Below are 288,358 nucleotides of genomic sequence, written 5' to 3'. Positions count from 1 at the left end.
CAAGCAGAACCAACACAGATGGGAACTGCAAGTTAATAAACCCAGATGTAACCGATGTGGACAAAACGTCACTGCACAAAAAAGAGAAGGAGGATAACTACGTGAGAAATGCAAAGGCAGCATCAGGAAGGGTTTGAGTACATGAACAGATGTGGAAGAAAGAGCAGGAGAAGGGCAGGCAGCTTGTTGGCAGCAAAGTCAGAGCGCTGTCCATTTCTGAACGTGACTTCTTGAACCGATCTACCTCATGCTTAGAAATAAATTGAGTTACACTTCCTCTAAGATCTGTCCTGATAACTTCAATTTACATTTTCTTGGTGACTCCTTCAGCAGATCAGTCACTGAAATATAATTAAAGCTTGTAAATGCGTATTTTTCCTTTGCAGTAGAAGGAAGAAATACAGCTTGTGGGGGGGCTCTGGCAGAAGCACTGCACCAGAAGTGAGGCTGACCAATGCCCTGACTGGGGCAGACCGTCCCCAGATGCTGTCAGAGAGCTTTCTGGATACACGGCACCGCGGTTCAACAACCCACGTGTCAGACTGGAGTCTTGAAGTCCCCAAAGGGTTGAATCTCTCAGGAAATCTTCAGGATCATGCAAAAAGGTTTTAGCAGCTCTCTGAGAAATCGATGCCAGCTGAAAGATGGACGGTCTGGAGGCAAAAGAGCTGACTCGGTAGCACACAATGTACTTCATTTTCAGCAGACTAGAAAAGAAATTAAGGCAAAAATTGAGAAGCATTGCACTCCTATGGAGACAAAGCAGAAGAAAGATGTTTTTACATACAGAGTGGGATGAAGATAAAAGCGTAGAAGAGCTTGAGCTTGGGACTGCATTAGGGCCAATCAATGTGCTTGTCATCCGGGGGGTTAAAGCAGTCGGTAAAAGCTCAAAATACGACTTCCTGCTCAAAAACAAAACAGAAGCCCCCGCGCTCACCCACACACAGAACAAGAAGCTGCAATGTTCTCCAACTTAACCCTTCCCAAGGTGAGAAGGATTTGCTGATGAAACAAGCTCTCAAACCTGTCCACTTTGGCAGCGAACTTGGCGGTCCGTTCAGGCAGGGCTATGCCCAGCATACCTGTGTTGCTGTTAGGTGGAGGTTTCCAAGTATCAGAGAGGCCAATGCCATGGAGAAGCTCTTGTTTCTCCCAAATGTTTAAAGGACTTTGAAGTGAAATGCATTAGCAGCTGTTTCAGCAGGTGCTTCTCAAACTGAACCACCAATCCCTGCAAGTTAATCGCCCTCTTTTGCAGCAGTATTTGGTAAAGTGCTGGTTCAGCAGACAGCAGCCTGTGCTGTAGGTGACCTCTTCCCAGTTCCATAGGGTACAATGAAGTGTAGATGTCCCTTCGACAATAGCACAAGAAAAAAAGCATTCCTGGAGTCTCAAAGCAACTTGCAAAGAGCCGGAAGTGCTGGAAGTGCTGGGTTAGTGCTCGACAAACAAGTGAACAAACAAGGAGCAACAATTCTCCTATCTGTCACTGGGTTATGCAGGGCTGTCAGTGTGACTTGGGGAGCTGGGAGGAAATGCTGAGCACTCGATGTGATGTCTCATGAAGGAAAGTCTTTAATGTAAAAAGCTTTATGGTAACACGTTCTTCTCTACAGAAAAAGAAGACAATGTTTGCCCCATTGAAATCCTATCTAATTTTGTAATGGATCTGTAGGTGTCTTGTGCCAGCTCTATGTTTAGATAAGCATACTCCTTGCTTGAAAAATGCCATCTCCCTACTTTAAATGGAGACACAGGTTTATCTGTAGCAGTTGAAACAGATAGAATAATCTCCGAGGGAAAATATCTACCATCCAGTAAGCGAAGTAAGCAATATTAATAGACGGATGTAAAACGTGTGTGAAACCATAAAATACTTTATAACTGTCTTATAAAAATGCATTAAGCCATGAGGATTTTGTCATAACAGAAGAAATGTGTTACTTCTGTTGCTGCAAGCTTCATAATTACTCTTAAACATCCATTGTTCGGTAATTCAGAATGTAGAAGGGTGCTTCGTTTTTGATTGTTAAGAGAGCTCAGAGTTCGTGTGCTTTAAAAAGGGATCGTTGGGAGGCACTTATGGTGCTCTACAGATACTAATTTAGCATTAAATCTCAAGTTCCAGAACTGCTGTCCCGGCCGCATCCTGCCTGCAGCCCTTCCTGCTGAGCTCAGCAACTTCAGCTTTCACTTAATGGGGCGGATTTCTTTCTTTGGGCCGATCTGAACTTCAGCCTTTTGTCATCTGCCTCCATTTGTGTGCACTTATACACACTTACATTTTATAAATTAATATTTCAAACCGAATATTGAAAGTATTTAATTCCGACTATCTCTTTCAAAGGCTCCTGTAATTACAAGGTACATCGTTCACTTTAGATTTAAATACACTCCCTTCCCACACAAACCCAGCATTCTTTCCTTTATTTTTTTTCCCTTATGTTACAGTTAACGTATTTTAAAAGTAAGTATTACTTTTTTTATGTTGAGAAACCAGATTCTTCTCTTTTTAAGAGTCCAGCTCTGGTGCTTTTTGTCGTCCTTCCAAAACTGGTGCTAAATAGTGTTGGTTGCAAGAAAAAATAGCAGCAGCTGTTCTTCTGTTACATAAACGTTGATGCTCAGAAATACCAGTTTAAAAACCTGGCACTTAATAAAAGTAGGATTTTATTTACCCAGCCATAAGATGCACTGGTGTTTCTGTAGAGTATTAAGCATCCACTCATGCATACCCATCTGGCTGGGGAAGGGAAAAGGTGCAAGGCCAGCCCTGGGGCACTTCCCTGGCTGCAGCATGGGGACACAGACTGGAGGTTTTACCCTTACAAGAAAGTGATGCAATCACATCTTGCCTGCACTGCTAGAGAAGGAGCGATCCCGTTTGTGAAGTTACTGAGGTTTCACTGAATAGCACTGCCAGGTCATTGCTGGAGAATTCAATTTTGACGCAGCCTTTGCCTCCTTCCCAACCCCTTTAATATGGCCTGTGTAATAGCAGTGTTTTAGCAGCAAGACTCTATATCTAGCTCCTTCCTTTGAGTCTTGTTGTGTCAGATACTGAGCTCAATTCTGATTTGCTTGTTCTTATTGAAGCACCACTGACTGCATGAATGCTGCAAACATAAAGCAGGCCAGAACTGGCCTTTTTGTAGCCTCCTTAGGGTGCTCAGGGTGCCTCCTGCTAGCGTTATTCTTCCTGCTCACAGAAAGTTATTTATTGTTTACTCTCCAGTGACCTGCTGATGTTCTGCTGTGCTGGGTAATGGCCATTCTTTAAAAGTCTGACCTCATTCTATTAGATGCTTCCTTTGTTAAGTGCTCTCATTTCTCACTGAAGCCAATACACAATATTTACTAAAAAAACACCAACCCTCTCCCACTAAAGCCAATGAGAATCTGCCTCCCCGATGGTTTGGACTGTATTTTTTCCTTATCATTAAGAAGTCTGTTCATCTGTCATTTTCTACTGCTTTCATCTGTTCTGCCATGGCTACTGATCAATGCCTGTGACAGCTTGTCGTTAGAAGGAGAAGCAGCTCTTTCAGTGTCAAAGTCAACTTGTTGAAAACTCTTTCTAATTTCTTGTCCTCGTAGATTTATGGCAAATGAGAAAATATTACCTAGAACTGGAAATAGTAACAAGTAATGTCCTTTTTAAGCTGAGCATTCAGCCGCCCTACGACCACCGCTGTTTATTAAAGTGGGAGAAGAAACAAGATAACAAAATGAAAGGTGAAGCATTTTGTGGCATTTCCCTGTATGAAAGATAGTGTTCAAAAACAAATTACAGCTGTAATTTTGGCTTCAGATTTGTCTTAGGAAAGCTCAATGTGACTGGGGTAAATAGCTCTGACTTTGCCGGTAGTGTTAGCAGCTAGCACTGACAGGACTGAACAGTTAGCTCTTTAAGGGCAGCGTGCTAAAGCAGAAGGACGAGTAAAGAGCAGTAAGGAGTTAAGGCACGTAGAAATTCTGGATTTAATACAAGTATGTAATGCCAATTTAGGGTAATGCGAGTTACAGACATGCTACAGAGAAAAATATGTATCTTCCCTTTGTCCGTTAAACAAACCGAATGTGACTAAAAAGGGGTCTCAGCCTGGTATATAGGCTGGGATAGAGTTTCAGGGCAGATCTATTCACTTACCTGCTCATCTGCATATAATACTGTTATTTGTCTAATTGTTTCTATTCTTGTCTGTTTGGTATGTAAAAATGCAGCGAAGCCATTATGTGGGGAAAGAAAAGGAAAGTAGTTGAGATGATTATTCTGTTATCAGTCATGACTAAGATGAAGAGAGATATACTAGCAAGGCATTATTCCTAAAATAGATACCTTGCAAACAAGAAATGTCAGTCAAATGAGGTTTAAATTAAATTCCTGATGGCAATTACTTAGAGAACGATCATGTTATTATGAATACGTTCACCATTTTTTATGGAAAAAGAATTTGGGCTTCAGATACATGTTCTGGAAGGCATTTCAGAACGTCCTTGGCTTTTACCATATGTTTATATCCTGTCATCCCTCTGCAAAATAGATACTTGGCTTAACTGTGCCTTTAAGAAAGACTCTGCGCAGGATGGTATGAAAATGAATTAAATCGAGAAATCGGCACTTGAATGAAGTATTGAATGGCCACAAACAAATGACCTCACTGGGAGAAGTGATGAAGTGAAGAAATGTGATGTGTATTCCAAATAAAGAACTGATGAGTCAAGTTATGTCCCAATTGGAACAGAAGCAAAGTCAAGATGGCTTGAAAATAACCTTGATAACAGCGGAGAAAAAATAGCAGTCAATCCGAGTTCTACTGACCAACAGAAGCGAGGAGAGTAGCAGTGGGCCGGGGGTGAGCTGCTTTTCTCCAGGAGTGAGTGTTCTGAAAGTACTTACAGCAATTATCTGAAGACCTAAACTGGTATGACTGAAGTGGTATTCAGCAACCTACTCTGCATTACCAGGAACACTGCGATTACTCATGCAGACAAGTCCTTTTGTTCCACAGCAAGGGGAAAGCAATTACTAAATTTAATATATTTCTTTGTATATTTATGCCTCAAGACACAAGCAGCTATCACTGAATGACTGCTGACAGGTACTAAGTCCCTATTTAATTTTTCAGGTTGAGACATTTTTCTTTAATTATAATCTTCCAAAATGGGAACACTTCTTTTCACCTGAGATGATTATGATACTGGTTTGAAGCCTGTGGTCTGATATGTAGGTTCCTACCTAAAGTTAGGGACTGGCAATAGCTTTGGCTTCAGACCATTGTAAAAGTAACACACTCTGCTGTCACCAAACCTTGCATGGATATTGACATCATGATGATTTTAGATACCATCGATTGCTCAAGTATTCATCATTTTTGATACATCTGCATGGTGGAACATCATAACAGTTTGTTCTGGGCTCTGGGGTAAAACTGGCTGTGAATTCGAGCTGGATTTCTTAGGTTTGGCTTCAGCTTCAAGGATTGGACTGGTTTGAAGAGAAGTAACAAAGCAAGTTTTGGAAAGTACTGAAGTAAGTCAGAGTAAGTTTTAAAAAGTAGGATCAACTGCTTGTAGTAGATTTGTCATCTCTTGGTGTGTTCAGACAGTTGTCATCATTCGTTTCAACATTTAAATACTTTCTCTGGCCTGCATTTGCCCCAGCGAAGCTTAGGTGTTTATACCTTAAATACAGTTGCTCTAGTTTTCTTCTGTAGTCCTTGGAAAGGGAACTGAGCTACCCAATAAATTCTTGTTGTTGAGTACGGGTTTGATAAAGCCGGTCCTTTTGGTTTTTCCACAGTAAGTCTTTAAGTAGAGGCTAGAGTATTTCTGTGGTTTGCTGCTGTGCTTTTCCAAGCACAGACTCCAAAACTATACATGAAACCTGAGTCTCTGTCCCTGCAGTAGTGCTTATGGATGTAGGACAAACTCCATCTTCACCAGATTGTTGCTTGTCTATCCAGTCCTTGTGGTAAGTCTGCAATTTGCTTTGAGTTGCTTGTCATTCCACAGAGGACTTTGATAGCTAATGACTGCTCATTACTTTCCTTTCCCTTTGTAATCCGTGCACACTATTGGTAGCTATTTTATATTTACTTCCAGATCACTAGTGAAAACGTGTACTGAGAAACTGGATTCTCCCTACCTCCATTCATGGCTGACTGAACAGCTCAGGAATCTTAGCCTGGGCAACAGAGAAGAGCAAAGCAGGATGGTGAAGGTGGGAGATACACTGCACATACAGTCATGAACAATGAGAAGAGAGTGATTAATCCCTCTCCTTTGCTATGTACAGATGGGGAACAACAGGTGAAATTAAGCAGTAGGCTTAAACTGAGACTTTTTGAAATAAGATACAGATGTGGAACTGGTGAGATGTTATTGTTGCTAAAAACGTAGAGATACAAGGCAGCTTGGGTAAATTCATGGAAGAAATCTCAATCAAGAATAATTCTGCATAATATACATCCATGGCTCAAGAAACCTGAATTGGTGGAGGCTGAAATCTAACCCTGGAGAATTACTGTTAGGTATTGCCCACCCTGTTTATATTTTCTGTCTGGCATCTGCTTTCTTGGCCATTGTTAGAGACAGGACACTGGATCTTTAAGGTGACTGTCTGCAGCTTTGGGTTTGACTGTATACAATTTCTGAGATGTGTCAGTTTGAAGCACTCACCCAGGTTTGCCAAAAGAACAACAAAATAAAATAAATTATACTGTAGGATATTAGAATTCCAAATGCATTTTGAAATGAAGGACAACTCCAAAGTATTAAGTGAAACAAAGAAATTTACATGGACATAAAACGTCTAGCGGAAGTTTCACTCGCTGTGCCCATACAGCTTTTACTCCCTGTTGTTGATGCAGTGTGACCAGCAGAGATGCACTGTGTTTTATGAGAATTTTCTTTAGCTCATTTTGGGTAAAAGTGGCAAAGTTTGCTGCCAGACTTGTCTCCTGGGGCTAGTTGGCTACTCCTCTGTAATAGCCTGAGAAATGAGAGTGAAATAGCAAGTGGAAAGGCTCTTTCTCAAGGTGTTAAAGTATGAGCGTCATCACTTAAATTGCTTTGCATTCTTATGCATAAACAGGCTTTTTGAAAACTTGCTGCAAAAGTACAGAAGATGCAATTGTAAAAATACAATCATAAAGCTGAAGCAGGAATTCAGTAAGTGCCTCTTCACTTGCGCTTCATGCATTCAGCATAACCATAACTGAGTAGAGAAGTGGTTCTTGCTGTTTTCCACGTAATTGACTTCTCTCTCCTCAGTAGGGTAGGGCACACCACATAATGAACTGTTTAACAACATCAAGATGTTTATAGTATATCTTATATCATCCCTCTGTAAGTACGTATGTGAGCTTGGCTTTATTTGCTTTATTTGCATTTTTAAAATATCAGTATAAGTAGAATGGGTTACGGACTCACATTTATATTGCATATTCAGACAAACTCAACGTTGATTAAATATTTTCTGATTATACTCTTCCATAACTTTATCAAGATACATAGAAAGGTTTGCCATTGTTACATTAGTTTATAGAAATAAGAAAATCTTGCTGTAACATTTACCTGATCAGAACCAGATCAAATTATGCCGTGTGTAAAGGTTGATCAGCTACAACTGTGACACTGGACTGAGAATGAAAACACTGCACTGTTTGACATCAGCACACCCTCCAGAGTACCTGAGCCTTGTGTAAATCAGCTCCTACTCCGGTACAGATCTGGCACAGACACAAGCACACAACTCAACATTCTCTGTGTCTCAGGACAGTTCTTTTCCCTTCTTGTAAGAGAACAAGTTGTGTTAACAGAAGCACGCTTTGTACCCACGTAAATTCATCCACACGATAGGAAAGTTGTACTGCTCAGACAGTGCAAGTATTGTTGAACTGTATTGTACAAAAGATTAAAGGTGAAACAATTATGAATTTGAATAGACTTGCCCTACAAAATTAACTGTACCCACCCCAAAACCACCTTAATTAAGAACCACCACAGAATAAAAACTTCAGTCTTGGCTGGGGCAGTTTCCTCAGACTTTGCTTTTTATATAGTTTCCTTCCTGAGATCTTGCTGAGCTGGATACCCTTCACATATTGCCATCGTCACTCTACTTTTTCTGCTTTGCTTTCTAGGGTGGAGCTGCACTGCACTTGCCATGGTTAGCATGGTTCAGATTCCAGTATCATTAACTGGCAGCAGGAGGGGAACAGAAGAAACTGGCCTGAATATAATATTCTTACTTTTCCATTGTTGGAAATGTTGTTCCTTCATCGCTGGATGAAGGAACACAATGTCTGTAGGATCCGTCTGAAAGAATCTGCTTTAGGGACAAGGTGGACAAAGACTGACTTTAAAGCTGGGATTTAATGCAGCCCTGTAATATACCTCTCTGAGGTATGTAGTGCTAGGAGTGATATACAGAGAATTTGATTTGCAGGGATTTTTCATATCATAAATAATCTGTTCTTCATCTTTTTGAATGTTTCGCGGATACTTTCAGGGAAACTGAATAAGCAAACTAAGAACGGATGATGCTGTGAGTTGGCCACAGTTCTGACATCTACAAAAAGAACAACTGAGTGACTGCACTTCATATTATTAACACTGAAGAAACTGAGTTTTTGCTACAGAGCCTGTTTATTGTTACTAGAATTTCTAGGTAAAAGAGTATCCTTGGCAACTTTGCCTTGTCACAGAATTAAAGTAAATGCATTTTTAGAAACCAGTTACTTTCAAACCATCATCTACTAAATGACAGGAAAAAAAGGTTATAATGTCAAGATGACCATATGACATCATGCTGAGGAAGATAAGAGTAAGAACCTGCTGAACAAATTAAGGTTCTGAAATGTAAAAAAATATTCAGCTGAAAACTGCACACCAAGTGAGATCCAATAACCTCACCTGAAAGCTGCACACCAAAGGAAATCTGATATTTGTACAGACATGGACACGGGTGAGATGAGATGATCTAAAAGAAAAAAACAAAACAATAAAACAAAAAAACCACAAACACCATTTAAATATTCATTTAAAGTCTGTTTGGATCTTGCCAACTTTTGAATTTCAGTGATACGTTGTTGTCTTCTTAATTAGTATCTTTAGTTTCTCTAGCTGTGAGACAGCCTAGAAGAAATTCTGACTGCTTTTTCTGAAGCAGTCGTTACTCGATCTATGCGTATCATAATCTGCCTCTCATAGTCTTTGACAATAAATGAATAACAATCTCAACTTTGATCGTTGCTTTCTTCTGAACTTCTCGAGCCCCATAGTGTTAGGACTTCTTGGGTGCAGAGTAGTTGTTTGCAGCTTCTCATTGTTTGAGATGCAAAAGAAAAGCCTTGGTGGCATTAAGGAAAGCTTGCTGCAGGGAAATAGCATCTACGGTAAAACTTTCTGGCAACAGTTCTTGCTGAGCACTTGAGCACTTTTAAAAAGCCACTTCTCATTTCCATTCACTTTTGTTTAAACTAAGATTTGCCTCATTTACTGCCCAAGTACAAACATAGCTAATCTCACAGAAAAAATGACCTGGCCATTTGGATTCTTGAGGATGCACACCAGTAACAGCAAGGAGCAAAGGCAGGGTATAGAGAAGCATGCAAACCAAGGCACACAAAGCTGGGCCTGTCCCTTCCTCTGCTATCACTTAGTTGCCCTAAAAGCTTCACATCCATAATATCCTACTACAACAAATATAATGCTTACAAGTGACCTAGCCTACGCAGTTCTATATTTAGAACACAAACGTAGTGCTAACTTTGATCCTGCATTTTCCCATACGCTTTTTACTTTCTGAAGAACGTCCCTAGTACACATTCCCCGATTCAGTCTAAAACATTTGTCTTCCATGGTTGAGTTACAGACCTTTAAAAATAGGTTTGCAATGGAAATGCTGACGTGCCAGCTGGCTGGTGCTGCAGTGACACACTCACAATAGGCAACTCTTCAGCAGGCTGCGGCGGGGGCTGCAGTGGTGAGCTGTGAGGCAGGTTGCTCTCGTTTTACCAAGGCAGCAGGGCAGCATCTGCGCTCTTATTCTTGTTTGTTCCGTGACTGACTTCTGAGTTAGAAGATCAGCAAGGGAGGGCATGCGGGACTGTGACGAGCACCGTCATTCAGTCGGTCGCGCCAATTCCTTCACAAGAGCAGCTCGAGACTTCCTTTGCTAGCCGTATCCAAAGGGCAGCGCTCACCCAGAAACCACGCCGTGCCTAAACAAACACTCGCTGTCGCTGAGGCAGCGCGCTGTCCTTACAGACAGGTATTTTTTGGTTCAGCTCCTAGCGTCAAAAATGTTACTTCTCATCCATGCTCTTTTATTTACGCCCTCCGTGCGGTGCTGCCGTCCCCTCCCCACGCGTGCCCGCACACAAAGGCGCCCGCGCGCGTGTAAGCAGGGGAGCGGCCGGCCCTGCTGCTCGGGCACCGGCCGAGCGGCGGCTTCCCGCTCTGCAGAGGCCGTTTCATGCCCTGCCAGCAATGCGATATGAGGGAAGACAAAAAGAGAGAGAGAAAAGAACCGGCCCACAGAAAACTTTTCTCCCCTCAGGCCGCGCCGGTGTGACCAAGCGCACCCCCACAGCCCGCCTCCCTCAGCGGCACCGCCCGGGGGAGCGGGGCGCCTCGAGCTCCGCAGGTGCCGTAGAGTTCTGTGGGCGGGGGCAGAAAGCCGAGGGGACAACGGCCCGCTCGGCCGGGGTGACCGCATCGGCTGACACGACAGCTTTTATCCACACCGTGGTCGGCTCTATTTTGCTCGCTTTAAATGCCCTCCTGCCGACATGGAGGCCTTCGCTCCTCGCCCGTCAGCCCCGAGAGCTGCCCGCCTTCCCACCGCGCTGCTGACGGACGCTCCCCATCGCGCTCCCCCGCCCCTCGCCATGCAGGGATTCTCCGTCCCGCGCTGACGTCACCCCCGTGCCGCGCAGGCCCCGCCCCCGGCGCCCGCCATGTTGGGGGGTGTGCGCGGGGGAGCGCAGAGCGGAGCCGCCCCCGCCGGCCGGCAGCAGCAGTAGCCCGAGCTCCGCCGCGCTGCGTGGGCAGGGGGCCCGACGCGGCCCGTTTCCCTTCAGCCGCTCCTCCGGCAGCCGCGGGGAATGCGCGGAGGCGGCTGGCGGCGGTGGCTCCCCCGTTGAGGAGGAGAGCGGCGGGCAGGGGAGAGCCGGGACATGGTGCCGTGCGCTCCGCTGGAGGACGTGGAGGAGCCGGAGCCCTGCCGCAAAATGGAGCTGTACGTGAGCGGCGGCGAGGTCAGTGCGGGGCGGGGCGGAGGTTCCCCTCGGGCACCTGCTTGCCGCTGCCCGGCCGCGTGGGAGCCGCCGGGCCGGGGGCGGGAGGAGGAGGAGGAGGAGGAAGGGGTGGAAGAGAAGGAGGAGGAGGAGGAGGAGGAGGAGGAAGAGGGCGGGCGGAGCGCGGTGCGGCGCGGCACCTCCGGAGCCGGTACCCCTTCTCGCCCCCGCGTACCCGGCACGGCCCCGCCGCTTCCTCCGCCGGCGCCCGCGGCCGACGCCACTTCCTCGCGGCCCGAGCCGTGCTCGGCGCTGGCTGCTGGGCTGGGAAAGTGATGACAAAGCTCCGCTCCCCCGTGGGTGAGCGCTGAGGGGGCACACGCGTGAGGTTGCCCGGGGAGCTGGCGTGCTGCGCGTCCCCGTAGTTACCGGTGCCAGGTACGGTGCAGCTCGGGAGCTTTTGTTGTTATCGGGCTCAGTTTTGTGGTCGCAGCGACCGTGGAAAGTTGGTCCAACTTCTGGGAATCTGTTTCTGCTTAGTCGTGCTGGTGGCCCTGGATGTCTTTGTGCTCTACTAAGAGCAAGCGGTCATAAAGTGGGACGGATTCAGAGGCACTGCTCAGTGTGTGTGCCCAGAAGTGAGAGCCAAATGCAGTCTTAAAACTGGCACGGCTTTTGTGCTCCGGTCATGTGTTACATCAAGCAGAAAGCAACACTCAGGTATTGAAACTTTGGCACTTGTAAATCAGAAGCGTGGGATTACATTGCTGCGTTGTCAGGTATGACAAGTGGAAGATTGCTCCTAGACACACGAAAGATGATATCTAAAAGGAGCTGCTCCGAACTGGTTGGACTTGCTTTCTGTGGTGCAGGAGTCTCGTCTTATTGTAAGTGAGAAGTGTATAGCAGTCCATCACTGTGTACAAAGTGTGCAAAGTAGGCCTGTGTTTCACTTTTGGGACAAGTGACGTGTTCACCTTTAAAAGATCACGTTGGAATTCGCTTCTCTGATAGCGTCAGTGTATATGCATGAAAAGGAAAACTCAGTAATTCACAATGGGAATAAAGCCAGGAAGTTCAAGATTCTGGGTTTAGTTTAGTTTTCTACTGCCGTGTCTACAGAATGCCATGTTCAAGCAATGCAATTACTGGACACAATGCTGCACTTTAAATATTCTAATGATCTAATAATTAACACAATCCATGTAGCTCAGTAATAGAGACATCCTAATTATGCTAGTGAAGCTACAGGTAGGGATTAAAAAGTCACCATAAGTATTAAAGCTTACTTGTAACTATTAAGGCTTGGTGAAAATAGTAGGCATGAGGTTTACTGTGGATTTGAGATCTTTCTTGGCACCATTCAACTGCTCTTTAAGAGTATTGCGATATATTCAGGTTTAAAGTACTTGAAGTTCAAGTGCTGCGCTTGGAACCTTAGCTGTGGTTATTGCCCATCTCAGAGTAGATTTTGGCTGGACAAATACTGCTGCACCACCATGGGCGCTGCTTTCAGAGCATTGTGCTCATGCAGCTCGGGGCTGGGATTTGCCCTGAGTGCAGTGTTGGCAGCCGGCCGGAACACCTGACAGGAGGATCTGTGGGCCCACCTAGCTGGGGGAGCATGGAGTGATGGATGTCCAACCAGCAGCTCTGTGTCTGCAACAGTTGCTGTTAAATTGCACTTTTCTCAAGCTCATACAGGAACTGCTTACCTATCAGTATCTTCCTAAAACTGTTTCAGTTGTGCTGTGATTAAAAGGAGACATCATGTCCTTGTTAGATTTGGCTAGTGGTATTTAAGGCTTCATTTATACAAAAACAAAAATACATTTCTTCAGGTTGCATAGGATGTTCCCAAGTTACATTAACAAATAATTACTATTGTCATAACACTTTATCTCAGGTGGATCTCAGGGATATGTAGTACTTCCAACTTGCTGGACTTCTATGCTAGCTAGTTGGTTCTGAGGATTTAACAAAGGTGACTTGGATTCATGTTTCTAAAATGAAGTATTGCTTACAGTGCTTCATATAGCCATATGTTTGCAATTTGATAGGTCTAGGTGACCTTGGACTTGCTGGAGCTATGGTCAAATAGTATTACTGAGAAATTGTTTTTATATTTTAAAGACAAAATTACTTGTGCTTATACAGGTCTCCTCCATTAGTTTTACTGTAGGAGGAAGAATCAGAGAAACAGTGCTCTCCAAGGAATCTGTTTGTTGGCTAAATTTAGATTTGCCTTATTAGAAGTAAGTGCATTTCCAGTGAAGAAGCACTTGTGACAACTTGATGAACTAAAAACAGTTGGCAAAGGAAGAATGTGGTCTTGAAGGTAGGAAACAACCTTTCATGCTTGGAGGTGTAGAAGCAGCATGAACTTCTGGAGGAAGTTTAAGATTGAATTATTTTGTACTTTTTCTTGTTGGGCTTCTTTGAAGCGCTGAGGCTGAGATTTGGAACTGCACACCATGGAAGTTCTTGTCTATTCTTACATTCCTTATGTTTCACAGTGCCACTCGGTGAAGCAGTTCTGTAGCTATGGTAATTCCTTAAGCATAGGTAAAAGAGTTAGTGTCATGCAATTTAAGCTTGAAATATTGAGTCAACTTGTTTCCTTCCAAATAAGGGATTACTGAGTATTTTCATTGTCATTAAAAAATACTTCATAGGTGTTGATTATTAACAACTGGAGTGGATTATGTGAATAACCACAGTCTACAAAGAGACAAGACAGTATTTGATAACATCTTATTGGTCAAGCCAATGAAATGCCAAAGTAGTCAGAATTTAGCAGAATGCAGTAATTTTTGAATTTTCTGCTTATTTAATAGAAGTGGTGTTGCATGCATTTGAAATGAGGAGTGTATAAATAGTGTGAATTGCATAAAGGCGACCTCGTACTCAATTATTTGTTTTTGAAGCAAATACTTCTAAAGTTAATTGCCTAATTGTCTGCAAGTGACAGGAATGGCAAGGCTGGAACAGCAAAGTGACTGGAAATAAAAGCATTCAGCTAGAAATCTGGGCTGCATTGGGCACTGCAGCCTTCGTGAAGGCGGACTCGTGAGTTGAGCATTGCTGCTGTTGTTGTATGTAGTCTGTCCATGGCAATTTAAGTCAACATATCTTTGGTTTGGGTCCATGTTCTTAGCTCATCCTTTCAAGCGTGTTCAGATCCTGGTCTGTCAAAGGCCACTGAATTTTGTCAGTGCTAGGAGTTGCATAACTCCTTTGTGAGTAATTACTGGCAGTGACGTGGATGACTCAGCTACCTAGTTCTGTGTATCTCTGAGATCTCCACAATTAGACAGTGTTGTGCTAAGGAGAAAAAAAAAAAAATGTAATAGTAGTTGCACATAACGTGTGAATTGAAGGCCTTCAGCCTTTGCAGCAATGTCCAGTCTTTATAAAGCTTCATAAGAACTAAGTGCCTTAAGTGAAGATGGGAGAAGTAAGCACAGTAATACTCCTAAATGGAAAGCAATTAATGTCTTTCTGCATTGGAAAGTGCTGCAATAGTGGTTGGTATATTGCTTTGGAACATAGCTGTGGAGGAGTTCTGAGTCTCCAGAGGGGCTCGGGCTCAGCTGAGGTGGCTCAGCTCAGTCCCTGCGATCTTCCCAATCCATCTAGATTTGTACAGCCTGTTAGCTTCTGATGTATAGAAGTTCAGTATGTATGTGGATGTACTACTTCATTACATCAAGAATAAAACTTGAAATACATTGTTTTCTTCAGTGCTCTGTCTAAAAATGACTGCGTTTTTGCTTTATGCGCTGGGCTGTGCAGCTGCAGCCTGTTCCCTGCCAGGCAGCAGTGTCAGGGGCTGCAGGCCTTGGTGAACTTGGCAGTCCTTGTACTCGTGGCCAGGGTTTTGGCTTGCTGCAGTGATAGTGAGTACAAGACATGCATAGGTCTGCATCTGATAATGGGAGGATCAAAATGTTCCCTTAAAATCAGTAATTATATGTTGCTGAAGGTTTGTTAGCCTGTCTGAATGTACATATCATTCTCCACAGGAGAAGAGCTCTGTAACTTTGCCTAGGAATTATGAAATTAGGTGGTGGATAGTTCTATCTCCCTGTGCCTATTGATATATTTAAAGTGGGTGTGAATTATCTGGCCTCTGCGGCAGGGCAGGGGAATCCAGGCCTGCTGGCCTTCAGTGCAGCTTTGCCCTTCAGTGCACAGCCTGGGGTGTGTGCCTTGTCCCTCCTGAGGGCATGTGAGCCCTGCTAACAAAGAGCCCTGAATGCAACCCATGCTTGTACAACAATGCCTATAGTTAAAGTATAAATAAAAGTGTATAATAATACTAATAACCTATTACACTTTGAAGTTGTGGATGTCTTATAGTAAGAATGAGTTCCTTTAAGCTTCGGTTCCTAAAGCTTTTAGATAATGCTTAAAATCAGTATTAAAATGTCTATCTGCTGGAGTGTACACAGAAACCCAAAATTTCTTAGTTCAGTCTCATGAGATGCACTTCAGTAGCCAATTTACTGCTAATTAAATTAGCAACGCAAACTCTTTGCAGATGTAATTCAAAATAAGAGAAGAATAAATGTGGTCATCTTAACACTTTTTTTCCTGAAGTCATTTTTTCAAAGCCTTCAGAATAAGGGGCTGGTAACGTAAGCTTACTCTCTTAAAATCTTGGGATAAGCATTTCAGGAAATACTTCTGTAAATTGGGAGGTGAAGTGTGTCCTGTGCCATACTGGTTTTCATTTCAATGAAGTGCTTTTGGTGACCATTTGTCTGGTCTGAATTTACAGGCCTCTCAAACTATGATCCATTCAGCATGTAAACAGTTAAAATGTCCTCAGTATGAAAAATGTATATTGAGTTAGATGGTTCAAATCTTTGGTAATTCTGGGATTCCTCTGCTCTGCTATAATTGTCTGAGGGAAAGCATGTGCAATAGTAAGCAAGCCTATTACTAGCCTTCAGAAGTTTAGATATTCTCCTGAGGTAATATGGTGTAGTCCCAACAAGTCATGAGACCCATTGCATTAAATTAGAAGGCAGGTTACACTGAGCTAACTCAGAGAGGCACCGGCATTGCAGTATTGGGTCTCAGCCCGCACCTCTGGTAAGCCTCTTACCTGCCACCTTGTCTGACCTCAGCTTTGTTTTCATCTTTCTGTGTAGTGACTTCTGTTCACTTTTATACTGATCAACAGTGTAGAGTATTTAATTTTGATAGTTTCTGTTTGGATAGCATTGACTTTTGCCTCAGTGTTTAAGTTTAGTTTGTATCTTAGTGCAAGTTAATATTCAGAATGCTTGGCTAATGGTAGAAGTTCAGAAGTAATGAACAGTGAAACAATTCAAGGATGAAAGGGTCTTCTGGAAAACTGGGACTTGCTTCCTTTCCTCCGGTCTCTATGAAGAGGGAGTGTTTTCTAATTCTCGGTAATAAAGTCAATTTCTGTGTTCATAGATGTTCAGAAAGGAATTACACGCTTAGAAGTTTAACTAGATCTGTCCTTTATGCGTTTGTTTAGGAATATTTGTGTTTAAGTCACTAAAGGTGATCTTGTCTGAAGAAGCAGAATTTTGTACTTTTTTGGTGAAGGTGAGAATTGAGTATTAATTCCTTTTTTTTTCTTGTAGTATATGAGAAGCAGTGGAATCTTCTAGTTACTGAAACCTGGCCAATAGAGTAACTGGGCAGGGTAGTAAAGTTTTGATTTTTGTTACTGGATGCTGTTTAATTGAATAAGTAACCAATTTGTGGTTTCTTCAAGCTACTAGCTCTTGAGTTGTGATCTGACAGGTGTGTTTGTTTTTCACTTCTAAATGGATGGTGACCAGGATTAATGAACAAGTAAGCCAGAAGTACAGCTATCTGTGTGTCTGTCAGGCAGTGGAAGTAGATTTATGTGCTTGAACATAAAATTCTTTGGACTCAAGATTGGCAGGCGTCCCAGGTTTTGTAATTGTAAAGAGACTGGACAGGGGGGAAAAAAGCAACAATGAAGGGGGAAAGTGTATGAAAGGAAATTATTAATTAAGATGACATTTGATTACCTGCCATAAAAATCCAGTAACTTGCTGTATTTGATTTGCCATAAAGCTGAAAGTATGCTTGCGTGGCATGTTCAGAAACTGAGTAGATCAAATAGCATACGGGTTTTTGATTCATAAGCTCGTTCCAGCAGCAACAGTGAGATTATCTGCAGTTAAGCTACTGTTTTCATTGTGTATCTGCAGTTCTGGTGGCCAGCAATATTGGTTCCAGAACTTAAATTTGAGTAACAAAACGTGAAAAATGTTTACCTTATTTAAAGAGAGTAAAAACATACGGTAAATGAAGTGTGAGTCCATGAGGGAGGAGTTGTCGTATTTATGAATACCCCTTTTCATTGCTGGCTTTTGGACATCTTTGATGGGCTAGTTTAGTCTGATGTTAGTTTACAATTGAATGTATTCTATGAAAATTGTGAATGTAAATCAGATAGCACTGAGGCATTTGAAATGAGATGATTGGCATTTGTGTCTGCTCTGAATTTTATGTCATGCAATTAATTAATTCATTACTGAGCATAGTGGGTGTTCCTTTCCCCCCCAAGTATCTAATTGAAAGAAGGCATGGAAAAAAAAGTTATGCAGCACAAGAAATGCGTTGGCTTCTGTATTGTGTGCAAGGTTTCTGCATCCGGTGTAAGAGGTTTGTGAATTCCCTGGAGGGGTGAGGGGGTAGTGCGTAATCTGTATGTGTGACGAACAAGTGCTAAATATGCCAGCTCTTGTTTAAGCAGATGGGTCTTCTGATATATACTCATCCGGACTTGTAGTTAATGTGAGCAGTGTGTTATCTGTGGTTAAAATGAATGGAAATACAGAGAAGAGCTGGAGTAACCGAAGCCTCATACTGTGTCCTCTGATTACTTTTGTCAGTGAGAATATAGTCTAAAAGTGCTAGCATCTTGATACAGAAGTTGGAGATCTGATGTTATCGGAGTCATTAATTTAGGACCTAGCTCTCCAAGCTGTGCATGAAGAGTCCTTCTGGGAGGAGCAGAGCAAGTAGTTGAGGGTATGCTTAGATGTCGCAACCACAGCAGCATAAACCTGTCCTTTCAGCCTGACTCGTCAGTCAGGTTTTCTGTTCCGTTCTCAAACAGGCATTGTACGGTGTTTCAAGATTGTTTGTATTCCTGTGTTTTACCCATCCACATACTGGAAACTGTGCTGGATTTTGGTATCTTAGGCATGTATTTTAGATAAATTCAGAAGTAAAAGACAAATATGTCATCACCTAGTCAAAAACTTACTTGCTTCAACTCCTGTTGTCAAGAAAAAGGTAGTTTTGAGTTCATGTGTCTTATTTTCTGATTTCTATTTAGTATTTTCTTGTGTGGGATCTGTGCAGCATGAATGTAGTTGTGCTGAGCGTTTAATATAAACAAATTAGCAATTATCACTAGCAAAATCCATAACTGGCTTCACCCATTTTTATCAGGTATTTCCAGTTTATAATTAATACTTTGCATGCTGAAACAGAGCGTGTCCTTTGATTTTTATTTTTTTTTCCAGTTGTTAAGCATCATCAAATTGTTGCTGAAGTAAAACCTTAAACTCAAGAACTCAGTTTATAAACTTTTTTTCCTGCATGGACCAGGGAATTGATCTGTGTCTGCTACATAGATTTTGTGCAGAAGAATTTTCTGTTAGCGTCATCTTGTATGAATGGTATCTGCAGTTCTTAGAGAAGGAGTATTAAACTGACTCAGATAACACTGAAGTGACACTTACAAAGGGATCTGTAAAAAGCAGTAGTAGTTCTTGTTTGAGGCTAAAGTTTTAAATTACAGAATGAAGACCAGCGAATTTCCCATGTATTCTAAAATACAAATTAGTCAAATTATAAACTGTTCTGTGGGTTTTTTTTTTGTTTGTTTTTTTGTTTGTTTGTCTCAAAAGTATTTCATCTTACAGTTTGTTCTTCTTTGTCCTCCATCCCTCTCCTTTCCCTCTCCAGCTAAATGGCCTTAAAATGGCAGACGAGCCTATGGAAGAAGGTGAACCATATTCCTACCATGTAAGTATGTTTGATAGATGTTCAGCTTAGACGCTCATTAACAAAACCTTCTTTTGAAGCGAAATGTGTATGTTGGCTGCTCTGTGGGTTTGGAACTTGACATTGTATTTGACCAGATATGCAGAGGTTCCGTCTCTGAGATTTTGAAAATCTGCATTTGGGTGGGGGCTTGAGTGGCTTGTTTGAGAAAGCTGGCAGTGTGAGGCTGTGCTTTATGGAGGGCCGTTCTTCTGTAATGAAGAGAGCGTTCATAGATCTCTCAAGCTCAGAAAGTACTTGGTCTAACCTTGAACCTTTAATACACTGTGTGTTTAGTGCTTCTCTTGCTACAGAAGAACAGACAATGGTGTGTCTCTTTTAATGTGATTGCTAACATTTATTTAGAAGATAGCAATTCATTTTTGTAGCAATAAGTTCACTTCACATTTCTGTGGAAATATTCTGGCTAAACCTTGTTTAACAGGACTTCTGCTAAACAGTGCCTCAGTAACTCGTGTTTTCAGGAGTTGCTGAAGATCATAGTTCTTTGCATGGAAAAACTTTCTGCTGTATTTCAGCATACTCACCTTGATATTTTTGAATAGGATCATGGAAGAAGGTATCAAGTAAATCTTGCATGTTGCTTTGTATTGCAGTAATGTATTTTTAATTAAGTGATTTAGAGAATCAACTTAGGGACATAAACATGTGATGCTTGTCTGTTTCCTGGTATGGAGTAAGCAAATAAACCTTCTGCCTGGTCATCATCTTCCACATAGTGAAGAAAGATGAGCAGTGGGTTGTGTCATGTCTTTCACTGTACATGAACCAGAAGGATGTTGCTGAGCTTGTTTGTTAGGTGCTTGGAGCTACATACCAGTCAAGCTGTAACTAATAAGATGGCAAAAAGCCATAAGTGATTGTGGCATTTCTTTCAGCGCTTTGTCTTCTGTGTAAGCTGCTGGGAATAGATACCTCTTTAGCAAGGCAGCTCACTGAGAGCAGGTACCTGAACCCTGCACATTTATTACTTGAGCAGCAGAGCACATCAGAACTGAATTTGCAGTTGATGGACACCAAACCAGAAGTGAAACTGAAACTGACTTATTTATCTGTTTAACTCTTTATCTGCTCATTTGTCGTTGATGATGCAGAGATTATTTTTTTTTTAAACCTCAGACATGTCAATTTCTAGGGCTTTAATGGTAGTTAAGTAGCTAAAATTGTATAGACAATGTATAGGCGAAACTGCCTATAAAGATAATTCATTTTATACATCTCAAATTAGTCTTTATTTGCGTTGAAAATATTTTTCTCCTCAGTCGCATTTAGAAATGCTGTGCCCACAGCAACCAAATGTGACATCACAGGCTAATGACTGGAGGTGGGTGATAAAAAGAAGAATAGAGGAACTCTTTAATATCTTTTCTCATGCAAAGGCTGATGGTACTAAGCAGTACAAATTAAGATTATGAGGTAAAAAAGTACTTCTGAGTAGAGAGTTCACCTGCTTCATAGGAAGAACTAGCGGTTAACGTTCTTGTTCAGTCTGGTATATGACAGAGGAACTGCTGCTTTCTGTCATCGGGTGATACAAACTGCTAGTATTTTTTCCCCTGCCTTATATCCAAGGTTGTGGGCTATTTAAAAAAGAATATATGATCTTTAACATATCTGCACAGTCAGCAAGATGGATGAATAGAATAAAATTGGGATGTATGCACTGGATCATCAGTGTATGTTAGCTGTTTTTTTGTGAAGAGGAAGTAAAGTAGCTTAGAGTGTGAACTTGAGAAGTCACTTTGTTATGCAGCAGTGCCTTCTGTTGACACCTACCTGTGTCTGGGAAGGAGGCCTTTGCCCTGAAAGAGAGTGAAACAAGAACTGCTGGGAAGGGGAAAAGACTCCAGCAGTAACACCTGCACTATGGCTTGTGAGTTTGCAGAGTCACTGTCCATACTTTTTCTCATTATTGAAGGAAATGCATCCACGTTTGGATGTTCAGATTTCTGTCTGGATCTTGTGCATCACATGACCTAGAGAATTGCATCTTGATATGTTTCAGTCAAGTCTGAGAATGTTGATTGTAAGCTTTCATGCATGGTCTTAGGCTGCAAGACTTCCTGTAGCAACACAACTGTAGGAAGATGGTTTTGGTTAAAGCAGTTGTTTGAAGTCATTTGAAGCAATGCACTGTAGACTGAGGGGGGAAAAGGGATGTATATATATTTTTCTCCCCTTGTCTGCCCTTACTTAAAAGATTTTGAGGTGAAGAGAAGATAGGAGAACAACTAACAGTTACTTGGATACCTTCAAGACATCCAAGTACTGCTGCTTTTCTGTTTGTAGGATTTTCTGATGTGATTGGGTTTTATTTGCTGCACATGAGAGGTGTATTGGTATTTTTGTTAGGACCAAGGGATACTCTTGTGCCCCTTCTACTTGCAAGTAGACAGCAACAGGTTGTTGTTGCTGGCATTGGAATGTAATTTGAAGGGTGCTTATTTTGACATCTCAGTTGTTTGGCTGCCAGAAACTTCTTAGACCATAAGTTTTGCAGAGCTGCAATAACTAATCTGCTTTGTTTTCATCCTGGGTGATTCTCTTCACGTTTGTAGCTGCTTTCCCTTACTCTGCTGAAGACTACAGCAGCAGGGGATAAGTCAACAGAACGTTAAATCTGTACCTACCTCTCAGCATTGCCCTCAGCTTTCTGAGGGAGGACGCCACTCAGAAGCTTTTCCATGAGCCCTGTACCTCAGAGAGCACTTCTTCTGTTGAGAATCCTTTCATCTGTACATGAGAATACATGATTCATGTATTATTTATGCTCTTCAAACAACATGGAGTCCTTTAGCTAGAGTAGTGGATGACCGTATTTATTACTTGCTGCTGCGAAAAGCAATAATTATGTAAAATGATGAAATTCAATTTAGCTTTCATTAAGACTATTTCAGGAAAGGAGAGGATGAGAAGAGCAATCACTGGGGAAAATGAAAGGCAGCTAAGGCAAAGGTAAAGCACAGAAGGATCATCTCAGCCTTGGTTTAAAAATCTGTGCATATGTTCTTTTTGTGTAGGAAAGCTCGTGTTTGCTGTAGTTGTACATTCATGACTAAAGGAAATGTGCTATTCAATTGGGTGAGAATTTGATTTTGGTTTAGAAATTTTAAACATAAATCTGTTTCAGAAAGTATGGATGGAAACCTTCCCATTTGAACAGCTTTCTTTTAGGCCTTATTACAATTTCAAACATCTTGATCAAAGAAAAGCAAGTGTTTACTTGGATTTCTAATAATAGTCGATTAATTTGGGACTTTTCATTGTTGTATCTTGTTTACTTTGAAATAATAGGATGAAGGAAGTGTGAAAGAGATTCCTATCACCCATCATGTGAAAGAAGGATGTGAGAAAGCAGATCCAGCACAGTTTGAACTACTAAAGGTTCTTGGTCAGGGATCGTTTGGAAAGGTAAGACAACAAATCTTGTTCTCATCTACTGCCCACCTTGAAACCGGCTTTGTCTTGTTAGTGGTAATGCTAGTAGGAATGTACGTGACTAGAAAAGCAGCATCTTTCTCCAGACCAGTCCAGACTTTGAGCTTGGGAAGAATGAGATCAAGTACAGTTCTTGAGGAAGAATGACAGTGCTGTAGCTGAGTCACTGGTAATATTTGAAAAGAAACTGACAAAGCCCATCTTTTTCCAATCTGAAGGTGTAAAGAGAGAGCTATTTATAGCAGGACATCAAATCATGTCAGATCCAGATAGGCAACAGCATCAGTTTCTAGGCAGAAGGACAAGCAGCAGATCTGTAGGAAGTCTGCCTTGGAAAGTTATGGTTTGCTTTGACTGAGCCGCAAACATGCCTCTGTTCATCTCAACTGATGTCTGCAGCTACATGGAAACTCTGACACCATAGCAAAATATTTTAGCACTTGGGTTGAAGGCTTAGAGGTGCTTTTTACGCAACAGCTCTGTGGCATTCTATTTGCTCAGTGCCATGGTTATTTGAAATAAAATCATGGTATCTTCAGCTGTCTTGGTGCTCTTGTGCAGTGTCTAGTTATGGACTGGAATTAATGTCTGCTCAGTGATCTTGTGTTCTCTGTAGTTCTAATTGATGCTTGGGAGGCACTAGTGGTGCAAGAAGTGTTTATAGACATGTACAGAGGAGATGATTTATCTTTTAGTGATGCAATTTGGTGCAAGAATAAATGTTTGACTCTTTCAGAAATGAGAAGCCTGTATTGATGTAGATACAGAGGAGTGTTTGTGGAAGTTTGGAACATGAACTGAAGTGACAATAAAATAAATAACCTTGGAAATGTTTCACTTTCTTTATTTTGCTGTATTTGTCAAGAGCACTTTGGTTACGGGCACTAAATAAAAAGTTATTTAAATAGATTATAGGAGAAATGTGGCAATTCTTAGGGTATTTTTTTGTAACATACTTCTTGCTGTTACATTGCAGAAATGAAATTAAAAGTGGCTCAAATGCTAATTTGAAACACTTGTTAGACTATTAATCCTATTATATAAATAGCTAATTTATTTTAAAACCAGACTTTTAAGCTAGATTTTTGCAACACTTGTGAGCTGTATTTTCTCCTTTGGAAAAATACATAAAGGTGGCTGTTCTTTTGCTGGTGTTGTTTTTGTCCTGTGGCGAGAACAAACCTCTGAGTTGTACGAGAGGGGAAAAATAATTCAAATAATTAGGGAGGTGTCCTTTGAATAAGTAAGAGGTTAGAAAATAGCCTTTAAAGTAGTTTCTTAATGTTTCTTAAGCTGTAGATTTCTGTACCTGAGGGAGTTGGTTTTCAACTCCCTCTTGTGCTTTGTCTCTTTAGACATTGTGGCTCCACGCATTTATTCCTCTGAACTTGAGACATCTTAAGCTATCTCAGGGTTCAGCACATTTGGTACCAGACATTCTATCCCCAACTTGGGTAGTTTCTCGTTTTACAGTTCTCAGACTTCTGTTAGTGTTAGGAGTGCTCTTGCTCAGAACCCCTCCAGCTTGGCGAGGTGTCTGTTTGGGAGCTTTTTAACACCTGGCAGTAGTTGGTTCAAGAACCAGCTTTAAGAACCACATGGTTACTGTTACATTTCAGAACAGGACTAGTTTTATCTAGTGCTTGTTGCTTTCTCTTTTAGAGAGAAACCAAACAATGAAGATAGGCATCTGCTGCCTTGGTGATACTTGGTTTTCCTCTGCAGTTCATACCTCCTAGGCCTTTTCTTTTGGATTCAGCAAACACAAGGCTTGTTTCCTCTGGCCCAGTGTATTGCTACAACATCTGAAATGAAGGATTAAACCTCGTGTCTCTTATTGAGCTTCTCAGCTGATCTTCTGATAATGTTCTGAGACTTCACTGTCCAGTCTGCTGAAGATGGTCTTTGATTACCTTATGCGCATTGCTTTGAGCAATGTGTCCATCTTAATTTGCACTTTGCGTTGGACAAGCAACCACTGCACCTCTGAGATGTGGGATTAGGCAAATTTGCCTATGAATTAAATGTTGCTAAAGGAATTTTCACAACAGCAACTATTTTAGGTCCTTATTAGCTAGTATTTGCAACTCGTACATGAATTACTTGCATGATCAGAAGTTGCTAGTTATTAAGCATTATAATATTTGTATAGGCTTATTAACATTTTAATTTATAATGTATTGTGAGTATATTAATCTTTGCTGATATTTGAGTTTCTGCCTTGACTATTTGAGCATCAATGTGGGGCAGTGCTGTAGGTCAGTCACTGGGCAAAGCATTAACAATAAAAGCTTGATAACCAGGAAATATGATATGACTTGTTATTTCAGGCTCTCATTAGAAAAAATCTTCCAGCCCTGTGTAACTTGGTCATTGACAGTGTTTGAGTTTGTGATACCAGAATGAGGCAGCTTACGAGCTCTTAATAATTTTTAGATATTTAATCATTTCTAAAGAAGCATATGTGTAAATAAATGAAATATCACGGAAAATCTGAGTGTAAGTATGACCAGAGGCAATTTGAGGTGGTTCTTCATATTGTCTTGTTATTTGAATATGAAAACTGAGGAGAGATTACTCAGAACTAAATTGTTGCTATAATAGCAATTATTAAAAACAGAAGCACTTACTAATCAGTTTTATAAAACTGAAAGGTCCAGTCATTAGAATATTAGTTGGTGGAGATGCATGTATTCATGCCGCATTTTCTAATTAACATTATAAGTTTCTTAGTGTTAGGTTATATAGCGTATAGTGTGAAAATCCCTTTGGTAGGAGTGGAAAAACCTGTTGCTGTTTCTTTTTCAGAGGGCGGGGTTACTTTGATCATGAATAGTGAGGCTTCCTTGCCTTTGTCTTGCAGTTTTTACAGAACTGATTAACGTAACCTGATGTGTACTTGAATCTCCAGTCTAAAAACTCAAAAATCTCTTAGGCTGAGCAGTGGCAGACCAGGTAGTCCTGCTGTGGTTGTTTTCAAGAAAGTAAAATACACATGCTATCCAGGTGTTTTATTTGATAAATACTTATTGGCTATAGGAAAGAGTGTATAGTCAAAGAAGGATCTGCATACTTAACTTTAATGTGCCTTTAATTTGACCAAGGTAGTGCAATTTTGTCTTTCCTTACAAGTGAATGCTTAGGGAAGGGTACCAAAAGTTGTCTGAAGCTAGCAAGAAGCTTGCGAATGCTTTGTGGTAGTTTTCCAGTTCAAGCTTGCTTATGCAAAAAGTCTTACTGCAAATGTTTCATCTTTTCATTCTGTGGAGTTTATGGGAAATGGGATGGGGAGTAGGGATATGTTCTCTGTCAGTATTGATGAAGTTAAAAGTAATTAGGTTTTAAAAATCGATTTTAATATATATGTGAAATATTTCTAGTTGTGATTTTAAAGGCAACATTTATATTACTAGGTCTTCCTCGTAAGGAAAATAATTGGTCCTGATGCTGGACAACTTTATGCAATGAAAGTATTGAAAAAAGCTTCTTTAAAAGGTATGTCTGTTGCTTTATGAAGTTTAAATAAAACAGGTATTAGGTGCACCTGTATCTCTTTAATGTGTCTAAATGTTTCTTTGATAAAAGATGTAAGATAAAAAGTGTGAGTTCAAATCTGACCAGATAGCTTAATTATGTAGAAAAATGTCCTTTTCATCAGAGCTTAAAACTGCATTATATAATCCCACTTGTTTTTGGAGATATTTTTTTTGGATTAGTGAACTGAATTAGTGAACTTGAATATTCAAACTAAACTTTATTCTGGCTGAAATTTAAGTCATTAATTTTTGTAGATGCAGTAGTAAGTGAACTTCAGGGTTTTGGGCTTTCAGGAGGTACTTTAATGGAGGCAATCACATACAAATGGGATGTGTTAGAAGTTAGAGGGATAAAATGATCTTAGCAGGTGGAACGTATATATGTAGTACAAATATTTCAGGAGTTAGTGTTAGATAAAACAGGAAGCTGAGACAGGTAATAAAGAAAACTCAGTTTTGACTTCTGAAAGTTGGTAACAATGCTTTGTGCTGTTAAAAAGCTAAAAGTATTTTGGTCAGTAAAGATGTTCAGGTTTCTGTTCCATTTGTATTATACCTATTAAGTTTTGTTACTGGTGCTCTTTTTTTTTCCCCTCAGTTCGGGATAGAGTTCGTACAAAAATGGAGAGAGATATATTAGTAGAAGTAAATCACCCATTTATCGTCAAACTGCACTATGGTTGGTATTTATTTATTTTGCTTCTATTTTTTCACTACCTGAAGTGGTTTAAGCAACCTTAATTAGCAAGGCTGAGAGAAGAATTTGTTTGTGTATGTATATTGTGGTTTAACCCAGCAAACTGATTTAAAAATAAAAATTAAAAAAAAACAACAAACAAACCAACAACAAAAAACAACTAAAAGAACCTGAAACTTTAACAGCAAAAAACAAATAAAGCAATTAGGTTGTGCATCAATTGCTCACCACCTGGTGACTAGTGCTCAATCAGTTCCTAAGCAATGGCAGTACCCTTTTTTGGCCAGCTCCCCCAGTCTTACTGTTCAGCATGACTCCATGTGCCATGGAATATTGCTGGCCAGTTTAGGTCAGCTGTCCTGGCTTTATCCCCTCCCAGATCCTTCTGCTCCAGAGTCTCCTTGCTTGTAGGGCCGTATGAGGAGCTGAAACGTCCTTGGCCTGTGGAAGTACTGCTCAGCAACAGCTGAACAGAAGTGTGTTGGCAACTTTATTTTCATCCTAAAACTGAAACATAATACAATATCAGTTGCTAGGAAGAAAACTGACTCTATTCCAGATGAAACAGGGACAATATTAAATTTTCAGATAAATATCTGTTTTCAAAAATAGCCTATTTTGAAAACTCTTCTTAAGAGTTCTGCAGAGACTTCTATGACTGAGTTAGACCAAAGCAGTCATTAATGTACTTGGTGTTTCCCTGTTTGGCAAAGGAGAAACTAAAGAACAGTGTTTGAATGATTTTTTTTTTATTTTTTTTTTTTATGACTAACGTTGTGTTCTGTGAAGAGAAATGCAAGGAGTCATTGATTAAAATAAATCCTTGATTAGTAACTTGGGTAAATTTCATGTTGGCTACTGAGTTATGTCAGTTCCAAAACAAAAGCATTGTTTCACTGAAGGCTCCATGCTGTAAAAGCATTCAGGTGGTTTGTAGATCATCCTTGTCACACACAACTGTTGATTTTTATCTTTTTTAAAAGCCTTTCAGACTGAAGGGAAGCTATATTTAATATTGGATTTTCTCAGGGGAGGAGATGTATTCACGCGATTATCCAAAGAGGTAAGTACCTACAGTTTTATCTTAACACAGTCTTATGGAAGTTTTCTTTGACAGTATTTGTGTGGTGGTGTTTTTTTTGTTTGTTTGTTTGCTTTTTCATGCTAGTTTCCTTCGTTATTCTGGTCATGGTCAAGTTTTCAAGAGTTTGCTTGGGTTTTCATTACATGTTGCAGAATAACAGGCTGTAACTTTAGGTGTTTGTTAGCTGGCAGCCTGAGCTGTTCTCTGGTATCTACAAAGGCCAGTTCTTTTGTCTAAGAATGTTTTGTTGCTTGGAAACACAACTGAAGTAAGTTAAAATTCCACAATCACTAAAGCAGTTATATAGTTCTTCTGCTTGTTGTCAGCATAGATGCTCCTTGAAATCTGCATCTCTGAGAGATTTCTGCTGCATTGTAAAATAAATCCCAGTGTTTAATCTCATGAAATCTGAGCATTCCTGAAGGCACTCCTCTGCCATCTAACTTTAGCACATAACTGGAACTATAATTTTTCATTTATGTTGCTTTCTTGGGGGAGAGTTATGGAGGAGGAAATGTGACACAGCCTGCCTCTTCTTTAGATTTGTCATAAAGTATTTTTTATATTATAAGTATTTATATTACTGTGTTTAAGATTTTTTTTTTCTGCAAACCATCCATAAAGCTCTAAATTTTTAATGGAAAATTTCAACTTTGCATTTGAAGAGCTTTCCAGTGTTTTAAAGCAATGTAAATATGGAAGAAGTTGCCTACTTTTTCCTCATTTAGGAAAGTATCTGTCTGATTCAATTTTTTTTAATGGCATAGGGGTGATTGTGTGTTCAGTACATAAGTCCATGAACTCTACCCTCTTCCTATTTAAAAAAAAAAAAAGTTTTACTTTATGTAAAAAAATAAAAATAAACTTATATGTAAGGAAATTGGCTTTGGTAGAACATTGGTCACGTCTAAGAAATAAGCACTATTAACTTTAACTTCTTAAATAAAGGTTAAAAGCTCTGTTAAAGGAATAGACCTACTGTAGAAAGGGTCACTGGAATGCTAAGTAGGATTAAAAGGGGCTATCTTTGCTTTGACATAGGATGTGTGATTATAGAGGGTGTTCTGGTATAGTAGATCTGTTCTGTACTAGTACAGCTAGGATTACTGACTGTCCTTAAATTGAGGGATGCAAGTTGCAAGTTTATCCATAAGAAAGGTAACTCAGCAGCTGAATCAGCTATGTATTCCCCTCAGGTACAAATAATTAATAATTGTCAGGTTATTCTTACTAATTTTCTACTTTTTTTAAGACTTCAGTTACCTGTTAGGATAGCTTTTAGACATTTGCTGTATATGTAAGAGGAAATGGTGCCTGCTTTCACAAAGAAAGAGTGTTTTCAAAAATGCCTGGTAATGCAAGGGCAGTAGACAATACACGCAAATGTAAATTCCCTGCAGCATTTCATCCTTTCCATATGAGGATTATTTTAAGTTAATTGAGTTTAGTGTGAGGTTATTAAAATGCTTTTGTTGGTGTTAAAGTTCTGATGTGGGTATGGGAGTTTCAACTGTGGAAATTAAATAAGTAGTTAATGAGGTTTTCATTGGTAAAATTTAATGACATTGACTTGCATTATATTTAATTTAACGCAAAGCAGTTTTTAAATGAAATTATTATTCCAAGCTGTGGATTACCACTTAGCATTGTTATATTTCGAGATTTGTGTTTTGGCTGTTCCAAAGAATAATATCTTTCCCTTTTGGAGATAAAGATGTGTTTTGTGTGCTGTTTTTATTGTGTAACAACTGTATTGTTCATACAATATGAGAAACGGACACTGTGGACATTGGAAATATTTTTTTACTAGTGCAACAGATTACATATTTATTGTGTAATTCAGAGTATTGATTGGTGTACTACTAGATCAGTAAGTCTAGTGACTGTAATATTAAGTCTTAGTAGCTACTTACTGTGCAATTGAGGTGGCTGTTCTGGCTGCAGGTTCTTCTGAGAAATAGAGAATAGTTGACTTAATTTTTGGAACTGAATTTGAGTTTTCAAACTTGAAGATTATTAGTTATTTATTATTAGTAATTTCTAGAACACGACAAGAGCCAAAGCAGATACAATTATTGTAAATGAAAATTAGAAACAACCAGCTGAGTGTTTTGGGTAAAAAAAAGCGTCCCTATAAAATGTTTGGTATGCAAGTTCAGTTGGTTCTTCAGTGTCTTGCTAGGGCCTGTTAACTTTTCCTGGGAGAAGGAGACTGGGCTCTTCAGATCCTGCTGCTAATTTTCTCATCCATTATTTTCACAAGATGTTTTTACTTTACATACTTCTGTCTAATTTCTTCCTGAATACTTGTAATGTCCGTTGAGAAACATGGTGAGAATGCCAGAAAAATAGCTGCTTATATGAAAATTCAGGATGCAGGTGGGAAGCAATATGTGTAGGATTGTGGCTGAAGGAATCCTAGTGGTCAGTAACAGCAAATACAATAGTTAATTAATTACCTTGAAAATTAGCCAATGCTATGTGGTAACTGCAGTTATTTTTAAGTATTGCACATTGTTCTTTTAATTGATGGTTATTATCATGATGATTAGGGTGTATTATCATATAACTTCTGTTAGATAAATGTGTGAATTACCATATCATAAGTTACTGCTAAGACTTGTTTTGAAGTTAAGGCAGATAGGAGGTTTTTCTTTTTTTTTAGATTGCAGTTTTAAAAATTAAAGACAAGATCAGAAGGTAAATCTATACAGTTCTTATTAGGTTATGTTTACAGAGGAAGATGTGAAATTCTACCTCGCAGAACTGGCCCTTGCTTTGGATCACCTTCACAGCTTGGGAATTGTATACAGGGACCTGAAGCCAGAAAAGTAAAGTAAAATGTATTTTACCACTATTACGTGTTTTTTTTGCTTGTTGTTTTGCATTTTCTGCTATAGGGATGTAAAAATTTGAAAATATTTTGGTAATTTATTTTTTTTTTAAGTAAAATATATCTGTGACTTAAATATAACCTCAACTTGTTAATTTAATGATGGATGTTGGAGGAGATTAAAATATAGTAGTTCATAATTATTATTTTTTAATGTTACATGAAATATTCCTGTTTATGTCTATTGGTGAATGTGAATTTTAATTTTCAGCATTTTGCTTGATGAAGCAGGACATATCAAGCTAACAGGTAGGTAACATTTATTAGTACAGCACTTTCTGTGTATGTGTCTGTGTAAGCTTAGTTAAGAACCTGACAGATGTGTAAGTAGTAATTGAGGTAGGAGGCCAGAGTCTGTTTAAAAGTTGCTGGTAGTCTTTTCCATTTATTTTTTTCTTTAAAAGAAACAGGTGCTCTTAGTGTAAAAAGACTTCTAGATGATTATTATTGTTATTATGTTTTGGGCTTATCACTGTAAAAATAGCATTAGAAATTGCAGTAATATGCTTTATAAGGAACAATGGAAGTATATCATCTAGAATATAATCTGTACCAAACTAAAGGATTTGAATATGTAGAAAATATAAGTGACTGTACATTTCTAAATGTTACATTTAAAGTGAAACTAATATATGTTTCAATTTATATTTTGATCTATAGATACTACTGTCAGATTCTGAGTGGGGAAAAAAGCTGTTCAAATTCTCAAAGACTTAAATAATGGTGGTGAAAACTTACAGAATGCATCTTTTAAAACTTCTACATGATATACTTAAATTCAATCTTAATTCTTCCTTCTGAAAGCAAAGACTAAATTGGTAGGAATCCTTTCCCTTTTAAGAGAAGGGAATGATGAGAGCCTTGTCATGAGAACTGAACGAATGTCAAGGTCTTTTGTCATCGTTCAGTAATACAATCTACATTCTACAAAATGCATTTATTTGTAGCATTTTTGTGTATGAATTACACAGGTAGTAAGTAGGAAATGTAAACTTCTGATTATTGTAAGCTCTGAGTATGTAATATTTAAAATCTTGAGTTACTAATGTTTTGAGTAGTAGTCACATTGGTGGCTAATCGCTACTTTATAGAATGTCTCTGGCATGTGGTAGACTAAAGTTCTGATGGCTGTGGATGTCTACAGTTTCTTGTTTCATGAAGGATTAAGACAATGACACAAAGAAATTGAAGAACTATTTACAGTATTGCTTTCTCTTAAAGTTCTTTACTGGCTGTGTTCTTGTAATGCTGTTGTTGTAGATTTTGGACTCAGCAAAGAATCAGTAGATCAAGAGAAGAAGGCCTATTCTTTCTGTGGTACTGTAGAATACATGGCACCGGAAGTAGTAAACAGGCGTGGGCACAACCAGAGTGCTGACTGGTGGTCCTTTGGTGTTCTTATGGTACTGTATGCTTTGCTGCTTACCTTGCTTAAGGGTTGTAAATATGCTGCTGGTGTTTGAAGTGAATGTGAAATAATGCCCAGAATAGATTTGTCCAGATTTAAGAAAACTTAACTGAGAGAAAAGTTGAGAACTGAAGTGCTACTGAAATAGAAACTAATTTGAATGGAACTTTTTAGCTGCATAGCACTGTAAGGAGTACTTGCTAGAAACCTCAAATCATGCACGTGGTCCATTTAGTAGCTTAACAGTTGTCATAGTGTGAAACTTCAGTGTTTGTATTTATTTTGCATGCTACTTAAAAGCATGCAGTAAAAATGGAGTATTAATTGTGTTTTTGTAAGAGTAATGCCTAACGGGTTAATTGTAGTGCAGCAGAGCGATGAGCCAGTAACGCTAGCACTTAGGTGTTTGATGTAATGTGTTAGAGCATCAGTGTGAAATACACAGATTGACGCTAAAAGTAAAGTACTGTTTCAGAACTTGTTCTTGCTGCTTTCCTAGTACAGCAACATCAAAAATAAGGTTACAGAAGGCATCTTATTACTCTAATTAAAGTGGCTTATGTAAGGTATTCCAACATTATCATTACCTTACAATTGCCACTATAGTGTAAACTACTGATTAAAAGCAATTTTTAGATTTGTAGATTTATTTATTTTTTAATATCTTTAAAAGTTCATACCAGTTTACCTAATGTAGCAATGGGAAGAGTACAGTACTTAGCACTTAAAGCATCTGGGGGGAAAAAGTGTTGATTTAGATTAACATTTGTTCTTTTCAGTTTGAAATGCTTACTGGTACACTACCATTTCAAGGTAAAGATCGAAATGAAACTATGAATATGATACTGAAGTAAGTATATTTTATGCTTTTTGACTTTCTAAAGAGTAATTTAAATGTGTCACAGTTCTAGCTTGAGAGTATTAAAACTAGTACAGAAACACAAAAGCTCCACACACCCTCATGCACGTAAAAATAAGGTTAGATCCCAAATTATGAAAATACTGCTGAGTATCTGCAGGAATTAAAATCATAGGGATGAACTTGTATTTTCATTGTAGGTGTGTAATAAAAATAATAGCAGTACAGTGTATTAGAACAGCATTACTTGCCACTCATGGTGTTATATATTTATTCTCTTGCTACTGTTACAGAACTCCTTGTTTTGTAAGCAATAATTAATCAGGTGTTTCTTTATGTACATTTATATGTACAGTGCACTTATGCATTCACATTTTCATATTGCATTACCTCAGTTGCAACACAAGTTGTCTAACAGGACTAACTGGGTAAGCTGGTAACTTCTAAGGGAAGCTGTTAGGCAAACGTTCTCACCTTTATTTGTGCTTAGTTAACATAGAATTTCCTTTGGACTGTATGCTGAGCCTTGGGCCTTTTGAGGGGGTGATAGTTAAGGAAGGGATGAAGGAGCTGCTCTGTTAACGTGGTACTTTGAGTTTGTAGTGATACTTACTGTGAAATGTTTGCAGTCACTTCAGGGGCTAGTAACTAGTCAGAAGTAATTTGGAATTTGAGTTTCATCAGACCTTATTTCTAGTAGGTGGTTTGGTGACCACATACTGGTGACTTGAAGATATTTTTGAACTGCTTACGTGTTCCAAAATAATTGTTTTGCTTGGTTTTAGCATAAAACTTGTTTAGGGGGTTTGGAGAGAATATTATTTATTTTTACTGTGTTTTTGTTTGCTTTTGGTAACCACTGATTTATAATGTGAAAGTGAAAAGCTAATGAGTTAAATGTGTATATTGTACAAGAACTTAGAATAAATCCTTAATACATCATATAATGCAGTGAAGCCTGTATTCCCTCTTATCACTGAGATAAATTCCATTTTCTTACTTTTTCTGTTTTCTTTTAGAGCAAAACTTGGTATGCCTCAGTTCCTCAGCCCTGAAGCACAAAGTCTTCTGAGGATGTTATTTAAAAGGAACCCATCAAATAGATTAGGTGGGTTAACTTGTTTGGGTCATTGAAACGAAAGTCAAGGGGCTGAGTTTGTTACTTATGGAAAGCAGCTGCTTTTAAACTTTGGTGTTGATGAGTAAAGTTTGACTTCTGGTGCCATTTCTTGGCAGCTTAGGTCACAAATTCTTGAGTTTGGCTAATGAATGGTTATTTTCTTGAACCAGTGGCTCTTTTAGCAGTGAGAATGAAACTGACCAAGTATCGACACTCTCTATTTATGGGCTTTGTTTATTCTCATGTATCTCATCAGGGTAACAAATGTGCTTAATGAAGTATTTTGTATCCTTGAAATATATATGATTTGAACAGTTCCTGGGGGAGAAAAAATCTCTATGCAATGTTTAAAAATACCTGTCTTTTCATGCAATTTTATTCAAAGACTTCCCCAAAAAAGAGTTTTTTAATTGAGTACTTTCTTCGTTCAGGAGCCGGTTCAGATGGAGTTGAAGAAATCAAGAGGCATCCTTTTTTTTCTACTGTTGACTGGAATGTAAGTACAAAACTATCTGAATGATGAACCTCTTTTAACTTTTGTGTTATAGCTTATAGGTATTTGTATCTGAATAGGGCACAGTAAATACTGCAGTACTGCTGATGGTTACATTCTGGTTTCTGTTGTAATCTTGCTTGGCATCTGGGGCTGTAGTGTTTATGGTGTGGAGTAATTAATTATAAAGTGGGCATTTAATTGTTCAGTAATTAGAGTTGCAACATTCTGAATTTTAAACTGTCTCTTACAACATCTGTAATTGGGAGAGGGTGTTGGCAAGAGTCATTCTCTGGAGTAAGTGTCCATCCAGCTGAAGCATGTTTTATGCCTTCTGCGCAGGGCACAAAACCTCACTGTGACTTCGTTGTCTTTGGCTTAACTGTATTTAGTCATAGCACATTCCGGTCTTACTAGTCATATTCCACACAGTTGAAGTATTGATTCTGGTGCTCTGAGTTGATCAGAGTACTGAACAAGTTCATGGCTGCTTATGTTTTTATCAGTCACCTTGATGTGATGCCTTTTTAGATGGGTTGCCCAGAAACATTTGCAACAAGATATTCTGTAAACACTCCTTTGCTATAATGTCTATGAAAGGGTAGATGGAACAGTAGTTGAGCTGACTAGGCTACCTGCAATGCTAGTCAATACTGTGCTTAACTGTTTTAAAGCCTATTGTCATTTTCCTTCTCTTTTACTTCCCAGAAGTTGGCGTTCTAGCTGTGTTTACGCAGCATCTCCATAGAGAGTCCAGATTAGCCAGCAGAGTTATAAGCAATGGGAGTATTTTATGTGAATATACTTAGTGAGAGAAGGCTGTTTAAATATGTTCTCAAGTTAGCAAGTGTTTTTTTGTTTGTTTGTTTTGTAGGGGACTGAGCTGGAAATAAACACCAGCAAGCAAATTCAATAACTTTCTTGCATTCTGACTCTTGTATTTATTTGGCTATGGTGACATCAATGAACACTTCCATGTTTTATTTCATTTTCTTTGGGATGAGTACAGGTCTCTCTTTCTTGTATATTCTTGGTTTTGGCTTGGGGAAAGTATGTTCTTTACTGAAATGTTACCTGCAGAGATGTCTGACAGTACAAGACAAATGCCAAGAAAAATTGTTCTCAGAACTTCCTGAGCTTAGCATGGGGTTTTGACATCATTTAATGTGAAATTTTCTGTAACTATAAGCGAGATTTATATTGCTGGCTTGTTATCCATTGGCAAAGTGTTTTTTTTGAATGCTATTGAATGAATGAATAGAAAATGAGGAGCCTTTTCCTTCTCTGATTAGGCTAAGTTGAGTAGGTCAGGAAAAACCTGGAATAGTTGCTTTGGGAGTTGGCAGTACCTTGCTAAAAGGGATATATCTGTTACTTGTGAGAGCTGCTTTTATTCTTGGTCCCAGACAAAAGCAAGGACTGTATCCCATATCCCACATCTTTCCAGCTTGGATATTTTGGGATGGTAACAACTGTTTGAAATAGCAATGAACTAGTCATGAGACAATGATAGAAGATGTGCAATCTGAATGAATGTGAGAAGATCTAGGGATAAGTGGCAGCCTGCTACCCTAGTTCAAAACAAGCAGACTTCGTAGACAAAACAGATTCAGAAGAGTAAGAAAAGAACTATTGTTTGACTTGCTAAGTAACATTTCACGTAATGTTTCAAATTGAAGACATATAACTTCCACTTTTTGCATGCATATGTGATTTTTTTCTGATTACTGTGTATTATTCACGTTTTTAGATGACTGTTCTAATACAACAGTGACACTTGAGTTGCTTAGTCTTTAGCTTGGTGAAATTACAGCAATCATGGAAGTTTCATTCACTCATAATTATGACTTTTGTCGTCCTACTACAGAAACTGTTCAGAAGAGAAATTCAACCCCCGTTTAAACCTGCTTCTGGTAAACCAGAAGATACTTTTTGTTTCGATCCAGAATTTACAGCAAAAACACCAAAAGGTAAATATGCACCCACTGTTTTTTTAAGTTGGTGAGGATTATGGGTTTCTGGGGGTCAAATAAATGTTATTTTTAATATGGTATTTCCATTGTGGGCTAAAATAGGAGATTAGAACAGGCGATATTGAATTTTGATGTAAAACATAAAATAAGTAAAGTCAGTACCTTCTTAAGTTACTGTAGCATTTATTAATAATATAGTGGGTATTTTTTTTCTTTCTTAGTTATGATTTCTCTAGAGGTGATGACAAGGAAAAGGTGGAAGGCAACACCAGCTCTTTTATAATGAGAATAGCTGTTAATTTCATCTTAAGTCTGTTCAGGCTTCCCTTTTGTTTTGCTAAAAGAAAGGAAGAAATATAAAAACATGGCAGATCACAGGAATAATAAGATAGGAATCTTAGTACATAGTGCTACTTTTGTTTGTCTTCTGTCTTTGAAATCTTTCTTCTAACATGCAAGCAGTCAAAAATAACTTAAAGTCTTAGTCATAGTAACCAATGTATATGCAACTAGATTCTCCAGGAGTTCCACCTAGTGCAAATGCACATCAGCTCTTCAAAGGATTTAGTTTTGTTGCAACAACTGCTGTAGAAGATCATAAAATATCACCACTCACCAACATACTGCCAATAGTACAGGTAACTTTTTTTTTTTTTTGTGAACTTTTTTTCAAATGCCAGTACCTAACGCTTGCTGTCTGTTATTTCATGTTGTGGAGTCTGTTATAATAAATTCTATTGACTCATTTCAGTAGCATCTGTTTTAACTCCAGAACTGGGGATGTGAGGATGCAAATCAAAAGAATGCACTGGCAAGCTTAAAAAATAAATAAATAAACAGGGAAGGCAAATGTTTGCTGTTGAAAGTAGTACTGTTGTAAAGAGTTGTTACAGATGACAGCTTGTATTTGTTTGTTTTTAAAGCAACTTCATGGAAACAGTGCACAGTTTACTGATGTATATGAACTGAAGGAAGATATTGGTGTTGGTTCCTACTCTGTGTGCAAGCGATGTATACACATAGCTACAAATATGGAGTTTGCTGTAAAGGTATTTTGAATAGACTTCATTGCCTTCTTTTGTAGCAGATTTATTAATTTAAATGCATGGGTTCTTCAGTTACTATAGCTGTTAATGTACTGTGATCGATTAGTGTTCTTCATTAAGTGAAATTGCATATAGGCTTCTGTAGTTATTTTGTTGGTGAAGTTGTGGCATTGAGAAATTGGCTTTGAAATTACAGCTTTGAAGCTTGAAAATATTGTATCATGATGGACACACCTGAAGTAAACTAGGTGAGATCCCCTGGGTTGGGGCTAGGCTGCAGGGAAGTGATGCTTCAAGCAGTTAAGTTTGTTCATTTGCTCACTGGAGCAAAATAGACTATTAATGATACAAATCTTAACTGGTAGCAAGGATAGAACAAGAACTGAGTAAACAGATGTGAAGCTGGGAGATGAAATTAGATGAAATTAATCACTAGAAATAAGCATTAAACTCTTGTAATTTTTGAAACTGTTACCAAGATTTTTTTTCATGTTAATTTTTCAGATAATTGATAAAAGCAAGAGGGATCCCTCAGAAGAAATTGAGATTCTCATGCGTTATGGACAACATCCAAACATTATAACTTTGAAGGATGTAAGTACCTTTGTCTCCTACTTTGTTACAAAATACACAATAAATATAGGAATAGGGAGTTTGTTGGGGCTTATAAAGTTTCTTAAACATAACAAAATATATGTACTGATCTCTTTGTATAGCTAAGAATCAATTATTTTTAAATGGTCTGGGTACTGATATTTTCTGAAGATTGTTTAAGGAACTTAAATGAGAAATGATGTACCTGTTAAGTCATATTTTTCTTATTTCAAATACGCATTGGTAATGTGAATCTGAAAATACAGTGTCACATGCAAAGCGTCAGCAGCTAAAAACCATCTGTGGAGGGGAAAAGGAGTAGGGAGTGGTAGGGTTAGTTTATTTTGCAAACAGAACCTCCTAGACTGGGGAAGTATAATTCTAAGTCATGATTTAATGGTTTATTATCTCAACTTCTCACAGAATAACATATAGGCTTTCTATATACTTCAGGCTTTAAAGCTTTTGAATTATGGATTTAAATTTGACAGTCCCTGCTGTTTGCACTTAATGTTCATTCATATGAATGGGTGAACAGTGTAGTCTATAATTTCCAGATTTTTCAGGATCTGTAATTATAGATGATATGGTTGAGTGTGTGTGTATATATATATATGTGTGTGTGTGCTTGTTCAACTTCAGGTGTATGATGATGGTAGATTCATATACCTCGTCACTGAGCTGATGAAGGGAGGAGAGCTGCTTGATCGAATTCTTCGACAAAAGTTCTTCTCAGAACGAGAGGCTAGTGCTGTATTATATACTATCGCTAAGACTGTGGACTACCTGCACTGCCAAGGAGTGAGTGATTTCTTTTGTCATAGCTTCATTCACATTGCTTTGAATTAACAAATACATCTTATGTGCTTTTCATATGGCAGAAAGAAAGACTTGTGCTTTATTTTTAACGAAAGTGATTAACAACCCATCCTACCTATTATTCTGCAAGCCATTCTAATTTGTACAGATAATGAAATAATATTATTTATTCACCTATGCTTGTTTGTAAGTTAGTTATGTTAATGTTAATTCCGTTTGCATTATAAGCAAGCAGGCTTTGAGTTTACTTGAAACAGAATTTTTACGTTACTTGAAAGTTGGGTAATAATGTAGAAGTGTTAATAGGTACTCTAATGCAGAGACTATATTTTATAAAGAACAAAATTGCACACGTGTTTGTACATCATCCAAATGATGGCTTCTAAAATTTCTTGTTTAAAGGTAGTGCATCGAGACCTTAAGCCTAGTAATATTTTATATACGGATGATTCAAACAATGCCGATTCTATCAGGATTTGTGATTTTGGATTTGCAAAGCAACTTCGAGGAGAAAATGGGCTACTTCTAACTCCATGCTACACTGCGAACTTTGTGGCACCAGAGGTATCTTAAGCTGCCATGTGTCTTCTGTGCTGTTTTTAATGCATCAACTTAATGCAAAACCCTTCTAAATAGTTAAAAATAAATAAATAAAATCCAAACCTCTAGCTTTCCTTAGATATAGTTATGCTCTGATCTTAAAGAAGTACTTATATGTTCATAATAAACCTTCTTTAAAACAGTTAAATTTAAAAGAATTTACCTTCAGAAAATAAGGATGGCTTGAATCGTAAGATAATTTTCTGGAAGCAAGAAATATTGTAGGCAGTAACTGTAACTTGTATATTGAACAAGTAACAATGAAACCTCAAACTATTCTGGGACTGCCTTATCCATCCATATCTTGTGTAGTAGTAGTGTTTTGGGGTTGTATGTGGGGTGTGGAGTTTTTTTGCTTTTCCCTGCTGTGTTTTTAATAAATGAAAAGTCTCTTAACACTTTTTTTTTTTCCCCAAGGTTCTCATGCGGCAGGGATACGATGCTGCTTGTGACATCTGGAGCTTGGGTGTTCTCCTTTACACAATGTTGGCAGGGTGAGGAAGTATTAGCTTTTTTCGTTTTCTTAAACCTACAACTCCAGCATGCTGCACAAATCCCTGCTGTTATTAAAATTTTAAGACATTGCTTCACTAGTTTGAATGCAGAACAAAAGGCACTAAAGCGGAACAAGAAGCTGTGAGTTAAAAAGGCATACTAAAGTAAACCTAGCTTTTCAATTAGTTTCAGGACTTCTTTCTTCCCTGGTACCTGGCCAGAAGATTTACAGATTAAAATCTCTCTCAAACTAGAGCATGCCTAATTTCTGTTTTGTTTTTATCCTTTTGCCCCTTCTTTTACCCACTGCAGTGCCCTCATTGTCAACACATGTATCACCTTCTGCAGGCTTGGCTCACAACTCTTTTACAGAAATCTCTGACTTGTAACCTCTTAAGTTTTCTAAACTTTAAGCATTCGTTAAGCACTATAAAGCACTTAAACTAAGAGCTTTTATAAACTTGCCAACGAATTCTCTTCCGACGAGTATAAAAATAAATTTTGTCATATAGTTAAATATCTGTTGGGAACTGTTCTTGATCACGTTGTGCTTTTCTGTGTAAATTCAATACTACCAGTATGATTTTTGTCATCAAGTTCAGTTCGCTGCATGACTGATGTGCAGCAGATGTTGGGCAGTATGCTGCCTGTGCAGTTAAGAAATGTTGTCTGGACAAGAAGATATGGCAGGTAACGAGGAAGAGAACAGTCCAATGTGATTTCCTAGCTTTCTGTTTATTTCCCCTTAAGCACATCAACTGAAGTACTAGAATTAAGCTGGCTGGGATACTTCCTAAACATTTGCTGATGATGCTGGTTGAACTTTCTTCTATGTAGAGCTTTCAAAGTGCTAGGATACAATGCATTAATTTTATTATTTCCAACTTGTTGATTTGAAATCTAAGAGGTGTTAAGATGTAATTCATCTGAGTAACATTTGGTTGTTATTATTAAAACTAACCTGATATTAACCTAAGATTGTTGAAGATGCCAAAACATCTCATATTTGTGTATGGTGTGTGTTTAAGTCAGGTATTTTTTGGATTCTTGACAGTAGGAATTTTAGGAATAACCTGTATTTACAGAAATCCAGTACGTTTTCAGTTCCAAAGCCCTCCAAACCCAGTGATTTATCAGTTTTATCAGTTTCTTACAGTTTCTTACCTGTGAATGTTTTTTTTGTTGTTTCTCCCTTTCAATAGCTATACTCCATTTGCAAATGGTCCTAATGATACTCCTGAGGAGATCCTGGTACGGATAGGCAGTGGAAAATTCTCATTAAGTGGAGGCAACTGGGACACAGTTTCTGATGCAGCAAAGGTATAAATTTGTTTCTGCTTTCCCCCTTTGTAACTTTGTAGTATTTAAAGGAACATATTGAGCTTTCTAAAATAGATTAGTCTAATACAGTAGTTTGCTGTTCTTACCTGCAAACTTTACTGCACTTATCTAGTTGTGCCGGGGGAGGTATAGTTTAGATATCGGGAAGAACTTTCTGTAAAGAAGGGTGTTAAGCACTGGAATAGGCTCCCCGGGAGGTGGTTGAGTCACCTGAATGGTGTTTAAGAACTGTTTGGATGTGGTGCTCAGGGACATGATTCCCTAAAGTGAGGGTAGTATGGTTAGGCTGTGGTTGGACTTGGTATTGAAGGTCTTTTCCAACCTGAGGAATTCTGTGATTCTGTGTTTCAAAAGCGGTATCATCTTATAGTCAGAGCAGGTAGCTCAGGGCTTAAGTCTGATTTTGTAAACCTCGAAGGTTTTTTGTACAACCTGGCCAGGCAGCTTTGCGTAAATGAGGAAAGATCTCCTCCTGGTTTCAAGTAGTATCTCTTGTGGAACATCTCTTGGTTTTTCTCAGTCTTCATTCCTTTGGCCTGAGTAAAGGAGTTCTGTTACCTCCCTCAGCTTACTTACTGTGCTTCAACCCGAGATGCTGCCAGACTTCTTGGATATTGGTCATGCTGGTAGTTCGGCTTGCTGTCCTATCTAGACCTCTGTGCTATCTTCGTCAAAGCTGTTCCCTGGATGGTCAGTCCCTAGATTGTACTTGGCAAGGATTTCTTCCATCCCAGGTGGAGAAGACTGAATTTGTTTTTGTTGAATTTGATGAGGTTCTGGCTGGCTCATAACTGTCCTGCCTGGATCCCATTGGATGGCTGTCAGCCCTTCAATTTCTCAGCTTTTACTGTATACTTCTAGTTTAGCTCTCACCGAAAATCTGTCAGGGTTACACGCTGTTACTTCCCACAGGTCACTAACTCAGATTTTAAGAAAGACAGATCCCAATCTAGACTTTCCTAATCTTTTTATTCGTTGTTTTTGTTGGACTAAAGCCAGATGTGTGTGGCACTACTTAATTGTAAAGTCATTCTTCCATTTATCTTTGTTCTAGTAGCAACTTGCTTTGTATTAATATGTTCATTTCTACTGTGTAAGTTCAATTCATGCTTTTAACTTGTTCACCTGACACTGGATTTGTCAGGTCTTTACTGTTTTTGTTGTTACTTTCAAATATTAAACTAATAATTCATTGTGGTTGAATATCTTGTGAATCTTTATCAGCTTGATTATGATGTTGTCATTTTATTTGAAGACTGAATTACAATTGCAGTATGTGTTCTAGGAGTTTGGTCTTGGCCTGCTCTGTATGTATCTTAGTCACCTTTTTTTTTTTTTACCTTTTTTAAGTCTTGGCATTAATACTGTCTCTTCCTGATCTTTTGGAACTGCATAATTTGTGCATTTCAATAGGAGTGATTCAGAATACTTGTTGGCTAATTTTGTCTTATCCACAAGTAATTAACTTGTGTATAGTCATAAATGTTTAATGTTTTGTGCCTAAATAAAAGCAATGTTCTGTCAGCTGATTCACATTTAGTTTTCTTTCAGGTTCTTCCTGTCTTTATTCCTCTGCCTTTCCTATTCAGCTCACCTTTTGACCAACATTGAATTCATAGATTATTACTAGTGCTTCTAAATAGACAAAGAAAAATGTCCATTCTTATTTGATTTTACTCTTTATATACCTCATTGAAAGAAAAACACTTTGCTAACATATAGCTATTATGAATTCAACTGTAATGTGTAGTCAGTAGATCCCATGTGTGTAATACGAATGTGGATGGATATCTGCCAATAGTTTTCTTCCATAAAATCTTTTTGCTAAATTCTAACAGTATTTTTAGTCTTTTATAGAGTATATTAATTGTGAGCAAACTGAAATATGAAACACAGAAGCAGCAAGTTTCTTTACAGTATAAAGGCCTGCTTTGTTAAACTGATTATAGTACAGCACATTGTTTTCAGACTTCTGTAGTGTCAAGGCACAAAATGATCCGATTTATCTACTGATGTTTTTGTTTGTATTATGTTAATCTCTGCCGTGTTTTTTCATTACTGCTATAATTCATGCTTTTATAGCCTGTGTTAAAATGGTTTTAATTCAATAGCGTGTATCTCTTTTCATTTTTATTTAGGACTTGTTATCACATATGCTTCATGTAGATCCACATCAGAGGTATACAGCAGAGCAAGTATTAAAACATTCATGGATAGCCTGCAGAGACCAGTTGCCCCATTATCAACTAAACAGGCAAGATGCACCACATCTAGTAAAGGTAAAACCTGAGGACTGAATATTGCTTGAGTTAATGGATGTGCAATGATTTGGGATCACTTTGAGAGTTTACTGACAGAACCAATTTTTGTACTTAATTTTTTTTTCTTTGCCAGTATGTATATATTCATTTAAGTTATTTAAGCAAGTAAGATGAATTATTATTTTTTTTTAACCTCTATGTGAGAGAAGAAATTTTTCTATTCATTTCTTTTCTGCTTTCATAAAGATAGCTTTTGGCCATATAAGATTCAGATATCTCAGTTATCTGAAACTTCCACAGATCTCCCATCATTCTTATTTGAGAAATCCAGGCCTTGGAACGGGCTTCCCAGGGCAATGGTCAATAGCATCAAGCTGCTGGAGCTTGAGGAGCATTTGGACAGTGCTCTCAGACATAGGGTTTGAACTTTGGATTGTCCTGTGTGGAGCCAGGAGTTGGACTCAGTAGTCCTTGTGGGTTCCTTCCCGCTTCAGGTATTCTGTGACCAGATCATATTTCCAAAGTAAATTAGCAAGCTATGTTTTTTGCACTTGTTTTATGTATTCACTTTGTGTCTGTGATTCTGACTTATGACACTCAAGCATGTTCTGCTGTAAACAGCTTACACAGCTTGTTTTTTAGTCTAACGAGACCGATTAAGGACCTGTGAGAGCCAGTCTTAGTGCTGTGTTCATGAGTCAGGACCTGGTTAGCCACTTAAGAGCCTAGATTTCATAAATTGATGCTATTTCTTGCTTAGAAGGTACTAAGTCTGGTATGTTAAATATATAAATACAGAGAAAAGGAAAAGAAACGCTATATGCCTTGCTGAAGGAATCAGCAATAAATGTTTTCTCATTCAACACCAACTTTAGAAAACGTGTGTGCTCTGCCATAAATCTTATTTTTCTCTTTAAGAACTTAATATTGAATTATTTTATTTAGTGATTAAAAATGACTTGTACAACCTGTTATCTATTTCACTGTTCTCTAGGGAGCCATGGCTGCTACATATTCTGCACTGAATCACAAGACATTTCAGCCAGTGTTAGAGCCTGTTGCAGCCTCAAGTTTAGCTCAGCGACGGAGCATGAAAAAGCTAACGTCAACAGACTTATAGATCCACTGGGACACCTTAGCAAACAGAAGCAAGGAGAAAATCCAATAAGTGGCTTTATGTTGCCTGACCTGTGATCAAAAGGCATCTATGGTTTCCTGCTACACTACTTGAATTCTGTAGAAGTCCTTTTTTAAAAAAAAAGAAAAAAAATGCCGCAGGTTCATACTGTGTTATTTTACAGGTTGTATCTGTTAAATTAATTTAAACATCAGGTACACCATGATGAATTTCTTGACACTGTCCTTGAGAGATCTGTTGCAAATATTTTGCATTCTGTATAGTTTTGGTGGGTTCATTTAAAAGAAATAAAGAAGGTTTAGGGGACCGTTGCCACTGACCAAGTTGTACATAAGAAAGTGTCAGTTTTATCTTCTCTTCGTGCATTTAGACCCTGTTTTGAAGGACACATTTTTAATTCTGTAATTGGGCACTTAAATGAATTAAGTTGAATCAATTAACTTGTTCTTTTTTTTATAATAAGATGACTAATGTATTGTGCCAGTATTAAATGCATTAGTGCTAATTTGGCAGGTCTGTGTTTGCATGGTGCCAGTAATTGGTAAGTTGGTGAAAATATAAGCAAAAGGGACGTGTAAGGTTCTGCACTTTACCTGGAAACTTAATTTGTTCACTTACGAAAAATGGCCTCTTATAAGGAAAAAAAACACTTCTGGTTATTGCCATGAATATTGTTGTCTGGCGCTGAGCTGGAAGATGGTAAATACATGTATAAGCTGACAAAAATAAGGACTGAAATAATATTGGTACTACAACATCGCGTCATCCAGTTTTGTTTAAAAAAAATTGTTACTTGTATATCTGTTTGTACAGCAGCTGGTACTGTTTCCTTAGCAGTTGTTTCCATTGAATATAACTAACCTTAAGTTTGTTTGGCATATAAGGCAAACTGACACTTTGTTATATCGAACTTGGCATGTGGGTTTTTTTTATTTATTTGTTTTTCTTATAGAATATTGCTTCTTCCTGAATCTCTAGCTGCATGTACAAATACTACGGAACATAAACACAAAATTCAATTTGCCTAACTGTAGGGGTAGCTTTGGAAAAATAAGCCTTGCAGTGTACCCAGTTCAGTGACCCAGAAATTTCACAGTTATGGGCAAGTTACTGACAGTATCCTTTTGCCAGCACTCATTCTTCCTGTCTGTCTTTATGTTATGACTTAAGCTCTTTCTAAAAAATGTTGTAATAGGAAGGAAACAAATCTCAGGGCCAGAATTGTCTTGGAGTTTTCTGACTCAAAACCAGTGCTGGCTTGCATCTGCGAGTAAACTAGGAATTCATACATTCAGAAATAACAAGCTTAAAATAGTCTCACATGTTGTTGACATTGTCAGTAAAATTGTACAGCGGTAGGATGGTATGCATTTCAAATATTAGGAAGCGTAGTGTTGATCAACAGTTGGGCTATTACCAATCTGAGAATGCAAGTGACAAAAATTGCAGTTCAGGCCATTGTTGACTGACTTGTTCCAGACACCTTTGATAGCCAGTGATAAGATATTTGTGATGGCAGAACTCCACAGTTTGAAGCGGAAAGGAAAAAAAGCTTTCAGGAAAATTCTGGCCTAACTTCCAAAAGTGACGATAGTAACTCAGATTTTAAAATGCAGGGGGTGCTGGCTGATTTTTGCTTATACTTGTGAAACACTTGAGACTGAAGTACTATTAGATAAGCTGCTTTCTTCTGCTGTGGTAGGGGAAGATGGAAATTATCTGGCCCAATAGTTAGGTATATATAGATTTGAGACTTTATGAATATAGCAAACATAGGTGTGCTATTTGTATCATGCAGAGCATACCCCATACTAAATTTCTTAAGCATTTGATAGATGTTGGAGGCTTACTGAGGCCATTTGAGCCTGATTTTTGAGGTGCCTGTTTGAAATGCTTGAAAGCTATCAAAGAATATGACTGCTTCCTGGAAAGCTTATTATTTAGTACAAGATCTGTCCCTTGTGCAATTGGCTCATCCTTTTCTCTATTAGAGACCTTTGTCCAAAAGAATGCATGTGAAATTCTCATCTACAGCATGTAATTTCTGTCTGCAAATTTACAAATGACTACCAGGAAAATGAGTTCACTCTATGGAGGGGAAAAATAGGGGTAGAAATAAGCTGTCTTGGCTGAGATCCAAGTATAACATGGATTGAAACGCACCAGTAAAAACTGTTGGTCTGGAGGGTAATGCAAGGACTGGAGCACAAATGTCAAATTTGAATTGTCTTCAGCATTCCTGCAAGGCAGCAGCTGGTCTTTAATGGCTTTATTCATTAATCATTTAACAGTGTTTATATTGGCATTTTCTTTCAGCTTGCTTAGAAGCACCACATTATAAGCACCTTAAAAGCATTTTGCACAAAAGCAGTTGTAAGCAGTTGAAGATAATTTAAGTTCTTCGCAGTGTGCAAAACAAAGGTGATAAGAGGAAGAAATGTGCAAACAAGGTTGATGTTCTGATTCTTAGCAAAGAGTTTTAAACATCTGTAAGGTTATCCTTTATAGTTGTTTGTTTATTTTTAATCATTACTAGCCTGTAGTGCTAGCGGTACTCCTGGGGCAGAAGCAAGGTTGTAGTGACTACAGCATTACAGATTTGTCTTATCACAAGGAAATCACATGGAGTAACATCTTTATTGTATTTAATGACACCTGTGTACTCTAGTATGCTGATTTTAATCCTTAAATCATTTTTGGAGTGAGGGGGAAGTGAACTTGCTGTGAATATTTCGGCATATCAGTTTTGAAACATGTCAGGTATGCAGGGATACAAGAGAGTTTATTTCAATAATTCTGATATTTCTTTTGGAATTTTTCATACTCTTTTTCAAACTTTTGTTCAATTACTAATGCAAATGAACAGGCTGCACTGTCAGTTCAGTGTGAAATGGAATAACACTTGAATGTGCTCTTGGAGTGAAAGGTCAGTAACGTTTTATATGGTCTCTGCACAGATCAAGATTACAAGCTATTTATGATCTAATACAGACTTTGTAAAAAAGTGACATTTTTTTATTTTTTATAAAAAAAAAAAACCAAAAAACGAATACTACTTAAAAGAATTTCTGGAGAACTAATTACTATCAAATGGTCCTACATTTTGGGTGCGGTGTCCTTCTGCCAGCAAGATAACTTCTACTCTGGCTTTGATAATAGCAGTTAAGTGCTGGATCTCAAGAGCACAGGGTCTGATAGAGTTCTTGCTGAAGGGGAGTAGATAACCCTCAGATGTAAACTGTAGCTGGAGCACATACCTGATGTACCTGCTTCTCCTTCACCTCACCCCTTTGATATTGCAATTATTATCTTCAGTTTTCGTTTTGATGAGAAGTGAGGAGCTCTGTTGTATTCCTGTATTGTATTCAAAAGCTGTGCAGTGGCATCAACATCCACCAGTGGTACATAATGAAGATTGCCCAAACCAGAGGGAATCAGCATGGGTAGACTGATTTAAGCCACTGTTTTGTGGCTTGCCTAAATGCTGTTGTTAAGAGGATGTATATTTTTCTTATTATGCCTGAAACTACTAAATCATTTCTGACTCTGTAAAAAGCCTAAGATGGTCTGAGCATACTATCTAGTTGAGGCCAATGTTCTATGGCTTTAAAAGTTCTTCTAGCATTCAGAGAAGGCATCCAAAACCTCACACACATCACTCGTGCAGAGCTTGAGTAGTCTTCCATATTTTAATTCACTTTCCAAAGCTAATCTTCATGTATGTATTGCAGAAGTCAGTTGAAATGTCCAGTAGTTTAAAATTAGATCTAGCCAATTTTAACATTAGGAAGTTACTTGCAATATGCACTGGTCATTTGCAGTGACACATCTCTCTCTGCCCTCAAATTTTGCAATTAAAAAAGCTGGGGAGCTTGTGAGGATTGAGTTAAATGAAATAGACAGTAATATAGTAAGTATATTGGTTTGTAACAATGCAATTAGACTAAAACATCAATGCAATTAAGGGGAGTTTGTGTACTTGTGTAGCACTTAAGTTTTTTAGACCTATCTAGACTAAAACATTGCTAATGTTTGTGGGAGGGAAGGGAGGAGCAGGTTTCTCAAAGGTTTCAAATGGCTTCTTAAGTTATTATGAGTCCTTATGTAATGCTGTCAGAGCTCTTTTATTTATGCTGCTCCCTGACAGGTTGCTCAGTTTTCTTGAGTATGTATTGCTACCTACAGGTAACATACATACACTTGTTGTTCATGTACCATCCTTCTGCATTAATGCCTCTTCAGTTACATTTCCTCAGTGTCTTTTCTTAAATGTACTCCCCTCGATTAATTTGTTGTTATGCCTATATTTTCCTTTGAGAATTAAAGAATGAAAGCAAGATAAAGGAAATAAAACCCTAGGGTATAGCTGTAGCTGACTTGAATATTGTAGTAACTTATGTAACTAGAAGTGCCCCCTCCAATTAGTCAGGGGTTGGGTTTCTTGAGATTTTTCTATGTAAAGAAAACAACTTTTCTTTGAAAGCTTTAAGTGATCTTTAATGGTTGATTTGGGAGATAGCTTATTACCAGTAATGAGTCTGAATAACATCAGATCCTGGTTTGGGTTTTTTGTGTGTGTGAGAACTAAAAACATGCTCAAGGTGGATCTCCTTTGCAGGACAAAGTGTTCTTATTTTGTGTGTTTTGCATTAGGCTTATAAGCAGCATTGGCTAAGTAATTGTGTTGTCATAATATCCCAAGCACTTTGGCATCTTGCACTGATACTCTGATTAGAAAAGAAACAAACTATTCTGGCACATGACTGGCTATAAATCTCAATATACGAAAGGGCATTAATTGAAAATGGTGTGCAATGAATCACATGCTCTCTGAGGTACTTAAAAGATGAAGCTATACAAAAGGTCCCCGTTATCAGATATTGTAACTGTCATTTCTTTCTCTAAGCATATTGTGGATTTTGTATCATATTGTATTTATTTCATTTAATTTTAAAAGTTTTCTTTAAAGCTCTGTATATATTGACATTAAAGTTTGCATTGTACTACGTTCTCTTCTCTTTGTAAGGCTGAATCCAGTAGTGCATTGTACGGTATGTTGTTTTTCTTTGCTCTGTGCTGCTAAAAGATACGATTGCCTTGAATTCCAACATGCCAAAGACAACCTCAGAATTGTATTTATTTTTGTTAGACGTTGTGAATGATGATAAAGGTACAGTTTTAAATAGCTGGCAGTTCCTCGAGTGCTAGAGTGGAAAGGGTTGCAAACTCATGATTTTTATAATTGACAAAAAATGATTTGAAAGTTCAACAACTCTTTTTTAAAAGCGATATAAAGATTACCAAGCACACGTACTACATTAGATGTACTGTGAGTTGCATTATTTGGAAAGCCTTGCCAAAAACCTCACACCAAGAGCTGTTTATAAATTTATATTCACAGTAAAGTGTTTTATGCCACACTTTCAATAAAACATACATTTATTGATAGGGTTGATGTATTAATTTAGGGTGGGATGATCTACTTTCCGTATGTCTTTCAGGTATTCAGATTTGACTACATGTAAGAGAGGGAATAATTTCCCTTCTGGATACATTTAGATTGCAGGCGAGAGCAGTCAAGTGAGAAGCAGTGACCTGCACAGGCAGTCAAAGATAAGTGCATCAGCATTTGCCACGTGAGGTCATAAAAAGCTGTAGGAGGAAGAAAGCTCTGCCTACTAACATTCTTATCTCTTGTAGATGAGCTATCACTGCGAAGCCAAGCGGTGATGCCCTCACTGTATGTGGCAGAACAGTTTGCTGTGTAGCAAATAACCCCCACTGCAGGACAGTAGTGAGATCCCTAAGGCCCCAGGCAGTGAGTTCCTTGCACGCTTACTGGGCTGTGGCTGCTGCTGGGGAAGGAGATGAGGCCTGTATTAAGAAAAACGGACTGCTGATGAGATCCAGGGTTGCAGTTAAATAGGTACGTTCTGTATAGTTCTTGCAAGCATTGGTTCTCAGAAGAGAGCTCAGTCTTGCCTATGACTCATCAGAAGCTTTATGAGTGTGTAAGAATGTACCTTCCCACCTGTTTGTTTTATGGGGTAGAAAGATGTTGGGGGGGGAAGGTGGGGAAATTTGGTTGGGGGAAGCTCCCAGAAGCACTTAAAATACGGGCTTGCTTTAGCTGAGTAGCTTTCTGCATATGGCCGCTAAAGTTCACAACATAGCTTGTTTGGTGCCGGACGCTGAGGAACCAGGATGCGGTGGCCGTGCGGTGCCGTTTCACTGCGTGTACCGGCCGGGCCTGGTCCCGCTGCGGCCGCGAGATGGCGGCAGTGCCGCGCGGGAGCCGCGTGTGGGGGGCAGTGCGGCCCTTCGGTCCCTTCTTTGCTGCTTCCCCCATTTCCACCTGTGCCGAGCGGCTGCTGAGGCCGACGAGCGCGTGTTTTGAAGTTAATCATCACGGATAAACACTGTGAGTGCTGCAGGCCGAATTAATATTGCAGGGTTCTTCGCTGTTTATTACTGTGCTTAATTTTTTTACTCACACATATTTTGGGCCTTGGGCTGCTAAGGATTTAATTTTTGAGGTGGTATAAATGAATGGTAAAACATGTTTTAAACAGAAACGAATAACTAATAAATGCCAGAAGTGATTGATTTTTCTGAAACGTGAAAAGGCGTCTGTATTTAATTAAAAAGAATGGCCCCGAATTGTTGGAAAGAGGAAACCTGCACCCCCACTGACTGCTTTGTGTTCCATGGCCTTGCTGGGCTGCCCGTGCTGCCACAGCGCTGCGCCTTCAGCCCCTGCACCTCCACACCACTGCCTGCCCTCCAGGGCTTTGCACGGTGTTTGTTGCTTTACATAAAGGAGTGCTAGAGATATTTTGCTTTTATTAAGGTCTGTTGTTGCTGATTTCTTAGCCACAAGAGTGCAGCTGCTTTTAGGAGAACGCTCAGTTTTCAGAACTTTTGCTTTAGGAGCGATTGTAAAATGCTCGCTCGTTGGACATGACCTAAATTGCAGTGCTAAATTGTTTCCTAATTTTGTTAGCTTGATACATCATTAGTTTTCAAGTGTGTTTTTGTTGGGAACTGCTGCTTGTCCCCAACATTAAGCTGAGCTAAAAACGAGGTCTGTGAGAGGCTGCTTTGGGATGATTTGAAGGGGATGGTTCTTGTTTAGTGGAGTTGTGAATTGTTGTGTTTTGTGTGTTTTCTTTTTCTTTTTTTTAACAAGTGTGAGTATCCCTTAACACTCTTTCCATGTTCTTGACAAGTATTTGCAAGCAGTTGCTGGTATAACACTAACTAAACAGCAAGAGACTTGAGATCTCCTGGATGAGGCAGGACTTATTTTCCCTGAGTGTATCAAAGTTAAGATTTTAATTACGCGTACTTATTCAGCACACCCATCCTAGATGCTAAATACATCCCAGTGAGGTATAGTGTGAAGCTAGCTGAGCAAAGCATCCCTGTTGTTTAAGTTGCTTGCCTTGTTCCCAGCTGCATTTGAGTGATGTGAGGAGTTGCCTCCACAGGATCAGTATTTTTAGCCATAGGTCACAAGCAGTCCATGGGTTTGCACAGCCCTGCTGGATGGTCTGGGCACGTTATGGGTACTGAGGCTTCTCTTCAGCGAACTGCACTTAAAGCTTTATTTCTAGGAGATGAAGCTGTAGAGCTGAGATGAAGCTCTAAGGAAGCAGCAGGGCCTGCATTACCAGCTATTGAACCCAGCCTGTCTGAGCATGGTGACTTGCAGCAGCAGAATCAGGGCAGTAAAGGGAATGGCAGCAGCAGTGGCAGCTGGATGAAAATAATCATTTCTGCAGGTCATTTTGCATTCGCTGTTAGTAAATATAATCATTTTCAATAGTATTTTACCATCCACTCTTCTTCCCAAAACCCTGAATTAACTGTTGTCACCAGCAGCCATCAAAGAAAGCAGGGCAGGAGCCTCTGCCAAACTGCCCCGTGCTGCGTGCTGTCAGGAGGGAGGCAAAAAGAATGTTGCATTCATCATGTGCTACCCAAAATGCCACGTGCAAACCAAGCAAGGATGTTAACGTTTATTCTGTGAGTGACCAGAGAGTTTCATTTTTATCATTCACCCTGTGCAAGGTGCTGGTAGATCTTCAAGAAAGGAGACTTCTGTTTTTGTATGAGACTCACTGAAATCAAGTTAGAGGAGCCTTTACACCGAATGAGCATTCATTGTGTTTATTAATTTCTTGCATGTGGTTTGAAGGTGTGTGCTGAGGGGTGGGGGGGGGGAAAGCATCCTTAAAATGTGAACTGGCTGGAGCAGAGCTGCTGTGTGCTTCAAGCAGTGCCGTCCTCACAGGAACCAGGTGCTGGAGGGGGAAGATTTCTCACTACAGGATTCTGTGTACCCATTTGGCTCCAGGCTGTAAAAGAAGTGTCAGTTTGTTTTTTTTCTAACAACATTAATATTTGGGTAGGTACATAAGTGTTCAAGTTCTTAACAGATTATGTTCTTTGGGATTTACCATTGTTAGTGCCTGGTGGTTTGTAGAGAAATAAGTGTGCCTAGGCTTTTAAGCAGTTAGATGGCCCAGTGTCACCACTTGTCTTGCCTCCTGCTTCCAGCAAAGGAGAGGAGAAGGAGATGAACCTCACCAAGCTTGGGATCAGCTCTCAATTGATACAAATATTTGATAACAGTTAAATATCATTTGGGGAGCTGGCATTTGAGGGTCTCTGGGATGCGGTTCCCTGGGTAGGGGATCTGGGGCATGTGTCACCCTCCCACCTAGGTACCACTGCAGTAGGTGAGGGTTGTCCCTGGGGAAACCTGGATTTCATTCCTCCTTTCAGCCTTACCAGGGGCACAGACCTTGGTGCTTGGCTTCTCGCAGGAATGCCCTGTGCCTTGACATCCCTTGGCAGAGGCTCGGTGCAGGCTCTGTTGGGGTCTGCAGGCAAACAGCTTTGGCTGTACCTGGGAAAGGTCTTGATGGTAAAGCCTTCTTTCAGCGAGATGATCTCCAGGCAGGGAGGGGAAACTCTGGCTCCCACTGGCACTTGCCTGACCTTGAGAGGCTGGCAGGTGACTGGAGCTGACTTGCCCTTATTGTGCAGAGCTGGGGGCTGTGAATGCTGCTGAACAAAATTCCCTTGTGAATTCAGCTGCATGGAGATGGGTGCTGGCTGGGTGCACTGTGGCACTATTTCCATTTCTAAAGATGCCGAATGATTCAGCTCTGCAGGACCCCCAGCAGCCATTTTCTGCTTGAAGACAAAGAGCAGCGGCTTCTGTCCAGCGCTGTCGGGCTGGTCTGTCTGTGGGCTCGCTGCCAGAGGCCTGTGAGGGTAGCAGGAGCTGCTTGGAGCTTGGGATGGGAATGCTGGTGCAGCAGGGCCTGCTTGGCTAGCCTGAGACTCAGCCTGCTCCTGGTGTTGGGAGATGGAAACCATTGTGTTACCACTCATCTCTGTTCCTTTCATGGGCACATGGAGCTGCTGCCTTCCCCGTGGCTCTGCATGTGTTGGGTTCTGAGCCTTGGGCCTATTTGCCTGTAGTTCTGATGGCTTTGATCGGGGCTTCTTCCCTGGCCGGAGCGGCTTGAGGAACTTCAAGGAAAAATTCTTCCATAGCTGTTGTGTTATGCTGGAATTTGTGGTATCTGAAATCCAGACAGGGACAAACATAGATGAAGAGAGCCTTACCTTGCACACAGTGATTAGGCCTAGGCATGTTTGGGTGCCGTGGTGTTTCTTGTTACTTTTAAAATCAGTGACAAAAAAAAAAAAATAATAATAACCCAAACAATATTTGATCTAAACTTTTCTAATGTGCTCTAAACAAGTGGCAAGTTGCTTACTGCTAATGACAGTTATGCATGTGTTATATTGTAAGCAAATCTAACAGCCCTTAAACACACTCCATTGGCCTAGAACTTCATTTTCTGTTAAGCCATCACCCTTTCCTGCTCCAAACCATTCAATAGCAGAGCCTAGGGGGCACAGCTGCAACAGAGCACAGCCTAGTGCATTGCAAAGACTTTGCGTGTCTATACTGGTGGTTTATGGGCAGAGGAAAGGCACCTGCCTGCTTGCTGGTCTGAGGCTGGCTGGGTCTGGGTGCCCGCATCCATCCTGCTTGCTTCTGTGAGGCCACACTTCCAGCTGAGATGCCTCTCTGACCCACGTCAGGCAGGTGTTGTTGCTTCCTCTGATGCTAATCTCTTCTCTTAGCCACCAGCTCATTCATCAGATCTTATGGATAAAACAGAAGAAAGCAATACAGGTGTTGATACAATTTTGTTCTGAATTCTGGCTGGCTGGTTGGTTGACAGCTTTTAGTGTAGCACCTCAACTGATATAACTCAACACTTCCTGGAATAGTACAATTTCAAGGATAAATGATTTAATGCTTAGAATTATATGAACCTCATCTTGACACATGGATTTATGTGCGTAGCTTCCTGCATCTTGAGATGAGAATACCTATCGTTAATTTTTGTGGCTCGAGACCAAGCTTGATTTAGATGGTTTCTTCCCAAGGGAAGAGGTGTTTTATAAAATCACTGCATGGTAATTGTTTTGAGTTCAGAGTGAACCAACTTAAACATCACATGAATCAGTTGTGTACTGTAAATGATTTATGTCCTACTGCATTCCTTCAAATGTCCTTATGAATTATATTATTATGTAGCTTAGAAGGGGCTGTATGGTTTGCTACCAGTGATGTTTGTTATAGGATCATCCTGCTAACCACTGGGGCCCATAAAACAGATTCCTGCCAAATTTTTCCTTTCTTGTGTGTGCAGAAACACAGATGTGCATGTACAAGCCCAGTATCTTTCCTACAAGGCAATACCTCATTAATAGAGTTCGGTTCACACACCACAAGCAGCATTTCTTCTTAATAAAAGAGGAAAAACTTTGAAAATGAGAAAAATACAGGTGCTCAACAAGGCTGGAGGTCTGTTGAAGGTATCCGTGCTAGCAGGTTTTCAAAGGTGTGAGCATTGGAGGGAGATGATGATTATTAGGGATGCAAAGATAAAAAGCCGTTGCAATTTTGTACTTGGATGAAACTAAGAAAGGGAAACTTAATTTAGAAGATCAAACAGTTTCTTAATGGCTTGTCGGATAAAGCTGTCAGAGAGAAGAAAAAGGCATCATCAGGGAAGGAACACTAAAAAATCCGGTGCAAGAGTATACTTCAATATATCTAACTTGGCTAGTTTCTTTGCAAGTTTCTTTAATCTGCTGTATTTTCTTCCATACCTTATCTGTTTTCCATAAATCCTAGTTTAAAAAGTCCTTTTGCACTCTGTTTTGAAATTTCCTAAATTCTTTTTACTTTGAAATCATTTTGCTTCAGAGCCTTTTGAATGCTTGAATCGATTTCTGTTTCCTTTCTTATTAATGAAACCATTCATCCAATAAAACTTTGGAGAAGAGAGATCTAATTTACAGACCTACCCTAGTGAAAAGAAATAAGGTGAACAATCAGCTGGACCATCCAAAGGATTATTACTATTTCAACGGAAGCTGTTTAAGAAAACGTCTACGGGGAAATATCTGGAAATGTAATAACTTAATCCTAAATATCACGAAAACAAAGCAAATAACTAAATATATTGCAAGGGCTGAGAACATGAGCAGAGACAGATGCTCATCAGGGAGGTTGGTTTTAGGCAGGCAGGGAGATTTTTGTTGTGCTGCAGTATGATTCTGAAAAAAGCAAGGCTGTCCTGAAGCTTGCTGTGATGGCACACAGCCCGCTGTTTGGCAGGTGGAGAGCTCTTCCAAATGTCAAAATACCAACAACGAGGAGAGCACAGGAGGTAAGTTACCTTCAATTTTAGAAACGTGAACGTCTGGATTGAGTTGTACCATGTCAAGTAAGTCAACTGTTGTAATCTGTTACAAATGACTTAAACCTGTGACCTATTTTCTTTTCACATTGAAGCAACTGTTCTCATTCTCCATTTGCTATCTCTGCCAAAAAATGGCTTTCTCTTGGCCACTCTTGGAGAAGAGATATAAAACTGAATACAGGAGAAGAATCGGGGAATTGAATTGGATGGAGGTGGGGAACACAACAGCATCTGAGCTTTTTCCAGTGTATAAAAGCATCTGAAGGTCAAATAGACAGGAGGTTGCTGAGATGTTGGGCAGTTTCTGGGTCCCTTGTCAGAGCTTTGCCACAGAGCAGAGGAGTCCTGGCAGTAAGATTTGCTGCAGGACTGTGTGTTATCGATAGCAAATTTCTGCTAACTTAATACACGCATGGCTTCTATCACCTACAACGTGAAAAACTCTAGGCTCGACAGAAACACTTTGTCTGTACTTCACATTGGGCCTTGTTGCAGAGATGTTAAGAAAACCCGCACTCTGCCCATGCCAGGCCTGTGCACAGCAGTTGTTCATGTTGTTCATGCTGGAGACCCAATGTGAGGAAGAAGGTTCAGGGAGAAGAAATGTTTGGTACTGGTAGGATAAGGTCATTGTGCTGCAGCCTGAATGAAAGGCTGTTGATTGTTGTTTTTTCACAACAAAGATAAGATGGGCCCTGGAAGATGCACTTTTTCCATGAAGGAGGAAGGCATTATCTTGCTTAGATGGTTCAGACAGACTTTATTTTCCAAGAGAACCGTGGGTCTCTTCGTGGAGTATTATTCCTAAGCTTAGCTGCTCCACGAAATCTTTTGTCTGCAGTAAAGAGCCAAATAGAGAGAGCAGAGCCCATAACCTTCTACTGTAAGTCAGGAGCCATAGAAATATTTGACAATGCTTTGAAAAGAAATGGTTGCACTTGAGATGCTTTTCTAGGAGAAAGCCTTCAATATGGAGCTACGATGAGGCTAGATTTTAGCACTGTTCTGCCGGTACGTGCAGATTTATTATCCCTTTTGCAGTAAGGTACAGAAGTACATTGTGGTAGCTGGGTTTTTGTAAGGAAAAAAAAAAAAAATGATGTTACTATAGTCTGAACTATGTGCTAAGATTAGCGAGTCGTGTATTTCTGGCCAACAAGATTCCTGCTTGGCATTTGCAGTGTTCAGTGATTACTGCTTTGCCCCAGACTTGTTTTTTCTCCTTTTGCTCCCCTAAAGCAGGGCACCACTGAGTGCTGGTGAATACTTACTCTCCTTTTATGGACATCTTCAGCATTGCTTCTCAACATGCAGGTGCCTGTGGCACACCATTGCCATGGCAGATGACATCATAAACAGAACATAAGCTCAGAACAGTGCTTGGGCATCATAGTTATTTAAATGCTGCCTATTAGGGGATAGGAAACAATTTAAAGACAAACCTCCATTTAAATAGGTTCTTCCATAATGCAGTATTTTGTTAACATGAAATATTCAGTATGGAGAGACTTAAATACGCAGTTCCCTTATTTATCTTACATCGGTATGGATAATGTGAGCAGGTGGGTGTTTTGCTTCATCTTAATTTAGTGACAGGCTTAAAATTTTTTTCCCAATGAATTCATGTTTGTGTTCTGCTGACAGAAATGAACCAAGGGGAGATGGATGTTGGTTTGCCTGGTGCTGAGATGCCGCTGCTGCCAGGCAGCCAAGCCTCTCTGACAGCACCCTGAGCACTGGGGCTGCCCTGATTTGTATGCAAGGCTGCAGCTGGGGAAAGGGTTGAACAGTTGCCCATGGGATGTCTGAGAAAAGGCTTTTCAAGAAAATGTGTATGAAAATGCAGGAAATACGCTGCTCTCATATAGAAGGCTCTTTTCTGTGTGAGGTAATGTTTTTATTTTTTTTTTAATTCAGAAATGACTGGACCTACTTAGAAAGTGCCTTATTGGGCTTGTAGGGTAGAATAACATTTACTCATGTTTCTTTCACTCATCCACTGAAAAGGTGGAAGCTGCCTGCATTTAAATGAAGAGTTTACGATGATTGAGGTAGTTCCAACCATTTTATGTTGACAGTGGGTGTTTCTTGCTTCCTCCGCTGCTGACCCCTCAGTGAGCACCAACAGAAGTTTCCATTTGTCAAGTAACTGTAATCTGTGTGGGTAGCAATCATCCCTCCCCAGCAAGAATCAAGCTGGAAGAGATTACCTGCCCATTGCAGGCACTTTGTTGGTATTGTATGCAAATCTCATATACCTCATACAAAGCCACATATGGTTAACACTTCTCATCATAGCGCAAAAATGTCATTCACAAAGGAGGGTTATTTCCTTTATTGAGATGCTTTGGTAGAATTCCCATCAGAGTATCCCAGCGGGTGGTGTTTCTGGGAGACTGCAGCAGTGAAATGAAATACAGAGCGCAATCCAGTTAATGTTCTCCTCCTGGCTGTTGTTGCTCAGCCTGCGTGCTATCACAGGCGATTTTTGCGCTTGCAAAGAGCAGCTCTTGAGCCGGTGCTGGAGGAAGGAGCCTTCCGGCGATTCACCAAGTGTTTCTGTGCCGACTGGCTCTTGCTGGGAGTTTTCGGGGCACTCATTGTCGCATTCTGGTCTCTTTTATCACCAGCCACAACTATCTTCAATTTCAGAAAACGTAAGTCTATGAAGAGTATTATAATATACCGAAACTTGAGCTGTCATGAGTTTAAAATTCGATTATTTTCCTACTGTCATACAAAGAAAATTGCAGAGATACTTAAGAATGCATGTGTATTATTGGACCACAGTGGTATCCAGGAGACTCCTAGTACAATATTTTCACTTAAAGAGAACGGTGACTGCTGGGATATGTGCCTCAAGACAGTTTAATGAGTCTCTTTTCACCATTAGTGATCAAGTATTTGACAGTTGCAAAATGTTTACTACAACTACAAAAGCACAAGCTCTAAACATGTCTGAGGCAACGATGAGCCTAATGAGACTCATGGATCAAAAACTCTGTTGCCTGTTGCTAGGGAGGGAATTTCTGCAGCACAAGGAGTTTGTGTGTTGGATGCTGTGAAATGTCTTTCAACAGCACAGGCTGGGAGATGGGTCTGTGAGCAGCCATATATGCTGTCCTCCTTCCCCAAAATACCTCCTTTCATAGATTCATAGAATCGTCAAGGTTGGAGAAGACCTTCAAGATCCTCCAGTCCAACCGTCCACCTACCAGCTACATTTCAGCAACACGACTCTCAGGACATCTACAAGTTCCTTGAAAACCTGCAAGGAGGATGGCTCCACCACCTGCCTGGGCAGCCTGTTCCAGCACCTGACCATTCATTCAGAGAAGTAATTTACCCTAATGTCCAACCTGAACCTCTCCTTTGTATAACTTCAGGCCACTTCCTTTAGTCCCATCATGAGTTATGCAGGAGAAGAGGCAGACCCCCAGCTCACTGCAATCTCCTTTCAACAAGCAAACCCAAATTCCTCTGCATAGTATACCAGGCCTGTGTTGGATGCTTACCTGTTTCTTAATAGAAAGGGGATTATGTCTTCCCGATGGCTTGTGCGATGTCATGGGACGTGGAGGTTTTGGGAAGAGGAGGTTGGTCTTGATCAGTGACTTTGGTGGCAACTTCCCAAAAATTGAATCTAGGTCTAAAAAAGAGGAAACTTCTGTGTTTCTTTTACTGTCACAGCTTGACTGCCTTTTATAAAACTCATCTCAATTTGAGACACTTATAATAAGTGTTATTTACTAGATAAATTTAAATGCAGCGTTGCAGAGAATGGATTTTAAAGCCTTAGACAAACCCAGAAGGGACTTGTCCCATAGCAGGGGAAGCTGCTGTCAGCCCTAAGTCTGTACTGAGATGGTTATTTGGCTGGCATTTGAACACTCACTCTTGGAAGTTCAGATTTATAACTGAGACAAAAGTAAGCGTTTCAAACAAAGAGCTAAACCAAATTTATTTGTGGCAGTTTCTATAATGCATCTCTGCAGTCCTCTTTCACTTTTTCTTCACCATAGATTTTTACAGTAATTCAGCTGAAAGAGGCATTTGCTTCAGACTGTCGAAAGGGAGAAAACTGAGACAGGGAAATCTAGAATGGTTTTGCCTTATTTACATTAATTTACCTGCCCCTGTACATGGAGTTCTATTTTCTAATTGCATTGCTTTATAAACTATTCAAATGGTGATAAAAAGCCAGTTATTAGCAAAACTAAAGTAGAAAAAGTAGTTTATATAAAATACCAGCATTACTGCCAAGATAAGTGTGATGGGTTCTTATTTACCCATGTTGAGTTTGAGCCAGTTACCCCAAGGTATTGCCGCCCAGTGGGAGAGGTTACAAGGATTGTTGCATATTGGGTAATTGTAATAAATAACAGAAAGTTTAACAAAAAAGGACGTGGTATTTTATGCAGATAATTGTATAAAATGTGTATGCAGAATGTATTCTGTCTTACATGGTCTGAACCTCTACTACTTTCTCAGTGCTTTGCAACAGAATTGATCTGATCTCTGAAAGAGTCCGGATTCTCTTTCTTATGTTTTAGGTCAGACTATAGTATGTTAGCTACGGTGTATTACATGACTTTTTTTTCCCCTGCTGTATGATAAGCTCTGCAGAATGTATAATTACTCTTGCCTGTGGAAGGTGAATTACTGCCAGCATCTAAGTCATCAGGTTCCTTCTCTGCTTTCTTGTCTTTTTCTGCTGCCTCATCCGGGATTGTGTCTTCTGGAAAAGTTTCATAAACTTCCTCATCGTACCTGCAGAAAGAAATGTAGACTGTGACCGGAGTTATGGATCAAGGCAGGATTGTATGAGGTTTTGATCAGCTTGGGCTGCTGGGAGGAGTCCCTGCCTACAGCAAGAAGTTGGGTCTATGGGGTCTTTAAAGTCCTTTCCAACCTAAGCCATCTCTAGGATTCCAGGATTCAGTTCATCGCTGAAACAGTAGTGAAGTCCTAAGTGATACACACACAGCCTCAGAGGGAAGGATGCCTACCCATCCTTTCCTGAAACTGAACATTTTTTGAAAAAATGATCACAGCATATGGACACATTCGATTTCTTACCTCTTGTAAAAAGAGATTTCATTTTCCTAGGTGCAAACATAGATCTATAAGCAGAGTGAGGAAAGCTATTTCTTGTTGTAACTTACTTTTCTAGATCCTCCATCATATCGGTGTTTTGTTCAGTCGACAGAATTCAATCCTGCAGACTTGAAGCCAGGAGTGTTGTGATTGGATATGCAGCATTATTGCATCATTACACAACAAAGCACCGGTTTTATGACACGGGATGTAATTTTTCTGGGTTTTAGAGAGCCGCTGTAGTCAATCCCTAGATATTCTTTAAATTCACAAGGGCTTTGCCACCTGTTATAAGGCAATAGAAAGTATGTTGACACCAAACTTCATCAGGTTCAGTGTTTTTCTAGAAGAAGGCTCAGGATTTTTCAGAGAAAGCATTCTCAGGCTTGCACAGAGAGAGGCTTTAGTTGTGCAGTGTAAAATACTGAGGATTTTTCATTGTTGGGTATTATTTGGAGAACATTTAGCAACTTAAGATGTAATAATTAATCACAATATTTAGCTAGGAAGTTTTTGGTAATACCTATTTTTAATTTTTTTGTAATGAAATTCCTTCTTCAAAGGCTGCACAAGGCTTTGATGTTCACAGAGATCATAGCAGCTAAAGGATCTTCTTCTTTCAAAGCATTGCTGCCGCTTTAGGTTTGCCTTCTGTAAATCTATATCCCCAAGAGGAAATATTCAGAAGTTGCTTTCTGTAGGTCGGTGGCTCCCTGCAAACATTTTGTGTTTGGCTGGAGAGACTCCCTGGTTTGAACAGCTATTTGCTTCTTTCCTCGTTTCTTGTTTATGAGGAAAACATAAAAATGCTTACTGCACTTAAAGTCATTCTGGTAATGCTCTAAATTCTATGCTTAAGGATGCATTTAATTAAAGATTGACTATGGCATAAAGTGTAGTTTAATTAAATACCAATCACTTTCTATATAAAATACAAATAAAAAGGGCTTTGACTCAGAACATAAAATGAGTCTCCAAGAGGAGATTCTCGTCTTCCACGCTGTGCAGCTGAAAAACGACTTCCTGCTGCATTTGCCAGTCAAAATACTGAAGTACCTGAATGAAAACAGTTTGTGGAAGCAGAACAGTGATTTGATGTTCCTACTGCTTAGAGATTTCTCCTTTATCCTTTCCCTTTGCTGCTTTCCTTTATTCTGACTGAGTCTACCTCTCAGGCGGACATAATGCGACTGATTTTAAGATGCTCGCTGCTCTCCGTGCTCTGTGGTACTTCAGCAATGTTTATAAGGTGGAAAGCAAAGTTATTCAACTTCAGAATAGTGCCTTAAAAGTGAAGAGATTAAAATCAAGGATTTTTTAAATAAAATATTTTCAGAGCATACTTTGCTAGATGTTCTCAAGTTTATCAAAAAATTGAGTTTAAATATTGGTTTATACAGGAGGAAAATTAATACAGTTTTTAAATATTTTCATTTTCAAGCGAATCCTTCCATTAAAATCACTATTTTTATTTATTTATTTTTATTTCCCATAAATCCCCTTATATCTAAGCTTTCCTTCCAAAAGTTCTACTTTGCTGGAGCAGTGCCTCTCCCAGGGGCTCACGGCACCTGGTCAGCGTGACAGGACCTGTTAGAATTGTATTCTCTGTTCTGCAAAAAGAGAAATGAGAGCTAAAGTCAATCTTAACTTTTGCATTTGCTCCCTGGCACTCAGTTAGCAGAGGACCAGCTTGACATGGCCCTGTGTTGCTGCGTTGGAGCAAGCAAAGCTAGAAGCTTGCAGAGTTGAAGTCCCTCAAACCCAACAACTCAGTGTTACTTCATGCTGGTGTTGTGTCTGACGCATGCATGTGAGGTATGGGTTACAAAAATGAAGTTGCCAGTTAATTGTTCTCCTTGCTGAAAGGCCTGGGTTCGTTGGTGCCATTACACTAATTTTTGTACTGTCTTAGTGACCTTCATATCGTATTAACAATTTTATATTATGTTAGCAAATTGCTCAGCGAGAGCTGCTAGTCTGATTGCATTCTGAAGGTCATTAATATGATATGAAAATCTTATTGTATTCTCTGCTTTCATATTTTATTAGTGATATGGAAAGCAATAAAGAGGCTGATTTTTGCTGGGAGGTTCCCCGGGGAAAGAGGCTCTACAGCAGTGGTGTCCCACATTGGCTCCTAATCCAATCTCAATGGGAAGTTCAATTTCCTCATCATTAATTATTTAGCTGTATTTAACCGCTGTAAATTCTCAGATTAATTTTTTTAACTGTTGAATTTGATGACCTCTAAAGACATTGGCATTAACGAATGCAATGTGAAATATAGTTGCTTAATGCAAACAGAAGCTAACTTTTCCACGAGGATTTGTGTGAATGCGTAATAGTGGCAAATTTAATTTTTATCCTATAACAGTGAAGGCTCATTGCATTACCTCCTTTGGTGCAATCTGGTATAACAAAATGAAGGATGGAGGTGGCTGCAGCACTCCCCTAAGGTGAATATGGCTGGGTCTGGTGCTGCCAACACTCATCCAGATCTTCCATTAGTGATCTTGGGTCACTCAGGTCTTGTTTTGGATTCCTAAAAATTTTACTTCCCAAGTAATGTAGGGTGATGAAGTCTTCGTGTGTCTTATCTAATAAGTTAAACTGCTTTTCAGTCACCTAAAAGAGGCAATAGTGAAGGCAATAATCTTTGGGCAGTTTTCATCAAAAACAAAACTTTCATCTTGAAGAAAGACAGAGTGAAGACTTAACAGACAAAAAGGTCATCACTTGTGAAGACAAATGATTTTTGAAATTAACGACATGCTGTATTAAAATGACTTCAGCCAAAAAGATGACTTTGTTATTAAAGCAACAGTTACGTGTTTTGTGCTTTATCAGCATTGTGACTCCTGAACTACTGGTCTGATGGTGGAGAGGAGACTCCTCTGGTGGCTGCCATGGGTGAGAGTTTGTAGCTGTGCCAACAGATAAAAGCTGAACATCTACATGATGTGATTTGTATTTTTTTTTCAGCATACATGTCCTGCCCAAGTGTTTTCTTCCAAAACACATTGCTAGTGTGTTGGAGCCAGGACATGGGCAAGTCATACATTTAAGTATCAAACGCTTTGATGACCAGTGTGAGAATGAGACCAGGCTTATCATATACAAATGCTGTTTTGTAACTTGATTTTGCTGAATAGTACATTTGTGTTTGATTTCAGCTTTTATTCCCTGCCACTGTATAAGACCTCTCCAAGTTCTTTGGCTTCAGTGTTGTAACAGCTGCAACCTCCGCTCCTGGAATGTGCTTCCAAAACTAATTGAGAATTGATTCATTTGGTAGGAGCTTCAGGACAGTTAGGTTGGAGATTTCTGCAGCCTGGTGGAAATCCCATTGGCTCTCTCCATTGGCTCTCTCCATTGTTCTGCACAGTACTGGAACATGGTGCTTTGGTGCACAGCAGACAAACACATGGTACAGCTGATGAGTATCAGTGCTAGGGAGATGGTCTGAATTTATAGCAAATGACACTGCCTAAACTATGAAAGAAACCTAAACGAAGTTTCTTAGCTCGATGAACGTTTGAGCAAGGACTACGTTATAAACCCCCAAACCTGACCAATATACTTCTATGAACATCTGATGCGGAATGTGTGTTCTGCATTGCGTTACTATTGTTGCTTTGCAGTGCTGCCAGCCGTGCTGCAGGTGGCGGTGCTGCACCAGGACTAAGCCGAGCTCCAGCTCCAGAAAATCGAGCATTTTACAAAAATAGCAAAGTCCTTTGGCCTCTCATACAGGTGACAGGAGCGCATCCAGCACGGTGCCGGCTAATATTGTTTTAGATGACAATTTGGGAATACCAAGGGGAGGTAAGAGCTGTGGACTGAGCTGTACTTCAGCATAAGCAGAGCCCTTTAACCAGCAAACTTGTTCTGGGAAAGTTTCCAGCTCCGACCATCTCTTGCATTGTGGGGTGTGGGATCTCATGCTAGGAGCATCAAAGAAGTCTCGGGAGACATTTCAAAAGAGGACAGGAGCCTGGGAGGGAGACTTAAAAATCCTGGCTCCGGTACAAATAAAATACACTTCAGTCTCAAATTAATGTAAAATATTAGGGAACTGTCTCTCAGAGATTATTCCCAATGTGGAGTTAAAATACAAACATTCAAACAAAAAGGAATAGCTGGCTGGTGTCCACAAAGAACAAGTGGTCTGATTCCGAACTCTTGAATGATGATAATTCTCCAAAACCCACCTCTCTAGGTAGATTCCACTTCACAGGTTTTTTATCTGCGTTGTCTGTTTAAAGAAAATAAAATAAATAGCACTGCTTTGAAACATTACAGGTATCTGAGAAGAACTTTTTTTTTTACCTAGAACACCATTTCATGGAAAAGAGGCTTTGTTTAGAAAGTCTGTTTTTCCTTCCAGAAATTGGACAAACGTATGTTGCCAATTGTGGTCAGCTGGAGATATTTGGACACTTGAAAGATCCTCACAAACTGCTTTTGGAGGACCTTGGGCCTGTGCTGGAAGGGGTGAGCATCTCTGGGAGAGTTTTCCTCTTGCTGGCACAAACTGCTGCACCCTGAGATGCCGCCATGCATTGTTGGCACTGCTGGGCTGCCCCAGCTCTCTGCACCCACTCTGCTGCTTTGGCTGCTGCTGCTGTACAGTAGCTGAGCTGAGCCCTAAAAGCTGATCTGCCTTGGAATGGGCCATGCCAGGAGGGAAATGCAAAAAGGTAAAGCAAGAGGTGGGGAAAAAAAAATAAATAGAAAGAGGCCAAAGCAGAAAAGACATTAAAAGTAATGATAATAATAATTATATTATTAATGACAAAATGTAATTAATTGGCTGCTAATGAATTTTATAAGCACCATAAAATTGCCATAACAACCTAATTGCTTTGCTAGTCTTGCCAGCAGCCAATGAGAACATCAAGTGCTCTAATCCCCTTTACTTCAGTGTGGGAGGCAGCAGTGCTGGAGGTGCCGGCTCTGCAGGCAGTGTCACCCTGCTCCCAACCCGTGTGCAGGTGGAGTGGCAACAGCTGATTTCCAAATTAGTCCTAGTTCTGGAAGAAGTAGAGGGAGGCCTCTCAACTTTAGCCACCTACAACGTGTTTCTTACTTTGCGATGTGTACAGCATGAATGGGAAAAGGAGTTTTACTAGATAGAAACGATAACTGAGTGAGATTTGTTGTAATCGTATCACTGGAGGTTTCCATCTCTTCCTGTAATCTCTGAAGAGAAAAACAAACTGCTGTTTGGGGCAATGTGGGGTCTGTTTGGCACAGCAAAAATTCCTCAGCTGTTATTTCAGACAATTTGTACTGCTGCCTTTTCTGTCCTCACGTATTTCTATTTCTTTCTTTCTTAGCAAACACGTTCTTTCAGTACTTCTTTGTCAGGAGGATGATGGGGGCTAATTAAATGCATCTAAACATAACCACAAAAAAGGGGGAAAATGCACTGTGTGAGCAAACCTGATGCTCTTCCTACTTCATTAGAATTTAATGAAGAAATACTCTGTGCCCAACAGGGGAATCCTAATTCATTATGTCCTTTGAATTCTCATTAAACATATGTACAGTGACTACCAGAAAACAGCACACTTTCGACTCTGTTGTCCATTACTCCTCCTAATAGCTCGTCCATTACACCTAAATGCTGGTAACAGGAGAAACCTATGCAAGTTTTATTCCAGTAATTAATTTTCACTGTTTAATTCCTGATGACTTTCCAATGTTGCACTGGTGGAGCAAATCAGAATCATTACATGAGGTTAAAGCTGTCTTGGTGATGCTCTGAGAAAAGAGATGGACCCCACTGCACCTCTTGTGCCCAGCACAGGGGTTCTGCCTTGGAGCTGCTCTGTTATGTGAAACCTTATTAAGCACATAAGTGGTGTAAACTGAAAGGCTGAATGATGACAGAAGCTGTCTGGAGCTATCCAGGAGGTGTAATGCTCTGCGTAGCTTTACACTAGTCGGGTGAGCACTTTGGAAGGAGGCATGTGCCAGAAAACACAGCATTGCTAAATGTTTCTGACGTATTATTTAGCTTCAGGCAATGTTTAAAAGCTGCTTAATCGCTCACAGCTATATTTAAGTTGTATTATTACAATTGTCAAAGGAGACAGATATTCATTCCTGTATTTCTTCACAGTTATTAATACTCCCATTTTTTAACTCAAAATAGTTAATGGCTCTGAAATAAAGAATCTTTAGGGGCAACACAGTGGAGCAATGGCTGGTTCTGTTGCAGCCACTTTAACGATCTTCTCACCCCTGTTCCTTGCAGTTTAGCTTTGGTCTCCTGATGGCAAATCTCAAAAACCCAAGAAGGGTTTTCTGATTGAGAGAGGCCTGATGGTAGGGAGCAAAGGCTCAGCAGCAAGGATGTTCTGGAGCACTGCATGGTGGAAGCTGAAATGGGAGTAGGGTAGGTGACAGTGGCACCGCACAGGAATGCAGCCTCCCAGGGATGTGGGGTGAAGCCACCCACGGCTCTGACCCCAGAGGATGCAAAGGCTGAGCTTGTGGTGGTGCTCAGATGGCTTATTGGTGATGGTTGCTGCTTTGTGTTATTTTCTGAACAGATTTCTCCTTGATAGTCTTGTGTTTCTGAATTCCAGTATGAAGGTGATGCCAGTCTCCAGAAACTCTGATTGTATCCTCCGTGAGATAACCTTAAGTCAGTTAATATCTTCACAGTGGTGGTAACTGTTGAAGCAACGTTCTCTTTGGTGCATATGAAATGATCTGCATACTCAATCTGAGATTTGTGTGAGTAATTAGTGAGTTAATCCAAAGTGGAAGCTCTAGGATGTCTCTTGATCAGCCTCAGAGGCTCTCCACAAGCTGTCTGCTATGAAGATGGGAAGGGGACATCTCACTGGTGGTGGCAGACCCATGTGCCCATACGGTGCCTGGTACTGCCCATGCATCACCCTGAGGTGAACGTGCTTTGCTGCACCAAACGATATCTGCTTTCCCAAGTCATGCATATTCCCTCTGATTTATATTGGCTTATATTGGGTTTGATTTTTTTCCTTCTAGAGGTGAAAATATAGTAAGCATCTCTATAAAAATAGACTATATTTGTTGGTGTATTTTAACCTATTGACTGCGCTTGGAATGCCCCAAACATACACAGCCTTGCTCCCATATAGCTCTGCATGGTTAAGCTTTAGAAATTGTTCATTTTTTGTGTCATTTCTTTGACAAATCTCCTCTGTAATGAGGTTTTATCCTTTTAAAACAAAATAACTTTTATTAATTCCTTGCAATAATAATCAAAGGCTTGACTTTCAAGGAGGGGGAAGGCGTTTGTTGTGATTAATAGCGTGCATTCACTGTGCTTCACGTAACTTTGCTAAATCCTTGTAATGGTGTGGGGGTCAGTTTCACTGTTACTAATAGTAATGATAATTATATCTTTTGGAAGCTGTCAGAAAAGTATCTTTTGTACAAGTCAGAACAGTGTAAACAGACTGTACAGGCAGGCACTACCCTTTCCATCAATAGGTAAACAATCTTTGTTAAGCTCATCTTGATAGTCTTATTTTGTTGCCACATTTTAATTACTCATCCTGTCTGTTTATATTCCATTGCGTTTTGCTGAAGATACAAGCTTTAAAAATCATTGGTATTTAGGAAAATCCAAAGCTGGGGTGATGCATGCTCAGGTGCTAATTTATTTACATCAATTAATTTCAGGCCCCTGATGTAAACCAATTAGTATTCAACACTTAATGGAGTCATTATCTGTCAGATTAGCTTTTAGAAATGCTTGTCACTGCTACAGGACCAGGCAGCAGAACTTTGCTAATAAAACTAGCAGAATTAATGGAGTGAACAGCATAGATAATGACTTAATGTGGAACATACAGTATAGAAAAGAGACTGAACAACTGTCTTCAAGAAATGAAGATATCACTGAGCTAGCTACTTTATTCCAAAAACAAGCTCAGGCAGTGCTCTTCAGAAACATCAAAGGTGTCTAGGTGAGCCTTTGCAAAGTTGTGTTTCTTGATAAATAATTTGCCACCTTTGTGCCCTCACAAATGCACAATCCACCTCCTGTGCTTGGTGCAGCCTGCAAATAAGTAAGCGCTTTGCATTGCATCAATGTGGAGCCAGTGGCAGGGACGGCATCCCAGGCTGTTGAGCTGTTCTGTGGGTATTGTCTCCCAACAGCAGCTTCTCTAGATGAGACCTACTCTCCAAAAAGCACTGATCACCCAATCTCAGCACTGCATAATAAATTGTATTTGAGAAGATCACCTGGAAGATTTAATTCTACAGGCAAGCAAGACTGACACTGCACCCTCAGTAATCTGGTAAGACCTGCAAAAAGCAGTAGATCTCCAAAAAGAACTGCTGTTGCTATGAAGGTTTTCTACTTTCCTCACAGGTGCAAGATAAGCACGTGTTGTCTTGTTCTCCTAAGCTGCTGCCTTTTTTGTGTTTCACTGAGACATTCTTTGCAAAGTCTGTCTTTGTGGTTTTTAACTGGTCCAGTCATTCCTGCATGCTCCATGTTCCATATAATGTGTGGAACATCTTGTTTCAAGAGGTCAGCAGGGTTTAAAACTAAGGGAGAAGTCTAAGAAACTAAGAAAGATTAGGCATAGATTTGAGTCATTAATATGTTCTTAATTGCATGAGAATGTAATATGTTTATGGCTGCATTTGAAGTTGGTATAGCTTACTACCAAAGCCAAGGCGACAACATCTGTATTCCCCAGTACCTTTGCTTTCAGAAGTTTTGTTGTCATGGTACCAAGACCTCAACTCCACCATACAATGAGAAAGTAGTAAGGATATTACTGTTATTTACTGTTCTTGATATAGCTTATAGTCTCTTGCAAGCTTTCTTCCTGCAATGCTCACTTGAGCCTGAATGATCTCTTATTCTTGTCAAAAAACCAGATTAGTTTTTATAGTTTTAGGTTATGCACCGTTTAGGGAAATGTGGGAGAGCTGTCTTCAGCCTCAGAGATAATACTATGTCAGACATGTTTAAGTCTCCATCCTTGAAGAAACTGTACCTTGTAAACACAGTTTACCCCTGTGTGGATGTTGTAGACAAGCACTGATGGCTGTATATATGTCGGCTATATTCTGCATTGGTTCTGCTGTTCTCAATAGCCTTCTGTCTGAGGGGAGAAGGGCACTACAGAGGGACCTGGATAGACTGGATCTATGGGCCAAGGTTAACAGCCTGAGTTTCAATAGGACTGAATGTGGGGTCCTGCATTTTGGTCACAACAACCCCAGGCAACCCTACAGGCTTGGGGAGGTGTGGCTGGAAAGCTCCCAGACAGAAAGGAACCTTGGTGTGCTGATGGACAGTTGGCTGAATATAAGCCAGCAGAGTGCACAGATGGCCAAGAAGGCCAATGGTATCCTGGCTTGTATTGAGAATGGCATGGTGAGCAGGACTAGGGAAGTCACCTTGCCCCTGTACTCAGCACTGGTGAGGCCTCACCTCGAGTACTGTGTTCAGTTTTGGGCACCTCAGTACAAAAAGGACATGGAGGTACTGGAGCAGGTCCAGAGAAGGGCAATGAGGCTTGTGAAGGGCTTGGAAAATTAACACTATGAGGAGAGGCTGAAGGAGATGGGGCTGTTTAGTCTGGGGAAAAGGAGGCTGAGGGGAGACCTTATTGCTCTCTTCCAGTATCTGAAAGGCGCTTACAGTGAGAACAAGGCAGGTCTCTTCTCACTGGTGACAAGTGACAGGACAAGGGGAAATGGCTTCAAGTTGCACCAAGGTAACTTTAGGTTCGATGTTAGGAAACACTTCTTTACAGAAAGGGTAGTTAAGTACTGGAATAGGCTCCCCAGGGAGGTGTTTGAGTCACCATCCCCGGATGTGTTTAAGAGACGTTTGGATGTGGTGTTCAGGGATATGATTTAGCAGAGGGTTGTTAGAGTTAGGGTACTGTGGTTAAGCTGTGGTTGGACGCAATGATCTTCAAGGTCTTTTCCAACCTGGGTAATTCTATGATTTTACACCACCCTGAAAGGACTCTGTTTATGGCACAAAGTAACATGTATGGTTGGTTCCCCATGTGGTAAATGATTGTTCTTCTATGGTCTCAAACATGTCCTTCCAAGAGTGACTCTGAGAAGGAAGGCTGGCTCTTTCTCCATCTTTTGCTGATGTTTCAATTCCCTAACTTCCAATATTTTTAAAAAAGCCTGAAAGATATTTGGTGATCAATAGACATAAGCTATCCTTTCCCATCATATCCATCCCTATGAAACTGCAGGTAGTTGCTATACGAGCACCCTCGTGACAGAGGTTTTAGGAATATCAGTGACAGGATATTTGCAGATTTACTTTCTCAGCCATTGCTGCAGAAAATCCTCAGTCACGTGAATTTCTCCTCTGATTGTTTATCTACGTGGTCCTTGCAGTGGGAGAACTCAGGCCGCAGTGAACAAGGCGAGTTGGCTGCCAGCCTTCAGGAGGTACCAATGGTAAAAGAGGGAAATCTTTGGCATTTTTCTCAATAAGGCATGAGTTTGGATAGCGGAGGGCTGAAATCCATAGACTTTGTATTGCTTTTGTGAGCAAGATATGGGCATGAGAAACAGGCTGATTTCATGGACTTCTAGCCCAGCTGAACTCCATTTTAATATCTGTAAAGAAATTTAAACCCAGATTAACCTCAAGCAGACTCAGATTTCATCGTGAACATTTTTTACAGCTGTTCAGAGTTCTCTGGTGCTCCAAAGAACAATTAATTCTGGTATCAATAATTTGTTTCTTCAAAGAGTTTATCCAGATGGTTATCAGGGCAGTTTACATTTCCATAATTGAAATCGTATTTGACTGCTGTTGAACCCTCGGTATTTTTTTTGGTTTGCGGGTACTTTTCCCTACTGCATCCTATATTTGTCAGTCTAAGCAGTCGCCGGTCTCGTTTCCTAACTGGAGATCCGGCACCACTGCTTTGAGCATGCACCACGTGCAGTGTCGCAGTCCGGATCCTGCTTTGTGCTCCTACCTCCTGGAGATGCCCCTGTGAAAAGAAAGGAAATTGCTTTTGGATAACATCGCTATCCTGTCCCAGCTGGCATTGGCTGGTGCAGATATGTTTACATTTTGCTTTGAAACTGTAAACACTAATTAGGCATTAATAGGTCCCGGTTCTGGCAGGCAAGAGGCAGGGCTCTGCTTGGGGCTCTGCCCTGGCTGCAGTCCATGTCACCCTGCTCGCTATCTGTGTTTCCTGGCACAAAATGGGGATAATTGTTTATCCCTTTCCAAAGAGGGAGGGAAAGGACACCGGTGCGGGTCACCTAAGGACGACATATGTGAAAAGAACCACACTGTCACATCAGCACTGTGATAGAATGGGAGCGATTTGTAGTTCTGCTGTGCCATAGGGTGAGTGCAAGAGGTATCTGGCAGCTTTGTCCAGCGGTGTAACTCAGCATCTAGTCCTGCTGCAGTGCAGGCTGTCCAGATTTCAACTCTGATTTGCTGTTTAAAAAAGAAAACAACAAACTTGTTATTCTTCTTCCTAATGTATTCCCTCTGTGCGTACCACTGTGCAGTAAAACGTTCACCGTGGTGCTGCTGCTGGCTGGTCCTGGCATGGTTTTTTCCCATGGCCATTTGGGGTCTTTGGTGCAGCTTTTGCTTTTCCTTCGGCAGGCCCTCGGAGCAACCAGCAGCCGTTCTAATTAGGCGAGTGTAATTCCTTGCGAACCGGCCCTTCCCCTTTGTGAGCCCATAGATCTGCAGAAAGAATAAAAGAGCACTGATTGCCTCCTCCTTGCAGCCCTTCCACTGATGAGGAGTGTTGCTACACCTAATAAATTAAAGGACACAAAGTTAATGAATTTTTCATTTGAACTCGCAGCTAGGTATGGATTAGCGAGGCTGACGTTACTGAAGAGCTCAGAATGAGGAAGGGTCCTACAGGGACATTTTCCTCCTTGCTGAAATCTTTTCAGTCACCTTTTCAAGTATTATCTTGCTCTGTAGAAAGAGCTCTTTTAACCACGCATAGCCTGTGGGGTCTGCTTTCTGTCCGCAGCAGAAATGTGATCATTCATTTTGTTTGTCTAATGGATAAAAATAAAGGGCAATGTGAATGACGTTCAGGCAGCCCCTCTGCTGAAAGAGAAGGGATTCAGAGGATCTGGAGCAGCACTCTAGAGCGGGCCTTTATTAGACATAAATGCTCCCAATTCCTTTAAGTTCCAGTGTACAACATTTACACCAGCTGAAGGTTTCCTTTCTTCTCCCTTGGGCAGCGGTGTGAGCTGCAGAAGGTTTGGGCTTAGAATAAAACTACAACCAATTTATTTTTAAAAATATATGAGATGAATGTCAAAGGACCTGTATTATTTGGAATTACTTTCTTGCAGTCCATAAATTTCAAAGGATTTCGTCTACTTGTCATGTAAACTGATTTCTGACCGAAGCTTCTGAGTGGTGGATTCAGCCAGAACGCAAGCACTTGGGCTTCCCTCCCAGCAGCTTCTTTTGGGGGTAAAATTATGCCCTTTGGATTTAATGTTTACTTGCTGTTTGGTGCTCTGAAATAGTTTAAGAAAAACCAAAGAAAAAGAAAAGAAAAAAAAGCAAAGAACTGGAGCCCAGTCTTGGGAAACCTGTAACAATTGGTTGGAATTTGGATACCAAATGCTTTCCTAACCTGTAAGCCAGTGTCACATTTCAGCTCAGCTAAGCAGGTATCGCCCTCTCTTCCTCACCTCAACAAATTATTCTGTGGTCAATCAGTAGATTCTTAAAAAATAAAATTGGTGCTGAAGAGTTATTGTGCTGTTGGATTTGGATCTGCTTCCACCAGGTATTGCATGGGGTCATTATGGAGACTGGTGAGGGTGGAAGGAAGCAGGCCTAGAGATGAATGTATATGAAGAAATAGTTTTTATTGCGGTGAAGCTGGTGAGGCACTGGAATGGGTTGCCCAGAGAGGTGGTGGATGTGTGCCTGACTGAGGTGTCCCTGCTCACTGCAGGGGAGTTGTGCTAGGTGACCTTTCAGTGTCCCTTCCAACTCCAACGATGCTATGATTTCTTTGCCTGTAGTTGTATCTACCTCTTCCTTTTGGCTTTATTATTATTTTATTTTATTTTTAACTTGGCTTAGGAAGGAATTTATTGCAATCTGTTGATAGGCACCAGCACATCAGCATGAGTTGGGAGTGATATTCCAGCACGTGCCTCTCTTGTTAAAATATTTGCCAAGTGCTGCTGATTTCCTCCTTCCCAAAGATGACTGCACTTGCTGAGCATCTCTGTGGGCTTTTTTTCTGATTTTTGGTGGTTTTTTTTTTTTTTTTTTTTTTTTTTTTTTGTTTTGTTTTTTTAATTTGAATGAATATAACTTTGTGGATCAGACAGAATTTCAGTGTGTGTATTTGCGTTATGGCACTCGCTGATCTGTCTAGGCTGATTTGCAACTCAAATACTAAGAAAATATAATTATGAATGTACTTCTTAATGGAACCAAAACAGATTTCAGAGGAAATATTCACAGACAGCCAACAGTTCTGCATCCGAAATGTGCTGCGTTTCTTCGTATTTTCTCTATTCATTATTACACTTGCAAACAATTCATTATTGATAATTAATATTAATTTCATACCCTTAATTGACAGTATTACCAGGGGGTGTCTAGCTCAGCCTCCCAGCATTAAATAATTTTTACCAATTTGTACCGCTCAGCTTGCTGCTTTGCTGATTTCCCAGTTGCTTCATCTCCTGCCGCAGCCGCACGCGGGGGGACCGGAGCAGCCCCAGCCCGGCGGATGGGCGGCGAGGAGCGATGCGTGCGGGGCTGCGGGACGCGCTGTTTGATCGCACGTCCCCGCCGTCGCCGCGCCGCTGAGCGCCAGATGTTTGCACAATGTACCGCTCAGATGCGTTGCGCGGTGTCAAGCACCGCTACTAAGTGCAGTTTCTGTCTAATCGTGGGCTCGTCGACTCAGCTCAGCAGCTTCTTCCTTTTCAGGACCCCGCTGTATTCTCGTCGTTGCTGTGATTCACATCAGTATGCTTGCAGATTTGCTATGGGAATGTGTCACATGAGTGTTTTCACGTGCAAGCAGCCAAAAATTAATGGTCAGCCTGCAGTTCTCTGTGGAAGAGCTCAGAGTCCTCAAGGCTTTTTTTCAGATTAAACAAAAAAGATGATACTCTCAAATGAGCCCAAGTACTCTGTGCTCTGAGCATGGGAAGGAGCAGCTCTGCTCGTTTCCAACAGACCCTTTGGAAAAAAAATCCAACTTGGTGGTTTTATTTTCCTCTTTGAATTCCCACTGCCCACGTGCAGCATCCCATGCCCCAGTTATGGATTTTCCTCCTTTTTTACTCCCCGCAGTGAGGCTGTCCTGCAGGAAGCCTCTTGTCTAGCAGCCTTTGGGGCTCATTTTCTCCTTCCCGTCCCCTTTTCCTCCTCCCAGAGGTCAATCAGGGCTTGTCATCACGGGGCTGAGATGCCGGGAGCCCAGCCCTGATTGGGAATTTCTCAATATTTCAGCACAGTGGGCAAGTGACAGAGGCAGGCCAAGAAATGATGCTGAATTCCTGCAACTGAGCTTAAATGGCTGTGAAACCTTGTGGGACTCCCTTAATTTGTCTGGTTTTCATCAAGGCTCATGACATCAGGCTCACAGTAGCCCACTTCAGTGAATTTCCTCGTGTAACCCCAATTCTTCATTCTCTACTTCCATGTCAGTACCTCAGTCCCTGCCAGGTACAGTGTGTTAGTTAACTTAAGTCAGGTAACTCTATTTAAGTAATGCTAATCTTGCTGTTGTGCCCACACTGCATTTTTAATCCTCTTCCACATATGATATTTTACATATATAGGTTTTTAATACTTTATTGTAAAACAAATAAGATCGCAGTAGTGCTATAGTTGACAATAAAACAAATATCAGTGACATCATTATATTTGATGTTGTTTTAGCTTCTCTCGTGTGCTTATAATAACTGCCGCATGAAGGACCTGTTGTTTTCATTATCAATTATGAGAATTAGAAATGTTTTTAAAGAAGAAAATAATAGTTTGATTTTCCTTAGATATTTTTTGAGCTCATAGTAGGAGTTGATCTGCTCATTTTGCATGTTTTCTTTTCACGGCTCCTTGTAAGCAAAAGCTCCTCTAGGGAAGTTCATTCTTTTGGAGGAGCTCAGCAGAACACAAGGTATTTTTTTTTCACTGGGAGTTTTTTGCTTCCTGCATGATATCTTTATTATTTATGATGGACAAAAAGGAACATTAAGTTTATTCTTTTTCCAGGAGAATTTATGTATGAATGCAGCAACTTGCAGTGACAAAGGTTTAACAGGGCACAGGATCCCCAGGCCCTTAGGCAGCAACCGCCTGCCGTGCTGTTCATCTCTGGGGAAAAATTGTTGGGACTGGCTCCTGTTCTGTGAAATACTGTTTTTTAAGGTTCTTCTGTTTCTGAATGCACTCAGAACTTTTCTTCTATGTTCATTGATGGTAATGCTTCTTTCCTTGCGGAAGTTACTGGGATCACTGCCTTGAAGCTGGTTGCTAGTAAGAGGACTATTAATGCACGTAAAGCCAAGTCAAAAGTTGGATTTTAGAGGAAATTACTCTTTTGTTTCTATAATTTTGTCTGTATATTGTTTTGATACATGGAGAGTTGCTCTAAAGCAGCACGATTTGGTTCATATTGATGGGTTCCTCCAACAAGAATACTACCTGAAGTTTTGCAAGACCCCTGGCTTTGTGAATACTTCCCTTCCCCATCACTCTATTCAAGCAGTGGAGTGCCCAGTTGACACGGTTGCTCTTTGTTCTGTAACACATCCAGGTCTTGGTGAGGAGTGACAGCAAGAGTTCTTCACTTGTTTTCTCAGCTACTATGCACACCATTCTACCTCTGAGGGGATCCTTTGGCAGAATGATTCTTTCCCTTTTGGAGACCATCCCAAAAATGTTGATGCCATTACTGGCCAGCACTCTTGCTGTGTGACAAACTCCTATTAATCTGTCTTGCACTCTGCACTGCCATCCTTGTGTGCGCCCACCTCTCCCCACCTACTGCTGGTTCTCTTCCTTTCTTTCCAGCTTTGGTTATTTCAGAGTTGAATTTGCTTTGTGCTAGCTCACCCCTATTCTGACAGCGCCTTTGCCAACTTTCCATCGCCACTGCAGGTACCAGCAGCCATTGGGAAGTTTGCAGATCTGTGGCCAGCACTCTGATTTCTTGGTGCAGCATCAGCCGTGCAAATACCAGGATCATCCAGGTAAAGCAGATGTGCCTTGACTTTATCAGTGTTTTAACCCTCATCTTACATTGGTTCTAAAATGCATATTGGCAGCAGCAGCAAACCAGTTGTGTAGTGATGGTGTCGGAGGGCATTAGAGGTGTTACCGCAGGTGTACTTAAGTTTCAGGCTGTTGGAGATGTTTGGTTTTCACGTTCATAGCTGATTGTTTCATAACACAGAACTTTTGGAGAAGGGGAGGCAGCCACAGCAGCACCAAACCTGCGGCTCTCTGTGATTTTGTGGATCACACAATAATACCCACTGCAGTTTCCCTTTGAGCCCTCCTGTTGCTGATAGAAACATGGAAACATACAACCCACTACCAGGAGGGAGGGATTTTTCTTCTTCCTCCATTGCAGTTTCTGGCCACTCTCTGGCCATCAAAGTCTGATGATGTATGGGGTGTCTACTGGTGTTCCACTTTTCTCTCTGTGTTTATGTCCATCTATTTATGGTTTTATATCACTGCTCATGGCAGTTCGAAGAACCATCCCTCTCCATTACTTCCTTCTGTATTGCTCCTCACACTGAGGGAAATCTTCATCTTTAGCAGCATCTTCAAATTTTGCTTTAAAATTCATCTTTGTGGTTCCTGGGTAAAATTGTTCAGTATTAAACTGCTCAGATGTTCCAGCTGGTGCCCACCACATTGCCCTAGCCAAGACTCTATAGAGCATAGGACTGGAAGGCTGATGGCCATGGTCCATCTAAAATCCCCCAGGAAAAATAAAGACCCAGGTGCAACTGCTTCCACTTGGGTTACCAAAACTGTGCTTGTGGTAGGGTCTTCCTTCACGGTAGGGTCCTTCCCATGAGATCATACAATCAGGTTCAGGAAGGACCAATGCTGGGGCTGGATGCATTGGCTTGAGTAGACATTTTCCATCTCCACAGGCACTTGTTAATGTACTGTAGCTGACTTATGAAGAATGTTTAGAGAAGATAAAAAGAATATATATATATATACATGCACAGGGTTTAATTGGCTTATGAGCCCCATTGTCATGTACAAGTGGGATGGGTAGCCTGTAGTGGTCCAGGCAGGCTTAGAGGAGACTGTGGGACCAAGGAGCATTGTCCTTATTGTGTGTCAGGGGTCTCCCAAAAGTTTTATTTTCTACATTTTATCTTACAAACTCTGAGGACTGAAGGAAAGCTCCAGTCTCTGCTCACGTCTCCTAATTCCCCTGTGGGCAGCTGCTGCTTGTGTGTGCCAGAGGTGCAATGCTGGTGAGTTCTACAGTGACTCCTTGCTGAGCTGTATAGGTTGGGTTGCTGGCATCATCTCTTCTGTTCTGGCTGTTTCAAAGGGGAGAATTAATATTGTGCTGTTGTTGCATTGCCTTTGCAAAATTTGCCATGAGAATGGCTTCACGCTTTGCCATTTTCTGTCCATAATGTTAATGCCCAGTATAGTCTGTGGAAGACTATGAACATTTAATAGACCCATAAACACAGGCTTTAACCTTTTCAATATTTGGCACCTGACCAACCCCCACCACACCGTGTCCCCCGGAGCACTGCTGCCAGCAAGAGGCATGGCTACAGCAAAGAGCACCCAACAGCACCAACGTCCAAATGGTCTGAGCGTTGCAGCTAGCTGCTACCTCCCTTGGGATACACAATATGTTACCGCCATGCTGGGGCTTGGGCTGGGGAAATGCCCAGGATATTTGGCATGAAATAGCAAAAAGTGTTTTTGTCATCAAGGGTGAAGAATGTTACAGAGTTTGTACACAGGGAGGCCACACATTTGGTGCAGTTGGAAATCAGCTGAACTTTGTGTACAGCATAGTGAGTGGCCTCGCTGTATCAGGCAAGGAAGGCTTTACTTTTTAATCTGGATTAAGGATGAATGCAACAGGCACTGCTCTGCTGAGCTGGGGTTAAATTGTTCTGCTCTCCATTTCTGTCCCCAGAGCAGAGTTTGGGGCAGCTGGGTAACTTAGAAGGAAGATCCCAGGCAGATTTCTGCTATAGTTTTACTGTAGTGTGGGTGCCATACAACAGTATCACTTACTCCCTGATGTATTTTTTTGTTGTTAAAATGTATCATGGCTGTATAATTTGGGGTGCTGTGCTCTGCCTTGGCTATGTGCAGGGAAGGGTGTGGGAGCTGCATGTGCACGGTGCAGCACTGCCCATGGTGAGGATCTGCCCTGCAATCCCCATCCTTGAGCTGAGCTCCTACTGCTGTGCTGCTTCTCTACATCAAAGGTAATAAAGTTTTAAATCAATGGGGTCTAAACGTATGCAGAGCTGTAATCTTTCTGTCGGGTGGGTAATCCCCCCATGACACTCGCAGGACAGCTTCTGCAAACTCCACGTCCTAGCCCTGAATTAGCATTTCTTAGGTCGGAAGGACCTGCTGTGTCCATACAATGCATGTGGAGCTCAGCGCAAAGCACAACATCTCAACAGCGTTTGTAATTCTGTGTTAGCAACTCCATTTGCAGGAGCTGGAAAAAAGCTGTGGCTGACTTTGTCCCTCCTGCAATCATGTTTTTTGTCTGGATTTTGACTTTATTCCCCCCCCACCAGCACAGCCTTTGCACTGAGCTCCCAGCACCAGTCGGCAGCACTCGGTCTGGTTGAGGCAGATCGCAGGGCCCAGGGTGCAGTGGTGTGACACAGATCCCATCCTCCAAGCAGAGCCATGGCCAGAGGAGCTCAGGCACTGCTGTTAGCCATAACCACGTTCTGGTTAATGAAATCTGCTGGCTGTTTTTTAATGATTATTATTATTTCCCTTCCCAAAGATAGAGATGCAAAACAAAACTTCACGCCTCAGCCAAAAAAAGAAAACAAAATCAGTGCAAAAATGGCATTTGGAGGCTGGGTAAATATTATTTGTACTCGAGGCGCAGATGCTGAGGGATGGCACCACTGAGGAAAAAGATCCAGGGGAACGCGGGGTCACGTTGGGTTCCTCAGCAGTGCCAACAGCAGCCAGAGGCTGCAGCCTGCTTCTCACCGTTGCTGCAAGATGGGTGTTCTGACAAATTCTGCTTTGCAGAGCACTTGCAGTGCTGCTTTGTGGCACGGTGCTGAGCGGACGGACCTGCAGAGCCTGGGGTCAGGTGGGAGCACAGCACTGCAGCTCACCACTGCATTTGGGCTTTCAAAGCTGTTTTCTTGCTTGAAATCCTGTGTCTCTGCTCTCAGGGTGGAAGCAGAAGCCTTGCTTTCTTTTCATGATGTGAAAGCAAAAGTTATTTAGTTTGGCCCCCTCTGTATCTTACTGCTAACAAAAATAGATGCTGCTTGCTCTAATAACAGTCCGTTTTGGAAATTATTTACCATTTAGACTTTGTCCACCCTAATTGCTTTTGATACTTCAGAATATATGTAATGGAAACCAGCTGAAAGGCCGTGGTTTAAAAATGGGCTCTTGCACATTGGAAGTAAATTTTATCCTGCAATCAGCCCTCAAAATCTTAACTGCAGCTCTCACGTCTCCTAACTCTGTAATTGCTGTGGAGCCTTTCTGGTCTGCTGGTTGCAGGCCACAGTGTGGGGAAAGGGATAAGCAGTGCAGCGTGGGGCTGACCCTGGGTTTGGGGATGTGCAGTGGGGCCGTGCCTGTGGCGGTGCCTTCTGGGATGTGCAAAAGCACAACGAAGGACTTACATGCACAGCCACCTCCCTGCATTAAGTGGAGGCTACCCCGATGGGTGAGGGGATGAGTTGTGCCCATGGGATCAGACCCAGTGCTGAAGGACCCATATGGCCGCATGCTGGGGTCCGCTTGGCTTTAATTTATAAAGCCACTGCTTAAAAACAAAGACAGACAAACTTTAAAAACCCTTCCAAGGAAAGAATTTAAGCCTCAGTCAGAGGCAGCTGGGTGTGGGACGCCCATCCGGTGATGCATGGTTCCTTAACTTTGCTTCCAAGTGCATACCCTCCTCTGGCCCTGTTCTGCTGCAGGAGAGCACAGCTTTGGGGCGCATTCAGACGCTGCATACAGAGGAAGCCTCACATCCTCTTCTAATACCTTAGCAAGCTAAGATGCTTCAACCTCAAAAACTGTTAATGGTATTGAACGGTTCATCAGAATCCCAAAGCAGTGTAATTTCTCGCTACCAGTGATGATCCTTCCAGCCCCTTCTTGCAGGAGCAGGTGTGACATCCCAGCACTAAATCAGTCTCCCATCACTGTGAGTGGCTGTGGGTGCGCACCATCAGTCCTCCTCACGGCCGTGCCAGGCCTTGGTGATGATTCTTGTTATTGTGATTTTTAAATGATCTCCTAAATTCAGAGGAATCCCTGACCCATGAGCGTCCAAGTTCCCTCCCTCCCCCCTCTGGTACCGCTTTGTGCTCGGGGTGCCGGCCGCGTGGGGCACGGCACAGTGCGCGGCGCTTGACATTAGGTGGCACAAACGAGTTTCCTTCTGCTCGTAGGAACACTGATGCACAGGGAATAATGAGACGAGAATTGTCTTTTTAAAATGAATTTCTCCTTCCTTGTTTTTTTCCCCCCCCTCCGGCTTTCAAGTAGTCCTTGAAGTACTTTTGCTGATGAATTTACTTCTTTCATCGCCTCTCTTTTGGCTGTAGGCACAAGACTTGAAAACGACCCAAATGCAGCCGCTCTCTGTGCTGGCTGCAGAACAGCCCCGCGGCTCGGAGGGGGTTCATTGCGGTGGAACCCCTCCGTCCTCCTTCGGCCCCGCTCCCCTCTGGGGCTCATTTTCGCAACCTGCGGCCGTCAGCTCGCGGCTCTGTGCGGCCGTCGCGTTGCGCTGATCGAGACGCGGTGCGCGGGGGTCGCTTCCTCCTGCCGTCCTTCTCTCGCCTTGCTCCCGCGGGCCGCACGGTGCCCCGCCCGCAGGGAGCCGGCCCGCAGCCGATGCCTGTGAGGCCGTGAGGCCGTGACCCCCCGGCCCGGCCGGGCCCGTTGCGCAGAGTTCGACCCCCGCTCCTCACGGCCGCGCCCCGCAGCGTCCCTCGTCGGTGGCGGGGCGGAATGCCGCCCGGGCCCGACCCCTTCCCACGGGCACCGCTCACCGCACGGGATGACCCCCCCAAACCGCCCCGGGCCGAGCCGCGCTCTCCCCTCTCCGCCCGGCAGCGCCTCGTTCCCCGCAGCCCAAGTCGGAGGCTGCCGGCAGCGCGGAGGGGGCAGCGAGGCCGAGGCCTCCCGTTGAAACAAACCACGCACCGCACCACGCGTCCGAGCGTTTTGTAAAAACGTTTATTTAAACCTTTTTTTTTCCTTTTTTTTTTTTTTAATGTTGATTTTTTTTTTGTTTTTCTTTTAATTTTTTTCTTTTTTTTTTTCTTTTTTTTTTTTTTTTTTCCTTTTACAACAACAAAATATTGCGTCCTTAGAAACCCCTCCGCCCGAGCCCGGCCGAGCACCACCCGTACAGCGACTGCCCCCGTGTGCGGCCCCGCACCGCTGGGCCCTCCGCTTCGTTCGGCTTTGGGTTCTATTTGCTTTTGTGTTTGGTTTTTTTTTTTTTCCTGTTTTTTTTTCCTTTTTTTTTTTTTTTTTTTTTTTTTTTTTTCTTTAAACATAATGCGGGATTTATTGAAAATAAATAATTGTCGGCAACTGCAATAGGCAATTTTGGATAAAATAGTTGAAAAAAGCAACCTTTAATGAAAATAGCGTTTATTATACATCAGTTACTAAATGAATAAACTAAATGATCTTTCTTTAAATTAATAACTTCCAAAAAACGTTTAATATACAAAACTGTACAGTTATAAAGTTGGCAGAAATAGGCAGGTCCTCAGTGTCGAGATTTTTATTATTTTTTTAATTTTTTTTTTATTTTTTTTTAATTTTTTTTTTTAATAGCGCTTACTGAAAAATACTTGAAAAATAGAAATGTCGAAAGGAAAAAAAAATCTGAAGGCCGGGGGGAGGGGGAGCGGGGCACGGCCCCAACCCGGCCCGCACCGCTCGGGGCCCCGTCCTTGTGCACAACGTCCAGGGGGGCGGCACGGCTCGGCACTTCCCTATGCTGAAAGAATGGGGTATGGCATTAGCGTTGTATTGACTTGGATCTCCTTTTGTTTTATGTATGTGTTTTTGTTTTGTTTTGTTTTGTTTTTTCCCCCTCCCGGTCTAATATATATATATATATAACATTATATAGGTATAATTTTATATATATATTTTTTTCCACTAATCCAGCATCCCTGTGACGCGGAAATAAGCTCAGCGTGAACCAAATGCTGCTCCCCCGCTCCTCCCCCTCCCCCCAAATCACGTCCCGTGTCCCCCCCTTCCCCGCCCCCCCCTTCCCTTTTCGCTATCGAAACAAAACACAGAGAAACTGATTTCCGAAGCCAAAGCGCAGAATTACGAAGGTGTTTTACTACAGACCTCTCCATCTGGCGCTGACCGAAAAGTCCCAAAGCCCGGGCAGTACGAAACGCCGCGGGCTGGGGGTGATGCCTCATTTCGGATAGCTCGGAAATTATTATTATTAATTATTATTAATTTTTTTTTCCGGTTTTTCATTGGAGGGGGAAGGTCAGGGATTGGAACCTGACCGACTGATCGGGAGGAGTCTTTGGGATGGAAGGGGAAAGCTGTGAGAAACAAGCCGGTTGATAGCGGGGAGCCCCGGGAACGGCGATGGGAAAGGGAACGGGAAGAGGAGAGGAAAGGGGATGGGGAAGGGGAAAGGGACGGGAACGGCAGAGGGATGGGGACGGAGAAGGGGACGGGGGTGGGACGAAGGGTGGCGGCCGCCCTGCCCCGTCCCCGCTCGGTGCCAGGCGGGGAGGGAAGGACGCGGGACTGCTCGATTCGGTACAAATTAGCTCACAAATATTGTGTACAGTTTGTAGTAAAACACCTCAGCCATTTAAAAACCGCTATAGAAGTCTTTAAAAATGCAAAACTAGTCTATTGTAAAACAGATTCACCTGAAATACAGCTGATATAACCAAGGCGCTGGAAGGTTATTCATAGGCACACGTCTGTCTTTTTCCTTTCTGTTGGGTTTTTTTTTGTTTCGCGTTTTTGTGGGTTTTTTTCCTCTTTTTTTTTTCTTTTTCTTTTTTTTTTCTTTTTTTTCTTTTTTTTCCGTTTTGTTTTGTTTCCCTCCGTCCTAACGCGGACCGAAGCCCGCCCGGCTCCGCGAGCAGCGCCCATCCAGGGGCAGGCGGCGGACACCCCCGGCCGTCCGCGGGCGGCGCTCAGCCCGGGCCGCCCCTCCGCGGGGTCGGGCGGCGGCGGCGAGGCGGGGGGGGGGTCGGGCGGCCGCGGGCAGGTCCGAGCCGGCGGCAGCCCCGGTCAGAGGTCGTGGCAGGCCGAGTCCGTTTTGACGCCGTGCGCGTACACCTCGTGCTGCTGCTGCTCGCCCGGCGGCGTCATGCGCTTCTCCTTCTGCCGCCGGTTACAGAACCAGACCCGCACCACCTCCTTCTCCAGCTGCAGGCTGTCCGCCAGCGAGGAGATCTCCTGCGCGGCCGGCTTGGGGCACTTGAGGAAGTGCGTCTCCAGCACGCCTTTGACACTCACCTCGATGGAGGTGCGCTTCTTCCTCTTCCTGCCCTGCGCCGCGATCTTGTCGATGCTGGTGGGGCTGCCGGTGGACGAGTCGGCCTCCTCCAGCCACTTGTTCAGCAGCGGCTTCAGCTTGCACATGTTCTTGAAGCTGAGCTGCAGGGCCTCGAAGCGGCAGATGGTGGTCTGCGAGAAGACGTTGCCGTAGAGCGTCCCCAGCGCCAAGCCCACGTCGGCCTGGGTGAAGCCCAGCTTGATGCGGCGCTGCTTGAACTGCTTGGCGAACTGCTCCAGCTCGTCCGAGGTCGGCGTCTCCTCGTCCGAGTGGTCCTGGCAGTGGTGGCCGCCCAGCTCGCCGTGCTCCCCGGGGTGCAGCCCCTGCGGCGGCGGCGGCTGCTGCGCGGCGGCGGCGGGCGGCGGCGTCAGCCCCCCGTGCTCCAGCACGCCGCCCACCGCGAAGCCGGCCTGCGGGTACACGCCGAGCGGGGGGGGCTGCCCGGCGGGGCCCAGCGAGCCGCCGTGCGCCGGGCTGGCCCCCCAGGCGCCGGGGTGGTTGGCGTGGGGCGAGTGGTGCGAGACGTGGGGCGAGCGGTGGTGCAGCAGCGCGCCCAGCTGCAGGTCCTCGCGGCCCGGCTTCACGTCGGGCTGCTCCAGCGGGCCGCCCGCCAGCGCCGAGGGCCAGGGCGAGGCGTCGCTCAGGCTCGTCACCCAGTGGTGGCCCAGCGGGTGCCCATTGCCGGGGACGCCCTGCAGGTACTCGCTCTGCAGCAGTTTCTGCGGGTTGCGGAACGGGCTCCCCTGCTGCATGCCCGCGCCGTCCGCATGGGCGAGCGAGCCGGAGCCGAGCAGGCCGTAGGGGTTGGAGGCGGCTGTGGCCATGGCCGCCGCGCAGCCCCCACGAGTTATACTGAGCCGCCGCCGCCGCCTCAGCCTTTGACATCCACCGGCACGGCGGCCCGGGCAGCGGCCGCCCGCCGACTGGCAGCCGCGGCGCCCAATGGGGGCGCGCCGCCGGCGGGGCCGCGCCTCGCGGGCCAATGGGGGATGAGGAGGCCGGCGGGGGGGCGGGGCGCGGGGAGCCGGGCTCCGCGCGGGCCCGAGGCAGGAAGTGAATCACTCCGCCGCGGCTCCGGGGGCCGGGCGCGACGCGGCCCCGCCGCTTAACTCCTTCCGCGCCGGGCGGGGCCGGGGTCGAGATGCGGGGGGGGGGGGGGGGAGCGCGGGGCACCGCTTAAATGGGGAGCGGCGGGCGGGCGGCGGTGCCGCGCGGGGGAACGGCGGCCGCGGGACCACCCCGGAGAGCGCGTCCCCGCAGCCCCGCGTCCCCCCGCTCCGTTACGCTCCGTTACGCTCCGCCGCTCCCCCAGTTGCCGCGCGTTGTCCCGCGTCACACCGAGCGCCCAGCGGCTGCCCCGGGCCGAGCGTGCCCGAGGAGAGGAAACAACAAACAAACGAGCGAACAATACAACCCGCTACAGCCCGTGCAGAAACTCCCCCCGCCCCCCACCCAGGCGCTCGGCGCGGCCGTCACCCCGCGGTGCCCCCTCCCCTCCCCGCGCTGTCCCGCTCCGTGCGGGGCTCCGCGCTGCGCAGTGGCGGTGCCGCTGACGGGCGGCCGCGGCGCGGTGCCCTTATTGGTTTGAAATTCCATTAAATATATTGCAAGAGCGCCTAGGTTAAGCTTGATTTAAATTTGCATACATTTTCATATATTTAGCAGAAATAAAAGAAGGCTTGCAGCTACCAGAAAGTCATTAAGGCATTAGTTTCCCTGAGAAGACAGATCTGAAGAAAATTCAAGAAAATGAGAAAATTGATAGAAAGAAGGTGAGCTCCCCCCGGCCCCCTTCCAGCCCCGCTTTTCTACTTCACCACTAGAACAGCCCCGGGAATTTCTCGCCGTGGCTCCGACACGGCGCTGCCCGCAACGGGGCTCGGCCGGGGCTGCCCGGGGGCACCGCGGGATCCCGTTCCGCCGCCCCCTCCCCATCTTCCCCCCCCACCCCCGGTTCTGCTCCCCGGGTGCGGTCCCGGTCCTCGGGTGCGGGTCCCGTCGGGCGACGCGGCCCAGGGACAAACTCGGCCGAAAGTTTGCGGCTCTTCGGGAAGCGGCCGGGAGCGAGAGGAGGGGTCAGCGCGGAGGTCAGGGGATGACAAATGTCCCTGGGAGAGGCGCGGCTGCGGCGGAGGGCAGCGGCGGAGCGCCGCATTCATCACCGCGGAGGGCGGATAAAGAGGGACCGCAGCCACCCGCTTGTTTCTTCTGCTTTTTTTTTCCTCCTCTCCCCGCCTTCACCAGCTTCTCAAAATAAATCTCACCGGAGCGCGCGGGAGAGGATACAGATATATATACGTATATAGATATATTGATAGATACCTCCACGCTGTATAAAAACGTAACTGCGTTACTGAGAATTAATTTGCGCTTGAACTTCCGAAACAGTTTTTTCTAATCCCATCCGCCCGTGCGAACAGACGCGGAGCTCCGCCGCTTAATGAAGGCAGAGCGTGGCAGGGAGATAAACCCGACCGTCCCATCCTCGGATTTGCCGCCGATGTGCCGCTGTCGGGGACGGCGCTGCCGTCGGACGAGGCTCCGTGCCTCCTCTGGGCGCGTTTGGGGCATTTTAAAGTGTTTTTATCTGCATATAGTTAAATCTCGGCGCTGTTCTAACTAATCTGCTGGAGAGGGTTTCTTTAGCTCTTTCCTGTCAGTCTAACTTCCCAAGTGTAACAGATGCCGCTCTCAAGCGGTCCTTTCTGCTGCTTTTCTTTATTCAGCCTCGCATATTTCTCCCCATGATCTGGGTTTCCATAGAGAGAGGAATAAAAGGGGGACCATGGCCACAAATCCCCTGCCCCATGCAGAATAAAAGAGCCTTATTCAATAGCCGACCCCGTCTGGACATGGGAGAAAAATAAGTACATGCAAAGCTACTGTTGCAAGAATTTGTAACTTATTTTTCATAGACTGGAACCCATTAAAGTAAAAAAAGTTTCTGGGTTCGGACCGAGCTGTGCGGCCCTTCGGCTCCGGTGCCTCCACGCTCCCCGTTCCCCAGCGAACCCCCAGCGTTATTTTCTTTTTTTTTTCCCTTTTTCTTTTTTTCTTTCTTTTTTTTTTCTTTTTTTCTTTTTTTCTTTTTTCTTTTTTCTTTTTTTTTCCTTTCCTGCTAAATCTTTGGCACGAAAAAGCTCGCACAATAGCCGAAGGAAGCCTACCGTCTCGGGGCAGCTAGAAGTCGCTATAGAGAAAGGCCGGCTTTGAAGTGGAGGAGCTGTCATTGTGGCGGAGTCCCCGCGCCCGGCGCAGGCTCGGCCGGGACGGCCACTCTCTGGGGGCACTGCTCGGAGCCCCCCGGCTCGCAGCGCCCTTCCCGGCTTGGGATCGGGGCGGGCGGCGGAGCGGCAGAACCCCGGAGCAGGCAGCGCCGTCCCCGCTGCCGCTCTCCGTGGGGGGACGGGGGCGGCTGTGCCCGGTGTGCCCGGTGCGGGGCTGCCGGAGCTCCTCCGGTTGTTGCGGGTGTGAGCGGTGCGGTGGTGCGGCTCCGTGCGGCGGGGAGCTCGCGGAGAAGCGCGAGGAACGGTGTTGTTATCACGCGTTTATTATATTTTAGAGGTGCTGGTTTTTTTTTTTTTGTTTTTTTCCCCTCATTGTTCATCCGCAGGAGGAGGAGGGGAAAAAAAAGAAAAAGGTCTAAAAGGGGTTCGTTTTGATTGTGTTTAATACGGCATGAAGCTCGGAGCGGTAAGCGGCGGCTCGGTGTCATGACCTCTAGATTGAAAACTTCACCTTCAACACAAGTTCACTCCGGAGCCAGGACGAGTCGGGCTGCGCTCGGTGGGAACAAGTGCAAATTTCCAAACAGAGTCAATCAGAGCAGGGAGGGGGGAGGTGTAGGGGGCTGGGGGGGGGGTGTGGGCCGGGAGGGCATTCGGCGATCCCGGAGCCAGGAGTTGAGGTTCTCATTGTGTACTTTCAAGGCGCCGGTACGAGCACCGCCGGGCTGCGGAGTTGCTTTGTGCAAACCTAACCTGCACGGGGGAAGGTTGGGAGGAAAAAAGAGGGATTTACGGAGTATTAGCGGAAATTAGCCAATACCGGCACAAGCTCAATTAGTTCTTTTTTTTTTTTTTTTTTTTTTTTTTTTTGGTCTCTGTTGGCTGCTCTCGAACGTGAGTAAACGCTGTGCAGGGAGAGAGAGAGGAGGGAGAGCTCGGTGCCAGCGCAGAGCCGCAGCTGTGGCGGACGGACAGATCGCAAATGAACACTGTCCCAATGTCAGAGCGGCCGCAGCCCCCACTGCCCCCGTTAGCACCGACCCCCCCACACCCCGCAGCGGCGGGGCAGCGCCCGGAGCAGGGTAGGCAGGGACAATGGGCGAGGCACGAGCAGAGAACCGCAAGGTAAATGGCATTTGTCTTCTAACCGCTGCGCTTTCCAAATCGTTCTGTGCGGCTCCTCGCTGCTCTGCTCCGATCGCCATTCATTATCTCTCGATATCTATTTAATTATTATTATTATTATTATTTTCCCACGTCGTTAATGTTTGAGAAATGGACTTGCTGGGGGAAAAAAAAAACAAAAACACAAACAAATGTCGTTCATTTGTGCACGAGCACGTCGCTGTTCTCTGCCAGCTCGGCGGCTGTGCGGCAGGTATCGCATCGAACATTTGGTCGGTTTGCAGCCGAGAGCAAAAATAGTCCGGGAAGTGTCTGCAAAACGCCCATTTGCAGCGTGGCACCGCTCTCGCAGTGGGTTGCGTTCTCCCAGGATTAAATCCACGGAGGGCAAGGTCGGGTTTGTTGTGCTCAGAGCAGGCGGAGGGGCTCGCTTCGTGCCGTGCATGGCTGTAAGGTCACGGGAGGAGTTAATAGATCTGCACAACAATGCGGATCGCTTCCCTTTACGTAGGCGCTTTCCTCACCGTGCGGTTGAGACTCGGCGTGGTCCCCGCTCTGTGCCCGGTTCTCCCGGAGAGCGGCGGTTCTGCCCACGGTGCTCCCCCTCCGCCGGGCACGGGGAGCCGAGGGCCGCCTCGCAGCCCAGGGCCCACCTCCCATTTTCATTATTTAGTTAAAATACAATTCCCGAGCGCAGATTCCTGCTAGGGCATATTGAAAGGAGAGTGGCTTGGATTTGAGAATAGCACCAACCCGCGTGCTATTGAACCTCTGTTGACTAATGAGACATCGAAGACAAATAGCTCTGTTCCGAGGAGGACGGATCCCTGCGTCGCTGTTTCTTGGTTTACCGAAGAATTCCAATGTGTGTTTTTGTTTTTATTTTTAACTATACGTTTCCCCACCTTTCTCATTCAGCCCGCGAATCGCTCTGTGATGCTCGCGGTCCTGCAGAGGGATCTCAACGCCTCCTGCAGCCCGAGGTGCCGCGTCATTTCTCGGCTTACGCTTAGAAATACCTCTGTGGCACCGCTAATTCTTTGTTTTCGCATAGATGAAATGTTTACACTTTAGTGGCAAGTTTACTCCCCGTCTCATCCACGTCGCGCCAATCAAAGTCGTTATAAAATCGGAACTTTCAGGCCGGGCTGTGCCTCTGAAAGACGTTTCCTTCGCGAATCGCTCTTGGGCGATGCCAGGGAGAGCTCAGGGACACGAGGTTCGGGGTTCTGCGATTCGTTTCGCCACTCGGGACGGTGCCGCGCAGGTGGATGAGCGGTGACAGCCCCCAGCGCGGCGCACAAAGGCTTGGCCCGGCCCCTGCCCGACCACCCCTCCCTCCCCCCGCTGCCCTCGGGACAGCCCCAGGGCCCGAGCCCCGGCCTGCGTGAAGAGAGTGCCGAGCACCGAGCAGCACGCGGCCGTGCTCTCCCTCGGCGCCTCTTTCTCCTGGTTAAAGCCACCCGAGGCCACGGCGGCCCTTTCCCCGGTGGTGGGGGGAACAGCGGGAGGGGAACGGGGCCGCACGCGTGCGGATCCGAGAGAGCCATAAATCAGAGCAGTCCCGAGGACAAATCGAAGCGCGCACGGGAGAAGAGCCATTAAAGGAGAGCCGCGGCCCCTCGGCGTGCCAGCGCTCCGCTGCCCGCTAGGAATAAATAGAAATAAATCAAAGTCGAGGGTTGAGGGGGGCGGGGGGGGATGCCGGGAAATGCCCTCCGCAAACTTTCCCCGCGGTCTCCGCCGGTATCGGCTGTGCCTTTGTTGTGCTCCGGAGCCGCCCCTCCGCCGGACAGCGGCACTGAGTGCCACCTCCGAGTGCTCCCCGCTCAGCGGACCGCTCCGAAATTACTAGTAGGGGATAAGTAAACTGCGAGTAAACAGAGTGAATTAGGGTGATTCTCTATCAGTTTAATTTATGTTTTATAGTTAGTTTAGCCTTCTGATTTGATTGCCTTAGTAATGTGAATTGCCTACAGCTGCTGATGATACAGCTTTAATTCTGCTTTAAAGGTCATGTAAACATGTGCCTGTAGCAGAAGGAATGCAAATTCAATTCCCTTTTAATGCTGCCTCACATTCACTTCGCAGCCCTCACCTAGGAAATGAGCGGGATTTAATATCAAACTGTCTTAACGCCCCGATGCCGTTACGATGCCCTCGGAACGCCCGGGGGCGGCAGGGCTGGGGGTGCCCCGCTCCGCCCGGAGAGCAGCAGCGGGAGCGCCGTGCAGGTGTGTGCGTGCGGGCTGGGCTGCGTGACGTAAGGCAGAGCGCTTCGTCCTGCCGTGCTCCGGGGGAAAAGAAAAAGAAAAAGGAAAAAAAAAAAAGGAGGAAAAAAGAAAAAAGAAAAGCAGACCTTCCCCCCCCCCCCCCCCCCCCCCCCCGCCCGTTTTGTTCACAGGGTTTTTAGTGAAGTTGCTGCGAAGTTTCGTGGTGGAAGCCTTTGAAACGACGCTCTCTAACGAGCGGGGATGAGCGTCACAAAAAGACACTTTGAACAGGGAGCGATGTGCCCCCGCGAAGCGAGGACGGCCGAGGAGCAGCCAGCCCGCCCGGCTCCGCGCTGCCAGGCCGGCACAGCCGTCACGGAGCCCCGCTGCCCGCACTTCGCCCTTCGGAGCCCTTCGGCGAGACGCGACCGCGGCCGCGATAGTCAGCGTCCGGCTGGCACTGGCCCCCCAGCTCTCCATGCGTCTTTGAGGGCTCTCCCTCCCTTCAGCGAGGCCTGGAGCCCGGGTGCCCCGGCCCCAGCTGCCCTCTCTCCCTGCCCGCTGTGGAAATAGCCCGTGGGGCTGAGGGACCTCCGGCACCTGCCCCTCTGCTCGCAGTGCAGAACCCGGTGCTGCCGTGCCTCTCTCCTTCGCGAGAAGGAGCGGTTTCTGCAAAATCTGGATCCTTGTAGTAACAGCTCATTGGTGATTCTGTTAATGTTGCACACCTCATTAAATAGCCCCAAACATAAGGAGGTTTAAATGACTTTATTGAATTAAAAATAGCATAGAAAATCACCTACGGTACTTTCATCAAATAATTAATGTAAACCATATACATACATAGAGAGATTCCTTTTAACAAATCTGTTCATAAAATGCGCAGGGGTTTACTTAATGGCTGGAATAACCGAGAGCAGCACGCCGTGCTCCGACAGCCAGCCACACTCGCGCACTTCCTAATGTGTTCTTGTATGTTTCCCTGAGTGTTTTTCTTCCTTATCTTCTTTATATCTGAAGTTCTATTCCCCTCCTCTACTCCATGTATTTGATCATTTTTTCAAGTCCCTTGGCTGAACCAATCTCTTTTCATGCAGAGGATAAAAAGAGAAAAACTTCAAAGTAGGTTCAGGTAATTAACAGCTGAGGGGAATATAATCTAAACCATAGGCCCTGCTTTGCACCCAGGTCTGCTTTCAGAGCCAGCCGGCAAGGGAGTGCCTATTCCCTATAGCATCCAAATCTGCTTCCTCTGAACAGCTTTGCCAGGCCTCCAGTTATCACATCTGCATTTCAAACACCATGTCTCTGGCATTAATTATTAATTAGCCTACAGTCACCCCAGAGGATTTAAGTTCCAGCCTGCACATACTTATTCATTGACCTCTATCTTAGTTTTTGTTGGAAAAAACCCACTAGAATGCTTAATAATTTCCTTTCTCTCAGACCCTCTGTTCTAGTTTCGTGGAGGGGAAACAGTATATTTTCAGAGATGGAAAATCACAGGGTTGTCTAGAAATTTGTTTAGAGCAAAACGCTATGTCAGGAGTTTGAGCAAACCCCTTCAAAAGGTTTAGCAGGAATTTGGTGTCAGTATTTCTACCTCTGACAAATGAATTTATGGATTTCCCAGAACTGAGAGCTGGTGGATACCAACGCGGCGCGGTTCAGCTCTGTGCGCAGCGTTGCTCAGTGTGCGCTTTACAAATACAAACTGGATTTAATTACTGGGTTGCACACTTATATGATCAAACTAAGGCAAACGTTTATTCGAAAGCTCTGGGGTTACACTGCTGTTGACACTAGTGAGAATGAAAAAAATGCTGTTGCGAGGCACATTAGTACTTGGGCGTTACATATGCACTCCATCCTCAGGAATAGGTAACTGAAGAAGTGTATTTTATGACTGCTTTGCACAGTTCCTACAGTAGCTTGGAAGATGAAGCAGAATAACTGTGGATCACACTGCTGCTTCCCTGGTCAATCTATGGGCTCATATTAAGCTACCTGAGTTAAACACTTGGAGTGACCAGGTAGGAACCAGGTTATGTGACTTACATTCACAACACCATGTGAAATTCAAAGTGTTTGTTATAGTTTGGCTGAGCTGTGTACTGGGTACTGCCTTTGTTAGCGTATTTTAATATTACAGTATCTCAAACCTCAGAATGAGTCCTACTTTAATACCTCAAGCAATTATCCACACATAAACGTCCTTAAATATTGCCATGTTTTCTCATTTTTATGTGTGTTACTGTCTCAAATAATGATGGAAACATAAAATATTCCTACACTTTGTTTCCTAAAGAAGTGTTTACTCTGTAAATCACAAGGTCAGACCAGTTAACTTATACGCCAGCCTAGAATTGATTTTTGAAAGCATTTAATCTGCGCCTAAGACTTCTGAATTTCTATTTAGTGAACGCTATGGAAAAGAGGGCTGATGCACAAACACGTGTAGTTAAACTGCTGGGCTCCCTCCATGGGCAAAAACACACTGTTCAAAACTGCAGCTCAAACTGCCCTTTCTGTAAGATCTTAAGCCTGGAGTGTCCGTGCTTCAGCAAATAAGCACCTGAAAATAAACATAGGGACCAATGCTGTAGGTGTCCGTCAGGTATCTCTCCGTGACTTCCCTGGCAATGTGCAGGATTTGGCTGCTCCTGGGCTTTCATTACATTCACATTTTCAGAGCTGATCTGGACAGCGTTCAGTGTTAGTTAGTAAATATTTTGGCCTCTGCTTCAGATATTTGGAATTACTCTCACAGAGGATTTTAATAGCGAAAGTGTCTCTATTTCAGAATGAAGACGGGAATAGGCAGCACTTCAAATTCCATTATTCTTGTTTATAAAATAACAGAAGTCATCTTGCTGTCGAAGGAAGGTTCTAGACTATTTTAGTAACGTGTCCAGGACCTTTTAATCACTTCTCCAGTGATACTAATACCAGCAATAACAGCAATAATGAAGAAAAAAAAAACCTAGTGTGAAACCAGGGCTGGAATCTGTGCTTTGTAAATATCAGTATGTTTCTGAAATTAAAACTTCGCTCTTAATGCAGCTCAGTACTCTATGAATATTAAAGAGGAATAAGGACTAAATTTCTTCCACGGCAGAGCAGAGCAGGATGTTGTTTGGGAAAACAGATCTCGTGTGCAGCTCCATTTGCTGATGTATCCAGACCCCTCCCTGGGCACTGGGAATATAATCATAAACTTTGAATGAAGGCTTCTGGGCTGTGGTCCTGCTGCTCCGAGGCCTCTGGAGGTGCCTGTGGATGCAAGGAGCTCTCCTGTCCCATCCTATGGCTGCAGGATGAGGTGCTGCGGTTGGCGGTGCCCGGGGTCAGACAGGGGCTTCCTTTTGAACAGGGAGCTGGGGATCTTGTGGCTCTGGCTTACACAGGACTTGCTTTATGTGGCTAGAATCGCAGTACTTCTGTGTTGCAGTGCTTGGGGATCTTACTGTAGTTGAGAGCTTTCTCCAGCCTGTGCAAACTTAGCTGCAGCAAAATGCAGCAGTTGGTTTCCTTCCCATCAGACACATTTTTCTCCCAGTGAAATCTTTTCTCCTTCTGTCTGTTTTCATAAGACTGAGTGGTAATTCAGGTTCTTGAGATACTGATCGTATATCCCCAAATCGGAAAACTTTTACCCATGCCATTACATAACTCTTGTTGTGGTTATTGTGCCAGGAGTGAGGAAGCAGTGAAAGTACACATCCAGGGGGCTTGGCATGTTACAAAATGCATGTACCATTCTTGTTATGAGGCACAGATTTCCATAAGAAGCTTTTGTCATGGTTCATTTTATATATATTTGCATTTATATTTTTTTTCCATTAAAGCTTAAATGTTTTACCTCATTGGTAAGATCTACTCGTTGGCAACTCCAGAAATGCTTCAACTTCTGTTCTTGCTATACTCTTCTCTTCTGAATAAATGATCTATGCAATAGTTTTATAGTAAAGACTGGCATCCACCAAGGACTGAGCCGTAACTGCGTCCTGTGGTTTAATGTTTCACATGACCATGTTTTGAATTCAGATTTGTAAGTTGCGGATCACTTCATATTTAGAGAAGTCACATGGGTAACTGGTTCTAAATTACTTGAATGATGATTATCATACACTGCTGTTGATTTCTTGTGCGTGCGTTGCCCATGGGTATCTCTTTGCTAAAGCTCTGGTTGCAGTGTTGCAGGATTCTTGCCTATGTGTGCACTTGTAGGTAGGAAAGATTTGTAAGGAAAGAAGGGCAGGTGAAGCTGGAGATCACTGTAGTATTACTGTGTCAGCAGAAATGGATTCTTAGTAGGTTGAGGAGAGTATGTGGGGCCAGACCTTCAGCTGACATAAATTGATGTAGCAGTATTGGTATTCAGGAAGTTAGACTGGGTTACATGAACTGCAGATTTGCTTGGACTGAGCAAAAGATTGCGTGAGTGATATCAGAATTATTTTGCATAATGTCTGGAATAATCTTCGCCCATATGAAATAGTTTGCCTTCTTTATAGAGTAGTGTGCTAGTGATGCAACCTGAGCTCCAACATGCGAGGAGATACAGCATATCAATCTAATGGGATGAACGCATGAACAGAGATCATCAGTAAGTAATGCCAGCAAACGCTGTGACATGGGAGATGTCACACGTGTGAACTTTGTGACAAGAGCGAATGAATGTGCGGTGGCCATTGCCTGGTGTATTTCTGCAGACGCTGCAGAGACACCTGTGTGCCACTCTGATCTTCCCATTCCTGAATGAGACCTCACCATAACCGTGCTCCCAGCCTTTGCTTTTAGCCATCTTGGTCTGAAAAAAGAAACAAGCGTACGTCCTCGGGCCCCTGGCTGACCACAGGCTGCTGCTTCCTTACATGGCAGAAGAACTGACGCACTTTCATTTCTAAAGCAGTGAAGTGCTCTCAGGATCTGCCTGGCGGTGCTCCAGCGCGCAGCCACCCTGCTTGCTGCGAGCACAACCTGCATCTGGCTCTGCGCGGCCATGCTGCCAGGATGCATGTCTGCACAGACGTACGGGTCGTGCCTTCTGACCCCCCGGCCCCACCCCGAAGCACCCATTCATCATGCCTGTTGCAGAGGGCTCTTAAGAGCAGAGCTGTGGCAATCATGTGCAGTCTTTCCTCTGACTAGCAGCTCCTTTTCTTCTTGGCAGTGCCTGTACATAAAGTTTTTAAAGACGTTATAGAGCTTCCCTTCCTCCCTCGAGTTTGCTTTCTTCTTTCTTTTCCCTTTTTTTCCCCCCTCCATGCATCAATCGCTGGGCATCCTTTCACTGCCTTTGCTGTGGGTTTGAGTGTGTAGTAGAATGAATTAATGGTGCTGGGCTGGCAGTTATGGCGAACTGTCACCGTTTGGGTGACACTCCATCAGCTAGGAATCCAGCCCACTGGTTGCAAGTAACCCTCTTACTGCAATTAAACACTTGTATAGCATAAGTCTTTAATGAAAAAACAATGTATATGTGAGTGCTGTGTAGCTACTACCACCAAATTGCATGTAACGTTCAATGGTAATTGTGTTCATAATTACAGAGTTAATTCAATTTCTGTAATAGTAAAAACTGGCATATAAAGTCTCTCAAGATTAAATGCTTCAGTTAGGTAAGAATATACTCAGTTGGAATATTTAATATAAGGAAAGTAGTCTCAGATGCACAAGAGTTTGAGATTAATAAAATTCCTTCCCCAAACTGATCTCCCTGGATGCTGCTCCAAACGCAGTGTGGCACCACACAGACACCATGCGTTCTCTTACTGCGCCTGTTTTTCTGAAGGAGAAGCAGAGTGCACTGAGGTATTTGCAGACAGGAAGGATACGTTAAAGGAGCTGCAGCTCCATCACCCACATCTGTCAGTCTTATATGATTTGAGAAGTGCACTGGAAATACACTGTTCTGTGCAACACAATTAGCACTGCTCTTAACAGTTTAATGTCGTAATAGCAGCATGCTAGGAAGTCAAATTTTGCTTATGGCTTTTGACCTTAAGGGAGTGGTATCTTTCATTTCTTTTGTAATCTATTAGGTGTTTCAGTGCTACTTTAGGGTAACTTTGGGGCTGATTTATAACTCACAGATTTATTAGGCTGTCACAGGACACAGCAATACAGAATGTGGCCCTGTGTGCCTGGTGTCCTCTTCTCTTCTCTTCTCTTCTCTTCTCTTCTCTTCTCTTCTCTTCTCTTCTCTTCTCTTCTCTTCTCTTCTCTTCTCTTCTCTTCTCTTCTCTTCTCTTCTCTTCTCTTCTCTTCTCTTCTCTTCTCTTCCCTTCCCTTCCCTTCCCTTCCCTTCCCTTCCCTTCCCTTCCCTTCCCTTCCCTTCCCTTCCCTTCCCTTCCCTTCCCTTCCCTTCCCTTCCCTTCCCTTCCCTTCCCTTCCCTTCCCTTCCCTTCCCTTCCCTTCCCTTCCCTTCCCTTCCCTTCCCTTCCCTTCCCTTCCCTTCCCTTCCCTTCCCTTCCCTTCCCTTCCCTTCCCTTCCCTTCCCTTCCCTTCCCTTCCCTTCCCTTCCCTTCCCTTCCCTTCCCTTCCCTTCCCTTCCCTTCCCTTCCCTTCCCTTCCCTTCCCTTCCCTTCCCTTCCCTTCCCTTCCCTTCCCTTCCCTTCCCTTCCCTTCCCTTCCTCTCCTCTCCTCTCCTCTCCTCTCCTCTCCTCTCCTCTCCTCTCCTCTCCTCTCCTCTCCTCTCCTCTCCTCTCCTCTCCTCTCCTCTCCTCTCCTCTCCTCTCCTCTCCTCTCCTCTCCTCTCCTCTCCTCTCCTCTCCTCTCCTCTCCTCTCCTCTCCTCTCCTCTCCTCTCCTCTCCTCTCCTCTCCTCTCCTCTCCTCTCCTCTCCTCTCCTCTCCTCTCCTCTCCTCTCCTCTCCTCTCCTCTCCTCTCCAGAAACATAAAGGCAGATGGGGTTTTACCTATTACAGCTCTAAATTTAGCTCTAGTTTAGCTTCCCAAGAAAATAATTACTTTTTTCCTAGGAGGGAAAGTCTCTTTTTAAGTAGACTTATTAGAAGAACGGTGGCAGCTGAACATTTTAAAAAATGAAGTAATATACAATTTTAAACAAGAGTCTCAAATGTCATCTAACATAGCTGTGACGTGGCCCTGTAGCAAACCCTCCTGTAATACCCCTCTTCCAAAAGATCATGTATTGACTTTCATTATTTCTGCTCGGGTTCACGGGAGGCTGTTTCATGTGGTAGCCCATTTTCACCTACCAGAGAGACTGGCTTGGCCATGTAGAATACAAAATATTGAGAATTAGATTTCAATTCTGTCATCTTTACTGATACATGTTTTATTTTGTTGAAAAAAAAATCAAACAACAAAACTTCTATGTTTGTATTCATTCGCTGCACTGTATTTTCAGTATTCCTAATGTTAGTCTGTGTAAGAAAAAGCATAAAGTCCCCCCAAAGTAACTCAAAGTGCAGTGGCTTTATTTTTGTTATTCCTCACTTCCTCACAATACTCGCTCCCCTCCCCCAGCAGCCACACTACAAAGCTTGTTGTACAGGGACTCCATTAATCCTACATTTCCTAGATGGTATCTGAGGCACAGTGGGTTTCCACAGAAATTAATTTGTCCTGACAACAGGCCTAAAGATTGGAGTCCAGGGATCACTTGGCAAATTCCCTTTAAACTGAGCACAATAATAAACAGAAAGCTGATAACGACAGTTCTAAAAGACCACACAGAGGAAGGACCCCGAATAGACTCGCTCTGTGTGTATCTGCGAATACCTCTGATAACTAGCAGACAGAAGCTTTATGCTTGATAGGAAAATGAGCGGGCTGATTTATGCATGTTTTAATATTGCAGCTCTGTGCAGACTAACTTCATCGAGCAGCGCACAGCCCGAGCTGTTTTCTGCAACCATAATAAAAGTTCACTGCCAATCTGGCCGTCTTGTTTTATATGAGTTTTATTTAATATTTGTATGAATGTCTCCTTGGCCGTTCTTCATGTCCTTCATATTTTAATGTGGCTCTAATTTTCTCTGTACATCTTACTTGTGTAAACATTAAAAAAAAAGGTCGGATAGTGCGTAATGGGAATTTATGGAAGGAACCTGGAAAGTTATCCGTCTGTTCTGAGGGTATTTTTTGTAACCCTTGAGATCATGTTAGCTTTTTGGTTTCGTTCGTCCTCCCTGCAGTAACTCCTCACTAAGAAGAGTAAAAAGCATTTCAGACAGCGTTACTGCCTGCTTGCTGGCTTTTATTTATCCTTGCCTTGGGTGCCTTTTTAAATGCTATTGTTTTCCCAGAGCTAAGGTGTGGAAAATAGCCGTGCTGGAAGCAGATAAACAAGCATTCATTCAATATTTCAGAGCTTGTCAAGTGCATTTCAATCTTTGATTTTTGTCAATATGGAATTGAGAGTTTTAGAGATAATTAGAATTTACTGTGTGTCAGTAAACTGCTGCCAGTTACATTTGTGAAAAAGCCATCATAATATTAAGAGTTCAGATTGATAGACTGATGTTGAGTAAGATATATGCTGCTTAACTTTTCATCACTTAAGAATAGGGTATGTAAATAATGAATAAAAAAGGGAGAATAGCTTCAAAAGACACACAGAAAATGGGTTTTGGTTATTGAAACGTGCAAAAGTATGGTCTGTTTTTGTTTTCAGTGCCCAAAACACGTGATGAAATTGCAGCCTCTTGTTACAGAGAGGAATATATAACTGTGTTAAAAGAAGGAACCTCTGCTAGGTAGTTGTGGTTATATATACCTATACCTAATACCTAACCTACCTTTTTATATACCTAAAAAGCATGAGTCAAGCTGGCTTACTCTTAATCTGTTCTATGTTTCTTTTAAGATAGAAATTTGGTATTGGAATAGTCCATGATGTACCCAAAGTCACCAACAAAACAACGCATTGTGCACCAAGTTTTCTGGGGACAAGCAGGAATGGTGGAGCTGCAGCCCAGCGGCTCTGTGGGCAGGCGGGAGGTGGGTGCTGCGGGGCGGTGCATCGCTATGCAGCCCAGGTGGCAGGCTGCCAGCAGAGGGGTAGTTAGGGGCTTGGAATGCTGGCTGCCCTTGGCATTTGTGATACAGGGAGTTTATATAAAAAAAGTTCTGTCTTACATGCTTTTCCGGCACAGCTAATGGGCCCAATTCTGCTTCTATTATTGGTAATGACAAAACTACCATTGACTTTGGGAAGGGCAGCATCAGATTCACTATTTAAGAGCTTAACTAGCTGAGAGGTGGGGATCTATTATACTGCTGGAGTGTGATGTATATACCACGCCTCCCCGCTGAAAAATAAAATCTTTTGCTCTCATTATTGGCTTTAAATTAGTTTGTACACTATGAATTAATCAATTACGGCCAACATACTTTGGAAATTAAATTCAGGATGAGTAGTGCAATTTATATTTGTCACACTTAAAGAACTCTATTGTACTGAGACGCAGAAGATTTGAAAACAACTGGCTTTAATGCTCTCTAGCTCCTCATTCTAGATTCTGGTGCAAGAACAAATTGACTCGCTGTGCCTTTTGCTTCTGTAAAAGAACAAACCCAAATACTCCCCTTCACTTTTCATATCAAAATCATCCAGTGCGTTTCAGTGTACAAGCTATTAGGGTTTTCTGAATTTGGATCAAATCAGGCATTTTTCCCCCAACAAATAAGTTCTCTCGTGTGCCTTATACATTTGATTCGAAGGACTGTGTATCATTTGATGTTCTTATGAGATAAACAATAAACTTTTGAATATGTTTTTTCCATTTGAATACAAGCCTAGGGATGCTTCACCCTGCATCCTAAAGCCTGATTTCCCCTGGGACTCATTATCATGCAGCTCACATGTTCAGTCACCTACACTGTTGAACTTACTATCAAATAACCTCCGAAACGTTACTAGTTATTACGTGTCAGAGGGCAGATTTACGATAAACTAACTTTGAAACAAAATAATGAATTCTCAGCGTTTCTTTTCCAGCAGTATTTCTGGTAATTTTGTTCGATTTACATTTTAAAACAGTAAGTTGCCTTTTTCTCTTATTCTACCATATAAAACAGCTCCCTCCCCTTGTGAAATTTCTTCCTCCTTAAATATGGTTTATGATGATTTGAGCACTGCCTATAAAGAATAGAAATGAGAACATTTATCTGTGAGTTACCAAATGGCCCACTGGAGTTCATTTGCGATTAAACCTTCATAGCTTTCTAACTTGGTGAAAGTTAAATTAAATTAACCCTTGGCATAGTCCACCAGTGTCCAAAATACAGCTTTGGAATAGGTGTTGGCAAACAGGAAGCTTTCTCCTTGCACTTTGTACTGCCAAATTCTAGGGTTTCTAGAGAGGTTCTCTCTGAACAGTGACAAAAATCAGTGGTGTTGTCTTCTCAGGAAATGCAAACGTGTTTCAGGTGCATTTGGATGGCTATCAAAAAAGGTTTTCCCAGTGCTGTGCCGTGTGTTGGCCCATGAAGTCCATTGGCCAGTGTTCAAGAAAGATGAATATGGCTTCACTGGTCCAGCAGCCCCTCCTTTAAATGGTAGCCAATACAACCACGGCTTTTAATGAGATTGTCTCACTGGGATTTTCAACATATAAGCATTGTACAATAGTTCTGGAGATGATTTAACTAACAAACATCTGCAGGTGAAACTTAAAAGTACACAGTGTCAAAAATCAAGCATAGCTAATTTGTATAAAAAACAACGCAGCTCCTCTTGGTATCAATGAGACATTTTTCTGTTGTATTTTAGGCAAGTGCCACCTCCTACTGAGCGAAGCCTAGGCTTTGAGATGCCTCTCATCTGTGACACTGCATGGGAAGTGTCGGACTGAGGGCAGCTCTGTGGAGCTTGGGGATATGCCACCATCTCAGCTCACTCTCTCATCTCTTTTGCTCCACTCGCCGTGATTATGGTCCTCCAAGGGCATTACGGGCAAAAGTTCCATATCAGTCTGTCTATTAATATTTATGCAGCAATTCAGGAGGTAATGCATTGTTAAAATACAAGTTGGAAATCCACCAAATTTAATCACTTTTACTACTAGAAATTATCTATTCTTACATCAGAGAAAGAGGAAGGGGGGTGTATCATTGCAACAGTTTTTTTATCAACTAATTTGCCATTTCTAAGATGGCTTATATTAACAGGGCAATAAATGCTGCGGTGTAGCTAAGTTTTTTTTCTAGAAGGAATATAAGATCTACATATGCAATTTAATGTGAGACACTCAAAAATATTTAAAGCAAACACAGTACATAGGTAAGCACTCAGCTCATTTGTGCTATTTTATTCTGTTTTATATGCTGTTTTCATGCATAAGGACTGCAGCATGCATGCAGCAGGATTTGCCCTTTCCTACTATGCCTAATGCAGAAAGAGTATTTTTATCACTGGTATCACTTCATTTTTGCAGCTGTCTGCACGTATCAGGTTTGTAATATAAACTCTGTCAAAGAGCAATCTCTCCCTACCACACTCTATAAAATCTACAATTATTATTTAGAGTTAACCTCCTAAGAAATTCATTTGTTATTTAAACTGTTCAAACCCAAAAAGAATTGTTAGCTATTGTTATCTAAGGACCTCCTACAGTCTTCCCTAGGTCAAATAAGGCTCCTTTTGTTTTCAATGGGAGTCTTTTTTTTTTCCTGAGAGCTAGCTCTGAGCTTTCATGCAAGCAAAATAAATGCAGTGCAAGTAAAACATTAATTAAAATGTATAAAAAATAAAAAGGAAAATGTTCAAGAAGATTGTGGTGCTCAAATAAAACACTTTTTTTTCAGGTCACTTGGCTTTCTGATGTCATTGCTGGCAGATTCGTTAGCCTGGCTCCATCACGTTCTGTTCTGAACCGTAACTTGATGGGAGATGATCAAAGTGAGAATGCTAAAGGTTCAGGACATTTAAAAATGTTCTATTCTGGAAATTGTTCTAAACCTATAAACAGATTACATTAAAATCTGTGGTACTGAACATGGTTGCTCATCATCTTTTTTTAGATGGAGCGATTGAAAAGTTTGGGTAAACAGCATTGAAGTTTTTATGATGGCAGGTTGAAAATGTCCCCGGAATTTAAGGAAATCCAAGCGTCTCTGAAATGCAATATATCCCGTTTCTGCTGTTAGGCATGCAGTTTTAATCTTTACACTTGAAAGTAGTAAGCATATGGGTCAGATCATCCACTCCTGATAATGGACACAGTTCCATGGACTTCAGTGTCCAATTATGCCAGCTAGAGATCTAACCGTTTCTGGGTTCTATTTCCTTATTTTTCATGTCTTCCTGAACTTTGACCCTTTGTCAAAGGAATGTCGTCTATAATATGATAATAATATGAAATTCTGTGCTCACTTTGTAACAGCACATAGCCCAAAGAACTGTAATGATCCTCACCTTTCTACAAAATGCAGCTCAGGAGGATTTCAGCCCTGTCATTGTCTTTGCTGGGCACAGGGGTGACTCTCGGGTACCTTGGTCTCGTGCTGCTGTGGAACATTAAATGTATCTGCATTTCCACGAAACAATTGCTGCGTGGGATGAGTGAGTAAATAAACTCATTGGCAAGTCAACAAACTGACAGGAGGTCATTTTTCCTAATTTTAGATGCATTTTAGTGCTCAGGAAAGTGAGAAATAGTAGCGCTGATTTTGGGGTTTTTAAGATCTCCACACTCTGGTGCTCTCAATCAGTGCTAGGCTGTGGGTTAGGCTGGAGGCAGAAATATAGACGGTATGACACCGTAGGTACATAATGAAGCTACACCGGAGTGTAAAAAGGATTTAGATCTATAAGCTGGATTTGACTTTCTATTTTGATTTATGGGCTGAATAGAAGCGTGTATTTTAAGGATCCATTAGAGTTTGTGATTTGAAATATGCAGAGCACAGCCTTTCCCTCAGCATTGTGTAGGAAAATCATACATTGTAGCAGGGGAAATGGCAGAGAACAGTCTGTAGTGAGAAAACCCTCAGTTTCAGTCTGTATGCCACGTAAGGGGTGGAGTGGCCAAGATCCAGGGCTCTCGCTGCTATCCTTCCAGAGAATAAATGGAAAAAGAGGAGGGAGCACCTATGCTGTGCTTCAGTGCGGGGCATGTATTCCAGGTGTGTGTTTTTTGGTGAGTTGGTGCTGCTCAGTGAGCTGTAGCTGTTGGTGGGGGCTTGAGTAGGGCTGGGACTTCCAGGTACCTGTGTGGTACAAATAGAGAGGTGGGTGGTAAGGATGCTGGGGCAGTCAGCTGTAGTGGGGGTATACACTTGGCCATGCTGAGTGCTGTGAGAGGTGTCCCAGGGCACTCCATTGAGAGCTGCAGCAGGAGGTTTCAGCACCTCCCAGCCCCACTGTCCCCCATCCTTCCACCCGCTCCTCTTCTTGGGTGGCAGCAGCAGCTGCAGCTGGTGACCCTCGTTTGGTGCCCTCTGGCTCTGCCTCTGCTACAGCTCTTATCATTTGGACAAATGCTGCTCTTGTTTACAATAATGTAAATTTGGAGCAACCCCTCTGCCATTTCTCCAGCATAAATATTGCCCTCTGTGTGATTCCCACCTCCTCCTGCACGCAGATGGGTCTGGGAGGCACGGAGGAAGCCTCCTCCCTCTGATATCCATGCATTGATCTTCTGGCTGTGGGCCCCAGGTGACTGAACAGCCCATGCATTCGATCTGTGTAGATATGGGAGCTGATGTTTGTCTCCCTCCCCTGCCCCCCCTGACTAAAAGCACTTCCCAGCTCTAACCCCAGCTTTCTACAGGAACCAAGGGTGCAGCCCACAGTTCCTTTAGTGCACCTCATTACTGTTACTGCAGTCATGAGTAAGGCTGCCTGGCTGTGACAAACTGCGTGCTGGCTCTGTGATTTGTGCAAGCTCAAATTTTGCACTAATTCACTTATATATACTAGATGGAAAACACAGCCTGAGGGCTGCTATAAAGCATGCTGGTGGAGCCACAGAGAGCGCTCTGCCAGCTGGGGATCACTGGAGCGTGCCCTGCACGGGCTGCAGCAAGGAGGGGAATGGAGTTTATGCACTTGTCAAAAAGGCTGCGGCACAGGAGAGGATCCAGCCCCAACCCTGTGCCTGGAACCCTGCTCAGCATATCTGGCAGCTCGGCTCAGCTCCTGCACCAACAGCAATGTGGTGACGCACCCCAAAGGCCAGTACCGCATCCCGGCTGTCACTGGCTCTGTGCGGGTGTTGGCTGCCCCAAATCAGCTTTGGGTTGCTCATTGAAAAAAGTTGTGTCTTTTCCCTTTTGCTCTCCTGCAGTTTGATCTGCCCCCATGTTTTGTTTGGGACTGCCGTGCTAGTGTGTAGCTTCAGCTTTCTGCACAACCTGCCAACAGATAATTTAAGAATGGTTTCTTTCAAGTACAGTGAGAGCACCACGTTAGCTAACTCCCAAAATGATTGCTTGTCTTGTTACAGACAGCTGTTGACCTGTTCCTTTAATGTTACAAGTCTGCATCCCACTGCTCTCTTAAGCTGACCCGTTTCCTTCTTTCTGATGAAATTGTCCCTTTAGCCTTTTTCCTGCATTGCCTTTTCAACAATAACATTAGAAACATTCTGCTCAGTTCTTTCCTCTGCTAACACCTTGCCCAGAGCTAACTTGCAGCTTCACTCTGTCAGCTGTAAGATATAGATATACTGTTGTCTTAATTACTCATATTTCTCCTGCTGCTCATAATTCTGCTTGTTCCACCAAAGAGCTCTTCAGAGAGCTTTACTGCTTCCTTTCTCCTTTCTTCGGGGGTTTAAAGGTTGTCAGATATATAAACGCTCCTTGTTGCAGAGCTTTGGTTGTGACAGTGTCCTTTGTGGAAGAGATTTAGGGGGATGGGAGAGCTAAATATGAATGCCTTTACACTACATCGCTCTGGAAGAGGAGAATACACACAGCATTACCTTGCATAACAGAGCATCACAGAGTGTGTATGGCAAATCCCATCTCTAATGAGTAGTGAGGCAGCTATTCCTCTGCAGCTGGAAGTGTCAGTGCAATTGCCAGGGGCAGAGGTTTCTTTCCTCTCACTGTCCATCAGAGACTATTCACAGCTCGATTTGGCCTACTGCTATTCCTCTAAAAATACAGCTGAAGGGAGCCTGGAAACTTAAAAATGCCATCGCTGTGCTATGGAAAAACCATATTTTTGTGGTTTTAGCTCTCTCCTTTATGATTATATGCTACTGTTTCTGTTGTCAATATTAATTACTGTCTGCTACCACACACAGCCACCTAGAGCAGGCTGACCGCATGACATCTGTGTATTTTTTGTGAGGATCTGAGCGAGCTTTGTTGCTGAAGTGAGCTCTCCAGTGAGCAGCACCTTTGGCCAAAGGCTTTCCATCCTGGCTGTTGAAGTCTGCTCTCAATTTCAGCAGACACCAGCTCCGAGCAGTAGGATAGTTGGCAGAATACAGCACGGAATTCAGCTGGTTGTCTTAGTTCAGTTCAGTTCAGCTGGCTGACAGGTTCAGGAAGCAGTTCTGTGAATTTATGTTAATTGGATAAATTAAGAGCCTGTCAAACTGCTGTGGTGGAGCCTGCTCCTGCCGCCAAGCTGGGTGAGCTGGTGCGAGGTGGGATGGAGCTGGATGCTCCTTCCAGAAGCATGGCTCAGACTTTCTACTCGAGTTCAATTTGCTGATTTTGTCATAGTTGTCTTTTAATAAATGACTGGTGAAAATGCCATACACTTACATAGAATGAAACAGAGCAGTGACAGAGCAATGCCAAAGAACTGTACACAACTCTTCAAGGTTGGAAGTGACCTAAGAGAAGAAATGGGCCTCTCAACAATACACTGCTGTGAGTCATGGCCGAGCTCATCAAGGAGCACTGATATGACTAAAGAGCCTGCTAGGAGAAAAAATGGAAATAGATGAGAGTACTCAATGAGAGGCATTAGAACTAAAAAGTAATTCTGTTCTGCATGAAGAAATCGCATGGAGAAAATAGCTCTTCAGGTTAGTGCTCTGCTCTTGAGGAGCTGAAAGCAAGAAGCTGTCTCAGACAAGTCAAGTTGCAGGCAAGGTCACACCTTGTTAGGGCACAGGAAATACAGGCAAATGAGAGCTCATTTCAAGCCCCTGTGTATGGGAAGCTCACAGTGTGGGAATGCCAAGTGTGTAACACCCAGCCCCAGGCTGGGCAGAGGCCTGCTTGGTTTGATTAAGTGTTACTGGGCAGGGAGAGAAGCAGGTGCCTGTTTCAAGGTCTGCTCGAGGTTCAGAGCCCCAGCACTGCCTCCTGAAAGGGGCTCTGGGGATGGTAGTCTGTGTGTGGCCATGCAGTGCTGGAGCACTTCATCTGTTTGGTGACCTGAAGAGATGCTGGATGTATTCCTTCTCCTTGTGCCTCAGTTCTCCAAATGTGAAAGTGTTTCCCAATTACCTTCTCTCTAAAAAAATGAGGGTTGTTAAGAGAACTAGATCTCATGACTGTGTGGTACTTGGATGCTATGGCAATGTAACTAGTTGCACAGAAATCTTACTAAAAATGTATTTGGTGGAGGAGAGGCCATGGTGGGGGCCTGGTTTGGAGTATGAGTGCTAAAGGGGTACATTTCCAGAGCTGGGGCATCAGCACAGTCCTGCTGCATGAGGCAGGTCCTTGGAGGCAGATGTGGCAGACCTAGGGATGCAGGGCATTTATCAACCCTGTGTTCGTATGACATACAATGCAGTACAAACTATTTGAAGCATTAATGGATTAGATAACAGCTTTCCACCCCCAGTAAGCCTTTTGAAATTTTTATGTAGTATCTTGGGTTGAAGATCTTTTTCAGCTGATGTATAACTTGAAGTAAACTTCAGGAAAGCATTATTGTAGACATTAAATCCCTCTTTTCTGCCTCTTTCTCTTCAAAGTCGTGCATGCATTCAGGAACTTCTGGACCCCTTAATCCAGAGGAGAGAGGCATGGGATTCAGCACGGAAATCAGAACGCCTCGGTGCAGGAAAGCTGTGCTGATGATTCCTTTATCTCTGTTATGCTGCCAAACCCCAGACTTTGGCTGCCTAGGTCCTTTTGCATTTTTATATCTGTAAGGTGTTTTTTACTCCCTGCCCTCAACATGACCTCTGTAGCTATGGTTCCCAAATGTTACCCATATTAAACATGAGTATGTATATAGCATCCACGAGGCACATACTCCCAGGCCATTAAAGCCCTCACACTATAGCTTTAGCTTGTTTTGGCAGCAGCCTGAACACCCCAAAGCTTGAACCTTTTGGAATTAATAGCCCTAGTTAGATGAAAGTTATTGTGACTATGTCCTTGCTACTCTGCTGAGGAAGAAGTGCATTCCTGTAATTTCTGATTAACCCTACTGTAAGTCTACACAAGAAATTATTGGCTATTTTTGTTGGTTAAATGAAGACAACCATTTCAAATGACCCAACCTTCAAAGCTTCATAAGTGATATGGTGATAAAAAATAAGCAATAGTCAGAGGTGTTTTTTGTTGTTGTTGTTAGGTGAAATAATCCAATGATGTAATCATGTATGAGAGTGAACTTGGATTGGATGGGATTTTGTTGGATTTCTTAATTCAGGTGTTGTTCTCTTGTGTTTGTATTTCCTTACACATTAGGACAAGGCACAGTCAGGTTTATTTTCCATCCTGGTGAATAAAATGAAGCTCAAAGAGTTTAGCTGAGATTGGCTTCCCCTGCAAGAAAGATTGCTCTTTGTTGCCTGGATCATAATTTTAAGGCATGAAAACCATTCATCAGGAAAGCAGCGTTTTAACTCCTTCCATCTTGCAGCCTGATCTACGCTGAGTAAAAAAATCCTCATCCATGGAAATTGATCAGAGTTCACTATGGGCTGTAATAAGTCTATGGGGTCACCTCGATTGCTGTACATCAGTGTGGTTCCGTCAGTATGTTCTTGATAAGCCATCCAATTGCCATGATTTAATCCAAATCTGTTTAATCATATATAATCCACATAATTCAAACATCCTCACCAAGGATCCAGTTTTATAGCTGTGCTGGGGGGAGGGAAATCTTGGGTTGTCACAAGTCATGCTGACATCGGTGGGGTTTCTTATTGATGTAGGACTTAGTGCTGGCACATGCAGTTACAGCAAAATTGGGGTTTTAGCATATTTGCAATTTGATGTATTTTTAGGAGGCTGTTGCTTTGAGGTAAGGAAGTAAATGAACTCTGGGCCATGTCCAACAAAGTCTCTTTAAGAACTGTGCCTGATGGTCATTTCAAGGAGAGTATATATAGGAGACAGAAATTATTTGTTGTGCAACTTGAAAATAATAAGCCTTTTGTTTATATTTCTAGAGTAGAAATGTCACTTTATACCAAGTATTAGAAAAAAGAGCCTGTGTGCTTCCAGGTCTTTCTTTATTGCTCTAGAAATGTTTAACAGCAGCAACAACAACAACAAGAAAGGATATTTTTCAGCGTAGGTAACACGTGGACATTGCTGCAACATTAGTGGTGGCAATCCTTGTGTTCAAGATACCCACATCAGGTCGCAGTACATTTGTGAAGCCATTTGTTAATGTGATACACATGCAGCCTGATGCCTTATGCCCTGGAATTTGAAAAAAGTGCTCAAATCCGTGAGTAATGGTAAACATCTGAGTAATGCTGCTGAAGTCAGCCTGTGCATCCGTTAACAGCGCCAACTAATCCTTAAAAAACAATTATGAAAAAGGCAAAAAGAAAACACCAGGCTTCCCAAGCCAATGCAACTCCATACCTGCGTAATGTCAGATACTGGATGGAATAATCGGCGCATGATCTGAAGGACTGATTCCATACTTGTAAACACGGTTTACTAGATACCCAGTGAGAACAGTATATGGGTAACTTTTATTCAGCTTGCATACTGCATCATTTCTGATACATTTCTGATTTGACTTTTTCTTTCTTTGTGGCCATTCTGCAATTTTCAGTGGATTTGTTTTGATTGTAAATGGGCATACACATTAGCTAGAGCCAGATAATTTCTTCTGGCCAGCTTTGCCAGTAAATCAGTGAGCTATGTAATTGGGTTTGTATAAAATTATGCACTGTGAACTTGGGAATAAGTAAAACAAACAAAAATGTTGATTTTATGGTAGTATCTTTTTTTGCGTAAAAGTTTCTTTTTCACACAGTTTTTCTGCTCCGCAACGTGATCATTGTGATCATTCTTTCGATGTTGAATGAAAAGCAAACTACAGAATAAATCCAAGTAAAACTGGTAATCATTTCTGCTTTGGCTTGTAGGTGGAGCTGAATACAATGCCTGCATTTGTGGCTAACTCCAAGCAATACATTATGAAGATGATGTTATTCAGACACACACCCAAACAATTTGATTCAGACAAATTGGATACGAGACTTTGACCAGCATGAGAAGAACAGGTGAGAACCCTTGAGAGCAGAGCTGAAATAATAAATGTTCTGATGGTCAGGAAAAATATTTCTCCTGTAACACAATAGCTCTTCTATTAGAAACTCAAAATACTAATTACAATCTGCCTAAAGACTTATTATAAATGAAGTGGAGATGGAAACATGTTTATATTATGGGGAGGCTTATTTGCAGATAAGCAGGAAACCAGTCACACATCTTCACAAACATAATTTTAGCTGTTTTAATTAGCAGGTTTGCTTTGATTTAATTTAATTCAGCGATTCCTTCTATCTTTACTGACACATGTGCAAATAAAATGCTCTGACCTGACTTTTGACATCCAGTTTCCTTTTTCATTTCTGTTTTTGTTGTTGTTGATTTCGGCAGTGTTTACAGTGAAATGATGGGGTCAACACTTCCTAGCAGCGTGGCCAACAGATGTAGCGTGGAGATGACAACTGTACATTTTAGTGGTCTTTTGTTACCTCAGCACTGACTGATGGCTGAGAGGCTGGAAGGCAGAATGTCAAAGGCCATCAGATGTCCTAGCAGCCTCTAGATCCCGTTTCTGTTAGGGGTTGAAATGACAAAAATATGCGTTTTTGTGTAGTTGCATGTAAAAGTGCCGTTAGCTTTTTGCAATACAAATAGACCCTAAGAAGAAGCCCCATGTGTGCCTTTAGCAACTTATTGTAGTTTGTGGACCAACTTCAGGCTGAAGAGCAAGATTTAAGAGCTTCCAGGATTCACATGTTTAATATTTGGAGATTCAATAGTTTTATCTAACAGTCAAAGTAGCTATTAATAGAAAATGAACGTGTATTACAGAATAAAAATACCACATTAACATACTGACAAAAGAATCTGTGGTGACTTCGCGGAGCTTTTGGTTGGTCTAAATGCTTGGAAACTATTTTTTTTCTTTATGTCAGGAAAGCAACTGTTCATACACCAGGTGTTGCTCTCCCTCCTCTCCCAACCCCTCTCTTTTTCAATATCTCACAGCTGTATGATAGGTAATTAAAACAATCACCGACATGTTTCAAAGCTGTTGTAGCCTTTAGTTGACTTTTAAAACTCTTATTTGAAGAAGAATGGTGAAATTAATTTGTATCTGGCTCAGGAAAGTGCTCTTTACTTGAGCAATGGACTTTACAACATTGCCAACAAAAAGACTGAAATTAATATTACTCTTGCCTTTATCTAGGGTTATTCTGTTAACTGTTTTATACTGGAAATTAATTTCAATATCAGACAGATGTCTACAAGCCATGAATGCAGCAGCTCCAGCATACAGTCAGATAGCTTCCTCTTCATAATCATGGTAAAAATAATCATTCAAAAGAAGTAAACTTGCCAGCACAATTAAATTATTCTGCCTGTAGATAATGGAAAGAGGAAGTTTTAAATAATGGACTATAAAATGCGTAAGATTAAAACGTGTCATTTAAAAAAGTATTATGTGGTTGTTTTGAAAAGAGCTGTTATTTTACAGGCTCATCTTTCTACTGAGAAAAAATACTGAGAGATATGGAGACTTTGAGATAGGTGTATTTTTGATGCTGAAATGCTCTGCTGGTTTCTGTTGTTTTTTGTGGTTTTTGTTAGTGTGTGTTCCTTTTCTGTGCTTGAGCAGCTGGCCTTACAAAACTTGTAATTCATTCATTGTGCTTGCTCTATGGGACAGGATTTTATTCTGAAAATAAACTTACTTTTAATATGCTCTTTTTTATCACTAAAAAAACAAAAAAACAAAAAAACCTTCATCTTCACAAATGACTGTGTTGTTACACTAGTGTAAAGTGGACCATGTACCACAAGTGAACAGGAAATCCAGTGAGAAATGTACATAAAATGTAAGAAAGTGAGCAAGAAAAGCAGTGTACAACCTAAGAATGAAGCAGAAATTTAGTTTGGAAACATGTTTTATTGTCATACAGCCTTGTGAGATCCCAGATATTCATATAATTATTGATTAAAAACGATTGCATCTGCAGGAAGATATGTGCTTCAGAAATAACCAAAATATGCAGTGGCACATTTTAAGCACAGTTTGTAGGTACAGACAGAAGCATTCCTCAGTGGTCAGGTACAGGCTGACTTTTCTCTCCTTGTTCTCAGAAGGATAATCTGCCTCCTCACACTTCTCTCGGACTGCCCCACAAAATTCCATTTCTTCCTCCTCTTTGATTTGTCTCTTTGGAAATGTGCAATTCCCTGGCATAGGTATGAGCAGTGACAGAAAATACAAGTTAGGAATAGAATTGGTTCTGGCTTAGAAATTGCTAATTTTAGGAAAAACATACAGGATGAGATCTTTTGCATTTTCCTCATTGGTTTGTGGGTTGATCCTCACCTGGTGCACACATAGACGTACATATAGAGCAGATGTTTTTATTTATGCATGTCTAAAATTCTGTAAGACACCAGCTAATGGAGTGCAAACACGAAATACCAATACTGGCAAATCTAAGCCAGTAAATATCCATTCTGACTTTTCCCCAGTAATTTTAAAACAAATACCTCTTCCTGTTTGTACAGACATTTCCTATTTATTAAAAACAGCATAATCCCTTCCTCTTCTTTGCTCCTTTTGTGAATGCTTCTAACCACACACAGAACTGCAAAGAAATGTACAAATGAGAATAAAAATAAGACTCAAACGCTAATCTGCATCTTTCCTACAGCACGACTCAATTTGACAGTATATTTTTGCCAGGTGGAACAAAGAGCAATAAATTAGTTTTGAACATTTATGATCTTGCATTATAAAGACTGCAACAGACTGTGTTCAAAATCAATTGTCAGAGTGATGGGGGTTTAATAACTCTGGTTCTGTAACCTTTTACATATCTGCAGACCGGGTAAGGGCACATTTCAAGATCTGCTGCCATTTTTCATTATTGCAACTTATATTTAAAAGACCTTTTTGATGCTTAAAAAAAGAAACAGATTACTTTTTAGTAGAGCTGGATGAATAACTGGTAATTAATAATTCATTTGGTGAATTTTACCTTTTATTCTGTGGGAAGAAAAAAGAAATAGTTGTTAATATTTTTACATGAGTTCTATTGACTAGCTGGCTTTCTAATCGAAACTGGAACTCAGAATCCAGGGTGTGTTACTTATTTGTGATTGATAAGTCACGTGGTATTGGTTTAATTCCCTAATTAATTGTGGACAAATACTAGAATAATTTTAGGATTAAATGTTTGAAGACAGTGTTTTTTAAAATCCCTTGCCACATGCATGCAGTTTTTACAAGTGTTATTGGAAGTGAAAATCCAAATGTATGAAAATTGTTGAAAGGAAATGCAAATGAGGCAGGAATACGGACAAATCAGATTCATTACAGGGCACAAATGAGTTTCTGTAGACTTCTACAGAATTTCCAGCTGTAGTTCTTTCTTGCTAGCTCAAGTTTGCATTTAAGAGAAGCCAACTAAATATTGAAGAAAAATATGGGAGCAAGGTAAGTAAGAGCTGAAGTAATAATAGGCAATGTTCATTAGCAGCTGTATGGAATTTCCCAAACTCCCTAGCTATTGTATTACATTTTACAATGGTGAAATATTTTATAATAGTGAAACCATTTGAGCAGTTGCCATCTTTTGGCGTTCTCTTCCTTTCAAGTCCAGATTCCACCAACATGAACCCTACTGGGCTAAGTAGCAGGTATGGATTTTTTTTTTTTTAATTTTTTAATTTTTTGTGTATGCACTTTATGGTGGTTTCTTCTAAATAGAGCAAAAGCAGTTAAATATTTCCCAACAGAACGCATACATGCAATCTCCAGGGCTGTGCATACCATCTAACTGTCATTTCCTTTGATTAACCTTCACCTGACCTCACTCCCTAAGGCAGTTTCAGATCCTTTTGTTCCTCCATTTAAGTATTGCACTCTATCAGGTGAGTACATCTGTCATTAAGGCATGGGCCGTTTTACTGGAACTCAGCAGAGATGCGATGGAAAACTGCAGAATCTGTCACAGATCAGACAATGTGGTTGAATGTACAGATTTATCTTTTCCAAGAGACAGAGAAGCAGAGTTTGTGCGAATCAGTTGAAGGTAGCTGAATTCTAAGAGTCTGGGTTAATTATTTTATGAATATTAAATGTTTAAGGTCAGAAGAGGAGCATGACTGTGATAAACAGGACTCTTCTGCTGCAACTCCTTCATGTTATCAGGAAGTGCCAGTTTGGGGAGGATAAAATTACCAACAGGGAGGACCGGAGTTAATGAATTACCTCCTTCACCACGGTAGAGGCTGGCAGCTGCCCAGGTAGTCCATCTGAGCACTTTGAAACACAACAGGTTGGTGTTCAATCCCCGGACTTTTTCTACAGATAGAGAGATAATAAAAATTACAAAGTCCAGAAGAAAAACAGCATTTCTAAATGATCTGTGCCTGTAAGTTTTAATCAGCCCAGCCTGAGCTTTTTTGGATGGCATTTTGCAAGAAATGTTGACACAGTGTCACAATTCAGTACAATTTTTATTTTTAAGTCCTGGGAATTCATCTAAGGTGAATAATATGAAACAGATATTACGAATCCAGTCTGATCACACATTTGGCTGACAGCAATGAAGAACAAAGCCTATACTGAATCCTTCTTTTATACTAGGGAATGCCTTTTGGAATGATATTAAAGACCATGTTTGATGGTGTATCTCTGCATCCTAAAGTAAACTGTCCAGTGACTCTTAGTTGTTCCTAGCAGCTAAAACTATGCATCTCGATTCTAAGTTTAACTTGACTTGATATCGTTTCCTGATAGATTAAAGATGTGCTGTTCAGCATCGTATCAATTCCTAGGGATGATGATCGACTCATCCCTTAGCTCAGTCTTTGATGAACTAAATAGGTCAGACTTCCTTGATATTTCATCATCAAGAGTATTTTACAGATGTTATAAAATTTTTGTAGATATTTTCTGCCTCTTTTCAGTTCTTTTTTTAACATACAGTTTGAAGTTGTATCAAACATTTAATGTTTTGCACTCAAATCTTGAAGGATCGTAGTGCAGAGGGTTTATAATCTATTTTTAAGGTTTCATTTCTGCTAGCTTCCCCCCCCATTCTAGCGGGCGAGTTGCTTACGTTTTGTGCCTCCCGTGGAAGCTGACACCATTGCAGCTGTGGAGGGATGTTCAAAGAGCTGCCAGCACCAGCACATGGGTGAGTCCGTGCCAGCCAGTAGCACTGAGAGCCCTGTCCGCTGTCACTGGAGCGCTCCGATCAACTGGTGGCCTTATAACTAATACCTGGGAAAGATAATTACATCATTCTACAGGGATTTTAAAATCCTGTTTTTGAGCAAATGTGAGTTGTTATTGTCCCTTCTGAGGTTTTGGAAATGATTTTCCGGAGCAAATGTTTTCTATGAAATCCTCTCCAGAAACAATCTGCTCTCTGTGAATGTGCTTTAGTGACGGAGAGGTGCTCACCTGGTGTACTGAAGAATTTAAATGGAAGAACAAAAAGAAACTGAGATTGCCTTAGGGATTGAGGTCAGGTGAAGGTTAATCAAAGGAAATGACAGTAAAATGGCATTCGTGGCTCTTGGTACATTTTTAATCATTTCTCTCTCTCTCATGAAAGACACACAGGATGGACAACACTTAGTTGGGGGAGATTTTTATTTTTGTCTTGTTTAGTTTAAAATACTCTAAAGTATTACTTTTAGATTTCTCCTGTAGATTTGGTTCCTGAAATGTCGTATCGCATTGCCTTGAATTTGTGTGTGGGAAATGGAGAATGCGTGTGGGGGGAAGGAGAATGTTAAGAGAAAGCGAGTAATTTTCCCCAGAATATCTCTCCTCTTTCTAATGTGATATTTTTTGAAGCAATTCCAGAAGTCATGAGTGCAGGGAATAAATGCTCAGTAAAGCCAAATATTCATTTTTACACAAATGTCAGGCTAAATGACGTCCGTGAAAGTAACTACTGAAAACAAGAATAGTTTCTTTCAGGCTCTGCTAATCTGCAGGTAATTACTCTGTTTTTAAGCGTAGATGTTTTGTATATTTTTTTGGAAAGTTCTTAGAATAACCCTCATAATTACAATGAAACTTTGAAATCTTGCCCGAGTTTGTGGGCTGTCAGTTATATTCTGATTTTACATCTGTGAAAAGGCCTCATTTAGAAACCCTTGTTTTCAGAGTTCGGAGTTGTCATTTTGTGCTATTCACCTTAGGTAACTTTGGCATAACTGCAACAGGAACAGGAGCAACTTTATGTAACTTATAAGTGCCTGAGGCAGCTTTTAAAAAATGCGAGCAATGCATTTTTTTCAAGTATGTTTATATAGCTCCCTTCCCCTGTAACGCAGAGAATCCTAAAGAGTGTATATTAAACTCAAACAGCTCTCAATTGTGGTAAGTTGGCTGTAGCAAATGTATTCTCCCTGCTCTTTAGATCTTATGCTACGAAGCATCATGCGTAGGCTACCTGCAGCCAAGACCTCACCGTGTTAAACCTTCTGAGGATGCCTTAAAGAAAACATAGTGCCGCAAACCCATCTTGTGTTATCACCACTGTGAGTTGCAGTAAAAAGAAGTAAGGTTTTTTTATAGGTATGCTTCCTCAACACTGCAGGAAAAAAAAATCTGGAACTCATTTCTTTGAGTGTCATCGTGCTGTTTATTGCCGTGATTGCTACTGGTAATGTGGCACTTTTCTGCCCGATCCCACAAAGTGAATGCTGCCACATGGGTGCCATATGGGATCTTTGCCATAGAGCTGATCAAGGAGGGAAAGGCCCCCTCTGCAGCACAAACAATACTGAGAAAAGCACGTCCAGCAGTTGTTGGAAGACACAGAATCAGACGAAAGTGGGGTAAATGTATCTGAACTCATTGGGTGGTAGTCAAATCCAATCTAACTTTCAATCTGGGGACTGCATAACCCAAGCACCCGCAGATATACAGGGGAGGATAAGGAACCTCAGCTGCAAAGGCTGAGCTGTGTCTTAACTGTGCTGACACCAACCAGAAACCAGACATAGATAGATAGTGAGTTGGGCATCTCCATGTTTACAGGGCACGACTGTGACTTTACGATGCTTTAACAATACCAATGCTGTGTTTATAGACTGAGTTTTTCAAAAGTACTCGGTGTCAGCTCAAGCTGCAGACTGTCTCACTCATAGCTCGCCTGTCTTGTAAAAATTACGCATTAGTGGTAGAAATAGAAATAATTCTTGGTGAGTATTTGGCAAAACATGGGAATTATCTTAAGGAAAAGAGGTGTACAACATGAGAGACTACTATCAATAAAACCTCAATACTTGAGTTGAAGACAGCACGAACTGCTGCAGAATGGAAAACTACTGAACTGAGAAAATAGGATTTTTTTCATAAACAATATGACCTCAGATTTTTTCTGAAGTAAATACTAAAGAATTGTACCAAATCATGTACTTGCTCTTAAAGCATCTAGTAAATGTATTGGAACTATTATATGCCTGCACACACAGACTGTTCAAATAGAGGATGTAGTAAATAGGTCTAAGCATTTTTATTCCAGCCATTCAGACTGTCTCCCAGAATTAGTAACTTTCTTCAAAGGTTTATTTTTACAAGTGGCTAAATTTGTGTAGTGTTTCATTTCTACAGGCTGTTTTTCACCTCCTGTACCAGACTAAATGTGCACCTGCCCTGGAAAGAAGTGTTTCTGTGGAACTGCTCTTGAGCAATGTGGTAGCTCTTGTTGGGCAGCCTTGAGAGGCTTTGGACAATTTGCTGTGGCCACTCATGGTTATTAGTTAGAAAATGTGTCACTATTTTACACTGGCATCTGTTCAAAGTACTAATTCTGTGGATCAGTGTCTTTCAGATGAGGAAAGTAGAATCCTTTTTTGTCCCTGGTGTCTGAGTAAATTGATATCAAATACTCTAATGAAAAGACAACTGTTGTCAGCAGAAGCAAGCAGCAAGAAAATCTGGGGCAGTAGGTAACTTCATGATGTGTTCTCCATCCTCAGGGACTTTCAGTGCTCTGAGGATTAATTTTCCATTACATACACGTGTGATGCTTTTCTTAAATACACTTCCACTAACAACTTAATACTTTTTCCAATTACAGTATCATAAAACACTACAACTTTTCTGTCTTTCTGTCCCTTTGAAGCCAGCACTTTCAGCACTGTGAGCACTGTTAGTCCCTTGTGCTCTTCCTTGAATGGAGCATCTTTTTGGTGCCCAATGAAGCCATGTTTTTGAGCAGAGAGGATACTGTGCAGCCCGGTGTGGATACAGGTGAAGAAGGACCTTTGGAACTACACTTCTGCAAGGATTTATTTGTGAATTCTCATCTCTTTGATAGCTGTCTAAGTCTCCTGCAAGTACATCTTACGCACTAGAGACTTTGCATGAAATGCCTTGTTTATTTGTTGTTGTTTATTTGTTTCAAACTTGTTTCCCATATAGTAACACCATAGATACATCCATGAAAAACAAACAAACAAACAACAAAAACAAAGCATTCTAACCTGCTGGACTCACCTGACTACAGCAGGTGCAAGAAACAAGAGCAAGATAGAACAAGCCAAAAACCTACACTGCACGTAAAACTGCACTGTACAGACAATAACAATATATAAGCCTGTGTTATATAAATAAGCTGGATGTAGAGCTGGGTAGCAATGGGTTACAGTCTGTTGTAGGAAAGTGAACAGGAGCTCAAACAATTTGCAGTTCTCCATTCAGAACTGTAGTCGGTTGGAGAATAAAAAGTAGATAGCACGAGGATCCCTGAAATTACCTCAGTGCTAAGGAGAGCCTGAACTATTTGTGAGGTTATCGTCACCTTTGCAAGATGGATCAGTGTTGCCAGTCACACAGTATCACTTCTGATAGAACAAGGCTTTAGAGGGCTTCTTAGCCTGGGGACTCACTGAGCCATTTTGATTTTGTTGGCACCAACAAGGAAAGGACACATTGATTTTACAAGACAGCTAACAAAGATCTGTTCAGAGATCTTAGATTTGGGAAACAGTAAACTGACTGTCCACCTTGAAAGAAAAAATATTATTTTATAGCAAACTCTTTTTACATCCAGAAGAAGATGAACTGAGAATGAGAAGCAATGTCTGTAGAAGGGACTTGGGCAGACACTGAGTTGCACATATTCCTTGTGAAGGCACTCGGCAGGCTGAATTCAGCATCTGAATTCCCCAGTCAGAACAAGGCTGGGCCCATTGAGCTGCTGGGATCCGCTGGCAGACGAGGCTGCCCAGCTGCTTTCCCACACATTTTATGTCTCTTTTCTTCACTGATACAAACAGGTAAAAATCCTTTCTGAGGCAATGTTTATAGGAAACAAAACCATCATGTGTCAGTGTATAGTACATAAACTAATCTGAGTTTATCTCCTCTGTTTTCTTCTGCACCTCCATTTTATAAAATAGAATTGGAAGAAAATTGTGGTTGCAAAACCTGATTTTTGCCTCAATTCTAGTCTTTGTACAGAACTATCTGACAATTAATATTTGTGTGTACCTTTTGAAATACCTGACCTTTGGGGAGCTGACAGAGCTATAATATTAGTCTTTGTATGCTAGCCTGGCTTTTAAACTCTCTGCCTAGTGGATGTAAGTTCAGTGGATACAGATCTGAAACTTGATTTCCTCAGTATAGCTGCATTAGCATTCAGCTGTGGGTATGTAAGATAATAGTATTAAAAGCAACCTTCCATCCTGTTGTCATGGATGCAGCACAGCCCAATCCTGGTAGTGGTATACCACCAGTCCTTGTACAATCTCATTTTTATCTACAAATTTTAATTTAATTATACCAGAAATTCTTTAACTATACATAATATATGGTTTTATTTTTGGTTTTCAGCATTAAAATGTAAGGATTGAGCAGCTCATGTTCTTTGTCCAGCGCTCATTTTTTTTTTGCATTCCAAGTATCTGTCAGTATTAGTTATGAGACCGTGTGAAATAAGTAGCCATGAAAGATGCCTGCTTTTATGACAGAATGAGTGGTTTCATGAATTTTAAAGGAGCACATTTGTATTTTCTGTTCTTGAACTACACGGGCTACTCACAAATATGACAGAAGATAATTGTTTGAGGAATTATGATGCCTTTCAAGATTTTGCAGGATATTACTATTTTCATAATCTTTCATTTATCAGGTTATATGGCTTGATTTATTTATGTGTGTAATTTGGAAATTAAAGTACTCCCATTCTGTCAGCATAGGTACATGTTTTCTCCGTACAGCTCATACTCCTGTTAGCAAAAATAATGAATGTGCTAATTTTTTTGTCAGTTACTAAAGAAACGCGTCAGAATTGGAGGATAGTCAGGTATTATCTTGGACCACGTGAGGCAATATGGAACGGTACGTAGTGCTCCCTCAGTGCCTTAGGATTGTGGCAGCGCGTATTTCAATATAAAACACTAACAGTGCCACCAGGCAGTGCATGTACTGCACTTTGTTAAGATTTAAATGAATGCATTGTTAGCACCAACTTCAGCAGGGATTTTGTGTGAGCGAGTAAAGGCTTCAAGCCTTTAATTGACTAAGGAAATCTTTTTAGTTGTGATTACAGGGACAGATACTCAGCTGGTGAGAACTGATGGTGCTCCATTGAATCAATTTTCATACCCCGTCTGAAGTCAATGGAGCAGTGCTCATTTATAACCCGGTACCTGGCCCATTATTACAAAAAGACATTTCAAGCTTGGTATTTGAGTGGTACAGTAACCTTTTATTGCAGAGCTGCTTGACTTGTTTCTTAAAAATTTCATCGTAATCACCAGTAAAATCCTTGGGCTAATAAATTTGGTGTCATAAGCTATTTTCATTTAGTTAGGAGTTTGAGTGTAGAACCCTATGGCTGTGTCATGTTTACTTGAAAGCATGCTTGGTTCTTTTATTTAACAAAATATTGTCTTTTTAAAACCTGAAATGAAACATCTCTTTATCTATCCTCTTCTGGTTTAGTCATGAATTGTTTGCATGTTTTCCTCCTGCCAGTTTTACCATACCTTGCATCCTGTGATAACAGCACAGTAGGATTTGATTTTATGGTAAGAACTTCCGAATATCTTTCCACATCATACATATTCGTGACATCTGAATTTTGTTGCTGAAAATCCCCTCTCAAAATTCTGTGCACGCCCATAATTAAACCACTGTGAAGGTGCAGTCAGGAAAACCAGGCATCGATGTTATGGAGTGAAAATTAAAGAGGCAAAACATCAGAGTGTCTACTGTATGTGCCTGCTGTTAGACACTCAAGCATGGAGAACAGGATACACCTCTATGGATGGATAGCTTTCCTTATTAAAAAAACACAGTAGGATGCACAGTAGGGGAACACACTAAAACAAGGCTTTGTAGTAATTTCCTTGAAAGAAATTTCCCAAGATAGCAACTTGAAAAGCTTTTAATCTTATGACTAGCTATATAGAGAGCTTTACTGTAGGTGGTTTAAAAAAGACCGTTAGATTGCTGCCGATCTGGTGGAGTTTGTCCGAAACCTGTTCCCTTCTCCCCTCATCCTCAAGAAAAGGGTTGGACTTCCCTTGCACCGAAAGAGCTGAACAGATTCATGTGAGTTAAAATTGACATTTCTCAAGTTGGAAATTATGTTAGAAAATGGAAAACCCACCTCCCCCATCTGAAATACATGACCAAATATGCTGCAACTGAAGTGATCCATGAGATTAAAGTTTCTTCTACATACCTAATTTGAAGCCACTGTTGGACTTTTCCTATTGTCACTCATGCTTTTGAGCTGATGTTTTATTTGGTTCCCTGTCCACCGGGAGGAACATAAAAGTACTTTTCATACTGTGTGGCCATGTCCTACAGCCTCCATGCACGGTGGTGTGCTAGCAGCATGCTCATTGGTCTTCCCTGCTCGTGCTAACTACTCAGCATGACTGTTAATCCACAAAGAAGAAAAAATCTGGAGAAATCCCCATGCTGGAAGGCTGTTAGATGTATTATAGCCTCACCGTGCTGGCCAGTTACTTGGTGCTCCACAAAGCAGCCCGTGGGCTCTGTGCTGAGTGTCTCCTCCTGTGGGCCATTCTCTGCATTCTGGGGTTGTGGCTATGAAGGAGCAGCCCCAGAAGCTCAGTGCAGGGGGTGCAGCGCAAGGGTTCAGTACCTAAGTGTGTGTGAGCATCAGGGAAGAGACTCAACATCTTGTGTGTGCCTGGTGTCAGCCACTGAGAGCTGAGAACAGGGAACAAACATGTCTGATAATGTGTTTCACATTGAAATAATTAAAGAGAATTGTTGCTGGAGGGAAATGTGCCTTTAAAAATTAACCCTGACATCTCACTGACAATTTGGCTTGTTACAAGGGATCTTTTTTTTCTGTAGTTTTACTAAACTTGATATGCATTTTTCAGCCCCTTGGAAAATGCAGAGCCTTTGAAAACTTCCCTGTATGTGTAGTCAGTAGTTATGTGAGCAGTGCCATCTATTTTCCACCGGACTGTTCACAGGACTGATGTTTAAAGGCTCAGGTCTGTAGTAAATGACACATTCTGCTATGCCCTGGAGCCTGAGCTAGTTATTATTGTTTGAATATATCTCTTGATTGCATATATTGCAGTCTTCTATCACACAGGATGCCAGTTTTGAATGCTGTTCCTCAAATAGCCATCAAGCAGCTTGCTTTTTTATTTCTTCTTATGGTGAAACAAGCCTTAGGAAATTGAGAGCTGTAATTTCCATAAAGCACTAAAAGTTTAAAAATGCTCTTCTTGGTGGATCTGAGTATTTGAAAACAAATGTAAGGCATATGAAAGCACTATTATTTATTTTAAGAATTCTAAATACGACTAACAATTACATTCATGTTTTTGTGTTTTCCAGGAAGTTAGAAGCAAGGATTAACATTCAGGAAGATTTTTTATTAATCATATTATGGCTATAGCAGCTATCAGTACAAAAAATATGCAACTTTTTGTCGGGGTGAATTTCAGTATTTCCAGTTCTCCATCTGATCAAAATTTGTTAATCCGGGGCTAGGAAATTTTGAGTTTCAATCAGCTTGTTTGATCATTTTCTAACTAATGTTAAGCTGCATTTAAATAGTGTAAGCAGAGCGTGTGAGGTGGCAGGATTGGGGGCCTGATGTTCAGGCTGCTTTCATCTGTTTGATGTTGCTTGAACTGCCTTGAATTGTGAGCTCGTGTGAGTGTGTGTTTAAAGGGCTCTCTGCCTTCTGTGTGCCTGCCAGTCAATGGGAGGAATTCAAGTACATTATTCCAGCTGCGGTGGCTCAGAATTGTGCAGTTCTCCTTCCTGAGGAGTGGCTGAGGTGCTGTTAATACAGTTTTCAGGTTCAATTCTGCAACTAACAAAACAGACGTGCTAATTCTCCTTGATAGGGTTAAAAGTTGTTTTTGTTTTTCTTTTGAGCAATGGCATGATGTCTGACTTCTCAATAAGAAACTATAGTAAAATACATAGGAGCTAGAAAATGCTTTTAATTTGTGCGCTCCTATTTGTTGTAATGGTGGTATAGACCAGGTGAGAATTTGATTCCAGGATCATCACCTCCTTCCATCCTCAGTCAAGGGGAAGAGCTTCAACCCCTCATCTCCTGTCCCACTGACCTTGTAACAGTTTGGAGACCTTGGGTGCAACCCTTCAGGATGCTGAGTGCTCCAATGGGTGCTTACATTGGCAGCGGACAGCTTGTGATACTTCTTAGAACTGGACACTTCGTTAGCTAAAATTAAAAACATAAAATACTTTAAAAACATGTTCTCAAGAACATTTTTCTTGGTGTGAGAAGGATTTTTACCCTTTTCTATTAAAACAGCAACTGAAGAAGTATCTGCTAGATGCTGTGATGTTTGCAATCAACCTAGCTGTGCACAACATTTCTGGTATGTTCTTCCTGGCTATTAAAACCTCATTAAAAAAATTAAAGTCTCCACAACTTACAATATTTTCCATTGAAATAGCGTGTTAACACATTTCTTTAATCAGTGTGTAACTGTCAAGGGAAAGAACAATTCATCTAGTATATGCATACATTAGAAAAAAAATTATCAGATTTAATTTTATTTGTTTTATATTCAGGGCTTTTTTGAAGGAATTCCTGCAGGGAAATGGTTAATCTATTTTTAACTAAAGCTTACTTTTGTAATCTATCCAGTGCTTAGAGTTCTGTCATTGATCTATGATTTATGTGATTTAAACCACCTCTTGGCTGTAACATTGGTTTCTATCCAAGATGCTGAGCTGAATACTAATTACGAGATCAAATTTATGCTGTTGGGCTAAGCAGCTGAAGGAGCTTTCCATGCAGGACTCCCTTAAACCATGCCACTGTTAAGCACTAGTGAAATATTAAGGGGGGAGGGGAAAAATACTGGAAGAGAGAAAAATATTACAGGAAAAGTGTCCTTTGAAAGCTTTATTTTCAGTTCAGTTGAATGACTGTATGGAGCTATATGCAGATATTCGGTGCGTATAAGTCTGTGAATATGCACGTGGTTTGGTATTTCCAGCAGAACCTCACTAATTCGCCCTAACGATTGGGAAACCCATTGAGAGAAAAGCCAAACGGCATGAGTAAGCAAACGAATAAACAGGACCAAAGATATTTTATTTCAAACCATATTTTATGCCTTTATTTTGACAAGTATCACGTTGTCAGAATGATTTATGTGATTTCATAGCATATCAGTAAATGCACTGTGGTATGTTTTCTTACTGTAAGGAGGTCTCAGTAGCAATAGCTTCGGTTTACCTCTGCTTAAAGTATCTTTGCTGAGAAATAAGCCAATTTTATAGAAAATATAGATCTTAGGGTTTCCTTCAGACAGGAGGAGCAGTGCTGTGCTGCTCGCTGCATCACCTTGGCAGGGGAGGTCGTGGTGGCAGCAATATCCTGAGTGCTGGCAGTCACAACATGTTCAAACAGCTCAATGCAGTTTGAATGAAAATGGAGTTTTCCGTAGGAATATTGTTGTTGATCACTTCGCTTTGAGACAAAACGCGTTCCAGCGACTCATTTGACTTTCATCTGTGCTGGTGCAATGTTGAACAGTTTCGTTTTGAGGATGCTGATATGTTTTAATTTGCTCAGGCTCCCACTTTGCATCTGTGGTGTGGTTCTCACTTTTGTTACATGCTTTGCTTTATGTTTTGTTACGTTTGGATTGTTTTAACACTCTCAGACTACAAAACAGCACGTCACTAAAATTGAACATTTTGATAACGTGTCCTCACCACTTCAGTTTTACAAGAATCTTTTAAGATCCCATTTCCCTCCTGCACAAAGGATCTGTTGGAATACAAGAATTTCTCACAGAGCAGAAATTCTGGGTTGTGGTTATTTATCCCTTCCTTTTCACTTCTGAGGGGTGAACTGCTGTGCCCTCAGGGCTCTGAAGGTGGCCGACAGAGCGATGTGTGGATGCAGGTGATGCTCGGAGGAGAGGGCTTTGGATTCTCTTTTGTTTTCCCTCTGACATCTGCCTGCCCTGGCGGAGGGCTGTTCCCAGACCCCTTCTCCCTGCTGTGAGGCTGCAGGGCCCCCCCTGCTGCCGCACCACAATTTTATATCACTGCTGCGGTGGTTTAAAGCCGTTCACGCTCAGCCTCCATGTGAAGTCATTGCCTTGAACCCCGTTCAAGTGGCTGCGTGCAGAGGTTACGGCGCTGTGCCGCAGCCAGCAGGCCGCCGTGCTCAGGCTGTAGGAGGCCCTTTAGTGGGGAATTAGTTCCCTTTTATCCTCATCCTTGCTCACTTTCAAAACAATACCCAAAACAAACAACAAAACAAAACAAAAAAAAAAACCCGAACAGGAACAAGTAAACAGAAAACCTTGAAAAACTTTCTTCCAAGGGCACTTTTGGATTAATGCTTCCCTGTTGTCTTTCTGCTGCTCACTGTCTACTTATTTCTCTCAAAGTGGAGAACATCCTATTGCAGATAGTTTTTTTTTTAGCTTTTAAAAATCATGTTTGTTTATATTCCACTTGATGTCATTCCTGCTTTCCTCTGTGCACTGTTACAAATAATCTTCAATGCAAATAATACATATTGCATACATTTGGATGAAGGTGTTGGAATACATGGAGGTCTGTGCCATGTAGAAGTGAGATGGGTTTGGAAACCCCACTTGTAAGAACACCAGGTTACTCAGCTGGATGCTCTCAGTGGTGGATTGCTCTACAGTTTTACATTTGCAAAATGGAGGCCATGAGAAACAGTCAGAATGAGTCCAGAAAGGCTGAAGGAGCTGAACATTGTGGCTGTAATTGTAACCAGGTTGTTTTGCAAACTCCCTGTAGCTGGGGGGTATGAATTTGCACTATCATCAGAGGAGATGTTGATCTCGAGTGAGAGGGGATAAAACAATGTGAGGGAAGATGAGTCTTCAGTTAATTGCTGTCATGGTCTGAAGGACTTCAAAGGAATGTGCTACCAAAAGCCTTATTAAACAGACTGGATATCTTACTACACTGGGCACCATCACTACAGTGATTACAGCTGGCTCCTGCACATCTCCCTTGTGCCTCCAGGCACACAAGTCCACAGCCATGTTCCCTTCCACTTTTAAAGCACCCACAGGAGAGGTGAACAATAGCCTTGGAGTATGGGAAATTGGTAATCAAAGCCTGAACCTCTGATTAATCAGCTGAGGCAAGTGTCCTGTCAGCTGTGGGAGCACAGGTGAGAGTAGTTTAGCTGTGCTCCCAGAAGGGGTGGAGCTTGACTCCACTTCCTCTAAACCTCATTTAAGGGCTGACCACCACTAAGGCAGCATCTCTTGGAGGTTGCTCCCTGGTGGAGGTTACCTCAGCATTTCCCAGCAAAGACATCCATATTGGTGAGTTTTTCCCTCATAAATAGCCTTTTGAAATATCTGTTACCATCTTTGTATCATTCTACCTTATGCTTGGTAAAGTCACTTTTCCCAGATTGAGAAGAGGAATACAGCTGCAGTCATTTTGGGGATTCTTGTGCTAGCTCTGCTGCATGCAGGCATGTGTGCTGGGCTGTGTCTGCTGACTGCTGCCCAAAAGTTTTTTGCTGATATCAGATGTCCTACAGCTCCATCCTTCCTCTAAAATTTTATCCAGTTCCTCTCAAAACCCTCATATCCATGAGTTCTATCATGTCCTTTAAGACCTTACCTTTTCAGCTGCTCCCACAGGATCTCAGTTCGTCTGCACAAAGCTATCAGGCCTGTGGTGTCAGTAATGTACTTAAAGCTCTGTTGAGGTCCCACATTACCCTCTTGAAATACTGGATTGTTTTTCTGCTTGACTTCAAGAAAAGTTTTGGAATAACATTTCTGTGAACATTGTACTGTCTATTCAAACTATAATCATAGAATTGCTCAGGTTGGGAAAGATCTCAAAGATCATCAAATCCAGACACAACCTATAATCCTACAGATCAGACTTGGAGTCCAGGTTTTCAGAGGATTTCTCTATCCTTTTTTATGAGAGGTTTACTAACTCCACTGATGGAATACTGTTTGAGGAGTAAAAAGTTTGAAGTGAACCCAGATGAGACAACATGCAACAAAAGACCTACCATATAAATCAATTGTTGGTCCTTGGGAATGCAGTTTTCAACAACAAAAAGGTATTGCATCTTGAACTTAAGCACCAATTTCCAATGGAGAAATGCATGTTACAAACAACAGTGCAAGACTTGGGATGCCCTTCTTGTGGAAGAACCAGCTCCAGAAAGCCTAATGCACTGCTTGATTTTTAATATGGATTGAAGTTAGCATATAATACATAAATAAGCACAGAGCTTTGTAATTTATGCAGATCAGTGAGCATTAATAAAACTTAGAGTTAGCTGTTTGATAAAACTGAGCAGGTAATCTGTAGCTATCCATAGAGTAGCTGACATGATGAACAGAGATGGATCCAAGCTCATCTGAAGCTCTTGAGGAATAATAACAGCATAATGTCACTTCTCTAGGATACTTACACATGCCTAAAATGTAACTGTATATAGAAAGTTGCACATTATGCTGAGAGTGACAAGTATTTATGATTGGAAGGTCTCTGTATTGGCTTTATCACCTTTTATTCAACTTTTCTTGGTTCTTTATTTTTTGACTAAAAGACCTATCCAGAGACTAAAAAGAAGAAAGCTGGTTTGTGTAATTTTATTGCAGGTATGTGAATGACCTCTTACCTCAAGAGAATCAGCAGTCTGATACTACACAGGTGATTTTCTCCTGGAGTAATAAGTGCCCTCATTGCAGAGCAGCTGGTGGGAGGTGTGTCTGGTGTTGGTGTGAGCATGACAGCTGAGTTAAAATGTGGCTGTAACTAAACTAAGTTGTCAGAGGACTGGAAATCCATGTAGCTGTAAGGAAATGGAGATCTAAAGGAAAGGTGCCTGTTCTGGTGAACTTCTGCCTTCCAGCTGTCCTTCGATCTTTGCACTGGTGCAGTGTTGCTTAAAAGTAGGAAGATGGAAATGATGGTCAATATGGGATGTGTGTTTTCCTAGTGCTTATTGTTTCTATTTGTGGCTTTATCAGATCATATCTGAGATTTCCATTAGAGGTTTTTCTAAAAGTGTGACAAATGCAATCTTCAGTATGAAAGAGGAAAGACTTTTGTGCAGTACACAAATAGATTTGCAAGATGTCAAGGTTTTTGGTTTTCTTTAACTCTTGCTAACCTATCACAGCATTCTGTTCTTTGAATACTGGTGTTGATACTCTTGGGTCTACAAGAGGCTTTGACACGGAGCTAATTTTTTCAGTGCTGACTATAGAGGCTTCTGATTGCAGATCTGAATGTCCCTTTTTCAACTCTGCTACCAGTGACCCACTGCATAGTAAGTGTCTTGCATTATAAAGTGGTTATTCACAGTGGGTTTTGACCAATGCAATCTGTAGGGTGGGAGATGCCTTCCTGGCAATGGGATGCGAGCATCATGGGGCATATCTTCAGCCAGTATACATCCTGCTTGGTCCTGCAGATCAATGGACTTCTGTTAATTCATCTGGAACATTTGTGGCCCCAGCGAGATCACACTGAACTTTGTTTTTGACTGAGCGCAATACTTTTCTGTCAAGATGGAAAAATCCTTCTGTAATTCCTTGAATTTTGATTCTTCCATATGTCCTGTAGTTAAAATATTCTCTGTGAAACCTTTGAGAGATGGTCTGTGTGATCTTTCTTTTGCTTTTATTAGGTTATTGTATTTCCATACATGTAGGAATACCAAGCCCTGAAAGCTCACCTGGATTCTCTGCTCATGTGCTGCATTCATTTTGTGCAGAGATTAAATTCAGCTGCTTCTGGCATGCCCATCATTGCCGTAGCAACCATTCAGGACCTTATTTCCTTATTTTTGAAGAGCTTCTGTCTTTCATTTCTAACACAGTTGCACCAGAATCTTGAGGAACGTCTCCCAGCTGCTTGTTCTCTAACGGCTGTGTTTGCAGGATGGTCTGCAGTGCTGCTTTTCCTGTGTTGCTGTGCTGCAGGCAATTTTATCCTCCAGTTAGTGGTGGTGAACTGCAAGTTGGAATTGCCTTTTGCTTGAATGAATCCTGTTTGGAGGGATTGGCGGTGCTCCTGTGGGTCAGTGCAATGCAGCTGAGCATGCTCCAGGTGGTGCAGCCTTCCTCTGCTCTGTGCCTGTGAGCAAGGCATTTGGAAAGATGAGTGGTGTGCAAGAACACAGTTTCAGGTTGCAAGGTGGCCCTTGGGTACCTCAGTCAATTTTTGTGTTTATGCGCTGTTTTTCTCATTAAGTTTCTAATTTATGTGATTTTCTTCCCTTGTTACCTTATGCAAATCCATGTGAAAAATGAAATGGACTGTTCAGGAGGTAATGTAGAATCTGATGGTGCACCAAATGTCACCCAACACAGAAGACGGAGTGGATGGAAGTTTAGTATTTCCCTGTCCCTCCATTCTGGTCTCATCTGTTCATAACAGCATGTTATGCAAAGCAGTAACAGGCACAGAAAACGGCAGACATGCGTGGCTTTAGGAAGTTGACTTTTCAGCATGTGGGCAAGTTTTGCCATTGTAAGGCTCTGTCACTGTTCATGCAGAGAACTTAGAAGTGATATATTCATAGAGTTAGAAGTTGAGTATGCATTGTGAGCGCGTCACAGTCACCATCAGCATGTATTATAAATAGTTACAAGTTAATTGATTAAAAAAAAAAAATTGTGGGTGGCTGATGATTAAAAAATCTGTTCTTCCATTGGAAAACATGTCTGAAAAAAGCTGCTGTTTTTTCAGGGTTGACTTTTATTGCATTTATTGCCTTCTTGTAGAAAACCAGGGAGGGGCCAACCTCCTTCAAACATGCAACTGCACAGTGTCTGTGCATTGCCTTGGTCTGCCCTGGTCTTATTCTTGGGTTCCTGCTCTGGTTTGGATCAAGAATGTAGAAACTGGGATCTATTTTGAGCATGTCAAATAGAAAAACCTGTACTTGTTTGAGGTTCAGCAGAGCAGTCAGGGCCAACAGCTTCAGCTATAGGCACATCACTGCTCCTTTCCCAAAGATTACTTCAGAGCATGTGTTATGCAAAGCGATGTTCTCTAGGTCTTTCTCCTTGTCCCACACAAGAAGCCTTAGCTTCAAGTCAATGCCAGCCCTGCTGTCCTTCCTGCTTTAACTTGTACTGTCCATTTCCCATCCAGTGCTGTTTTGACCTTCTCCAGCACAAGGTGTGATAATTTGGTTTGGTTGGAGGAAGTAACAGGGGCTCATGTCCTCCTTACTCAGCCATGGGTGTCCTGCACAAGGTGCTTTCTGAAAATAAAGGTTACAGTGCTCTGTGGCAGTCGCTCCTCTAGGTCAGTGAATACAGCTTTTTGAAACCAGCAGGCTATGCTGTAGATTCAGACTTCATAGATTCCATTAACATTTTGTTAATGAAATAGTGCTTTGTCAAAGAGTCTTGAAAACTTAAAAGGGTATTTAAGCTTCTTCCATGAGTCAATACCATATAATGTCAACATTGCTACGAAGGGATAATTCAGAGATGTCACACAAAGCATGTGTTATGCCATTTGCAGTCTAGCAAAACAGCTCAGCATTTATGTTGTTTAATCCATCTTCAAAAATCTTTTGTTCTGAAAAAGTTTGAGATCAATTTTGTCACTATTTACTGACACAGAACTGATGTAAGTCATTGTGCTCTTACTGACTTCATCTGAGTTGTAATGATTTATCCTAGCCTCAAATGAAGTCCAAATTAGGCGTGTGAAGAACCTGATCTCAAACTTCTGAGGAATATGGACTTGACCAGCTCCCATCCTGCAGTGGGAAATGTGGCCTAAAATAGAATTAAGTAAATAGCTTGGAGTGATCTGGGACAGCACAGAAACAGTTCACAGAGACTTAGAGTAAAGCAATATTATGTAACACTGTGCACTTATGTAATATTGTACTTTTTTTTTTTTTGCTTAGAAGTAAATTTGAAATACAGAAATTGTGTTGAGATGTGAGCTCTGTCAGGGAGCAGGGCATGTGGACCTGGGCTTAATTCCCCAAATGTGTGTGCTGCAGTACCCCAGGTTTGAGTCACTGTCACAGTGGGTCCAACTGAGGTGCAGGTCCTCACAAAATCCCTCCTTTCATCCATCCCTCCTTCCTTTCTGCAGTAACTCTGTAACTGTACCCACTGTGTGAGGGAGTGTCATCCCACTGGGCATTGCAGTAATGCTGTTTGTTTTGCCCTTGTGCTTTTTAATCCTTTTCCAGTAAAGCTCTATATAATTGATGTAGTTGGATGTAATGAAAGGTAGCCTCAGCTTTCTTTGAAGAAAATAGACTGCCTTACTTCATACTTGGCTGAATACAAAACACTTTCCCGTGATTATTTCTTAGCTGTATTAAATCTTGTTCCGTTTCAGACTTCCCAGATATATGGGGTCACTTCTGCAATACGCAAAATGATGTAAAGTTCTTTAAAAATAATTCATGTATTTCCATGGCAAAGGTGGGTGTTCCATTCACAGTCAGAAACCCTGGTTCCTTCTAACCAGGCACTGTGCAGAGCAGCAGCGCTGCAGAGATACCTGAGGAGCTCAGCAGGAGCAGAACCAGCACTGCAGCAGTGATGTGAGTGAGGGAGAATGGGCCCACTGCTTCATTGCTGCTGTGGGTCGGGTACACCGATCCTTCCCAGGAAGGGGTATTTGCTGGCTTGAGTGCATGCAGTGGGAAGAAAAATAGTGTGAGGGTCTTCAAGTTTACTTTTAGGCTGTGCCAGAGCCTGGCAAATGTATAGAGCATAAAACAATTGCTCTTTCTGCAAAGGGCTATGGAGCATCCTTGTTGCTCCAGGTAAGGTCACTGCAAGAACAACAAAAAGCATAAAATCTGAGGGGGAAAAAAACCTATAATGCAAATGCAGGCTGTGAAACCTTCTGAAAGCACACTGTGCTTATAGAGTGTGTGCTACAGCCTTTGTGTATGAGAGGGTCTCAGCATGCTTTGTTCTTCTTGAGATCTGCATCACATCAGCTGTGGGTGATGACAGAGGATGTGCATAATACAATTACATAAAGTTCTTGGAATTATCTCCCAGCTCCTAATATATTTGATCGGGAGCATTAAAAAAGTAATACACTTACAGCGCTCAGTAAGAATGAGAATTTAAGAAGCAAAAAATGTTACCTAAGAAGCAGTATCAGACATAAAGTCTATGATCCATTTTTGCCTGCTCTTATAGGCTGAACATGGAGTAAGGCACTGAGTCTGGAATGTTGCAGTCAGCACTGCAGTAAAATGAGGTGTGTGGCAACAGAGGCTGTGTTTAAGATGAGTTTATGAAAACATACAAACAAAAAAATCACAAACGTACTTCTAATAAAAATATGGCATTCAAAGACTGTCCAAAAGACTTTGCTGGTTTTAATGTAAATAAGAAAGGAAGGTAGAGATGAATGTAGGATGCTACATGCTTTAACCTAGTGTTTAAAAATGAGGAAGTGTAAGCCATTGAAGACATAGTATACTAAAGAACTATTTTACAGGTGATAGAAACAGGCATAAGGTGCATGTCTGTGGTAATAAAGTTTGAAGGAAGGGGGAGATGGAGAGTACCAGATGGGCAATGGCAGGTACAGGGTCATGTACAGGGCCCTCTGACTTGGGACAGTGTGATTAAATCCAATAAGTGCAACTGCCTTCTCAGTAGCAAATACAAGTCTTGCAGATGCAGTGCTACCTACAACTTACCAAAAAGCCTTGTGTTACAAGGAATTAATCTAAAATCATTTAAAATATGAAGTCAAGTGTTTGATGCAAAGGCTCCTTGGAGAATCTACTAGATTATTATACTTCTGCTTCACTTAAAAATTCACTTTGATTTCCTTGACATCATTGGTGACATTAAACATCTGTTGATCTGCTTGAGCGTGAATACTGCATCTCTTCTTGTTTCAGTTTTCCATGTGTAGAATGAGAACTATGCCTCTACACTTTGTGTAGAACATGAACTCTGCCAAAAGCAACACTGTAGAGCTCTGTGCTTAGGCAGCTCCCATTGTGGCACAGCTTTTGTTTTAAGCTGGGTTTTCCTGGTCTGAACACAGAACAGGTGATTGCTGCCATTTGTAGAATGAATGGAGTATTTCTTCCGTATGACATTAGATTGGGTAATTAAAAGAAATTATTATTCTTTACCTTTCAACCATATATTGAACAACTGATAATTCTCATTTCCTTGTTTCAGGTGGTTTGAACAGTGGTTTGTGGTGGTCCAGTTTATAGGAAACGTTTATGTTTAAAACAGGAGGATGCTATAGATAGAGCTAATCTGTGAGTAAGTTTTCTGGAGACCATTATGTCCCCAATGGTTTTCATTTTTCTTCCTAAAGAAGGCATTGCTCTGTGTGTGTCTGCGTGTGAGGGGAAGAGAGAAAGAGCATTGCCTAGAGGGTTTCAGCTATCACACTGCCTAAATATCCCTTATTTTTAGTTGGAGTCTTCTGAATATGAGATCCCACTACAGGTAGGTGAAGTGACCTTGTCGGGTTAGAATCTGCTCTTCCCTGGCAGATGCAAGGCTGCAGCTTTGAAGAGTAGCCCCCTCCTGCTCCATGCAAAGCTCTTTGAATTGCCCCTGATACACTTCTAAGGCTCCCTGGTTGTGTGTGAGGCACTTTGAAGATGAATGCCCCAGCATAAGGAAAACATGAAACAAAGCTTACTCCCTTATGTCAGAGTGTGCTGCAGATTTCTCAAAAGATCTTCAGCACAATGGCTGCTCTTTGGTGGGTGAGAGGATACGGGCTCGTTCACCAGCTTGTCGAAGCAGCAGAGCAAAATTGCACAGGGCTGTCCTTTGGGTGGTAGGTACAGAAACAGGAATGTGTTTGGGCATCTCCACAATATCCAAGTCTGGCAAAATTTAATTCAAGAGGACTTCATTGGAACTATTGAAAACTATTTTATTTGTTGTTGTTATGTTTTCTTCCCCCTGAGGTTTGCTATGTTTTTCAGTGACCTAGCAACAAATCCTGCCTCTACAGACACGTGACGCTGGGGAAGTATTTGAGAACTTGGATAATTCCTTTTCCTTCCCCTCATGCTTGCTACTGGCAGTGCATATGAACCACCTCTGTCAGATGTATGCTACTGAAACCTCTGCGGTTAAATCAGGCGAAGGGCATTTCAGCTGTATGGTTTCTCTAAGCATCTGTAGAACAAGCCAAAAGATGTGCCATGTTCTCTCAAGGGGAAATGTTTTTCTCTGTCATCATGAAAAGCGTGAAGCCCAGCTCCTTAGGTTGTTCATTACCATCAGAATTTTCTTGTACTTTTGTGATGTGACCTGGTTTCCTGGGGGATGAAGGACTAATGGGGCCTTAGAGTGGTAAAAGGGTGGAAGTTTACTCTCTTTTTGACCAGTTCTAAATATTTATGTGGCAATTGGCATGAAGCTATCCATTAATGTATTTTTTTAAATGTGATATGTTCTTCTGGCCCAGCTGAGTGGTGATGTATGACCCAACACTTTTTATTACCATCAGATGAATGAACTCATTTTCTTGATGGGTTAATGGACGTATAATGTGAAAAACCTGAACTGCTGTCCCAGGAGAGACTAGGTGCAGAAACAGAAAGGAAGAGCAATAATAAATTAAAAAAAAAAAAAAAAGTAGGGCTTTGTGACATTCTTCTCAGCACTTTTTGGATAACCACGTTGAGACATTCGAACTCTTTGTGAAGTAAATGGAGAAAGGCAGAACCCTCTGGGCCAAAATTCTTCTCTGTGTGTGATAGATCCCCTTCTTTCCAATCAATTAATTACAACCTAAAATCATCTATTTCTCACCATTGACTTTAAAGGGATTTTAGATGACTAGCTCTGATATAGCTGTCCACAGAATAAGTGATTAAAGTTAGGTTAGATGAGCTGGCAATCCACGTGGACTTTTTTCTTCCTTCGTGCAAACTCCTAAATCAAAGGCATCTCATTAGTGTATTATAAAATGCAGCCATCAGAGGGATAGTTGTCTACTTCCATATCCTGGCCTCTAAGCAAGGAGGGAGACTCCCATCAGTCTTGAGAAAGGTAGAGATTTCTCTCTCTCAATCACAGCCAAAAGCAGACATTTGAGACTTGCTCTGTCAAATCGTAGTCAAGTGTGTAAATGTTTCTGTTTGTCTGTATGGTATTACAGCAAAAATGGAATAAAGGTTCTTTTAAAATGATGCTAATGGTCACACTGCTTCTCAACACTTAACAGCAGGAGCAGCTGCAGTCCATGTGATGCTGTACACTAACCTCTGTATCAGCCCTCTCCCTGTGGCTGCGAAATATGAATAAGCTGCAGGTGGTTGTTAATGGGAAGCTTCCCAAAGAAGCATTTATCAATCCACCAGAGAGAAATTCTCACAAAACGTCCATGCAAGTTTTGCCTGTTTTATGTTTGGTTTTCAAAAACAGGTAAGGTTGTAACTGACTTAAGTGTGATCTATGAGCTCCTGGCAACTGGAGAATATTTTCTTTGGGCTAGAGAAGCTGGCAAACCTGATGCATACTGTACTTTTAAAGTCAATAGTAAATTTAAGGAGTGGAGAGAGCAAAGCAAGGGATGACAGTGCAGTTTGAAATCAGAGAGGCATTCACTGTGTCACAGTGCATACGTTTGTGTCCTCTACATCTAAATTTTAATTTGTCATAATGGCTGAATTTTCAGATTATTTAAACCTACAAACAAGGCGAGTGCCCCTTTTCCTATCTATAAGTAATGCTCTTCTGCCAAATGATAGGCATGAATATTTTTCTCCTAATCAAATCTACATATCTTTGTCTCTGATAGTCCACTGCTGAATATTGATGGTTGTAATAATTGGCTCTTTATTGGTACACTGGGTTTTCTCTGGGATGTTTCAGCTTTCTGCAGAAAAACCTTTTCAGATTTATTTCTTTTACGGTTGGGTACTTGCAAAAGTTGCTAATTCTGGTGGGACTGCAGGACTGTGAGCATGAGTCAGTGTTGTGATTTGTTGTGCAGATCATGTGTCGGTATCTGGTATCTCCATTTATCTTTTCTAGTAGAAATACCTCTGCTGTCATTGGCTACATTTAGCAAGCAAACTCCATCTTTCTCTTCTGTCTGTTATTTTCTATCTGTTTCTAGCTTCAAGGGTTGGTGGCACTCTATGGTGGCTAAATGCAAGAAAATCTAATAATGTCTTTCTAATATACCCATTTATCTGGTATCATATTTTATTTTAACTCTTAATGCAACTGTGTAATCATTGCTCCATTGCCATAATTGGATTTGGAAGTATATTTGTGCAATTAAATTACATCTATAGCATTTCTATAAGCTTATCCAGAGTAATTAGTAATCTTATAATTTTTATTGGAATCATATTTTATATCCACTACACTCATTTTTCTCTTCATATTCTTCAGCGCAGTTGCACCCATTCTGCTTTTTACATTGGAATTTCTGGCATAAATAATCATTAAGATTTCTTTTTCTTCACTGTGAATGTGAACAGTCTAATCCAGCTTTCATTGAAGTCAATGGTAATCTTCTCATTTACTTCAGTGGAAACTGGATCAAGCTAATCTGCTGCAAATTGCATTCAAGGCAAAGCCACATCTTATCATTGAAATCATTGTGTAATAAAGCACTATATATTGACAGAAGATGTAAAACAGTTGATTGTTTATGTATTTTCCTGCCAGATATTTTGGAGATTGTCTTATTCTAATTTATTACTTCTTAGCTCGTAAGTTATAGAGTTCCACCAATTTTTAAAGTACTTTTAGCATGATCTTCTTGGTAAGTTAAAAACCGTTTTGGTCAAAGATTGTTTCCAAAATGCCTAAAACACTGCTTTCCAGTCATTGTCAGCTACATATCCCATTCAATCTTAAAAGCTTCTGAATGGGCATTTTTTTCACTCTATAAAGAAATGAAAAAAATATATATTTTTTTCACTTTTAATTGAAAAAGAAATTTATTATTAATAATCACCTCCCTTGTATGTCCCATTGGGGCTGTATTAGTCCATTAATATAACTGATTATTTTGTTGCTGAATAAGAAAACCTGAATGCACCTCAATCCATAGCCACTATTATGGCAAACTGTGCTCCCAAACAGTAAAGAATTTATGATGATCACTTTTCTCTGAAAGTTTTACTTCACAACTGCAGAGTGCTTATTACATATGCCGAATCACGTATTTGTAGAGGGATTTAAACAAACAAACAAAGAACACGACAACATTGCAACTTGCTTGCTAAGGACTTATTTTTCTTTTCTGCAGAGCTCTCTGTTGATTAAAGGTTTGTTGCTTGGTATTGTCTCTCTCTCCTTCAGGCAATTAATGATTGCAGACAATTCTGTAATCTACAGTTTTGGGGAAAGGTTATTGAGAAGGTGATACAGCAACAACTGTAATTGTTTCTGTGGCTTAGAAATTAGTCTTTGTGAGCCAGGTATGGAAGGGTCTTTTGCAATCTAAATGATACTGTGATCAAGTCCTGGAGTTCAGAGTGAAAGTGGTGTTGGTATCCAGGACTGAAAACATTTTCTTGTGTTGTTTATTCAAACACTGAGACAGTCTAAGGTTAGAAAGAATACTGTGAGAGATAGTAAGCTGCTATTCAATAATTGAAAGTAAAAAGTCAAAGTGAATGGTGCCCATCACATCCTGGACAGAAGTGGATCCTAGTAGACTTGAGGATTTGGTCCTTGTTGTATGCCCAGCCTTTTGAGTGCAAACAGATTGATCTAGCAATTTGCAGTGGATATTTTGTATTATTCTTTGGAGAAGAGTTGTTTATGAATGCTACATGAAAACAAAAACCTTAAGCTTAGTTATTTCATTAATAACAATTTGAATGAAGCAGTGGGAGCAACCACGCAGCTGTAATGCAAATCCTAAGTACAGCAATTATTTGCATACTGTGCCTCCCCACCAGCACTGATGGGAGCAATGCTTCCAGATCAAGGGAACAACCTCAGCAGAGGTTGGATTTTTACCAGTAGATGCACGTGAGCAATGTATACTGAAACTTTGTCAAAAAACAACTTGTATTTTGCTACTTAAATCCATGGAAACATCACAATGTTCTTTTAGAAATGATTCCACGAACTAATTGCAAATTACTTATTAATGAAACAAATATTCAGCTGTCACTGGAACTAAACCACATGATATGCTTAATGATTATTTTTTGAGAAAACACTTTTGTGTTTGTTTGATCTGCATAGTGTTAACAGCAGTAGAGAAAGAGGTGGTGTTTGGTGTTGGACTGGAAATTTGAAACTTACAAGAAAAAGAATGGGAGGAAAAATGTCAGCCAAATAACTGCAAAGTAGGTGAAAAAACCATAATAATAACTCCTTTAAAATATGTTGGGAAGCCATCTTCCTGTAGACAGCCTTGATTAGGTTATGAGGGTAAAATATGGTGACGCAGTGTGCCTAACAGGGCTATATATGTGGGGCTTTCTTCCATTTGCTCTTAGCTGTAAGGGGTGGGCATTAATAGGTAATGACCCTTTACTCTCTTTGCTGTGCTTTGGATGCTGTTTACAAGACCAGAAACAGGCCAGTATATGAGCAAGGTACATTTGCGTTATGAATACATCTCAGGTGTCCTTGTGCTGTTGCTGCTAAATTATTTACCACTCAGCAAGCATGTGCCCGCGTGTGGTATTTGGAGGAGGGTATCTGAGGTGAAATCCCATCAGTTTACCCAGAGCTGACACTGGAATATTCATTATCACATTAAATCTAACTGCAACAAAAATGAAGGCTTCCGCTGATTATGTGCTTGCATAAAAGATTTCTTTGGTGGTGAGCTTCTGTGCCAGAGACCTGAATATAAAATCTAGTGAGTGGAAACTATTATTTTTTATGGTAAATTTGCTTTCTTGGAAGTTATGAGACTTGACGTGTTCAAATTCTGCGGTGTATTATATGATTTTTAACTGGCCACAAGAAATGCTAGCACACAGTACATGTGTTCAGTCTCAGCCATCAGCATGACTCAGGATTTCCCATACAGTGAGGCAGAAGGCAGATTTGATAACAGGAGAATGGTACCTATTTATTTCAGTATAATGTTAGTTTTGCAGGGCCGGGTGGTAAGTGCCGGGGCTCAGTGCTGCTGAGTGCTGCTGGCACTCACCTGCCTTTTCTGAAGGTGTGCATCTAAAGAAACAGGAGAATAAACCCTTTCTGTAAGAGTGATGATTCACTCTCAACTAGTAACTTATTGAAATCTGCAGCTGATTGCATCAACACAAAGAATTTTGCAAATTAAAGAACAGCTTCTCCATCCCATTACAATAGATTTCCTACTCTGGCAAGTGGCATGGAAATAACATTGTGTTCAGAAGTTTAGTCATAAATGGCAATTGATAAAGCTCAATTTGAGTCACGGCTGCATCAAAACTATCATCTTCCAGAGTAACGTCAACTTGTTTCTCAGGAGGCTGAAAATACTTTATGGCCCATTCTTTGTTTTACTTCTCCTGTTTTCATCCGCAGTTGTACGTGTTCTTAGTGAGCAAGAGTAAACTACAAACATACAGTAGATATGAATGTGCCAAGCTCCTTCAGGTTGTACTGGTACTCCTAGAGAGTGTAGACAGAAACACAATGATCTGTAACTGAGAGACAAATCTAAGTTTAATCAACATTTAAAGGAGGAATTACATGTGCCACAAATCCCCTCTAATATTGCACTTAACATCCTCTTACCTGCCCTTTAGTTTTCATGGTTTTTCTTATCTTGACACTTAATCATATTTCAGCAGGATTTCCTTACTCGCTGCCCATTTACTTTTCCTTTTTACTGGTCGCATTAACAACAGAACACCGTCCCAACAGTTTTTTCCTACCACACTTTGATGCCAGACATCCAGGGATTTGCTTTTTTTTTTTTTTTTTTTTTTTTTTTTTTCCCCTCCCAATTATGTTCAATTTGGTTTCATTCAGGTTCAGGAGAAAAAAATACAACCAAATGCTGGTTTGTGGACAAGACAAGTACTGTTATGTTCTCCAATGTAAAAGTCTAGAGCAGGGGAATATGAGAATAACAAGAGGCAAACACAGCTCTTTTTGGGTGCCTGCAGAAATTCTGTATGATTTTTATACTGCTTTCTGTGCTTACAAACCTCTCTCTCTCTCTCTCTCTCTATATATATATATATATATGCAATATGAACCTGATTTAATTCAACATGTAACTGTGAAGTAATTCATGGAAATGTTCTGCTCAGTGATCCGTGAGTATAAGTGGAGCATAGTGCTGCCTTGTGGCACAACTCCAGAATGTTCTCTGCACCACAGTAGTTGGAGTGATAAATTCAGAAGACACTCATTACTGTGAAGGCAAAATACAACCAAAAATCACCTTTTTTCTTGCTGGATGTTTCTGGACTTTCCTCAGCAAACAAACTTGAAATGGGATGGGGTATGGATGTGCCGCATCCTGCTGTTCCTGGGTGGCACGAGGTAGCTTGCAAATTCATCCAAGTGTCTCCAGTTCAGTGCTGTGGGAGCTGGCGTTAGTGGGAAGGGGCTGAAGAGAAGTTGCTCCTCAGGCTGATGGCTCAAACAATGAATCAGAGGAAAGAGATAATTTGGTTAATGAGTATGTGGTGAGGAAAGCAGAAGCTGGGGCAGATGTCTGAAGTTGAGAAGCCAGCACTGGGTTGGTGATGGGACTAACACAGGCGATGGTGTTAGAAAAGAAGGGATGGTTTTACTAGTGGAAGCAGGATTTAGCAAGGGAATGGAAAGGAAATAATATGAGCTGTGTTGAAAGCATTATTAGTAATCATTATTTGTTTACTTACAAATGGTTTTGTATCTTTACTTACAAATGGTTTTGTCTTCTGTCAGAAAGAAGACAAGCTATAAATGCAGGATCTAACTTCTGATTGATATATATATATATATATATTTTAGAGAGAAATCTTCTGTCATATTTCGTTAGTGAACATAGTGAAAACATTCAGTGTCATAGAGATAGATGATGAAGATGATTAACCATTGAAACATGGTTTCACACTGAGCACGTAATTGTCAATTAAAGCATTACTTTATTTCCACTTGAAAGTATATGATTTTAGGTCTTGATCTTACGCCACTTAGCACATGGTGGAGGAATAAGAGGCCCACTGGGCTCCCCAAGGGAGCTGAGCTCCTCCTGCAGCCGTGCATGTTGGGTTTGTGGCTCTAAATAGTGCACCCTGGCTCAGGTACTACCTCATCTGTTATATGTGTGAGCTGCCTTCCCAGTGGCACTTTGATCATAGATCAGGGGCTGCAGTGTCACCCTTGAGAACAACAATAATAGTAGAAAGACTGCTAATAGTTGTTAATAGTGGTACTGTGTTACTTATGGTTAATTTTAGAAGAGAGGGAGTTCATCTTTGGACCATGGCGGTATCGCAAGCGTCGAAGCAGGAAGAAACCTTTCACTGGTGTTGAAATTTCAGCCGTGAGATGTAAAAGGAAGTTGAGTTGAATAGTGAGGAAATTCAAAAAGATAAAAACGATTTCAGTTTGGTAGTTCTTCACTGGTTTTGCAGTTTGGCAGCTGTCAACATCTCAAAATATCATCTCACCCAAACTGTTGAAAGAAAGAAACCCTTTGATTTTTCCCATGAGGCTCTGAAGCTGAAAATGGACTCTTTGTAGTCTCAGCCTCATTTCAGACAGTTTTTTTTCTTCTTCTTCTTCTTCTTCTTTTTTTTTTTTTTTTTTTTTTTTAAACATTCTTTCTGTCAGGAACAACTAATTCATAAATAGAGTCTCTGTTAATTAAATAAGTTTTATCGTTTTAACTTGCCTTGTAAAATGAAAAAGAGAAAGTAAATCTCTAGCATATTTCCTTCTTTATTACAAATCTTAAGAGACTAAGCATCACATTTCTTGCATCATTAATAATGCAAATTAGTTTTTGTTTGGGACTCACATAAGTTTATGGTTAGAAGTAAATATTTAACGCACAAATCGGGGAAATCAAATCATATGTAGTATGGATTTTACTTTCTAGCTATTCAAAGTTAACGTGAGATTGGAGCACCATGGTTTCTGTTTGTTTAACCTCTCTTGCTCTTGCTTTTCTCTCAGTAGAACCCTTTGTAACTTGTCATTAAACACTGTTATATTCCTCCGATATCTGTTTTTACTATCTTTACAGTAGCCACAGTGTTCAGTGTTTAATGCAGTTTTAAAGTAAAGGTTAAATATATATAGCATAGTTGGTGCTATTCAGATTATATTTTTGGTCTTGATTATTGGCAGGAAAACCAGGTGATTATTTACTGTAATACCTAAAAATGTGTTGACTTTGTAGCTGTTTCTCTTAGTTTGCTTAATGAAGTAATAGTCAGATGGCCAAATGAGATTAAACGCCCTTCTAAGCACTGTATGGCAGTGCCTCGTGAGGGTGAGCGTAGAACTCTTTGATGTTTCCTTCTTAACTCAGGGATTTGGGGTTGGACTTGATGATCTCCAGAGGCCCCTTCTAACCCCTACAATTCTGTGATTCTGTGAATAGCTTGTGGTTAGTGTATACATCATATAGTAGACATTTCTTTTTTGCATATTATTTTTGCATATTATTCCCAGAAATATTGTATTTCTTCCCATATGGAATGTTTGCAGCTTTGCAGGACATCCATAATGGGAATGCTAAAGTGTACAAGAGCAAGAACATGGCACGCTTCAAGTGAGACTTGGTACATCTCTGTTGTAAGCTAATAATCAATACAGATGATATGCTCCCTGTATAAATGCAAGATCTTCACATGTGCATCCCCAGACAAATTACAAGCATTTCACAGTGACATCCATGCTTTTTCTTTTCTTTTTTTTTTTTCTTTTTGTGGTGGATAACAAAAAATAATAAGTATCCTGTTATTTTGTGCATGAAATCTGATAGTGAATGAGACACCAGAGAGAATTCTTTGGTGATAAAAATTTAAATAGATCCATTTATCAACGTGACAGAGATTTGACCTGAAAGTTAAAGTGTTTGAAAGTTAAGTGGGGTTGTATAGCAAAAGTTGCAGCTGCGCTGCAGATAGACTCTGGTTTTTGTAAGTTATTAAATCAAAATAAAAGATATTGACAAAACAATAAATTGCCCATATCACCCCATCTAATAGCTTGTGGGAGCAGTAAATACATTCTCCACACTAAAGATGTGTGAAGCCTTTTCCTTTTGCATGCTTTTGTCCTAGCATCCATGCTGTGGGTGGCTGTGTAACATAGCAGTGAACACTGTGCCAGCAGTGCACTCAGAGCAGGAGTGGGGGGCACCATGCTCTGCCAGCGTCACTGTTGGATTTTGCAGATGGGGACTTAATTGTGCTCCTGGGGATGAGAGAATAAAATGAGGGTGCTGATATCTTCTAGATAAAGTAGAATTGGGGAACAGCTGCTCTGTGGTCCATGCACTTTGTGCCCTGAGCCTTCTTTGGGAGCGAGGAGCCTGGGCAGTCAGAGCAGCCTGCGTTATGATGCTATGCTTGGAAGGGTGGGTTTGGTGTTGCAGGGGGGGGGCTCTTCCCCCCAGGTTTGTTAGCTGGAACCTTCTTCCTCCTCTGGCTGTTCAGCCTCCGTAGGGTTACAGGGGCATACCCCCTACCTACAGCTTCCCCACTGAGGAGAGAATGAGTCTGGCTCTCTTTAGCTTGAAAACGACACAGATTTGAGACTATTTCCCCTCCTGCCGGTTTTTCCATGGAGAGCAGCACAGAAGACATTACTATTTATAGTGCACAGTGCGTGTACACAGCATGGTGTCCACCAGCTTTTCAAGAGAGCATCCCACCAGCCTGAGGGGGTCATGCTCAGCTGTCCTGGGGGGATGGGGCCCTGATCTGACCTGCATGGGGGAGGCAGGTGTCTTTGGGTGGGTAGTGCCCATCTGCCCTTGCAAAGATATGGGATTCTTTTACTTATTTTTTGCAATAAAAGACTTGCCTCCCTGTCCAACGGCAAAGTTATTTTCTCAACAGGATTGTTGTCAGAGTTTTAAGGTGAGGAAGAGGGGTTGCCCTAAAACACTGATGGTACAGAGGCGTTGTGGTGAATCTGCAGAGTCTGGTTTGGGGTCAGGGTGCTCATCTGGGCTGACAGCCACAGAAATACCCAAATGCACACCCTGAGAGCTCTGTATTTCTGGGTGGTGTGTGACGCAGCATGCGGTCCTATCTGTGCATCCTACTTTAAAAGAGCACAAACACTGCGGCTTTGCTATTTATTATCTAATATTTCTAGTATTCTAGGGGTTTCATGCAGCAAGGCTCTGAAAATATTCACAGATCCTGAGGAGCTGCAGCTGAGGACATGGTCCCATGCAATGACCATGCCTCTGTCTTACAAAGCATCCCTGTAAAGAGGCAGAACAGCCATGGCTTGAAAGGAAACGAAGACAAAAAGGTGTATGGGTTTAACTGAGGCTTTTTAGGGAGATTTTTGGGGGATGAGGGCCAGCAGTAGGTTTCCCCACCGCCCACTTGGTGCCTGGCTCCTGTGTGACATGGCACCTCCTTTTATATGTTTATGGCTTTGAAAAATCAGACCATCTTCATTCAAGCTCCATTCTTGATATGAAAAAGATAGCTGACAATGGCAATAAAAATAACAGTAAGCAGTTGGAAAGGCCCAGCTCAAATCATGCTCTGTCAACAGCTTTGCAATCTGTATAAATATGAGTGGAAAGACAAACAACTCTGATTTCTCTTTAAGAATGTGAGTATCCATTGTCGTAGATTTAAATTAGGATGTTTTACTTGTACTGTATGTAAATTCATTCTTGGCAAATAACCCATGTCCACTAATGTATGTGTATTTTGGGTCTGTATAGTTTTGGTCTCTGTGAAATACAATGAAATTTGATAGCACACAGAAATACTTGCATGGAATGTCACATTTTTTGTGTGTGCTTCTCACATATCCATAAAAGAGTTTACACATTTCTAATTACTCATTCAAAAAGAGACTTTACAGCACTTTTAAAAGAGAGCCAATTTTTTCCCCACTGTGTTCTGTTTTTACAGCTTGTGGAAAGCTTATTTAACGAAAGTTTAAGTAATCAGCGAAAGTCATTTCTGAGAAAAGACTGACAGATACGAAGCCTCTTTTCACACTTCATAAGAGGTGGAGATACTAGCCATAAAATTTACAACTGAATAGTGCTCTGTTTAGCTTAAGTTATAGAATTATTAGTTTTTCAGGCACGTGATAGATTCTAGAGAGGTTAAGTGTTATAAATAATTCTGTGTGCTTTGTATAGCTGAGATGTGTGTGCAATACTAATAACAACCTACCCATCCAAACCCAGCATCCTGCTCACTCCCACGGAGCTGATGTTGAGCTGAAAATGTTTGTTTGGAGATGATTTTAGCTTCATGGTATATTAATAAAATGCAACATGTTCCCTTTGGAGGGGCTCACCTCTGGCCATGGATGTACAAATTTCTGGGCCATGGAAAGAAAAAGACAGAGGATGTTGGGTGAGAAATGAGGCACTGGGGGAGCTGAGCTCCACCATGAGGTCTGTGCTAGCTCCTGCAGAGTGGGGACTTCAGGTTTGGCTGAGGTCAGCTGCTAATTTTACCAGATCTTGTTCAGCAAGACAGCTCTTCCTGCAGACTTGTCTCATTCCTGGCGGCTCAAGGAAGAACTGAGATGGAGCACATACCTATAAGAGAGGGCTTATACAGTGACTGAGAAGAAGTGATTTATTTTGCAGGTTTGGACCATTTATGTGTAAAAAGAGCAGGATAATGAGGAAGAGCTTGGCCGTGTTATGTGACCAAACAGTTCAGGAAAAGTCACCATTTCAGCTCATACAAATTTGCATGCCTTGTGGAGACAGAAGCAGGCATCCAAACATGACTCCTGAATGTTATGAGATGCCCAGATGTTACGGCAATGGGTGACACACAGAAGTACTTACTGCCACATAAAATAAGAAAACAAACGCATTTATTAAAGGTGTTTAAATGTTAAGCTCTCCATATCACCCTTTCATCCCAGAGTTTTTGTACTGCTTTAGATGTAAGAGCTTACCTAAGAACAAACAGCAGAAATGTCTTCGTAGTTCTTTAAAACAGCATAAACTATGTGAGCTGGAGTCAGATCCCACTGAAATCAACTTGAGGTTTGCCACTGGTTTCTAGGATGGGAACAGGACGTGCATCTTGCTCAGTCAGGGATGTTTTGTTCATTCTCTCTGTGGCAGCTGGGGTAGAACATCAGCACAGCAAAGTGGCTTTGCCATGCAACTTGTGTCAATCTACAGTTTAAGTGTAACATCATTTTTGCATTATTTTTACGTCAGCCTAATGCAGCCAGACCCATAAAGTTCACTCTTGCACCAGATTACAGTAAAGTCTGTATTTGTCAGTCATGCAGAAATGGTGGTGGCACTTTGTTCCTGTCCAAGAGCTAGATACTGTGCTAAAGATTTTGGTCATTCAGATGTGCAGAATTATCTTGGGCATAGTTATCGTCCTGGGGAAATGATGCTGAGAGGTGCTTTGTACGTGTGGCATTTGTGGAGAACGATGTGTGTGCCGAGTGCCATTTGAAAGCTGATACGACACCATTAGCTGCTCTATTAACAAGCACTTTAACTAAATATACTGCAAATTCTCCTGTGTATTTATGCAATGCAGGAAAAGTGCTTATCAAACCAGTTTGCAAATTCCCCGTGTTTACCTCCAATGTCTATCTCACCTCTGTTCTGGGCTTCGAATGCTTAGATTTCAGGTATAAGTCTCACTGGTGGGAGAAGTGCCTCAGTTTTGCAAACCAAATGGATTTTCAGCTATGGTCCTGATACCACCAATTCCTAAATCCTATTCAGTTTGCTCTGAAAACTGTATTCTGGAGGCGTTTAGCGATCCTGCATTCAAATGGTTAATTTGCACTATGTTCTGTTAAAGAAAAGGAAAACTGTCACCCTGTCATTTCAGAGTCTGACACTAAGCTTGTCAAAAGAGACAGCTGTTAAACTGAATTACTGTTGACATGCAGAGAAACGGCCCTTGCCAGATGTAAAGGACATCTGCGGCAATGAAGTGGTACAGGGTGGCTTTTAAAATGTGGTCATACTGGTATTTGAATGGAGCGTCTATGGCATTAAAACGTGGCCTTGACTCAGGCAGTTTAAGGCAGCGAACCAGAGCCAATGAGAAGCACAAAGAAGTGCTGATCTGTTGCTATATCCATAACTTACGCATGAATATGAAAACAGTGCGGTGTCAAAGCTATTAAGCTCTTATCTTGTATCCAGGAGGATGTGGGTTTAAAACACAGTAGGAAATATTTTGTATTTCTGGGTCCTTGAATGCACAGATAGGTGAGGTGTGAATTCATAAGGTGGATTATGCAGGGAATGAATAGAAATAAGTCTTCTTGTCTCCAGCTAACAACTGCTCAGATAGGAATTGCAGAGGGCATTAAGCTGTGCAGTGAGCACAGGATGTGTCTCACCAGCACTGATACTGCTGCAGCAAGTGGGGAGTGGAGGTGGAAGGGGGCACTGGAAGAGGAAACAGCTGCAAGGAGAGGTCAGCAACATTTTGTCCATGTATCTTAACAGGGCTTACATTAAAGAGCTGGGATACCAAATTCATTTTGTTAAAAAACAAAACAAAAACAAACAAAAAACACAGAGATGATGAATATTTTATGATTGAGGTATTGAACTGACAGTAGGGAATTCTGCATGTTATGTAAGTGTATGAGTCTTAGATTTGCATGTTTTTAGGGTAGAAATAAAGCTGTTTTGGAAAAAAAAAACCACCACGTATTAAGCAATTTTGCTAAATGTATGAAAAATGAAATGTTATGAGATGAAATGTATTCATTACGAAATGAAATTGATGTTTGATGCTAGAAAAAAGATTGAGACCAAACATCATTTTGAATATGTTAGCAGATCATATCTCGATGATTTATTTGTATGTTTAGCGGTGGCAGAAACCAAAGAGTTTGCCATCTGTAGGGAAGAAGGCAAATGATATTTCCAAATCAGACAGGACAGAATGCTCCTTTCTGCAGGAAAGCAACAACAGTGTGTTCTAGGCAGTACAAAAGCTGGAAGGGGCAGGTGCGAGAGGTGTTTTCTCTCCTTGTAAGAGGGATATTTTCTTTCAGAGAACCTGTGTTTCTCCATGCAGGATGACTCATTCCCCTACACTTCCTCTGAGGCTCTGAGATCATCTGAAGACCTGTGTTGTTTTGACAGCTTCCTTTTACTAGGAAAATGTATTTATTAACAGCTGGCAGAGGTCTCCCAGGTATGAAGGAGACAGTAAGCAGTTGGTATTCAACCACCATGGCACTGGGTGGGACACAGAGCAGTGCTGTGATTCCACCATCCGCAGGAGTCAGGGTGTCCTGCTTTGTCCCAGGTTCTGCTCACAGCCTGTCGAAAGGAGTGTACTGTGCTGGGCTGTGGGATGTTACATTGGTCGGTTCCCCCAGATTAACCTTTGTATTGGGACAATATTGCTGCTTGACAGGCAAACCAATGCTGGTGGGCAGCTGGCCAACTCTGTCCAGTGTGTGCTGCAAGCCACGGAGGGGAGGAAAACTTTGTTGGCATTTTGATAAGATCTCAATGACAAATACAGGAAAGTAAGTGTAAATAAAAATGTGTAATTAGAAAGGTGTGTATGTGTTCCAGCTTCCAGCAGACAAGAAGGCACGTGGCTGCTTGGCAAGGCTCCAAAAAAGTGGGGACCACTGGGAGCCTTCCAGCCCAGGAGGAACAGGGAGAGACACCCAAAAGGGGATCACTTCACGTTCATTTTCTGCCTTCATGTGTAGATGATGTGCATGATGTTATCTAGGCTAAACCAGCAACACCAGTGCTGAAGTGCTCTGCAAAGGCATTCCTGCTGCTGGGATGGGATGGGGTTGGGGATGCTGCCTTCCTCAATAGTCTCAGGGGAATAATCCGACCAAAAGCTCAAATACACCGTCACCACAAGGATGGCATGTGCTGCAGTGAGAAAGGTTGAAATCTCAATATCCACTCTTTGCTGTTCAAGGAGAGCTCCAGCTCTGTTTCAGGTTTCATCCAGTGCAGACACATTTATTTATGTAAGTTTAGCTACACTGTAATTATTAACTTTTTATGAACAAGCATGAAATGGGCTATTTAAACAAACAGCAACAACTGTGTTGTAAGATGGCAGGTTCATCTGTGCTAACTCTTCTAATATCATCATTAGATTATTAAAGCTTTTCATGAAAAATCTCCCATTCTGAGCTTTCATACAGCTTCTGATTTTGATTGACACTAAAATAAAATAACTAACCCATAAATTATAAAGTATGACTTAAATGATGTATAAATGCCTTATCTGTAAATCACTGCAAGGATCATCAGTGTGCAATGTTTGTGATTCTAGATAATAAAAATACATTACCAAGACGATAATGAGGCAGAATGCAGTTTTTCTGGTGAATACTCCCACTACACACTCACATTAATTGTAATGATCAGACAAAGAAAAAAGCCCAGTGCCATCAGCCCTCTGAACTTCCTGGGTAAACAATTAATCACAGACATGCACCTCAAAATCTTTGTGAGTCGTCAAACAGCCAAATTTCTGTCACTGAATTCACTCCTAAACTGATGTTTGTATGTTTGTACTCACCTGTTTGCTGATGTTGCAAAGGCATCTTTCTTCCTCACTTTGTTCAAGCTGAGAAATGAACCTTTCTGTGTGCTGCGTGTTCCCTGGAAGACGCTTTCTGCCTGCAGTGTGTTGTAGAGCAAGCAGGGTGAGTTACTCTCGCTGAAGATCTACCCCCAAGCTTTAGTTTCTCATTTAAGTATCACAGACAGTACATGTACTAGGTCACTGACAAACAGAAAAGAATACACAATGGCTTGTTATAATCCATCCATCTGTTTGGGAAGCCAGAGAACTCCACAGAGTGAAAGGACTCTGCATTACTTTTTAAATACCATACTTACATTATTGTTTCTAGTTCCATTTTATATAGCCAGATAGATGTTGATTGCTGTGATAGTTATTCTGTCCAAAGCCATCAATGCTATGGTCTCAGTGTTAGCTCAGAGAGGCCGTCATGTACTATTAGTGCTCGGTGAGTACCATCGATGCACTTTAAATTGTACCAGTCCTATAGTGGAAGACGTGGTTCTTGCTCCCATGGGGGCTGCAGTGTAAAATGACTTAATAGTACAGATCTGAATGCATGCTATAAATGGCTAATTTGTTGCTTGAACTTAGCATTTTCCCTGCTTGGAGGTATTATGATTTCTATGAATATTTCACTGTAAAATAGGTATTCTTTTTTTCTCTGCAGTATGAATCTTCCAAATGAAGTGTTTGTCACTGTTCCTTGCTAGGATGCTCATGGCATATTTCTGGCAAACACCTAAAATTCAGTTTCCAAGGCTGTGGACAGCAAAGGGCATGTTAACAGAGACAAAATGAGACTGCTGCTGGTAAACATCCTCGCAATGATAGGAACACTTCTCAGTGCTGAAAGCCATCAAAAGAGCTAAGATATGCACACACACCACAACTCCATGCGTGGTCAAAATACCAAGCAACATTTACTTTGGATTTCTACAGTTCAACACTGCAAAGAATTTAAGAACTTCATAAACTATAAATCTTACAGGACCATAGAATCATTAAATTGGAAACGTCTGCTAAAATCATCTAGTCCAACCATCCACCTACCACCCACTAAAAGTGTCCTTCAGTTCCCCATCTCACTGTTTCTTGAATACGTCCAGGGATGGTGACTCCATCACCTCCCTGGGCAGCCTGTGCCAATGCATCACCACTGTACCCAACCTGAACCTCCTCTGGTGTACCTTGAGGCCATCACCTCTCGCCTTATCACTGTTACCTGGAAGATGAGGCTGACCCCACCTCGCCACAGTGTCCTTGCAGGGAGTTGTAGAGAACAATTTTTAGTGGTGCAAAACCTTTTGTGATCCGTACTGATTCACAATGTGACCGTCTCAGGGTAAGGTCATGAGGAATTACAATGGAAATCTCTGGGAGTCCCCTGAGGCTGACTTGCAGCCCGGTGACCAACACACTCCATTTGTTTGTTTATGTGGCTACTTGGCCATTCTTACTGCTTCTCTTATATGAACTAATTTACCCTATAAAGAACCCCTTGCAATAATCAATGACTCATTACACTGAAAACCCGCAGGAAAGATTAATTGAATGAGAAGTATGTAGGAGGAATGCTCAACTTCTGTATTTCTAGTGACCTAGATATTTAGTGCTTTCTTTATGCTGAGTTCTTGTAAGCTACAGGAGAGGTTTTTACCTTGAGCCACAGGGAGTTCTGCTAGCTTAGAGTGTGGTGATATTTCCTAGACACACTGAATCCAGTTCATTTATCATCAATATCCACAGGAAATAATAATCTGTTTATACATCACATTTCTCTGAGCTCTGCGAGGTTCTTGTTATGAATTCTTTCCAGCTGCTTTTCTCATTCCCAGAGAAGAATTGCATGTGAAGGGTTACTGCTTACCCATCAGTTACTCTAACAATTATTGACTGATAACCACTGGTAATTCCGACTCTGTGACAATCTTTGATAAGGATTTTGTGTAGTTATTATGCTCTAAAATGTTGCCTCACCCGTAAAGGTCTTGAACTTCAGTCTGAGCAGCTGACACAGCCGCCTTTTCTGGATCCTTGAATAGAAAGAGGTTAATAATATGGACCAGGGAGCTTCTACGGTTATAGAAATGCAGTGTAAAACTGGGAGGCCATTCAAAACTGCTGCTTTCTGGCACATAGCAGTGATTTCACCTTGTTCCCTTTTGGTAAGTAATGCCTGACAGTCAGCTCGGGAAGTGAGGAATGGGGAAAGAAATGCATGTCACCTTGAGGCAGTTTCTTTTCTGTCCAATGGTTTCTGGAGAAAGAAAGTTAAGCAAAGAAATCAATTAAGAAATTAGAACAAGGTTTGTTTGTTTGTTTGTTTGTTTTTAAAGCTAAGGCTCATCACATGCCCTTTACATTCTTTGCACTTGGGGTTTTGCACTGCCTTTCATTTCAGATGTGGTTCTCTCCCCTCACCCTGAAGCTTTGCTCACTTCTGTTCCTTTCCCTCTATCTGTTGTAGGTTTATGTTTTCTTTGAGATCAGTGTATGACTGCAGCCAGAGAGACCTGCACCACCGCAAAACAGATTTGCTGCTTTCCTTCCAACTGAGTGAGTGATCCCAGGACAGTGGGGGAATATTTCCCACCCTGGGAAGACTCAGAGCAGGGATGCAGTCCTGAAAGGAGCAGCGAGCAGTCCCAGGACATGCTGACAGTGGAACTGGTACTGCTGTACTGCTGCAAAGAGAAGGGAATAACCCCCCACCTCCCCAAAGAACACATCAGCTATAATTACTTCGCTTTTAAAGTAGTCTGGGAGAAAAATGGGGGAATAAGAAAGAGAGGAATGAATTCTCTGCTCAGTTTTAAAGCAGCAAGACTTTAAGTAATTTCTGTGCAACGTGTTAATTAATATTCCCAAAGAGCTGCAAAGATAATGTAGAGGATAAATTCTTCAAACTGTAGGTGACCAACAGAAATGTGAATGGATATATGATACTGCCTCCGCTTTTGCTTGTCAGCTGATAAATTGCATTAAAAGTGGTGCAGACGCATGAAGGATTTCTGCAATACTTTGTTCTCAACTGTAAGCAGTTGTAATTGCTGTAGGGAGGTTATGCTGTGCTGTAGGGCACGGAAGGCAGTACTGTGAGGGTATGCTGGAAAAAAAGATTTCAGTCCCAAATGGATGAAACCTGAGATTTAAATGCATGTCTCAACCCTGTACTGTGGATTTTCAGGGAGAAAACAAACTGAATGGTATTAGTACTGCATTGAATCTATTTGTTCTGTGGATCAAAAGCGGGATATTTTCCTTGCTCCTGTGTAATTTTATTGAAGAGAAATTGTAGAAAGCTTTTTGCCTTAGCATTTTCTCCCAGCTTTTTCAGTGCTTCAAGGGATTGATATAGGTTACATAGCTGGCTTTCAGGCTAGTCTTTCCTTCACTAGCCTTTGCAATTCAGTGGGACTGATGGATTATAGCTCTTTAGAAATCAGATCCTAAATTGGTTGAATGGTGTATATTTTGCCCTCAACCTACAATATATAGCTTGAAAATAATCACAAAAAAAACCCACCCCAAAACAAACAAGCAAAAAGACCCCCCCACACACACACACTATATATATATATATATAATTATATATATAATTGTCTCTTTATTTGAAGGTACTTTAATATCGAAAGTTACTTTCTTCAAGCTAAGCAAACATTTGTTACTGGACTAAAAATGTTTGCAGTGAGGTTTTATTAGATGTTAGTGCAGATGTTATTAATATGTTGCTGGTAATTTTGGAGCTCATAGTGTTTTCAGCAGTGGAAGACCCCAGTGAGTGGTGTGTCAGTGTACAGGCATGGGTTTCTCATTGTGTTCTGAGAACCCAAACCTGCTGCCCAAGGTTGTTATTGAGAAACAACAGTGATGAACTGATATTTGGGGTCATAATTGTTCATTTCAAAGAGTGTTCATGTTAAATGTAATGTTGGGCAAACCCTTGGGTCACTGGAGATTCCTGCTTTTGTTGAGCATGAGGGAAATAACAGGATGTAGTGCGGATCTCAGCCTCTTAACTGCTGCACAATCCTCATGTACACTCTGCAGTACACTGTTGAATGTTGTAGTTAAGAGAAATGATCACTAGAGATTTCAAGAGAGATGGAGAAAGGTCCAGGCAAACCGAGAACAGCCAAAACTGGTGGAGAAACTGGTTTCATGATATGAAACAAAGTTCATCAAATAGCAAAGAAGAACTGATGTCTAAGGTGATGCCTTTTCATATCCAGAGACAGCCAGCCGTGGTGCTTTCAAAGTAATTGTAAAGTTGAATCTGGGAATAGCCTTGAAGGGAACAGCAGAGCCACCAAAGAAAGACAGTGGAGGAATGTGACAATGAACTCTGGGAAGAAAACACAGTGCCGTGAAGAGGGGGAACACTTGGGCACCTGTTGTGACAGCTGTGACTGAGCACACGATGACCAGATCAGAGTGAATAATGAGAGAATCTGCTCATTTAAGAGTGTATACACAAACTCAGCAGGGACGTGAAACTGTTTTGCTTTGTTTTACTGATAATGTGTTATTGGAGTCAGGTCTCTGGCTGTGTCCTAGAGTAGGTTCAAAACGATTACTTATGTAACACAGGATATATTTAAGTCTGGGAGGAGAAGTAGGGGAGAAGCGCATGTATCTCAATTTCTGGTTTAGAAGCAAAATGAAATTATGTTTTTCTGAATGAATTTATTGATTTCCATTTAACTAACACAGGGATATCCATCTCAAGGTCTGGGCTGCCCTTGGAAAATTTGATCTGTGAAGTAATTGCTGAGTCAGATTAAACTATTTACATCTCTTATCAGGTCCTGGTTCATCCCCTAACCCATCACTCTAAAAATAGCCTCCATAAAAATAATCTCAATCACAACTGCAAAAGTTCAAGCCCATCTCTGAGTGACTTCAGCCTGCGAGAAAATTTTGGCTGATCCATGGCCATGGGGCTCCTTCTTGTAATGTCGTGCTTTAGAAGGAGGTAGGCATGTTCTGGATTAGTTTGGGATTAAAGAGCACAATTTTTAAGTGACAAATGCATGCTTCTGGCAAAATAACACCATAAGTGAGCAGCAAATGAAATTTCTTTCATATATAGAGCAGAATAATATGCAAGACAACAAGGGAAAACAAAAGGGAAAACAGCCATTCTTTGGTCACCAAGAAACAACACAATCTAATACAACTGCCCACATTGACAAATAATGGCATTCTGTGCAAGAATAAGCACTGCTGCATTGATTGAAAGTGAAAACCTTATTGAGGAACTTTGACTACGAGGACAAGGTGTTTGGAATGTAAATACCTGGGTGCAGCCAACCAGCACAAAATGTATTTGGAGAGAGCCTACTGGAATGCACTGCGCTTACAGATCATCGTGCACAAGCAATAAATTACTGTAGGGTTTGCCAACTAATTTGGTGGAGGTATGAATTCTTTATCTATTATCAATGTAGGGAAGCATAAAGCACCTATAAACCATTTATCTCACTTTAGCTTCTTGTTTAAATTTAATTAGTGTTGGTCTGATTTCACTAGAAAAAGTGGAGGTACATTTGAATATAGAGGTGTCAAACAGAGTATCTGGGATAGCACTGATGGTGTGAAGTCTTAGGGCCACAAGTCACACTGTTGGGACATTTTTCTCCAAAGTGAACAGCCATAAAAACTTGCAGGGAGACCCTTCACTCATAAGCAGAAAACAAACACCCAGCAAGTGCCAGCACCTTGCCAGTGTGAATGGCATGCGTAACATCGTGAACCAGTTCCATTCTGTCTTGTGCCTGCAGGTTTTTCCCCTCTCTCAGCAGTCTTTTTTCCCATTCCTTTATTTCTGTGTGTGTGTGTGTGTGTATATATATATATATGGATGATAATAATTAGAGAAACTTAATTTCTTCAAGCTTTACGCTTACACTGGCTTTTTCTACTGCTATCTGTGTTGAAATTTTCATTAAGTGCACAAGGACAAGAGTTAGACCAATGCTATTTTCTCAGCTCTCACACAGATTTGTTTCCTTTTTCTTCCCATAATTTCCATGAGGATTCTGAATAAAGCAGTAATCCATGTACCCAGTCATGGTATGCCTGATAGTGTATATACAGTATGTGATACAGAGAGTTGCAACAGCAACTGTAGAAAGCCCCAGTGGGCCACTTGCAATTCATTTCATGTTGGCATGCCTTTAAATCAGTTAAAACATTTACTTCTTATTTTTAATAAGAGAATTCTTTGAAATGCTTTTTTTAGTATTGAGAAAAAAAAAAGGAAAATTCAATGCTAAGCCTTGGAGTCATCCATGCAAGACTTGAAAATTGCAGCTTCACTAAAAAGCATGCACTAAATATGATATACATTGATGCACGCTTATTAGGGACAAATACTGTTCTCTGGGTAGTGCCTAGAAATCTTAATTAATTTCAGATAGGCCCTATTTTTGTCCACGCATGCAGATTTCAAATCTGCGCCTTCGCCGATTTTGACACGGTGCGATGATGTCTCCTAGCTTTCAGATGTCTGGCTCTTAGAGTTGTGAAATGATATAACAAATGAAAACAACAGTTCCAGCCTCGTCAATCTAGTTTTCAGTGGACAGATGCCCTGGCGCTAGAAAAGCACCATCCCATGCAATACCTCTTGGCAGCCTCCAAAAAAAGCCTGAAAACTCCTAGATGCCAAAGTAAAGCTGGCTCCTCACACCGAAAAAAGTCTTGTTTCTGTCCATGCTGCAGCTCCTGCAAGGGAGGTGTGTATAACGTCTGTGTGTGCTGTGCCTGATTTGTGCACCAGTATGTGATTTCTGGTCTCTAGGATAATCAATCCGGTCTGCTTCTGGAGCACGGTGCCTCTGGACAGTGATAGATTAATGGGTGAAGGTTCAGAATGGTGCACCGAGGTTTCTGGAATAAGCTGGGTCGATTGTTACAGTTTGTAGATTGCATCATTAATTAATTAAATGGTATAATTAATTACGGATTTAAATATTTTATCGGATGCTTATCCAGAGGGAACTGCTTAAACCAGCTAAGGAAATGTGAGGCTCTGAGCTTCCCTAGGTCCAAGCACCACATGTCCATGGCGCCACACAAATGGAGGCCAATCCTGGAGACCCCAGCACAGCTGGCACAGCTTTGCAGAGCAGTACCTGCCACGAAGTACATATCATAATGAAAGTCTTGCAATGTTGGCTTAAAAACATCCAGAACTCATGGAATTCATTATCACAGAACAGTGTCTGTGACTGAAAAAGAAGACAGTGAATTGTTTTGGTACAGATGAGGTTTTCTTTTGGCTAATGATTTGTTTTTAATGTCGCACACAGTATTGCAAGAACTTGCATCATTCAGGCTTTTTTAATGAATTTGTATTGCTTGCATATTAGTAGGAATATTTCCACTGCAGCAAACACCATAAACAGTTTCCACACTGGGGTATGTTATACTGCCACCAGAATTGGTTCTTCTGATGGTTCATTTCTTTTATGCTGTGAATTCAGGACCAATTCAGCTTGGTTTTATGCATCATTAGAGATTTACAATTACTTTGCTATAGTTTCTTTCTGGAAGCCTATCTCTCATGGTTAATGCTATGGGAGCCCTGTTGTGTAGAGGCTGGTATTAGCCACCTTATAGCAATAAAGCGTTTCAGAAGGATTTAGAATTATGAGTGCCTAAATTCTCCGTGCAGTGACTGTAATGCTGTTATCCCTTGCTGAGCTTGGGTTGAAACACTTTTTTTCTCCTGCTCAAATTAGAAAAAAAAAAAACCTGCTGTTTCTTCAAGAGGTTTCGAATCATTTACATGTAATTTTTATTTTTTTGTTGTTGAACTATAGCAGTCGGGAAAGAGAAATTGTGAGAAATTCCATTTGGCTTTCATGATGCTTAAAATACATTTATATTGCATTAGTACATAATGAAAAGAAGGCCTCCTCATTTTTTATCTTACTTTTTAAAAGTGTAATCATTATTTGGGACTTTTCTTTGCATTTTAGATTTTATGTGTGCAACCAACTCAATAAATTCCTCAAGGTTTGTGTTTGGAGAATGAGCGTGAGCTGTAATCCACAACAGTTGTGTTTTAGAGAAATGCACTCTCGCACTGAAACAAACATGATACATGGTGAATAATAAGGGCCCGATCTAAAGCCCATTAAAATCAATGAAAAGATTTCAAATTAACTTTTATAGCCTTTAGATCAGGCTCTAAATGGGCAAATTACAGTTATGGAGTTTCCCATTTACATACCTGTGCGATGCACTTAATATATTTTATGGAATTGAAATTACTTGGTACTCTTTTTCATGCCTTTTTAGGATAAGAATTTGCCAAGGGCATCAACAGCAGTTTTCCCAGGCTTCAGAACGAGGATTATAGAGTCAATCCACAAATGACTCAAATCTGAAAAAATGGACGTGGTTATCAGAAGGACTCTGACAACGGCGAGGTCGGGAGTGCGTTTTGTATCAGACATCCTTACCGCATCTCATGAGCGCACTCAGGGCATCAGCATGGTCCGCTGGTCTGGGGGGGATCGTGTAGGACTTCTAGGGGAGTTTGTGCAGGGTCTCACCCTTGAGCCGTTTTAAATAGATCAAATCTTGTGTGAGGTTAGAAAAAGGACTAATGGCACTGTCAAAAATGAGGGAGGGATTCAAGCGTCGCAGGGAATTCTGAAATCCTCTGTAAGAAGCTGGTAATCTTTGTTCTTTTACAGCACTTCTTGAATCCCACTGAGAAGGCAGTGGGCTCATCTCTGCATCTGTGCTATCTGCTGCCTCCGTCAGCACCAGAAAGGAATGCCCCTACCTGCTCCTCGTAATTAAAAACCCCTTTGGAGCAGCACTAGAAATAAGCCACCGCGGTATCTGATTGAACCTCTTAAAGAACTGTCACTGATCACCTTCTCTGCTCTTGATGGAATATATTTATGCATTATAAATACACTTCCTGTGTGTATGCCCCATAAATCACATTTAGCACTTGTATATGATGTATAAGCATCTTCTATAGAATACACAGAAATACAGATGCCAAACTCCCACAGAGTTCATCACTGGAAAATGTTTGAAGGATCTGATCCTTAATATTTAATGAGGAAGATGCTATTTCCTTCCTTGGCTTTTATCTCTGGTTTGGCATAGTCATTAAATTTCTTGTTTCCTTGCAAGGTTATATAATTTATGACCTAATTTTAAACTTTCGTGTAACTGCTCTCAAATACAGAGTATCCAAATTTCTTTCTATGGAGTGTTTCGGCATCAGACAACAGCTAGAACACGACTGCTATGAGAAATGTCATTAAGGAGTTGCAGGCATTAGAGGAACACAGCACAGCAACACTCAGATAGCATTACAGGATCGTTTTATATTTTTATTTTTTCCCCACAAAATATGATTTAGCATCATTTCCACATCCCACCATGTGCCTGGCAGGAATCCCCAGGTAATAAAGTAATTGCCCAACAACTGCTATTACTTAAAATATTCTCTTGCAGCAGCTTCTGGCTTTCAGGCCTCTCTGGGACAAATTCACGTGGCCCCAGGTGGGGAGGGCTGGGGATGCTGGGAAGGTGAAGGAGGACAAGGAGGGCTTCAACCCTGAGCCCTTGCCCACAGAGCAGCCAAATGTTGGCAGACACCAATTTTTGGCAGCAGAGGGAAGGTTCACGCCTGCCCACAGGGCTCCAGGCAGCATCTCTTCCAACCAGCCGCTCCCAGCCTGTGGCTGAGCCTTTGGCTTCACTCTGGGCTCTGGGGAGCAAGAACACCTTTGCTGGGCCATGCTCCACAGCTCAAGGTGTTGCCAGACAGCTTCTAAATGAATTGTGCAAAAACTGCAGCCATGGGGTTTTGTGTCGGCTCTATGTCCACACTAATTCAACAGTGTCATAAATAGCACTGTGAGTTTCAGGTGTTTCGTCAATTTAAATTGTACTGCTCAGAGCAGTCTTTCATCAGAGTTAATATAGTGGCGATTGTGTTAATGCACTTTGAGAGCACTTTGTTTGGGTGTTTAAGCAGGACGAGTTCGCTGTCAAGGATGGGGTTGGATGCTTGCCTCAAGCCCAGGGTAGCAAATGGATGGGATTTGGGCATGGAGCTCTGCATCACCAACACAGCTTCATGCAGGGTAGGGCGGCGTAAGGAAAATCATCCCTATGGAAAGGTGACTTTATTTCTTGGAATAAGAAAGGCTGGACAGTGCATCTGTCTGGCCTTAATGGAGCGATTCCAGGAAAGCGGCAGCGACCAAAGTGTTTTCAGTATCACATAATTCAAGAGTAAAATCATAGTTCCAATTACCATTTCAGCCATTTCTGGCCTTGGGAAACCTATGCTAATATTTATTATTATATGATTGACCTATGATTTCTTCATCATTTACATTAGCAACTATGATATTCATAGTAATGTCCTTTAAATCACATAAGCAGATGTCAGCAGTGCATGATGAAGTCACACCCTGCAGATTTTTTATTTACTTAGTCCATTTTTTTCCTGATAGAATAACACTGTGAGATGCATAATCTCACCTCCAGAAGGCCTCTAGGGGCATATATAATCACGGAATACATTTTCTATAATCTCACAAAATGAGTCAATTCTATCTGAGATACAAACAGTTGTACAAAGTCGGTATTTCACTTCCATCACTGCCTGACATCATCTTCTACAAAGCTCAAGAAAACATTTACTTGGATCTTTGACATGAGTTGCCACAGAGCCTTTGCAACAAACTATTGAGGATAGCGAGGAAGTAAAATAGGTGATTTGATTTAAGAACTTCCTTAGCCTCTGTTCTATGTGCAGGAATTAGATCTGTACATTTATCAGATGCTTCACAATAGCCTGACTGGTCTTATGCACCTCCAGTCTCCTTTCTTCTGTGACCCGCCTGTGCACAAACTGGATTTGTAGAATCAATAAGGTTGGAAAAGACCTCTGTGCTCATTGAGTCCAGCTGTTAGCCCATCCCCACCATGCCCGTAACCATGTTCCTAAGTGCCACATCTCCATTTTCACCTCCAGGGATGGTGACTTCCCCACCTCCCTGGGCAGCCCATTCCAGTGCCTAACCACTCTTTCAGAGAAGAAATTTTTCCTAATATCCAACCTGCACCTCCCCTGGTGCAACTTCAGGTCATTGCCTCTCATCCTACCCTACCTCTCATTCTAAGTTGCGCAGAAAAACAATGTCTGGAAGCTGGTCCTCTTTCATTATTAGCATTACTATTGCTATTGCTATTATTATGCACAAGTGAGCATCTCCGTGTTAGAATGAAGACACGGCTCTGGTTTCCAGGAAGCGTTCTGAGACAAGCCATCTCTGATGCACCCTGCAGCACAGAGCAGCCGTGTTTGCCTCTGGTGCGTGGCAGAAGCTGCTCCCAGGAGTGCCCTGGCTTTGATCCAGGTGTGGAATAAAGGCTGTGTATCTCAGCTGCACCTCGTGGGGGCATGCTGAAGGCTGGCCCAGGCTCCCCGCCCCCCACCTTTTCTGCTAAATCCACATCTGCTTAGGTCTACTGGCACCAATCTCCTTGCGCACGTCTTCTTGTTCCATACAGGCTGTATTTCTCATGGGTTCTCACATCATTTTCTCTCCCCTCACATTTCCCAGTGCCATCAGGCCATTCTGGACTGCTATTCCATTGCTTCTTTACTGAAGATAAATTCTTCCAGCCTTACCTGGCTCAGCAGGTTTAGGATGGTTCTAATAGAAATGTATCCTCTGTTGTCCCAAGAACTCAGGTCAGTGGCTTTACTCAGCCTGTGCAGCAGGGACCTCTACTCCCTGGTCATGAAGTACTGAAAATCATTGAATCGTTTGAGGTGGGAGGGACCCTTGAAGGCCATCACTCCAAATCCCCTGCAGCAAGCAGGGACACCTGCAGTTCCATCAGGTGCTCAGAGCCCAACCAGCCTTTACATTGAGTGTCCCTCATTTCTACATGCAAGGAAGGTGGAAAGGTCAGAATAGCACCACGTCATGTTTCTGAAGACTGGCGCTGTACAATAGTGAGCAGGAGTTCCTGTATCAAGGCACGTTACGCACACAGAACCAAACACCTGCAGTGAACCTCCTCAGGCAAAATTCGCACCGACTTCAATAGCATTTATTCCAAGAAGGGCTGTTGGCTGCGCTCAGGGCATGGAACATACTCCTGACTTAAGAGGCACTTATAATCTACTGGTAAGAGACTTATTAGCAATGTAAGAATGATTTTAAGCAACCAAAGTATCCTTCCTAGAAGAAATATACTTCTGGTGAAATTACCTTTGCTGTCAGAAGTAACTTGGGTAAGCCCCTGTGTGATTAGGGATGTTGTTGTTGCCCCTTATCATACCAAAGCAAACAGTGCAAAATACTTTGAACTTTGTAAATAATTGTTTCCAAAGTGGTGTGTTTTATGGTTGTTTGTTTTTTTACTACAAAACGTTTAGAGAAAACTGGTTTCTAATCCTTTTACAGCTCAGCTTCTTCCCATTCTTGATATTCCTTTCTTTTCCTTCTTTGGGCTTTAACATTGCTTAGATGTTATAACATCTCCTTTAAGGGTAAATGTAGAGCTTTTGCTAAGATTGTATAAAGGAATTCTTTGAGCTTTAATAATCTGGAGTGAGGAAAAAAAAAAAACAAAACAGACTTTATTTGGAGCAGCCACGGCTGCTGGTGCTGCAGATGGGGACAGAGCTGGCAGTGCAGCACACGGGGACAGTGGCCACACTAGCTGCGGTGGGGCATAGATGAGGAGGAGGAGGAGGGAGAGAGGAAGAGGATACAGATTGAATGTGGGAAAATGGTCATGCTGGAAAAGCAAGGCCTAGTTATGCCAGCTCAGTGGTCCTCCCACACCAATGGGGAGAACATACCCCTTGCTAAGCCCAGAGGTGGAAGTCGTGTTTTGAGTCTTCAGGTGAGAATCAGAGAGCAGTGGACCCAAAGGAGCCCATAGATGGTTTTCTCCCAGACTTAGCTGAAGAGAATTAAATCTTTTTGGCATCAAATTTTACACTTATGCTTTTTTTTTTTTAAAGTGTATGATTTTTAAGAAGGCTCATTATATCAGAGTCCCCATGGGGCTGCTTGGACCTTTAGCCACTTTCCGCCTGCATTGCTAGCTCCTCTGCATCAGGTGCCACCAGGCAGCACAGGGTGCAGTGGCCGTGGTGGCCAGGTTTGCTGCCAGGCGGTGTTGGCACTGCTCCTACCCACCCGGGGGATTTCTTCCCTGACAATTTTTGGCTCCTTCAGGTTGCTTTGTAGCTGCACAGAATATGTAATGTTCCACGCTGGCGGAGAGGCTGACAGGAAAGTTAAATACAGACTGCAAAGATAGATCATCTCCCAGTATCACTTTGTTTTTTTGCTGCTCTAAAATCATTTTGCTTGTTCCTGCAGCTCCTATAAAGCCAGAAGAGCTCTCTATATTTGCTTCCCGGATGCCTTTTTCTCCTCTGGCCTATAACTATAAAAGCAGCTTTTCAAGCTCCAAATCAGAGATAAATTGGAATCACTGCTGAAGAAATAAAACACAAGACTAATCAAATTGTAGCGCAGGAAGCAGCCTTCAGCCAGTGCATTTCTGAAAGCTATTTTTAGAATATATTTTTATTTTGTCACTCCATATGGGAAGTCAAACCCATATGGTTTGGAAGAATGGAAGGTTGGGCTTTTACGGAGCTCTCACAAACCATCCCTCCCTGGCCCCGTACTTAAACATGTGCTGGAATCCAATTGTCTGCAGTGGGATTCAGCACATCAGCTCCGTGCTGGCTGAGGCCTGGAGCCCTGCCTGAGGTTGTCGTGGTATTACTCCCTCCTGAGATGTCAGACTACTCTGTGTTCGTTAAATCAGTCTCCAGTTAACTTAGCTCTTCTTAATTATGACATTTCTAATTCATACATCTTTCTTTCTTTTCCCCATCTCCATTTCTTCATCTCCCCTCCGTGGTTTGGATGCCCTGATGAACACGTTTGGTCCAGCAGCAGCCTGCATATGTAGCTGTGCATCACTATCCTGCTCTGTGAACAGAACGTTGCAGATGCCAACACCAATGCGACACAAAATTCTGCCCACAGCACTCCCATGTGTGCTGATGAGACAAGAGCTGACGAGGAAAGGTCTCATCCAAGTGGTAAAGTGTATTCCTTCTGCTCCTGTCTACCAACAGCTGTGCTCCCGAGGTCCCCTTTTCCAGAAGCAAGTGAAGAGCCCTCAGTAAGAGCAGCAGCGTGATAACAGTGGTGGAATGAGCTGGGTTTTTCATATTGAACCAAAGTCTGTCTCTAACAATGACAAAACCCCACAGGTCTTCTGGTGGGGAGCACAGCATCCAAACTAGTTGCATGGGTAAATGAAGACAGCTAATGCTGTTTGCTGATTTCAGCTTGATGCAACCAATTGCATTGGTCAAGTTAAACTGCATGACAGTGTGAAATACTCAAGTAGCCACTGTAGTGTTTCTGAGAGGACAGCTGACTGCAGGTGCTCTGCAAGATCACAGTGCAGTGTGATGCTTTCAGAGCTCACACAATGGGCAAAGGCTCAGCAATTTGGGTGGCATGGATGACACGGGTTCAGCATGGCCAGCCCCCCACAGAGCTGCTTTCTGACTGCAGGGGAAGTCATCTCCTGTGTCGCTTTTGATTCAGGAGCTGTATTTGGCCTCTGCGTGGGAGCAGAGCTAAAGGAGGAGCACGGCATTGCCTGCAGCGTTCGGCCTTCAGCAGAGCCCTGTGCGAGGCAACTCCTGCACATCTGTGCTGACAGGGCTGTGACAGGAGGTCCCCAAACCAGCAGCCATGCTTTCATGCCTGTGCTGAAAGGAGATGCACGGCAAGGCAGGCAGGAAGGCTGCACAGGGCAGTGCTGCTGTGCCTCCTGCCTGCACCATGTCAGCCGGGCAGCGCTGTTCTCCCGTCTTTGCAGGAGCACATCTGTGCAGTGGGGGTTTGTTGTATGCCTACTGACAGTTCATATTTTAATCCTTTTTGTTTTCTCTTTAGGAAACAATCCTCTGACCTGTTTTGTGTCAAGTGTGATGGAGATTGCACTGTGCAGTGAGGAGTTCTGAATGATGGAGATGCAGAGCTGTCCTCTGTGGTTTGCATACTGCTGCCGCCACGCTGAGGAGATCTCATACTGAAAGTGTGGATCACAGCTGAACCCCCATATGGATTATTTCAATGAAAAGTCGAGAAAACAGCTATTGATTTTCCTTTCATGAATATAAAGCAGAGTTCTTGTGTAAGAGAAGACAACATTAAAAAAATAACAAGCACCAGAAGGGGCTGAGAGAAAAGCCCGAGGTTAGAGCAGAAAGAAATACTTGTATTCAAAGTTTATAACCATTTTGAAACAATAAGAACTGTGGTTAAACTATTTACTTCAATTAGCTTCATAGTCAGGAAAACCACCGTCACTTAGATCCCACTTATACAAATGTATTCTACACTATTCTGAAATCCCAGAAGACAAAATAAAACTGTGGGCTTTCTGATGTTTGAGGGTGTTGGCATTAGGTGCAAGTTGAGGGTCGTTCCTAGAGACACTATTTCAGAACATTTGAGCACCACAACTTTTGGATCAGTCCATGCAGTTGGGTTATGTGTGTGACATGGGTTGTGATGAAATGGACTCATGATGCTGCTGCCTTTCCTAAGCTTCACGTCCTCCAGCTGGTGAAGTCAACCAAGAGTTTGCTGTAGACTTAGTGGAGCCAGAATTCCATTCCAGGACAAGAAAAACCAAAGTGAAGTGCCACGGGATGGTGCTCTGCAGAAATATCAGGTGATGCAGGAGCAAAAATCTCCTTGTCTTGTAACTGATGTCATCAGCCCAAGGTTCCCTGATTTCACTCCTGATTTTCTGCTGCGTTTCCATTCATGTTGCAGCTCTGTGGATAATGTGTTAAGGCGTTGTTCTTGGAAAAGAAAGATTTAACTTTTTTAAAGAGATGGGTGATTTGTAGAAGACATTTGGGTAATTTTGTATTCTAAATGTGATTTATTTTTATAAATAAATTTGCATAAAATCTCCAGCCCTTGATGTCATAGTCCTATTTTATCTTTAATTCAGATGCTCAAGAAATGTAAATTATTTTTACAGCTAAATAAAAGCTATACAAAGCTGCCAGGAAAGAATAATGAGATACACATTGTGCCATGCAGCCATGATAAATCCAGCAGCACCATGGTTACAGTCAAAACTCGAGGCCATCAGCAACTAGGGGATATCAACGCATAGAGATTCCTCAAACCAATCTTAACTGGGGAAGCTCATGACACCAGGTCAGCAAGAGGAAATATTTACCTAAAGGATAGACAGACACCTAATAGGAGGAACAGCTGGTTTATATTGCAAGGCTTTATTACAGAATAAAAATATCATAGTTGGGCCATGCTCTGTGTATGTGCTTTGCAGAAATAAAGATATCAGTGAATTACCGGTGGATATGCCACCAGTGGTATGGGGACAGTCCTAGGGAGCTGAATTTGCAGCCCCTGGGTCAGAGCGGTAACCCCAGCGCCCCGGTGCAAGGCTGACTCACACAGTTAGCAGGAGATGGGCTCTCCCAAGCAGCAATTAACTCAAAGATGAGGAGATAATTACAGAGAAGGAGGGTGTGGAGAGCCCCAGCTGACACCAGCTAAAGGAAAATGAATAAAAGGTGCCCTGAGGGCAGAGGCTGCTCCTTTGGTGAGGAGGGTCGGGGCTGGGTTGTGTGGAGCTACAGGAGGACAAGCCCTGCTTTGCATGACCTGCTGGGGCTGGAGCAGGTAGGCCTCCTCCTTCTGTTTTTTGTCTCGTCTCTGGCTGTATGTCATAGCAATGCTGCTTTTTTTGGTCTGCTTTTTGCTGTAGCTTTTCTGCTAGAACCGCCTCAATCCTCTCAGCTCAGAGCTAAAGCATACCCAACTGAATCTGGTACACGTGTGCTGCTGACTTGTTGCTATTCCACGTTTGCTGAATTACAGTGGTGTTAATTAAACCCAATAATCTGGTGAAGCAGCTCCAAGAGTGCTTCCCAATGCCTGGAGCTGGGTGGCTGTTCCAGGGCTGGGCAGGAGGAGATGCTCAGGAGCCAGTGGTGGACGGGTGCTGGCAGTGTCTGGGGGAGAACAGCCCAAGTGGGGCTGAAGGGCCTCTGAGGAACATGGCGCTGTGATGCTCAGTGTTACAAAGTGTGGGGACAACAGCATGCAGCAAATAGGGACAGTTGTGAGCTTCATGCCTTTCAAAGCTTAAGCTCTTTTAAATCTGTGTAACTTAAGGAACTGGGTAATGCTGCTTAGAGACATTTAAAAACAAAACATGCTCAGCACACAGCTCTTCCGACAGGCTCTGCCCAGAGTGAATTTTTATGCTTGAGTTATAAACCCTTGAAAAATGGGGATCCTAATGCAAAAGCTGACACAGCTTTAACTAAAGCAGCTCAAGTAAGTGCTGCTATAATTATTTGCTCATTAATTACAAATTTTGCAAGACACGAGAGTAACACAAATTGGAAAATAGGAATAATTATCAGTAATAATGCCACAGAAGCTGGACACATTGAAAGTATCTTCCTCTTTAAATTTAATAATAGCAAGACAGCTAGGAAACTAATAAGAAATATATAATTGAAAATTAACCTTGCAAATCTGCTGTTAATAAACCATGGTACTCTTGCATTACAATAATTTTAGAGTCCTTAATTTGCATTTGAAGTGTTATCCCAGGTAGCACTTTGTGTGTTCACAACAACTAGTGCGTCTCTGAATTAAAGCAAAAATGCAAAAGTAGAATTTGGTGCGGTTGGACAGTGCGGAATAATATGTAGTGTGGTTCTCAGTAGATTGGTGCCAGAATGAGTGGAACCCAAACATACAATGGTGATTTTTGTGCTTGCTGTTATGCCTGAATGCTGTTTTGTTGCTGTTGAATTGAGTATTGTTGTGCTTCGTGCTTTTATCCTCAGCTTGCTTCGTGTTTGTGTAAATGCACCACTGTGACTACTGGCCTGCCTGCACTTAGGTGTTCTCTGAGGTGTGAGGTTTGGACATTTACCATAGTTATGGAATCCTTTGAGTTGGAAGGAACCCTTAAAAGCCATCAGTCCAACCCCCCTGCAGTGAGCAGGGACACCTACAGCTCCATCAGGTGCTCAGAGCTCCATCCAGCCTGACCTTAAATGTCTTCAGGGATGGGGCACCCACCACCTGTCTGGGAAACCTGTGCCAGTGCCTCACCACTGTTACTATGAAAAACTTCTTCCTTATATCCAGTCTAAATCTCTACTCTTTTAGTTTGAAACCATTTCCTCTTGTCCTATCACTACAGATCCTGATAAAGAGTCTCTCCCTTTCTTTCTTACAGCCCCTATTTAGATACTGACAGGCCACTCTCAGGTCTCCTTGGAGCCTTCTCCAAGCTGCACAGCCTGTGTGTTGGTAGCAGGTAGCTTGTGGTCTTTAAACCCCAGTGTTATGTACTTACACCATCAGATCAGGTTGGATGGAATCGAGTTGGTAGGGCCATGGGGTGTGGGCAGAGATGGAAGTTTGTTGCAAATTACTCAGTATGGAGATGTGCAGCTTTGCTGCAGGCTGGCACATTGTGCGTTTAGTAACAACAAAGGAAAATGGAACTTGCTTAGGTGTCTTTGACAGACTCCTGTTAACTGACAGTTACAAAGATCTGCGGTAATCATTTGATCAATTTGCAAGTAACAAGGAAGATAATTATTCAAAACTCAGGTTGACCTTGCTGAATACATCCCACTTAAAATAATCCTGAGGCATGTTTCTGTGTGCAAATACAAGAAGCACTGGGAGATCTTTCTCACTTTTAGCCAAGACACCAATAATTGGGGTGCTCTGAGCTGTGTGGCTCAGCTGAAAAAGGATGGAGTAGAACAGGAGCTGACCTGCCTGGTGCTCATGCTTATAATTGCTGTTGGTGACAGTGGAGGTATATGCAGGGTTTCATACTATGACCAAGCAGCTTAAAAAATAACCCAGAGACCTACGGTGTTTGGCATTAGTGAGGAGGAACATTGTATGCAAACAATTGGGTTAAGAGCATGCACTCTAAAACAGGCTTGCTGCACAATTCCAAACTCCATCAAGGACCGCATGTAAAATGTTGGCTTCTTTGTGCAAGCCCACAAATCCTAGGGAAAAGGCCATTAGGGGTCAGCAATTCAGCTGTTTGTCTGTTCACTTTATGTAAGAGGTTAGCAGCAGTATGCTTTTTGTCCCAAGCCAGCAATAGCAGGAACAGCTTGTTTCTGAAAGGGCCATAGCTCCCCAGTAGTGACAGAAGAAGGGGTCCTGAAATAAACCGAGAGTGCAGATAGTCTTTGATTTGACCTTTTGTCCATTCATTTGGCTATAAGTGTATGCTTAGCACAGCGATTGACTCCTGTCATTCCCTTCCCTAATGTCCCGTATATCTCAAGTGCCTCTCGTGCAGATGCTATTTTTCCATATCAGGATGGTTTGGGGAATTCATGAAACACTGCCATGAGGGACAGTAGGATGTTCTGGTTGCCCAGTCTGTTTCTCCAGAGCATATCAAGATGTTTGATGGAATGGCAAACCTCCTGTGCCTGTGGATGAAGTCCTCACAGCACAGCAAACCTCAGTCCATGGGATAGCATTGTCCCACTCCAAATGCCTTTGAAATCAGGTGTTGTTTTTTTTCTTTCAAGTCTCTCCTGCTTTGGGGACAAGCCAAGGAAATGTCTCAGCAGTGGTATAGACCTTCTTGGCATGAACTCAGTATGGCTATGGCTGCCACAAGGTGTTGGTGTGAGGAAACCACTCTATTTCCAGAGCTATGTTCTGGAAGTGGGGCAGGGCCAGGATGGATGTTCCTCAGCAATACCCTGACTGGAGAGTAACCATTGCACCTGTGACTTCTTGTATACGCAAACATAGGTCTTGGAAACTAAATGGGTGGAGAGAGAGGAGCATGGTGTGGTATCTCTAGCCTTGAGGGAAGGATATAGGAAACATTTCACCTTCTGCAAAGCAGGAAACTATGGGGAAACATGCCTCCCAACAGCGCTCATAGCAATTCCCAATCAGTATTCTACTCATCAATGCTTCAAGGAAAGCCAGAAAGGAGCAACTTAGCCAAGGGAAGCTATTCTTAGAAGGCTGAGATAATTATTTTTTCCAGCCCCAACTGTTATTTTTGTTGCATAGTGCCTGAGTTGTTTATTTCAATGGGAGCTGATGCAAAGTAGGATGGTGTTTAATGTGTGCAAAGGTGGGTGAAATCCACCTTACAGCTGTCCATACATTTCAGGGCTAGACTTCTATGATCTCTATAACCTGCAGTATGGATTGGCAGTTGCTCTCTGGTTCCTTTGCTGTCCTGTGTGCTAAGCACACTCCTGCTGTTGTCACTGCAGTGTTTTAACTGTCCCTTACCTCACCCGTTAAAGCACTAGGAAGCAACTAATGACTTGAAGTGCAAGCCAAGGTAAAAATAGATGTTAATACTTAGCATCGATCAGAAAAAAAAAAAAAATTGATGTGAGCTGGGCTAGGTTCACAACAGCAGCAAGGTAGTGTTGGTGACATCACTGAGAGTGAGCTCTGCCAACCTGAGTTAGTGTTGGAGTGACAGCACAGTGATTTAACGGTTATGATCTCATTTAATATTTCATACTTAAAATGTACCCTAACCTGCAATCCAGGGGTTATGTGCAGTACATATCATAGAGTTGTTTCAGAGCAGGTTTCAACACAAACTTTGGACCTCTTTGAGTGGCATAGGAGCTGTGTATGCTGTTATATTGTGAGGCAGATGCTGGAAATCCTTTCAGAAAGGAAAATTTACTGTAAAATGTTGTTGATTTCGTATGTGTGTATATGTATATGCATATGAATGCAAAAAGGGAAATAATCTGGGATGTTGTCTTAAGCTTTGATATGAAATCTTAAGCAATGATATGAAATCATTGCAGGAGTAGTAAATCACTTGGCTGGAACAAAGGTAGCTGCAGTTTTCAAATCCAGGAATGGTGAACCTCATCCTCATGTAGATGAAAACAACAAAAATACTGCAGCCACGGTTGGTCATAAATTAAAACTTTTAACAACGCTTCTATTTTCCAGCCTCTCTACAGCAACAGTGCTCAAGTGACCTCACATTCAGTGAGGGAGGTATTGCAGCTGCTCTGAGAAAGCACCAAGTAAAGCAGTAGGGAGAGAAAACCTTGTTTTGCTTGGTGCCTTGGCTTCCCAGGTGTGTAGCTGATGGGGAGGTGGTTCCTTTCTGTGCTTCAGTGCCAGCCCCTACATGGGGAAGCCTGTGGTTTGCTTGCTCTTCTCTCACTTTTTGTTATTTGTATAATAGTTGAAATAACGAGGTTGTTGTACTGTAACATATGGCAGGGTTTAGGCTGACTGTGGATTGGGGAGAAACTTATCAGCCCTGAGCTGTGGGTCAGTGCCAGAAGAGTAAATGGAGACCGGTCACCTTCCAGTCTAAGTGGTGTAGGTAAAATCTTCCATTTCTTTATGATGAAACTTTGTGGGCACAATAGGAATTAAATGTTATTCTGGACTGCAGCTGTAGGTTAGGATAGAGGAGTTGGGGAAAGATACTTTTTTTCAGAGGTGGCATTTTAGCCAATTTTCTGAACCTGGCACAGCACCCAAGGGACCACAGGCTCTGTGGATATGGGATTACATGGCTGTGGGGATGACAGCAAACTAGGGAAGAAGCTGTGAAACTGAAGGGCAGGACTACCATGTAACGCAACTGCAACAGGATGGAGACAGGAACTGATGTCTGAAAGTCATCACAGGCAGGTCCTGCACCTGGTTTGGGGTAGCTCTATGGGCCATACAGGCTGCAGATCATCTGGGAGCAGCTCTGCAGGAAAGAACAGGGGTGTCCCAGAGGACAAGCTGGATGGCAGGCAGCAGTGTGTCCTTGTGTGAAGAAAGAATCGACACTCAGAGGTGGAAGAGGTCCTGCCTTTGAAGCTGGTTCTCTTATCAACAAGGGGACAAACCCTACCCTCTGGAGACCCACTCTAAATGAAGCTGTCTTATGAGTAGTTAACAGAGCTGCTTTGCAACTGCCTTCAAAAGACAGGGGAGAACTATGTAGGGGAAAGGTTTTTCTCCAGGTAATTTTATTTGCACCTGTGGCTCAATTAAGTCTAAGAAATGCCAAGTTTCATTCCACCTGACCTGAATTGTCAGTGTTGCTTTTCTTTATGGCAGGGGAAGAGGAAAAGGACTATCCAAGAAAATGTGGTCAAGCCTGCAAACTGCCCCATCGTTTGGGAGAATGGCCCTTTTTCTTCTGAGATTACCTTGTTCTGTGTTAGGAAGCCAGGCCTGGTTACCTGTTGATGTCTACCAGCAGCCCGTGTTTGAAAGTTCATTGCAATTGCTCAGCACAGCTGAGATTTTGTACTTAAGCATAGGAAAGTGGGTTTCACTGGGTACAGGTTTGTTACCTATGGTTGAAAACGTTTTACAAAGACAATTCTGTACCAGCTCAGTTGCCTTGTCACTGCTGTCGACACCAAAAGCAATCATTACTAGTCTGGGTGTCTAAAATTCAGTAACACAAAGTATTCTTCAGCGCTGGTCTCAGTTGAGTTAGGACAGGAAAATGAAGGGAATATGCAAATTCAGGATTTCTGGTTTATTTAGATGTTACTTTAGGATTTTTTTTCTGCCCAGAACGTATTTGCAGTGTTCCATACAGTTAGCAGATTTCTTTAATCAGCAGTGGTGCAGGCCGCTAGAAAACATTCTTTGTTCTTATATCGATAGAAATGCAGTATTCTGCTTTCTTCCTGTTTGTCCTCCCCTGCCCTGGATGCAATGGGAGTAAACACAGTAGCAGGATTTGTGTTACCAGCAAAGAAGAACAATTACAGCAGTGTTTACATTTGAAAGGTTTAAGGATTGTAATTGGAGTTTATTTGAGGGAAGAGGCCGCAATGTTTGTCCCACTTTATTTTTAGAGGCTCTCTATTGCGTTATCCATGCTTATCACACAGGGACAAACGTTTTTCCATACAGCAAATATTTCTGAATCTATTCCATAAATAGCCTGGGAGCCGTGAGATCCCAGGAATACGTTTCTCCCTCTAGTGGCAGCAGAGAGGAAGTTACAGAGCTGATGGGGCACTTCACTTCTGTATTAATAATAATAAAAATGGCAAATCTTTTACCACATGTGCTTCCCCTCCCGCCCCCCCCCTCCCCCCCCCCCCCGATGCCAGAGATTTCTATGGCAAGAACATCAAACTTTATGGTTCTCAGTAGTTATGAAAATACTTCTGGAATACTTGTGAAGCCAACATTCTGAAGCAAGAGTGTGTTGTTAATTTTCAGAATGACCATTAGACTCCCAGTAAACTGAGGCAACGAATGCAGATGAGTAAAGTGTTCTATGTGTCTGACAGCCATAAATCTTAGGTACTTTCTGAAAGAAAAGACAATTCATTTATACAGTCATTTCTTTGGATAATGCTTTGTCCTGCCTTAGTTCTGGCAGCAGCCTGATCTGCTGCAGCCCTCTGCTTCTGCACAGTACCTGAAAGTTGCTCTAATTTTATCTTACCTCTCTCTAAGTTTTCCTTCCATTTTCTTCTGCTGCTTTTCCTTCATCACTTTCTATGCTCTCAACTTCATTATGATTGTTCCAACCCTGCTTGGTGTTTGAAGCTCTGTCTGCCTTTCTTTTCAAAGAATCATAGAATCTTTTGAGATGGAAACCCTTTAAGGCTATCAGATCCAACTCCCCTGCAATGAACAGGTACACCTACAGCTCCATCAGGTACTCAAAGCCCAGTCCAGCCTGACCTTGAATGTCTCCAAAAATGGGGTATCACCACCTCTCTGGGTAACCTGTGCCAGTGCCGCACCACCCTGACCTCCCTTATGTTTAATACACATTTCCTCTCTTTTATTTTTTAACCATTTCCCCTTGTCTTGTCACAACAGGTACTGCCAAAGAGTCTGTCTCCTTCTTTCTGACAGGCCCATCTCAGGTCTCCCTGGAGCCTTCTCTTCCCCAGGCTGCACAGCCCCAGCTCTCTCAGCCTGTCCTCGTATGGGAGGTATTCCATCCTTGGGATCACTTTTTGTGCTCCGCTTCTAGATGCACTCCTGCAGGTTTACATCTCTCCTGTACTGAATGTTCCACATCTGGATGCAGTATTCCAGATGAGGTCTCACTAGCATAGAGTAAAGGATTGGGATTACATCCCTTGGCCTGCTGGCCACACTTCTGTTGATGCAGCCCAGGATACAGTTGGCTTTTTGGATTGTGAGTGCACATTGTTGACTCATATCCAGCTTGCCATCTATTGGTACCCCTGTGTCCTTCAAGACAGCATTGTGCTCCATCATGATGTCCCTCAGCTTGATTTGGTAGTGGGGGTTGCCATGAACAAGGTGCAAGACCTTGCACTTGGGATTGTTGAACCTCATGAGGTTCACCTGAGCCTACTGCTGGAGCCTGTCTAGGTCACTCTGGATGGCATCCTGTCCTGTCATTTACAGACTTGCTGAAGGTACATTTGATCCCACTGTCATTGTCATTGATGAAGATGTTAAAGATCAGTGGTCCCAGTACTGACCCCTGAGGAACACCACTTGTCTCTGATTTCCATCTGGACACTGAACCATTGATCACCACTCTTCAGGTATGATCCTGACTCCCACCATTGATTACTTCCACATTTATGTTTTTCACACTGGCTTATTTTTAAAGACAGAACAAACAGCTCCAACATTTTGTGTGCAATTACAGTGATGTGGTGTGCACAGCCCTTGGGCGTACATTAATTCACCTTTGAACACCACCTTCCTCTCTCTGGTTTTATCATGTTGAATTTTCCCACTGTGCTTACTGTCCCCCCAACACTGTTCTGCTAGAATGCAGTCTAAGTTTTCTTAGAGCCACATTTGGTAAGCATGGGGTCTCCATATTGATCAAGGTAGAAGATTTGAAACATCCTGGATTTCCAGATATGTAAAATTATTTCCTGAAAATATTTATTAGTTATTTCCATTAAATACACTTTGTCACCATTTACTAATGCATGTGAAATTATAGTTCTGAATGTATTGGTCCTATTCTTCTATAGTTTTTATTTAGTCCTTGTGCTATCACATGTAATTATCACATCTAATAAAATATTGACCTAAGTGACCTTGTTAATATCATGACTGAGCTTTGTTTTCTTGTAATGTTTTTTCCCTCTCTGTTGAATAATTACATTAACTTATTGTAACTTGAGACTTATATTTTGGAAAATAAAACTGAAATGTTCTGTGCTTTCCAGAAATGCTTTTGAGTGCAGTAAATGATGTATATCTAATTTTTTAGAGTGAAACTTGAAAACAAGTCTGTATCTTCTTTGCTCTTCCTTTTCTATCTCCCACATTCTGCATTTCTCCACAGAAAGTCAGCAGGCTAAAAACAGGAATGGAAATTTCTTGTGCAAAATGAAACCAGCTTTTCTTAACTCTCCCCCTTTGGAATTACATCTCATGTGAGCATGCCATCATAACGCATGCTTCAGCACAAGCTGTAAACATATTCTTCATACATTAGTACTGGGTTGGAGGGGAGAACAGTGAAAGTTTTAATTGTAAATTTTGGTTCCCACAATAAATAAATTATCTTTGAATTGACTAATACAGCACTTCAGTAGAGTGCAAAAATCAGATCAACCCACATCTTGTTTATTTACGTGGCCATCTTTAATTTGCCATTAGTTATATGGAGCAGTAAAACTTAGAGCATAAGATTTTAATTTAATGGGTAGTATTTTAGATTAATCTCGTGGTTTTTTTGTTTGTTTTTGTTTTTTGTTTTAATCTGTTGTGGTTAATATCACAATGATAAACTTTCTCTAGTGGAATTAGCACGTAATGGTGAAGTCACCAGTAGTTTGGCAGCTCTCTTAGTGAAGGGATGCTGTGATCGACAAGTCTGTTATTTGATGAAGTAAAAATATTTCCAGTTCAGTTGAAATTTTCATTAGCCCTGCAAAGTCACATTGGTGACACCGTGATGTTTCATGCCCTGAAATCAAGTCAGTTCATCTTGGAGCTGATCACGCGTGGTGATTGTGTGGGTGGTGTGCCAGCTGGAGTTAGCATGAAGGGGTGAAGGTTTCCTTCAGGAAAGCCTGCTGAAAGGAGTCCTGTGCGGGTTCATGCACTTATCAAAGCACTTTTTGTCAGCATGTGTGATGGAATTTATCAATGGTGTTTGAGCTGAAATGCTGAGGCAGTGCTCCTTGGTGAGAAAGACTATGCAGAAAGCTGGGCCTGAACCCACCAGAGTAGGTCTGGGGCAGGAACTCCAGCTGAAGAAGTAGAATGTGGCTGGCTGTGCTTCTTGTGCTATGTTTGAGGAGGCTGAAATTTGAACAGGCTTCCTGTGGCTTTAATTGGGCTTTGCTTCAGTTAGCCTATGTCCAGTTGAGTTTTGGAGCTGTAGTTGCTGCTTTCCAGCTTCTGCTGAGACTCAGAGCTGCTTACTGGGACCTGGCTAACACTGATGATGAAGAGAATGGTAGGCTTCGGGTCTTACTGTCCTCTTTGGAAAGGGGGCCCTGGCATGGCTCTACATTCCCTTCTTGGCAAGAAAAAGCGAATATTACTCATCTTCCTCTTTCTGCTAGAGACCACTATTTTAAGACAACCCACACAAATAACCCTTTCCCCTCCATCCCGGTTTAGCCTCTTTCAATAATCTCTTATTACACATAAGGCTCAGTATGTGGAAGTTCAATCTTTGAAGGAGTTATCAAAGAAGATTTTTAGTATCTTGTAGCATAGAGACTGCTGGAAAGAAGGCTAAGAATCCAAAGACAGTTATATTTCCACTGCTTAGAACTGAAATACACGTCTTTTTTATTTTTGGCAACTTCTCTTCTTGAGTAAAGAACTTCTGAGTGCAATCAATTAAAGAAAAGATCTGATTTGCTTTGTAATTGTTTTTCTGTCTCTATGAATGATGTAAGGGCATATTGGAAGAATTTACTCCAGTACTCTGTCTTTTCTAAAATAACAGGTTTACTGGTTGATTTATGGGTTGTTTGTTTTGTTTTTGTTGTTCTGTCTGTAGGTGAGAAAAAGGTTAATTTGCTTGAGAAATCATGTCTGTGCTTGAGAAGGTCAACTTGTTCCATCATCGTGTACTGCCACGGGAGGCTGACCTGAACCTAAATACAGTGGTTTAATGGAAGAATTAGGCATCCTGTTTTTCTGTATACTCTTCCCACCTTTTTCTTTTTTTCATGGTTTCTCAGAAAATGCAGGAGGGTGTTACTCGGTATTTAGTTTATTATATCCTCACCAGAACCGATTCTGCTCCCTATAAAGCCATGTTTTTGATGTTCTGCTTCAAAAACCAAACCCTGCTGCAACTGTGCCAAGTTGATGGTTTCCCCCATTCTCTGGCTGACCAAAAGGCAGAAAGCCAAGAAGCAGGGCTGAAGGCACTGAGATATGCCTGCATGGCAGGGCTGGGGAACAATGCTGCTATGTGCACAGGGCATCCCGGTTTTCTAGGGAATGGGCCCTTCCAGTATTGCCCCTCAAAGGATGAGGGACCAAAGCATTGTTGAAGTTTAAATCTTTCGCAGTGACATCAAAGCTAATTAAAATGAAGGGTTTTCATGTTGTGTTTTTTTCTAGTAGAACAAGTTTAATATTAATGAAACAGAACTGGATGTCTAGTTCCTTGCTCTATCTACCCACCGCTCAATGCAGCTGAATGCTGAACATCAAAGTGTTCAAGTCTCTTCTGTTTTATTTTTTTTTCCCGCTCCTTTTTTCTTTCTCTTCATGTTACTTAAGTTCACGTACATAATGCATATTTCCACCGTCTGCATAGTGCTGGTGGTGGACTATTTCAGGCAGGAGTGTGAGAAACATTAATCTTAGAAATAACGTTGGCTCTACTAAGAGCCAAGGATATTGGGTTTGCTCTTTATATTTTGCCCATATTCATTTCATCAGTTTACTTAAGTATAATTGTTGTGTTTTGATTTATGTGCTTTTTGTTTTTCTTGTTTTATATAGCTACTTGTGATAATTTTGTACTTTTATTTTTGTATTTCCTGGGCAAAGCTATTCTGACCAGAAGCCTGGGAGTAGCCAGCCAGTCCCCGCTGTTATAGGAAAGGGGATATTGTGCTGTCTGTTTAATGAAAAGGGTTGGATGTACTGCATTTGGGAAACTGAAATTTCAACTAATTTAGTGGCAACTGAATGATAATTCAGTAGTAACGAGACAGTTGGTAGTTTATGAATTGGAATGCAAGTTAACAAGAGTCCCTTTTCTTTATGCATATTTTTGGTGAGCTCTGTGTTGCTTCCTGTGAGACCTGAAGAGAAAAAGGAGCAGTTCAAGAAATCCCATTGTTTTTCTAGCTAGCCACTTTCCTGGGGTCTTTCTTTGCGTTATTTTGTGGATATGCAGATGGTACACAGGGTTAAAAAACCCACTTGATGCTGCAGCAGTAACTGGAGAAGGAAAAAAAGCTTTTTTTCTTCTTATTACTAGAAGTATGTAAATTATATGCTTGGAGTTTGTCAGTATGGAAACAAATGTCTTAATTTGCTTGCAAGGGCTCTCAAGATTTCAGGATCTTCAACCTTTTCAGGTAGAAAACCCCCTGCAGTAAGAAGTGCGTTTACAGGATTTTGCATAATTTACTATTTTTGATGAAAAATGGCATCAAAGTGACACCCGAGGCACCACATCCATTATCCTTTGATAAGAGATTGAAGTTGGTCAATCCTGTTCTTGTCATTTATTTGTACTGTTTCACAGGGCAAAGAAATGACAGTTGGGGAGAGTTAGTTACTGTATAACTTCAGAACTATAGAGACATAACTGATATAAAAGACTTTGATTTCCTTTAGGCTTCCTGTGCATCAGTATATGTTTGTGGTGATTTCTTCCTAAATGTGCAAAACAAAATGCTTGGTATTTCTCTTCTTGGTAATCTCTCATACAAAATTCTGTTGGTTTTCTTTTTTTCTTCGATTAGTTCTTCAAACATTCTCTGTGATTAATTTAAAAAAGGCTTATTAGTGCATCCACTTCAAATTTTGGGGATACTCAATTCAACAGTACCTTCTGTAGCTTTCAATGACCTTGTGAATTCCTCTTTGCTTCCCCTCTGGGTAGGTCTGTGTATCCCCTTAAGGTGCCCATGAGGAGATCTCACGTATTCAGGGGCAACCAGACCTCCTTGTCCTTGAGCTTTCACAGAGAGGATGTGTGACTGGGATTTTTCAACTACCTGTGATGGGGTTTATTACCAGCGCAGTATGCACAGATCAATATGTCTGTATGCATGCGCCCTTCAGACGTGTGTGCTGCTTTGGCCAGCTGTGAGTACAAGATTTATGAAGGCATCACTAGTGTTTGAACTGACAGAGCTGTGTCTTGGGACCACAGTCCAGGAGATGGTAAAAATGTGGGTGATTAGAATGGTGGTGTGGTTCTCAAGTGGTCATTGCTCCATGTATGCTGGAAGTAGCACAAAGATGCAGAGCAGCTTTCCCAGGGGATCCATGGGTGATCCCATCACCATCAGGTGCTAGAGTGCAGCTATAGCAAGACAAAGCATATGGGCTTTGGCAGAGGTTTGAGTGCGGCATTGTTGCAGTAGTTCTATGTTAAGCACCACCTAATGCTGCTCTGCTGGGGATGCACAGCTAGATTAATTAAGGCCAGATATTTGGGATAAGGATTCTCCCAACACAAGAAAGGTCTTTATCTCACCTCCAATTTGAAGGATACAAATGATCCCCCTTATAAAACTGGAGGGTGTGGGAATTTGTGGTTGGTTGTAATTCCATGGAGGGAAGAGAAAGAAATTCGGTGTCTTAGTGATGAGCTCAACTTCACCAGCAGAACAGTTAACAATAGGTCAGCAATAACTGCAATGCTTGACTTCCTATTTCCAGCAGTGTGCAGACCCAGATGGGTGCCCCTGTGTTGCAGGATTTGGCCAGGAGCATCTTCAGATCTGTGCATTGTGGTAGTGGACATGAGCAGGAGAATGAGCCAGGAGGATATGATCAAGGATGAATGGATTTCAGGGCTGAGCAGAAGTACGGGAAGCTTCCTAATGGGAGGGGAAGCTTCCCTGTATGCTGAAAACAGAGCATGCAAAGAAACAGAAAGGTCTTAAAAACAAACAGTCCAGAAAATAATAATCAGTTGTTTGGTCTGGTTTTGTTGTCAGACTTTTGTCCTGAACCTGCGTGAGGCTTTTAATGCTCATAATTGCTCACACCATGTGAGGAAATTGGGAAGAGTGCCTCAGCCTCTGCTGGTGTTACTGCTGCTGCCTGAGTGCAGCTGTAAGTGCACACAGTTGTAGGTGCAGGCAAACTGGGAATGAATGTATGTTTGCCCTGCAGGCTGCAAAAGTATTTCCTAAATATGCATACAGAAGTATATTTTATGATTTAATTACCATTCTAAAAGCAGCAACCTGGAGAAGGAATATATCTCCCTGATATTTGCATTACTCTTGCACAAAGAAACATCCGACATTGGCTCATAACCTACATTAATTAATGACTTCTCTATAATTTATTTGTTTCTGAGCCACCTTTTTGATTATGTTGCTGTAGCTGATCTTGTGGGGAGAAAGGGTCTGAGTTCAGGAAGAAATTGTTCCTCATCCAAAAAGAGCTGCTGCAGCAGGAGCAGCCTTTGATCCCAGAGAGAAGCTGGTGAGATTTAGGGCTTGCAACGTTCCCACTGATGAATATGTAATTTAGGTCACTGAACTATGTTTTGGTGGAAGATGCTTATCTATTCCACTTCTTGCTGATGTCATGTGCTGGGAAATCAGATGTTACAGTGCAAAAATACGTGAGAGGCCAGCATTGCTATGCCATAGAATGTAAATGGCCGAGTGATTGACTGCTGGCAGGATGGGACGGTGGCTGAGGGGGTTGGAGGTCACTGCAAATCTGCGCTTCACTGTTCTGCTCTATTCGAACTCTGAGTTAGAAGTAAAGGAAATGCTTTTCTCAGCCTTTGATTTTAGTCTTTATCTGTGTGGAGTGAGCAGAAGTCTCTGGTAAAATTTTGTCTCTTGTAGAACTCCGTTGTAATAACTCCATTCAGTTTAGGGAAGCTGGTAGGATCCGGAGCCGAATGCTACCCCCGTCTCTAATAAAGATATCCACTAAGAGCAATAAGTGTTAACTTAAACTAGTACAGTTCACAGAGAGACCTGACTTACTGGTACATGGCAATGGGACTTGAGCAAGAAAGCAGTAAAAGACCCTCTTACCGCTTGGGTGACTGTGCAAGTCAGCTTCCCTAACCCTTGAGCTAGTGGTGCATACCTTATTGCTGTACAGCACTGTCTGTACTGGTTACAGTCTTCCACCATTTAACACTGTCAGCTGCTGACTGACCTGCTGGAAAAGTCTGCCTGGGTTTCTGTTTTCTGAATTATTTCTTTCTTTTTCCCCAGAGTCTGCTGAATTTTTACTTAAGGGAAATTGTTAACAGGGAGCAAACTTCTAGGAGAGTACGTGGGTGCTCAGTCTTCCTTGCAAATGTGCTCAGAAGATTTACCTGATAACAGCACTATAAATCTTAACAACAAAACAAAAATCCCTGCAACAAACAAAACTAAATCCCACCTCAGCCTTGGGGAGCAAACGGAACACACCAATGCAGCTCCTGGATAATTCCTCGGGCAGAGCAGTGCTTGGAAATATTTTCCTAACTCTTACGATGTGAGGGGAAAAAACAAACCAAGCTGTTTTCCTTTCCCCCTGTAAAAGCTACAAAACCAACAAATAGTGATCAGTAGTTCAGCTGTGAGGAATACCCGTTGTTTTTGCTGGCTGGTGTCAAAAAGCCCTCACCTTACGGCGGCAGCCAGTGCCGAGGCGGCAATCTGCGCTCTGCAAATCAGTTTCAAGGTTTGTAGCTGCTAAGATCTGCACTATTGGGATGACTAAATTCACATTTGCTGCAGTTTATTCCAGCCTAACTGTATCTACAAAAGCAGTGGCTTTCTCAAGCTGCGGCTTTCAATGACACAAGGAGTATAACCCAGTAACTGACAGTCATTTGCAGTTTTGCTTTTCAGTGAAGTCTGGAGTTCTTTGTTATTTTTTTTAACAAGTATGGAGCAGAATTTTTCTTGTGATTTTTCTTTCCTTCCAACCCCCCTACCCCCCCCAGGTGTAATTGTTGTATAAATGCTTAGGTGTGTGTGTATTTACACAAGCACCTATACAAGCGCTCCTATTTATATTTATTATCCTTTAGCATTTACTCTTCATGACTGCTAATTCATTTGACAGACGCTCACAGAGCTACTGATAATTCTGCATTAAAATTGCATGCTAAACCAAAGATGTCAGCATGGAATTTTCTGAGAAGTATTAACTGCAGAAGTTACGAAGCAGGTGTGTACAGCTCAGCACAATTTTGTAGGCAGTAAGAAATCCTGAGCTGCTGCTAGAAGTTGCAGGATTTCCAGATGAGTTCATCCAGACCACCTTTGTACAGCAGTAGTTAATTATTGGCTCCCGGCTTTCCCTTCACAATCACCTTTTTGCTTTTAACGACAGTTTCGTGTTGTGGGATATTTGTTGGCACAGTGAGTCTGAGTGCACAGAGCGCTCCCAGCACATGGTGAAGCTGTCGTTCTGAATCCCCCCTCTCTCAAGAACTGATTACAGTGATAATTCTTCAGTAGTCGTGGCATAAATACTGACGGTAATCTCTCTAACAAACGAAAGGCACAAATAACCGCTGAGTTCAAATACTTTTCCACAGTTTCTCTTTTCTTCATTAGCTTGCCATTCGGAAATAAAAATTCTGCATGACATAGCTAGCAATTGTCAGCAAGATTTAACATAGTTGTTAGAATCCATTTCCAACAGCACTTCTCAATGCTCCTGTGACTCTGAGCACGGTGGGCTGCATGCAGCCCTCCTGCCCGCATAGCGCTGCGCGGTGGGAAGCAAACGCTTCCCACCCAAATGTGGTTGGGAGATGGTTCACCCAAATGTGTGAGCTCCGGTGAGGTGAGGGTATGACTTTCCTGCCTGGCTGAGAGGAGGTCGGAAAAGAGAACAAATGTAAAGATTCTGATTTGTGCTGCAGTTCATTCTCAAGAGTTGAACGTTTACCTGGCACTGGGCAAAGAAAATACATTTGAGTTCCCTATCTCTACATTTTTATGCCTCCCTGATTATAGTAACTTTTTGTTTGCCAGTAGTTAGTTGCTTTAGCAAGCAAGATATATTGAGACATGATTCAAAATGACAGGAAAGGAGTAACCAATATGCGGTGCACAAATGACTCCCTGTTAACATGTCACATATTACATCCTTTATTAAAAACAGCCCCTGCTCTGTATTGGCAAACAGCGCTTATAACAGCACCCTCTGCTCAGTTTATGATGGATTGTCTTAAAGCTCATTGGTAGGTGTAGTAAAATATAAGCATCAATATAAACATACAGTACTGTTTATATTATCTCTTTCTTTATATTGTCTTAGAGGGGATTTATGCTCAAACAATCTTTATAATCACGGCTCATAGCTTTAACCAACCTTCCCAGTGCAGCCTGGCTTCCAAACCTTGAAGGTATTTTAGCTCCTGTACACCCCAGTAACTTACTGAGGGCTGGGGCACACTCACAAACTGATGTCTGTCTGTCTGCATCAGGTGTGCAACTTCTTGCATTTCTCTATCTTTAGTTTTCATGCAGCTTCCTTTGTACTTACGGTAGTAACTTTCCAAATAGGTATTTTGCTATGTGCTACTTGCACTCAGCTTCTCTGGCTTAAAAAACAAAACAAACAAACAAACAAAAAAAAACAAAGCAGCAGATAAATCCTCAATTGCTCTATAAGGATTTAAAATTCCCAGATTCTCCGCTCAGTTTTACCCTTTGTATCGATCTCTTTTCCTTTATGCTGGAACTGCGAAATCCCAGCTCCCTATTTTGGTGTTGTTGCAACAGATGTCTCTTCTGAACCATGTCTTCGGTGAGCATCCAGCACTAAGAAAACCGAACCAGCAAGGTTTGTAAGTGCAGACGAATGCTGATGGGCAGGGAGGGCCAGACCTGGGGATGTTGGGATTTTGGGGAAGCCCACCCTATCGCATGCTGCTGGCAGCTCTCCTTTGCAGGGCAGCTCCGCTGCACTGAGCCAAGTACCATGCTGCCTCAGTGGGAAAGGTGATGGCATGTTTATCACACAGGGAAGAAATAAATGGTAGCCATTACAAAGGTGTATAATTCAGCAATTACAGATATTTGTTTTTCTGACACCTCCTGCAAACAGTTATCGCTTCAGTCAAACGTAATTTGATTATCATTTTCCTGGTGCTGTATATTAACAGGGCAAATAAAAGGGAAAATAGTGTGGTCCCTTGTAATAAAGAAAACAGCAGCAAACTATTAATGCTCTTTGAAAAGAGTAGTTTTAACAAAGTAAGCAAGAATCATTTTCTTTGGTTGAGTGTTGATTCCCCAGTGTGCTCTCAGTAAGTAATTAGAATGGCCCAGTGAATGTCAGCATCAGCTTGTTTATTCTCATTATTTTATCATTTTAAAAACCCTCTAGGTGATGAGACATGCAGTATAGAACATAATTACCATTATTAGCATACTAATTGGACACAAAAATAGGCCAACTACAAGGTAGCCAACTGAATAATTTCACATTAATCAAACACCATAGTGAATAAGCCTATTGTTAAATTGACAGCTACAATAATTGGCAATATTTCGCTGCAAAATATAAGAAATTCCATGCAATATCTCTGCAACGTTACATAATTTAGCAGTTTCCCATATTTCCATCCTTAACTTTGTTCACCTAGTTCAAGAATACATCACGATAAGATTATTAGTCTATTATCAAGTGGATGGAGTATATAAAACCCTGCCTGTTAGCATTCAGGAAAAGATTCGCACGATAGGAGCACAAAAAGGCTACCAATTGAGTTACTTGTTGCTTCAGCATTGAGACTGCATGAAGGTTCACAATAAGACTTTGTAAACTGTATATCGAAGTCCAACTTAAAGGATGGCAAATGTGAAAGGAATTTAAAAAAAAGAAAAAAAAAAAAAAAAGCAAGACCTAAAATTCCAAAAATAGTAATAATCCAGTGGGATCTGCAACTTTCATCCTGAGGGACAGTTTTCTGGCTGGAGCGATTGGTCTCCCAGTTGTGCCACTCGTGGATCAGCAGGCTGGGTAGGCGCAGAGCTCTGGAATACTTGGCGAGCGGTAACAGGAGGGGAGAGTCGGCCCCGGCTGCGTTTTGCTTTGAAACCCATGGGGGAAATGGGACAGGAAAGGAGTGAGGGGAGAGGCAAGGGGGAAACAAAGAGGGGGAAGGCATGAGCAGGGGAAAATGAGGGATTGTGGCAAAGGGAAAGGGGCTGATAAGGAGAACAGAACCAGATGGTGAAACAAGAGGAGCGGAGTGAGGAGAAAGAAAGAAAAACAGTGAGGAAGAAAGAAAATAGTCATCAAGAGAAGGGAGGAAGAGAAGGTAAGGTGAGAGCAGGGGATGGAGTGCAGATCTGGTGGAAAGTGAAACAATATTCCCCTTTTAAGAAGTGAAAGGCAAAGGGAAACACAAGGATCTCACTGAAAGCCCTGCTTCCTCCCTGGACTTTGGGACGTGGAGGCTGGGAAGGGGTGGGAAGGCTCCGCTTCATGTGGCTGCTTATTTCAGCAGGGAAAAGTCTGTGAGAAGTTAATGTGGAAACTGTTTGGTAATGCTACTCACGTGTGTAGGTGAGGGATGGGCATGATGGCCACATTATTTCTGACCCCCAGGTATTTCTGGATGGCTTCTCCAGTACAAAGAGGCTGATTGAAGCCAAGGCTGTGTGGGCAAATGTGACCGATGGTAAGCGAGCTTAAAGAAATGAAAGGGTTAGAAAGACAAAGTGCTGACATAAACAGCCTTTTTGAAATGCCTGTTCAGACCTAGACCTGGCACCCACTGCAGCTGTTGCATGTCCTTGCATTGGCCTTCCTTGCAGCTCTGGAGAGCAGGCCAGCATCCACCTGAAATACACTTTTGTTACTGCAGTCAAATAATGGAAATCTCAGTTTTGACTGCCTGGGCATGGTTCTGGCACCACAGGGTCCTTTCCTGGGTGGTCCATGTTGCTCAACCCTGGGCAAAGGCTGGAGGACACCAGCCTGGATCTGCTCTGCTGGCTTAATTAGCACAGGAGCAGCTTTCTCCATTTGTACTGAAATTGGGCTGCCTTATTTTGAATGAGACTGTAGGAAAAAAGCACTACCTGACAAGCAGTGTATTTTTTTTTTTCCAGTTGCTTATTAATTTGATAATGGGTACTTTTCTGGTAGTAAGTGGAAATGCCTGCAAATATACTGCAGATTGTTGACAATGCTAGTTTATTAGTTGTTGGATTTCTTTGTATAGGTTGTTTCTGCAGTATCTGGCCCACAGTAAAATAATGAAATAATAATAAGGCACGAAACTGCTACAGATCTGTTGATGCAGAGGGGAAACACTGTGGGAGTAGTTGCATGGTACAAAATAGGCTGAAGTGCACAGTGTGTGCTTAGACTTTTTTTTAAGCATGGATGTACAGCTTTGATTTACTCGCTGACCTAGAGGAATGCATCTCCAGGCTATTACTGCCTGGAAGTCCCTCTCTTTTAGCTAAGTTTGTATCTAGCAATGAATGTGATTCCAGGGTTGTGTGGGTCTTGTCAGATCTCTTACACTGATGCAGTTCACTTTTTATCGAGGCAAACTTAGGAAGCAGCCTGTGCCAGGTTTGCAGCACTTAAGAACAACAGCCAAGGCAATGTTTTTCTAATAGAGGAGGATGGCTTCAGAGTGTGCCAACCCCATAGCTTGGAATGAAGAAAAGGAGAAAACTGAAAATATCCTTGACAAGACATCTCTTTTAACACATCGAGAGGCTGTCCAAACTGCAAAAAACTGCTCGGCACTTCCTCTCCTTCTGTCACAGTTTGTGCTTCGGTGGCTGGAGTTGCAGATTCAGCTGAACACAGCCTGTCAGGTTATGTTGGAGTTACAGCTAAAGGGCAGTATGTAGCCTGCATTGCATCTCACCTGCTTGTTTATGTGTCAGCCACTGAGGGCACTGCACAGTCACGGGACAAAGCTTATGCAGCAGCTAGGTCTGGGCAGGATGCTTGCTGTAGGCACGTGTATCCATCATGCATCATGACTGTATCTGTTATGAAGACATTGCAAAGCTGATATTTTCTCATCCCTTAAGTACATCCGGATGAGTAACAAAAGAAATCCCCAACCCTCTGCCCTCAGAAGACCCCAAACCAAACCCCACCATGGAAAGCCAGAGGAAAGGATATTGTGCACTTTCAGGCACAACAAATACAGAAGAAAAACACTGGGAAAGATAGTTGTTGAATACATTTGAATAACAAACACGTTTGAGGAAATCCCAGTCTGCTTGGGGACAGAGAAAAGGAAAATAAATTCATCACATTATTCACTGGAAATTATTTGTTCAGCTCTGCTCCTTAATGTGTCAGCTAAAAATGATTTCAAATAGTGAAGATTTTCTTTTCTGGCTAAAAATGACTCAAAAAGAAATGAATATTCCAGTCACCAAGTGAGGTTAATATATGAGTTTCATAGCCATTTACTCAACACTTCTGTTCCCTGCAGAGTAATGGCAATGAGATGCATTCTGGGATTGCCAGAGGTGAAACCATAGTAGATGTTCTTGAATAATTTAGCAATGTATGAAAGCTTATTTCATCATCATCAACACAGTAATACCTTGCACCAACGGAGTGCTTTACATTTCTGTTCTCCAAAGCTGTGCAAGTGTTCCTACTCCCATTTTTCAGGTATAGAAACTCAAAAATAGAGAAATAAAGTCACTTTCGAAAGGAGATGGGGGCTGTGACAGGCCCAGGATAAAAGTTCAGATCCTTAATAATGGGAATCTCCGTGGGTGAAGATGCTGCAATTGAAACCTGTATAACTTAAGCTTGCTAAAAAAAGTAAACTAAGGAAAAGTATTTTTTCTTCTTTTTCTTTTCTGGTAAAGTAAGAATTGAATGAGCTTTCTGCTTCCTACTGACAGCTTTTCTTCTTCATGCCACCCCCTCCTTTTCCAGAGTAATTCAAATGTAAGAATATTGCTGGTGTACGTGCTCTGGTTATTTTGAATGAGCAGGGCAGATTTGTATCCAGTTCTTGCAATGGGAGGAGGCTGTGTTATGCAGTAATTATTAATGTTGGGCTAAAGGAACAGAGGAACTCTCATAGTTGTCTTTGGGCTGTTCAGACGCGTGTGTAGTTGGCAACTTTTTTGTGCTTAAAGAGTCTAAAATCTCATCAATCTCATTCTTCCCTGAATGTAGATTGGTCTTTAATGAGATCAATGAATAGTGCTGGTACTTTGCCGGCCAAAATTGTAAATGTGCTGTTGTTTCCTATTTACCCTGTCGCACAGGGATTTTGGAACATTACTGCTAATGTGTTTTGCATTCTATTGCTTTCCCATAAAATTTATGGCCAGAGAGAGACTGTAGAACCAGTATAGGCAAAGCTAGTTGTATTCTCTGTATTATACAGATATTTAAGTCTGTGGTTGCATAACAGTCAAAGGGATATACAGGGCAAAGAGGGAAATGGGAATGAAAACAGATTTGAGATTGATTTCATAAAAATGAAACTTTGGTTTTCTGAGCTTTGTTAGAAAAATAAATGTGGCTTGAAACAGCTTAAGGTAAGTGATCTTAACAGTGAGAATCCATGAAAGCACCTTCAGCTAGCCCAGGTAGGAGGGGAAAGCAGGCTTTTGGGCATGGGTGATGGATCACCAAACACTAGTGTGTGGATCTGGAGTAGTATGAAAGGATTGCGCTGCCTCAGCCCAGTGCCTTCCCTTTGCTGTCCTTTTTAGCACTGTTTGGTCCCATTCCAGCTCTAAGGGTGATATGGGTTCATGCTGAAGAAGAAATGTATCTGGTACTGCATTGCAAAATGCTGAGTTTGGTATTTCATTCTCTTTTTGTTGCATTTGTCTATGACCCACCATCCTCAAGTGGCTCCCAAGGAAGTTGTTCCCATAGAGATTTTGCCTTAAAATGGAAAGTCTCTCCATGCCAGGGAACGGAGTCATTGCTGTGCATCCTTTCTGTATTAATCTTATGAAAGGCAAGGTGGTCCAACACCAGGTTAAAAACCACAGTTCTTTAGAGTATTATATGGGAGAAGGAGGGAGGCAGGATGCAGAGGCCTCTTAGTGCATTTGTGGCAAGTTGCGCACCAAATCACCTTTTGTACTGACCCACAGCTTCACCCTTGCTGTATGGGATGGTGATCAGAAAGCAGAAAAGATGTAGAGGGTTCAATTCAAGCAATCTGAACTGGACTCTTCAGAAAGAATCTAAAATGTCTGAAGCAAGTAGTGGATAAAGAACCCAAAAATCCTGAAGGAATTCTGAGAAAGATGAGAGGCTCCCAAAGCTGAGCAGCAGAACCAGAGTGTGTCAAAGAGCACGTGTAGATGTGTGGGTTGGTACTGCCCATGCCTGCAGTTCTAGCCCTCCTGAGCCTGCCTAGGGTGAGCGGTTCATTACCCTCCTGCTCGGATATTTTCCAGCCTTGTGCTGTTCTGAGCTGCCATTAGCCTTGCTGCTATTGTGCTATTCCCGGGGACACCAGCTGTGAAATAGCACCTGGCAGGTGATAGCAGAGCTGGGGAGGCCGTTTGATTAACTCCAAGAAGTGATTTCTGTGGCTTCTGGCTGCCAGATGAACTGTGCACCTGCTCTTGGCTGGGGCAAAGGGTGGGTAGGTTGGATGCTAAGGACAGCAGACTACGGAGCTTAGGCATGGTGTGGGTGGTGACAGAAGAGAAAGATAAAACAGCTTTTTGAGGAGCTGCCCTGAACTCTGTCCTTCTTTACAGTGGTAAAAATATGGAACAGCTCTTCTTGGTTGATGGTTTCCTTGGAATACACATTGATCTTAAGTGATTGCTACGTTTTGCCTTCATCCTCTGAATAATATGGCTTTCTGTGCACTTCTTCCTCTTTGGACACCTGTTATATTTATGCTCTTAACAAACCTTCCCCTGCAAAGAGTAAGTTTTCCCACCATTACTTTATGCAGGACTTAAGTGTGCATCCTCCCTTGAATTCTATACCCTTCCATTCTTTCTTTTTCTTTTCATTTTCTTTTTTTTTTTTTTTTTTCCCCCTCTGTCTTTCCATCCTTAAGTATCTCTGAATTGGCAGATAAAACAGTTATTGTTCATATTACAGAAAGATTGTAATGGATTTATATAAAACTCAGACAGTGGCATTGTTCTTGAAGTCCATTTTATTGTAATGAAGTTCCACTCTTAATATTCCATGATCTTCAATGTCCTTTACAAGTAACTTTTTATAAATGAATCTATAATAATCTAATTCAAGTCAGTTAAAGTGGATAACTATACTCCAATTATGATATTGGGAAGAGTTTTTACATAATGGGGGCTTTTATATAGATGGTTAACGCTAATACTGTAGTTTACAACATACTGTATGAATCACTAATTAAATGCCTAAGTAGCAATAATGGAAGTGGAACTATCAATACAGAGAAGATATCAATGATGTAAGGCATTAATAAAACTTTATGGCACCATTTAATCTTTTTTTATGGGTACTCCATTATGTCAATGAAAAGAAAAGGCAGAAAAAAACAAAGTAAGAAAGAGTGGAGCTGAAAGGGACAAGAAAATGAAAACCCACACGTTCTTTGCTTTGTACCTGGCCCATTATGAGAGGAAGATACAAAATTCATTAGAGCTACACATTGAAAATGTGTAGCTTCTTAAATATGTAGGTTCCATCGCAGCTGAATAAGTTTACTTGCTGCAAAAGTGATGTTCTACAAAACAAATTGAGGGCAGCGTAAATAGTACCCTCAGTAGAGGAATATAAGTTTAGTAACAAGCTGCCCAAAAAGGAACAGCCAAACTGTTGTTTTCCTGCTATTGGCCAGCAGAGATGACTAGCAGGGTAAATATATAAACATTTATATTGGAAGGAAAGACTATTAACAAAGGTATTTTATTTTTAAGCCAATGCACAAAGTTGGCTCCCAGCGCTGCCGAGGAGCGGAGGCAGCCCCTGACGGGACATCTCCGCTGTGTCCCTTGGCTGCCCGCCAGTGTCCCCCGCAGGAAAGCGAGCTGCCCATCTGCATATCAAAGCGGAGGAACAAGCCAACCCCAGCAGACCTCTAAAGGGAAGTGAGAGTATATGGGAATTTTTAGTTTTAACAACTCTCAATAAAAAAAAGACCACCTCCATTCCTTTCATGCAACAGTCGCTTCAGATGCTTTTGTAACACATTTGAGCAGAAATTAGTATTTAACCCTTCCTGTTCTCACGCGGGGAGGTTCAGTCCAGGCTGTTTTGGCACCCAAAAAAGATATTTTTTTTTCCTCCAGTCACACTTGCTGTGAGCTCCACGCAGTGCTTTGAAAAGCGCTGTACCAAGGCCTCATCCACACCTTGCTGTTTGTCATGCCTCAGGCTCAGTGCTGTTGAGATGACAAGTTTACCTAGTGCAAGATTCTTGCCTTGTGCATTTCTTTGCCGCACTGGAGGTGTTTGCCATTCTCTGGATGAAACGTGGCTGCTCCACCTTCCCTGTGTATCTGTCACTGGGCCAGTTGGAGCCAACAACCTGCCTTGCAGCTTCTAATAAAATAAATCTTTCTGTATTATTTTAAAAGTCTGACTTCAATATGAATAGAGGCCATGAATATTCTTTGCCAATATCAGTGAAGATTAGCTCTAAGAAATAATGTCTTTCTGTGACAGAGAATTCATTATTTCCCTTGCCCATCCAATATGGCTGTTCGCAACTCTCTGCCTTGGGTACACAAGATGTGGACATCAGTAATCCTGCAGTTTCCCAGGTGAAATTTGTGCTGACCTCCCCCCTTTCTCCTGTGCATTCCTTCCTTTTGCAGCTGCAATGTCTGCACTCTTTGAGCACCTCTGGAGAGCCATGGGAGTTTAACTTCCCCATTATGCTTCCGATGTTTGTTAGCCAACCCAAACTGCAGAGTGGGTTTTGATAATTTGTTGCTCAATGAAATGCAGATGAAATGCATGAATAGATACAGCTCCATCACTTGTATTGCCAGATGAACCTTAGGTGTGGTATTAATGCATGATCTAGTGCAGATAGCCAAAAATATAGACTAGGTTAATTAAAGTTTTGTGATGGAAAATTCAGTGCCACGAAATTTGCAATATGATTTCCATGTCTACCTCTGATAGACAAGTACCATAGCTTCCATTAGATCCCGTATTTCAGGAAAAAGATAAATCAGGATGTCACATTTGTGTCAGGAAAATGCATCTTTTCTTGAGGCACCTCTTGGGACCCAAGTGTCAATTAATGTAAACTGATAACGCTATGATTTAACAAACTGAGCCTATGACTTGAAAGTTCCATACAGATTTCTTCTTTCAATATTTGTATGGGGACTCTTTTCACTCTGTATGGGAGGGCCTGTAGGCTTTGTAAGGGATAAAGCAAAGACTATCCAGGCTGTGGATGTCTGGTGCATTACAGTACTTTGTGCACTATGAAGTGCACTGTTTCCACCACTTTTAATATTAAAATATCACTTAAAATGTGCATTGTTGTATTTTCCCTGCTAATAGGCTTCTCCATCCATTTGTTGTCAAAAGACTACTTGGTGGTTCCTTTTCACACATGTGAATGAAGTAAACCTGCCTGGTATTTATACTGGTGTTTTGTTTTTGTTTTTGTTTTTTTATATTTCATCAAGAAGAAAACCTGGTGCAAGCACCCAACATAACAGCCAAGATAAGTATTGTGTGCTGGCTCCTTCCCTGAAAGCCTGTGATATCACTGATGGCTGGTAGAGCTGGGGCTGTTCTCAATGGGTTGCTGTTAAACCTTCATTATCTTTGTGTTGCCCTTGTGCTGTATGCCTACAAAGCACTGCTTCTGGAGCAGTTCAAGCCCTTCCTGTTGGGTTGACAGGGTACACGTGTGAGCTGTGACGTTCCTCTGAAGCTAAGTGTTGACAGTTTTGCATAATCAGCGAATTTTGTTGTTGCTGTTGTTTGCTTGTTTGTTAAAAGTAAATTACAACACTTGCAAAGGGAAAAAATGGAGAAGTTTCCAGAACCACTGTACTCGTTCCATGATGTGACAACGGTGGGAGCTTCTCAGTGACCATAGTACACCTTACTGTCTGCTGCAAGCTCTGCTCTGAGTGCTGGGCTTGTTTGCCTTCTGTTTCTTGAGCTTATAAACATTTTGGGGCTGAAACTGCTACAGAAGGTAACAAGAGCAGTGTTAGCTCCCTGTCATGGGCTGCTTAAGGGAAATATCACAGGCAGGTGGGGCAAAAGGGCAGATGAAGCTGGCTTACACCTGAGCTCTTGTTTTTAAGCATGCTGCCATGTGTGGAGCGTGATGGAAATTTTGATGCAAGTTTGCCAGGATTATGCTACCTAGTGTATATACGTATGGCTCTGTGATGTTACACAATGCTTTTACACTGAGACCGTAAAGTTCTGATGGAAGTTGCAATTGAGCAGGTGATTTGGCACAGATCTTTGCTCCTGCAGTTGTACCAGAAATCCTCTGCCTTTGATGGAGTGAAGAAGGCATCGAACATCCCAAACAAAACCCCCTCTGCTGTTTTTGAGCAGTCTGTATGTAGGTACTACTTGGTTATTATGTTTAATTAGCAAAACAGGAAAGATGATGCAATATCCTCAGTTCTTCACCTCCTAGATCAAAATGCTGTTGGCTTCAAAAGGCATTATACCAGGATGCACATTTAGAATAGGTGAGCTGGAGCAGCTTTCTTCAAGCAGGTTTGGCTTTTTGTGGTTGAAGGTGTGGGGAAAATCAATTCTGGAGGAGGTAGTTAGGCCTGGTTAGGCTCAATCATAAGATGGGCATAGAACTTTCCTTACAGTTTCTAATGTCCACTAATAAAATTCCTGAAATGCAGAAAGTTTGAGTGGTGTGCTGAAACTGTGATTAGCAGTGGTACTCTGATAAAAGATGTTAAGGGCTAATATGCCACAAGACTATATCAGTACTTTGGATTGACTCCACCTTGTTTTGCCTAAAATAATAGCAAATCCGTTATCTTATTTGTAACGGTGCAGAATGTGAAACTATATATTCCAGACTGAACTGAGGAAGCTGCTTTCTGATCACTTGCCCCATGCTGTGAGCAGATTAATAACTAAATCTCCCCAAATACGTGTGTTCTTCCTTTGGTGATTCTTGCAGTCTGTTTTATTTGCTACAAAAAATTCTACTTAATCTGATGGAAACCTGCACCGCCTTTTTTCATCTAATTTCTCTCCTCTGGGTTGTTTATCCTTCAAATGTGTATTAAAGGAATGAGGAAAATATTTAATGAGCTGTTAAAGAATGGGCCACAATCAGGAAGAAGAGTACTCACCGTCCTCTTTTGGCAAGTACCTTTCAGGATATCTCCTTATAAATCACCTGCATGAATTGAAGGTGTGAATAAAACCTGTTTATGTGCTACAGTGTGATAAGAAAGTAATGTTTTGAGAAACGTGGTTTGGGGGGATGAGGGCTTTCAGTTGTGTGCAGGTGGGGGCTGTGGGGTGGGGCTGCAGCAGAGTTTTGCCCATGTCTATCTTAGCTCATGTTGAGGGCAGCAACCGCTCTTTTGGAAGAGGAAGAAAGAAAAAATAAATAAACGTCTTTAGAAATATTGCAGTCCTAAATTCATGCTAATGCCATGAAACAGAAATTAATTTAGAGGTCTGACTTAATGTAGCTTTTGGCCTAAGTTTTAACTTCAGGTACATCGTGTTTCAAATAGTAATATAATTCTTTTCCTTTCAGTGAGAAATTTAATTACGTGACTGTGTTGAGCAATTTCTGTCAGAATTAGCAATTTCTTTCTGCCTGCTCCGTGGTTTGTGTGCACGTGGAGGAGATGATTCTCATTTGCAAATAATTTCAGCATTTCTCCCTGTCGGCAAGGCTGGATAGGATGGATCAAAACAAAAATTGCTTTCAAACTGCTGCGTGCAAAACAATCTGCTCCCAAACAAAGTGGCTCAGAAAATACGCTCCTTTACAAAATTCTTATCTGTTCTCCCTTCACAGTGTTTATTAGAAACTGATAACGTTACCTTTTAAATGTGAAATCCAGCAGTATCTCGAAACACTTGTAGAATACCCCCCAGTGCTCTCATATAATGATCTGTAACAAAAGGTTTTAGGAACAACTTTTGTCATGAAAAAGAAAAATAGCATTTTTCTTTTTTTCTTATCCATTCTTCTGCCCATCAACTAAATCGTCTACAAAGCTGTTATTAAATTAAATAATGAAGGATTGAAATGTTAGAGGGAGAAAAGGCTACATCGGCTATTGTTACTTCCAATATACTGAGCTTGGTTAAGTAACTTCAGCTTTTTCATTTATTTCATATATCTCAGATTGGTATCTGGTTAAGTCATAACATCTTACCCCTGCCAACAGGCAAGCTCTGCAGAATTTACTGCGGTGAAATGCAGGCATGCTTCACGTAGCCTTAATTTGTTTTGAGATCTCATCTTTTATCTATGGAAACCTGCTCTCTCAGCAGGATGAACTTCTCTGCGAGAAAGTAAATTGGTTGTAATGCGGCGTAGGTCCCAGCATGCAACGCTTATTACAGCTCTCCCTTCTGACACCTTGCAAAATGGGTGGAAGAAAGAGTTAAATCAGCCTTTAGCATCTTGCGTAATTATTCCTGGCCAGTTGTCTCCAAGTGGAAACTCACAATTTGTTACCACTTAGTTGGTTTCGGTGAATGGGGAGGATTCATTGCTTTTTGCCAGCATTCAGACCTTTTGTCAGACAGTTTCGAGAAAATTGCCATCTCTTTTCTTGCTACTGTTCCAGGTTTAGCCATGCTTGGTTAAGTCAGTGCTCAGGTTTCTCTGGATTCCTGCGCCTTCATTAGTAGCATGCAATTTCTTTTTTTCTTTTTACTAATTTTTCTGAGTCTTGAGCATGCTAATGTTTTCTGAGCGTCTCAAGAGACCAAACAAATAAAAACCTAACCACAAGTATAGATGCATGGCAATAAAACTGATGAGAAATAACAGTGGCAATATAACATAAACCCACATCCATGTGCTTGTTTATAGGTCAGTTAACTTCTTTGAGCAGTACAGGGTAAGTGTGGATTGTGCCTTCACTGGAAGGATCCTGGAGAATTTAGTGACTGAAGGGTTATTTTCTTTAATGACAACAGAATGAGTTGTAGTACGCTGTTTCTGATTAACCAACTGTGACAAACGGTAATTCTCTTTAAACGTGGCTTGGAGAAATTAAATCCAAGGTGATTTAAAAGCTACTGAAGAACTTTTGAAGCCAACTTAAAGAAAAAATAAATAAAATAAGGCATGGAGAGCACCTCGACACTCTGTGTCCTCCTGTCCAGATGTCTCTGAAGGTTAGAAGGTTCCTCTTGGGTATTCACAGGGATGTTCCCATCCAGATGTAGTATCTTTATCACTGCACTGTGCTATCAGAAATAATTTCTAGTCAATGTGATCTTTTGACCTAAAGAACAGTAGTTTGTTATGAAGCCAGGAAATCATGTTACTTAAGATAGATATTTGAGGCTAAGAGGAGTGAATTACTCTCCTATCTGAATTCCACAAAACTTGTGCTGTGCCTCTTTTGAAAGCCCATTCGTGGGGCATGGATCAATACAAGGGGGCTGAGGACTTCCAGTTGCAATGCTCAAAGCTTTAGTTTGTATTTGAGGTTTAAAGGAGTCTCAATTTACCAGAGCAAGAACCAGCTGCGTTCATCTGGTGTCATGCTAACAGTCTATGAATAGTAATGAACTCTTCTTCGTTGAATTGAATCATCATAAAGTATAAATACATTATCTCAAAACAGGACTCGATTTCACTCTGAAGATATCTGAATCTGCCTGTGCAGCCCAATTAGATTGCTTAAAACAAAGAGAGCGGGAAATCTCAGACTGAGCAATGTTTGCATTTCCTTGGGCGCTGTATGATAGATGTATGAAGTATGTGTAAAATACAGATGACTTAATACTCTGGGTCTTTTTTGCTAATTGTGTGTCTAGAAATAGCACACAAATGCCAGATTTTATATTATGACCTTTAAAATCACGAGGAAGGAATTTGTAATTGCTGTGGGAGTGATGTGAATCCAGTTGGTAGAGCAGCTCGCTGGTTGTCCCTGCTTAGTCAAACACAAGATACAGCTGGACAGCAAACAGCCAGGGACCCTTTACAGCAAGGTGGAGCCTGGACACCAAGTCCTGTATGAGGAAAGGCATATGGATGCATACATCCCTTCTTTTGCAGGTTATGTGCTTGAGCAGCTCTTTTACATGTGAAGAAGAAAGTGAGGCAGCTGCAGTGGTGTGATGTGCAAAGCTGTGAGGGCTTCCCAGTATAGCTCTCTTCATCTGCTACTCTTTATGTAGCTGAGTTATTCCAGTGCAAACATAAATCTTTTTTATTTAGAAGGCACAGTGTTTCAGCTATTTTGTGTTATCGTGGTGTCAATGGTTTCAATATGATCTCCCGAAATTGCTTTTGTCAGCTATGGAGTAATGCTGCTGGGGAAATGCATGCCTGTTTGTATCTGCGCCTTTATATTTTACTCTACACATGCATGCACACAGACACATACACATAAATATTATAATTATCAATGGCACACTTTCTAAGTTTTTCAGCTATATAAGGTAAAGCAAGGGTTGCTTTTCTTGAGCATGAATGACATATTCATTTTCCTTTTTCTGTACGGATGAGTTTATCCCTTCACAGGAGTTTCTAGGGTGCATATTCACAGATGTTAGTTGAAAATAGTTGTTTTCTGTAGCTATTCTGCAATTTGTGCCCAAACTCTTCTGGTTGCTTAAGCAGTCTGATGGCTAATAGGTAGCCTCACTGGAAAGGAGGTTTTCCTTTTCACTGTTTCATAGTAACTATTTTTCCTGTAAGGTTTTTGCTGTGTGTATTCCTTCAGAATTATCCTGCATCATCTTGCTTTCTTTTCCTTTAGTCCATCACACCTGTGGTCTAGACCTGAGAACAGTGACCCTTCTGGTTCTGAATTAACAAAAAAGATTTAAGAGCCTGGAAAAAGAGAAGCAGCTACATTAGATACATGAAGAAATATTGGCTGGCTGATGGCAGGTGTTACTGAATGCTTCTGTTAGCAATAAGGCTTCGTGTTTCGGATGGTACCTGGTACCCAGGAATCTCAGAGTTGCTGCAAGATGGCAATTAACTTTGTCGTGTCTTGGGGCAAAAAGGCAAATAATGCTGTATTCAACTTCAAACTGGGTGGGTAGAGGCATAACACACATAGGTGTGATATTCAGCAACATGTCAGGCTGAGGTGTGGCACAGCTCTACCTGGAAAACAAGCCCTGAGCCCCTGACACGTCTTCTCAATCTATACAGATGGTCTTGGGGTACCTCTTGCTCTGTGAGTGCTGGTGGAAGTGGGGAACCAGCAGCACTGTCTTCATGCTCTGGTCTCCAGCATCACCCATCGCCTTCCTTTGGCTTCTACCTTTTTCCTACATCTCTAGGCAAGGGCTGTCCTGGTGCTGGGAGCCCCCCCTTTCCAGCCATGCGTGGAACAGTCAGCTCTCTCAGTCTTCATGAAACATGCTCTGATGTGTTGTTCATGGGTAGCATTCTGCAACCTAGTGACAAAAAAGCTGGGTTCATTTTATTATTTTTAATGCTTGCAGAATTATTTATTAATAGGTATTCTGACTCCTATGAATCATGGAGCAGTATTTCAACTGTTATCAGGCAAATCAAGCAGCCAGTGCTGAACACACTTAAAGTAGTATAGCACGATGCATTGGTCACATTAATGGCAAGCGGTAGCATTTGTAGTCTGAGAGAGTTAAACATATGACAACTGCCATGAAATCATTGTGTTCTGCACTTTGAAGCTTTTCTAGGAAGAAATTGCAGACTTAAAATAACGCTTGTTCATTATTTTCCTATCATGTGCTTTCATTACTTCATGAGGATTAGTGAGATGGTGATCACGTATCTGTATTCATGAGTGCCAATCCAGCATTATTGGTATTTACTCCGATTACTCTCCTGAAGAAAATACTTCACATTATCAAAAAATGGTCTTAAGTGGATATGTTTTGCAACAAAGCACAGTGGTGCTAATCCGATGAGATGTTGTGAAGTGCTAATATAGTCAATAATCAATATTTAATAAGAATTATGGAAATAACTATTCTTCAGGACGAGTATTTAGTGATTGTATTTGATTTTGATAATTGTTTGCTGAGTCTGGTGGATTATATATTTTTTTCTTCTGCATGGAGTTCAGTTTTTAGGGGACAGTGAAGGAAACCAGAACTTCCAGTTTCAGTGAACAGGTTCAAATCAAATAAGCACGGTCTTCTATCTGGGATATCTTAGCAATGGTAGGCTTAGACAGTTCTACCAAAATTTTGTTTCTGTTTTTTTGCACTTGCTTGACTCTGGAGAAAGGGTGTTGAAAGTTTTCTCTCCCACCTTCAGAGTGAGGTTTACTGGTGATGAGAAACTGTAGGAGACTTCTGTGTAACAAAGTTCAGCTTTATTTATCTTCCACCTGCAAAGCGAGCGATGAGTGCTACTAAGAGACTGGAAAGTTCATTCTCTCCAGCAAGGTTACTCTTCTTGATGAGCATTAAAAGATAGCTTTAAGCCATTCACAATTATGACCTTGACTAGGAAAATGTAAGTTAATAAGGCTTCAACAAATTATGGTCTTTTTGGTCGATTTGCCTAGTGAACTGTTAATTGTAAAACTGAAAGACATTATGTTCAGCTTTCTCTATCACATCTTTTGTGTTTTAACAGTGACACTTCATTGAGTGCAATTAACAAAGCCTAGGAGATTTATTAACACACTTCTTCATGGCCAATGATCCATTCCACTTAAGACATAACACTGTAAAATGCACATTATCTCCTTTTGGCACTTACAATAATGCTTCATGAACTAGGAAGGCATATGTTAAAGCAGATAAAATAGCATTATTAGCTGACAAATCTTACAATTTATTAGACAGTTAATTTATCAGCTTAAAAGACACTTAAAACAGCTGTGCATTTAATGTCTTTTTAATGTATCCAGTAAAACTTGCATAATTGCCTGTAGTGCAATTTATTTTTAGCTATGTTGCAAAATGTCTGCATTTACTGTTTACATCTTCTTTAATTTTTCCTGCAAGGCTCATCACATCTAGGCACAAGCCCCAACAATGAGGGCAGATCATCAGATAAAAAGACTCCTTGTACAAATGGCTGCCCATGAATGGACTATTCAGAAGTACACGCTGAGCTGGACCAAAGGGTTGTTTCGTTTTATCTCCACCCCAAGGGCAAGAGGGAGAAAGGAGCAGGGCTGCCTGGCGCAGTCATGGGCTGCCAAGCACGGCACAGCAGAGACCGCCAACGCCTTTGCTGGCATTAGCATTTGGAGCCCATTCGGAGCCACATGTCTGGGGTGTAAACTAACAAGGCTCCAAGACGGCATGAGCAGAGGTGTTTCATTTTATAATTAAGGTAACTGCTCCCAGCAGATCAATTGGATCAGACCTAAGTGCTATCTGTGAAGAAAGTGTTAGGGAGAATACACATTTAATGACTCTGATGCATAAATTGCCTGTGTTTGTTTATTGCTCTCTAATTTAACGGAACCTTTTGTTAAGTCTTTCTGGCTTTTCTCTCTCTCTCTCTCTCTTTTATTTATTTATTTATTTTTACCATACCGCTGGTAATGATTTCTGTGGGAACAAAGGGTGTTGCTTATTAAAATAAAAAGTCAAACATCGCTGTTTCCATTAATTAAATGTCAGATTAGCTTAATCTTTTTATAAATATTGGATATAATCTATTTACAGAGAGAAAGCTGGTCTGCAAATGCCGGCATAAGGCACAGGAGTGCAAAAGAGCAGTTCTGGTTTGCAGCAGGCGGGTTGGGTGAGGGATGCGGTGGGTCAGGCTAATGTCTGCAGGGGAGTGGTGGAACAAGGAGGTGAGTGAGTTACAGAACATGATGGGAACAGGAGTGTAAGTAAAACCAAAACATCAACAGCAGCACAAAACAAAAGAAAACAAACAAAAAAATCAACCAACAACAAAAAACAACGCTCAACCCTCCCAAAATTGGACCAAACAAAAACAAAAAACAAACAAACAACAACAAACAACAACAAAAAGCAACACCAAAATTAGCAAAAGGAACTCATTTGGAGAGTTCAGGCTCACATTTCCAAATGATTTTCCAACCCCATGGGCGCCTGTATCCACATGCCCAGAGACAGCAGATGTGTGGAATGAATCAACATGGGCTGTGTGCTGCAAATATAAGTAGAAGGATAAAACATTTTTGGAGGAAAGGTGGAAGAAAAGTGGTAGCCTTTTGGTCAAGGAGTGTGATTCAATTGATAATAAGAAATAAGAGAATTCAGGGCTAACAAGCCTTACAGTCCTCCCATCATGACCACACGTCTTTTGTCTTTCTTGGTGTGGCTATCCATTCAGAACTGTTGCACTTGATACCAGTTTACCAAAGCGGTGAGTATCGATGGTGGCAGTAGTATAATCCCAGTCATCCTGCAAATTGCCAATGGAAGCTTTTCCCATAAATGACTTAGGTTGGTAATCTGGCCATATGATAAAGAATCCAAATGAGTGAATGTGAAAAAAATATGTGGATTTCTGAAGTCAAGTATAATAGAGGCATATGGATACGTATTCATTACAAGAAAATTTTACTTATTACATTTAATTAAACCTAAACATGTAATAGGGCATTATTCATGCAGGGATAGTCATCTAATGAGTGCTGCTTCGCAGTTCGATTAGTGCAGCATTGTTGTCTATTTTATTGCTGTACAGTACTGGGTTGGAAAGTTGTCTTTGTCCCAGTTACAGTGGAATTCTGATTACGTCAGGTTTTGGTAGCTGGCAGCTGGTAACTCTTGTATCACAAATCTCTTTGAGGGAATTTCAGGGCTACCACCTCAGAAGTAACTTCCTCTTAAAGTCCTCTCACATCTCTTTTTACCCTATCAGAAGGACGCCATGAGCCACTTCATGTTCTTTCAATTCACAGTTTAGTTGCTGTTTACTTAAAGGCAAAATACGTCTGGGCAGGAAGCTGACAGATGTCGGTTCTTGGTTAGGCCAGTGCTGGTGGGGGCAGTGCTGCTGCTGCGGAGCAGCTTTGGGTTTGCTGTAGGATTTTCTTGTGAAGAGAAAAATCTAACTTTAGAAATCTTGTCAGGGCAAAATCCTGGGGCTGCTGGCATTTTAAACAGCTAAAACTTTAATTCCCTGTTACGTGGGATGGTTCACTTCCATAAGCTAGTTACTTATAAGGACCTTGCGTCAGAGCGGGTTTTACTGACTTTCTAATAGCATTCCATTTGAGATTAGTTATTGGGAAAATACGTATAATTTCCAGGCTATTGTGCCGTACCTCACTGTCTCATTAGGTGGGATTTGTCTCCCTTGATGTGTGAAATACCTCTTCCTGCCACCATCCTCTTAGCAGTAATCGTTATGGAAGTTTATTTTTCAAAGCCTACATTTGAACAGGAAGCAGTTCTTTAACAAGAAACACATTTGGCATTGTGGAGAGCAGTGCGAGGGAATCAGGGGCCTTTGGACATCTCTGTCAGGGCTGCAGCCTATGGGGAAGGATTCATTGGGGCTGGTGCTGCTCCAAGCCTGCACCTGGGGTTCCCAAAAATACATGGATAGCTCTGTCCTTGCTACAAGATGGGGGGGAAGAAAAAGAGCTCGTACCATGGGTTTACAGGGAATGGTTAGAAAACCATATCCAGAGCGTTACCTTATGAAACAGCTTAATGCTGTGTATTTTAGTGTATATCTCATTTCATCCTCTATAGCGGTAAGTAAACTTCTGCCCTTCTTTCTGCTCGTCTGTGAATTTAACCTGTGCTCACAGAAGATGAACCTGTAGTTAAAACTGGTTTTGGCTCAAGTTGTTTTTCCCCCTGAGCATCAGATGCCAGATGTTTTTGTTGAAAAGGAAATTAATGGCCTAAATAATGAATATATTGAAGTACTGCAGCCACAGTCCATCTGCTGCTTTAGCCTCTGCTCTTAATGAATCAGGATCAGGTCTTTTTTAATTTTTGGAGTGTATTTGATGCATACTTTGTAGATATGAACAAAACAAAGATTAGCCTACACCACCCAGGAAATGCTGTGTACTTAAACTTTATTTCTAAGAACTTGTTTTTGCTATGATCCCACAGGAATCTGTAATGACCATTTTAGAGCACCCTGGCAATTATCTTTTAAATAAAAAGTTTATTTCACAAAAACCTAGGAAAGGAGAGGCACTATAATAGAAAATGATTGCAGTGTTTTTAATTTGATTTTCTGGAAGTATTTTTGTTTTCAGATATTTTTTATGTGATGCCTTGAAAAGCGGTGGTCTTTCCAGCTGGTCTCATTCTCTGACAGCCTGGGTGTGTGGCTGGAGGTCCAGCTCATTCAGATTTACTAGGCCAGTGACTGGATTCAAGCACTTTGATTTCAGCTCCGGTGAAAATTTGCACTTTAAACCTTGGAATGCAGCTCCTTACAGTTCTTTTTTTCTTTGTCCTTGATTTTATGGCATGCCTAAATCTCTGCCACCACAACAGTCAGCTGAGCAGAGTCCTACCTTTTTTCATTGTGACCAGATGCAAGACTTACCTGATTTTAACTAATGTCAGTGTAAGTGATGACAGGGCTCTGAAGTCACGTACTGGAGCTTGTGGTTTCAAAAGAAAAAAAGCACAAGAGTATTGGCATTAATGTCACTGCCTCTCTTTGGAATTGAGTTGATACAGCAACATATGTAGTTTAAATGAAGAGTGTGCTGTGTTTTCTGCTCTGAGTATCAGCATTTCAAAAACATGGACCTTCTCTGCCAAATTTGTCTCATATGGGCATAAAGAAGGCTATTATTTCTATGAGTGATGGTAGTTGCTTAATGCTCCCTAAAGGAGCAGGGAGAGTCCTGCTCCTCTTCTTCTAAGCTGCTGCCCCAGTGCTATTGCACACAGGTGTGTTTGTCCTCCAGTGGTTGTTATACTAAAGGAAGAGGCATAAGGTTAAGAGACAGCAAAAATACCTTTGAGTTAAGGGGCATATTCCCATAACCTTCATCCCTTCATCTTGCTCTTAAGTGGCTCAAGGTCACTGCCACAACTTCACATTATTTCAGTCCATGCTGGAGAGCTGTGTGGTGGTTCCTTGGCCACCACTGGTCACATTCCCATCAGACACAGTGATACCACCAGCACTCCCACCAGCCCAGGAGCTTCTTGGTGAAGGTACAGCTTGAGGTCTATATTTCGGGAAATAGGCACTTATGAATCACTGCAAACTGCTTCATCACAGCTTCTCGTTGGAGGTGTCTTTCATTTCATCCCTTCGTGTTGTTCCATTGATGGTCTAATATTTTAGTGTGTGAAAAATCAAAGTGGGAAGGAAAAATATTACTATGAATGATGAGATTTAGACCAAGAAAAATATTGGAATGAGGTAATATCTCCTCAGAGAAATGCTCATTTGAAAATGCAATCTCTGCAGCAGAGTATTTTTAGTATCAGTTTTTTTGTATGATTTATTTCACCCCTACATACTGAGTTGCAAAGATACTTGTATTTAGAAAGATAGTTTTTAACATGTACTTGGCGGGCACAGAATTGAAGTCAGTGCTCACAGTCTGCTGAGGATTTGGGGCCCTTCATGTATGATTGTCTGCAGCTTTCTTTGAGGCAATGAGGAAGATAGTTTTGTGATGTGAAAAAGCTATTCTATTGAATGAAAAATATTCCTGATGCAAGTATTTGCATCTGATGGCTGATGGAGTTGAGTTCTGCATTCTTTTTTTAGCACATGTAACATAAAATAGCTTGTTACAGTGCATTGTGTCATTAACTTTTCCATCATAATGAAATATTACATCAACCTTGATATCAGTGGAGGATTTACTGTATAATGCTGTATGGCATAATTCACCTGTATTTTTTGAAGGTATTGATTTGTACATCTAGCTCTCAGAAGTTCAGTGTTCTGTGATTCTGCACCAAAACTAGAAATGCTTGTCTATCTGCGGAAGGTTTATGATACCTTTCCTTAAAACCTGGCTGATTTCAAAGTGCAAATGTTCAGAAGCAGCTTCTTTTATGTTACTGTAGTCCTCCCCCAGGCCAAAAGTTGATTTTTGTATCTTATCAGAATGGCCAAGGATGCAAAATTAAAGAACAGCGGAATCAAAACCACGGGATAAAAATCATCTTTCATTCACTTTAATACTGTGAACCAAAGATTGTTGCTTATAGAGGTCGGCAAAAGTAAATCCTTTTAGTCGGCTGGAGGGAGGAATCTGTAAAACACACACAGGTATAAACGGCGATTGAGAATTTTAATGCATATAATGTTTATTTATATTTTGAAAGCATCAGGGGTTCTGCCTGGGTAAGGAACTGGGTGCTCTCGAGAGCTGGAAAAGATGTACAGTAATTCTTCAAAGTTGTGCTGGTTTGAAAGTCACAGGAAGGGAAGAGGTCTGCCTCCTATGGAGGGAAAATATTTTCATGCACCAGGTCAGTGATCTTCAAATGAAAAAAAAAGAAAGTCATTGAAGCAGGTTTGGAGATACTGGAGTGTAACATCTCCCAAGCAGTCGTTTCAGAGTTGGCCCAGTGGTCTGAGTCAACAACGTGTGTTTGTGCGGCCGCGGTGCCGCTCCCTGCTTGCACCGCTGTTACTTGCACCATTGGAAACGCTCATCTGCAGACTTGGGAATGTTTCTGCAATCTGTAGAATACAGCTGTGTCCCCTGGAAGCAAGGCGATGCAATGCCAGGAGCCATTGGTGCATTATAAGAAGTGGGAATTTAAGCTGGACAATTTAATCCTTCGTTCGTGCTTTGGTACCGTTCCTCTGACCCCAGATTTGTTCAGTCGGCACTGCTGTGTCAGCCTGGATTTTCAGTCCATTTAATCATCTGCCTCTACCTTTTCCCTTGTTTGTTTCTATCTCCACTCTAAAAGGACGGCTTCTAACGTGTTATTGAATGAGGCAGCACTCTGTATGCTGCGGAGCACTTTCCCTTAGTGGTGATAAAATGGTGATAAAAACGAAAAGTGACACTTCAAACACAAGCCTGCTTTTGAGCTTCATTGCATATTGCTTTTTCTCTCCCAAACACAACTCTGTATTTTTTCTCTCAACAACGGATCATTTTGAAAGAGAATAAGAATGCACATATGGCATGGGAAGTCTTCCCAATATTTAGCAATGTGATCTGTAAAAATGACAAAACCTGTGAATGTAGTTAAGCTTCCAGTGCTGCAGAAGTTACTAATATTTGGAGAGAGTAATTTCTGTCCTAGGAAGGCTCCCACTGCTGTTGTGTCTGTGGGTTGGACTTGGCAGAATCCTTACCTCTCTGAGGGCTTTGCAGCAGCTTTGCATCACCAGAGTCTTGTTTCAGGTGCATTTGCTCCCACCCACACTCGGATGGCCTAAACCGGACTAAGAGCTGCAACATTAATTATCCCCTCCTTTTAGTTAATTATAGTCTCAGAGCATGCACATGCTGAAGGCTGGCTGTGGAGATGGCTGGGGGGAGCGGGCAGGAGTGATGCGGAGCTGTCCTGCTATCGTGGCATGGAAGCAGGCACAGTGCCTCACCTGGAGCCTCTTTACACTGTCTTTGCTCTACTTTCTGCACAGAACTTTTCCAAATCCTCACATGAATTTTTCTCATCTTTTCTTTTGCCAGTAGTTAGTCCAATAGTTTTTTTCCGAAAGAAACAAGCGCTTCTTCCCTCTCTGTTCCATCCTAAAGCAGAACTGGGAGGGAATGGAAAAGCACCACAGAAGGCACTGTCCCCTGTAATTTATTTCAGAGCTGTTCCTCGTATTCCTTTCTCTTTGTGCTTGGAAGGTTTCCACAATAGCTCTGGGCAGGACCTGGTTCTGCTCAGACTTGGCCACATCCATTTTTAAACACTCTTCTGTAAGAGTGTTGTGCAGAAATCAGAGCTTTGAGGATGACCCAAACTGATGAAAGATTCAGAAACAGGAGATTGTAGACGGGACTCAGCGAGCTGGGTTTGTTCAGTAGAAAAGTCAATATCTTTCTCCCCGTGGGGCTTAGGAAAAGAAGAAATGAGCTTAGTTTGCGGCATGGATTTTGGATAATAATGCTAGTTAAACATTGAAGCAGCTCTGGTAGGAAGGTTGGCCTGATTCCCCAACAGGTGGGGGTTCTCCTTTTTGGTGAGATTTTCCAAACAGGATTGTCAAATCCTGCTGGGAATAACGCAGGCAATTGTCATCCCCTCAGCTGCCAGGGATGGGAATTCAAGTTCCTACCTCCTGCCTGTGCTCCTAATGCCTGTGTAAACAGGGGAATGGGAAAATGGTGCTTTCTTTTCTGTGCAGAGATGTGAAAAAAATATGTATGTTACTGTTAATATTTTATCACTCCTCTGAGCAATAAAAATTTGGCACTGCTTCCCAAGTTGTTGCAGAAAGGATGGATAATTGATAAGAAAAATGCAGGGAGCATCCCATCTCCTGTTTTTCAAACCTGGCAGGTTATGTGGTATTATGATACATGGACTAAAAGCGCCTGTTTCCATTTATGGACAGGTGAAGTTGATGACTGCACATACAGTTGTCACAGTAATTGTGCAGGAAAGTTCCTTACTGTGAAAATCCCATGGAAATGTCCAAAGATTTTCATCTCGTGTATTAATGCAACGGTAGCCTATGGCAAGCAAAACTGCAAATAATTCTTTACTGTGCTAAATGACATTTGTAATGATAGTAATTCAGAGCAAACCATATGAAGGTCTTATAATAAATAAATGAGGATGTTCTTTAAAATTTCAGTGTTCCAGAGTGCAGCATTTGCAGTAGCTTATTGCGGTTAGTCTCTGTTTCCACTGAACAGCTCTTCCTTCGCCTTGCTCTATCTATCTCAAAATCCCACTGTTTGAAGAAAGGAAGAAAAGTCAGTTTGCTAGATTTTATCTTTTTGCTGTCATAACCTTAATGCAGGTTTTGAACTGAATTTTGCATTTCATGAGTTGTTCTTCCCACACACGCACGTATTCCCACTCCCCCTCAATGAGGTAATTTCATGACAACTAGATTAATATCTTTCACATACTTATTAAACTCAATAAGTGGTCCTGTGCAAACAATTGATATTTAATTACCATATTATCATTCTACTAAATTTTAATTACTAATCATTTAAAATACCTCATATGATATCATTCATGTTAATGCAGATTTGTTTCTCTGTAAATCCTAACTTTAAGTTGAACAAAACTGCAAAGTAATTGGGGTTTCTCAGGGTAACGGTGTCACAGCAAGTACAAGGCATTACCATGCACTGTAGAAATAGAAAGCACAGCTACCAGTTGCATTAAAAAGCATGTGCCAGAATTCAGAAAAGGTTGAATGACTTCCCTTGTAAATCACCTTGCAATCCAATTTCAGCTTAAAAGCCAGCAGAAATTAATATCTAGCAACTGACAATAAGCTGATAGTTAAAAACAGGAACATTTCCAAACTTGGGAAAGAATATTAAAAAAAGACTAAAATCAGTCCTGCAGTAAATTTGCCTTTTCCACTGATCTTTGTTTTTATTTCTGACTAGTATCGATTTTCTAGATCTCATCTGTGAGTCATTTAATTACTCCTCAGAGAAAAGGAAAATACATTCTGATTTTTGTGGTGAAAAAACAACCACCTATGAAGGCTAACATTGGTTCCTGCAGTGGGATGCGGAGATTACGGTCTCAGGATCAGGTTCATTAGATCTCTTTGGACTTGTAATTCACTGATAAAGGATATTTAAAATGAAAGTAGTTTCTTTTCTATAGATGTTATGGTGAAGGTGTTCATGAATTTACTGGGGAAGGCAGTACGCTCTGAGTCAGAGCACTTTGGTCAGCCCTTTCTCATGGTTCACTGAAATGAAATGCATTCAGATGGATATTAAAATCCTTCATGGCTTTCCCATCATACTCCAACTAGGCAGATATGGCTGATAATACCTGAGCTCCAGCAGCAAGATTCCCCACATCACTGCACAGTCTCTATTTATCTCCTAATTTTTAGTTTTTATAGGCATCTAGATGCCATCTATTCTTTTCATTGTGAAAAACCGAGGCTTAGGTCAGTTCTTATAAAAAAAACATATCTCCATAATGTCTTTTTTTTTTTTTTTTTTTTTCCTACTTAATACATAAATATTATAAGAGGGAAGTTTAATAAGAGCTTGGAAAAAATTTCTTCCCCGTTGTTTGGAAATTCTGGGGCAATACAGGTTCATGGTGCTATTTTTGATATTGTTACTCAGTTATCTTGCAGGAAAGTTAACGTAAAGGATTGACCTCCTAGTACCAGTATGCTAAAAGAATACTTTATTTACTGCAGCCAGGAGATTCTTCTTAGGCAATTAATTGTCTGACTCAGTCCTATAAGCTCCTGTAATGACTTTATGGCCTGTCAGTGATTCATAGCCTATTGACTTTCCTTTGGTTATACGACTATTACTTTCCTGATAGCTGAAGGTAGCGTGCCATGATTAAATCAATCTCTTTGTCTTTATGAGGCTCTATCGACTAGCCGATCTTTTAAGGACTGATGCAAGGGCGAGTGAACATGGGAATTTGGAGTAGTCCTTATCTCAGATGCTACTCCTGCAACAAGCTGAGCACAAAGTGGATGTTACACATCTTGAGGCTCAATTCCAGAATAGCCCTCAAAGTCAGCGTGATAAAGTAATATCTATATATGTTCCTATTGGTGTGCTTATCATAACACAGAACTGGCAATTTTGCCTGTTCACAAAACCTCAGAACTGGGTTCCTGTGGGAATTACTGCTTTATTAATTACACCATCTATTGTTCATATTTTACTCAGGCAGATAGCCCCCTCCTCTTAACTAAGTTCACTGGGATGAATCATGGTGTCTCTGGATGGGGCATCTGTAAATTGGTCAGAACCACAGAGTTGTTTCTAGCCTGTGGATAATGGGCATGCCAGAGCTCTAATTTTCCTAGAAATATTTGGTAGGCAAATGCTTTCACACAAGACCAATGTACTTACTAGAATGGAATTTGTGCAATTTATTGGTGGTAGGAGCTACTGAGCTAAAACATTTAAAACCATATAGGACTTCGGAGGAAATTAATCACAAGGCAATGAAGATATCTACTGGCCAGAGCCTGGGCGTTCTTGGGAGGCGCAGTGAAACCCAAGCTGCTCTGCTACTACGTGTGTTTGGGCTGAATGACAGAAAAGACGAATTTACTGACCCTGCCTCTGCTGCGCTTAGACCCCACATATTGTAATTTTTATAACACATATTCACTATAACACTTTAACTAAGAGAGTTTGTGTATTAAATGATGTTAGATTACGATATTTAATGGCTTATAGGATATAGCTAGTACCCGGGAGGCTAATTTGTTTGCATTAGTTGGACGGGTCAACTGCTTCAAACATGCAGATTATAGAACTACTGGTAGATTGCATTACACAATTTAAATAAATAGTAGCAATTTGTCAATGTCATCTTAGCTTCAACATTTTCCTTTTAAACCCCAGGAAATAGTAGTTCCAATTAAATTGACCTTTTCTTTTCTGCATCTTCATGTTATTAGTAGATAATGCTTAGTCTTTTAGCAAGGAAAAAAAAAAAAAAAAAAAAAAAAAAGAAAAATACTTCGATGATGCACTTGTACTGAACTTTCCAGACAAAATTACCTTCTTTATAAACAAATGAATCAAATTTAGCCACCTGGTAAATGTTACAAGTCATATATATGTATGTATATGTTGGTAATAGATTAAGACACATGAATTTCTGTGTCTCAGTGATTAGGTCTTTGCTTTCAGGGAACAGCTTTAGGTTCCTGTCGTTTGAAGGTTGCAGCGTTCATTCTTGGAGACAAAGCTGGAAAATGTACTTAGTGTCTGAATTGCCAGCCATGGAACGCTGAGCAAATCCTTAATGTCCAGTGTACTAACTCACATTTGGCAATGGGCTTGTAGGTATCTGGTTATTTTGTCTTGTAGCAGTAAATGAAATGCATTTCAAAACTTGGACCCAACAGTCTCACAGTAAAATGAGAATGGCAAAGTACCTAAATGGCCATGTAGCCCAGAAGAGCTAGGCTACGAGTGTCAAGTGTGGACTAACGCTGTGCGCTGCGTGTTTCCCATATCTCAGTGTGTGTGAAAAAGTATTTCAGGTGTTGGATTTTGTCAGAGTTTCAGTAATGCTGGTGGTTCTAAAAGCAGCCCATGGTGCTGGGGCAAAATTTGGCCAGAGGAAGATGTCCGGAGCCTTCCCAAAGCCCGAAGGAAAGCACTGGGTCATGAACCCATGTGTTACTGCATCCTGGTAGTCTTCAGCTGTGAAAGTGAATAGTTCTAAATGTGGTGGCACCTCAAAACTTCAGTTGTTTGTTTTGTTTTGTTTTTCTGAAAAGAGGTTTTTTTAGTTGTTAAGGCTGGAAAGCATTTCTGAGCTACTTTTGGATTCTCTCATCTCTTTTTTTCTTGCACAAGCAGTTTGTGACTAAAACATGAACAAACAAAATATGGAATTATGGAAAGTGTAAGGTTGTGGGTTGTTTTTTTCTTTTTTGTTTTTCCATCTTTTTTCTCTTAAGGGGGACTTCCAGTTGTTTTTGATAGGATCCTAAAATAAGCAAACAAAAAGCAGTCACGCTGTTTGTCACCCATTCTCAGTGTTATGAGCAGAATGACAATGTCATTCTCATGAGAAAATCCTGAGTCAAATTGATATCAATTGTCATTTGTTTTTACTCACTTGCTTTGTTGGCAAATAAGCTGTTTTCTTGTACTTCCCTTCTGGGCAGTTAGGCATATCTCACAAACTGCATCGGTTAGCTGTAATGATCTTGGAATTTGGATGGATAGGATTCCTTCCATTTCTCATACCATACAACAGTAGATCCTGCAATCAGAAACAAGTCGATTTCTTGTGCTCCCCATTCTGTCACCTTTTTCTTGTGTGATACTCTTTTTTCATAGCTTCAGGAGCACCTGGCAAAGTTCCTTTCACATCGCCAGCATTTTGAAGGCTGTCATGTCATCGAAGTTGTAGGCTTTCCTATCAATTAAAAGGACTTTTTGTCTTCTGAATGTGTAGATTTAGCACTTTACAAGGCAATGGTGCACACAGAGAAAACAAGAGTATTTAAAGTTTCTCTTTATTTAGTATTCAGTGTATATCATTCAGCAACTACCATTTGAAAAGAAGCCAGGAAACGGTTTTAACAATATCACATGTGAGAAAATGATACAAAGTTTTGGAGAGATGGAGAATTCTGTAATTTCTGTGATCTAAGACTGAACAGAGGATGTGACCCAGCATACTAAATACAAGAAAAACAGATTCCTGTTACTTTCGTTTCTGACTCCTCACAAGCAGGCGTGTAGGCATACAGCGAACTTCACTGAAATACATTGCTGAGCCGAGTAGCTGATCCTCAGCACTGCTCCCATTCAGAAAAACCCAGCAGGTGGGTACAAGGGTCACCTTCCCCTTCCCACTTTTGGGTTGAAGGACTCCACGTTTGGGTAATCTGCTGCACAAGGTGTCAGTGTAAGAACTGCTTGGGCTTCTGGTATGTTCTCATGGCAAGGGGTTGTCCAAAGAGACACTGGTTTTGGTGGGGGGAAAAGGTGGGGAGAAGCAAAGCATGATCACATCTGGATTTTTTTAGATGCAAGTCAAGGCAAATATAGCCTTCAATATGAAATTTAAAAAGACCTGTGAACAAATACTCTCTAACTATTAGGTGAAGTTTTGCTTGCACATTTTTGATGTAATAGTTAATGAAGTTGACACTGCGCCTCTTGTTATCGCCTTCAAATATTGTTTCATCATCTATAACCCTTTCATTTGGATTCAGATATAAAAATTGACTTTGTTTGTTGTTTGCCTTTGCTGTTTTTCTGGACTTCACAGATTTCTCCATTTTGATCAACAAATGCTTTCCTATTTCTGGCAGTTCAGTATTCACGTTGTTCCTTCCAAAGGACAAGGAGGGCAATAACTTTTAGGAGGTCAATTCTGGCTGCTTCTGAGTATTGTTGGTCTTTGCAATCTCCATGTAAACATTCAAGGATTCAAGGCAAAGTGTGCCTTAATGAAAAAAACACTACACACCACTCTTAAAAAAAAAAAAAAAAAAAAGTTAGCATTCTTCACGATGAAAGGCCTCTTCATTCCTGTTGTTATCTGAAAAAATTCAGCTTGTATACGTACCTGACAGATAATCAATGCTGCATCCCCTTAAGAGGCTGCTGTGGCTGGTGGGTATCAATAGCAGACTTTTAGGGCTGACACTTCCTTCATTTGCATCTGCAGTGTATGGCCCTCATCCATTCCTAGGTCCAGCACACTTTGCATCGGTGCATGCTCTGTTGACTGCCACAGGGACAGATTTGAATTGCAGTGCAACTGTTAGCAGAGATTCAGGTCCTATGTATACAACAGCAGTTTCATGCCACTCCGCTGCTGTCACTATTCATTGCCACAGTACTATATCCTGTTATTATGAGCTGATAACAAAACAAGAGAGATGTGTACTGCAGAACAAAATAATTCAGTGGCAATTAACATTTGTTCTATTTGCTGTTCTCTAAGAACAGTGTTAGGATAATTCTATAAATCCCATCGTTGCAGGTTATCTGCAATGTGATCTCCCTTATTAATCATACACAACTGAGACTGGAGCAGAACTGTAACTGAAATGAAATAGCAAAGGCGCAACTGTTAGTCGACAAATTAAATAAATGAGCATTAATGACTCATTTTCCTCAAGTGAATCCATACTCTATTCTGCAGTACTTACATAAAGAAATTCTCTTATTTTTCTCATTTCCACAGTTTCTGCACGACCAGTCAAAATAACATGCCATCATGTTAATGTATTGTTCAGGCTGAATCCACATAGACTCTGAATCACAGAATCATAGCATCATTAAGGTTGGAAAAGACCTCTAAGAACATCTAGTTCAACCGTTCACCTACCACTAATATTGCCCACTAAACCATGTTCTTAAGTAATACATCTGGCCACTCTGACTGCAGTGCAGGTGGAGGAAATACCTTTAATCTCAGCCCCAGGTGTCCCACATGTATATGAGTATGCTCATAGAACCCATGCAGAGACAGGGCTGTGTAAGAAGGTTGGTGGCCCTCACACCTTTGGTATAGGGATCAGCCTCAAAGGGTCTCAAAAATCACAGGCACTTAATTCACACGTTTTTTCACATTGATAGTCTTTCCCAAGTCTTGATTTTGAATTTGGTGCCACGGGGCTTTGTTACTCTGTATTAAGCTACACTGTAGGGATTTTTTATTCTTACTTAATGTTTATATTGATTTTTTGAAGAGTGCATTTAAAGGAATTACTCCTCATCAACCATGCTGATATAAAAGCATAGTTACTATAATAATGGCCTTTGAATACTGTCCATTAAACTTTGACATTTAAAGTGTTTACTGTGAATACATATTAAGTTTCTCATTAAAGGCAGGGTCTGGCTTTCTTGATGTGACTCTTAGATTAAATCAGCCTAATCCAAAATAAATACAAAGACAGAGAATTCATAACAAGCTGTCCGTAGATTCTCTGTGTGTAAAACAGCAACTGCTATTGTGGCAGAAAGGTTTCATTTTAGTGTCTCCTCTTTGGCCCTCGAGGAAAAAAATATCTTTTTGTTGTGTACAAAACCTTTTGCACTTTGACATAAGTCCTTCCAGCAGAATCCCTCTTTTTTATTGAAACAAACTTAAACCATATTCCATTTCACAAAAGCAAAATGTGCTGAACATGTGCTTTTTAAAATAGAAGCATGTGCATCAACGACTCTACAAGAAGATACTTTCTGAGCACGGTCTCCTGGGAAGGTCCATTACCCAACAGCCAGCGAGCACAGGAAAGGGGTGCAACAGTGTTAGATCAAGCTTTACTAGGCTGGATGGCCAAGGCTGTGGAATAAGTGATATTTAATATGTGCACTTTGAGGCTCCTGTTGAGTGCCCTGTTTGGTAACCCGGATCAGGATGCTTGTTTAGTGGATAAAAGTGTAACTTTAGAAATTGGCAGGAACTTTCTGTGCTTGGCCACCTGTATTCTCAGCCAGATATGGTGTAAGGAGACTCAGACAAGCACACTTTTCAAAGTTTGTTCTGTTTCACTTCCTTACAACCACCAGGTTCAAAAGAACCATTTATTAAAAAAAAAAAAAAAAAAAAAAAAAAAAAAAAAAAAAATCCTCTCTCAGTTCAAAGATGTATTTATAAAGCTCACTGGTCTTTATGATCAAGCTCATACTTTGTCTTCCCGTTACTAAAATAATACTTTTATCCTGCCTTTTTTTCCCTATCGCATCTGTTTTGTTATAAAAACATAATTCTAACAAAGGTCTGAGGCATTGTATTTTCCAGACAGTGTGACACTATAAGTAATATAAAATGATTTTTCTTTTTTTTTTTTTGTGGAGTTTTAGCTGTCAATAATAATAATAATTGTATCAAAAATAATGTGATCTCCCAGCGCAGCCTGCATAGTCAATCAGCATAAAGTATGAGCACTTCAGGGACACAAAGACGCTGAGCCTGATGAAAGAGATTGGACTGAGAATTTTGACCTAAGAATATAATAATGTCTTCCAAGATCTCATTATGCCCATGCCCATTCGAAACCATCTGGGGCCCAGAATAATAAAAGGAGTGGTGTGAATTTACGAACCCATAGATCTAGCCATGCCCCTTGGATATTGTGTTGGATTAGTAGATTTACTGCTAATCCAAACACTGTGAGCAAAATGATGTCTTTACATCTGCACCGTGCATCTCTGAGAACTGGAGGGAGTTAAATGCTTGAAGGCTTAACAGCAGCAGTCCCCTGATCCAAGCACCTTTCCAAAGCATCTTCCTGTGCTGCATGTCCAACACAGTGTTGTTGGCATCCAAAAGCAGTGAGGGGCAGAAGCTTGTAAGCAGAAAGCCACCTCTAATAGGTGGGAATGGAGCTGGTGGGTGCAGAACGATGCAATTGGCATAGGGAGGATTGATCTGCATTCCTCAGGTTGCCTCAGGTGCAGACCCCAAGAGAAGGGTCTCTCCTTTTAATTGGAAGTGTCTTCAGCTAAATAAAATAGTCAGATGCAAATCCTTCTCCTAAGGGGCAGCCACGTGGACTCATGACCTTTCTTTGAATGGTTTGGAGCCCAGAAATCAATGGTTACACTAAATCTGTAATTATATTCTTTTCATCTGTGGCAGGGTACTGGTAGCGTGACAGATGTGAGACCTTGAAAGCACGTAAACTTCAAAGCCCACTGAGATGTGTTAGACACCATGGACATGTGGAGCAGTAGGAAAATAAAATTAGAATAAAAAACAAAACTGCTCTATCAGTGCTGGAGGTGATCTCTCTCCTTCTTACACACAGAGGCAACCATGTGTGTGCACATGTTCATGAGCACAGCTGGAGCACCAGAATCCTCAGGGAAGAGGAGAGAGGATAACTGCTGCAAATGGAGGTGATTCAGCCAGCCAGTAGAATGAGATGAACTGCCATCTTGGAGTGGGTCAGAAGGCTTCTCAAACAAAGGAGTGGCTGGGTTAGGTGATATGACTGGGGACGATGCCTGGAGTTGGAGATGGTGAGTGCATCCAGGCATTGCCCTGCTGCTGCTGAGTAATAGGACTGAGCTGGTGTCTTCTTGAGTGAGATGTTTCTCTAAAGCAGTTTTACTTTGAAAGAAGTAGAACTGCACATCACATTTTTGTTTGCATAGGAAGAAACCCAGGAGCATTATGGAGAGGATGATTTGCAGCGGTCTGAGGGGGAAGCGCAGCATTAAACCTCAGTGCCAGGGCACGGGGATGCAGAATACTTGGGAATGTTCACATTTTGTGTACGAGGTGTCAATAACCACATACCTGTCACAGATTGATTTTTTTCATTTTATTGCACTTTTCGAATGGACAAAAAAGCTAAATCAGTTCTGATGTGTTTAGGGAGAACAGGAGGATGGTCAGAAACATATGAGACAAGAACTGCAAGGAGGCAGAGCATCTTGCACTAGAGCAGTGGCATTAGAAAACCAGAAGCTTAGGTGCATATGAGACCTTCCCATCTTTGTGACATGTTGTACTGTGGCTTCTAGCGTCACCCCTCTGTCAGCACTGCCATAAGCACATCTTTAGTTTCAGGAATTGGCGTGCTGCATTCCGACAGGTGGTGTAATTTTTGTACATGTACATGAAGTGAGATATGTTGGCTAGGGCGACTGTGTTATTTGCAGACAAAAACAAGAAAAGGATTACATGGGTCATTTCAAAAAACTTCATACCATCTTTTCTGTTGCTCTCTATGGCTTAGGTTACATATGAGCAGAAGGATGTATGTGAAGTGGTTGGGGATTTTAAGAGTGAATGAGTCTGTCAGTAGTAAAGCTGGGCTGCAGCAAGTCCATGTGTCCAAATGTCCCAGAACTGATAGGAAACTTATCATAGTTAGAAATATGCACAAGGAAGTTGTGTTTTTTAATTCCACTACAGTGCTTTGCAGTTTTTGCAGGTGGAGAGGAAATGCTTTAGCAAGGAAAAGTAGGTATAGATGCTCCCAACATTTCTTTGGTATTTGCAGCTGTAAGTGTAAATGTCTACTTTACTGTTCATCATATTGGAATAATTGAGGAACACAACTTTGAAATTTTCAGTTATTATAATATTAGTACACAATAAAACTGTTCAATGCAAATCAATATTATCTATTAATACCTACTTATTGAAAGTTTTCGTGCAAATTGGGAGAGTACTATTAGAAATGAATTTGCTTGAACTGATTTGCCAAAAGCCCAAATTAAATAGTTATTTCTTTGTTGTTGGATTATATGTTACGTAGTTACTTATAAATGGTGGATTGGGAACTGATGGCATGAAGCACGCAGATAATGTAAGTGAAGGTTAATGGTAGTTACAATTAATATAAAAACTTCATCGGTATGACATTCTATCTCACGTGCAACTTATTGACATTATTAATAGGGAAATGTAAGTTGGGGGAGATTGCAGGTTTTTTGCTTGTTGCTTCTTTAAGATTTGGAAAAAGATTGCCACGCATTTCTCTTCTGGCCACCAAAGTCAGCCAAACACTAGCAGAAATTTGGAGTTACAAAGCAGAACCAGTTACTTATATCTAGCTATTTGCTTCTTCAAGACAGATGGACTGTAGAAGATATTCGCCAGTTGTGTATATGTTGTAGAGCCATTTTATCACTTATGTAAGCTTTGGTGAAAGGAGTATCAGACCCACTCCTCAAAATATTCAGACTGTACCTTTTCTGACTAACACAGGGAGCACCAAGATGAACAAACTAGTTATACATGCATGGAAAGTAGCAAGCCGAAAGTAATTGTGTATTCAGTTTTAATGGAGCTGAATCTCCTGCTGAGATTTCAATATCTGACAGCATTGCTTTCATTGCCCCAAATGCCCAACCTTTTTCTAATGTTTGACCTTGGGTATGATTATATTTCTCTGTGTATCTCAAATGATGCAAAAATCTTTTGCCTGTATCAGTCATCTCTCTCTGACAGTCCTGTTCCAGCTCCTGGCAAAAGAGAACAAGTCTGATGGCAGTAACAATAGCTAAAATGAGCTTTGATAGATGTTTCTCCCCTTTCAATAAATACATAAAGCATCTCTATAACGTTATTTTGTTAACTGATAGACAACAAAAGAGGCATTCACTTTTAACTCCGTTGCACACCAGTATGTTCTCATCGCCTTACTTAGCATATGTAAGTAATGTGACCTCCAGAATAAAGGACAGCACTGCTGCTTTCAGTGTTGGTTATTATTTTATTTGGTTCCCACCTGCTAAATGAGAATGTGCAGGTGTGTGAGCCTTTGCAAGAGGCTGCCCCCATATATTGACACATAACCCCATATCTGCTCATTTTTGGCAGCTTTGGTGAGCACTATAAAGGGATTTCTCCAGCACTGGTGCAGGATGGATGAAGAAAAAGGGACAGTTTTTAAGTGCGACCCAAACAGGCAGTCCAACTGTGATTAATATTCCCATTCTGGTAACAGGAGTGTATTCCTAAAGAGGGAACATTTGATAGTGGCCTCTTTTTGCAGGGCACTTTATTTTAATAGTACACCAATAAGGTATTTATCTTAATTTAAAAAAATAATATTTCCCTTGTTGTTTGCAATTGCCCACTAGAAATTAAATCCCTTTCCTGATCGAGTATCCCTTACAATCCTGCACTGGTTGTTATTGCATGTTGCCTCGGGAATACCAAGTTACTGGGGCTCAGGCTTTCTTCAGAATTACTAAGGGGAGTTTGAACAGCAGTTGAAAACACAGATAAAGAAATACACGGGCCATGCAAACAAGAGCAAGTGGGATAAAAGGAGATGTGTTTACTAGAGTGGTGGAAAAAACCCATCCACAAAGAAGCCACTTGGTCTGATTATGGGGCTCGTTATGAATGCAGAGCACTGAGCAAGTTCACTGGAGTTTGAAATCCCAAGGGCAGTTTTGGGTTTCTTTCTGCAGACTCCAGAAAGTGATTTAATAATTCATTTGAAACTGTGCAAAACTTTGTTGATTTGTTTTACTCCCTGCTTGAGCAGATCTGTTTTGCTCAGAGATTTTAACCCAGTGTTGAGGAAGTTGAGATCTGAAGCCCCAGACTGAACCCAGGGACTTCCACGCATGTAGGGATGAACGTGGCAATCTGGGTTGGCTGAATTTGCAAAGGAAGAGGACACATGCAGACTTTGTTAGACTTGTTTCTGGTCTGCCTCAATGCCAACTCTGTTCCTACTCTGAGCAGGGCAAAGCCAGATTGGAGCGGATGCTTTTGTATGCTGCTCAAGAGTACTGGCTGTAATATCAGCACATTAATATGTGCCATCAGTACAGGAGAAATGAGCAGCTTAAACTTAAGTGAAGTGTTAGCAGTGGAATAGTCACAGTGGGAAGGTGATAACTCTGACCTCGTCGTTAAGTCTAAACACAGCGTAAGAGCAAAGCAGGGAACTGTGTAAACAGGTAAAGGGGATCTGACTCTTAACAACTTTGCTTGGGATGTAGCAATTTGATTTATTAAACAAAACAAAAAAGGTTTTTGTGAAGAATTCATTATTTTATTCATTTTACCCAATATGTTCCTGCTTTAGCTTGTAACGTTTTTTTCCTGGTAAGTTTACTTCTTGCTTGAAAATATTAGAATGTTTTGGTGGTCAGTTTTGCTTGCATTTTAACATCAACTATCTATTTCTGAGCAGCTTTTATTGTGGCACATAATCTTAATAATTTGTGGAAATTATGACATTTCCAAAGAAATCAAAATGTTAATTCTTATTGGCTGCTTACTGCATTCCGGTGGCTGCCTCTGTTGTGGCCAAGTCCTTCACCTCATGGCAATACATAAAAACTGTTCACCTACTGATCAGTAAGGCAGCATGGGCATCCACAGCATGCCAAATTCTTCTGCTTGAAGCATGGTTTTAGGTGATTTTCTTCTTTTTCTTTCCTTCTCTCAATGCTGTAAACCTGGCTTTTGTTAAGCAAGCAAAAATAACACGATTTTCTGAAAAGAAAAAAAAAAAAAAAGTGAAGACAAAAATCCTTCTATAACTTCATCTCAGAAATGATGTTTGCAATAGAAGAGTCTTTTGCAAGGATAATGGGGTTTGTTTCTGTGAGGAAAAATGTGCGTATAGGTGTCATCTCAGATAAAGACACTGCTATACTCAATCTATGAGTAGCTGTCCAAAAATGAAACACCCGTGGCCATTTTTCAGTTGTATGCGTGTGCCTTTATTGTGAAAAATGGAAGTTCCTATGCAGAAAGTCAGAACAACATGTACAAGCAGCCCAAATTATTTTAGATTAACAAGGTTTCCTGCCTGGAATTCACTTTGTCTTCATCCCATTAGCTAGACTGAACAAAACAAATGAGTCAATGCATTAGGCTTAAACACAAAATCTTGCTGCGTGAATGCAAGAAAAAATCCTCTCTTAAGAATCATGCAGCCATCTAATTTATGTAGTGTGGCTAGGATTAATATTCATCTTGAAGTTTATATCAAGGGAGTGCAAAATTCTGTTTCCTTGCAGTATAGTTGAGCTCATAGGTGTTATTCTCAGGTGTGAAGGGTTCTGTGTTGGAATACATCAGCTGCTCAGGCTTCAACCCCTTAGATTCTCTGCTCTACAATTTGGTGGCTCTTTTCTTTTTAACAAATAAAATTCTTAGGTTCTATTTTTGGAAAAAGACCATGTGAATGGGATATTTTTGCCACGGTCTGATAGGTAGAAAACGCTGCAGTGTGAAAGTGTCTGCGTTCCTTGAGGACCACCTCTCACCAGAGGAACATATGTGAACCATAGCAAAAAATCTGCTTACGTGCCTTTGTCTGTTTTAACTCTTTTGCAGCTGTCTGTGGGGAAGTTTATTTTTCTCAAATGTTATTTCACATTGCATGTGTAGAAAGTCAGGAATGAAATAATTTTTTTCTTGGCTATGTAAAAGGATGTGTTTTAGTACTCGCTTTGTGACTGTTCAGGAGTTATTGCAAATATGCAATCATAGATTCATCAGTTGTATAAATGGGGTTAATGCTCACAATAGAGTAAAGGGAGTTATGCAAGCATTACCAAAATATTTCAAGGCATTTTGCCCTCTAATTCTATTCTACCCTTGGTATACCTACTATAGAAAACGGATTTAGATTCAAAGTCATTTTGGGAACCATTAGGATGTGCCTTTGAACACATTTGTTGTTCTCTACGTATATCCTGCCAGATACTATGGTTGTGTACAATAAGTCAGCTTTTACAGAAGCTGAAGATGACTGAATTTCCTTATCACGAGCAGAGAAACCATGAGCTTAAGCAGCGTGCCAGTGTCTTCACTGAAAACCTAGGGGTAGTAGTCGTGCTTTTCTGGTTACACTTCAGTACATTATCTTAGCCAAACAGCTAAGAGAATAGATTTGCACATAATCTGTATTTCTTTAGTGTTCATTATCTTGTTACTTAAAAATTGCCCGTGAAAAGTGAGCACATTCCTAGAGATGTGACTAAAGTACTCTTAATAGAAAATATATGGAAACAAAATGTAACTCAAATTAAACAAAATATACAATTGCAACTTGCTCTGTTGCGTTCAGCTCCAGTAGGCACACTGAATTGTCTTTTTTCCAAATGGATAATTTATTTAATTAACCAAGATGCAATGAATTTTAAATTGTATATTAAATTGGAAAAATTAGGTTGTTAGGAAAAAATATGATGTGTTTTGCATGTTTAATCATTGTTGGGAATTTTTAATTGCATAATTTAAAAATTGCAGATGGCAATTTACCCTAATACAAATTTTTACCCCCCAAAATATTTTCCTTCCTAATGTTAACCTGATACGTCTGAATAATTTCTGATTTTTTTTTTTTCTTTGCTCAGGTATAACTTTTCCTAACAGCTAATGTAGGTTTTCCTTTCTGATTGCTGTTTTCCTCTGTGATCATATTGCATAAGTATCACACTGTGTGCTTATGCTAAGAATCCAAGTATGCTTTATGTATATTCAACCTTATACATTTAAAACAGAGTCAGTGTGTACCAAGTTCATTCTTCCTGAAAATTTCACACAAACTTCGTCCTGAACTTTCTACCAAGGACTGTGCTTTGTTGCAGTGCACATTGCTTGATCCTGTTCATCTGCATAGCTTAAATGCAACCCTGAGGGATATAAACACAGTGACAGTTTTTAAACATACTTTCTGATCAACTACTACTTGAGCCTATTCAATAACATAACACTGGCAGACGGAATTCAATGACCCTCAATAACAACAGATACAATTTCATTGTACAAAATTATATTATGACATGGTTGTGTTGTCTTGAGTTATGACTTTAGGTTGTCGGCAATATGGCATGCTTTTTCTTTTGGAAAATAAAAGTGATACTTACTGACACTGAGATAATGCAGGGTCTAAGTTGTGCAGTAATGAATGAAAAACAAAAGAGTAAAAAAGATGTGTGCATTCAACAAATAAATACTAGTTTTCCACTGGCAATTGTTTAGTTCACAAGAAAATTTCTTTGAGGGGACATTTCACATTTCTTTGGCAGCTCATATTGACAACTGTGGCTCCATGTAGTTCAGTCTCCAGTGCAGGACCAGGTTGGCACCCAAAGCTCTGCGTAGAGCAGCAGTGTGGGGGCTGTGGGGCAAGACATGTGCCTCAAGTGGGATCCAGCAAACAGAGCTCAGGTGGCATTCAGATAAACCTAAGGGCCTAATTAACTTAAGAATATAAGATTCCCCTTGATTTTGGAGAGGTCCAAACTCAGAGCTTAGAAGGATGCTGACAGTTCTTGTCCAGGAAATATTTCCAACTTCTGTCCCCCCTTCTCTTTCCCCGTGGTCCTGGCTGCAGAGAATATGGAGCATGGCACATTCTGCGCACTACAGGATGTCTAATGGGGTACAGTTGTTGAAAGGGAGGGTATAGCTCAAAGGGCATCTACCTTTCATGTGGCCTTTGATTAATCTCCAGATAATGTGCAAATTAGTGGGGTAAGGAGCAGAGGGGCTGGCGAAGTCTGAGCTCTTCATGTCCCCAAGTAAATCCATGGGCACTGGGCTCACTGACCATTTGCTTCCCTTGCTGCATGGAGGTCGATAAGACTATGAGATTGCATTTAAGGAAACAGAAAATTACTTTCAGATCCATATTTCTTTAGATTCATGGCAAATCTCATATGAAGACAGCAGATCATTGGTACAGATTTCTGGACAGAGGTGTGATTCTGGGTTGGTGCCCCATAGTAAAGTCACAGAGCCTGAATAAAATAAAATACCATTTTCTGCATTTTAGAAAAGCTATTTTGGTAAATAGTAAGAAATTCCCAAGTTTCTCCAAGCAGCCTTTCTGAGGGAAAATAACCATTAAATAATGTCCCCTAGGTTAATGCTCTTTCACTTTTCATTTGAGAGAAATAAATATTCCTTTCAAAAAAGCCAACATTTCTGAACATTGAAATTCCCGGTGCATTCAGAATTTGAGGGTTTTGGTTTTGTTTGCCTGTATCATGCAGTATAGCCAATGATTGTAGAAAATTTCATTATTACAAGCAGGTTAGAAACACAGAGCTTGTTTATGAATAAATAATTTGGTATCTGTTCTGCAAGGTAGCAAGGACACTTAGGACATTCTACATCTCTAAGGATGCAGTAAGCAGGAGGTATTTGTGGCAGGGGAACAAATGTACAAGCAGGTAAATACAGAGAGAAGAGAGATCTAGTTGGGTATATATTAGCATAACTGAGGCAGATAGGGAAAACATAGCTCTTATATGCATTCACAGGTTAAAATTTAGTCTTCCACAATTGCATTGCTGGCACGGAAGAATGGGACTTGATGTAGCAATGCAAGGCAGGACTTCCTTGCGAGGCGAGGCTCTCTGCTGCCGCCCCGATACCAAGAGGCATCATTAGGACCTGAGATGCCACCTCCACCACCGCTGTGCTGGGAATACCCCAACACTGCAGCCAGAAAAGCTTTTCAGAGGGCCTCCCCAGTGCTGAGCTCATGTATCCATGTGCACGTGTTTACGTTGCCTGCACGGTTTGCGACGCGGCCCCAGCCGCTGTGCTCCTGCATAAACAGTCTCCATCCCTCTGAAGTCTCCCTCATCTCCTGCAGCAGTGCCAGGGGTCAGGCACACAAAGGTGCTGTCCCCTGATTGCAGCAAACACCGCCATGTGTTGTATGTTTGATGAATTAAAAGGATGCTGCCAACTTAATTACACTGTAACCCTTCAATAAAGGAAGGGCAGAGCTGATTAACTAGTGAATAATTGGGGGCTGATTGATGGCTTTCTCCCTCACTGCTAAAGGCTGTATATATAATTATTTTGCCTGTGGGCCTAATTTTGCCACTGTTAGCTTCCACTTTTGTCATCAGCTGTAATTTATGGATGGGGCCTGAAGCCTTAAAAAAGGCTGGAAAATGAAATAGCCCCAAATCCCCAGATATGTCACCTGGAAATGGCCAGCAGGCAGCCTTTAACGTCAACATTTGCAGCCATTTAGCAGCATTAACACCTCATGCTTAGCCGGAAAATAATATTATCATTTGTCAACAACTATCATAATATAGATTTTTTCCTGACATGTAATAATGTTACATCACTCATGCCAATGATTTAATATATGTTTTAAATGCAAGATCAATTTGTTGTAACTGAATAGAAAATTCTTCTAGTAATGCACATCTTTAAAAAAGAGCAAGAAATGGGGGAAGAGCCACATCCCCTCAGCGTCACCAGCTCACTCCTGGGCTCAGGTCGTACATCCCTGATGAACCCCCCAAAATCAATGCAAACTGTGGCAGTTTGGGAAACTTGGGTTAAAACTCTTTTTCTCCTTTTCCCTTTGAGATTCAGTAGCAGTTCTAGAGAAAATATAGTTAATAAAGCCACGAATGTCTCTCTACAGCACTTGAAAAACACCGTGGGACAAGTTTCCATCAGCAGAGTCACGTATGAGCCCCATGGTTTTGCAGGATGAGGATCTGGCCCCTTGTATTTTAAAATGAAATAGGATCTCTTATTTTTTCACAGTCAAAAGGTAATCACTAATGCAGCAGTGGTAGTAGAAATCAGTCTGTTTAGAAGGACGGAACTGCTCCAGAGGCAAAGAGGAGAGGTGCCCCCCAGAAGAGCCTATTTGGGGAAGCTCTGACGGCTGCCTGCAAACAGATCTCCTGCCTCAGATTCCACACAGATTATTTTCAATAAAGTAATAACAACTTAGATTCCCATTTATTTCATAACCCACATTTAAACATTGCAGAGAGAAGGCTGCTAATTTATAAGCCAAGATATACAAATCCTCTCTCTCCAATTTCCTTTGTTGTTTTGTCCTCGCAGAGCGCTCCCTTGCCTATGAATCACATAAAGATTTGAAGAACCTTTCAGTCAAAGCTCAGTAGTGTGCCAGTGGGCACTGGCCGGGAAAAAAAAAAAAAAAAAAAAAGATTGATATTTGCCCTCTCTTCTTATCTGCACTTGATTTATAAGTCAGAGTGAGTATGCAAGAGAAATAAAGGCAAAGACCTTGATGCCTCCCTGTGGAGAATATGCTCCATTTGGATTGAAGGCATGAAAGAGGAGAAATTAATGGTAAGCTGTTCATCTGTCACTACTGCCAGCCTGATGGTTTTGCAGAGAAGGAGAGGACTAGATGACATGCCCTCCAGTCAAGGGCACGACTGCCCGCTGTTCTCATATTATAAACACAGTGCTTTGGGTTTCCGAGGGATTTAAATTTAAATTATACTGTACTTTGGATAGGCAAATCTTTACACAAGTTTATTTTCTTGAAGTATTAACATGCAGGATTTTGCTGGCTTTATGTGGGAGAAAAATAAAAATTAAGTCCCCCTATTTGATAAAAATATGTAGCAGACTCTTAAAATGTATCCGTGTTTTTAAAGCGGTGTGTTATAGTGTAATGAGATTTAAATTTATATATGCATTGAAGATTTAGGCACATGCATAAATAGATAAGCTTTAGTTATTCTACTTTCTGGCACACGGGAAAAGATTAAAAAGTTCAAAATGGAAGCTGAATGTTTTTTTTTCTATTAAAATGGCATAATACTGACACTGCCGCTATCGATGACAATATTAGGAACACATCTGGAGGATAAAAACTGACACAAAACTTTCATGTTGTGCTAAATGACAAGAAAAATGTACTCGTTGCTAAATGAAGCGTTCCCAGTGCTGAGCATTGCGTGTCCCTGCACTGCGGCTGTCTGTCGGAACGCCTCAGCACGGTACCTGCACAAAGGACCTCCAGCTGCTCATCTTCTCGAGGTGCTCCTGCACTGCATCCTGTGTCACAGATAGCACCGCCACTAACAGGGGAATTTCTGAAGCCTTGCATGGTTCAGACGAGAGCACAGAACTGTTTTTCACTGTGCACAACTTCAGGGCTGAGATTTTATGACGTTTCTGCAACCCTAACCACTTGCTATTCAAATCTCTCTTTGCTAAGACCAAGCAGTGGGATGGCAATGTATGTTTTTCAATAGGGGGAAAAAAAAGGAAAAAAGGGAAAAGGAAAAAGAAGTTTCTTGTTCACAGCATTCAAATGACCTTGGGTTTTATAGACTAGAAGCACTGGAAAGTTGTTTCCTGGGATGTTCTCCTGGGCTGAACTAAACACTAAGGTGAGTGCACCAGAAGTGTCCATTGATGTTTCTCGCTAATTCATATATTGCCAAGACAGACATGCTGTGTGATTGTCCATTCCTTCTTCATCAGCCACTGGGAACCCCCCAGTGACAACAGTCCTCCTTGAAAAGCGATGAGCATCAAGGCACTCGGTCCTACTTGAAATGAGTCAGCCAGCAGCAGCGGGCTGTGCACCATTCCATTCCCCTTCCAAAATTCACCAGCACGCTCACCTCCCTGTTACTGACAGCAATGGTTGCAGGTTCCGTGTTGTGGCAGATGTCCCACGCTCTGTGCTTGGCTCCCTGTTGGAGAGACTTCAACTAGTGGAGGTGATATTTTCTACACCAGCTGTGCTGAGCAATTTTTTTTTTTTTTAGAATTTTTTTTATTTTTTTGCTAAAATGATTTTTTTTTTCTATAAAGAGATTGAGGAAAAGTGTGTTATTTCCCCAACTTCAAAATTATGATCATTCTTTAGAGCAGCTCTGGTTCCTCCAGGCTTTGGAGCAGGTAGTTACTACTGAGATTTTTTTTATGTGTGTGGGGTTTTTGTTTTGTTTTGTTTTTGTTCTTGTCAAAAAATCCTCCTGTGGCCTAGATTATACGCATGTTGAAAATCTGTTTGCACTTGCTGGGCCCATCTGCGCAGAGCTGCTCCGTCTCCTCGCCGTTGCATGCCGGCCATGCTGCGGATGCGGTGCCCATACAGAGTGGTTCTCCAGGCACAGCAGCAGTGATGATGAGGAAGGAGGGCTTTTTCTTCCCCTCTCGGTGTACCCCTTGCTGGTTCAGGCACAGTATGGAGGGCATCGAAAGGAACATTATTTTCTGCTTGCTGAGTATTTGTGAAAACGCTGTCAAGTTGGATGCCTCCTATAGCTAGGGATGATGTGCACATAGTTTCTAGTGCTACAGATCATGGTGTAAACAGAGGGACAGAGGATGAAGCAGAAAGTCCAGAGGGCCTGGTTTTGGTGGTGAGCTGAATGCAGGCTGTGTGGTCCTAGAATCTAATGGCTTTATAGCTTTGGCTTGTTAGTTCTTTGGGAAACTGCATCCCTAAGACAGCAAAAGAATACAAATGTTGTACACTAAGCAATCAAAAGTAAGAAAATGCTGACACAGTCCTGCTTATGATAGAACGAGTGGTAAGGGCATATAGTTGCATCAGGAGAGGAATAGATTGGGTATTTGGAAAAGTTTCTTTGAAAGAGTGGTGAGGCACTGGCACAGACTGACCAGAGGGCTGGGGGGAAACATCCCTGCAGGTGTTCAAGAACTGTGGGGTTGTGGGGCTGAGGGATGTGGTTAGTGGGCATGGTGGGGGTGGGCTGATGGTTGGATTAACTGATCTTAGAGGTCTTTTCCAATCTTAATGAGAGCAACAAAACAAAACTACTGATTTATTACCACTCAGTCACTCTCATGCATTTGTGAGGCTGAATTTATCAAAAACTCTGTGAGACCGCAGAAGGGACCTGTGTACCACGGTGGGTGAGGGGTTGGCGTACTGCAGGAGGGAACATTCTCCAGATCCAAAGGGATTGGATTTGAATGCAGAGACAAAAATAAAAGCTGCATTTTTTTCCAGTTCAAACTCAGATAGAAACTCTTAAATGTCTTTGCCTAGGGTGGTCTTTCTATGAAAGCATTTTAATTTGGGGGAAAATGTTTTTATTTCTCTGGAATGAGAAGTAGGTTTTCACTGGAAATCCATTTTTTTTTTTTCCTCTATGATTACAGAAAGAGTTTAGTAAGAAAATTATAGTCTAGTTTGAAGACATGGTCGGATATTTTCTTTAAAGTCTCCCAGTGATCTCCTGAAGGACTCTCTCAGCTTCCTAAACTCTTACATACACCTAATTGTGAAATGTGGGCTATTCTTACGTACAACTATCTGTGAAATGGTGATTTGCTCATCATTGTGCTGTCACCTTCATCATCTTGTTGTGTGACAGAAGTTGAGGTTTTTCTTCTGTTCTGTACAGCCACAAAGCTACCAATGGCCTTAGGCACTCAGCAGGTACAAGTCTAAATAGTGGCATTATACCCAGTTAAGTTCTAGGTTTGGTAATATAAGGAACCACCAGCACTTCTCTAATTGTTTTAGTGCCTCTAGGTGACATCACTTAGTATTTATCGACTTATTTTAATATCATTTTTTTCTGTGCACTTGATTAAAATTTAGGAAATAAATGCATTTTTTTATTTTTATTTTATCTCTGAAATATGATTATAAATGACCTTTGATAAAAAGTTAACAGAGAATATGTCAGGAAGCAGCTCAGAAGGAAAAGATTAAAAGCAGACAGTCTAGAGAGGTGTTTAATTTCAATTTTCTTTGTGGAATAAGAAATCTGTAGATTTTAAAGCCATCAAGCCATAGTTACTTTTATCAGTAGGGCTCTTTTGTTTTGTTCTGCCACCTAATTCTTTTGATGACAATGAGTCCACAGTTTTCCAATGACTGATTTTGATTTGCATGTTATTGTCAGCCTTTTATATTTTATCATATCTCCACTTTGGTTTTTATGCAGATCCTCACATCAGAACGCGAGGGCAGCCTGAGCTAAACAGCTGGCTGGATTTGCATGAAAATGGACTGCCCTTTTTCATTTGTTTGTTCTTTGGAAATTACAGTAGGTGAATATCTGACTCAAATTTTCCAAACAAATAAAGATAAAACTTCACAGATATTAAACGGCGGAGCATTAAACTGTATCATTTTACATATAAAAAGAAAAGGATTAAATAGAATTAGTCTGTTGAGCTGACTGAGGAGAAACAATGTGAGTGGCTGTCTGCAAACTAAAGATACAAAAGAACGGCAGTATGTCCGAGAGACTTTTTCTCAGAATATTTTCCTCTCTCGTGTTTAAAAGATAAATAATAACATAAGGGTTTCCCTTAAGAATTTAAGATATTTTTCTAGGAAGGAGAAAACCATAATCTTCTTTAAGTAATTATATATTTGAGATTGTTCCTGTATTCAGTGTGCCTCCTGGTTCACAGCTGCCCCATGGCCGAGGTGTCCTCTGTAGATCTGAGCAATGCTGTAAGCAAGGCAAGGTGTAAATGGGGCTGCAGATGGGTGACATTAAGAACCCCACACCATTTCCAGGAGGTAAAATCTGTAGGGTAATCTTTTATTAGACTGACTGCTACAGATGGAAAAAATGAACAAGCTTTGGGGCACACAAGAGCTTGATAGTTGACAGATACGAGCTTTATAGATTTGAACAGTGAGGTATCAAAATAACACATGGCACAACTTGGAGTTGTCAACAGACTGATAAATTATTTAGAGCATGCATGCCCTTGTGTGCCTGCAAGCTTGTCCGTCTCTTCTCATTCGCACTGCTTGGGCTCCCTGCAAGCTTTGCCTCTTGGGTCGTTGGAGCATCTTGGAAAGAAGAGCATGGCTACAACTTTTGGTTTAAACAATGATTTGGAATCTGTAGTATCAGATTTAGCTGTTTCACTCCTCTTATATTACATCACTTTTTTCTTAGCCTGAACTCCTTTAAATGTACAGCCTTCCCTGCTCTAGTATGGACTAACTGCTTGGATTACTGGAGGGCCATGGGGTTTCTAGAAGCAAACACCCTGGGCAAATAGCTATTGTCTCTGAATTTCCTGAAAAGTCAGTAACTGCTGGTCTTGTATGGGATGATACAAGCTCATTATTCCTTCCAGTATGGTTGGAGTCAGGTGCACAGTCACAGCTGTGCAGCTGGGGTAGAGCTCCTGAGTCCCAGGGAAGAACACAGATCCAGTGAACAGGCGAAGCAAAATTAGTGGGGTAAAATATATTCTTGCCTATTTCTACACAGTCCCACCTTTCTCCCTTTTTCTGATCATTCAGGCTTCTTCTCTAATTCTTTCCTGTGTACACAGTGGAAAGTCTGGAGCATGTTTTAAATCCTTTTTCTTTCAAATGCAGAAAAAATAAGCATACTATTAAAGAAAGAAAGGGAAAAAAAAAAAAAAAAAAAAAAAGCATTCTAAATAATTCATGAGCTTGTTGACATCTCTAGACTTTGCTTTGTGGTGTTGTTTAGCCTTGCCATCAAATCTATAAGGCCCCTGCCTGCCAGCCAGCAGGTGCTGTTGTGGTTGATGTAAAGCTCTGTGAGGTCAGCAGAAAAGGCAGCGCTTGCAGATTGTCACTGCTTTAAGTGTTTTGTCTTTTGTATGGCTGTAGAAGATGGAGATCTACCATGGGCTATTACTAACAGTATCAGTAGTGCTGCCGTGTCATTTAGGATGGACATGCTGCTATATGGCAGCACTGCTTAGCTTAAGAGACAGCAGAAAATGATAGCCAATCCCAGGTTTTGGGACCTGTGTGTAATGGGCATTGTGCGTGGTGGACTGGGCTTGGTTTGTGGATAGACCTTCAGTTGTTTTTAGCTCTCTAGAACACAAAGATGCTTGAGAAATTGTGCTTTGTTTCAGGAAATCCACACAGGGAATTGCTCCCGCTTTGCTCAGCTCCCAAAGGATTCACAAGCACTGCTACAAAATTGAACTTGTTAGGAGCTCACCAGGGGTATTTCTACCATAATTTAGGTCTTTGCCTAAAGGTAAGAAAAGTGTGTGGGTTTGTTTTGAAGGAGGCAACAGCTTATGGTCTGGGAGCTGAGAAAGTGTGCTCCTGGATGAAATGGGAGATCCTTTTGTGTGGTTTAGAGCAAGAAGTATTAGCGGCAAATGTTTTCTGCCATAGACAATTCACAGGAGCTGCAATGGAGTCTCATGCACCTGCAGGTGTGTCTGTACCAATGCACAGAGCTCCTTGTAACACCTAGTAGTAGTCCTTCAGAAAGCACCGCTGTAAACTCACTTCTGTCAAAGTCACTGAATGTGCAGAAATTTGCCATACACAAAGGCAGGACTGAGTGGAAAGTTAATACAATTCAGTACATATAAAGGTGTTGTAGAAGTACAACTAATTTTTGTTTCAAGATATATTTCCAGTTGATTTTACTTTATTATTTTACTTTATTTACTTGATTAATGGGCCAAGGTTAATGGAATGAGTTTCAACAGGGCCAAGTGTTGGGTCCTGCATTTTGGTCACAACAACCCCAGGCAACCCTACAGGCTTGGGGAGGTGTGGCTGGAAAGCTCCCAGACGGAAAGGGACCTTGGTGTGCTGATGGACAGTCGGCTGAATATGAGCCAGCAGTGTGCCCAGGTGGCCAAGAGGGCCAATGGCATCCTGGCTTGTATCAAGAACGGTGTGGTGAGCAGGACTAAGGAAGTCATCCTGCCCCTGTACTCAGCATTGGTGAGGCCTCACCTCGAGTACTGTGTCCAGTTTTGGGCACCTCAGCACAAGAAGGACATGGAGGTACTGGAGCAGGTCCAGAGAAGGGCAACGAGGCTCATTAAGGGCTTAGAGAATCAGCCCTACGAGGAGAGGCTAAGGAAGCTGGGGCTGTTTAGTCTGAGGAAGAGGAGGCTGAGGGGAGACCTTATTGCCATCTTCCAGAACCTGAAAGGTTCTTACAGTGAGAGTGGGGCAGGTCTCTTCTCACTACTGACTTGTGACAGGACGAGGGGAAATGGCCTCAAGTTGCGCCAGGGCAAGTTTAGGTTGGATATTAGGAAGAACTTCTTTACAGAAAGGGTAGTTAGGTACTGGAATGGGCTCCCCAAGGACGTGGTTGAATCGCCATCCCTGGATGTGTTTAAGAGCCGTTTGGATGTGGTACTCAGGGATATGATTTAGCAGAGGGTTGTTGTGGTATTGTTTTGTGGTTGTTTTTTAAGAGATAGGCTACCGGTTAGGCTGCAGTTGGACTTGATGATCTTCAAGGTCTTTTCCAACCTGAGTAATTCTATGATTCTATGATTCTATGATTATGTGCTGTTTCGGGATGTTTTTCCTGCAAAATGTTACACCTCCAAATTCTTTACTAAATAGCACAAATAGATATCAAACGTTGCTTTGGCATTTTTGAAAGTTTTCCAAGGTTTTGCTGTCATTAAATTTGCATAAGCCATAACCCTCACATAGCTGGGAATAACTTGAATAGCCGGCATCCAGCCTGACAACTTACCAAATCACTTAGATGTTATGATATATTAAACTAAGGCAGAAAAGAAGACGTTTTGGCTTTAGAAACTGACCTGGAAATGAATTGCTAGAGGAAATGGAGTATTTGACTTCTTTTCCAATTTGATTGATTCAATTGAAGAGAACAAATTGTCCCAGATTCAGCTCAGTTTAGCACTTTGATTTTTGTTGAGTTTTAATCTGGGCTCACATGAGATTTCCTTCAACACTTGGATTTGTTTGAATGAGCTCTTTCTGCTGTTGCTGTTTTAATCAAACTGGACTCGCATGCCCATGTGAAAGTCAGCAGCAAAGGGAGAAGGAACTGTGCACTCAGAGGAAGTTTGTGACATCTAGCTACAATTTGTCTTTGGACCACTTCATTGTCATGAGGTACTGGTGTGAGTGTGCTGTGGCCTGACAGCAAGGAATGGTCTGTAGATGCTCAGGGTTAGATCTTCATCTGATATCAGATATTGCCTTAACTGTGTGAATTCATACTTGGTGAGTATCAAGTGCAATATGTGAGTCTAAATTTTGAAGAAAACGTCATTCAGATTCTAATTTTAAAGTGAATTTTTAAAATGTGTGCAGCTTATATAAATCCCTGGCTATAAACAAGGGAGAAGTATCACTGCAGTACTTCTGGGACTTCTTGTAATTTGGGAAATCAGCATTGCGTTCAGCCATGTACAGCAGAAAATGAAGTCCCTGCCCTGCCACCCAACCATACATCATGAGGTCCATGTATATTTCAGTACTTAAAGGAGGGTTGTAGGAAGGAAGGGCAGAGACTCTTAAGCAGGGTCTATTGTGATAGGTCAAGGAGAAATGGTTTCAAACTAAAAGAATGGAGATTTAGATTGGGCATAAGAAAGAAATCTTTTGCAATCAGGGTGGTGAGGTACTGACATAGGTTGCCCAGAAAGGTGGTGGAAGACCCATCCTTGGAGCCACTCATGGTCAGGCTGGATGGGGCTCTGAGCAACTGATGGAGCTGTAGATGTACCTGCCCATTGCAGATGAGCTGGACAAGATGTTTCTTAAGGGTCCCTTCCATGTGAAACAGTTTTATGGTTCTATGTGCCCACAGCAGTGCCTGCAGAGGCTGCTGTTGCTGCAGGAGATGGGTAGTGCTTGGCTCAAACCCCTGTTCAGGATTCCCTGATCACAGCCTCCATTCGGGACTATCTGATCTAAGGACAAACAGGGTGGGGTGCTCATAGTGGCTTTTTATCCTTTTTCTTGATGTTTTTCAATTTTCCATGACCCTGGGCCTCCAACCCAATGAGAGTTAATTGCATTTGTTGGTAAAACAGTGTTTTGTGTTTGAAACCCTTCATAATAGCAAAAAGTTTTGGAGAATGCCATCACATATTCCTTAAATTTCAACCAAGACAAACAAATATGGCTCTTTTCTGTAAATATTTTATGTCTCTGTAGTTTTGTGTTAAACTCTCCCGTTCAGAGTTACTGTGTGTTATTGATAATGGGGAACTGGACTTGGTGGATTTTAAAGTCTTTTTTCATGTTTACACGGAACATTTTGAAGCAGCAATTAAAATAATTAAGGAGGGTGAAGAAATCTTTAGCATGCAACAAAGATTTCTGCAAAATGTTAATTTCTGTCAAATAAGTGAATATATGCACAGATGCCTCCTGACAGAGGCTGTGATTTCTGAGTGCTTTGCATGCCAAATAACTTGTTTACCCCCTCAATGTTTGCCAAGTTTACTGTCAATTTACAAATAATTTCCATTTTGCTGTTTATTCTGCTGCCTTTTGATGGATATGTCTTCCAGACTTTTATCTTGCATGTAGACAAACTAATTAATATTTTCCCTTCAGGCAAATATTTTTTTCTTAGATCTAAATGTGGGTTAGATTCTTCTTCGTTTCCATATGCTTTGTTCTGTCAATCATTTCTCTTCTATGTTACTAAAAATGTACCTTTGTGGATGTCATTTCTCATGTTTTACAGATTTATTTCACCCACATATATATGGGAATGTGTGTATGTAGAAAGACATATTTGTTATATATGTGTCCATATATGTTTAAGGCAGAGACGGTGAAAATACTGACTTCATGTTTTTTTTTGCAACTGAATGAAAATACTTTTTGCCTTGCCTGTTGCTGCAGTTTCTCAGACTTGACCTCATTGTTTGTAGTTGCTGTTGTCCATATGGCACATGTGACACTGAGTATATCTATACTGTAGATTCAGCCCTGATTTCTGCACGTCTTTTTGCTCCAGCTTTCCTAGCCATATATAATATATACATCCCATCCTCACGCTGCCATCCCAGCACAGACTGCAGCGGTACCCTAGTTGCAAGGAACTATGATCACAGGATCATAGAACCATTAAGACTGGAAGAGACTTCTTAGACTGTCTAGTCCAGACATCCACCTATCACTAATATTGCCCACTAACCATTTCCCTCACTGCGACATCTTCACATTTCTTGAACAACCCCAGGGACAGTGACTCCGCCACCTCCCCAGACAGCCTCTGCCAATGCCTCACAACTCTTTGTGAGAAGAAAATCTTCCTAGTATCCAACCCGATTCTCAGTGCTTGTCTACCCAGGCCACTCTCCATGGTCCTTAGTACCCAAAACTCCTCCTGATGCTACAGCATGTCCTAGCCTCCGTCTTGCAAAGGCTTTCATTGATTTCTAGGTCGGTAGAATGATCTGTGATAACCAAACATTGTTGCATTCAAGGAACAAGGTTTCCATATAGCCCCTCTGCATCTTCCACAGATCTTTTGGCAGATAGTGGAAACACTATGTGGGATAAAAAAAATGTTTTCCATTGGAAGCCTGTATGTTAACCACGTTCTGTTGAGAAACACACAGGTGGTAACCGAGAGCTCAGATATTGCGAACAGATTCTTGCAGCTTACCAGTCGTAAAAATATCTCTGTAAAAAATACTCCAAACCACTCTGTTTACAGAATGCTTGGTATTTCCTATATCTGGAAATATTCTCGTCGTGGCTCCATATGTCGCAGCTAGTCTGACAAGATTTCTTTGAACTGTTTGCAGGTTGCAGTCTGTCTGTAGGGCTGGGTGCTGATGCCTTCAGGTTTTGAGGCCCTGCATTATGGGCATGATTATATCTTGTTCACTTTGCAGGCACAGAAAGGCGGAACAGAGATTTAGCAAGATTTAAAGAAACTTCCTAATTATGCCAAGCAGAGAGCTGCATGAGTGAAATCTCATCTACAACCCCAGGTTTTCATTACTGGCTCTGTTTTAAGTGTATCTCTATAATTTTCTGTGTTTCTGCTTTTGTTTATATCATCGTAGTCAGCAGGACTGAGAGATTTAAAGATGAAATATATTATCTTCGCACATCCTCAAAACCTGTCGAGAAAGGAGGAGAAATTAAACAAGGACAAAAACTAGCAGTGAAGTGAAGCTGTTTCCTTTGAGCTGCCTTATTAACCAGTCAAGTACTTGACTGCCACTGTCAGCGAGATTTCTTTAGAGAAAGAGTGGCATTTTGAAAAATACAAATTCACCGCCTGCACAAGTTAATGAGGCCCTTCAGCAACGTTCATTGATAGTGTAAATTCATCATAATACAGTGCTACAAACCATAAATGGGATATGCATACAGGAAATCATCCACTATTAGAAATTTGCCAGACACGAAAAGAAAAAGAAGCCATTGATAAGCAGAAAACTCATCTCAACTGCTCAGTGCTGATGGGTGTGCAGCACATTAGTAATGCCAGATAGTGCCGTGATGAGAACTTATTAAGGTGAATTGAGGTAGCTGGTGAAGTATATTTTGCTTCCCTTTGTTCATGTTTTATGGACTCTCTCAGCTGTCTCCCTTAACGTTTGTGAGTGTCAGGTTAGATAGAGTTTGCTGTGCGAGAGCTACCATCAAAGTAAAAGGACAAAGGTCTCCAGATGCATCTTTCTTCTGCATATGCATAGATTCAAGTATGCATTTAATTGCTTTTCTGTTGCATTTGCAAGTGATAATGCCATTGCTCCATATTATCTTAAGGACTATTCAGCGCACCAGAAGTAGAAAATAATAAAAAATTGGCAACACAGAAAAAATATGGCCTTGTGATCATTTAAATAATTACTGAGCACTATTACTTTGCTATCCTTACCAACTGATAAATCTTTCAGCAGTGCAATACCTTCAATACTATTCAGCCCTCACTGAGAAGTATTACATTAGAAGTCTCTGAGACCAATAGGATAATGCCTTGCTGTAGTACACATGGTTTGTCTGCTGGCCATTCTACATCATCCTCCTTTAAAGAATGAATGGAGAAATGAACACCTTGTTTCATGTCCATACAATAGCCATCTCCCAAAGAGAAGTAGCAGTGTACAGTCTTGCTGACTGTTGACTTCCAGAGCAAAATCTGAACAAATGGCAGGACACCACTAAATTGTATGAACTATCTCTATGAATAAATAAGGCAGGCTGGTGTGAAAACGGTTTGGGTTAGTCTCTAAAAAGTGTTTGGAAGGGAAGCACTCGTTTGGCTGCCTGTTGTCCTGGCTCTCTGCAGTTGATTATGGGGCCATGGGAGTCTGGGCACCAACAGCAGGCCTTCAGCAGGGGACCTTCAGCAGATGTGAATGCTGGCTTCTCTCCTCCCAGTGTCTTTGTTTCACGTGTGAAGGATCTGATCTTGCTGTCCCAGGGAAGCTTCTTCCAGACATCTCCCACAGGAATTTGTTTAGAACTCATTTGAACCCATGGAAAAAACGAAGCCCAAATCCACTTTTTCCCCATTGTCCCCTGTTCCACTATGCTGACATGTATTTGTGTCATCAGCTGTACAAGCCATTGGGCAGAGTAGCAGATGTCTAAGCAAACGTTTATTCCATTTGTAAATAGGAATAATGACGTTTTCTGGAACATTATTGTGCACATCTGGGCAGAGGCTGCAAATGCTGGTGGTTTCTCTCTGTTCCCTCTACCTTTCAGACTATCTAGGTAACTCCTTTGCTCTGTTCCTCTCCTTCTCCTGGAAGGAATCCTTATGTGCAACTTCCCTGAGGCCCTCTGCTTTCTTCTTCGCACCTTTTGTATGTTCCCCATGCTACAAAATGCTTCAAAGCTGACAGCCCAGAGAGATGCTCCTGGGTGCTCTCTGACCTCCCGTTTCCCCTCTCCTCTGCTCCAACAACACCTCTTTTCTCTTCCCCTCGCCCTGCCTGACTCCCCCTAGCCCTGGTAGACCTACTCCTCTGAACCGTTTTTTCTCTCAACTCCTGCCAAAGTCCATATGATGATCTCCAAAGGGATCTCAGAGCTTGGCTTCTGAAGGAGTGATTTCAAATAAATCTGGAGTGCACGTTGTTCAATGCACCGCAGACTGTAAGAGATGAAACGGAGTCAGATGCTTTTGTTCCTTTTGCCCGCTATTCAAATCCCCAGCTGATAATTATGAACAATAGATGAAAATGTGTTTGGTATATATCATAAGAAGAAATCTTATGGAAACATTAGGCAGCCTATTATTGCAGGGCTCTTGTAAATACTGTTTTGTAAGAAGAACCTATCTAAGATGATGTAAAACTTAATATTCCTATTAACAAGATGTACTATACTATTTCCAATTCATATCAGTGAAAATGCATTTTAAATTACAAAGTACTCCTATTTTATCTGAGTCAATGTTCTGATTCATATGCCTCCTCTTTAATCCTTTTTCTTCATTCAAAGTTTCACTATTCACATCTTCTTTTTCCTATTTTATGTAATATTTTCTGTTTTCAAAATGTAATCAAAGCTTGTTAGTTTCTACCCAACCATGTTTCATTGAATGGGAATATTAATAATACCAGCTATTGATGTCTTTATGTTAAAATTTGATTTATTGAGCAAGTGGCACGTAATCTGTGGGGAAAATACCTAGAGATAACACCTTGAGATGATTAATTGTGTTTACAGTGCATTCCTGTAATAATTGTTTACAAGAAAATTTATGCATGAGTTGCTGCCCCAGTTCAAAAGAATAACTCATCAGATTGTCAGGCTCTCTGCTCTTGAGTATTCTGGCTAATTGCTATCTCTGCTAGTTGAGCATCATAAATCCTTCTTCCAGAGAGCTGGCAGCAGACTTTTTGGATCATGGTTTTCCATGCAGTGAATACCTTTTCATGTCTGGAACATCCGTACTCTCAAGCAGGGAAGTAAATTATTAAAAATAAAATGAAATAAAATAAATAAAATAAAATAAGGAGGGAATGATATGAAATCTACAGGAGATTGGGACAAGTTGTTCAGCGATGCTGGGTATAACTTTGGCAATGATCTTTTGTAATCATGTGTCAAAATCTGTTGGGTAGACTGCATATATTTGTCAGTAATACTATTGAGCAATGTAAGAAGAAGTAGACTTACCCTTCTGTACTTTAAAATATTGAATTCCTAGTTCTGACGTTCTCTGCTTTTGTATTGCTTTCTCTTTTGGAAGTGATGCAGAGTAGAAATAGTAGGGTGGGTTGGAGAATGCTTTCTTTGCAGCCATCTGTGCTTATTACTGATCTAATAACAATTGCACAGTTCTCCTTTTTGGAATTAAGTCTGTCCTTATAAATTCACGACGATAAACACACTTTTCTGCACAGCTCTGTGCTTTTTTTGTTGTTGTCCTATTTCCGACTTTCAGGTTTAATTATTTCATAACTAACTTTACTGTAGTTAGAGGAGTATTATCCTAGCAATACGTTGCCAGGAAGAAGTTGCTAATGTTTAATAATTCCTGATTACATTCCTGTTCCAGTCCACGATCATGATTATACAAATGTTTCTGGTGCTATTTTTCAGTACAAATCCTTCTTTTCAGTGTTGTTTTTTTTTCCCTTGTTGACAGTGTATTGGTCAGAACACAAGAGAAACCGACCTATTTGCTAGTTTAATTAAAGATGTCAGTAAAATCCTTAAGGTTTGCCTGGGAAGGAGCAGATTTACTTGCGGCTTTTATGCTCACTGTGGGATTTAAACATTTTGAGAACTGCTTTGGTGATTTTTCCCAGGAGATAAAGGAATGGATTAAGTGAAGTAGCTTCTGACTATAATTGGTCTGGTTTAAACACTTAAAAATAACTTTAAGAAATAAGAAAACACAAAACAGGTTTTGAAGTAGGGATTTTTATTTTTTTTTTCCCAGCTGCGTGTTTATTTCAGCTTGGTGTCTCGGTGTGGACTATCAAAGTGTGCTCTGAGTAAGGTGGGAGACACCCAAACCATAGCCTTTTGCCTCTCCAATGGAAAGCTGCCTCTCAACCTTCTCTGGCAGTGCCTGGAGGCCACAGAGAGCTTAAAGCTATCTGCTGGATTCCTCCTGGTCCCAAAACTGCAGCTGAGAGTAGACCAGTTCCAGTCCTGCCCTCTTCATAAGGGCTCACCTGGAGGTTGTAGTGAGATTGGGGCTGTCCACTGGACTCCTTCTGTCATCCTGGCACAGCAGCTGAAAGTACACCAGTCGCAGTCCTGCCCACTTCCATGGGACTTGCCTGGAGGCCACAAGGAGCTCTGGGCTGTCTGCTGGATTTCAGTTGTCCCAGCACTGCAGCTTAGAGGACACTAGTCCTGTTCCCTTCTTTGGGATTTGTCTGGAGGCTGCAGGGACCCTGGGGCTGTCCACCAAACTCCTCCCATTATCTTAGTGCAGAAGCATAGAGAACACCAGTCCGAGTCCTGCCGTCTTCTTGGGTGCTCACCTGGAGGCCACAGGGAGCTCGGGGCTTTCTGCTGGACTCCTCTGATTGTCCCAGTGCAGACACACAAAGGACAACAGTCCCAGTCCTTCCATTTTCCCCAGAGCTCAGGAAAGAAGAGGTGAGAGGTCTTGGTAGAAGGATGAGGATGAGAGAAAGGGAAGAAGGGGTTATAGAGAGCAGCAGGTGGCCCAGGGGCTCTCTGGAGGATGGTGACTCTTTAACATTGAAATGGAAATCAAGACCCCTGCTGCACCACCAATGAATGTGGCGACGACTTTGGGCAAGCATGATGCTGTAGTGTTTGCCTGGGCCTGACAGAGATGGATCCACTTCCATCAGTTCATTCTCTGGAGGTGGGTCCACCTCCACGGGCTTGACGTCACTGTCTGGAGGATCTTGGGCTCACTGCTGCTCTCGAGAAGCTGAAGCTTTTTTGGAGGATGGATCCTCCTCCACAAATGCTCCCACAATAGGAGAGAAGATTCTCTGTAGCTCCCGCTCTCAGGTCGGTGCTTCCCCAGCACAAGTCAGTCAGTGACTGGTGTTCTGTTGTCAGGGTCCCTGTATCTATAGGGGTCAGCAGGGCTTGTGACATAAGCCCACAGTGATGTGACCCTAAGAATGTCTCATGACAACCAAAACCTGGCAGTGTTGGGCAAGGGGAGGGCATGGTTTGACAGTTGCCCTACTTGTCACCAGTGGGATTCTCTGCAGAGCTCCATATTAGAGCCAGTTCTCTTTAATATTTTCACTGTTGATTCCAATAAAGATGTGGAAGTTCTGTTAAGAAAATTCATGGACAATGCTATACTGGGAGGAGTGCTTACTCTCTTGAGTGTAGAGAGGCTTTGCACCAAGATCTGAACAAATCTGAGGGTGGTCATCATCTTCATGAAGCAGAGCAAGTGCTGGGTTCTGCCCCTGGGATGGGACGGCCCTGGCTCTGTTTACAGACCTAGAAGCAAGGGGCTGGACAGCCACTCCACAGAAAGGGATCTGCGCTTTCTAGTTGGTGGCAAACTGAATCTGAGCCGACAGTGTGCCCTGGCATCCAAGAGGGCTGATCATATTCTGTGGTGAATCAGGCCCTGCACTGCTAGGCAAGGGAAGCAGTTGCCCCGCTCTGCTCTGTGCTGCGGTGCTTCACCTCGAGCACCATGTGCAGGTTTTAGTGCCACAACCTGAGAACATAAAGCAATTAGAGAGCCCAAAGGACGGTACAAAGATGGGGAAGGGTCTGAGTGCACAGTGTGTGAGGAGGTGCTTAGGTCACTGGGCTCGCTCAGCCCAGAGCCTAGGAGCTGAGGGGAGCCTTCATGGCAGCTGCAACTCCTTACAGGGGGCAGAGGGGTGGTTCTGAGCTCTGCTCTGTGTGACAGCAACAGGGCCTGAGGGAATGGCGTGGAGCTGTGACGGGGAGAGACAGCTGGGGGTTAGGGAAAGGGTCTGCACCAGAGGGCGCTGGGCATGGAATGGGCTGCACAGGGCAGTGGGCATGGCCCTGAGCTGCCATGTCTCAGGGAGCACTTGAGTTTGGGTTGTCCTTCCTGGAGCTAGGAGTTGGACTCAGTGATCCTAGTGGGTCCCTTCCAGCTTGGGATATTTTGTGGCACAGTGGTAGAAGTGCCGCTTGCAACACCGGAGGCCCGGGTTCGAATCCCCCCTGTGGCACAAGTGGTAGAAGTGCCGCTCTGCTACACAGAGGGGCTCGAATCCCAGGAGTTGGACTCGATGATCTCTAAGGTCCCTTCCAACTTGCACGATACTGTGATACTGTGATATTGTGATATGTGCCTTGGCTGCTAGAGCAGCAGTCCAACCAGAGGACAGATGTCTGACAGAGAAGAAACAAAAGGACTAAATAAACAGCAGAGAGAGAAGAAAAGGAGATGAGCAGGGGAGAAAAAAAGGCAGCTTTCAGTGTTTGGATGGTTTATTTGCTCTTTTCAAACAACATAGGCTGTGTGTGCTTTTAACTTCCCCAGTGTTTCCATGTGCCCCAAACAAGCGAGACTCCACCACCTGTTGCTGAGGTGCTGCTGGCACACCGCTGCTGGGCACGCATGCTGCTGCTGCTCCCTCAGCTGGAAAATTAAATCAGTGATACACACAGGGCAGCAGGGCAAAGATGCTCTGCCTATTTTCTAGTCAAACACATGGGCTCTTCTGTCTGCCTCCCTCTGTTTCAGGTATGTGAGCGGCCAACAACAAGGAACTGCTGCCAAAAGATTTGTGTCGTATTCATTTGGACAGACAGAGGTAGGCTTGGTGTAAAGCAGAAATGTCAGTTGACCGCTCCAAGCCTAGCACTGTAACCCCTTCCACTATCAGATCTCATGGCATTGACTGCACTGGATGAACATGATACAGTGCACTGTTGAGCAGTTGGAAAATATAAGCTTAGCAGCTGATTACTTGGGCCAGCAGTTCAGAGAAGTTCAGATAGCTGTTGCACCCTGAGCAACCAGAGTTCATCAGAAGTTAGCAGTATAGAAACTCTTGATATCATGGCATTATAGAAAGGCTTGGGTTGGAGGGGACCTCAAAGATCACCTAGTTCCAACCCCCCTGCTGTGGGCAGGATTGCCAACTGCCAGATCAAGCACTACATCAGGCTGCTCAGGGCCCCACCAGTCTGGCCTTGAGCACCTGAATGGCTTTGAGCACCTGAAGTGATGCGGACATCTCCAGGGACAGGGAGATGAGAGGGAGAAAAAAAAAAAAGCCAAGCCTTCACAAGCAGGTTTTGATCAAATGTAGACACAATGATGCAACACACAAAGCAGATTCTGTAGGAAATATTAGACTCTAATCTTGCAAAATAGTTTAACCATGCCTATCAAGAAACATTAATAACAGTGTTATTGACAGAGTATTCATTTAAAGTCTTTCTGTTGGATGCAATTAACATTTAGATGAGAGACAGTTATAGGTACTTGGATGATATATATGAAAGAAACAATGACTCATCTCTCCAACAGAAATGTACCAAACCTTGCAGCAGGGAAATCACATTTCTTCCAGCTCCAGAAAAATCCCATGGACCTTGCAGGAGAAATCATGTAATTGCAGAATTACAGAATGGTTTGCATTGGAAGGGACCTCAAAGATCACCTTGTTGCAGTCTCCTGATGTGGGAAGCATTGCCAACCAGTAAATCAGGCACCACATCAGGCTGCCCAGGCCCTCATCCAACCTAGTCATGTACGTGACCAGGGACATCCATTACTTTTCTGGGCAGCCTGTTCCAGCACCTCACCCCCTCCCAATGAAAAACTTCCCCCTGATATCTAATCTGAATTTCCTACAAGAAGGATCAGAGTGTTCTACACCGTTATTCTAAGAGGACATTTCCATGCAGTTTGCAGTTTGCTGAGATGAATGCATTTAGGGCAGGAAAACATTGGGGTGGACGATTCAGCTCTGAAAGTCTGGTGCAGGCTGCTGTGTTCTCTATGCAATTACATACATCCTCACAGACTTCAAGACATAAACACATTGCATTTAGAGGAAGTTATAAAATAATTAATTGAAACATTTCCTTTTAATCTGGACACAAATTTTAGAGGAAGTGATGCCACAATAAGAAGAATTATAGGTTCTAAAATTTAGTTATCTCCAACCATGCAGCTTTAAATCTGATCTACAATAGTCTTTTGGTATTATTTATATTAATTCTGTACTGTATATTTTACATTTTATAGATGTGCCTAGAGCATGTATATTAAACAGTTAAGAAAATTAGTCTGCTTGAGCAGTGATAACATTTGTAGAATGAAATCCTCACAATTAGAAAGACATTTGAAGAAACCATGTTAAAAGGTGCTGAAATGTTCTTGAAGAAATGCCACATGTTGCTGCGGGCAGTAATGAAACATTTCCATACTAAGCAAGTACTACATAAACATATATAAAATGTAGACATATGTTAGCATATTATGGAGTGTGAGAGTGATACAGTAGTGATGATTGTTTGCAAGTGTTAATATTACCAAAGCTTAAGGTTATCTATTGGTCTAGGACCTGTGTATAAATAATTACAAATGAAAAGAGGGATCTTCAAAGTTATCCACTGTAATATATGTTCAGCACCTCTGAAATACTGTAGACTGTATTGATCTGCAGTATAGGACTGTAAATTCCAGTATATTTATGCTCAGACATCAGTGAACATATTTCTTAAGACATGCAAGTTTGAAATAAAGTTATTCATGTTGCATGCACTTCCACATGGCTAAGTATTTGCAGCGTAGGGAGTGATCAATATGCAAAAGGCCATACATTACCCACACTGAGGTAATTTTCTGTGCATACCACACAGTGGTTCTATCAGTGAACCAGTGAAATTTTATCTGTGCATTCATCTATCAAATGTTTCTTGTGTGTATGTCCTATGTAAATAGATCTGTTTTTCTAAATATCTAAGTGAGAATAAAGTACATGTACCTGCCATACCCAACATTGTATGTCAAAAAGACAATGAGCCTATAGCACTCTAAGTGGTACTGACTTCAGTATTCAGACTATGATTTTTTGATCAGAGGTTTATTCCAAACCTGTTCCAAAAAGTTGACAACATGATCTTTCCATTAATGGATTTTGCATTTGTCTTTTATTGAAAATGCAGTACATTGCTTATGCTCCAGGCTCTAAAAGCACGGCTCCCAACACAGGTAAGCTGGTTGAATATTCCTACTGAGAATTTTAGTGTCGTTTTCCTAATGAGCATTTTTTCTTCATACTTTTTTTTTTTTCAAAAATGTTTGCTTGAATTAAAAAACAATCTCTGTACTCAAAAGAGGTAATTCACTTGAGACTTGTTTCTGAATAGTGCTGAGAAATCCCTCTTTGCATATCTTTAAAGATATTGCTCCGAGAAAAACAGGAATTTATAACTTTAAACCTTCACAAGCCCTATAACTTTGAAATAAATAGTTCTTGAAAGAACTCAGCACTTATCAGGCCAGGCCTTCTAGTTGGTGTGCACTGAAGCTATAGAAATTCAAGCAAAACAGGCTCCATGATCATAATCTATTTAATAGAGGGTATTTGTCTGCATCAAAGAATTACATCACGGTTTTCAAGTCTATAAAGGCCAGAAAATGAAAAGCCGGAGAAATTAGCAATATCATCACATTGCAGAAAGTCTTATACTGTTTCTGACTACATCTATCCATATGTACATTTACCAAAGACTTTATCTGCAAAATGCGTTTCTGAGAAACATGTCATGTGTTCTGCAGATATTGGTCAAAAGAAGCACTTGGTCATGTCCCTTGGTTGTTTGTCAGGTCCATTCTTGCACAAATAGGAAAAACTTGTGTACTGATACAGGGTAGATTAGTTTAAGTTACATAAGGATTGTTGGTATTAATTCCCATTTCGTAGATAGCTTGGTGGTTTTTAGGTATCAATCTGATGATTTGGTGCCATTGATTTTATACTACTAATATGCTGTATTCTATTCCGTGTTGATGGCATGTAAGCCTAATGTGAAATGGTATTTCCACCACAGTGCTACTGAAAAAGATGGCCCATGAGCTGTCTGCAGAATCTAGAATATGCAGAGCATTTGGGAGAAAGGAATTGATGCTGACAGCATTGTTTGATCTATATTTCAAAGGGAAAATTAAGGCCATACTTGGGGTGCAAAGAGTCTCTGTAAACAGAATTATCCACACTACGTCATTCTCCTCCAAACTTGATTCCCACCTGAGATCGTAAGATCAGCCAGGTTTGGTGGCTCAGGAAGTGAGTTATCTCATGAGAATGCCACAGAAACCACCTGGATGAGCTCCCAATCCCAGGCATCAGCAGTCACATTGATGCTGGACCAAAAAGGTATTTCATTCAATATACAAGTTGCCCCCATTAATACCAATAACACGTTGGCAATATATTGTCCATTAAAATGTTGCTAAATACAGCGAGCAGAATACTTTTGCTAAGTGCTGTGCACATTGCATCAATGGATTTTGGAAAGGAGAGCATTAAGATTTGCAAACAAATAATCAGTCAAGTGTATGTTTCCAGCTAAGCCTCTTTTCAGAATCTCACTGCCTTTTCAGAAAGGAGTTAATTTTCATGATGGATCTCTCCATTCTTCACCAACTCTTTACTACAGTTCAGCTAATCAGGTCAGCTAGAACAAAAACAAATCAGAACCTTCAGCTAAAGATCAGGTGCAGCCGTTCTTCCTTTGGAAAAATATATTCTCTTTCTCTTCTCTCTCTATTGTTTTTTTAAATTTCTGTTTCTCCTGTTGTCATACAGGAACAGATGTGAATGAATTCCCCAATGAAAATTTGTTCTTGTGGCATTCTGGTTCACTTTCTCTGTCCAAACACCAAAAGACAGTAAACAGATATTATTTATAGATGCTCTCAAATACATTTATTTCAGGTTATTCTCATATTTAAAACTACGTAAGGAAACCTAAATGGGAAGAAGTCTCTGATGTGCCATTTTAAATCTGAGAGCTTGGTAAATACTGCACTGCTAGTAGGAAAAATAGCCAGATTGATATAAACAAAACAAAAACAAAAACCATCAATATATCAATCTTACAACAGCCTAATAGGACAGGTAATATTGGTATCTATTGGAGAAGCTGTTTTAATGAACAATCCTAGTAACAAATTGTAGCAGAAAAGTTAAGTCACATCTAGAAGCAGTAATTGAGCGCCTGGTGGGAAGGCAGGGCCAACCCAGGGGAGCTCAGGTGCATGTAATGAACCTGAGTGAATAGAAGGGGTGGAGCCAAGATCCACCCTTTCCCAGACCTCATGTAAGGGTTGGCAGGGGGAGGCACTAGGGTTTTGCTGGTGATTCCTGTGTGTCTGCAGCCTTCTGAAGGTAAGCAGCTTCTTTCTTTTATTTCTGTGCTTGCAGTTGTTGCATTTGAGAAAACCCTCAGTTGCTGTAGCTTAGGACCTTGCTGTTCTGCTGTCATTACTGTGGTTTCCATTGTGTTGCACAAATATAAACTGAGTATGATTAGTCTAGCTTCTCATTGTGCTCAAATAGTTTTCTGGATCCTATGGCTGTTTAAAGCAGCAACTTTCAGTTTATGGATTTGGGTACTGCAACTCAAGACAGTGAATTCCTTTGGGGGGGATGCTTATGGCTTTGCCTAACTGGATTCCTGCCATTGTGGTTTGTGGGGTGGTTGCTCTAGAGATACTGCTTTGGAGATGGATTGTGAGGACACAGATGCTCAAAAAGAACATGAGATATATTTTTTGAAAGGATGCGTTTGTATTTGAAGGCTTTGTACGACTTTTTGGTAGAAAATTAATTGCCTACTGGAAGTAAGAAATAGCTTGGAGCTTTCTGAAAGTTAGTTGGTCTTTGGAAGAAGATATTCTGGTGCTGAGGCCTTGTCACAATCAGCAGTATTGAAATAGCTAAAATTGTTAAAGCTTTGTCAGCTGGAAAAGCCTATGCAAGAAACCAGTGTTGTACTGTGTTGATTGCAAGAATGTCTGTGATCAGTATCAGTGCTGGAGATGGGGAAGCTACTTACAGTGCTGAAGGGACTTAAGGATATACCTCATTATGCTGCTTAAGTTCTTGGTTCTTAATTTCCTCACTCATTTTTCCTTCCTTTGGTCCATTTTCCTTACCTCTTTGCTTTTGATTTGTTTAGCTTTGTTTTTTTTATCAGTGTGATTATTGGTCAGAGAGGCAGTGAGGTGTGACTTATTCCAGTGAGTTCCACTTCACCCTTTGATTGACTAACTGACAGCAGTTAGTTATGGCAGCAAAATGTGACCTGGACCCAAGAGACTCATTACCTGCATAAACACTGTCTTTTATTTGTTTTTACATATAAAAACACTTCTACCTCCAGTGTCAACAGTGTTGTCTCCTGGGCAATGGAAGTTCACTGAGAGGGATGTGAAGAGGGCAGATGTGCCCTGCACACCCTGTGTTGCTCCTGGCTTGGGACTGCAATCATGTATTTTTTAGAAATTTTACTAACTGAATATTATAGGGAGCCCTAAGTGCAACAAGTGTACTTAAATATCATTCACCAAGAATTAGCACATTCCATAACAAAACAAAGTGCTCTGGCTGAACAAGTCACATTAAAGGAGAATAGGGAAGAAAATCACGGTGAAGGTTAACTTAAATCAGCCTTCAGATGTGAGCAGAGCCTCTAAGCTCCAATCTTAAAAGCCTCAAACATTGGCCTTACAGCATCCTTTAAACGGTCAATTTTAAGAACTATCAATATCTGTACAACAAAAGAACTTTATAAAACCTGACTGAGATTTTTTGAAGATCTTGCTTAGAAAAAGTCAGTTTTGGAAGATTCAAAGAGACTTTAACCCCTTAGAGTAGGCATAAGCTACATTTGTAAGAAGGACCCTTAGCCACAAAGACCACAGTGAAGTCAGAGAAACCCTTTACATCCTCTTTTAAACAGAAAAGGATCTTTATCATTATTCTTTGTGAACTATCACAGAATCTGAATATTCAAGCTAAAAAGGATACATGCGTGCTAGCTAATATTTACCCCTAGGTGGGCAATGGAGACCTTCATTTCCAAAGGAGATTTTTGTCTGTTCTTTAGTATTTCATTGTAAAACCTTATGATCAGATTAAAGTAGCAAAAGGATAAAGGAGCTCATTATTGTGAGATCTCATCGAGTTAACTTAATAATGAACTTGGGTACTTCTGGAGGGATTTTCTTGATTGAGTTTAGAAAGATTGCTGATGTTGGGTCCTGTTATTGCTGAGAACCCACTGGGACAGGACTGAGGGAAGGGCAGGCTTGCTGGTTGAGGGCATGATCAAGAAGCACAAGCAAACACAGTTTTGTTGCATCAGAATAGCTTTTGGACTTTCCTTTCTTAGGCATTTCTTTATTTTAATGTAATTCAGGTTGCGCTGAAACAGTCACTAACTTGGGTCTAGCCCATCCTATTCAAAAAGCATTGAGCACAAGCACCTCCTCAGAGCAAAATCTGTTGTACATGTGAAGTGGGTGGTTACTTGCTGGTGTGCTTCTCTGACTTCACCCTTTGTCCTTTTTTTTTTTCCTTAACAATACTACGGCATCTTAAGATGGTCTCAATGCTGTCCAGCGTAATGCTGCTCTTCAGCTACTAGGTAATGTAATAGAGATCTAAGAACCTAAATGAAAACCCACAAAAGTTAATTTGGGGTCATTTTGTTGACTTTATGGGGCTTTGGACCAGGTGTAGTGTATTTCTGCAATAGAATGTCTTGTCAGGCTTTTGGTAATCTTTTTAGACTTCATCAAATAACCTGCAGCAGATCCTCAGTGACAATGACATCAATACACTAAAATGAACAGAAGTAATAAAGTTGTTTCTTAAAGAAGAGCCTTCAGAAAACAACAGCTTTCTACTCCTTTTGTAGCAGCTCATGGCCCAAAGCAACCCTGAGCTGGGTTCTGGGCAGAGGAAATGTCATGGACTTAAACATAAAACCTCTGTGCACTTCAGTCTCCATGTCAGCTTCTTCTCTAAACCCTTGGCCTCCAAGACAGTGAACAACATGATTTTCAAATCCACTTTATGCCATCTTTTGAACACTTTTTTTCTTATCCTTGTATATTAATTATACAGTGTTAGATTTCTCGAGATATAAATAACCCAACTGCTAAAAATAGAGTATGGTAGCAAGAATGCTGTAAGAGTTTTTCCAAAATGCATATTTTGGAAAAGAACAGGATTTCATAAATGCTTATTGACCTTCTAGAGAGTCAGTACTGGTGCTTTTCAGCTCACCTTGCTGTGCAGCATTACCTCCTCATGGTCAGCTTTCTGTTCCCAGAACTCAGTGGAGTAGCAGACCTGATGCACAGAGCTGCCTCCTCCAGTATATAGTCACTTTAAACTAAGCCTTTACCATCTGTTTCAACCTCTAATTACAAATGCAAAATAACACAATTCACAATTGCATCATAAAAAAGTAAAATATAAGTGATTTAGATGCATGTATGTGTTCCTTATGCAAGGCAGCATTCATCTGTTATGTTTTACCATCTTTTAGAAACAACTCCAGGGTGAAATCCCTCTTTGTGGAGGGAAGAAAAATGATTTCATTGTAAGAAGGTATTTTTTTTTTTAGAAGTATGTTTACAGATTATTACGCTTTATGGATTTCTCTATGAATCCTCCTCCTTATGTCAAAGCAGCAGTACTTAGGCTGTGCTGTCCTTGAGGACAGGTGCCACTGCATCTTAAGATGGTCTTGATGGTGTCCTGAGCAATGGGTTTGAGGGCTGCTCTAAGACAATCATGCTCACTCCTGTCTTCCTTCAAAATCAGGCATGTGGTATTGCTGCTTTTCCCCTTCTTACAGGTCTGTATGTATTTCATAGAATCACAAGGTTGGAAAGGACCTACAAGATCCAGCTGTCTTCCTATCAGCATTACTACCACTAAGCTACTAAACAATATCTCATAGCACATCATCTAAATGGCTCTTCAACACCAGCAGGGACAGTGACTCCACCAAATAGAAATATCTTTTAGTTCCCCTTCATCTTCTTACTAGGGCAAAAGGTTTTCATCATTTTAAAGGCAGCCTAGGTTACTTAAGTTATTCAGTTTCCAGGTCTTCTGTCCCAGGAGACAGCATTGTGAAGCTGCAGAGAAACATACCTAGTTAAACCATCTTCCTAAAGGATTTTATTTTTTCGTTTAAGATATTTTTGAAATTCTATTTTCACTGTTACACACTTAACTTTCCATTTCTGTTATAATTCAGTTCACCTGCCACATTTTTTTGGTCTTCACTAAGCATTTTGTGACCTCTCAATACCTTTCTTGGTGCTGATATACCCTGCCTGAAGCTTGCAGACTTCCCAGGCCTTCCGCTCTTCTTCATCCACAGCTATATGGAGTAGAGATGATACGTCAGTCTGGAGGAATAGCAAACCTAAAACCTTTGCTTTCAGGGAAGAAATAAACAGCTCCTGGAGAGCAACAGACTGGTTTTCTTAGTTCAGGTCTGCTGGCAAGCAATCATGGGGTCAGAAGGGGCTCCCTAAGGGCTGTCAGTCCAACCACCCTGCAATCAGCAGGGACACCTACAGCTCCATCAGGGACTTAGTGCCCCATGCAGTGCTGGATGTCTCCAGGGAAAGGGCACCCACCACCTCTCTGGGCAACCTGTGCCAGTGCTTCACTAAGATGAATATTTTAGATTTAGAGTGGACTGTGAACTTCTGAACCCTGCAGTGTTTCAAGGATTTCTAGATGGTAAAATACAGCCCATGAAATATACCAAATCTTACTGCATGATACCTATTGCATACATCCTTACAGTCTCCCCACAGCCCTCTGTCCGGTGCTTTGTTTCTCCCCTTTCCCTCCTCTCCTCATCAGCATGCTTAAAATCAGGGTCCAGAATATCAAGGGATCGAGCTTCATGGATTTAAAATGAAAGCTGAAGAATTTGTTTTCACTCTAATGTGAAAGGAACAATTAGCGAGGGCACACACCCCTTCCCATCAATGGGAGACTTTTCAATGGCTTTGAAAGGCTTTGGATCAGGATCTAAAAGAGCAAAGACTTACTCCTAACAAAGATGCTTGAATAGAAATGGAAAGCTGTTAATCAGGCTCTCCTGGCAGGCTGGATGCTAAACCAAAATGATCAGCACACACAGTGCCTTCACTTCAGCTATGCCGTGGGCCAGGTGATGGTTTGGTAACTAAGGGATCCTAGAAGTGTTACTATCTTCTTTGTTTCTGGTGGGTGTCAAAAGGTTACAAATGCAACTGGTTTAATCAGTCTCATGACAAACAGCTGGGGGAGCCTTGCTTGTTTCAGCTGCGGGATGGGGAGAGGGATGTGCCTCCTGCTGGGTGCTGTGGGAGGGATGCAGGGGGCAAAGGGATGGCTGTGTGGCCCTTGTCTGGGGGCTGTATGTATGGTGTCCGTGTGTCCTGTGGTATCTAGCAATGTGTGGTGGGGTTTTCTTTGTTGGTTGGTTTTGGTGTTAAGCTAGAAGCTTAACTTTTAGAAGATATTTCTGTTCCCCAAGTCCATCAGTTTTTAGTTTTTTCATGCTGAAGTGTGGCTCTTCAGGGCAAGCTGCCTTTGGAAGCCTGAAATGTCATTGTTGTAATACAGGAAAGGATGGGTGACTTTCAGGAGAAGAACAGAAACTTCTGTTTTTAGTCAGCAATAGTTTTGGGTATTAGAAACAGCAGCGCTAATGCAAATAACATTCAAAGTCCTTATTACAGTGTTGGATGGCACCCACTTTTGAATTCAGATAAGGCTATGAGAAACTAAGGTGTTATGGAACTACTTCACATGCAAGTTTGATGGGTTAAAAATCTTTGTAACTGAAGTCTTTCACTTTTCCTCTGTGCATTTTGTTTATGATGTTGTGGAATGTTTCTGCTAATAAGAAAAATAATAAGTGCAGCCATATTATGAATTGGTCATCTGAAGAGAATATAGTTCTAGATGCACTGAGATGAAATTATTTGGTGCTGAGTAGTTCTGGGTCCGTTCCCTCTGGAATGACATAGTTCTGAGGAAGTAATTGCTAAAAGGAATTGATTTTAAAATAACATGACCTGTGTTTGAAAAAAAAATTGGCCTCCGATAGTCCAGTGAGTTGCTTTTTCCTGGGCTTGCTTATTGTTTTATTTAAAAGCTCATTCAGAATAGACCCATTAACTGGTTATATTCACTAATTAGGAGCTTGTCTCTCCTTTGGCTTATAAAGGCTTTGGATTGGGGTCAAAAAGGAAAAGAATATAGTAGGCGATTTTAAATTGCTATTTTTTTCCTCATTTTAATTTTGGTTTTGTATGTCTCTTCTGCATTATGCCAATGAAACTGTGAACTCTAAAACACCAATAGTATGGACTGAAAAATCACAGTGCCATAGAATCATTAAGATTGGAAAAGACCTCAGAGATAATCTAGTCCAACTGTCTGCCTACCACCAATACTGCCCACTAAACCGTGTCCCTAGGTGTCACATTTAGATGCTTCTTGGACACCTATAGGGATTGTGGGTCAGCTGTCTGCTGTTGAGGAGTGGTTCACTCATGGGCACAGGTGCTAATCACAGAATCACAGAATTGTAGGGGTTGAAAGGGACCTCTAGAGATCATCGAGTCCAACCCCCCTGCCAAAGCCTTCCCTCTGTGCAAAAGGGCACATATCCTAGGGCTGCCATAGCATGCTTTGTTATTCTGGCAGCTTGCTGTCATGGAGCCAGGCAGGTCCCCTAACTGCTGCTCATCTGTGCCTTGGGATGCTCGGCTCCTGGTTTCCAGCCTCAACATCTCAGTTTTTCAGCTGCTGCTCCATCCCTTCTCCTACTTCCTATGTGATGCCATCCCAGATACCTTAAAATAGTAAATATGTATTAAAGGATTTTCATATATAAAACATTGTAATGAAATATTTTAAAAGCAGTGTGGACTGGTTTCAATACAGCAAGACATTTTTAGTATCAGTTTCAAATGATCGCCTGGGTTACCTGGGCTTTTGAACCCTGGGGAAAAAACATTCTTATTAACTTACAGAAATTTCTGCATGTGTCTTATGGCTGGGATGTTTTCTTGGGAAAAGAAGTTTGCAGCAAGTGTGTAGAAGTGTTCTCATTGGTATGACCACGTGGAGCTTCCAAATAGGTTCTTCTAAAGGGAGAAGCATTGTGGTGGAGATATCAGCACTTTATCCCTGAACAGGAGACTGCTTACCACTAGTGATTCACAGCTGCATAGTGTCCAGTTCAGTGGTAGCTTTGTCCAAAACCTCACATCTCAGTTAGCAGTTTGGAGTACATCCAGAGCCATAGCACAGGCAGAGGGATTCCTCCATGTCCAGTGTAGGCTCTGCCTACCTGTGCACTAGCATTAGCTTAAGCCAGATCTCTCACTTCATAAAAAGTTAAACAGTTCCAGTTGCTGATCTGATAGATACATCTTATTTTTAGCTTCAGAATTCATCCGCTATTCTTCTGTATACATATTTTCACTATACTTCTCAAAACATCTCAGAAATACATTTATTTTTCAACCAATCATTATGTGAAATATTTTCTGGTGTTACATATTTCTTTTCTCACCTTAAAAGCACCATTTATGCTAGTTGGAGCACAGTGCTGCCTACTAGAATGTGAAAATAGGTTTCATTCAATTAATGAACTGGAAACAGGAAGACATTACATAGTAAATGAGGTTTACATGTGATAATGTTGAATTTGTCATGTAAAAGATTGCTTCCTTTCAGCTCCCTGAAAGGACTAAATTTTGCTTTTGTATGGATTGTGCAATGCTAATAAAAAGAGAAAACTCAATGGGAAGTGTAACAATAAGCCAAATCTATGATTCTAATGAGTGTGGGGGGAAAAAAGACAATGATATTTTAATACACGCATAGATCAGAATTAGGTGGTAGCACTGAATGTTAAAGGCTCAGTTGTAGCTTTGATAAGGACTCCATACATAGAGCAGTGCCTGTCGTATGCCTTGTGGGATACACATCCTGTGTACATTGGCTGGGTGTGAAGGAGGAGTTCAGGCTTCACCCATTGGTTTTAGTCCCATTTCAGTGAGACTAAATGACATCCAGTAACCAGAAACTTAGGAGCAAACCCAGTGCTATCTGAAAAACACAAGTGGCACCAGGGTGTGTTGTTACACTGCTGGTCTGCAAGGAGAGGTGGAGAGCGGTGTTTTCTCATGATATATCACTGTGTCAGTAAATCTCTGAAATGAACTTTTTTTGGAACAGCTTTGTTCCGTTGTTTGATGCTGAGCTTGTAGACCACTAAAACTTAGAAATTCCTTCCTGTAATACAGCTCCCTTACTAGCAATTTTCCATTAATGTTTGATTTTTTTTTTCTTCTCTAAGTGTAACATTTTACACTTGGCTTTATTGAATTTCATCTTAATTTCAGACCATCACTCCGAACTGTTAATATCTTCCTGGATTTTGACCTCCCAAGGGTTCCCGCCATCCCAGCTCCTCAACACTGCAAATTTCCTAAATGTAATCTCTTTCCCTTTAACTGAGTCATTATGAAAATATTGAACACAGCTGGAGCAAGGACAGATCCCTGAGGAATCTCATCTTGAATTTCCTCCTGGTTTGACAGTGAACCATTGATAACTGCTCTTTGAGAGCAGTTTTTCATCCAATTGTTCGCTCACCTTATGGTAATTTTATCTAGTTCTAGACTGTATTTTCTTAGTTTTATTATAAGAGTGTTGTGTGAAATGGCATCAAGAAGCTTACTAATAAAAGGATGTATTGCACCTACTGCCTCCCTTATCCACAAGGCCAGTTATCCTGTCAAAGAGGGAAATTAAGTTGGAGAGCTTTGTGTGTATGCAACTTTTTTTTAATCAAGCCATTAGAGTTCTGACCCTTGTAATATTAGATAAATTCTTCAAAACTAACAAACATGCTGGTTTTCTCCAGACTGCCTCTATAAGGCAGTTTCTTGCATTTGTGGTGGTGGTGTTTTTTTTCCCCCCTGCGTAATCTGGCAATGTGAAACTAAGAATAATGGTTTGAAAGCCATGAGCTGTTATCTGACTGTTACCAAAGACAAAAATTAGGGTGGGAGCAACAAGCCTTCCCCCACAATAGTGTTTTCTTCATTTCAGGCTGATCAGTAGGAAGTGGATTTAGAAGTGCTTTAAATTATTTCACATCATTCACCGGTAATCTAACCAGCACGTACTGCATGTACCCCAAGTGCTGATTCTTTTATTATTATTTTTTTTAAGCGTAAGAGGAAGAGCAAAAGAACTTTTTATTCTAAGTCATTCTGCAATTTACACATTTTTGTATCAACCCACTTACCAGTGCCATACATAAGTGTTTCCTCTGAACAGATTTAATTTTTAATTTTCCTGAATCAGTGTTAACCAGGAAAAAGGTAATTGTTGTCAAGAGTATTCAAACTGTCAGAATATCATTCAATCTAAAAGCTGTTAGAATCTGTGCAAAAGTAATTACTGAAACTCTATTCAACTGTAATAATAACCTGCCACTGATGACAGCAATTACTGGGGAAAGTGTAATAGAAATCAAAGGCGCATTTTTCTCTGACAAGTACATTTCTAACTAAGGTTTACATTGGCTGAATAGTGTTGACAATGATGATGTGCTGTATCACTCTTAATCACGGTTGGCATGATGTTACAGTTTGAACTGTTCACTGTTGGAGGGGGACTAATTGCGTGTTTCATTTGACACTGTCCATGCTTTCTGTACATAGGGATATATATTATAGATGAGCAGGGTTTAAGTGTTGTGCCTCATTGCATGACTCGAATCCTTTTTAAGTGTAGGTTACAAGTACTTTTGCATTTAACATAAAGGCTCCAATTAGAATTGGGATGAACCTTCTAGGTCAACTTCTAGTATGTACGATACAGGGATGGGAAGGAGCGGGGTGGCAGGAGTCAGCCCATCTTCTGCTTCCAGCTAATGAAGGTTGTTCAGAGAGAGCCTCACTCCTGTATTCTCCCCAGCAGCTCTCTGATCAAAGAGATTTGAGAAGATGACTTGGAGCTTCAAGTGAGCAAGGAGTCATTGAAGCAAGAAGTCTGCCATTATTAGTGGTATTAATTGCACTTCCTTTCATCCAGCCATATTCAATCATCAGTGCTTCCTTTCTACTCAAAATCTAAAATCTATGTTGGCACACAGGTGCCAGAAGGGGTGATTCCCCTGTGTTGGTGGACTTGTGTCACAAGATGCATATCCTAATACATGCATTATTTTGGGAGGGGTAAGGAAAAACATTCTCTTCTGACAGTATTTATTCCTCTAATTATGAGTTTTACCCATCTCTTAATCAATAGGAGAGGAGCCTCCTCCAGAATTTTTCTCCATTGCAAGTACTTCCCATGAACAACACCATTTCAGAATAACCCATCCAAAAAGCTTCATTTCACTGACCATCATATGTGCCTCCCATAACAGCACACACTGTAGAGCGCACACTCAGAAGCTCTGCACTTTGGGACCAATAACATACTAGGTGATCTCTGAGGTCTCTTCCAACCCAAACCAATCTATGATTCTAATACCAAGGCAGCTGTTGTGTGTGAGTCCCACTCAGTTATTTCCCTGGAAAATCCCAAGTTAAAGCATTACACTTCTGCATGTTTTTGCTGGTTTTGTGTCCATCAGAATAAGTATAAAGATAGAACATGTACAGGTGGAGATGTGCAGTTAAAGTAAAGATAATGAGAGTGGTTTCAGAATAGGCCAGTGGTCAGGTTTTCATGCTTTTATAGAGTGGAAGAAATTAAGATAACTGGATGACATTATGCAATTAATTGCATTTCTCTTGTGAGGGTTGTTTTGTCCTTCATATATTTCTGCAGTCCATAAACCCATGTTCCCTACAAAGGCTGGCACTCTATTTACATTGTAGGCAGTCAGGCTTCTACCACCCAAGTAGGAAAATGCAATGCAGAATTCGGGTGGAAAGTCATCAGACAGAAACTGTTCTTTTTAGGCTACTCAATGGACTGTATCCATTAAAATTAATCCAGTCTGACAGAAGAACTTTTTTATGCCTTCAGAAGGCTTCCCAAAGTGAATTTTAGGTGGTACCACATTGCAGTAAAATCACTGACCATTCCTGCTATCCCATTTTCCCAGTATATTTCTGCACTTTAAAGTGTGTCCCAGGAGACTCTTAGGACAGTTATATTAACTTGAGCACATGCTCATTGGATTGGAGCCTTGCTTGGCCTCACCTGCTGAGCTGCAAGGAGGAGTTTGTTGCATCATTCTGCTTATTGCACAAATTGCCTGTTTATGTTTCTGACAGCCAACACTACCCAATAATTTTTATAAACAGAGGCTCTCTCACAAAATCTACTATATAAAAGTCACAGCTCCACACAACTGAAATAATTTTAAAGGAAACTTGATATTTCCCCTTTGATTTTCCTATTGATGTTGAACAGTTGCAATAGATGATGTTGAATAGTTGCAATAGTCCCCGGTGTTCTGTTAACATGTGGCTCTCTTTTATTATAGCATAACAACAATGCGATTCAATAGCACACGTGTGTTAAAACACTTTTAGACTTGGTGCACACCTTATTAATTATACTAACAACAAAATGATGGGGTCTTTGACAATCATCTCTATAAACTCTTTGGGTTTCTGAAATGATGCACTACCTGAATGAAGGTAGTACTTTTCTGGTTTATTGAGCAGGTGCAGGCAGGTGGTGGCATAACCAGGCGGTGCATGTATTTATGAGCAGTTGTGCCTCAGTCCTCAACTGAATTAAAAGGCACAAGAGTGATTAAACACAAAACCACCCCAGGACTCCCTTTGCCTTTCCATTGCTGCTCTTGCTGACAGCATGTAAGAAATCCCTGTCATCAAGAGATTAGAAATGATTAGTCAGGTCTCCCCTGGATTAGGACTATGGCTTAAAAAGGAAAGTCAAGTTACTTGCTTTCTTTTCTTTGTTCTTAAAGATTCATATTTTAAAGCTTTTCCCTGAAAATCTGAAGGCTGTAACTTTTTTTAAAAGTAAAAGCTGAGACTAATGGACATCTTATAAATAACATTGTCTCAAGAGAGCTGAGACTAAGAAAAACACTAACGATCACAACTTTGATATAGCTATCAAGGCTGACAATGCAGTGTGCTTGCTAGAAAACTGTGAAGTGTCAGCGATAAGGTAGTTTTGAAAACAGCAGAGGAACCACATTTTAAAACTAAGCTCTTCTACTCTTCCAGCTCTTCCTTCCCAGTTTCTACCTCTGCTCCAGCTCTACTTGGTTTGTTTCATTTCTTCACAGGCTTCTCTATTTGCTTTAGCAGCAAAGGAGCAGGTACTTGCCCCCACCTCAACAGAAGAACAGAGACCAAATGTGTCTGGGAGAAGCCAGCAGAAAGGTGGGAAGTGGCCAGATAGTGCTGCTGGTGGGCTGTGGACATGGTGCTTTGCCCACTGGCTTCCTCCTGTCCTGCTCCCCAGGCACTACATTGACATCCCAGGGTCTCAGCCATACCTCCACAGAAATCAGGAACTGCTATCTGATGATGCTAGGCTACATGGGCTGAAAATCTGCTCAAAAGAACAAGTGGTGAAGAGCTATTATTGGAAGCCTTCTTCAGCAGTAGTAGGCTGAAGAACAAAATAAAAATAATTAAATGGGATGAAAGTGTGTAATGTATGATTAGGCTTCTGGAGATCTAAAGCAAACCAGATCCAATGGAAATGAGGGAAGATGCCCTTTGACTAGATTGTGCCAGTAGCCTACTTTCTCATCTTAAATATTTCACTTTGCAGATTGAAGTTAGCCCTACAGCTTTAGTTTGTGCAGTGATGCTCAATCACAGATAATTTTGCTTTTCTACCAAGTTGACGTCGACTCGCATTGAGTGTGCAGACAGCACTATCTGTCTGAAAGATGTGCTGTTGCCATCGTACCCTGGTGTGACCGCCTCAGATGGATGACCACAGAGGAGATGGTGTCCAGTCCAATGATGAGATTTCAGTGCGTGGCAGTAGGGACAACATCTGCTTTGCATATTTCTACTTGCCTACATAATCATGCAGAGCTTTCTGTTGTTCCAGGATTTACTCAAGCATATAATAGAGTTTCAGTGAGTTCAAACCTCCTGTTTTAGATGGTGTTTTAGTGAGTGGTTTTTCTGCCTCAGCATGGATTAGATTTTTGTTGCGGCTTTTTTTATATCAGCCCTGTCAGATCCAGAAAAGTACATTTTCGTGATACCTGTTGAGAAATAATTTGCAGGCCTCAGATACTCTTGCACCATGCATGGGTCCAGCTTCTGTAGGCTGGACCAGTTGGGGGAACTGGAGTTGTTTGGTCTGGAGAAGAGGAGGCTCAGAGAAGACCTTACTGCTCTCCACAACTCCCTGAAAGGAGGTGGTAGCAAGGTGGACTCTGCCTCTTCTCCCAGGTGACAGTGATAGGATGAGAGTTGATGGCTTTAAGTTGCACCAGAGGAGATTCAGGTTGGATATTAGGAAAAAGTTATTCTCAGAAAGAGTGACAATGCATTGGCATAGGTTGCCCAGGGAGGTGATGGAGTCACAATCCCTGGGGATGTCTAAGAAAAGGGCAGATGTGGCACTGAGAGACATTGTGGGCATAGTAGGGGTGGGTTGATGGGTGGACTTGGAGATCTTAGAGGTCCTTTCCAGCCTTTATGATTCCAATGTGAATGAAGTTTTGTTTGCAGATGCATAATGAAAAATCAAGGAGCTTGTTCAGTTTTGCTGAGGTGACATAATGAATCCTTGAGAACAGAGCTTTAAACTAAAGGATAATTTCTCCTGAGCTTTGGTGTTATGTTCCCACTCTTTGTGAAGTTTGTTATAATAATCTAATGAAAACAAAATATTGAAAATAATACAGTGTTTCTGGGCATATGCTGTAGTAAATTATTTAAGTATAAAAAGCCTGTGAGACAGGACTGGGAGCAGAGCCCTGGGCTGCCCCTCTGCCTGGTCCCTCCCAGACCAGCAGGGATGCAGTGAGTACTGGCTTCCAGCTCCTGCACCGGGCTGATTGGGCTGTTTGAGTGACTGGTCCCAGCTACCCCAGCAGATTTATTTATCTATTTATTTATTGCCTGGAGAGAATTGAAGTGCTCATTTGAACTGCTTTGCCAACAGATCAGTTCAAAACCTCCAGCATAGAGGATTTTAATGAGCAGCTGGGGGAGCAACTTCTGCCTGGCACAGGCAGCTTCTGGAGAGGATAACTGTGTGCATCTATAAGACACTTTAAGAGACTGAACTATCTTTAAATCGTATTAAAAGTGACTTCAGGTATTGCACTGCTTTAAGTCATTTGATTCCTTAAGACTGCGTGGTGCCCACATCTGCCATTAGCACATCTCTTTAATGATCAAGGCAGGACTGTTCAAACGAGCTTAAGGATGTTAACACTCAAATCCCGTGGGCAGCCAGCAGGACAGATTTGAGCACATCAGTCCTGCTTCTTAATTAGATCCCAAAATCTCAAAGTAAAAATCAAGTGATACTTTAAACAATTCTTGTGTAATTGCTGTCTAACTTAGTTATTTTTTTTTTCCTAAGGATTCCAACCACATTTCAGAACATTAAATTGATTCTGCACTTAACATTAAGCATGTAAATAACCCCAGCTCTCCACAGCAATAATTTCAGCTGCTGTTCAGTTATACTGATACCTCTGGAAGTCAGAGGGATGTTTAAATGTTTTGCTCAGTAGTTCAAACATTGAATGGGTATTTATGTGCTTTGTTCCATCAGGGCCTCAAAGATACAATCTAAATAGATGGTTGTCTTCTCCTAATGGCTCTAATAACAGAACAGTGAGGGGAAGGTGGTCAGAAAGTGTCAGATACATTGATGTTTCTAGAGGGTACAGATTAGAATGAGAGGGATTACAGAAAACTTTCTATCTCTTCTACTTTCCTTTTTTCAAACACAAGAAAAAGGAATCTCAGCCTTTTCTTCACACGAGTAGATCATAGAATCACAGGATGGTTTGGAAGGGACGCTTAAAGGCCATCAGTCCAACTCCCCTGCAATGAGCAGGGACACCTACAGCTCCATCAGGTGCTCAGAGCCCTGTCCAGCCTCACCAGCCTGAAAATGAATGGACTGTTTTCAAAACAACTGCCTGTAAATGTTCAATTTCTGTCCCTACACGTGGTCACACTTGAACAACAACAACAAAATCAGTCTGGCAGGCAGATGTGCTCTGAGAGCCTTCTCTGCTTTATCCAAGGGAGAACGTTTAAAAATACCAACATACTCACTAGGCACTACACAACACGCAGTGCTCTATCAGTCATTGTTGTGTTATACAGCCCGTCATTCTGTTTTAATACATGTACAGCAGAAAGCACCCATATTTTAGAAATCACAAAGCTGTGCTGTTTGTCTCCTGTTTTGTTTTGTTTGTTTGCTTGTTTCCAGTGGGCAGCACACCATTATAGTCAATGCTTTCTGGTTATAATAATGCAAGGATGATGCAGGTACTAAGAAAAGGGGGGAAAAAAAGTCAATTCAGTGATACTCTACACATTTTTATTCTTGAATATGAAGGCCCAATTTTTATAGCCTTAGCTCAATCTGTAGCTTCATAAAACATCATAAATTGGAGCTTAGCTTTGCAGGCAAGGAAGATGATTTGATAAGCACAGGATTGTCCCCAGTACATCAAATAATGTTTCTTCTCTCAGTATCCAGAAGCACTGAGTTATGGCACAGTAGCCATCCAAGAAATATAAGGAGCCTCATGCAATTAACTTCTTGCATCTTCTTTATCCCTTCTTTTTTTTCTCCAATGGAGAAAAGGAAGAAAGTTCTTTTAGCCAGGTATTTTCTTCCAATTCTGCCTCACAGTAGAGTCAACTAAGTGCAACCTCTTGTCAGCACAATCATTATCCATAATTTACATGCAAGAAGCAACAGAAACTTTTAGGATGAAATGAATGTAAAAACTAGAAACCTTTGCTTGTTCCATCATCCAGCCCTGCAAGTACAGTAGCTGTGTCAGTGACTGTATTAAGAGCTATTAAAATGGCTTTGATGTATTGCAGGGTTTTGGTATGATTTTCTAGGTTTTATTATTCCTCTGACTATCATTTGCTATTTTTAAATGGAATCTACTATTACGAGATACGAGCAGTCTGTCCTTCAGAGGAGACTCAGCACCAATATCCCTTCTGCTCATCTTCAGTACCTTGTACAGTGGTATGCAAACGATCCCATGGTAGTTCAGTGTCCTAGCCACCATTTATACTATTTATCATCAAAGAAGATTCTGATATCCAAGGTTGTGTGCAGACACGGGAGCTGCATACATAATACCTCTGCTGTTTGCTGCCACAGCCTGAGTGCAGCATGTGTTTAATTCTATGGATCTCCTCCTCAGAGCACCCCAACCTCTGTTCCCTCGTGCTCTGCCCAAGTTAGCAAGAGGTCCAGCGAGTGCTGATCTCCCCAAATCTTTTCCTTGCCCCACACTTGGTCTCTGTGGGTAAGTTGCTCCAGGAGAAGGGAGATCCCACCAGCACAGCCATGTGCCACATTTCCAACAAAGAAAGAGCTGCTTGAAGGCTGATCCAGGAGCTGCGTAAGAGGTAGGGGTGAGGAAAACAATAAGATTGTTGAAAAGAGAATAGCTTTTAATGAACACTAAAGCGTGTATTCCCTCCTTAACAGAGCTGCCTAAAAACTACTGATTTCCCTACCCACAGTTTTCTAATAATAAAAAATTTAAAGTCTTGCTATCATTCCCCAGATCCAGTTTATTTCCAGATTGAATGAACTCATGAAGTCATGAGTTAGAACTATGGGACTCAGATCCTCCAAATTAACAAATTCCTCTTCAAATGTAACAAAATGTGCTGCTCAGCTACACCCACATCCTGGGGGCTGGTGTTGCTCAGCAAGAAAAACAACTGGAAGCTGATCTCCTCAATAGTGTTTGCACTTTCTTCTTTTTCTGTTGCATCCAACTTAAAGAGCCCCTCCCTTGCAGATTTATTTTCACCACTCCATTCATAAATAATATGTTGCATCCTTTTATTGAAACTAATGACAATAGGTTGTTTTGTCCTTTTCCATCTCTCCAGTTAACCTTCCTCACCTGGCTGCTGAGGCAATCCTGCGTTTATAGCTGTATTCATTTTTACTATTCATTTGACTTTATTTATTTATTTTTATTCCTTTCACCGCTGACAAGATGCCACAAAAAGGCCTTTGGCCAAGCTGCTGGTTTTCCTTACGGAAAGGTTATCCAGCGTACTGCTGGCAGTGCCTTTAGGGGGAAATGCATAAGTTGGAAATCAAGCTCCCAAAAAACAAACAGCACTTCTGATTAGTATCTCATATTGTTATCCTTCCTGCTTCATTTGTTTTCCAGATGGGCGAAATAAAGGTCAACAACCCTAGGGCAATGATCTGATTTGAAAGAAATGTGATTTCTGAAAGGGAAATTTGCAAAAATAGCCATAACCAAGAAATGAGAAACATTTTAAGAAATCGGCAGTTCAGGCTAATCTTCCATGTAGTTTATCTTTGTGAATTGGTGGTATTCTTATTGTCCATGCAAATGTGCTGATAATCCAGTCCTGATATTTCTCCATCACTCTTAAAATCATTTTTCTTCTAATTTGGATATTATTGTCATCGCAATCAAGGAGATAAAGGGGACAATCATGCACTTAGCTAAAAAAAGAGGCAAGCTGTAGATCGGCAGAGCCTGGGGTGTGACTGCCTCTGGGGCTGACCTGCTCTGTCCCATCAGCTCCATCCCAAGCTCCCAAAGTACGGGTCATGTCTCCCTCTAGGGGATCCTGCAGAGGATAAACCCCACCTTCTGCTGATAAAGGAGGCTTTAAAGGCATTTCAAGCCTGATTTTTGTCTGCAGTCCTATGTTGCAGGGAAAGGGTGTTGAGATACGTGGGATCTGTAATGTGTGCCACATGCTGCTGGTGCACCAGCACACTGAGAGGGGAAGTGGATGCGGATATGGTCATCCAAAGCAGAGAGAGGAAAAGAAAACCAGACAGAATTTCAGGGATTTATTTCAGTGTTTTGTTGAAACAGGAAACCAGAAGCATGCACTATGTACGCAGAATTCATCAAAATGAGTTTTTGATTTGCAAATTGATTTGGTGCTTTTGTGGCATTTTGAGGTAGTTTGCCCCTTCTGTGCTGTGGACATTTCAATCTGTCTGGTGGGCAATGCAGATCACTCTGTGCCACCACAGACCCAGTATTGATCCAAAGCTCAGCAAAGAAAGGAGGTTTAATAAATAAATACAAATCAATGAACTCAATCAAAATAGAAGGGATAGTCTTCCTAGTGGTGCAGAAATGGAAAGTCACTCCATGAAATGTGAGTGACTGCTGGTCTTGTGTGGGGAAATCAACTACAGTCCTCAAAGACCTTGCTTTAATTAGGACACACAGAGCTCCATTTCACCTCCTTTAATCACTAGAAACTTATCCTACAGCTTCAGTCAGCTGAGCAAGGGGATGAGTCACCTCCTGCAGAAACTGGAGCTGTGCTACAAAGGAGTGCATCTGGGCTGTAGGTGCTGAGTTTTTGGGTGGCTGGGTTAGGTGCAGCTCAGCTCTTATCTCTGAGGATCGCTTCGTGCAGCCGCTCTTGAATAACAAAGAATCCTGTTTGCCACAGCAGTTATTTACATTGAGATGATTTCCCGTTGCATGAGAGTAATTCATCTTTTTTTAAATTATGGTTGTTCAGTCAGCAAAACTGAGGCTCTCTGTGAAGATGTAGTGGTAGCGTTGCTGGTAAATAATCTAACTAATTTTTGAAAAAGCCAAAAACAATTTGGGCACAGTTATTTTTCCATCAACTCCGATGTAAATCAGGAGCAGCTTCTGAACACCCAGCTTGCATAGCAAAGTGCATGTGTGTCAGATAGCTTGTAAGCCACTGGCTCCTGCAGGTCATAGAATGTTTTAAGTTGGTGGGGATCTTAAATCCTATCTGGTTTCAACCCGGTGCCATGGGAAGGGTTGGCAAGCACAAGGCTTCATCCAACCTGATCCTGAATGCCTCCATGTCAGCTTCATCAATGCTCTGAAAGCAGCATATGTTTGATAGCTGTCAACTCTACATAATAATTCTTACCTGCTTCCTACACCTAGTCTAAATGAAGAGTACAGGTGAGGAAATTAGCTGATATGGGGCGCTGAGAGTGTTGTGTCTGTGCTGCAAAATGAAAGCTTCTGTTTTATCAACCCAATGGGAAAGGCAAAGATATGCCTTAAGAAGATGCTTGTCTCTTTTCTGCCTTTCCCATTGGGAGGCTGAGTTTATAGCACTGAGTCTTTTCTTTCATTTGCTTTACCTCCTCTCTGTGTGGATGTTCTGGTTGATGTCTCCTTGCTGCAGTATGGGATGGGCTCTGATCATGAAGTCCCTTGAGACTACCAGACTCCATGCTGTACCCTGACAATTGGCAGTAATGCATTAGAATCACAGAATTGTTAAGATAAGAAAAGATCTTTAAGGTCTTCTAGTCCAACCCATCCCCACCATGCCCACTAAAACAAGTCCCTCAGTGCCACATCTACATGATTTTTGGACACCTCCAGGGATGGTGACTCCAGCACATTCCTGGGCAACCTCTTCCAGTGCCTGGCTACTTTTTTGGAGAATTTTTTCCTAACTAACTGGAACCTTCCCTAACATGAGTCCAACCTTTCTCATCCTATCACGGTTACCTGGAAGAAGAGACCAACTCCCACCTCACCAAACTTTCATTCAGGGAGTTGTCGACAGCAATAAGTTCTTTCCAGAGCACCCCCTTCTCCAGACTGAACAACCCCAATTCCCTTCCCTGCTCCCTGTAAGACTTGTTCCTTTGTTCATTAGGGAATGTTTGAAGGAGAAAATAGCTGCAGAGCTTGGTACAGGCAGTAATGAGGGAAAAGTTGTTGAGAAAACCACGGTTTACACCTAGCAGAACAGGAGAAGATGAATGAGCAAGTCAGCCAGCAGCAGCCAGAACAAGAGGAGGTGCACGGATGTGCACATCAGAGGTGGTATACAGCAGGCAGAGAGAATAGTGCTAGTGTTGTGCTGGGGATGTGGTTGGTGGTGGCATCCTGATCAGAATGCTGTGTGGAATTTTAGTCCTCTCCCTGCAGGTGATGCTATCAAGCAGGAATAAAATACTATATAGAAATTAATGCTGTATTTATTTTTTTTTGTTTGTTTGTTAATTATTTTTATTTATGTTTGGCCTGATGTAATAAAGGGCTCAGTATCTAAACTGAGGTTTGAGTAAACTGCAACCTGCAATCATACTGCTCTACACTGGGGCTGGGCAAAGTGGGACCTGCACTGGGGACAGATGACCCCGTGGTCCTGCTGCCCTATGCATGCACCGGGAGCAGAGCTCCTGGGGCCAGGAGGAGGTGGCCTGAGCCCATACATCGCTTGCAGCGCTTTGTGGCTGCTGCAGGCGCTTTCTCAGATTTTCTGCTGATTATGCTAGTCCAATATTGCAAGGAATGTATGCATAATGGACATAAATCTTGCTATATGAGCCACCAGAGAGGCAAGAAAAACGGTCTCTGTCAAGAATCTACATACAAAAATACATTAAACAACAGCTCTCTGTAGATCAGAAGCTTCGGTTTTGAGTGCAGATTTTGGGGAATAATGAAGACTAAAATTAGCACTTTGACAATGTGTTAAGCCTTTTGGGGGGGTTTCACTGGCATATTTTTATAGCTTTAAAGAATAAATGGTGATGATAATAAATTTTTCTTACTTTTTAACTGATTATCCAGAGGAGAATGCAGAAAGCTTTTTGTGTGCAGTGCTGTATATGGGTAGTGCTGCTCAGCTGGGACATCAAGCCAGCACCGTGACTTTCAGTGTGCAAGGCATCCATTGGGGCACCCACTACAAAATGGCTGTGATTAATGGCTGTGCCATCATTCATGTGTCTGCATGTGGATTCATATCAGAGCTATTTGGGAATCGTCAGCACAGACTAGGGCAGCCCCCAGTTAGCAGGGTTTCAGTGTGACTGAGCCTGTTAATTACAGCGCCTATTCCCAACCAGGTTGCTTGCAGTGTTCCCAGCGACTGGGAGCTGCCAAGTGGTGTTGACAAAGCTTGTTTTAAAACAAAGCCATGAAATGGAAGTGTGCTGCTCATTCATTTCTACATGTTAGTTATTGCAAAGGGAAGTGTGGTGTTATTACAGCGGGTATGAGCCTCTTCCCGTCGCACTTCTGTGGCTCTGAATTTATTATACATATTCTCATAAATTATTTTGTTGCTATAGCAATACTTTCTGTGGGCCTAATCCCACTGTTATCATTTACAGAGAGGCCCTTCACTTTGTTCTCTCAGTGCAATGACACCTTCACTTTGGCAAATGACCTTCCAAATCACATTTTAGGCTATCTTTGCTCTTGCTTTTCAATGCTAATCTGGATTAGGGAATTCTTACTTTGGATTAAAATTGACTTGAATATTCTTAATAAAGTAAGTACTGATAAAACACATTTATAAAACTATAAAATATCATATATGTACATATGTGAGATGTTATTGCTCTCTACAGCATCCTGAAAGATGGAGAGGTGGGAGTTGGACTCTTCTAATGAGTCACAGCAATAGAACAAGAGGAAATAGCTTCAAGTTGTGCAAGAGGAAGGTCAGTTTGGATATTAGGAAAAATTTCTTCTCTGGAAGAGTGGTGAGGCACTGGAATAGGCTGACCAGGGAGGTGGGGGAGTCAGTCCCTGGAGGTGTCCAAGAAAAGGATAGGTGTGACACTGAGGGACATGGTTAGCAGGCAATATAGGAGGTAGGTGGACAGTTGGACTGGATGATCTTATTGGTCTTTTCCAACATCAATGATTCTGAGATTCAGTGATTCTATGAGTGTGTGTCCATAATTAAATGGATCTTTTTATACTTCAACATTTTCTGTGTAGAGAGGATGATGGCTGAGGAAAAACACAGTGTGACAAGAAACTGCATATTCCCCATATACAGAATTCTGAGCTCCATTGCCATAGTTGCTTCTAAGCATCTAAGAAATGTCCTTCATCAAAAAACTTGCACTCCCAAATGACATTCATTCATTTGATGTGTGGTGTATCATTTGCTGCAGCAAGTTTCATATGAGATATCCTGAAACCTAAAATCTGAAATTTGCAGCTATTTTACCAGCATAGAAAGGTGTTACCTATTTAGTTGTGATGATACTCTCTGTGAAGGAGCATAGTTTTCCCAGCACCAGCAAGAGAGCAGAGCAGGAATGATTATAGGATGAGATGCAGCTGAGGCAGTCATCTGATGGGTGTCAGCGTTGATGGCTTTTAATGTTTCCCCTTAAAGCTGCAGCTGTTCAAACTCATACTTATTTCTCTTTCCTCATTTTTTCTGGTGACATGGCTAACATGTTGTTTCCACATACAAATGTGTGGTTTTTTCCACATTGCTCATGGACCAAGCATCTGCTGTCCCTCATGCGGAGTCTTTGCAACTCTTGGTGATCCTTTACTCTGTGGTTCATAGAGCAGTGATGGATTACAAGATTAAAATGTCAAAATATAGATAATTATGATTGTACATGTGTAAGAAATTTCAGCTCAAGGCAAAAAATTAATGTTTGCTTTGTATTAAGTAATTCTCATTTAAATAATGTTCTTCAATATTAATTTTTAAATGGACAAATTTAGGAATAAGACAGGCCTCTGGGTGATCTTTCTTTAATGCCCTAAAAGAGTAGTTATAATACTGGATATATTGCCACAAACATGAAGAATCTTGGAAGATTAATAACTAAAACTCAAGCCATTGAGCAGCTGAAAGGATTCCCATATTGTTTTTTTAAATGAAAGCATTTGCATCAGCAGTTGCCTTACATAAAGCAAATGGATGAGCTCTGAATGAGGACCAAATCAGAAGTGCTGTTGAAAATAGGGGAGGAAAGTCTTTTCCCTGTGCGGAAGTGCTGTTCTGGGTGGGTGCTAAGGGCTAGGCTTGCCATGCACTTGAATTCTGTCCAGTAGCTGATGTCTTTCCTCTCTTTAAATGTTATTGCATATAGATGATATCTATGTACCTAGAAAGTTCACATAAATTATATTTTTCTTTTTATTCTTAGCAAGAACTAAGTTTCCTTTTCAAGAGACTCAGTTGGGATTATCCTGTCATTATTTTCAGTCTTTGTTTTTGTTCACATTCCATAACAAGTAATCCTAGACTAAAATCTACTTGATGCTTATATACAGCAGTCCATCATTTTTTTTCTGAAACTGCTTTCAATAAATCATTTCCCTGTGTTACATATAGCAGAGACCTCTGCTTTTCTAAAACGGCGCAATTCCTTACTCATGTTCAGTGTCCTTGCATCCTTCTGTAAGGCATGAACTCCTCTGGAGCCACTATGGCTTTCTCCAGAGATGTCAAATCTCTGTGGTTTCAAAACTCTGTTATTTAAATGTTTAGGATGCTCCTGCTATGTATGCAGAGCACCATTTTAATGTACTCTCTTAATCGGAAGATGATGTCATTGATATCTATAGTGATAACTTCTCCCCAGCTACATGACTAATGAAGACTTTGACCAGTTTCTGGATATTTTCTTTTCCTCCCACCCCCAACTGATGTCTGCTTTCAGTTCTTCTTTTCCTGTGATCTGTAAAGATATTTTTGCCTGCACTTGAAGCACTGAACAAAAACATGGATCTTTGAGGAGGCTTTTCTCATGTGAACTTGTTTCTCTTCTCATCAAAGTTATCCTAAAATGTGGATATTTTATGTAAAATTGGAATATTGTTTTAGTTTGGAAACAAGCAAAACCCTTCAGCAGGGACATTAACACTTTAGAGGAGTTATTATATTGGCGTTAATTTCTTTCATTTTATTACAACATCTGGGTGTTAAATATATGAGTGAGGGAGATGACAGGAACAAATCCCTTTTGAGGGCTGGAGAACAGGAGGGATGAGAAGGAGTTTATGTAACTTATGTTTCTAAAATCCCACATGTGAAACATCATAGTGACCCCAAACTCATTTTGTGTTGGAGCATAGAATTTAAGCAAAAAAAAAACAGAAGAGGATTGAGTTCACAACTGAAGTTATTTTGTGAATTTCACTCTGTGTTTGCTCAGGCTCTCATGGTACCTGACCTCGCCTCCACCTCCATCAGGTACCTCAATCAGATTTTAGTAAACTCAGTGTTGTGAATTGTCTTTCTAGAACAAGATTTGCAAATGTGTTTCTGGTAGTTATTTTACCAATCTTTCTTCATAATGAATGTTACTTGTATTAAATACTAATTTGGGGTGAGCAATTAATTTTTATCATGGCCATATAACCAAACCAAGATCATTTTTTGTTGTTTATTTTCCTAAGTAACAAATCAATTTTACAATTTGAGCAGGAAAAAAACTAATTGAGGTTAGAGGAAATATAGATAACAGTGTATCTTTGTTAGGCTACCGAAATACAGATACCACTTTTTAGTTATGGATTCTGGAGGTCTAAACTTAATGTCTGGGATTTTGCATCATTAATTTCATAGCAGAGTTTATCGCTGAAAGCATTAATTTTCTTCAGAATGCAAGAGGCAAATTTTTCTGTGTAAACAGTCATCAATCTGTGCTGTTGGTAACAGAACAGCCCTACGTTGCTGTGGAGGCACTGGGAGTCTTACTGCTTCTCAGAGTCACTGGATGTGTTTTAGGCGTTCATGTCCCATTAGTGATCCTTGCTGTCACTTTGCACTGACTGGCTTTCTCCAGCTGCAGGGAATCTCACACTGCACTGAATTCTGGAACACCAGATGAACACTCAACACAGGTGAAGCCGTCACAGAATGGCTTGCCTTGATCTAATCTTCTGCTCACTCTGAGCATTATCTAATCCCTAGCAGCAAATATATGTTAGCTTTGAAAGGCAAATCAGCTTTTTCATCCACCAGCCAAACCATGCTTTGGGTTAAATGGTACTAGCTCATGTCATTTTGTTGTTGAGGAAGGCTCTACCAACACTGGCAAGTCAATCTCACTATGCGCAGTGCTCTTCTTTGGGACTTCCAACAAACAAAAATCCTCTGCTTTTCCTTTGTTCTCCTTGCTCTAACCGTTCAGGTTTTCCCCAGGTACATGCTGTTGCTCTCTGTTAACCATGAAATCAATACACTTTGAGCAGGACAAGGAGCAAATCTCAGGCATGATGCATGCGCTGCAGTCAGTTCCAGTCATGTGCTACATCTGCTTCCTGAAGTTGTCTAGGACAGCAGGCTCTCAAACACTAACCATTTTCAGGTGGCATGGCAATGTGTTCTGCACATGGTCTAAATTGGGGCTTTTCACATAGCCATCACATTTGTTTAGGGAGAAAGCTCCTTTCCAGAACAGAAACACAACATCATCCTTTCCAGTTCCATCTGGTAAGAATAAACTCTGCAGTGGAGTAAACCTATTGTCCCTGCATGTCCAAGCAGAAGTTCCCACCTTATTGCACCTGAAAACATGTCTCCTGTAATGGCCATCAAATAGATTTCAAACATGTGTGGACAAGCCAGTAAGTGTTATTTTGATTCCATGGTAACTTGAGAAAAGAGTAAAGGAATTGGGCAAAGGGGAAGATGATCTTACTAGCAACATGCATATTGGAAAGGAGGGCAAATATATCCCATAAAGCAGATGGAGGTGGACTACAAAAATACTAGACTTGCATCTGCATGCATAGCTTTCTAGCTCTCCAGCTTGGTGGCTTAAGAAACATTCCTGCTCCTCCCCCAGTATTTTTACTCCCAAAATAAAATTATTTCTCAGTATTATTGCATCTAAGATAATTGCATCAAGCTCCTATCCCCAGATGTTTAGCACTGCATTGTCAAATGAATGTGGCAGAATCTTACACATTTTTTGGCTAAAGTCTTCTAAACAAAGAACTGGCAGCCTTCTAAAGAAAATCAGTTTTTACCTTATCAGTTAGTTGCCTTACCATCCTCCATCCTAGGTGGCATTCTTGGCTGGAATTCCCCATGTCAAAATTTAATCACAGTCATACTTTGTAGTCCCAGCATTCCACCTGCAAGAGTCCAACTGTGATGCTGAATCCCCAGATTCAGTACTTCTGGCTGCAATGGAGAGGGGCCCATACAGCAAGCTGGATCCCGCAGAGCATCTCATCCCCAGTGCCTGCAAAAATGCCAGGGAGAAATGCAGCCTCAGTGAGGTGCAGAGAAGCACACCAGGTAGTGCTGTACCACTAAGCCATAGAACAGAGTAAGGCTAGAAATAAAATAAATATTAAAAAAAAAGCCTGAAAGTTAGAGTTAAGGATGGAATTAAAGAATGCAGATTTATTAATCCCAATTGTTCAAACCAAACTCCAGCTCAGATAACGTCTCTTTTCCCATAAGCTAGGATTGTTAAGCTAACACTCCTCTTTCAGAATATTTTTCTATTACATAGTTGTTCATGCTGAGCTATTGATTTTTTCTTGGCTGTAATCAGATGTTATTACTTTCTCTTAATTTAGTTTTATAGCTGTTTAATGAATGCTGTTCCTAAATGGAGGGGAAAAAAATAAAATCAGAGGATTTAGGAAGCTAGAAAAGTCCCTGGAAATTGATTTGTGGTGTATTTTGGATAGGAGGAGGCCCTGCTGCTCGCTCCCCTTCCTTGATAAGCCTACACAGAACCACAGACGAGATTATTTAGTCAGTTAAAAATCATTCTGAAGTGAAACAACTTCCAGATGCTTCTCTAATTTTGCGGGACATGGAACCGCGAACAATTGTTAAACTTTATCCCTTTTGCTTCCTGAGTTTTCAGAGAAAGAAACAGATAAAAGAATGTGGAAAAAATAAAAATAAAATGTTCCACTGCTGAGCAATGCTTGTGTAAGGGGAACCTCTGGACTAAATATATTTACTGAAGGTATTGCCAAAGAGCACAGGAGTTTGCAGATGGGAATTTTCAGTTGGGAAGGATGAAATTAGCACAAAGTGGGGAGTATGGGAAAAGGGAGAGAAATCTGTCAGCTGAAGGGCTGTGGTTCAAGGCTCTGAGGAGCCCTGCACAGCCCTGCAGGTCACAGGTGCACCTCGAGTATAGGGCTGTGTGTGCCAGGCTCAGTGCAAGAGCAAGTCCTTTTGATACTTGATGAAAAGCTTATAGGCAGGAGAGGGAGTGACATTTAGTATGGTCTGACAGAAAAAGGGGGAATGGCTTTACACTAAAACATGGGAAATTTAGATTATATGTTAAAAACACATTCTTTACTCAGAGGGCGGTGAGGCCCTGGCACTGCTGCTCAGAGAGCTGTGGGTGCCCCAACCCTGGAGGTGCACAAGGTCAGGTGGGATGGGGCCCTGGGCAGCCTGAGCGGTGGGGGGCAGCCAGCCAATGGCAGGGGTTGGGGCTAGGGAGGCTGTAAGTTCCCTTTCAATCCAAGCATTCTGTGATTCTATGAAATCCTGGGAGTCATATCACTGCATTCAAGAGCAAGATTGGACACGTGTCTTGTAGAAGCTTGGTATTGGTAAAGTTAACCATTAGAAGCCTCGCTGGACAGATGCATTTATTATACGGTTATTGCTATCCGTGTAGCTGGCTCTGGTGGAGATTGCAAGACAGAGATCATGAGAAGTATTTTCGGCAAAACATTTTTGCTTTTAAAATTAAATTTTACTTGCTGAAGAGCAAGCTTCTAAGTAGCAGTTCTTTCTAACCCTGCATATCTACAGTGATACTCAAGTGTATTTTCTGCAGTTGTCAAGACTATGAATTAAATCTTCCATAAAATTTTGATAAAGATCTCGAAGCTTCAACTTCAGACAGCATGTACTTATTAAAACTCCTCTTACTGGATGTTTAATATAATATTGACATCCAGTAATTAATTTATCCATGATAGCATTCAATTTTTTTCTGCCAATTAATGCAGCAGTATTCATTTTCTCCTGTCTTAGAAATAAACGGAGAAGATACCATTAAATTTTATTCTCTTGCTTTTTATGTGGTTTTCACATTTCTTTTCCATCCATTCTATGCTGAATGTTGTACTAAGCTGTGGAAATTCACCATTTGCCACAGCAAATGCCTTGCAACAGCCTTTACGAGAGCGCAGCATCACAGGTGGCTTCAGAGATGTATTCCTCTCATCTCTCCCACTCCTCCCATTCACCAACCTACTTGTCTGGGACAAGGAATGGGGACATGCACAAGCCTCTGGAACCTCCCAGGAAAGGGAAATACAGATTTTGCAGTACCAGTTCCCCAGTGGTACCATGCAAAGGGTGTTTCAGTATCCCCTGCTCCCGTAGCTGGGGTTGTTGCAGTATTTGGGGGAATTGATCTCTCACTTACCCAGGTTGTGCTGCCTGAAAATCATGCATGCTCAGCTCGAGAATCTTGCTTTTTGATTTTTTTCACTGCTCTGATTTCTCATGTGATTGCTGACTAGAAAACCAAGTGGATTTTTATCATCTCTAATTTGTATTCAGCAATTAAACACCAATACGATCTGTTCATGTGGTTGCAGCATTGCTTGGAAAAGATCTAGTAAAGCCTTTTTCTATCTTGCCCTGTAAATGGTGTCATTTTACATTAATGCAGGCTCTGTTTCTGTTGAAGCAGCTCCCGTGCTTTTTGTTGGTTCTTTGGATTAGACTGGCTGTTATGAATTTGACAACAGTTATCAAATCTCCCCTGCAGCGGACTGACTGTCAAGGATATGATGGTCAAATGTTTCACATATTGCAATCAAACCATTTGTGTTTGGTTTGAAGAATTCCAAAAGAAAGCTGTCAGCTAAGAAATGAAGTCGAAGTAGCCTGAAGCTTTTGGAGCATGTTGATCCAATTATGATGATCCACTCATATCCTTCAGCTTTTTTCAAAATCAATTTTCATTTTAGCTCAGGGACGGGGTTTTTTGTTGGTAGTGCAGGGAAACATCTGTAAGGGTATTTCAGATGTGTTGTTTCAGGAAATTTCTTTTTTTTGTGCAAGAGAGCATTGAACTCTACATGTATTTTGTAAGTGTCTTTTGTATCCAGTGCACAAATATGCACTTGTATTATACGTTGTCTGCCTGTACATATGCCTATCAGTATGTACACACAAGCAATGAAGAATAAGCTGAAAATGAATTCTAAATTTACTCATGCTCAATCCATTTGCTTGAATCTGAAGCGGGGAGAACCACAGCAAAAGCCCAAAGGAGGGGTGATGTCCAGATAAACGGATGTAAAGAAACTTCAGCCATAGGTGTTGTGATGTTCAGCTGGCGTATAACATCAAAATTGTTTGTCACCAGCAGGGCTGTATCCTGCAGGGACACTGTTGCGTGATGCTGACATGATGAGCAAGTGGTCAGCTCCTTCCTTTCTTTCCTTTAGCTCTCAAATAATGTGTGAAAGTGCCTAATATTTATTATTATATTCTGCTGCCAGAGTGTTGTTGATGTCTTTGTACCCAACTCATACTGAGACTGAAGCCGTCGTGTGAAGGATGTGATTGAATACCAAAGCCATGCTTACCCACCTGGGATCAAGCATACAGCATTTATGAATTAGGACAGCAGATTTGATCCATGAGCTGTTCTCATTCTAGATAATGCCTTCTTGTCACATTGTTTCTGCACAAGATAAATGACAAATATTCAATAAATTTAATTAGATGAGGAGATATTCCAAGCCTTTTGCTATGGTAATAAGAAGTTGAAATTTAGGTTCCTCACTCTGGAGGCCACTGATGGGAAGACAAACTCTCCAGTGTCCAAAAAAAAACCCAAAGTCTCCCCAGCTGTGAGGGGAATGAGAAACAAAGATCTGTCCTGTAGTTATCATTCTCATCAGCTCCAGTTCTGCTGATGGTGCCCATGGCTGGGTGTAACACCAGTACCTCCAGTCTGGCTCTTCTGATCAGGAGATCTTTGCGTTCTTCAAACAATTATTTCCCAAACTATCCAGACACCCAGTAACCGGTGAATCCAATTATCTTTCCCAGATCCATAAATGATGTTCAGAAACCACCTGTGTAATATCTTGATCAGTTAACCCAACAGTAAGAAATACTTAAGTTTCCACATTCTCCAGGAAGTGAAATTTGACCTTTTCTCCATGATTCATATTCAGCCTCTGTTTAATGATTGTTCTGCTGTGAGAATACAGTACAATGAGATAAGGGAGTCCATCTGTAACAGCAAGAAACATTTCAAGGCTCAGCATTCATATGCTTAGAGAGAAAGTCTATCACAGGTAGGAGGAGAGGCAATGGCTTTCAGTTGTACCAGGGGAGGTTCAGGTTGGATATTAGGAAAAGCTTATTCTCTGAAAAGAGTGGCGAGGCACTGGCACAGACTGCCCAGGGAGATGTGGGGGTTGGAGTCACCATCCCTGGAGCAGTTCGGGACCCATGGAGATGTGGCACTGAGGGCCGTGGGTTAGAGCAGTCACAGGTATGGGCTGATGACTAGATGGTCTTGGTCTTTCCAACCTTAATGAATCTATGATTCTGTGACATAGTAAAGGCTTGGTAGGGCCTGATTTGCTGAAGAACATAGAAAACTATTCAGTACAGTTTGGTTTATTAAAGATTTTAACTTCTAAAATGAGATGTTTATAGAGAAATTAGTCTTCTTAATTTTACGCCAACATGTCTACAGCTGAAGTAAGTGTACGTACAACTTCTTTTTCAGCAATACATTTGGTTAAATCAAGATATTAACTAGATTGCTAGTATTTTTTGTGGCATGGGGTAAGCAAAGGCGTAGCTGATGATACTGAAGTATCTTTGCACCTTGCAACGCAGAGTTTTAAGAATGATTTTGACAAATGTTGGCTTTCAGAAGGAACCAGATTTATTTTTATTTGGCTTGAAGTCCTGGCATTTCTTAAAGAAATGAAGAGTTTATTTGAAAAACTCCCAAAACCCAAGAACAAATTACAAACACTGACTTTGATGGAATGATGCTGGTTTGCACCAGTTGGAACTCTCACCTCTTTCTGTCCTACTTCATCCACAAATTTGCAATAAGACGACACCAAATTCCCTTATGATTTTACTAGGAAATGCATCAGCCCCATCAAGGCAGTTATCTGGAAAGAAACAGACTGAGACACCGAATACCTTGCCAAGTAGTTTTATGAACTGATGATAGAGAATTGCACTAAGATCAGAGTTCACCTTTCAAACCTTTTGGTCTGAATGGGCTTTATCTTGGACTGAAAATACAGCCAAGAGATGCTGAAGTTAGAAAACGAAGCAGTTAGTTAGATTTTGGAGTCCACTCACCACACAGGAGAGCTGCTGTTCAAAAGCACTATGCGAAAAGCATTTAGGGTTTTATTTAACTGTAAATATTTATTGTTCTTCAGTGGAAGTCCCAGAGATGGGCTTGGAATCCAGCTGGCAGGTTTTCAACAGAATGTTAAATTTTGTACACTCATCTCCAAGCTGTGCAGTTAGCAAGTGTCAGGAGCTGCCGAAGACAGGGCCTACAGCAAAGGCCAGCGATGAGGGCAAGTTTCTCAGAGATAAACACAATGGGCTACATTCTGCTCTCAGATGGATTTATCTTTCTTCTACTCTGTCATCCCCAAACCAAAGGACTGATTTCCTTATGAGCAGTTGCCTCAATTCAAAGCAAAGCATTTTGCTTCATTTTCAGACTCCTGAGACCTTCATTATGAAATCTTTCCCTAATCTAGGTAATTTTAAAAAATATTTTATTTTTTATTGTGTAATAGAAATGGAAGTCAGCATTTCATGCTCCTTGAGGAGTTACTGCACCTTTGTGTTTGCCAGTGTGATGACAGCACTGCACAGATGTTTCAGACAACCCTGGGCCTGCATAAACACAGTAAAAAGCCTGTCCAATCTCTCCAGACACTGAATTGTACAAGGAGTAAAGCATGCAAAATTAATACAGCTCATGATATTGAAATAAGGAAAATGCCAATCAAAATCTCCAAGTGCTAATATGAAGTATCCTGGGAAGACGGGACTTCAACTAAAACCTGTGTCAGCACCTGACTCCCTTGCAGAATGGTGAGATTAGTTATTTTGTAGTATGATATCGTGTGGAGCTGTGATGATATCTGTGTAACTGCTGCATGAAAGCCAGCTCCAACATGAGATGAAACACAGGGCTGCAGATGGTATGGTGGTGTTTTGCAGAGTGACCTGGTACTCATGTATCCAGTTGGAGAAGAAAGACAGAGCTCTGTTCATATCACATCAGATCAGAATAGGTGGCTCCTTTGAGCTACCTCAAGAGAGACATGGACCTGTTGGAGCCTGTCTAGAGGAGGGCCACAGAAATGATCCAAGGGATTGAGCATCCCCAACAAGGGCAGGCTGAGAGAGCTGGGGAAGGGAAGGTTCTGGAAGAGCTGAGAGTGGACTTTCAGTATCTAACGGGGGGCTTTGAGAAAAGGGACGGACTTCAGCAGGATCTGTGATGATAGGACAAGACAAAATGGTTTCAAACTAAAAGAGGGGAGGTTTACATTGGACGTATGGGAGAGGTTTTTTACAATAGGGGTGGTGAGGCACTGGCACAGGTAGCCCAGAGAAGTGGTGGTGCCCCATCCCTGGAGACACCCAAAGTCAGGCTGGATGGGGCTCTGAGCACCAGATGGAGCTGTAGGTGTCCCTGCTCACTGCAGGGATGTTGGATGAGGTGATCTTTAAGGGTCCTTTCCAACTCAAACAATTCTGTGATTATTTGAAAAAATCTAAAGGGGGGGGAAGGAAGAGAAGCGAAACACATGAGGTTGGAGTGATCCTACCTGTATACATACCACCTAAAGCTCAGCCTCAGAGTGCATGCTATTGCAATGTTGCTGTCTGTTTTAACAGTGCAGGAAGATCTCTAATACTGCCTGTACCCTTGACGCTGTGTGCTTTCTGCTCAAAGCAGAAAACACATTTCAAATTAATGCATAAATATTGTAAAATTTCTTGAGTTGTCTTTAGCTGCTTAAATTTCAAACATGAGTAAATGGAATAATTTTTATTTTTTATTATTTTATTTTTTTTACCACGAGCTGCTGCTCAGGGGCAAATGCATAAAGATGATGCATTTCAAAATTGAAGCTTCTGACTCAGAGTTTAGCAGAGTCATTAGTCATGTCATACATGCCAAGTCTGGTGGAATTTGGCATAGCTGTTTAAATTTTAACAAGGGGTAAATTAAATGAACCTTTACCTAAGATATACTGCTGAGGACAGAATGCCTACGGTTATGATACAGATGCTAATTTATCAAGAACTGTTGAATTCTCAGCTTCATATTAAAATACAAGTGTCAGGCAGGACCAATCCCTACAAATCTGCCAAGAAAGATACAATTTGGATCAAACAATAACATTTTTAGTTGGGCTGCATAGACACAGTTGGGCTCTGATGTATTTTCCTGGGTGAATTATAAAAGCAGGATTTGGGGATTTTTCTGTCTCAGGAATTAAATGCTCAGAACTATTGGCTGTCAACTTGAAAAATGTTAGATCTGCATCTCTCCACAATTGTCTTAAGTTCCTTGGAATTCAGCCCAGCTATTAGCAGGGGGTAAATAAGACAAAAAATTGACAACAATGCGCATTATAGGGTGAAGCGTTGAAGGATGAGTTTTAGATGTGAACAGTTAATGGATTTCTTAGAAGTGCAGTATTTGATTTGAAGCTCAGTATGTTTTTGAAGCAGGTTCACCTCAGTTGCTCTCTAAATATTCAAAAACATATCTTCTATTCCTTTTGAAGCACTGCAAAAATATGGAATAGTGTTTATTACAAACACAGTTTAAATATGCTGCATTGTAAGTTTGAAGTCAGCTGGATTGAGTTCAGCTGTTGGTGTAAATCACTGCAGTAAAGTGGAAACTGCTCCAAGAAATAAGGGTTAAGTGGCTATTATTTCCAAGTGCGTTCACATTGCTTCCGAACTCTTCATGCTGTTTTCACAGTGTATGGTGCCAGTCTGACTCAGGGCTATACTGTCAGGCTGGGAGTGACTCTGCCGTTTCATAGAAACATGTGTTCCACTTGATAATTCCTACTGATTTTGTGTTTGTGTTGTACGAATCATTATTCTCTCCCATGGGCTGGGCTTCCCATCTTACATCACCTTGACTGGGAGTGAAAGTTTCCGTTGAAGAAGTGATAATTTTACCATAGTGAATGCTGTTCACTGTGTGTAGTGCAGTTAATACGATGCAAATATGTAAAAGATCTCATTTTGACAGGTTCAGTCTGCTCTGTGTGATGAGAGGGAATACCCCAAAACCTGATACAAGCCCCAAGCAGTGTGAACAAACCCAAGTACATGTTCAGCAAGGTGTTCTTGCCTGAGGTTATTTTAACATGTATGCCGTCCTACTACTGTCAATGGCAATACTTTGCCAGGGTGATCATTGGCAAGCAAAGCTAAGCCTTGATTGTCTCTATTTTACTGTTGAAAAGAATGAGTGATTTTTCTGCCTCTCTCTTTACTTCCTTTCTTAGGAAAATATTTCCAGTAATATTTTTCTTTAGTTTATGGACATGGTTCTGGAGAACAGTGACTTGCCACGTCCTTCCCCAGCTGCTGTCAACACAAAATTTATCTTCATTTGAGATAGATTTCTACTCAGAGCTTAACTAAGTCTGTGGGCTAACCCTTCAAAATTGAACTTTACTCAGTGGAGAAATATCACCTCTGGCCCTGTTTTGCCTTTGATGTAATGCTGCTGTGTGCCTTGAACCACATTTTGTATCTAGAAGTTTTCTTTTTACTTCGATATAGGCAAACAACTCTTATTTTCTAAGGAAGGAGAGGGAAAAAATATTTTTTTAAGGTTTTATTTCCATTATTACATGCAATATGGAATTTGGTAGGACGCAACTTCTGTTTACATATGGTTGGTGTGTACAGGTCACAATGTGCAACAGAGAAATTTCCAAACAGTCAGTCATAGCATGGCTCTAGTAAGAAACAGGAGCACAAGCCTGAGCATAAGCATTTGAGGTGTTCCATTTGGTAAGACCATACAACTAACAAGAATAACTCGGTATATTTACCAAGATACCACCTACCTGGGACTAATGACTTGAAGAGATGTAAAGCAATAGCCTATACTTGGAGCTACAATATCATTAGGTCTCCAGGTTAAGGAAAATGCTATTAAATTGAAATTGTTCTGAGTGTTATGGAATCATTAAGGTTGGAAAAGACTGCTCATATAATCTAGTCTGACTGTCAACCCATAAAACCGCATCCCTCATCACCACAGTGTCCCACCGAGTTCTTGTAGGGCACAGAAAGGGACAGCTTATGTGCGGTGTTCCAGCTTTGGCAAGATTCCTGTGAATGAGGAGTTTATAACCTCCCATTGATCATTCCTTTTTGCAACATGTGTATAAAAGAGCAATCTGAAGTTCCAGGAGTGTCATGTCGGGATGATGAGTCCATCAATTTTCCTTGGTTGTAGGTTTCCCTTCAGTGGCTGGAACGTAAATTCTGAGAAGCTGAAGGAGAAAGCTGCAAATTATTGGGTACTGTCAACTTCAATATCCCCAGTCTGATGGATCTGTGATTTGACAACAATCTGCTTGTCAGTCACTCTTGCAAAATATTAATGCACTCGATTATCAGATGTGTTAGCCAACTGTTCACTGTAACAGTGAGTGCAGTCAGAAGTCCAGGGACACTGTGGCTCACTTAGGCTGCTCACACTCATGTTGCAGAGCATCTGCTAAAACTCAGGGGCTGCTCAGCTGCTCTTTGCTGGCCTGTGACAGCTGAGTTGTTTAGGGGTTTGGTGCTCTCTAGGAAATCCTTGCTGAGGAATTTCTGTCTGTTCCTATGAGAAAAGCAGAAAGTAGAGAATTGTTGCCCAACTGCAAGGAGATGGGACCATAAGGAAGAGGTCAACAGAGACTGGTGGCATCACTTGGCAATGGGAATGGGCTCATGACATATTGGGAAGAAATCTGCAGTGCAGTAAAGGTGGGTTGCCTGTTCTCCCTTCCAAACAAAAGACAGAATTTTGAGAATATTTTTTGTTAATGATAGAGGAAAACATCTCTAGCATTACAGCATAAAATGAAGGAGGTGTGTGATGACAGCCTCCAGCACCTCTGCTTGTGGAGCTGCAGTAGCTAGGTGGGTGGAAATACCTACTAACAGGAGTGCCTGTCCTTAATAAGCACTGTTAGTTTAATTGCCCCCATTACAGAAGTTGGCAGCAGCAGGAAGAAGAAAGGGATCGCCTGTCAAGTGGAGTGGGAGCACCAGGACAGTCAGTGATGCAGACTGCTGCACTCTGCTGAATGCATAATGAAACTGCCAACCAGCACAGGCAAGAAATTATCAACTTAAGCTATAAGGCCTCTTCAGAAATTCTTGCAGCTTTTGTGTGTGTGTGTGTGTGTGTGTGTGTGTGTGTGTGTGTGTGTGTGTGACTGTATGTAAGCCCTCATAAAAAAGCATGCCTGCAGAGCTGGCACCAGCTGCTGGCTTAGAAGGCTCCAAGTTACCTCCCGCCAATTGGTCTTGGCAAGCCTTTATGGGTGAGGTATTGATCAATTATTACATTTAATTGCTTGTATGGATTTTTTATTTATTTTTTAACAGTCGTAGCTTTAAGTGTACTAGTCTGCCTTAGAAAATGATGATGAGTTAGTCTGTCTCATGCTGTAGGTTGGAACGGGTTGTTCTAGATACAAATGTTGTGCTGAACATTAAGAACAATCACCTGGAAAAAAAGGAAAGTATGATTACTAACCAAATGTAAATATATCCGCCATACATAATGTGCTAGGAAGTGCTGACATTCAGAGGCAGGGAATGTGGTACAGGAGGGGGACGCTGGTTTTTGCAATTACAGCCACAATCCATTCTCGAAAGATTAAAGTTTTACACAGTGGTTGTTCTCAGGAAATTTGCTGAATGCTAATATTTGAGATGAAAGCATAATAAAGGGTGATTTTTTTAAAGAATTGGCTGATAGATTTGATTTGCCAGTTCTCACTGAAGCAAAACTTTCTACTGACTTCAATTATCAGTAAATTGTGTTGACCTCAATAAGGATTTTTGCAGAACTGGGCCTGTAGCATGAATAGGCTGTTCTGTGCAGAAAAGGCACTGCATGAAAATGGCATCTTCTTACTCATCAGTTCTGCCTCCTGGGGGCATACTGAGCTGCAGCATCTGACTTTAATGATAAAATGAGGTTATGCTGTTCTTTCCTCCTGCAAAACCTTTTCATAACCAGACAGTTTGTGCAAGAACAACAGGATTGAAACCTGGGGTTACAACATGCAAAAGAGTGGTGAGGTACTGGCATGGGCTGCGCAGGGAGATGGGGGAGTCACCATCCCTGGAGGTGTTTAAGAATCATGGAGGTGTGGCACTGAGGGACGTGGTGTAGTGGGCATTAGTGATGGTAGCTGGATGGTTGGACTAGATTCTCTTCTTACAGGTCTTTTCCAACCTTAATGATTCTGTGATTCTGTGAGTTTATGCTGCTTCTTGGTGACTGTGCCCAGTAACAGTGAATACAAAACTGCTTTCAGGTGCCAGCTTGCCACTGCACGGTAACACTTGGAGAAAAAATCTTTTGGTTTATAAGACAAGAAAATATGGTATTGAGACACTGAGAGAGGAAAACCTGGGAATTCCAACTCCCTGATAACTTGGAGGCAACAACTTTGATAGTTCAGCCTTTCTGTGATATGTGTTACTCCATGTTGTCCTGCCCACAGGACAAGGGGAAATGTTTTTAAACTGAAGGAGGGGAGGTTTAGATTAAATGCCAGTGGGAACATAGAGGGCAGTGAGGCCCTGACTCAGGCTGACCAGAGAGGCGGTGGGTACCTCATCCCTGGCTCCATCCCAAGACCTGGTTAGATGGGGTTCTGGGCAGCCTGATCTGGTAAGGGGCAGCCAGCCCATGGAATAACATGATCTTTCACGTCTCTTCCAACCTAAGCCATTCTATGATTTCAGAGCCTCCTTATTTCAGCAGCAGGCTTTGGGTGGTGGTGGTGGATTGGCTGGAGGGGTGGAGAGTGGTGGTCCCCAGCCCCGCTTTGCATGCAGCGATGAATCATACTGTTGTTTTCCCACTGGTCTATTCCAGTCAGGGAGCTTTAAATGCTCTCTGTTTGACATCCTCCTGATTTATTGCATTTGTAAAGGTGACCTTAAATATTTTAATGGTAATAATTCTTTCAAGGGCTTGAATCTGTAAATGTGCTATGTTCATATTTTGGCATTATATACTGTAGGCAATTTAATCCATATAAGCAGTTTCAGTGATATTAACACTGTAGGCAAACTGATACTAAAGTTTAAATGTCAGAGAGAGTTTCATATTAGATCTAGTGCAAACAAAGCATTTTTTCTTCAAGTACTGAGGCATAAAATACCAGGAGATAGTAAAGACAGGGAGCGCCAATGAATCTGAAATAAAATGGTGGTGAAATTTATAGTATTTTCAAATATGTGCCCTATCCAAGGACTGCTGCAGCTGCACAGATCTATAAAACTGGAGATAAGAGAAAAACCTTGTAGCACTTCACAATAAATGCACCTCCACTGGGGTATCTATCTGGGTTCCTGTAACTCCTTGGAGATTTA

General features: G+C 41.5%; 2 protein-coding genes and 2 long non-coding RNA genes across 5 annotated transcripts; 3 read left to right on the top strand and 1 right to left on the bottom strand.

The window, feature by feature from the left end:
• The first annotated feature begins 11,039 nt into the window (after positions 1-11,039).
• Positions 11,040-45,258, top strand: RPS6KA6 (ribosomal protein S6 kinase A6). Its single transcript, XM_072334824.1, has 22 exons — positions 11,040-11,270; positions 19,245-19,304; positions 22,638-22,754; positions 26,195-26,276; positions 26,916-26,996; positions 27,998-28,077; positions 30,823-30,929; positions 31,203-31,240; positions 32,252-32,394; positions 33,179-33,249; positions 34,278-34,366; positions 34,810-34,874; positions 36,739-36,841; positions 37,358-37,482; positions 37,768-37,893; positions 38,395-38,484; positions 39,127-39,285; positions 39,706-39,867; positions 40,321-40,397; positions 41,601-41,718; positions 43,878-44,018; positions 44,995-45,258. The coding sequence occupies exons 1-22, from the start codon at positions 11,190-11,192 to the stop codon at positions 45,118-45,120; spliced, it is 2,241 nt and encodes a 746-aa protein (XP_072190925.1). The 5' UTR covers positions 11,040-11,189; the 3' UTR covers positions 45,121-45,258.
• Positions 45,259-85,525: 40,267 nt separating this feature from the next.
• POU3F4 (POU class 3 homeobox 4) lies at positions 85,526-86,742 on the bottom strand. The gene has a single exon (XM_072336523.1). The coding sequence runs from the start codon at positions 86,656-86,658 to the stop codon at positions 85,567-85,569; it is 1,092 nt and encodes a 363-aa protein (XP_072192624.1). The 5' UTR covers positions 86,659-86,742; the 3' UTR covers positions 85,526-85,566.
• A 604-nt stretch (positions 86,743-87,346) lies between these two features.
• On the top strand, positions 87,347-167,963 carry LOC140251896 (uncharacterized). 2 transcript variants are annotated; one of them, XR_011903485.1, is made up of 4 exons: positions 87,347-87,606; positions 111,634-111,771; positions 165,903-166,134; positions 166,923-167,963. It is a non-coding gene; the product is annotated as an uncharacterized lncRNA (long non-coding RNA). The 2 variants fall into 2 exon arrangements; XR_011903486.1 differs by having other exon boundaries at positions 165,903-166,051; positions 166,923-167,955.
• Positions 167,964-168,631: 668 nt separating this feature from the next.
• Positions 168,632-188,927, top strand: LOC140250896 (uncharacterized). Its single transcript, XR_011903322.1, has 4 exons — positions 168,632-168,695; positions 185,936-185,996; positions 187,770-187,842; positions 188,795-188,927. It is a non-coding gene; the product is annotated as an uncharacterized lncRNA (long non-coding RNA).
• Positions 188,928-288,358: the final 99,431 nt, after the last annotated feature.

The sequence above is a fragment of the Excalfactoria chinensis genome, chromosome 4, assembly GCF_039878825.1.
Source record: "Excalfactoria chinensis isolate bCotChi1 chromosome 4, bCotChi1.hap2, whole genome shotgun sequence".
Lineage (NCBI taxonomy): Eukaryota > Metazoa > Chordata > Aves > Galliformes > Phasianidae > Excalfactoria > Excalfactoria chinensis.
The sequence above is the reverse complement of the archived record's forward strand: the minus strand, read 5'-3'. Positions and strand labels throughout refer to the sequence as shown.

Coding starts and splice junctions, on each gene's coding strand:
- POU3F4 (XM_072336523.1), bottom strand. CDS start 86,658: ATGGCCACAGCCGCCTCCAACCCCTACGGCCTGCTCGGCTCCGGCTCG.
- RPS6KA6 (XM_072334824.1), top strand. CDS start 11,190: ATGGTGCCGTGCGCTCCGCTGGAGGACGTGGAGGAGCCGGAGCCCTGC. Junction 22,755..26,194: donor GTCAGGGATCGTTTGGAAAG/GTAAGACAACAA, acceptor TTATATTACTAG/GTCTTCCTCGTAAGGAAAAT. Junction 39,286..39,705: donor ACTACCTGCACTGCCAAGGA/GTGAGTGATTTC, acceptor TCTTGTTTAAAG/GTAGTGCATCGAGACCTTAA.